This window comes from Cydia splendana, chromosome 8 (assembly GCF_910591565.1).
Source record: "Cydia splendana chromosome 8, ilCydSple1.2, whole genome shotgun sequence".
In the NCBI taxonomy this organism is placed as follows: domain Eukaryota; kingdom Metazoa; phylum Arthropoda; class Insecta; order Lepidoptera; family Tortricidae; genus Cydia; species Cydia splendana.
Genome location: NC_085967.1, coordinates 2,779,483 through 3,067,840, shown reverse-complemented (window position 1 = coordinate 3,067,840; position 288,358 = coordinate 2,779,483). Strand labels below are relative to the sequence as shown.

Genomic DNA, 288,358 nt, shown 5'->3' with positions numbered 1-288,358 from the left:
GGGTTACGCCTTGGAAGATCTGAAATTAGGTGAAACACTGATTTATACCTCTCTGAATTTAGCTACATAGGGTTTGTGCACAAATCACGCGAGGTGTTTTCGGCTACTTTTTGAGCCCCTCTCCACCTTGGTGATATTTGGTGAGGTTTTTGGCTACCCCCTCCCCCGCATAACCTCACGTGTATTTTATTTTTATTTTTCTATCTGATCGGTCACAGCCACGCGCTCCAAAATATCGTAAAATAGACTTGCTATTTTGAAGTGTGGTCAGTTTAATGATACCGTGACAAAGTATATATCTACTCATGTGGTAGTCACTCTAGAAAAATTCATGTGAGGTTTCCTTTATACCCCCCTCCCCCAACGTGATCTGTCGTGATTTTTTCGTGATCCCTCGCCCCCTATCGAACCTCGCGTGATTTGTGCACAAGCCCATATTTTGATAAAAAAAACCTGTTCTACTTAGTTGTCAGTAACAGTCAGACCTATTAAATATTCTTATTAGAAAACAAGAGACCAACGTTTTCCGAATAAGCATAAGCAAGGTAAAATTTTTGTAGTGTACAAGCTTCAGCAACACTCAAAAGTTTTTTTTTTAAGGAATTACCCACTTAGTATAATTAGGTTAACCTTAGCTTTGACTTCAAAGGTGTTTATTACAATAGGAAAATAATCTTTTTACAACAATCATATATATAACTTAGATTGGTATTCCATCTGTCCAATGTGTATTTGCGTCTCACATTTTGCTTAATGAGAGTGAGACACAATGCACATTCGTCAAGGAAATTGGACAAGTGGAATACCACCCTTACCTTACCCTCAATTTGGGTCCATCCTCTTCCCTCCCCAAGTCGCCCATGAGTAACCTGTATTCGTTGTCATTGTGCAAATCCACCAAGCACAAATTGGACGGCAGCGCGTTGAGGTCCACGTCGTCCGTGCCCACTTCCACGTCCAACCAACGGGTCATGCTGCTCATCATGAATTAATCAATTAACTATTCAAAAGTTACAATTACGACGCAAAGTTTTGATGTTTACATGCCGTAACCATGGTGAGGGGAATGGAACAATTATTTTGACATTCGTTTTTGTGAGTTGCCATGTACTACTTGCAAAAAATCTTCAAAGTTCAATAGGGAATATTAGGCAAAGCTCTGCGTAAGTGGCACCTTTGTGGCACATACAGTAAACAAACCACATTGACACATCACACGTCACGTCAATCACATGGCCTACCGCGAAACAAGAAAATCGAAATTTCGTTATCTAATCTCTCTAACTCTTGCATATTCGAGCGATAAAGAGGCAGAAAACTAAATTTCGATTTTCGCGTTTACCGGTAGACCCTTGTTAACAAACCGCCTTGATGCATCAATGTCATATTTTATTGTCTGTGAAAACTTGTCAAAAAACAGTTTAAGGCACAGTATGCATAAGTTAGTCTCAAGGCCCCAACGCTGTCTGTTCTCTTTGACGGCGCAGCAACTAGTATCATTTATCTCTCCTTGCTCTTTTAAAAATGCCGTTTGTCAAAAAAGGACAACCATACTGTTGATAAGATGGACTTCAAATCCAGGTGTCCCCTTTTTAGGTAGACCCAGGTTGTGTATGTGTGCGTAAAAACGTATATGTGTGCTCTTTTAGGGATGTGAAAACTCGATTTTAATCATGTAATATATCGATAAACGCTACACAGCAGAACGAAATAGCGATTAATTGAAGCTTCAATATCTTCGTTAAACATAAACATAATTGAAATGCTAATGGATAATGAATATATTATAATTTTTTTTTTTTCTTTTTTACTAGCCCATGTGTGTGTCCCACTGCTGGGCAAAGGCCTCCCCTCTCCCTTTCCAGTCCTCCCTGTGCTGAGCAAGATCCCGCCAATCCCGCTGGAATGCATCCAGGTCGTCCCGCCATCTCTTTCTCGGTCTGCCTCTGCCTCGACTACCCTGGGGATGCCAGCTAGTGGCTATTTTGGCCCATCTGTCATCATGCATCCGGCAGACATGTCCAGCCCAGTCCCACTTTAGCCTGGCGGTCTTCACCCCAACATCAACGACTCGGGTTTTGGAGCGAAGCTCTGTGTTCCTCACCCTGTCAGATCTTCGGACACCCAGGATACTTCGCTCCATTGCCCTTTGGCAAACCTTGAGCCGGGATTTCTGAGCCTCAGTTAGTGACCAGGTTTGGGCACCATAGGTGAGGATGGGCAAGATGCACATGTCGATATTATAATATAATAAAATAATTCAATTATTGCGGAACACCTATTTTAGTAGGTATTTATGTATTTTAATTAAATATCTGAACTTTCCCTTGGTTCCCTGCTGGGGCGTGACTATAAAATTGTGATTTGATAACCACAATAAAGAATAAAAGCGTTTTTGTTCATTTTAGGTATCGTTAAACCTTTGAAGTAAAATTAAAATTGCAAGAAATGTCGATAGTTTATCGATATGACTTTATCGACATGGCTACAGCAAGGTGGGCCACATTGTTAATCGTACACTAAACAAAAGTGGTCCCAGTGACAGCTCGCTTGGAAGGTATCTCTGTATATTATAAATCTATGGTTAGTCTATGAATTTACTGAGTCGGTAGTGCTGCACTCTGGCGGCAGAACATTGCAGTAATATCCCCTATTGCCCCATTTTGTACACCGATCCATTTGTTCTGATTGTTCTAAATAGGGGATATTACTGCAAAGTTCTGCCGCCAGAGTGCAGCACTACCGACTCAGTAAATTCATAGACTAACTTATACATACTGTGCCTTAAACTGTTTTTTGACAAGTTTTCACAGACAATAAAATATGACATTGATGCATCAAGGCGGTTTGTTAACAAGGGCCTATCGGTAAACGCGAAAATCGAAATTTAGCTATCTGCCTCTTTATCGCTCGAATATGTAAGAGTGATAGAGAGATTAGATAACGAAATTTTTTTGTTTCGCGGTAGGCCATGTGTCAATGTGATTTGTTTACTGTATGTGCCACAAAGGTGCCACCTACACAGAGCTTTGCCTAATATTCCCTATTGGTGCACAAATATGACGATTGAGCATAGACCTACTATTTAATATAGACGTGCCATTCGTGTGTGCCCGTGAGTTTTAAGATTCTTGACAACATACCAAACATAACCTACGTAATTTGGTCGGGATATTTGTGAATTTGTGACAAGGGCAAATAATAATAACGCTTTCTCTGCAACTCCTACTGAAAGAGCATCTCGTTCGGTCATCTCTCCGCTCCTCCATTTCCTCTCTATATTATTGTACCTCCATGCGAGGTCGAGTAATTTTAACTGGAATATTGTATGATGGAATAAGGTCACTCAGAAGCATTTCTGAGTACCTACTGGATGGAATAAAATGAGAAAATATAATTTAAGTAAGTACCTATACAAATTTGCAAAGAAATTGATGTTTCGAGACGAGATTATTTATGTTTAGAGTGCTTCATTGTTACTTGCCGGTGCCTGGTGGATAACAATGAACCCAATGAATTACATATGTTGTTTTTGGTATGTTGTCAGGAATGTTAAAACTTGTTTTTAATTACGTGTGACCCATCTACAAAAAATCTTATATCTATGCAAGTATTGAAATCCTGGTAACCCAACAACTGTCACAGTGACAGTAGGTCCGGTCCGTAATGAGCGTAAAATTCTAATCTAAAAATTTCATGAATTATTGTAAAATGTTTTAATATTTCATATTATTAATGCAAATCAATTTATTTTAATTTTGTTACTCAATTTTCGTTTATTTGTTTTTTTTTGACATCTTAGGATTTAATTACACAAACGGGTCTACCGCGATATAATTTCATTGTTTTTACCTTTAATTCCGACGTTTCAGCTGAGTTGCACCAGCTGTGGTCACGGAAAGACTGACGTCCCAACAAATGTCAACGGAGATATTAATAAAACACCACTAAACTACCCGAAATTAGTTTATAAAAATGTTCGGGGTAGACAAAGAAATTGCAGCTACCCGTTAAAGTTTAATGTTTATTGTCCACGGCACGACACGCAACACTCACAGTATCCGTACACACAGGTACAGCTGGTGCAACTCAGCTGAAACGTCGGAATTAAAGGTAAAAACAATGAAATTATATCGCGGTAGACCCGTTTGTGTAATTAAATATGTGTACAAAACGCGAGAGTTTAAAGTGTTATATCTTAGGATTTATGAAAAAGCATGGAACAATTGTATGATTTGGACCATAAACAAATTCAAATAATTTGGCCTGTATGGACATTGACATACAAAATATTTTAAAGAAAAAACAGTTTAACATATTTCTTTATAACATTTCTTTGAGTGATTTTTCAGTTAGTTGTTTCAAAGATATATGTAAAAGTTTCCAAGTTTAATCATAGCAAATGCTTGACCACTATTAATCGCATATAATGTGAGGTGCAACTGTTCTACTGCCCCCTGTTGCTGTTCAGTTTGGTAAGTTTTTGACATGTTTTTGATATTCATTTCTGTTTGGTAATCCTTGATCTTAGACTCCTGTAATTAAAAAAAAATATTTAAAAAAACACGTGATGCTGAATGTCGAATTGCAGATGCAGATTGCTGGAATTTTTTGCCTTGTGACTACTGACTACCTAAGGTCATTTTCTGAATTTTTGCTTAGAATCTTAATAGAAACTTGTTTGTGTGTTATCATAATACACATCCCGTTATTCCCGTTAACTTGATGCCTCGTAGCAATAGCAACCATTCGGGTAAGGCTTAAACCTTATCAAGGTATATCATGTCAATTTAAATCTCCATAAAGAAACCCCAGTTTCATTGCTCTTTAGTGTACTGTTGTACCCAGGGATCATTACGGGGGTGTATGAAAAATATACCAGTATAACTGGTATAACTTAAAATCAAAATATCATGTAGCATTCAAAATATTTCTTTGATATTGTAGATACACATACAATAAGAATAATTAATCACTAATTTTCTGCTGCATTACCTGATCAGGTGTACAATTTTGTTGGTCCCTATAGAACCGACAAAATACCACACCCCTCAATTTAATTGAATCCTAATACTGAGCGTAAATAAGTATCTTATGAAATTGATCCTATCAGTGGTGTTAACATGTAATCTATTTTGCCATGCTTATTAACAATTTCAAGAAGTCTGGCCTGACCTTATAGATCAGAATTAACCTCCTGAGGCCCAGAAGCAATTGTTTTGTTTTTGAAATTGGAACCCTTAGTTACACAATAAAAGTTCAAAATAGATTTGGGAATATGTACAAAAAATTGTACGCAGGGACTTTGGAGGTTAAGATAAATCTGTTTATTATCGTTTTTTACAATTCTCAGTTTGCTGCTAATTAGGTGTTTACTTTTAATTACATTAGTATAATAGTTATGTTATAGTATAATTTGTTAAAACCATCTCAAGAGGATGTAATGGCCATGCCCAAGCAAGGGCAAAACATTTCATACAACAAAGATATGTTTATTGACATGGAGATTAGATAAAATAAATACAGACCCTTGTGTTGCATCTTGTACCATATTTGCTTGTATGTATCTGATGGAAATGTACTGTAATAGTTAATTTTTAGAGGAAGTGGAAGTATTTATGGCCAAAAAGGATGTTGCTCAATGGATTTACCCTATTCTAATAGTGAAACTACAGTTAATGTAATGGAAATGGTTTCCATATTTTTTTTATTCAAACTTTATTTCCCATAATACAATAATATACAAATGGCGCATTTCATGCCTTATGCCATTCTCTACCAATCAACCATAATATGAAAAGTGAGTTTTCAATATTCTTTCTTTTTTGAGTTGTAGGCATGCAGTTGCACAGTATACTTAGGGGTTGTGCACAAATCACGCGAGGTGTTTTCGGCTACTTTTTGACCCATTTGGTGTGGTTTTTGGCTACCCCCCTCCCCTCAACCTCACGTGTACTTTTTTGTTTTTTATTTATTCGATCTATATTTAAGATAAATAGTATTGTATATAGAAAATCATGCTTATTTTTCTATTTTCGTTAAATAATCTCGCTATTTTGAAATGCAGAGTGAAGATTTATGTTTAACGAAACCGAGAAAAAGTATCTACTCATGTGGTAGGTTTTTTTTTCTTAGTTTCGTTCACTGTAGAAAAATACACGTGAGGTTTCCTTATACCCCCCTCCCCAAACGTGATCTATCGCGATTTTTTCGTGAACCCCCTCCCCCTATCGAACCTCGCGTGATTTGTGCACAAGCCCTTATAACAGTGCTTTGAAACAAAGTCTTGCCGTTGTTCCTAAAACCTATAAAAACGCGTGAGATGACCCATAAAATATTAGATAGGTACTACATGAACATGAACTGACAAACTAGAGTTAGGTATTTAAGATCATACATTTCTGAGCCCTATCCGCATGTTCGATATTGATCTTGAAATTACAAACACCTGCTAATACCTTCTGGATGACTCATCGATTGCCCTAACGGCATTCCCTAGGAACCTGTACCATTATCCACGCACTTGCAGTTAACCATAAATAAACCTTATTGCCAAACCTATAAGGTCTATCTTTGATCATTTGTGTTGTTTACCTTTCATAAAACCACTAGAGTAGCACTTAGTGGACTTGGACACAGTTGATTGACTGATTGACAACCTTATATCAACCAGATAAGGACTATTAACGGTTAGATCAGATCTTTTGCTGTTATAGGCAATTTTCAGTTGACAAGATTATTGCGAATCTACATTATAGTCTTAATCTTAACCGACAGAGATTTAGCAAATACTTAACTAGAGTCGGACCAAGCTAACTCTGCACAGAATTTCCAAATTGTGGAAATGTCATCAGTAATGTCAAATTTCTATGACAATATGACGTTTATAATGACACTCCCTCATTTTGTTTCATTCAAGTCGTTGCAATGTTAGCTTAGACTGACTAAACAAGCTCTTTTATAATTAGTGAGGCAGATTTGCGTCGCAAAACCAAATAGTCTTAACCGCCATAGGTTACTGAATGTTTATTGACGTTTTGGTTTTAAAATACTATACTCTGGTTTTATTTTATTCGTGTCTAGAGGAAACGGCGGCTGACTCACCAACCAGTCTGTGAATACAGACTAGACTACTATCATAGCGGTTTGTGAATAACCAATACTGGTGTATCAGGTGATAAAATAGGACCAATTAATATAATGAGAGGGAAGAGTTTGAGAGGTTTTTAGTAATAATTTAATAAAATAACTGAGCGATTATTATGCATTCAAAAAATAATAATTCATATGTAAAGTTTTGGTCGTTATTCTGTCTCATACATTAAGGCAAAGGTCTGTGGCACCGCCATCATATTTTTTTTAAATTAATATATACTAGTAGTTCGCCCCGAACTGAGAACTCGCGGTTCGCCAAAAAGATCATTTGAATGCAGTGCTACTTAGTCCGAGATGGGCATTTCGTATTCGTGATTCCTGATTCCACGATTACTTGAAATTACTTTGTAATCTGATTACCGATTCCCAGATTACTGTGTAATCTAACAATACCGAATTACTAAGTACAATTCCATTTGAGGAATCAGGAATACATTTTTCGAATATTACAATTACTCGTAATTGGAATCAATGTCGATTCCTCATTACAGGAATATAATTATTACTTGGTGCATTGTCCTGATGGAACAACACAATTTTCGAGAGTTTACCTCGCCGTTTTTCACAGATCTCATTACGCAATGTTGCTATTTGTTTGGCATATAAAGTGCCCGTAATAGTGGCTCCATGCTCGAGATACTCAATCATTACGACCCCTTTACCATCCCAAAAAACAGAGCCCATGACCTTACCGGCAGGTGGGCCCACCTTGAATTTCTTCGGAGTTGCAGATGATGGCCTTTTCCATGTCATAGACTGCAGTTTCGTTTCAGGGTCGTAATGATGGAGCCATGTTTCGTCCATTGTTATAAATCGCGCCAAGAAAAGTTCCCGGTCTTGCTGTATCAGGTCCAAAGCTTCGTGACAAATCTCGACTCTAGTTTGTTTTTGCGTGTCAGTAAGCATTCTGGGTACCCAACGCACTGATACCTTTTTCATACCTAAGCGTTCATGTAAAATATTATGCACGCTCCCCGTTGAAATCTTTACATTTTCAGCAATAAAACGATCCGTGACACGACGATCCGCCAAAACGAAGTTTTCGACTTTTTTCACAATTTCTTCATTTACTGCTGTAGTAGGGCGTCCGGAGCGGGGTCATCCGTGGTCGATGTTCTTCCACGTCTAAATTCGGCGCACCAACGTGCAACTGTCGAATACGGAGGAGCATTAGACCTTAAAGTGTCCCGTAAATCTAAATTGACTTGGTCCGTAGAAAAAATTTTCAAACACAAGTATTTGATAACGGCGCGCAGTTCAATTTTCTCCATTTTCGCTAACGTACTCAATAGCACCGCAAAGAAATCGCCGTATTTTTTTTTTTAAACAAAATACTGTAAGTTTTTTTTTCATGGCAATCAGCTAGGTAGATTTGCTTTACCGGCCAGTATTTACTTTCCTAATATTTATAGAGTTTGTATCTCATTCTCATTATATATTGAACGCCCCTCGTATTAACACCTTCACTCTTAAATGATGAATGACGACTGATACTTATTGTTGTATTCATTTTCATAATAGTAGAGAATATTATAGTAATAGCGATGCCATTATTTGCAAATCATTTCATAGAGTTACATCACTAAAAAAATTACTACCTTAATGAAATAGCCCCAGGAGGCCGTATTAGCGGATCCATCACAAATCAAAGTTGTAGCCAATTGTATTCCGAACAATAAAGCTAAAATTGCTTTTAAAATCAATGAAACGACTGTTCATAACTCATATTTCTATATACTAGTGTTCGGTACATCCCGAAATTCAGTAATATGCTGCAAATGGTGTTAAGACGAAACGGGAGCTGAGCTAAAAGTCAATTTTGAGATTTCAAGCTGAATATACCCGTCGCTCTGACGGGGCGTGAGAGACTGTATTTGTGTGTGTAATGCACGCACACAGATGCGTACGCTTGCACCCGCGCGCGCCTCATTGCCGACAATTTGCAATGTTATTTTTCGTGCGTTACTGCCACGAGGCGTTCACTTATTACTTACTGTGTTGCGATTGAATTTTTTGACCCGGCTTACGTTTACGGAACTCGATAATCTTTCTACTACTGTGACTTGGCTTTGTTTACTTGACTTTGCTGATCAGCTTATTGTTTTGGACTCCGTGAGTTGTGGTTACCTATTGGACCGCACGCAATTCATCTACCTTTATTCAAGTAATTAAGCGTAATTAGCCGAAACCTTTATAAGAGTGTAATTCATAAGAAGTACATAAGATATAATTTATGTACTGGTTTGCTGTTAGCTTTTAATTGTATCACTTTACATATATGTTACTCAAATAACTAACACGGTTACACTGTTGTAAGAACATTATTTTTCAGGTAGGCCTTATTATACCTACTATAGGCCTTATTACCTCCTAGTACCTTAGTAGTAGTAGTACTACTACGGAAATTGATTCAAAGACTCAAGACTGACTAAAGTGGCAGTAGGGTGTAGGGTTTTTTCTAGGCTTAATGAGTTCGCTGAAGCTTATTTTTTATACTTAGCGCACAGAACCACTAGTTTAACAGTATCAGCTCTAACCACATGTCACCATTTTGTCCTTTACGTAACAAACTCAGGGGCCCAGAATATCCGATGTACCTATCAAATCAAGGTTCTGTATCAAATAAGGCCCGGTTATTATAGTTCGTTATTTTTTAGCATTAGAAAGAAGGTAAACAATCATGACGTGTCTTTTTATTAATAATTATTGAAAAACGCTTTCAAAAATTAGTTTATATTACTTATGAAAGCAAAAGAATATAAAAAAGTATATGATTAATACATACATACATACATACATACATACATACAATCACGCCTATTTCCCGGAGGGGTAGGCAGAGACCACGGATTTCCACTTGCTACGATCCTGACATACCACTTTCGCTTCCTTCACATTCATAACATTCCTCATACACGCTCGCCGGTTTAGGGTGCTCTTGCTCATTAATATGATTAATATGATTTATAATTCTAACATATTTGCTATGACTTATTTTTCAATGGTAATTTTTAATAAGACATGTCAAAATCTGTTACCTTAATGCAAAAAAAACGAACTTTAAGCGTGCTAACTTTCAAAATTTCATTTTTTATAAGATAGTATAAGTAGATGGGCAAAAATTTTGCGTCCATGTCCACCAGTAAGTGATTGAGATACCTAAACATTTAACTTTATAATGTAAAATGATATAATTTACTAACCTACTCGTTTAATTTCAGGTACTTAACTGTCTGAATGTTACAATGCCAGCTGGCAAATTCTATCACATTTGTTTGTTTGGTAGTCATGGTAACATTCACTTACATTGATATCCTTATTAAGATCTGTATCTTATTATCCAGACAGACAGACAGCGCCTATCAACTAGACATGTGCGCCGCGCCGCCGCGCCGCCGCCGCCGATGATTTTTCCACGCCGCCGCCGCCGATAAATTTGACCGGCGTATAATCGGCGTGGGAATTTTTTATACCTATCGTGTCTTATTCCATGTTGCGTAGTGAGTAGATAGTGTCAGAGGTATAATTTAAAGATCCTTATGCTTTTTCGCTTATTATTTGCCAGTGAACCAAATTAGCATCATTTTTGTCGTTGCGGTGTTAGCCGTGATAACGATTTAGCGTTATAAACAAGATCTAGTTTCTGGATCTCAGGTTATTAATTGATATTTTATCGCACAGCTTTTTTGTAGAACGCATTTTGTTTTACATCAATAGTCTCTTGATTGACAATTTAATCAGTGAACTAAAGTCAAGAAATTAGCAGGTTCATATCCTAGGACAGAAACATGCTATTTTCTTCATAGAATCACCAGCAAGCTGTCACCACGATTATAATTGCATATTTTATGATTTCTCGTGTGATGCTGGTGATACGCATAAGGGTAACATTCCATTTCTGACCGCAGCTGCACTACTAGTACGAACGCGTCGGTGTTATTGTCAATTTCTATAGTATAATGAATGGTAGTGCTGCTGTCGTTGGAAATAGACTGTCACCTTAAGGGTCATCATATGATAGACATGATTTGATTTATTTATCACATAATATACAATTTCATTTAAAATTACACACCATCAATTCTTAGTCATTTTATGGTGATTATTAGCTTCTTCTACTTAACAATATATATTTCAATCAAAATTATAAAAGTCAGGTTAAAGCTTCGTAATGATTAATGAGCTATACCTTAACCTATACCTACTTATAGGAACTTAAATCACCAAGTATCATCACTAAGCTAGCAGTAAAGAAAACAAAGTAGACCTTAATATTCCATAAAACGGGACACTTCAAAGACATTCTGTTGAGCGAATCAACATGCCAGAGACGTTTACTTTCGAAAACGATGACACCTTTATTCTAACATACATTTCTGTTAAACTTCAGTTCAGACAAATGTAAAGTATGTAGTTCATCATTATTTCGTAACAAATCCTAGGTAAGGCGACAGCGGCTGGGAAAAGTCAATATAGATTTAAGAGATATAAATATGGTTTAGGTTTGTTTCGTCTGGTTCCCCGTTAGTCCAGTGAGGTTTTTCCTAGTTCGTCGGTTTCCCCGTTCGTCCGTTCCCCTTCTGACCGTTTCCCCGTTCGTCCATGTCTCCGTTCGTCTGTTTCCCCTGGTTTCCCAATTCGTCCGTGTCCCCGTTCGTCCGTTCCTCTTTCGTCCATTCCTCCCGGTTACCCCGTTCGTCCGTTCCCCCTTCGCCGGCTTATCCTGGTTCTTGCGATCCCCCACCCCGTCCCGTCAGTTTAGCTTTCTGTAAGCCTGTGTGTCTACTAATACCAGATATCCTTATCAGCGAAGTAAGGGCAGCAATCCAAACACAAAAAAGTGATAAAGCTCCAGGCGATGATGGGATCTCCAACGAAATATTGAAATATACCATTAATGACATCTTAAATCCTCTTATTCGTCCTCCTATTCTCTTGTCCGTGTGGTGTCGGGCGAGAATAACACCACCTCCTTTCTTCCCGTAAGGCGAATAAGGGATTACGGCTGAAGTATGTCTTCCGAAACACTAAGCCCTGAGACGCTGACATCCAGTCTCTCCGAAAACTAACAATAAACCCGGATCTGGAGCCACCGTTGCGGCGCAAGCCAGGCACCTGCGGCCAAACCGGCACCACACGTACTGACTTGTCATTCCCGTGGACCATGTCGGGGAGGAGAGAGAGGGTGGTACGGGTTCTGGGCAAGCCCGTGTTGCCATAAAGTCGTCTGTCCCAAGCGCAGCAGCATCCGCGGAGAGGGCACTTCGCCCTCCTGCCATGCAGGGGGGAAACAACACGGGGAGTGGCAGTTACCGGTTATAAGTCCGCACGAATAGGAGTCGCATGTGCGGGCGCCAGGGGTCACTCCCGACAGTACGAGGATCCATCGAAGGTCCACTGATCAGTTACCGCCTGCTTCAAGTTGAGCGATCCTCGACCAATAAGGTACTGATCCGCCTCAGCGTTAATTTGTTCTGTCTGGGTGAACGGGACACAAGCTTTACAGCTGGACGTTGACCCTGTAACACCAACCACCTGCTCAGAACGGAAACAACTTTTAAGAGCTACAACAATTCTTTCTACATGCGCTACGCGACATGGAATGTCCGAACAATGAGGACAGGTTTTCCGAACACCTGCAAAAATCTTGATTGCGCGCAAGATCTGCGCAAAACATGAAACATTGACACGCGGAACTGAACAGGTTCAACGTCGATGGATTGATGATGAAGGCTCTTTGCGCAAGGCTAACTACACTTTTTACTGGAAGGGCAAAAGTTCTTCGGAAACACGGGAGCATGGGATAGGATTTGCGGTCCGTAATCATCTTCTTGATGCAATAGAGACACCAGTAGGTGTATCCGAGCGCGTCGATACGAAAAGCAACTATGTGACTCTGAGCTCCGCTTATGCACCGACGCTCAACTAAACCCGAGGCCAAGGACCAATTTTATGACCAGCTCGATAAAGTAGTTCGCGAGGTGCGTCCATCCGATAGGCATATTTGGGCGACTTTATGGCTAGGGTCGGCAGGATAATACTAACTGGCCCGATTGCCTAGGTGCGAATATATCGATAAATATAAGTTCTCAACACCTAAATGGAGTCTGGCGTGGAGCAGTAGTTATAGGACTGGCCTACATCCAGCAGAGGAGTAGAACAGTTAGGTATAATGAATGTGAACCTGGCCATCCGTTTAGACAAACCACTTAATGGAAGAATAGAAATAAAGGAACTGAGAAATTGAGGACAAGTCAATTGACGAACTAGGAAGTTGACGTACTGGGAAATGGACGAACAGAAACTGACTAGACGAACGGGTAATAGGACGGACTGAGCAATTGACGAAATGGGAATCAGACGAACGGAGAAACTGACGAACCATGATATTGACGAACTGAGAACTGGACGAACGGAGACCGACTAGACGAACGGAGAATCGGACGAATGGTGCAGAATTGATAAATATATTTTTTTTGTGTTTTATTTGTATTCCGCTTACAAAGTAAAAATACTGCCTGAAATGTAGCGTTTTAAAGTATCCTTTTTATTTTAATATTCAAACATACCGTTGCTAACCGTTAGGTTGGTATTGGTAATAAATGGTTGCCAAGTGACATGATGGGATATAATTTTCGGCAATAATTTAGAAAACACTTATAATATGTTTTGAGAAATGTCAGAAGGCTTTAATGTAGAGTTTCTACAGCCACATTCTCATGCAGTATCAAAAACTATGCCACGCCGATTTTACGCCGATCACGCCGCCGCCGCCGGTCAAAAAATCATCGGACGCCGCCGCCGATGATTTTGCCATCGGCGCACATCTCTACTATCAACCACAGTGGAGTCACGCATTCTGACTTTCTTCGGCCATGTTTCTCGTCGTGGTAATGACTCCATAGAGCGTCTCGTAGTGCAGGGAAAGGTCGAAGGCACCAGGCCACGTGGTAGATCACCAATGAGATGGACAGACCAGATCAAGGCCGCAACTAAGTGCTCGGTTTACGAATGTACCCGGAAAGCTGCAGTCCGCGACGAATGGCGCCGTATTAGCAAGATCATCACTCATCGAGATTCACAATGATGACCACGACCACTCTGGCAAGAGTGTACCGACTAAGAAGAAGATCTTATTATCCAGACCTTAAAATATTGCCACCGTTGCCCTTTAAAAAAATACTGTTTAAATAATTGGCTACTCAAACAATGCTTCTATAGTATAAATAATGACTACACAAAAATGGGTAGTATTGTATATAATGCACGAAATAAGGCCCGATTCTTAAGCGGGTTTAAATTTTGAGGCCATGTCCGCTAATACTATAGACAAAATATCAAGTTTAATAAACACAAAAAAAAAACATTGATGGGCCTTATTTTATAATTTAGGCCTTACTTTGTAATTTAAAGTAGAGTTAGGCCAAGAAAAATCTATAGCGATTTTGATAGAACACGCAGTGCAAGTATTATTTGATTTCAAACGTCGCTTCTATGAAATTATGACATATAAATAACACTTGCACTGCGTGTGCTATCAAAATTGCTGTAGACACTAGACTTTTCTTGGTCTGACTCTAAAATATTCTTTATTACACCACAAACATAAAAACAAATTTAAAAAAAAACCGGCGAAGTGCAAGTCGGACTCGCACACGAAGGGTTCCGTACCATTATTTATAAAAACGGTCACCCATCCAAGTACTGACCCCGCCCGACGTTGCTTAACTTCGGTCAAAAATCACGTTTGTTGTATGGGAGGCCCCACTAAAATTTTTATTTTATCCTGTTTTTAGTATTTGTTGTTATAGCGGCAACAGAAATAAATCATCTGTGAAAATTTCAACTGTCTAGCTATCACGGTTCGTGAGATACAGCCTGGTGACAGACGGACGGACGGACAGCGGAATCTTAGTAATAGGGTCCCGTGTTTTACCCTTTGGGTACGGAACCCTAAAACCGATTTACAATGTAGATAAAGGTAGCAACAGGCGGTCTTATCGCTGTTAGTTCTTATTCTTCGTTTGTTTAGCATTAGAGTGAAGGTGACGTGTCTTTTTTAAGCATGCAATCGTATAATTATTTAGCTTTTTTTGTAATAGTTATGTACTTAGTGGTTAATATTAGTATTTACTATTTTTTTTTTTCAATAATGCTTAAAAACGAAGTATAGACATGACAACCAAATATTAACGCCATTGTAGGGCAGGATATACAGAACATGAATCATTAGTACTGTCACGCTCCGTGATTGTTGAGCCATTTAGGGTTCTAGCTAAATTGGACATTCCATAGAGCACGAGTAAGCATGGAACAACCAATTCAGCTAGGACCCTAAATTGCTCGACAATTACGAAGCGTGCCTGTAGGTACCTAAAAATTTTGTTAACCCATTTTAACCATGCAATAAAATATTTTTGATTTTGATTTCTAATTTGAAATATTAGAATCAAAAAGTTCATAATAGATTGTATATCATAACTACAAAAATGTGTTCCCTACTCTCAACCCAAAACCCCTTGTATCTTAGGATCTATGGATATTTTGCACACAAGACGGTTTATCGATAACTTCTTACATCACTAGATTATCGACATTAAATGTCGACTATTGCCCATCACTTTTCTGGCTGTGTACGTATTTAGAAACTTGACTCCGCCCCTAAAATTAGTGCGATAGGGACAACTGCAGCTGAGGCGAAAAATCCTGCGTAAAAATGACAAAAATCGAGGTTTCGTAGTCCTCTTTTTCCTCCCCCAAAACTTAACCAATCGTAACCAAATTTGGAAATCTAAATGATTATGAAAATTATCTGTGTCGGACCGTTTTGCTTTTTTGGCTAATTGATATCAGTTTTGAATACCACGCCTCTCATTGCGGCATAGTCTATTAGGCCATTTTGGCCGTTTTTGAAGGGCTCTAGCGCCTTAAAAAACAAAAATATCAAAAAAAGCAAAACGGTCCGACACAGATATTGACAATATTAATCTGTGTTGAAAAAATCATTGCTCTAGCTTCAAAAACCACGGAGGAAAACGAGGACTACGTTTGTATGGAGGAATGACCACTCCTGTTGGCTCTTAAAAGTATGAAACTCGGTACGATTGATCTTTAGGCCATTTGAATCAATTTGACCCATGGCACCAAAAAAAGTAGAGGAATTATGACGTCATCTTTTTTTGTATGAAAAAAAAAAATGTCTAGAAACCTAACCTGTGGTATTCAATGAAAGGGATTTTTCAGCCGATTCAAAAAATATATCACATCAATGCATTTCAGTCAATTTTCTAAAAATTAGAATTAAAATATTTTTTTAAATATACCAAGTTTGGGTTTTTCCAGATTCGATACCGTTAAATTTTTATTTTATACCTATTATCCTCGTATCTAACCCTAAGAAAGCAACATCGAAAATGTTTCTACCTTTACTTTATAATCGACCTTACTGAAGACACACTAGAACTGTTTTCGGCCTGGCAACAAGATGTTTAAGACTAAATATTGAATTACCAGGTATGTATGTGAGATGGTATCAGAGTACCAAGGCGAGACAATGGGAAAGCGGCCTCCGGCCTCGATATCTCCCGGTTACGAAACGGCCTTGCTACTGTTTGTTTTCAGATTTGCATGATGATTGAATTTAGGTGACACGGCATTGGCTTTATTATAATTGCTCTGTGATATGATTCATGAATAATACCTACATGTTATTTAATTTGAATCAAAATAAAATTCCAGGGTTCGTTTTTGAAAGCCTAACTATGCATTTTGTTGCTTGACATTGACTAGTTAATTGAAGAAACTTTAAATTATTTATCCCAGACATCTGAGCCGTTTTGCCCCTTTGTGTTCAGTGTTATTTTATGCAAATGCACCTAATACCTAATAGGTACTTGGATTTAAGGAATACTCTATTTCTAAACTACCTATCTCCGCAGCCTATACCTACCTCCGCATCCTAATATTAAAAACCATTTTTTGTTTTGTTTTTCAACAATACTTTTGAAATTTATTATGGAATGGAACTGCACTACTTTTGACAGTAAGTGATAAAGGGGTTTAACCCAACAGTTGGCATCCATTTGAAGGAAAGTCATCACTGCTTTCTCAAAATAAGGTCAACGTGGCAATCCTTGGAGGGGGCCTATTTATTAGCACTTAATATAGTTTTCCCTTATTAAATTAGCATAATCTTTTCAAATTACCCTCGTGTCATTAACATGGCGTCAAATAAGCGAAACACGAACAGCGCATTAACGCACTTCCTGCGCTAAACCTAGGTACACTTTCTTCCCATTGATGTCTGTCCCTACGTGTCCGTCTGGGCCTACCGCGAACACCGAAGTTCGTAAATTGCGGGCATCTTTCTCTGACACTCTAATTACGCCTTAGTTGGAGTAAAAGGGAAAGATGCCCGCAATTTGCGAACTTCGGTGTTCGCGGTAGGCCCTCTGATTTCAGGTGAAAGCCATTTTCTAATACCTAAATGGGATCTCGGGCCCTTTGAGGCTGTGGACAACTTGTGTCATTCGCAAATCGCTCTGAACTGAACACCACAGCGAGCGTCACAGGAGGACCAGTGTAAGCTGAGATCAGGCATTTTCGTTTAGTCGTGAATTTCTTGATGGTTAATTTCTGTTGTTGCCTTTATGCCTGCTGAAGTCACTCTCTCAGGCTTTTCTTGTTTAAAATGGGGGTTAGTCTACTTACTACTGAGACTCTGATTTGCTCATTTCGCAACGAAAGGATTGTTATGGGATGAACCCATTTAAAGAAAGTTATAGCATTTAAATAGGCAGGATACACACGTTATCGTCTACCTAATACAAAAATTGCAATATAATGATAATGATAAATAAAGGTACGTAAGGTAAGGTCTCACGAAGGTGCATAGAAAGGTTTTGGCAATATTTTTCTGTCGTGTTGGCAGTAGTGGCTCTTTGATTAAGTTAATAGTTGACGACCGGTTTGGCCTAGTGGGTAGTGACCCTGCCTATGAAGCCGATGGTCCCAGGTCCCAGGTTCGAATCCTGGTAAGGGCATTGATTTGTATGATGATACAGATATTTGTTCCTGAGTCATGGTTGTTTTCTATGTATTTAAGTATTTATATACATATTATAGAGTACCCACAACACAAGCCTTCTTGAACTTACCGTGGGGCTTAGTCAATTTGTGTAAAACATGTCCTTATAATATTTATTTATTTTATTTATTTAAGTGCTGGTTGATAAGATTTTGTGAATAGCTATTGCCTGCTAGTCGTAGAAACCGGGTAGGATAGATAAGACCGTGTCGCTCTCCGTCTGAGTCACGGCCCATTCCCGGTTTGTATTCGCCATTTGCTCGCTCAACTGTTAACAGCAATAATAAGACGTTGATTACTTCAGTGGCTGTTTCTGATAGGTACTTTGTGGATCTGTGCTGTAGAAGATGATGAAATTTAGAGCATTTGAGCCTCCGAATAAAGACTCCGTCAACATTTTTGTAGGTTTTATCACTTTTATCTAAATACTCTAGTAGCAGTAAAGAAAATAAGCGTTATTGTATGGTGTACCTAACCCATCATGAATTTTACATGAAGAGAATGCATTTTGATTTATGTTTTGTAAAAAAAATGAGAGTTCTCTGAAAAGGACTCACGTCTCTACAAAAGGCTCGGGTCTCTAACAAACAGAAAAGGACTCAAGTTTCGACTTAATTATCTATAACTTAAAGTCTCTAAAACTGAGTCGAGTCTTAAATAAAGTAGACGACTCAAAGGACTCGAGTCTCAACCAACGTAGTAGTAAAACTGCATTCGGATAAACAGTAGCTACGGCAATCATTGGCCAATCTATAATTTGTTCTCAGAACATTCCCACTGAATTCGTCACAAGACACGCACGACACAACTTCAAAATGGAATCAATACACCGGCAAATTGGTTGCAAATATTCGCACTGGCATGCGCCGGCGACGGAAATGGCATCTGTTGCTCGTTATGTAACTCGTTACCTTTTGTCTGCAGCTTTATACGAGTAGGTAGAGTAACTTCCGTTCAAATTCAATCAAAATCCAATTATATATTATATATTTTCAGAGTTTTCAGAAATTGACCCGATAAATATGAGGGTATTTACCTCTAACGAATTAAGTTTTGGGCAATACCTAACAACTGATGATAAAATTAATAGTAGATTGTTAACCAAGGGTTGAAAGGCACCCATTTCTGTCGAGGTAGTTTGGCGCTCGAACGCAGTGAGAGCGCCAATAGTCCGAGACGGAAATGGTGCCTTTCACCCGAGTTAAACACTCTACTTTTCATATCGAATGCGAGGAAACCAAACAAGACAAGGCAATTTCGCAAAATCAGCAATTGAAGTACCTAATAGACCTACGGCCATGATTTTTTTCATTAGGACTTACTTGCAATCGGAGACTTTACAAGTGTAAAGATTAATAACCCCTAGCGAAAATCATTTATATTGCAATATTTACGAAAATACACATTTTTTAACAAACTGCAGTAATTTTAAAATGGTTTGTACATTATAGTATGAAAATCAGCGGGATTGCATCTTACTTTTTAATTTTATACTTTTTCGTTCTAAAAGCCGCAACAGGCTACCGGACCGCACCGCGACCTTGGTGCACCGCACCACGTAATAACATAATAAAAGTATTTTAAATATTAAATAACTATTTCATTAATAATATAACAAAATTTTTATCTTGTATTTTATTTTCATGAATATAGTGCTAAATAACTTTAAAAACCAATTTAATATCGTACAAAGGTTTAACTGTGGCTGTATAAGATTTTGCCTTTGCTAATTTACGCAAGTGTAAGGTTTAAGAAAATATTTTTGGTGTATTCCTGTTGGGAGCCTTACGAAATCGAGTAAATAGAATTCAACGAAAGAAACAAGAAAAATTTGTTTTTAACAATTTACTTACATCATTTTTTATAAAAAAAGGATCAACGTGGGATTAGTAAAATTAAACAATTACCAATTGTTCCAAGCGAGGAAATAAATACACTATTTTTCCATTTTGTTTCCACCCAGTTGTTCGTGGGACGGGGACGCAGAGGAGTACACTACTTTTCTGCGCTAGAGCATAAACGTATCACTTTCTGCGCACCTTTTAGAACAACAACGACCCACTTTCAGAGCATGAGATATGAAAAATCATTTGCGAATTAGGAATGCTTTGAAGATTTTGTCTTCGTTGCCTGTTTCTGCCGCAGACTGTTCAAAATATTTATTTATTTATACTGTACTATTTGTATTCTCGTTATGTATGTCAAAGTGATGCAGCGAAGCAACGCAATAACAAATCACAAAGATAGTGGCAAGCGTATTTAGATATGCATAGAGGTATATCCTTCCTTTACTGGATGGCAGGTCAGACGGATGGAAGATCAAATCATGTGCATACAAGTCGTCGCATAATGAGAGAAACTGTTTCAGGCATAGGTTAATTGCATCACCAAGAAAGTTAAGAGATCATCATAATTATCTACAATCTGTGGTACCTTACCGTATTAAAGTCGTCAGAGTGCTACAAACTAATTTAACAAGTGATTTTACAGCGACATGGTTACACAGTGTTCAGATGATTGTCATTCTTACAATAATGGAGAAACTAGATTCTTCAGCATAAATTAAATCATTAATTCTCCGATGCCAGTGAACCGAACTTAATTCAAATTTGAAGTAACTGTTTGAATGGTTGAGAGTAAAAAGTGTCGGGTTTTTGCAGTAATCTTGCTCGTTCGACAGGAAACCGAGCGATCATCGCATTCCGAAGATGTATCGGGATGTGAAATGTAACAATTATTAGAGCAAACTCATATCTGTAACAACAGTTCTATTGCAAAACCTGACTTACCACACAGAAGATAATGTTCGGATTTCAGTATCGTGAAAAATCGTGGTGTGATTTTGAGAAGGCTTTTGTTTGTATCCGTCATGCATTAGCGTTAAATTGTGTACAGTGAAGGTATCTCGCTCTTACTTTTTCTAGTATTTACTCAGGAATTGTAATTTCCGTGAGATGTAAATCATAGGATATTTGATTTAGAAATACCGGACGTCTAAAATGACACATGAAGTGATGCTCTACCAGATGTTGACGCTTATAATAGTTATAATAATTGTTGAATATTAAAATCCTGTGACACTAATATGAAATTATTCAAAAGTAAAATCATGCTATTCTACGTACTAAATGTATTATCTCATACGTAACTTATTTGTCACTGAATGAGAGCAGTGGACTAGAGGTATGCCACTGGCCCACGGGATGGGGGCGTGGAGAGCAAGCGGGTCAATTTCGCTTCCTTTATACTCGTATCCGAACTATAGGTCCAAAAAACTGTAGGTAGGTATTGTTTTCTTATTTTCCCTATAATTGTTTTGTTTTGTAGCTCCCAGCACAATCCGTTCTGCCCGTCACGGCTCCACCATTCGCCACTCACGTCCTCAAGATAAATGAACCCTCGTAGACGGAACCGTACCGTTTCACGCATCCGATACGGTGACATTGAACTTCGCACGTTTTTGTGTGGGATTAGATTATACTGTTGTGAAATGACTATGCGTTTCTTTAACATTCCGTGCTATACTGATAATACTGATGTCCAGATTTCCAGAACTTGGAAGAGTAAACTGACCACAGTTGGAAATGAAATTGAATGAATATTGATTCAGACGTACTTATTTATATAAAAATATTATCTTTTCTTGCGACTTCCGCGACGTAACTAAATAAGAGTAACTTCAAGTTATATTACGCAATAAAGTAACGCGAATTGCGATGAAGTACACCGTACCTAAATGTTTGTTTCCTCTTTCTAATTCTGGATACGAGTGCAGTATTTAATAATGCTATGCTATGCTGCTAAGAAGAGAGAGCACTGTGTGCTCTAGAGTAGGCATTTTTTAATTCGTGTTATTAGAGTGTAGCTGATCCACTCTCTGGTGCACCCTTAGGTGGTTCACGTCTTCTTGCTAAATACTCGCGCATTTTGGGCACTACTAATAATGATATAACATTTGCACTTACTACTCGTATCTCTTCCCACTTTTTTCAGACTCCATGCTTTTAGTGTCATCTCCATTTTTTACCTGCCTCTGCTTTTGTGACGATATGTTTTGAATTGTGAACTCTGAACAAGTAAACGCTCAGACGTCTTAACAAATTCTTCTTATAACAAATTCTTCAATATGTCCTTTTCTGTTTACTATTGCGATAGCCAACTATTCTCAACTTTCTCTAGCGAAGATCAAAAGAGTTCCTCTGAAGAAAAGGAACCCTAGCAATACCTACTGAAAGCGTACTGTTTCACGCATCAGATACGGTGACATTGAACTTGGCTGGTCAGTCGGCGGAACATCTTTGCCGACCGTTTACCTGCAAGACAATGTCCTCTGCTTGTAGTCGCATAAAGTCGTTAGGCCATGGTCTACGGTTGACACCTGCTTAAGTGCTTACATCACTCACTACGTACAGTATTATATTTATCTTCCCGTTTAAATACATGTATGATGTCAACAGATAACCAGGGCGTAATCGTGTTTTGGGTTTTGGATTCAGTGGTGGTATCTACTGACAAACGCATGCGCCTAATAATAATTGTACTTATACAGTAATCGGGAGCCATGTTCTAGTTTTGGTCCCTTCACAGTCTCGGCGAAAATTCAGCGAAGATTTGTCATTATTTATTATTCATTTTTATGAGTCGTCATACAGTGCTCCAATGCGGGACATCTTCTTTCTCATTCTTCTTTAATTTTTCCCAGTCTTTAGTCGCCAACCAGGTTTTGTTAAAATGTCCTTCCAGTGTGTTCTTGTCCTAATAACTAAAAACGAGAGGATCAGGTGAGTTTCTATATTTTTTTATTAATCATAATTGTTTTCAGACGGAATTTTACTTACTTCTAGTTATTACCTACATAGTTAACTGTGATTCAGTATCAATGGCAGAAGTATGTAATTAGCGATATCACAGCGGATGAAATCTGCCAACCTTGGCCTGCTAACGCACTTCGTTATTTCTTTATCGGGCCCATCCTGACGTTCGTAACTAGGCATTGAATTAGTGGCGAAAATATGATATTTGGTCTGACAAGACATCATAGACGAATTACTAATTAGGTAATTAATTATGTATTCACTGATGTACATTGATATTATTTGCATATAAAAAAATCATGCAGTAAATTTAGCTATATTTGATTTGAATCTATTTGTGCAATAGACTTAGTCACATAAGAAAGTGATTTACTACTACTACTACTAGCTTCATATGAATGATATCTATGGCCAAGCAGATAAATACACAGTTAATTTGACAAATAACGATCTAACTAGTATTATACTCATTGTATCGAAAACCCATTTGATAAAATGATATAAGTAATATTATGACTTTTAGTCACACCCAGATAGGAATAGATTGTTAAAGCGAAGTATACCCAGGCCAAATTCGTGGTGGCTTTTACGAGCTACTTTCGAGTACTACATCGCAACAAATAACTTCCGTGAAAGAGAGTTCTGTAAAGAAAAAGAAACCGAATACTTTCTTAGTCATCACTTTATCTACCTGTATCTAAAATCGGTCGTTAAACCACTTAAACCTTTCAATAAGTATAATCCACAAAGCTAATCAGATGTGAAGACAACGAGTTCAAGTTAGAAACGGTATTCCAACACTAATCGTTGGAAGCCATCGTCGACGTGATAACATCTCGCGTATCCGACCTCGATGGTGGAAAATTAGTTGGACATCTCCAATACAGTTGACACACACAGCTAAAGTAAATTATAAGTATATCTCAAGAGTACAAGAGAAAAATATTTTACAATATATGAAGATAATTGACGATATACGAAATTTCATGTATTCGGGAAAGGAGTAAAATTTTGCCTGTTTTGAACAGATGATAGTTGTTAGTTGATAGTGGAGGAAAGAATATCCATGAGCTCTCAACATAAATATTCCCCTGGATTCTTTAGAGAAAGCTCGAGTCCTAGGGATGGGAATAGGATATGTTATTTTTGTAGCCCCTCAATGGTCCAATGGTGGTGGTGGTGGTGACGGTGTTCAATGGTGGTGGAATGGTCCTCGGTGGTCAATGGTTGGTTATACAGACCTAATTTCCTTGGGCTACGGCAGCTAACTTTGTATGTTTTATTTGAAATCTTCCCCATAAGCTTCGAGCCCGATGTGCTTTAAAAGGTAAATTTTATAAACATTCATTAGTTACATTTGTATTATGTATTTGTACACGTTTACACTGTCTAAAATGCCATATTGCAGTAGTTGGCGTAATCAGCGTTGTTTTAGAATATGTGGGCGTAGGGAATATGAACACTTATTAATTTGTATAGTCAACATCTTAATCTAACTTATGTCATCACTTATCAGTTATCAGACACATTAGCAGACAAACAAGACACTAATTACCGAGTGCTTACTGTCACTCAAACATTAAAGCAAGTGAAAACCAAACAAGTACCTACTTCAGCTATCCGCACTTTACATCAAAGACACAACCATAGAGAGTTTACACATGCCATGATGCAGAGCATCATATTCTAAAACGTACCTTGTCTTGTAATACTGAAGGTGTAAAATCAAATGAATGTAACATAGACTCTTACTATTTTTGTAATGGATTGTTCATATCTACATGTGATGCGATCAGCGTTCGATCGTGCGGCAAATTGACTGCGCGCGCGCCGGATGTCTGCGCATTGGCGGTGTTCCTGTGGAAGCGTTCATATCTTCTACAAGTATCACTTTGATGATTATTTAGAAGAGCGAATTCTAGCTTTTGAATGCATCTTGGACTGCGTATTACTTTTACCCGGGTGGTTGTTTTTCTCCCAGTTATGTGTCTGTGTTATCGGCGCTCAGTCACGCTATTTTTTTATGGACTTCTTAGGGAGAGAACTCTAGATTTAAAAACCTATATTATAGGGGAAACGGCCATTCAATCAATAATTAGATTCATTTCATTACTCATTAGTCTCATGTTTCTAATGGCTACGGCGTTTTGTGTCTTCAATGTCGTTAACTTCACTATCCTTACCTATGAATAGATTGTCTATCTACTCTATCTTTAGAAAACATTCCTATATCACTACAAGTCAGCGACTTGTATGCAATTTTGACAAATACCTACACCATAACGGACTGATAAACACAAAGACTGTTCTGAAGTATTGCCAAGTATTGTAAACTTATTGGTTATGTGACTTGTTTTCATCAATATAAACGCTTTTGAAAATACAAACGGTATTAGGTACTTTGCATTTCGATAACAGTTATAGAAAAGTAAGGTAAACGAACTTTGATGTCATTTATTTGGTTTTATAAAACCGTTATAAGTTCAAAGCGTTCTGGAGTAGTAAAATCTTACTTATTACATATCTTCTTGTCTCTATTTTGGTATAACTATAAGTATGATGATGTGGGTCATTTTCCTTTGTCCTTTCTATGAGACAAGTCCTTTAACTTCTTAATCTTCCTCGTCAAAAATATGGAGGTTTCTGCTACATAATTATAACAATGATCATTTTCTACATACCTTTAAATACCGATTTCCATTTTCTTGTTATAAAGCTTGAATTTTTCGATTTCTAGAAATTGTATACAAGAAATTACTTTGGTAGTTACATTCTTAGTTAGTTTACTTTTACAACTTGTTGTTTCAAATCCAAGGAAGTTTCTATTAAAAAGGGAAAAGCCGTTAAAATCTCAGGACAAAGGTTCTGGCTTCTGCGTGTTGTGCTCTGCCGTCTCATTATTACGTAGTAAGTACATTATGTTTCATACATACTTAGTTCATTTTTCTATCAAGCAGATCACATGTACGTGCCTGCGAAAAGCATTAAAGGTCGTACACCTGAAGGTTTGTTGACTTTGCTCCAACGCGGAACCAAATATAGTTTACTACGTACGTGGACTAAGTTTTGATGAGGTGTTTACGTAATCATTCGTATTTTGAACCCCGGAGTTATTGTATCATGGAATTGTATTTCTATTTTCAGACGCTTAAAATGCGAAAACATCCGTACAAGTATATCCAAGCTTCCTAAAACATTCAAACGAATATCTAGTCAAGGGCGAAAATAGAGATCAAGTTAAATTACATGCACAGAACTTGAAGAAGAAGACCCAGCCGCAAAATTGCATGGCTAAATGGATTCATTTAGTAGTTCATTCATAAGTTTTCAGTCCAGCACATTACAAATTGCAATTTTATTGTCTGCAAAGTCCAGTGGTAAATTGTATACGATTACACTACGGTACAGTCACCTGCAATAATATGTTACACAACGAAGGCCGCAAAAATATCTGACACGATCTTATTTGTAGAGCCATAAAAGCGTGTCACATATTTTTGTAGTTGTTGAAGAGTAACATATTGCAACATTACTGTACAATCCTGATTTTAGTAAAATATCGAATGTTAAATGAATCTTGAATGAATGGAAAAAAGGGGAGGCCTTTGCTCCGCAGTGGGACACAAGATAGGCTATTAAAAAAATGAATCTCACGCCAATTTGTACATCTTTGACGCTCGAAAACTTGTTGAATCACCTGATAAGAACGTTCCACTTAAATTGCGTTCAAGAGCAAAAACTGTGCAAAAAGAGATTTTTAAACGGTTGTAGTTGTAATGTGGATTTAACACAGCGATAAGATAAACGGAAACATGCACATTGCCATTTCGATAGTGAGAACAATTCTAGCGGAATTTATGAGAAAAATTGCATTTGAGTGACTTATAAAAGTTATAAAGGGTTTTCTTCTGATATAAACACATTCGGTCTATTGACAATAAAATATTTTAGTTTCAATAACTTTGTTCGAAATATCTGTGGCGTCGTGTTAGGCAAGCCTAGCCTCCTGTTTTTTAAAGGAATAAAAGCCAATGTAGTATTATTATTAATTATTAGCATTATTTTATTTTATTTTCTTTATTTAGGATTACCAACAGATAATATATCTTAAATGCTCTTAAATCTATATAGCAATCATGACTGATGCTTATCTACTTAATTATAATGCTCGAAAATACACGCGAATTGATCGCTATTCAAATTTCTAATGAAGTTTATCAAAATCCATTTAAGTATTCCGGTAGTCATCTACAATACACAATTCAGTCCATGACTACATTGTATACAAGATGATAAGGAAGCGTTCGTTGTAGATCAAATGAGCGTTTCTTTTATTTTTTGCCATTTTTATATATTGTGATCTTTCATCACTTTTGTGTTATTTCTAGTTTAAATCGCGAGCCCTTTTCATACTTATAGGAGAAAAAAGTGTCCTAAAACTTCCATACATTTTTCAAACTTTCCTTTTTACCGCCATACAAAGTATATGGGGAAATGGTAACACAATAGGAAAAAAACTCTGGAACATTTTATCCCATTAGGATCGAAAGAGCTCGTGGTTCTGGATAGAAATAACACAAAAGTGGCAAAAAAGGTCACAATATATAAAATTGGCAAAAATTAAAGAAACACTCAGATATTGTCGACATTCACTTATCGTACAGGTTTTAAGGAATTACGCAATTGTTATGTTGCTGTGCTTTCACCTCCACCCCTTCGCCTGTCATAGATGTCAAAGAAAGAAAGCGGAGGCGTTGGCAGAGTATTGGCAACTTGAACATCGAAGCTGGAAAGGTGATAATTGATATCTCTAATTGTAATATAGTTGGATCACGTCTCGGTACGTGTAGGGTTACCACCGTTACCAAGCGTTAGGCTAATTTAGAGATAGGTTCAAAAAATACTGACAGACAGTAAATGAAGTGAAGTTCACTTATTTCTAGACAGACGGACTGGGGACAGTTACCTAAACGGATATATCTGACCTAAAGTTCCCAGTTTATTTTATTGGCAAGAAGAGTGAGTCAATTTGCGGAAAAAAACCTAAATATTGGCAAATTCTATAGAAATTTCCTGAAAAAATCATGAAATTGTACATTTCTGGAAACTGAAAGAAGATTAATGTATGGAGACAATAATAAAAGAAGTATTCCGAAATTATCCCTTGAAGAATTTTCGCAAATTTGTGGATCCTTCAACGCGCAACCTAATACAGATAAGATTGTATTGTTGTAAGTTATGCAATTGGTCCCACCTTGGTTTATGGACGTGAAAAGTCAATTAATGTCAAGTTTAGGCTTAGATTTACGCTTGGTAGTTCTTTTGATTAGGAAATATTTTAAATTCCTCTACTCTCCAGTGAATTATGGCCACTCTACACGCCTGTTCGCGACCAGGACGCGTATCGAATCCCAAACGCGTTTGAAATAAGAATGTCCTTGCACGGCACGAAAGCTAATGTTTACCGTCTTTTGCAACGATCTAGCGCTAACCATATCCACTAAGTATAAGTGCTTTTGAAAACCAGTTCTAAAATGTGCTTTATGTCATAAACACAAGGCATAAAATTAAATGTGTTTTCAAAGGCGTGTAAGTTGAAAATGCTGCCAAAAGACAGTCGTAACGGACGATGCCCTGCGCATACCGTATACGGGATGTTATGTGGGCGAATGTCTGTTTATTTACGTGTTACTGGCTAAACGGTTTGTATAACAGGTTAGGAATCACGTGGTATGTTCCAACGTGTCAAACAGAGCCTTTTTGTGACCAAGTTTGTTACGCAATATTGCATGGTTAGCAACTTTAGCAGTAAAGAGAATCAAACACACCCTATGCTTTATTAACACCTACCTACATCCCTACAACGATTTTTAGGGCAGGCCAGACAACAAACTTCAAAATATATAATAATAAAAAAAACCTTTCTAAAATCCATCGCAACCGGCGTATCACAATTCATAAATCCTTTATCAAAACATCACTCAAATTGATTTGTCCGTTTGGGAGCTACGAAGCCACAATTTTATAACACCGAAAGTATTTTGGGGTTAAACATACTTAACAAGATGTTTTTTCCATTGACTTCGTGAAACCCTTTGCGGACAGTGACACAGTTACCTCGTTAAGCTGAATGTGTTCGAAAACGTACGTTTCGTTTCATCTCACGTACCGTGCTAAATGAGCTGAACTATATCCCATTCGTGAATGATTCATTCTTTCACGCTAAGTTGAACGGTTGAACTTTTCTATGAGATTTTCTACTGAACAAAAAGACATAGTAGGTTGAGAATATTTAAGAACATCATGAAAATGGCTAGTAATATTGTTACACGCGTGCGTTTATGATTCGTTTAACAACCCAGCTAAGTAGATTACTCATTATTTTATTTGCCTAAGTATTAGTTCATTACCTACTTGGGCTACTTGTCATTATGTTTTAGTTCTGGTTTAGTACTAATTTACCTATTTCTAATTGAAGGACAGGTTATGTTGGGCCTCTGATGGCATAGTCTAGTGTTTACACAACGACAACTTCAGTTTTTTTATTTTTTCGATTATACTGGAGGGAACAAATTCAAGGTAGAACTAGTTCTAGTCCTCCAATCCACCAAGCTAAGTGGATACTTTAATTTTTGGCGATGAAAGAATAATTATCATGTGTAGTCCAATAAAAAAGGAAAGTGAAGACTAATATATTACTGTCAACCAGGATATAGGTACTTAAGCGTAATTATAACATGAGTGAAAGACTTATTATGATGATTAAGTTTTAATTTATTTTTGATGTAGACAGATAATATAATAGCACCGGTTTGGTATCCGCATTTCCTGATTCTGCAAGTCTCATAATATCTCTGTCTGTGAAATCAATGTTATTGCTATGACTATTTCGATCATTTTAGTATAAAGGTTTGAGCCCACATTACTTATATTTTATACAAATCCACGGCAAAAATTCGTCATCATCCTAAATACGAACTGCTGAATTGGAATGGGCTATTGAGGTCCGCTTATTACCTTGGTAAATGGCTTGTGGACACTACTCTACCGAGCACACGAAAATAAGAATATTTGACAACTTGGGCATCACTATCTATCTATTTGACTGTACTGTACCTCATTGGTCGAGTGGGATGAAATTAAGTGATATTTTTTGATACGTCGATCACATCCATAAATGCCCTCGAGACCCTATCTTACCCAACACATTAATTCCCATATGATAATAACACTAAGTAATTGCAATACTTCAAAATATGTCTGATATACACTACGCAACCTCTGGTTGACCTTCAGCGGAATAGGCCTAACTCTTTAGCCCAGGGCCCACTAAACCGGATTAATTGTAAGCAACCGGCGTGTGCCACTGCCATTGCCAACCATCGTGTTATGGTTATGACAACCATGGAACTTTATCTTGTTTGACTTGTTCCAAATCTAGCCACTAATTTTGTTTTGAGTTATTATGAATACGGTTTGACATGCATTCGGTATGCTGGTCATATTTAATAACTAATAATAGCCCTTTTAACCGACATGTATTCCCAGAACTAGATTTTGGTCTGAACTCTTGACGTTGTAACGTTTCTCTAACGGCTCTCTCTTACTCATTTCATGTATTGTTTATGTTTTTCGGGGTGTGGGTCGAAAACGATCGAATGGATATACCTACGAGTATATGGGTTAGATTCGACATGGGGGTCATCCATTAATTACATCACACGTTTAGGGGGAGGGAGGGGGTCAAGAAGATGTGACATGTTGTGACAAGGGGGAGGAGGAGTCACAAACTTTGTAACGTCACTTTAACTTCATCAGTAACCGAAAATTTATTTAAATTATTTTATACGCTAATATACATTTAAATAACAAGTTTTTGAAACTATTATCGTTTTTATTCGTTTAATTTTATTTCTGAATCAGTTTTGGGTTATAAATTTACTAATATTTCTTTTGTCAAAAATATTTTGATAAAATATTAAATAAATATTTGCCGATTTCGTTGAAGACATGTGACGTCACACCAGGGGGGAGGGGTTTGCCAAATGTGACCAAGTGTGACAAGGAGGGGGGGAGGGGTAAAAAAACCTAGAAATTCGTGTGACGTAATTAATGGATCACCCCATGTCATGCTCATTTGGAAGTTATTAATCCCTACTAATATTATTAATGCGAAAGTAACTTTGTCTGTCTGTATGTTAACCTCTTTAGTAAAGACTTAAGGGTCTTTACGCTTATTTTTCATTTATCAAAAACGGATACGGAACGGATTGCGGAGGTTGCGGGTTCAAGTCCTGCGGAAGCGTACATTTTTAATTTTTTTCCTTTATTTGGAATATCGCTCGCAGGCGTATCATGTTTAAAAATTGGTTTATCAAAAAAAAAAACCTGAAATATGTAGGTACTAATTCACATTAAAGGAACAGCGAACGAAAACCGCGTACGGTTATCTGCCGCCGTAAACCACTGAAGCGATTTATGTAGATGAAATTTGGTAAGGCTAGGCCCGGGGAAGGGCATAGGATAGTTTTTCCATTCAGCATCATCATTCTATGTATACGAAGTCGTGGACAGAAGCCTGTGGATGATGTCTCACAAAAATATATTCTTCCACTTATTTTCAAAGACAGGCTTTAGTTTACAACGACACAATTTTGGAAACCCACGGTAGTTTGATTTACCACGGCGACAACCGTTGAACTCTATTGACCCTCATCGGCGGAACCAACTATCCATTTAATCGAGGTTATACTTAACCTTTAAACCGCCATATCATTTTTCATCCAGCATCCAGGGTGCCGTGTGGTTGCCGGCTTAAGAATAGCCCACTCCGTGCTTATCCATGGATGTCGTAAAAGGCGACTTAAGGAGTAAAATGACAGTCACCTAAGTCAACTAGGGATTCCCAAGGAGGGTTAACGTCAGGCAGGCGGCCGGTTGTAAAAACTCATGCCAAACCCTTTTAGCAGCATGATTATCGGACCAAATGAGATGAGCGACAGGGCTAGGGCGTACCCCGCAGGCGACGCGCAGGGGCAGCACCCGGTTCCTGTGGGAAATGGACAAGGGTTGTCGTACCAGCCCGGGCGGGGGCGACGTAAGAAGCGAGCCCGGGAACCTAAGTATGTGAGATTGAGGTATGCTAGCTGGAATATAGGGACGATGACTGGGAAGGGGAGAGAACTAGCAGATGTAATGAAAAGACGAAGGATAAATGTAGCTTTTTTGCAGGAAACAAAGTGGAAGGGTGCGAGGGCTAGAGAGATTGGAGAAGGATATAAGTTTTACTACTGTGGGAGTGACGGCAGACGAAATGGTGTTGGTATAGCACTCGATCGTCATTTGAAACAGAATGTCACAAATGTTGACAGGAAGAGCGATAGAATCATCGCTATGAAAGTGATGTTAGAAAACATCACACTCAATTTAATAAGTGTGTATGCTCCCCAGAGTGGATGTGACGATGTAGCGAAAGAGAAGTTTTGGGAGGATTTTGACGCAGTGACCATGACTATACCAGCAAATGAGGAGATATATGTGGGAGGGGATTTTAATGGACATGTTGGAAGAATGAATGTGGGGTATGAAAGAGTGCATGGGGGTTTCGGTTTCGGAATACGTAATACGCAGGGTGAAGCATTGCTACAAGCAGCTACTGCCTTGGACATGGCAATCGCCAATACCTGGTTCCAAAAAAAGGATGATCACCTGATAACCTACAAAAGTGGCAATCACACCACGCAGATTGATTATTTCCTTGTGAAGCGAAATAAGATCAACTGCATCAAAGACACAAAAATAATACCAGGAGAACACCTTACTTCACAGCACAGGCTGCTTGTAATCGATGTGAACATTAAAGTCCAGTCTCGTATGAGAACCGAACGGCCCCCTGCAAAGATAAGATGGCATATGCTAGAGAAGAATGAATGTGCTATAAAATTTAAAGAACGTGTAATAGATAAAATGATAGAAATGAAAGGAATGGAAGGATTGAATGCAAACGAATGTTGGAACGAGATGGCAAATTGTATACGGAGAGTAGCAAAAGATGTATTGGGAGAGTCGAAAGGGAAAGGTGTGATAGATAAGGAAACGTGGTGGTGGAATGAGGAGGTGCAGGAAGTATTAAAGAAAAAGAAGCAGGCATTTAAAGAATGGCAAAGTGTTGAAACTGGGCAGGAAATTGAGAAGGAAATAAAGAGGACAGAATATAAAGAATGTAAGAAGAAAGCAAAGCGTGCAGTTGCTATAGCCAGAACAGCAGCACAGGACCATTTGTACGAGTCTTTAGATAGTCCTAAAGGCGAAAAGCAGCTGTACCGCCTAGCCAAAGCGAGAGAAAGAAGTTCCCGGGATATGTCTCATATAAAATGTGTGAAAGATGATGCAGGTAAGGTGATTACGAAAGACGAAGCGATAAAAGAACGTTGGAAAGTCTACTTCGAAAGGTTGATGAATGAGGAAAATGAATGGAACAGGGTACTACAGCACAGGATGATAAATATGGGTGCAGTGAAAGAAATATGTATGGACGAAGTAAGAACGGCTGTGAGAAGTATGAAAAATGGGAAATCTGTAGGACCAGATGATATACCAGGAGAGGTATGGAAGTTACTGCGTGAGGATGGATGTAAGTGGCTGACTTTGTTCTTCAATAAGTTGTTGCATGAAGAAACCATTCCCGACGAATGGTGCGACAGTTTGCTGGTGCCCATTTTTAAAAACAAAGGGGATGTACAGGAATGCAACAACTATAGAGGAATAAAACTCATGTCACATAGCATGAAAGTATGGGAAAAAGTGATAGAGAGACGCCTGAGAGATGAGAGTGATATAACACAAAACCAGTTCGGGTTTATGCCGGGGAGAGGTACAACAGACGCCATTTTTGCACTTCGCCATCTGTGCGAAAAATACAGACATGCCAAAAAGAACCTGCATATGGTGTTTGTTGACCTCGAAAAAGCATACGACCGAGTACCCCGAGAGGTTTTGTGGTGGGCTCTGAAAGAGAAATGCGTGCCTGGGAAGTATGTAGAGCTAATCCGGTCAATGTACAACCGATGTTGTACACGCGTCCGGTCAGCTGCTGGCACCACCGACAGGTTCAGTGTCACGGTAGGCTTGCACCAGGGATCGGCTTTAAGCCCTTACCTCTTCCTGCTTGTTATGGACGCTCTGTCGTCGGACATACAGGAGGAGGCACCCTGGTGTATGCTGTTTGCCGATGACATTGTGCTTGTTGGTGAAAACGAACTCGAGGTGCAGAGCAGACTTGAGAAATGGCGGCAAAAATTGGAGAATGTTGGCCTGAAGATCAGCAGATCTAAAACAGAACACATGTTCTGCGATTTTGGCGGTCTCTCCAGTTTTGCTGCCATAGAACTCGACGGCGTTACATTGCCGGTCTGCTCCGACTTTAAGTACCTCGGTTCGCTCGTACAGTGCGATGGCGATATTGACCGTGACGTTAAAAACCGGATTAGCACAGGATGGATGAAATGGCGACAGGTCACGGGAACCATTTGCGACGCCCGAATGCCTCTTCGGTTGAAGGGTAAAATTTATAAATCAGTCATAAGACCTGTCGTCATGTATGGATCAGAGTGTTGGGCCCTAAAGGTGACGGATGAAAAGAGATTGCATGTAGCGGAGATGCGAATGTTAAGATGGATGTGTGGCGTGACGAGAATGGATAGGATAAGGAATGAGTATATAAGAGGAAGCCTGAAAGTTGCACCCATAACAGAAAAAGTAAGGGCAAATCGCCTAGCATGGTACGGGCATGTGATGCGGAGGGATGAAAGTCATGTGACGAGAAAGGTATTACGAATGAATGTGGAGGGAAGTACGAGGAAAGGAAAACAGAGGAAAAGGTGGATGGACTGTGTGAGAGATGATATGAAACGAACGCAAGTGAATGATGAAATGACGGGCGACAGAGAGGTGTGGAAGAGAAAGACATGCTGCGCCGACCCCAAGTGAATGGGACAAGGGCAAGAGAATGATGATGATCATTTTTCATCCAGCGTGCGTGTGTCGCCGGCGGTACGAAGTTTTGTCCTATTTATCAGACCGCGGCGAAATGAGCCAGATTTTGTATGTCATATTATTGATATCAGTCTACGGCGGTTAAAAGGATAACCTTTATGCTTTATGCTTTGTCATCAGAGTAGGTTGCTGCATTATTTGACCACTCATACAGTCATACTGTAACAACTATTCGATGATCCAAACTGGGGCGCGAACTCGAGAAATTTCAAAACATAACCTCAAAATCCATCGCGAATTTCGATTTTCGAAGTTAGCTAGTAAGCCTGAGTCTTTATGTAGAAGTGTTAAGAGCTGTTTTTGCATGTGCTTCTTTTGCTAACGGTACCACGCCGTGAATTTGACCTTGATGCATTAAACCTGTGAACGCCTCCGTGTTTTTGGGGTTCAGTAACACGACAATAACAATGTGAATGCTTTATAATCATGTCAATACAAAACCGGCAGTCACTGGTTGACGTAAAAATGTTTTAGTCATGTACTTGTTTGTTGGTTGATCGGTAGATAATGCTTTAAGGCTTCCAGCAGTTAAAAAACCTCAAATTTCCAATTAAAGCATATTATTATAGGTATTTAAATTATTACACATTAACCATGCTCCATATGTTCATATATGTATAGGTGGGTACTAAAATGTGATTAATTCGATCATTAATCACAGGATTCATGACATAAATAATGTTAAATACTAACTATTCTGGTCTGCTTTGTCGTTTGGCATGACGAAAACGACGACCGAAACGTCGGACAGCTACGACAAACTATACAATTTTCGTCCCAAGTGTCAGGGTAAAGACTACTAGTTAGGGCTAGATTTGCCCGGCCAATTCTGTTTCCATGTTTAAAAAATCGTCCTAATAAAGAAATGGCTATAGTTTTTAGCATTAGAAAAAGACTACGCGATCTAGACGTGTCTTTTAATTGAAATACGCTTTTTAAAAATCAGTAACTATTACTTATGATAGCAAAAGAATGTAAATAATCGTAGGTATATGATTCATAGCACAGGATCGGGAAGACTGGAAAAAGTGGGGGGAGGCCTTTGCCCAGCAGTGGGACATTATAGGCTCCCAATAATAATAATAATAACCCCGCGGGGGCAGCTTGTGGCGAGCTGACGGTGAGTGGCGACACCGCGGACCCCTATTCCAGAGGGCACTTTCATCTGGCCCTCGCCTCTGTGCTTGCCTTGATTGGCCGGCCAGAGTGGAGTCGCAAGAGCGGGACCTATGCTCCAGGTTGGAAGTGTAAAATGTCATAACGCCGGCGGCCTGCTGAACGGATTACCGGGATCTGGCTACCGCAGACTCACCTCTCGACAACCTCACAGCCACTCCAAAGTGTTGCCCTGTTGTCGCACTGTGCGTGCGGCCATTGCGGGGCCCACTCAATGAGTAGCCGAGTCACCACCTGTCTTACACAATTTTGAGACTGATTGTCACGGCAGGTGTCCGCTAGTCTCCTCCCATAGCCCTATATCCAGTCCATCCAACATTCAAATCAAATAGCCTATGACCTTAGTTTCCATCGCAGCACAAAAGTGCTGCACTGCAATAGTCTTTGCACCTGGCGGGGACCATCTCCGGATGTATCACATTGTGCGTTCGGGGATGGTATCCGCCACGTGTATCCCTTGCTTTTAGATTAAAGTGTCTTAAAGGGCCTCTGCGCTGTTGGCTTCAGCCCCACGTACGCCTCCCAAAGGTCCGGGACCCCATGGTCCCGAGATATGGAACAGACATACAAATAATAATAATAACCCCGCGGGGGCAGCTTGTGGCGAGCTGACGGTGAGTGGCGACACCGCGGACCCCTATTCCAGAGGGCCCTGTCTTCTGGCCCTCGCCTCTGTGCTTGCCTTGATTGGCCGGCCAGAGTGGAGTCGCAAGAGCGGGACCTATGCTCCAGGTTGGAAGTGTAAAATGTCATAACGCCGGCGGCCTGCTGAACGGATCACCGGAATCTGGCTACCGCAGACTCACCTCTCGACAACCTTACAGCCGCTCCGAAGTGTTGCCCTATTGTCGCACTGTGCGTGCGGCCGTTGTAGGGCCCACTAAATGAGTAGCCGAGTCACCACCTGTCTTACACAATTTTGAGACTGATTGTCACGGCAGGTGTCCGCTAGTCTCCTCCCATAACCCATTATCCAGTCCATCCAACTTGCATATCAATAGCCCATGACCTTAGTTCCCATCGCAGCACAAAAGTGCTGCACTGCAATAGTCTTTGCACCTGGCGGAGACCATCTCCGGATGTATCATATTGTGCGCTCGGGGATGGTATCCGCCATGTGTATCCCTTGCTTTTAGAGTAAACTGTCTTAAAGGGCCTCTGCGCTGTTGGCTTCGGCCCCACGCATGCCTCCCAAAGGTCCGGGACCCCATGGTCCCGAGATATGGAAAGGACAAACAAATAATAATAATAATGATTCATAATTGTTACATATTTGCCGTGACTTATTTTTCAATAAAAAGACACGTCAGGATTGTTTACCTTTTTTATAATGCTAAAAAAACGAACTATACGCAGCACGCATTTCATGATTAACATGATTTCAAGATGGTAGGGTATCCAAAATCATCATCACAGTTTGTAGAGTCACGCTCAACCGGTCACGAAAATCCCGTAAAACCTACTTGTGTTGACTCGAGATACTTGATATCGTGGTTGCGTCATACGTGTGCAAAATAAGTAAATGATGTTCAGTTGTGGTAAATATGGTTAGTCTTTGACGCAGGTATTTAATGGGTATTATGTATGTGTACAGTCGAAGTCAAAAATATGTTTACACTTTTGCACCTTACTCCTTTGTAATAAGGCGTAAAATGTAAACATATTTTTGACGTCGATCGTACCTATATTGTGTATTTTAAAATGGTTGCGGTCAATGAAACAATAGGCTTTATGGAATTACCGTAAGTTATTTGTAATTCTAATTAGGATAATTGTTAAGGATGTTGACAATATTAGTGAACGATATGATAAACTAATTAGGATACCAATAAGGTACCTAATATTGGAGCCTAAATAATAGCTATTTAGCTTTGCACACATTTAACATGAAAATTAAACAGATAGAGTCATACCAAGCCAAGTTTGCAGCGATTTTGACAGCACAGACTGTGCAAGTGTTATTTAAACGTCATAATTTCATAGAAGTTTGACGTTTAAAATAACACTTGCACAGTCTGTGCTATCAAAATCGCTGCCAACTTAGCTTGGTCTAACTCTACATCTACGTCGATATTAGTTGTGGTGATATGTACAGCACATAAGGGAGGTTTTGAAAGGACGACGTCATACAAATCTGTTTTATTTGATATTTTCATTAATTATTGGATCACGCTGTTGCTTCTTATTGAGGATAAAACGCAGATGGCGCTCCAATATATTAAAAAAACAGTTAGACATGCCAAATCCAAAGAAGGAGCATTCCACCGGCTGTCCCGTACAAACGCTTTTTATTTCCTGTGTTGCGACTTTCTCTGGGCATTTAAAGTAGGCGATTATTTTTCTGTGCATATTTTTGACCATTTGTCAGAAAAGAAAACTCTTAATACCTGAAAATCTATAGAAAATTCGCGTTTGTACGGGAGAAACGGTAGACAATTTCATGGAATGCTCCAGAAACATAAAGCTTAAAACTGCAGACTTGTGTTTGGTTCCTAGACAGTTGGAAATTGGAACCATTTGCAGGTGCAGTGCGAGCCAAAAAGGAATATCAAATCAACATGATATTTTTAAATTTAGAATGCCGCTGTGTTGCTTACGCGCTGTTTTCCTCATCAAACCTGTTCGTAGATCGTTGACATTTGGGCAAGTTGCGGCCTTCGGCTAACCAGGAATTATTTATCATCGCAGTCATACATAATTATAGGACAATTCTCGTCTTTATTCGATTAAAGACTGTTTCTGTGTAATCGTAACCTTTTTATGGGCGATGACGAGGGAGCAAGAGTACCTAAAGCGTTTTGCCTTACACTTAGTAGTACTTACTATGTATATGTGCCGGTTATACTCAAATTGTAATTATCACTATTTCATTAAAAAAATCTGAGAAAGGGTTGTGGTAATGTAATTAGGACTCAATGACCCACCGTAAATGTATTTTAGGCACCTAACAATTATATTATTTTATATCTAATCTATAGTGTCTGAGCTAAATGAACGTGTAGGTACGTAAGTAGGTCTTGCCGAAGAAAAGACAGAAATAAAAAACCGTTTTCTGTTTCGTTTTTCGGTGTTTATCTGTAGGTATGTAACCAAACGCTAAATGGGCTCAGTACCTTCACGGTACTTATTGTCAAAATCGTGTCTTCCAAATTAGATCTTAGTTAGAAATTATGTTAATTACTCTACACCCGTTAGCCTTCAGCTGTTGCAAATTTGTTTTCAAATTAGTAACGCTACGCACCTACTTTAATTAAAACTATCGTGAGTCATAATAACACTATTTTGTTACTATAGTACTACCACAATACCTAGTAGATACATTAGGTACTATCAATTGTCGTTTTTTGAGATGCAATACACTAAGGTAGTTACTGTAATAAATTCCTAAAATAACTAAGAGCTCCCTCGATTTTATCCAATATCCCATATCCCATCTTCAAATTCTAATGTGGTGAAAGGGTGAAATATTTTTTTAAAACGAAACGGTTTTTTTTATATGGCTGTTGTCGAGGGACACAATCGCGGGACATGGGTACATTGGTAAATATATTTAAAAAAACGGTTAAAAATACTACAAGCCTAATTAAAAGTTCTCTTTATTTCCGAACATGCTATCGTCTTTTGTTCAATTTGCTCTACTTATCGAATTCTCACTTTCGACTGTTCTTATCGGCTTCTCACTTTCATTGCCATCGAGTAAGTGAGACAAATGGGCCAGTTCTTTTGTTTGGCTTGGACTTGGTTCTCATCCAGTGTAGCTTTCAGGTTCGCTTTCTGTCGGTGCTTTCCAATGTGTTGGGAATGCGATATCATTACAGGTTGCAGATAATATAACTGGTATTAGAAGTTACTTGTTAACAACGTGGTAAAACTGAATTTATATGAGGCTTTCCAACGTTCGTAGATCAGTAACTGTAGTAAATCCAATGACTGTTTGAACTACTGATTATATTTATTAGCTTTTACAAGGCTCTATAATTAACAATTTCAATCCTAAAATCTATGTTTTTAATAGTTCTTAAGTCATTTAGTCTTTGGTCAAACATATTTAAAATCAGAAAAACCTCCTTTTGCATTGCCGTAGTCGGGTATAAAAATAAACTAAGTTTTTACTTAACCGGTTGAGTCTGTGCGGAAAGAGTCGTGGAATGTATGGGGCCCAATACATTCCACGACCCTTCTCTTTCCGAACAAAGTCTATCCGTTTAAGATATAGGAGGTCTAGACGTTGTATTTGTCAAGTTGTCGTAGTTTTTATCTGTGTCTGTGCAAAGAAGAATAAATCTGAATTCCTAAAGTACCTACTCGTACTGAACATTTGACAGAATAGGTATTTGTACTCTCCTAAGGCCACGTTATTTCCCGATAATCTAAAAGTACAGCATTCAAAGAACTGTTCACAGTAATCAGCAGTTTATGTTTATGCACATCAATTTAAATTATCCAATGCAACAAATCCCCCTCAATTGAAATACCGTGTAATAAATTATTATATCAACACTTTTACTCATAATTGAAAATCGTTTTAGTTAATAGAAAAAGAAAATTGCCTCCATCAAATGTCTATTCCATCAGTCGGACCTCACGCCGCTCCACCTATATGAAATTGAATCATTATCCCAATCATCTTTTCATCTCGGGTGTCACTCAACTAATCCACTTATTCTACTTACCACGTTCCCACGTTATTACAGCATCGCTTATATCATCTCATTGTTTTACCTGTATATCGCCGAAATGAGATAACATTTCATTTGTCACGACCTCACGACGGAGAACTTTCCATGTTTAATAGATTTTTGTTATAACATTGCTGGCTATTGTACTGTCTATTTGTTATCAAATCACATATCGGTATTTGTCTATTTAGATAATGCCACTGTATATTCTATAGGAGTGATATAAGTTAGTCATAAGCGAATCCTCTGCAAAGCTTATACCTACATTATTGTAAGATTTGTAGGCAAACCCCTTTTGGTTTAAGAGCGCTATTACATTTCGGCGTTGAGCGAGTTTAGGTATTTTACGCGCTGCGGCAGGCCGTGCGAGCTCAGTATGCCGATCCCTTCTACCACACTCGCACTACAATGATGGATTAAACATTCTTGATCCTTCGCGAAGCATATTGAAATCAACCATAACAACACTAACTGTACTTAACTTTTAAAGTTCTAAAACTGTTATTTGGTAAGTACGAAAATACTAAATGCAGTGCAAATGTACATAGGGGCTGTTCATAAATTACGTCATCTATTTTTGACGATTTTTGACCTTCCCCACCCCTCAAATCATCCAAAAATCAAGCTTCGGATGAATCTGTTTCCTCCTACGTCATGTTACCATCATCCGATGTCCAGACCCCCCCCCCCCCCCACTCCTCCCATTTGAAACGACGTAATTTATGAATAGCCCCATACTCGTACTTATGAAGGTATATTACTCGAAAGAAATTATAGGTACCTACTCGCTTATTTACATGTTTCGTCATTGCATTTGGTACCTATAGGTTGTAAAGTTTGTATCAACGAGGGTTTAAAAACGAACTGGTACTGAGGATCTGATGATGATTAAGGTGGTCACGGATACCAATCAACCATGTAGTAACATGATTAGGCTCGTTTGATTCGTCTCAACAAGATCTTTGACACTGAAGATACACAGGGTCTGATGATGGAGCTGGAAGGTGGCCACGGGTACCAGTCTATCATGTAACTAAACAACTTCGTGTTTGGGCTCGTTTGATTCGTCTCAACAAGATCTTTGACACTAGGTGATACTCAGAGTCTGATGATGGAGCTGGAAGGTGGTCACCGGTACCAATCAACCATGCAACTAAACCACTTCGTGTTTAGGCTCGTTTTATTCGTTTCAACAAGATCTTTGACACAAGATAGTACTCAGGGTCTGATGTTGGAGCCGGAAGGTGGTCACCGGTACCAATCAACCATGCAACTAAACCACTTCGTGTTTAGGCACGTTTTATTCATCTCAACAAGATCTTTGACACAAGGTAGTACTCAGGGTCTGATGATGGAGCGCGAAGGTGGCGACGGGTACCTGTCTATCATCATCAGCTCCATCATCAGACCCTGAGTAGTATCTTGTGTCAAACATCTTATTGCGACGAATCAAACGAGCCCAAACACGAAGTAGTTCAGTTACATGGTAGACTGGTACCCGTGGCCACAGTCCAGCTCCATCATCAGACTCTGAGTACTATCTTGTGTCCAAGGTCTTGTTGAGACGAATCAAACGAGCCTAAACACGAAGTGGTTTAGTTGCATGGTTGATTGGTACCGGTGACCACCTTCCGGCTCCAACATCAGACCCTGAGTACTATCTTGTGTCAAAGATCTTATAGAAACGAATAAAACGAGCCTAAACACGAAGTGGTTTAGTGGCATGGTTGATTGGTACCGGTGACCACCTGCCGGCTCCATCATCAGACCCTGAGTACTATCTTGTGTCAAAGATCTTGTTGAGACGAATCAAACGAGCCTAAACACGAAGTGGTTTAGTTGCATGGTTGATTGGTACCGGTGACCACCTTCCGGCTCCATCATCAGACCCTGAGTATTATCTTGTGCCAAAGATCTTGTTGAGACGAATCAAACGAGCCCAAACACGAAGTGGTTTAGTTGCATGGTTGATTGGTACCGGTGACCACCTTCCGGCTCCATCATCAGACCCTGAGTACTATCTTAAGTCAAAGATCTTGTTGAGACGAATAAAACGAGCCTAAACACGAAGTGGTTTAGTTGCATTGTTGATTGGTACTGGTGACCACCTTCCGGCTCCATCATCAGACCCTGAGTACTATCTTAAGTCAAAGATCTTGTTGAGCCGAATCAAACGAGCCCAAACACGAAGTGGTTTAGTTGCATGGTTGATTGGTACCGGTGACCACCTTCCGGCTCCATCATCAGACCCTGAGTACTATCTTGTGTCAAAGATCTTGTTGAGATGAATAAAACGAGCCTAAACACGAAGTGGTTTAGTTGCATGGTTGATTGGTACCGGTGACCACCTTCCGGCTCCATCATCAGACCCTGAGTACTATCTTGAGTCAAATAAATACATATAGAATGTCAGGTCGTTTCAAATATTTTTAATCCTGTCCGGTAGTTTATTGAACTGTACCATTATAAATTATAATACTATAAAAACAGTGCTAGGATCAAAGTCTCTCGTTGCGGTTTACACGCACACAGTATAGCGTTTTACACGGCGCCCGCCGCACACAATGATAAAAAACCTCGTCGTCGCCGTTGAAAATGTGCGGAGCCGACCGACACACGTCCTGCCTCTACAAGCTCTGCCGCGGCACTGAGCTGGCGCAGCGCGCGTCATCGGTAATATAGAGTAGTTTTCAAAAAATTGCCAAAAAATTATAGTAGAATTTCATAAACACTAATGTATACCAACAGTATAAGCAAACGTTGCAGATTGCTTGAGTATGAAAATGACTTCGATATTTAGTAGATTTTCGTAGGAATTGACACTTGTTTCGGAGAGAAAATCGAGTTCGTTTTACTTTGATTTTCTCTTTCTCAAAGGTATGTAGGAAAAATATAGTTTGATATGCCTAAAGTACAGGGTATTAGTAATACAAAATAGCCAGGTTTAGCAGAGTAAAATTCTCAACATTTCCAAATAAGAGCTCGCCATTCAGTGCTTCACGGGGTTTTTCGGAAACGACCATCAGAAAAAAAATCATTACTAATTTAATAAGTCCTTTTTCTAATATTTACAGCGATATTTATAAAGATAAGAAGACGCTTTTACTGGAACAAGTACTCATTGTTTCTAATAATGAGCGCAAAGTCCTGAATTTCGTCGACTAGTATCATCAATTTTGCATTATTTCGACTTTTCTTGTAAGAGCGCTCTTAACTATTAATTACTAGTTAGACTAGGAGTCAACTTAAACACTGGACAGACAGACTAACTTACTTACTCCGTTAGCTTAGCTCAGTGACCCAAACTGAAATGGCCTCCGACACAAGACAGCACCTTTCTCGATCCTGCGCTATTTCTCGCCAATGCTGACTCAGAGTTCGCGCAGATCCTCCGCCATGTCGCTCCAGCGTACTTATACCTACCTGTGCCCTTTTTATCAAAAGCTTGTAACTTGTAATACAAGTGGAAGTCCCTTTCTAACAAAAGCTGTCAAAAAGGGACTTCGACTTGTATTACAAGTTACAAGCTTTTGATAAACAGGGCACTGGTGCGTTCGACAGGACATCCTCCTGTTAGGCCGCCCATCAGGTACGCTCTTTTCACATTCAGATTTTCATCCATTCTCTCAAGATGGCCTAGCCTGGACAAACAAACTCCTAAAAGAAAATTATTTGACAATGTCTCGTTCTGCTATCCGTTATCCATGCAACCGGTTCGCCCAAATAATTTTCGTTATTCGAAAAATTCTGGAAGTACTGATATTGTATTACGTTGTTATCATTTCCAATTACATATTGAATGCAAACAAACGCCCCTTAAGGCAGGGACACACTTAACTCACGTACGCAACGTATGCAATGCATTATGACATGACAATCTGAACCCTGAAAGTTGTATGCTTAGAAACATACTTGTCATGCGTTGCGTTGCGTATTACAAGTATGTTTCTAAGTATACAAATTTCAGGGTTCAGATTCAGATGTCATAATGCATTGCATACGTTGCGTACGTGGGATAAGTGTGTCCCGAGCTTTATTTCCGTAGTAGGTGCGCGCGTTTTTTCGGTGCGATTTGTTATCAGTAGAAGTATGCCATTTATTTTAAGAACATTAAATCAGATGCATCAAGAGCAAGATGTAGCTTAATTATATATTACGCTAGACCGGCGAAAGTGGAATTGCAGGTTATATTGTGAGTTCTCGACAGGCTCAGAATCGTAGATTTAAACGATACTAAAGTTATATAATTCAGCATTGATTTATTGAATACATGCCAATTCGATATGCATTCAAGCGTTTCGAGTTTTATTTGGTTTTTTCGAGTCAATGTAAAGGCCTATGTTGGCGTTGCGAGTATCGCGTGATGAAGAAGTTATAACATTAGTCACATTAAGACACTACTTGACAGGAAAAGATAGATGTGTTATCTTGTATATTTTACGTGATACACGCGACTTTAAGTAGGTAGACAAATCAAAACGTAACGTTGAGAGAATTAGAATTTGTAATCTTTGTAGCCGATGTAGAAAGAAAATCGTTGTACCTAAGCAAACATTTATAGCATATTATATGTACATAATAGAATGGCTTAACGCCTAATGGAATACGCCACATTTTATTGTGCCGTGGCTCTAATCAATTAGGTACTCTAAGAATTATTTACACGTTTTTGTCACGAATTGCAGTTACATAATTCAGTACGGCTACCACCAGTTTTGACATTGACATAACGCTCACGTTTACGTAACTTACTTTCTATGCATCTCGCTCGTACTCGCATATGCGAGCAATAGTGCAAGCGAGATGTACAGAAAGTAAATTACGTAGACGTGAGCGTTATGTCAATGTTAATAAAACTGATGGTAGAGGCTCAGATAAAAAGACGTGTGAATTATTACCTTACTCACTTACTGCTTTCGGATTCAGAAAAAAATATCTGATATGCATTTAGTGCGTCTGCGTAATAATATTACGTGAATATCTGGTCCTAATTAAATGGAATTTTTACCTACACACTTTGTTTTATATTATTTAGTTTAGAAGTATCAGAATTAATCCAGTATGTAGTTTTTATCAGTTTTATCTGATTGCCGGTTTTAAAGTCTACCAAGACAAAAAACAGCGGTTTTATTTGCTTAAGTAACTAAAAACCGGCCAAGTGCGAGTCGACTCGCGCACGAAGGGTTCCGTACCATTACGCAAAAAGCGGCAAATCACTTTTGTTGTACTTATTTTGTTTTTAGTATTTGTTTTTTTTTTTTTTTTTTTCTGTGATAACACATTTATTACGTTAAATAATACAATTTTAAGCTTATTTCAATACAGTTGTGTGGTAGAAAGAAGAGAAATCTAATCTCAAGGATGGGTATTCCACAGCCGTCTTCAGATCCAATTTTTAGTATTTGTTGTTGTAGTGGCAACAGAAATACATCATCTGTGAAAATTTCAACTGTCTAGTGTCTATTCCGGTTCTTGAGATACAGCCTGGTGAAAGACAGACGAACGGACGGACGGACGGACGGACGGACAGCGGAGTCTTAGATATAGGATCCCGTTTTTACCCTTTGGGTACGGAACCCTAAAAATCGCAATCGCACCTCGTACCTCAATGGCGAAAGTCTAAACACTATTTATATTCCATTTGTCACCCGACTAGACAGACGCAACCATTGTTTGTATTCAGCGCTTTCTCCGTCGAGTGGGTGTCTCAATAAATTCGATTGCCCATCGATTTGATTACCGAAGGGCCACCTGTTGCAGTACAGCCATCGGATATAGCGGAGCGCTCAAAAATATCTGAACACGCACTCGCCTTGAGAATAAATTCTTCCGATAATAATTTCCGTCTTCAGATATTGTGAACACCTTGGCCGCTCTGATATATCTGATGGTCTACATGTACTAACAGCAACTGTTAACTGACCATTTGTGGATCTTATCACTTTGGTATACCTAAGGTTTACGAATTATCAGTTAACCTCGTAAGGCCCTGGACTATTACATCAATGTAATTTAAACCATTTTTCAATTGGAGCAGAGTTGCATTTCTTTCGTTTCGTTCGATTTCAAGACTAAAGAAATTCAACCATATTTCCTTCACTATTGATTTCAAATTCATACGGCATTTTTTTGTATGGTGGGCCTTAGGAGGCAGTGTGGATGATGGTACAGTCACCTGCAATAATATGTTCCTCTTTGAAGGCCGCAAAAAAAATGTGACACGCACTTCTGGCTCTACAAATAAGATCGTGCACGTTAGATTTTTTTTTTGCGGCCTTTGAAGAATACACATATTATTGCAGGTGGCTGTACGTAACCTGTTAGGTCAATTTGTTTATGGGTTTTCAATTAGACGTCGATGTTAAGTTGATTATATCATTTCTATCGACAGTTTAATTATTCTATAGACTTGTTGACGCTTTCATCACTTGAACCCTAAGTGTTTGATCTCTGCGAAATTAAGTTACGTGATGTGATGGTGTCTGTTTTTGAAATTTCTATATACTTGAAACAATAAAATTTATTAGGCAATCATTGAAATAATAAAACATTTTAAATGTAGGTAAATTTTTTTTAGATTTAGGAATGATAACTTAATGAAAAGTGCAATACTTAACAGAGACCTACTTTACTTAATATCTGAAAAATTTAATACTTTTTTTTGGTTCTGGATGAGTCATGAATTAACCTCCATACCGTATGGTATCATTCGAGTTTCCAAAAACCACGTCCAATATATTTTGTTACAGTTTACAATCCTGCTGAGCAAGTTCTTTATTTTGAGCACAAGTCCGTGAAATTGATTGCATTTGTTTATTGCTTGCAATAAGTAATAATACGACTTACATCATGCGGAGAAAAATCTGAAAGTCAAAATTATACGTAACGCCCATTTGTAAAATTTTTGGTAAATCCGTACATTCGTAATAGTCATCATCGTTAATATTATGTGGGCGTTTTTTTATTACCAAAGTATTGTAAGTTCATTTGTTTTTTTAAGATTCCCAGAAATGTTAGGTTATTCCTAGATTCCTACTCGGAAATAGCGGTCGTGACTATTGATTCTACCATCGCCCACACTAACTGTACATTGGTGGACCTTATGCTTTTTGTAATAAGGTCCACTTATGTATAGTTAGAAGTGATGCTGTTTGTACTATCATCATCATCATCCTGTCCTGGTCGGTTTCGGCGACTGGGTTTGTGCTGGCTAGTGAGAGCGACGATCGTGTTTGTCAAACTTGATGGGTACGCTGACAGTTGTCATTTCATTACAATTATGCGAGGTTTGGCTTTTTTAGATTATAAATTACTTACATGGAGATGACACCTGTCACCTTACCCATCGAGTTTGAAAAATACTATAGAAGAAAAGTAGTGTTCTAAATATTTCCACTAACGCTACTTTTCTATGGGATGAAGTAACGTAATGGAACAACGAAAATAGGAATAAATTAGGACACATAAGATCACTACACCTTATAAAACAAAGTCCCCCGCCGCGTCTGTCTGTTTGTGTGTTTGTATGTTCGCATAAAGTCAAAAACTACTGAACGGATTTTCATGCGGTTTTCATCTATCAATAGAGTAATTCTTGAGGAAGATTTAGGTGTATAATTTGTTAACCCGTGCGATACCAGGGCGGGTCGCTAGTAAAATATAAACAATAATATAACATCTAGGTAAGAAAGTAATTTTCCTCGCCAATTGAAAACAATGCATTCTACATTCTTCCGCACAATATTTTAGCAATAGTAAATGTGTTACGAAACAAATTTAATTTTCTCGCATAACGGAACGTCTAACTAAGCGGTCGTTTTCCAATTTAACAAGAACCTGATTATCGTTGGAATGTGTACAATCCATGGCAAAAATATATATACACTTATGCACCTTAATCCTTGGTAATAAGGCGAAAAATGTAGACATAACTTTGACATCGGCTGTAAAGCTTACGGCCCAGTTATATTGGACATGGGTTATGAACAAAAGATGTCCTCGTTAAGTTATGTAGCGCAGTTCTGTTTGGTTTGTGTAGGGTTGCGCATGCTGGTTTTTGTACCAACAGCAACCGGGAACTCACAACAGATTTATTAATATTTTACATAGTAAACACTCTTTTATGTTTTATGTTGTAGTTACAATGTAACGTTAACGTTTCAGTCATGGCACAAGATAAAACTCTGATTGCCCTATCTCTGAATTACATTTTTCCAGCTATGATGCCTTTTCCTCGGAGCCTGATGGAACAGGTACTGAAATATTACAGAAAATATAAGCCTGTTGTAATTATGTATATGGGTAAATCTACTCATAATCATATATGAAATTCAGAAAGTTAAAATATTTTTTATTGTGGCGATAAGCTTGTCAGCGTCATAAAGTAGGTAGCATCTGTAGCATCCAAAGTATTCAAATAGTTCGGTAGGTACACCATATAATTTGTATGGCGTACCGAACTAGGTATTTGAATACTTTGGTTGCCACCTACTATAAGCCGCTGACTGTACTTATGAGGTGCAAATCATGAAAAAATTTCGGTCACAAGATTAGCTATACTTCGGCACTATGGTTGTGCACAATACTAATATAAGTTGACAACCCTAATTGTACAGTTTAGTGAAGCGATAACAGCGTCAACACGTCAACAGGTGTTGCAGATGTGAGGTCGTTGGTGACGTCACTTGCTGTTCTGTGGCCCGTAGTGAAGTAAATATGACATATATGTAGGCAAAGTCAAATAGGACCCTAAAAATGCTTATAGCACTTTTAACGCGCACTAGTCGTAGGGTAGAGTAATGTTTAAGTTTCAGTATGGGTGGAGCAAGTAAAATTATAAACTACTGTACATATCAGCCTATTGGAATCAAAATTATACTTTTACTACAAAAATCTTACAATCTACTTACAAAATTACAAATGTCTTAACCTAAACTAACAACACTAAAACTAGTAGAGGCTAGAGGGTCGTTTTTACTACTGTTTACTGCAATATACTATCTACACAGTAGGTACAAAATTATTATTTATTAGTTCATAAACGTAGTTATCTCTAATATATCTAGCACTTTTTAAACTCTTTATCCTTAAGTCCGATATTATCATAATATTCATAATAACTGCAAATAAAGATTCTCTAAGCAAAACGATGCATCTATTTTGCATTATTCAACGTAACTGGTATAAATCAAATTGAATACGGTCACAAATTGCGTAGAATTTTGTTTTGTTAATGCTAATTTAAGCATCTAATCTTAATTACGACCGGTAATTAGCAACTACTAAGTAATTTTAGATCAAATTAACGCAACATTGCGGTAATAACTAGGTGCATTAGAAGATCATACAAAGTTGTAATGATCATTTCTTTAAAGTACGTTGCGTTGATTGCGTGTATTAAACATATACTTACATATATAAAGTCTGGCAAACAAGCTTTGTCAGTAACAGTAGAAAAAAACAACGGGTTGCACTCCGGGAGTGCCGGCAGAAGTGAAAACTCAATGACAGTCTTACGACTTACGGTCACGTGACACCTGTTACGTGTTTAACATTTTTTCCCCATCACAAAAAGGTCACAGCGCCGCTAAAGAAGTTTTCACTTCAAAAAACGATACTTATCCCTTAATACTAGCATAAGAAAAAGACAACGATTATCTATGCCTCTGTTCTACTGAAGAACTACTCTTGCCAAACATCAATTGCAAACGAATACAACGCAAAAGGATTTTGACTTGATACAATTTCGAAAACAGCTACCCACGGCTATAAACAAAAGCATTAATTTCTATAATCGTTATTGATTTTAATTACATTCGATATAACCGAGCCGGTATCGGTTACGCAAAGCACATCTCTACACAGCCTTCGAAGTTCGAAGCCTGTCCCCAGTCCTGCGTTGACAGCGCGCCTGCGCACTCGTGCGCGACGCGTTCCAAATTTAAATTTAAAAAAATAAAGTGAAGTGACAGTTCGTGATTGTGTTACTGTCTTCTTTCTATTTCAAACGATAGAGGGAGTGATGGTTAGTTTTGTTTTGGATTCTCTGACAATGGATCTAGGATTCAGCTTTTTGTGGTAAGTTTTGTTTGGACCGTTAATGTGGCAGTTTGAATTCATATTTATGAATTCGTTATGGATGCTTGTGCCTTGTGCCGCATGGTATTGTCACGTTTTCTCATTATTTTTAAAGGCCTGTCGAATGACAGCTCTACTAATGACTTGATAACGTACCAGCTGTACACATTCGTTTGGTAAACATTATTACAGCGTAAATAATGATGACAAGTCGGTTCACACTAGTTGCGACGAATTTGTATAAAATGTTTACGGATTATTAAAACATTTCGTTCTATAGATCGATTGACAAAAGCTGACGTGGATTTTATATGATAGTTTTGATAGTTCAGTAAAAATCTCGCGTATGAATCAACCAACCTGTACTTCTTGTGAATTTACATATGGACATTTTTTCTTAAAAGCGTTTATTTGGATTTATCACACTTATTGTAAAAATACATTAAACCTCCATCAACCATCCATTTAACCCTCTCGTAGCACAAGTAACTTTTCTAGTCATTAATTTAAGTACATAATAATATTATGACGTGCTTATCAAAAATGGTAACCCAGTTTCATGCCAACGAAACGCAATATTAGGTACAGTCTTATGAGTCTTATCCCAAGGTGTATATAATTCAAAAGAGCTATAGGTCGGTTATCTAGATTTGAGCAATATTACACACCTGAAAACTTCAGCTGAACAAACATGAAAACATTCCACTACGTGCGAATCATCCTTGTTTAACGTTGCAGTCTTACATATGTTATAATAATTAGCTTAGGTCATTAACTGATCCAAAATAGTCGTCATTGCATAGTCGGAAAATATTGTAAATAAGTGATGCAGTCTTATCAGAACCCTTATCATAAGCTCAGTAGAGGCGCCTTTTGGTTTTGTAGATTTTGCGAAATAATATCATCTGATTTACTGAAAGCGGTGCTATGGGTGTCATGCGCTCCTTTTGTGCGATAAAATAGTGTGACAGATGTAGTATAGTAATTTCGGACGAAAGAAAAAATAGGAATTTGATGTTTTTGATTCCACACTGTTTCACTGCAAAGTCTGTGCACATTTAGCTTGGTTTGACTCTACTACTGTCGTAGAGCGCGATACTAGTAGACCCCAAGAATGGGGAATGAATGCGATTCTCGTTTGTAGCTTAGGGAATGCTTAACCCTGTAAGCTAGTTGCGTGTGAGCCGTGTGCTCCGTTAGTCGCATGTTTCAGCCCGTATGTGGCATGTTTCAGCCCGTTTGTGGCATTGTTTCAGCCCGTATGTGTTCCACAGTAGCAGTCGTACTGCTTCACCGAGTGAGGTAGAGTTAGAACAGCTCTTCCCGCAAGTCACTGCTTTACTGCGTAGAAACGGACTCCCCGATGCTTCTCCAAAACGAGTTTTCTGCATACCTTCCTTACTCTGAGCAAGAGATCAAATTCAAAGAAGTCTAAAGGGCCAGTTAACCGTCTCTTTCATCGTTAGAACATTCGCTAAAATTTATTGTAAGTAGGGGAATTTTCATAGTACTCCGCATAGTAACGTTAGCCGTCAATTGTACGTAGTGCAACCTGCAGTATACCGTCTTTAACATCTCAACATTGAGTTTAAAAGCTAAATTGGCAAACCATCCCGTTCCCGGCGTATCCGTATCATCAGCATTCCTGGCCGTGCGCAAGGCGAGCCGCGCCACATACCGCGCAGTAATTGCCTGCGTACGCGCCGCTTTCCGCGCGAAAGGTCGCAAATCGGGCATTTTAAACTCCATGTAAATGGAACATTAAGTGGGTTTGTGGGAAAATTAAAGAAGCGGTAAGGGGAAAACTAGACACTTAGCACTCTAATAACATCTTTATCTTATTTAACATTTTGTATCTAAAGATTTTAGCTATTTCCCTTAGCGCGGTAGAACTAAATGTAAGTATTATAGCGCCATTATGATTGCCCAAAACTTCAGCTTTTCAGTTTTAGTAGGTAGTCTCGAAGGCGACATGTGCAGGTGTGTGTGCAGCGAAGTAGACCCTTCATAAGATTCCAAACCCGTCATGCCTATAATACAAGATATTCTACGCGTAGGAACGTTTTGTTTAGAATTCTTCGAAAATTACAGCGGATGATCTCGAAACATTCACAGATTAGTTAAAAATAAATTACTACGTAAATACCGCAAAAATCAATTACACAAAAGTCTAAATTGACTTGTAGTGGACCAAATTTTTTTGCCCACGAGTGTAATTTTCAGTGAAGAACCTAAGTTTTCTCTACATTGTAGTAACTCCAGGTTTAACTTGTACTCGTAACAAGTACCTAGTTGATAAAAGTGGTTGCAATACCTGCAATTAAAACGTTCCGGATAAAAGTGCCAGCTAACAATTTTAATGAGGTGTTATCGCGATTGATTTGTGGAAGTGCAAGGTTATAAACCAGTCAACATACTAGTCAATCATAAACACTGACATACATACAGTATACAGGACATAATGGGTTTGAATTTTTGTGCGAGACTCGTAATATCAAAGTGGAAAATCTAAAATTTAGGTTGGCACGTTTAGTGTACTTGACAAGGGGCTGTCCATAAATTACGTCATCGATTTTTGACGATTTTTGACCCCCCCCCCCCCTATTATCATCCAAAAATCATGCTTCAAATGACCCCATTTCCTCCTACTTCATGCTACCGTCATCCGATGTCCAGACCCCCCCCCCCCCTAGTTTGAAATGACGTAATTTATGAATAGCCCCCAACCTGTTAGTGTCAGCACAATAATAAGGACAAGTATGTCAAGTATTTTTATAAACCACCATTAAGTATAAACCACGGCATGAACTATTCAAGTATTAATGACATGCATAATTACGGTTTGCTTTCGCAAAAAATAATAGTGTTTTGTTCATAACTGAAAAATTCTCACGGGTGTAAAGCAACGCGTGTAACAACATTAATGAAGACATCGTTACGAGTTACGAGTATTAATAGCCACTTAGCCAGTTATAATTGATGACTTATGGCGATGACAAGATCACAAACATGTTCGTACACATTAAAATTACACTTGGTAATTAAAATATATAAACGATTAATATAAGTTATGTAGCTATATTTTGCCAATAAAATCTTGGTGCTAGGCATTAAAAAACCGGGCAAGTGCGAGTCGGACTCGCGCACGAAGGGTTCCGTACCATAATGCAAAAAAACAAAAACAAAAAAAAGCAAAAAAAAACGGTCACCCATCCAAATACTGACCACTCCCGACGTTGCTTAACTTTGGTCAAAAATCACGTTTGTTGTATGGGAGCCCCATTTAAATCTTTATTTTATTCTGTTTTTAGTATTTGTTGTTATAGCGGCAACAGAAATACATCATCTGTGAAAATTTCAACTGTCTAGCTATCACGGTTCGTGAGATACAGCCTGGTGACAGACGGACGGACGGACGGACGGACGGACGGACGGACAGCGAAGTCTTAGTAATAGGGTCCCGTTTTACCCTTTGGGTACGGAACCCTAAAAAAGATGAAAAATAAGTACATACAACTACAATCTTATTTTCTTAGCAATAAACTTATGGTCAGTTCCTTTAGAACCAATCGGCCGTTTCTAGTACCTAATAGTAACTTCTGCTGCTGACTGTACTCTAATTCTACATAGTTAACAATAACATACTTTAAGAAGCGGTTAGGTATATAGGTAATTTAGTATAATATGCTGCGTTGTAAAAAAATATGAATACTTAATATTACTTATGTTATTTGTTTCAATGTCACACGCGCAACAATTTGCGACATTTTTTTATTATTATACCCATTTTCCCCATTTTACTGAGTTATCGCCACGTCTTAGTGTTCTTATTAAAATTAACTTCTAAACATTACCTAATATTTTGTTTAGTTTCATTACACATTGTCTTTAATAACATTTCTCTATTTGTGTATTCTATTTTTATTATCATAACAGTGATTGTTTTATCTTAAAACAGAATAATTGCTTGACTAATGTTCAGTTGAATCATGTTAGAAAAGATAAGTTTGTTTGCATTCTTATCAATGATAAATGGTGTACTAAATTAATAGTTATTTGTACAACAAGAGATCAAAGTTTAATATTTCTTCGAGTGCTTATTTTGAGTCCCGTGCAAGCGAAAGATTCTATAATAGATTCACGAGCGTAGCGAGTGAATCTAATTTAGAATCTTGAGCGTAGTAAGGGATTCAAAAGCGCACGAGATCAAATAACTTTGATCTCGTGTAGTCTTCGAGCAACACCGGCTTCCGACACATCGGAAGGGAGGGGCCCAAGCGTTATCTCACCGTACAAATCTTTCTGCCATTTTTCGCGGGGGGAAAGGTGCACACAGTCGCACTTCTCACACACTTACATACAAAATCCAATCTGTAATGACGACACAAATACATAGAAAATGACACACGTCAAAGACAAATCTTGCAAACCTCGATCTCTTTTTGTGTACGGACGAGTGACAAGTGTCACAACACGTACACTAACACATTTTCGTTGAAGTATGTTATTGTATTCTGAGAGATGAGAAGTCGGATTTGTCGCTCGACCGATCCGCAATTTGTACTGAGCGAGCAAAATCGATAAATCCAACAATTACATGAGACTAAAATATAATAATTGTGTTTCAATGTAATAAAAATAAAAATTAAACGTATGATATGTAAAAAAAAATATTACATGTGAAATGTAACACTTTCTTTTTGTAAATTTGATGTCCCCGACCTCTTTTTATAACAAAAAACCGAGCAAACAGGCATTTTTGTGCAGCAGTGTTCACGCGCGCGTCTGGACTCGGTCTAGTGAAAAATCCAAGTGCAACTAGTTTTATTACCCGCGCTAGATTAGATTGACGCGCTAATATTGTACCTCGGCAGAGGGGAAATAGTGCGAATGCCGCCTCCCTTCCGTGTTGCTCGAAGCGTGTAGTACACAAAATTTTTCACCCTAAGCAGTGAGAACATACCTAGAGGGACAGAGATAATAGAACCCAAGTATATCGAACTTGTATTAGACCCCGCATGTTGAAATGACATTTGACTATAAAGGTCACTTGAATGTCATTTTGTCTCACTCAGTGAGCAAAATCGCATTTTGCTCACTGTTTTTAAGAAGCAAAGTACCCTTGTTCGAGCTGCTGAGGTGAAAATAAATTTAATATACTAATACAGTCAGCACCAACAGTGGCGGATGTGATTACGCCTCAAAAGATGCTAACTTTACAAAATTACTCACTGGTAACTTTATTAAAGAGATAATACGGTTCTTTCTATTTACATATGTAAGGTGGGGCAAATACTTGAGAACGCGAAATGTAGATTATTGTAGACAAACCAATGTTATGTTATTTGAATAGCATTAGATGACAGATACTTTTGACGAGTTGCTCTTTTCGCTAGTACTATTCATTCTGACTGCACCATACTTTGATTCTGTGAAATCTTCTAATCTAATTTATAATCTGACTAATGAAATAAAATAGTGCATTATCAATTTACCACTATCAGTCAATGCAAGCCTATTTTCAAGAAACCGTTGACTAACTTCATCTCGATTCGAATTTCTGTGCGTCTTACTTATCAGTCAATTTCTTAACTTTACACTAAACTGCCTATCTTTATGTATTTATGTTTTATATAGAAACGTGATTTGTACAAAGTTTTCGAGATTTGCTGTCTCAGGGGCTGTGATTGTTATATCTTTCAATGTGTATTGTGTAATCCCATGTAAAGGTGTATTGTTATTTTTTGCTGCGGTTTAATTATTTATAATACAGGTTGATATCGTGAGCATCAGGATGTAATTAAGAAGAACAAGATGTCATTACAAATTAAAATACATATAACTTAACAACGTAGGTATAAGATTTGTTACCTGATTAAGAATTGTTGCATGCTGTTTTGGGGTCAAATTATGTATCCGAATATAAATGATTGATTACATTGAACTGCCATCAATTACAGGCTCAGGGAAAGTGATTTCTTATTATGTCTCGCCTTATTTTTGAATAATCGAAGCATTTTCGGCTCTAATTTTAAAGAAGTTCATATATGTATCTGTTCTGTCATGATAATGATGTTTTAATGCTTACCTGAACAGTCTCCGAGTTATTTTTCTAAACATATACCTACGTCATTTATAATATTAATCCACCTACTTGATTAATCATAATAACACTTACCATTCGTGTGATTTTTATGTAAAGGGACAGGTTTTTAAAAGTGGAAAGGCAAATAATTAATAACCTTAATTATTTAAGTTACGTTCGAACTGAAATATAATTTATATTTTCATATCTCGGCATTTCTCACTATAATTAACACTGATGACTTAATCTGCCCTAAAGATTGAACGAGATTAAATACAAAAGCATGCATCGTGTACCTTTACGTAGTTTACGTAATTGTTACAGGCAGAATTGCGCAATTTTCTTCGCATTACATCTCTTATGGGCTGTGCAGGGTATAAAGGGCATATCTTATACGAAAACCGGAGAAATAATGACCGTCAATTCCATACAAACGCAAAGTCACATTAGAGCCAGACCAAGAAAAGTATGCAACAATTTTGATAGCACATGCAGTACATGTGTTATTTTAAACAAAATTTTACGGATGTCAATGCGTCAGAAATTACACCTATCCACTCTTATGTTCGGTATTGTAAACAGACAAATGCCCTCGTACCTTTACGACAAGTTGACTTGGCTGCAAAGCTCCAGGTCTGCGGAGGTCAGGTCCTCCAAGGTTTTACTACTTGTCTGCCCTATGCATCATTCAACCGCGTTTCGCGGTAGTTTTCGATACGCCGCTACCAAATGCTGGAACAACATACCTCCACCTATTCGCACGTTGAAAACCATCAATAGTTTCTAACATAAATATCGTTTACTATTATTATTCCACACCCAAAACATTTAGCGGCAACATTACCCTTATTTCTTTCTTTCTCGCACTAAGTAGGCCATTTAAACAATTAACTACTTCTTTACTCTTAACTTTTCTTATTATATCCTCATGTTTTTGTTATGTTTTAGTTACAGTTATATTTCTATTTTTCCTGTATGTGTTGTTAATTTAATTAGGTATCTCCTTATTAGTTTTAAGTTAGCGATAAGTTCCCCACCGAAAATCAGCGCTGCGGCTTACCGTCGTCCTATTTAACGTCTATGTGTATATATAAAATTTGTAATTTAACTGGTTGGTTGACGTAAATAAATGTATTTTCTTTCTTTCTTTCTAAACGTAAAAAGAAGGATAGACACGTGACTTTTCGTAGCATCTGTCATCCTGATACGTTTGACGTTTGCTAATGTACGAATGTCATCTTGACTAGGTCCCCAGAGGCCTACCGCGAACCACGTTCGAAGTGTTCCCTTTCTGTCACACTTACGTACGAATTTATAAGTGCGACAGAGAGGCAACACGTCGAACGTGGTTCGCGGTAGGCCCTCAGGACTTTGTATTAAAACTATAATATACTTGTCTTTGATAATGATAACTATCAATTATTGTGTAATGCTCATGATGCTACTTCTCACATAGGATGCGAAGGGTGTAAGACGTAAACAGGGCATGTCACACACGTAGTCTGCCAGCCATTTGAACATGACTCTTATTACAAACACTTAAAGTATATTAAAAAAAATAACCCTATTTACACGGACTTTCGGACACCTTTCGCCGAGTCGCGTGTGTATTTACTCAAAATGTATGGTTAAGAGAGATCGCAACATCCTCCGTTATTGAAAGAGAGAAAAGAGCGACGGATATCGTTTTCTAAGCAATGATAGTCATATCATATCATATATTGACTGGCGATTTCTTAAAAGCGAGAATAACCATTACCATTTCAATTAAATATGATTGAACATTCACGATTGAGAGAAACATCCTAAACATATCAGTTTGGTTTGTTTCTGCTTGACTAATACACTCAAGTTTAGTAAAAACGAGACAGTGTATAGAAACTTAATACGAACACGAATTGATCCTGTGATGTTCTCTCTCCATCATCAATCTAGTTTACTCTTAGTGGAATTCTATTGTTTGTAGGTAAATAAAACAATTCATTATTCGGTCCACACAGCGCGCCCGCAACAGCCACCGCCATGATGAGGACTAGTGTTGCCAGCGCATCTGCTTATTTATTGATGAACACCACAGACCCGATTTTGGTATCATAGGGGAATATATTTTCGTATAATTTCATTTTCCATTTACTTAATCTATTTTCCATCCTTATTCTTACAACCCCATCGAAATGACAATTAAGGTACCTCTGTATAATAAATATATTAGAGATATGATCACGCGACAAACAATCAATGACAATTTTACATGCGGTTTTTCCTCTAGATATCCTTCTAAAGGTCCTCCTTTAAATCTATTAGCCTTGCTGCTTTGCCAAACTGTTGTATGTATTATGTACTTACACCTGTCTCTGCGATCTTCCTGTTTATGAATAGGCAATGCTCGTGAAAAAACCGGAACTGGAATTTACGTTATGCTGAAAAAAAGTATTATCATTATCTTTTCCAAAAAGATCCCTAATTATAAAATAAGTGTTCCGCGAGCAGGTTGCGCGGAACACTAAAAATCAAGTTTAAGCATTTACGTAAATATAATGGTTGGGCTTTCCATACATAAAAACTGTCTGACGTCTGTCAGTTTTATCTTTTATAACGAAACATACCAAGCATTTACCGCGATGCATTAAAATTCCTTACACTCCTATACGAAGGCTTGCACTGTGTTCCTATCGCTTGCATTAGCCCCAGTGACACTCGGTAGGTTTTAGTATGACCTAAGAATCTGTAAGAACTATACGTAAGCGTAGTTTGAACTATACTGGTTGTATTAAGTTGAAGGTTATAACACAGACCTCAAGTTTTCCCCAAGGTATTGATGAATATTCTCCGCTAAGGTTGAAAGAAATGACCTAGCCATGTGATTTACATCTCATTCGAATACGAGTGATGTCATTTTGCGTGACATGACATGGTGTCTGTTTTAAGCGTTTTCTAAACGACTTCATTAAGATAATGTTACTTTTACTTTTAACGTATTGGAGATGCTCTATTGTTATTCAAGACTCGTCCTTTTTGTCCTATACTTACTATAGAATTTAAAAAAGTCAATAATATATTAGGTCTAATAATAGGTACCTAATAATTTTTCGTTTGATCACGGGTGGTTAAGGCTCTTGTAAGATAACGATTTATCCTTACGGTATAATATATACTGGCACGAAGGAATTTGCCTTTTATTCTTAACGCAAAATGCTAAAAAACGGAATTCTATTATATCGTCTGTATTCCTTGACCATAGACTAGGAATCCTCTAGACGGAGTTTCGAGTAATTATTTCATGAAACCGATGCTGCCAAAAATACGGGGGTGCGGGGGACGAGGTGAGCGAGGTCCCGTGCCGTGATTGGTCCGTTCAAAGACACGGACGTCACACAAAGACACTTTCGACTCGAAACTGGAGTAAAACTACCGTATTTGTGGCAGAGGAGGTAGAGTTACTATGCTCAGTCTGTAGGATGTCTTGTCTGTGTCCTTGACAAATACGCTCTAGGTCTCTTCAAAGCAAGTGAAGTGAATTCATCGCCCTGTCATCACTTCCATCAGGTCAAATACAGGCCCGATACTGTCATAAAATAAATGACATTACTTTGAAGGAATGACATTTTAGTGATAGTGTAGGGATTGGCATGAAGGAATGACGGCAAGTATTGAAGTTTATTTAAATATCTTTCTTCAGTATTGGAGTTATGTCAATGTCATGACACAGGAAATGACATTACTACTGACAGTACATTAAAATGATGTAATCAGAAATCATAAAAAATGGAGTTGACACGATCAACTTGAAGGTGCGAAATGGCCTGACAAGTAACTGGCAGAATTTCCTCGGTATTCGAGTCACGAGCGTGAAACCGCAGACATGCCGTGCGCGTACGCAGCCTCCGAACCTTAGGACTACACCACAAATATTGCCAGAATTCAGAAATTAAAATAAAAAAATAATAATCAAAATTTTGGCATTTATAGGCGGTATTTACATTGACTGCTAATCCCCTCGTTGGCCTGGTGCGTGGTGTGACATCACTTTATACGTGGAAAGCGCTGCCTCGTTCTCGTTTGTATGTAATAATTGCGATATTTAATGGCATTCAAAAAAGAGAAAAGTTCTCGGACACTTCTGGGAAACTTTTCAATAAATGAAAGACGTTTCCATTTGGAAAGAGGCAATTTCATTCCCCATCCTTACCCTGGCCCTTAAGACACATGAAAACCGCGTTCATTCATATATTAGTAAAAAAAAATAGGTTTAATTTGTAGCGAAGCGAGGGCTTTGATTACTGAATAGTCTTGAGCATAGCGAGGTGAAAATGGTGTTAAAGACTTTTATTACGCGGACGAAACCGCAGATGGAGGCTAGTCTATTTAATAAAAATGTTTCGGAGGCGACGCAAGCGCACCGCAGCTCAGAGGACATTGCCACTGGCCTTTTGCGTTGGATAAGTTGGATTCGATACAACATCTCCTTATTTTGATGCGAAGCCAGCTAAAGCGAATCGATTTATGATAGGTATTCGCTTGTGTTTTCTTTTAGCAAAGGTACGATTAACACATTCCAGTTGTGATCGTAAGAGTGTTTTAAATATATATTTACATTTACAAAATACGAATATTTAGCTGGTTGAAAGAACATGATTTTAAACTAGGTGGATCGGGGCAAAAATTCTTAGCTCAAAGTACAGTCCCAACGGGAAAAAAGCATTAAACTTGGCTTGACTTTAATTTATTGGAAGAAAAAGCCGTAGTAGGTCGTGGTTTACGTAGGTAGGTAAGCCGTGGAATTATCGTTTATTTTTTTGGACTATCACAATATACTTGCAACATAAACATACCATAGGTGAGTATACTCATCAATCACACAATATTATAGCGTGTTAATCTGACCCACTTTGAAATGCACAAAAGAAATCGGATGATTGAAATTTTTATAACTTTTTTTATCGACTTGCAAGGAATTTGGCATTGCAATGATTCGCTCGATTGCTAAAACAAATCGCAAATCGACTAATTGCAGACATAATTGACTAAAGTTTACGTAAAGCCAATTGTATCTACTTTCCAGTTACTGTTTTGCATTTCATATCCGTTGTATTGCGAGTCATGGTGATGATACATATCTAAGTTAGGTATTTCATTAGGACACTGAACGCGAAACGCTGGCAATCTGTGGACTATACTATGGAACAACGTTTGTGTCGAATGGAACAAACTTATATGTTCCTTGCTCTTACTATAGGTACATGTTGCGGAAATTTCTAAAACGTTGCAAATTACTCGGAAATTTCTGGAATTTTTTACAAGAAATATACTTTTATTTACCATTTTTAAGATTTGTTTTCCATATACCTGCATAAGCATCAAATATGGTGCTGTTATACCTATAGGTAAAGCAAACTATATCATGAGTCACTCTCAAGACAAGAAATCAAATAAACTGTGTGATGATACAAGTACGGAACTCCCTTCTCGCACTTTCCCGATTTTTTGTTTACTCATAGTAAATATGGAAAGACGCAAGCTTACTTTGTAATATTTCCTTATAGGTAGGTTCCTACATGTTGACCAGCTTACAAATGAATCAATAATACATATTTGGTTCATAAACGGCGATTTTCTTTTTCTCCATTTCCCCGAATGAAAGCTAGATGAAAATGTCAAGTGTGCCAGTGTTGCCTCATTAAAAATCGATTAACCCGTTAGGTTGGCTGCTTTTGATTTGTGTCGCGTCAGAAATGCCATCATGGCAACACATTAATGTGCAAATGGAAGAAAACTGTTTTCGAACGAACGAGCGTTTACTTTGCTCCAATGATGTGATTTTTTATTAATTTTATGCAGTATCAGTTTTACTGCCAATTAGTTCGGTTGACACCAGACTGCCTATTCATATTTATACATAATCCATTGCATTTGATAAGTTAGAGAGGTGATATATCCGTTACAGACATCGGAATAAGTATGTATGAAAATTAGAAGAAGCATTTTTAATAAAACTTTTATTAGCTTTCCAGTTTTAACTTGTGAACTTTTATGATTTACATCGCCAAATATATTTGAACATCCTAAAGCTAAAGAATATTACTAAATTACCTATTACCAAATGAAACTGAACTTAAATCCAACCGATCGTAAAATACGTTCGGAGAAATGAAACCTAAGTAAACGCTGCTCAGTGACCATAACAAGCACAAGTATATTGTCTCCCCAACGAGGGCTTGTTCCAGGGTGTGGCACCTAACAGATCAATGACATCCGTTAGAAAGTGCTTTAGGACTTCCACCTTAAGAAATAGCAAATAGCAATGTACTAAACATCGTAACAAACAACATTCAATGAAACCTTTCTCTAGTTGGTTACGTCTTTATTACCTATCACTAATCGATTTTCTGACGCATGGCAACTCGTGGGTTTTTCAATTGGTTATGTCAATTCTACGGTATGTTATTTTTTGCCATAAAATATGTCACTCCGAATCGAACGTAAATGCAAATTCTTAGAATGTGGCATGTGGCTAACATTGCTTTTATAACCTTGTTTAAAAACTAACCCCCTTATTCATAAAACTTTACGGGGCTGATTCAGTTAAATTATGTTTCATTCCTTTCTTACAAATAAGGTTTACTCGGCTAATTTCGAAATTCGGGATAGGTATTCCGAAAATTACTAATATCTACCAAACGCGGCTACATTAGCGTCCCGAGCCAACTGACACGGGGAGGGACATACTTGAACGTCATAGGGAGTGTTGCCAGAGCAAATAATGTAGCCGCGTTTGGTAGATATCAGTAATTTTCGGAATTAGCCGAGTAAACCTTACATAAGTCAAGATGACAGATAAGGACAAACGATTATTAGCTAATTGAGGTTTGTAGCGCGTTTATGAATAAGGGGGTTAAATATTAAAATTTAATACGAATAATAAAATAAGCAAAAGTTAAATTTCAGTAGCATTGAGACTGAAAACAAAAGCATCTAAATAATGTAAGTAACACGTTTTATCATTCTTAGTTTTGATTAAATTCGACGGGAATCCTACAGTTGTTACGACATCGAATACCATGATTACCAAAGTAACTCGCATTCCTTACATATCTTCATCGGCGGGAGCACATTCACTTTCATTGCGAAATGTCTTGATTGATAACAGGCGCGTGCGCGGGCGCAGATAACGCCGCCATCTTCCATCATGGCGGCCGATTAGGTTTTACTATTCATTAAGTAATTCTTGACTCTTGACGGTTCTATCTAGATTATGCATGGACATGGAGAAAGTATTGCTTTTGAAACTAGTCCTGAGAACTGTTCCCAGGGTTGTCAGGTTTAAATGGATGTGTGAGAAGTGGGGTACAATTTTGCCAATAAGCTTACGTTGATTAATGCCAACACTATCTTATATCGATATCACAGGCTTGGCTTGTAAGAGTTGTAAGTACAGGCGAGGCGTGCCAACAAATCTATAGCCTTTAGTACAAATTTCAGATGGTTCCAACATTAGTTCATACTTCTAACATTCTCGCGCATACTTATTTCTAAAATTTTCCGAAATTAGATGGAAAAGTCTTATAAGACCATTATTATCCAATTTGCTTTTTTTCCGACGTCTTGCACAAATGAATTGAAACGGATTTTATTACGAGAATACCTTTCATAGTACAAATTGACCACCGTAACACGGTTGACTCTACAGGGTGGCTAAAAAATAACTGCATTCCCATTGCCAGTGAGGTTCTGGGATTACACTGAGCAACTTTTACTATAGGACCAACCCCGAAATCTGAATGCAGCTATTTTTTAGCCACCGTGTATAAATAGATACGTACCTACTTAAGTACATCACAAAAATAAAGTTGTCATCGTCCACCTTATTGTATTGATTTACAATTTAAATATCGTCATCAAACACTGCGCTTAGCTTCAAAACGTGACTTTTATACCACATTAAAGTATGCGTCATCATTGTCAAGTATTTTGAAATTAATCGATCGTATCGCAATATGCACCCTTACGTCACAAACGGATCTACGGAGTAAAACTTTGACGTCACATTGACCCACTACATTTTCTTCACCCTGACTCACTCGGGTCAGCAATTTGCAGTGAAAGCCAGTGCAAATAACGTCTTATTAACAAGTAGTTGTGATTTGAAATTGCTTGCGCTTGTCAGTCCATTCATCCGAAACTTGGAGAAATGAATGAATCATTGTTGTGTACAAACTTGAACTGTCGGAGATCGGGGTCGGATGTTGCATTTGTGGTCTGTTATTAAAACACTCTGTATAAGGATGTTAGTGAATCAAACTTATTGTGCAGTGATCTAGTTTAATTATTGGCATTGAATGATCCATACTACACATTAGTTCGTAAACATTAGGTACGCAGGGTACGCTTAGGTCACTCGGATTGAAAGGCAAAAAAATAGAAAACCGAAGCGTTATTTTGGCCTTCCTATACTAACAAGAACTTCTACACCTAGTCCAAGAATTCTAGGTATGACCATTTCATATATGCATTCATTCACAATGTGTCAATGCAATTTTACAGCTCGCTGTACCTACAAAAAAAATTGTAATTGTGTTTTTGGTATAATACGTGACCCATTTTTTACAATATTTTACACCCCTCCCATACCTGTCCGCCCGTAGTATATACCAAAAGTCCAAAATCCTCCCTTCCCTCTAACCCTCTATTTTTCACAGTGTAAATAATAAATATGGTTTTAAATTATTTTTTGCAAATAGAAAATAATAAATGCGTCAGTTTCGCCACTTGTGAGTTAAAAAGCGCTAAACTTGCTCATTCTTTGTTCAGTCAGTTCAATTCTTCAAGTCTTGGTTTGAATCCTTCATTGCAGAATATTATGATCTTGACTAAACATAAAGAATAAAATAAACAAGGGTTATTGTAAGACGAGAAGCGAGCTCTGTTCAATTTGCGCTAAGTGAAATTAAACTGTACTCGGGAGTCAATGACTGCTTAACGGGTATTATTTAAACATAAGTATAACCATACGTATTTGTGGCTTGTGGGTTTAGATAGAGAAACTTACGAGTAAAGGGCAGTCACAATTTTTTTTTTGCAGTAATCACTCAATCATTTCACTCACTCTGATATGAGAAAGATAAATGAAAGGTTTTATGATGTAAAATTTTGAGTAAACAACAGAAATTCCTTTGTGGGGCAAGTACGAGTATATTATAATCAAAATATCAAAATAAAAAGTATTGTTATAAACTTATAAATCTAACGTCGAGCCGCCGGGCGAGCTAACTCAGCATTACATTTCCATTGACAAAGTGTGGCTATGTCATCATTAATGTCGAATTTCTATAAAAATATGACGTTCATAATGACACAACATCACTTTGCTCTATCTTCTTTGTTCCTTGTTCAAGTCGGTGCAAAATTAACTTAGATAGACTATATTGGAACAATAATGTAGATATTCAAGTTGTAAACCAGACTACACACATCATCACTAACTGACCGGAAACCGGGTTTTATATTTAACCCACACTACAGAATACCAAACCACTTATTAACACTAGTGTATCCGCAGACCGCGCCTTTAGTACTTAATCCTCGAACGGTACACGCAGCTTTGCGCTCCACTTAACAGTAACTTGTAATGTTTCAGGATTAGTTCTATGTATTTGTAGGCAATATACCTGGAGGCCTATTTAATGTTAGTAGATAGTAATTTGGTAATTTCATGTTATCAATTTGTTACGCATATGATAAAACAGCTGTCATTAGTGACATTCCTGAAGAATTTCTTTTCTGACAAATTGTTCAAGAAATTAATACCTATATCTGAGTGGTGGAAGATGTGGTGAAAAACAAGAATTCTTGACCTTTGAATCACTGATGGAGTTTTGATAAGTAGGTAGGTATAGGTTCATTGTCAGGGAAAATTATCGAAACTTAAATTTAATTTGCTTTGAAAAGAAAAACTTACAGACAATGTTCAATGTTTAAAAAAAAGGTAGTACCCAACATACCATAAGTACATTGACATCACACAAACTACCATTATTTGCAAAAATAACTATATTTCTAAGTAAAACTTATCAAGCATCCTCGGGCGCCATATTGCAACAACGTTATCGCAGCCACTGACCGCGCATGCGCCCGTGACCAACTCATTGCAAAAAAAATTGCCAGGCTAAATTCAACCCTAATGAATTAACATAGAGCTCAACGAGCAATGCACTTGATTACAGTATTTGCAAAAACAATGCTGAGCAAAAAGCAGCCATAAATATAAAGAACTCAATGAGAAGTAAACTTGTTAATTTTAGCTACATATTTATGATGAAACTGGCGAGTATGGCGGCTGTTCTCCCACATGTTCTTTTGTTAGAACTTGATAGTAGGTGCGTTTTAAGAATAGCATTTGACTATATCAATGATATATACCATATGCCCTTTGGGTATTCAATCATTGTTGTGTAAGTTACCTACATATGTAACGTTACAAGTTGCCACCTCATCTAGTTTTACAATAGATTTCGACCTTGCTTCATTCGAATTTGAGATTACTTTAATATAAAACAATAGCCTAAGATGCAACTCTGAAAGATATTCATAAATCATAAGGCAATCGGTTGCAATAGTTGTTGCTAGAGTTTTAATAGAGACATGAGAAAACTCACGCTAGAACGGTCAGAGTCCGGGCCGAAACTTCCGACACTGTGTTTTCTTAGATATGTTATATTATAATATAGATACCTAATTGTATGTCAGGATCAGGAAACCGTTCTAATTCACCCACGTCTCACGGTCCCACGCAATTTTAAACTTGCAGTGCATAATAAATATGAATACCTATCAGATAGGTAGCCCATTTAATTCTTTTCTTTTGCCTTAACATAAGTATTTAGTACGAAACATTATTAAAATAATAGAAATCCTGGATTTTCAGGTTTGACAATGACAAGGTGGGCTATCGATATCAAAATAGAGCATTTTGTCACTATTAACATAGCATAGCAACATACCTTTATTTAAAACGAATCAAAAATAGGATACAAGGATTGGTTGGATTTAGGTAGCCTTATGAAAATCCTTGTTATTTTACTATAATAGATGCTGTTCAAATCTGGGCCTTACTTTTTCCCTTATTTATTACTTTAATGTTTTCAGTGTTTATTTGATTTTGACTGAGAACAAACTGGTGCGGTATGTTAAACAATGCCAGAGCGGAGAGCAATAAATAATCAGCGTATCGTGCAATAAGATAAGCAAAAAATGCACTTTATGCAAATAATATGTAATTGAGTTTGTATATGAAATTGCAAGTCTAATAAGCAAAAACTATCGGTGCGGTCATTCACTTTAGAAACCTTCTAGAAAGAGGAAAACTTACATTGTCCCTTTTGTATTTGTTGTGTACAATTATTAGCTGCAATTAAGTGACGCAAACAAATTTCTATGCAGGGAGGGGTCACTTTGCAGCTTACTATACATAATATCTGCCTCGTCAAAGTTGAATTGACAAGGTGATTACGTGCAAGACATTTCCTGCCTTAACTTTTTGAATGAAATATTACTAATTTACGATTGTACGTAACTCTTTGTGGTTATTTACTAAACATTTTTGCGAAACGTTTTAAACTAAACGTCATGTATTGTCATGTCACACACATTCCAGCGGCAATAAGTAGCACACGCGCATATAACGTGACGCAAAAGAAAACGGAAGTAAACACCAACAATAACGTTCTCATGCACATTCAAATTACCTGCTCACTTACAATTACAAGGTATTATTATAAAAAGGAGTATACGCAAGGCGAAAAAACAGTAAAATAAACGAAACTGCCTATTTATTCGATATTACACCGCGGAAATATTCCCGACAATTACTATATTGATAGATTTGTTATGCATTGATCCGCCATATTGATTTTGTGACAGATAACAATCGGTGTCAAACAATGGCTGTTCGCGCGCTTCCTTCGGCTGCAAAACATTGGAACGACGATTACACACGTTACACGTACGTGGGGAACCAGTTCTTTGCTTATTTGGATCACTTCCTCGTTAGAATCTTCCTTGTCTTTGTGGAGTGATTAATTTTGTCATTAACGGTAGGTACTTACTAATGATTACAAAGTAAAGAACAGTTTATAGCAATTGGCTTCCCATGAACCAAACTGATTCCGACATGAATGTTTCTCGATAACGACAAACATTACTTATATTAAATAAAATTTAGAAAATCGCATACTATTGTAGTTTTACCATGTTCCTTACATATATTTGAGGAATTTCAACAATTTTAAAGATTGAAATTTAAAATAACAGATCACATTTAAAAAAAAATCTTACCTCGCGTTAAATCTGAACGAATTATAAAAAAAACAGGGTTCCGAGGTGAATAAAAGTGTTAATATTGACCTCTTTCTCTAGGAAGTCTGTTAAAAATAGAACCAAAGACAGAAATGGCATAATTGCGAAACCTGTTTATACGTTAATAAAAAAAGATGACTAACGTGTAACAAAGTGACGGTTGAATTTGTTTTTAATTGACGCTTAATTATAATTTTCGTTGTTTCAGAACCTGCAGTTAATATGTGATGCACACAAACTTCAGGTAAGCCCTTAATTGAAAATGAAAAAAAGAACATTTCACTGTCATTGTCAACATTACTATATTGTATTTTTGGTAGGACAAGAGTAATAAAATAATTATACGAGTACGCTTACCTATCTTTTGAGACAAGAAGCGCTACTCTAAAGTTAAATGTGAAGTACCTCTACATGTATAGGTACATATACATATGTTCAGTTTTCTAGATAAAGCCCATCTTATATTTGCTCTACCTAAGCAGTTCAGTTTAGACGGCGTCTCCTAAACGTTTCAAACCAGTTGGGCCAGTTTTTGCCGAATTCTCAGACGGCTATTGCTAAAATTATGGCTAAAACTAGCGTCTTCTAAGACTTACTGATGATATATTTGGACATTTTACTACACATAAGAAGTTTTGTTTGTGCTTTATCTTGGTATAACAACATTACTTAATTTATCTATACTCCTTGAAAAATTTGTGGAGTGACTAATAGACGATGACTCTTAATGACAAATCTTGTTATACAATCGCGGACTGATTAATTTGAATGCAGTTTTTTGCGATCGGAGCAGATGTTTCTAGCAAGCTTTTGCTTTCCGTCGGGGATTTTAAATATAAATTTTAGTCTTGTTAGCACGTGGTGGCTTAGTGATTTCATTCGGCAGATTTGATGCCTACTCCGGGGATTTTATCATTTTTGCACCCGACGAAATTACGGGAAACGAATACGGTAAAGAGTTTCCGAATGACATTTACAGTTACGCCAATTGCCGTAATCGATGTAGACACACCCCCCACCCATAATGCGCCCTCATCGGTTCCATTCTTATTTTATTTTATTTTATTTTAGTTTATAAGACACACCAACAGTACATAAACAAAGCAAGTAAAGTTACATAAGTACAGCAGACACGTATGATATTTATGCACCAATAACAGGTGTGCAACAACATTCAAACAGTTCGAGGCTTTTACACTACTTTACAAACTATAACTATACATTAATAGGTTAAGTAATTAAGACATGCATGAAAGACTATAACTACTGTAAACATTACTTATTAAAAGTTTGTTAGCATTCTGCGCTTTAAATTTTGTATAGAATCACTAAATATGTCTATTTCAAAGTTTTGTTCAAGAGACAGATTGTTCCATGTTACTTGCATTCTATGGACCGGAAGTGACTTGCCCAGTTTAGTCCTGGTAGAACTGGGGCGAAAAATAGTGCGACGACAAGACCGTGTGCAAGCTTTTGGTACTGTAAAGTTTAAACCGCCCAGCAGGTAAGGTTCCGCGATTTTACCGTTTAACAACTTGTGTAACAAAGCCATGTCAAGGAAAGACCGCCTGAGCTGTAAAGAAGACATTTTAAACCGTTGGAGTCTCTCTTCATATGTTAGGTTTTTACGAACTCCCTCGGTCTTTGTCTTAAACACTAAGAATCGAGTAAAAGAACGTTGGACTTTTTCCAACCGATTGATGTGAATTGCGTAGCTTGGATTCCAAACTTGACAACAGTATTCAAGACGAGAACGTACTAGAGCATTGAAAAGAGTTTGAAATGTGTCAGCTCGTCTAAATTTTTTGCCTATACGCTTTATAAACCCAAGCATTTTATTGCTTTCACTAATAACTGAATCAATATGATTTATAAAGTTTAATTTAGAATCTAGGCATACTCCAAGATCCTTAACATTGGAAACCTCCCGAAGCACAACGTCATTGAGACAATATTTTGAGTCGGTAGGAAGTTTTTTCCGCGTGAATTTAATAAAGAGGCACTTGTCAGCGTTTAGAGTCATATTATTCTCCAGACACCAGGTCTTTACACTATTCAAATCATCTTGTAATAGCAACGAGTCAGTTACTGATTTTACCACTTTGTAAAGCTTCATATCATCAGCATATAACAGGCATTTGCTATGCTTGACAGACGAAACTAAGTCGTTTATAAAGCAAATAAATAGAACAGGGCCAAGATGCGAGCCTTGAGGAACCCCCGATGTCGCCACGTACGTGTTTGAAAAGTATCCATCTTTCACTACTCTTAGCCGTCTACCAGACAGATACGAACCAAACCATCTCCACATCTCGCCTGTGACGTTAAACTGGTCGAGAAGCTTATGCATGAGAATACTGTGGTCCACTCTATCAAAAGCGCTACTAAAATCGGTGTAGATGGCGTCTACTTGGTGGCCCGAGTCAATAGCTGTACCAACGTCGTTCACGTAGCAAAGCAAATTTGTAGAGGTGGACTTAGAGCTTATGAAACCGTGCTGCAAAGGAGAAATTCTTTCTTTAACATGCCAAGCCAGTTTTTTACAGATGATGCACTCGAAGACCTTAGGAAAAATAGATAAAAGAGATATCGGCCTATAGTTGGATACCTTTGTCCTATCACCTTTCTTAAAAACCGGAACAACGTTAGCCTCTTTCCAGATAGTAGGGAATATGGAGTGTCGCAGTGACTCGTTGAATATTTTAACCAATGGGGCAGTCAAAGATTTGCTACATTTTTTTATAAAGTACGGAGGAATGCCATCGGGACCGGGGCCCTTACTGACGTCGAGGGCTTTAAGCTCCTTCATGACAGATGACTCATTAATTCGAACTGAAGAAAACGTGTTGTTCAGTGCATCAGTGGAGATTTGTTTGGACACCACATCGCCCATTGGAGGATGGAAATGTCCTGAAAATGTAGAGGAGAAGTGACTTGCAAACATATTACATATATCGGAATCATTACTGGCTATTACGTTTCCAATGGACATACTAGAAGGAATAGATGAACTGTTCCTAGGCTGTTTTCGTGAGTTTTTGACAAAAGACCAAAATTTCTTGGGGTTAGAATGCAAATCATTTTCTACAGATGACGTATAACGCGAGTAGTCGTTATTTATTTTAGTTTTGACCCGACTACGAAGCAACTGAAATTCTAAAAAGTCACGAGGATTGTTTGTTTTTTTGTATCTTAGTCGACATTTATTTTTTTCTTTTATCATATTGATAAGGACAGAACTAAACCAGGATGGGTACAGATAGTTACGAGGTTTTGACTTAGGGATTGTAATTTCTATAACCTTATTTAAGATTTTATAGAAAGTTGAAACCATGTCGTCCACAGTACTACACGAGGCAAACTCCAGATTCCAGTCAATAGAACGCAACTTCTCATTAACAATGTAATAGTCTGCTTTTTTAAAATTATACGTACCAAATTGTTTAGGCTTACTTATTCTCTTTACACTATTATTATTTTTTATTACAATATCAAGCGCCGGATGATGCCCGTCAAGTTTACAAAGGACATCTACAGACTTGCTGACCATAGGGCCTACAAAATTACTTAAAACTAGGTCTAAAATTCTAGAGTTATCATTTAAAACAGGATTTAATTGAAACATGCTATTCAGTGACATAAAATCAAATAAAGAATTTGCCGCCCCATTATTACATACTGAAGGATTTAAAAAACAACCATTTGAGTCGGGAGACCATTTGATAGCCCCTAAGTTAAAGTCACCAACCATTAAAATCTTTTCCTCACAAGAATCCATTCTATCACTTAAGTTTTCGAAGTATTTTTCGTACTTTGAGGTAGTGGAATTAGGTGGCATATAAATAGTACCTATAATAAAGGTCAAATTTGTATACTTATCGCGGACTTCAACCCATAAGTCTTCATCTTCTCCTTCCCAATTGCACAGTCTTGTAGAAAATAACTTATTTGAAACCGCTATGAGGCAGCCGCCGCCATCTCTTTTACCAGATCTTTCGTACTGTCTGTCACGGCGATAAATAGAGTATCTTGGGTCTAAAAGCTCTACGTCGCCAATTCCATTATGCAACCACGTTTCAGTCATTACAATAATATCGTAGTTGGACGACAACGATGCTAGTTTCAGTTCTTGCAGTTTAGTACGTACTCCTCTCATGTTTTGATAGTACACTGTGAATTTTGAATAATATAAACGCGGACTAGTGCAAAAATAATCCTGCTGCGCTACAGACGCGCTACGTCAGCATATGTTTTGATGTGAAGTTTAGGAGATTCATCAGTTCATTCTTTCATTTCATGATTCATTCTTCATGAACATTATGTCACCAAATTTGAGTTGACGAAAGCGGTGCACACACATGCACACGACATGCGTAATTATGGTCCTGACTGTCGCACTGACTGTCTCCCTTACTGTCGCAGGGGAATGGAGACGGGTTCTCTTTTGAGGAGGCTATGAGCGACCTTATCCGCCTTGTGGCTGTGAAGTCTGTCTAGTCGCCCCCACCATTATGGGGTGGTCTAATCTCTCGTCGATTTGAGGATGATTGGACGTCTATTGTTAGTTCCTGCCTTTCGTATTGGTTTCGATACATACACAACGCAAGCGATGAAGTCACGAGCTTTAATTGTTGAGCCATTTAGGGTTAAGGCTAATTTGGTTGTCAATGCTAACTTTATGAAATATTCAATGTAAAGTAAGCCCAATAATTAAAGTCCGTGACTGTACCATGCACATGCAGAGAGCCGAAGACGTGTTGCATACGTACCCGGTGTGGCCTAGCCTTTAAGGTGCGGGCCGACCGCCGCGAAATGCCACCAGCGGTAATCAGCTGTCGTCACGTGTCACGTAGAAACTACTAATTAAACCTGCTTGCCTGACCAATTACAGAGATTTGGGGGAAACTTAATGCAATTTGCGTTTTTTCGTCGCTATATGACTGTTATACGACCTGCGCTTTCCTCGTGAGTTTTACGTAATCTGATTACCCTGATAAATTTAAAGATCTCGTCGGTATAAGTAGCTGATGATTTATAGGCTTTATAGCTCTCTCCATTTACACAGGGCTTTATAGACCCCAGCAGACGCCTTATTTGACATCAACGTTCTCCGACATTTTGTCTGCGTAGAGGTCGTTAAAATCTTTCAATCCTTAATGGATTATAAATACCTTTGTGGAGCTCTATATATTATATTTCTCCATGATCTCCATTAAGTATATAGTAACAGCACCAGTCATGGGACATTTAAGAAGAAATTTGGAGTATTTATGATATTTCCCTTGTACATGTAAATGGTCTTCCGCTTAGCGTGTTAAAAGATGAAAGTCCTATCCGCCTTTCATGTTTTAGGCGTGTTGTATCAAAGATACTGCAATGAGTTTCCACATAATTAACAAATTAAAACTATGCTTTTTTTCTCCAGTCATGGACACCAAAGCTCCAGTAATGGGCCCCCGGTAATGGACGTGGATCCAGTAATGGGCCCCCTATAATGGACATTGCTCTATCAGTATAAAATTTTGAAATGGGGAATAAGTTATGGCAAAAAAATCAATGTTTGGTATAAGCTTTTATCGCTGAATGTATTTTTCTTTCCACAGCTAATTATTATTGTATTAGATTCATCGAGACAATTCTAATATACCCAAACACAATTAGTTAGGGTTTATTGCGATAAAGTTCCCATGGCCACCTCCTGTCTCCATCATCAGATCAAGTCCATGTTATCATAATATTGCATTATCATCCGATTTGCATACTTAATTACACAAAATTTCAACTGAATCGGAAATCGAAAAGTGGGTCAAATTCAGCTACTAAGATTTGACCCACACTAACTAACAAGGCAAGTTAAATAAAAGTTTGGAAAAACGATATTAATTTATCCTAAGTCCGAGAATACCTCCTGGTTGACATATTTCGTAACTACATTTTACTTCTGTATTGTTTAAAACATGAAATTATGGCATGGCAAGCATCATTATGTCAATTGTCCCATCATAGGAGGTATGCAGTTTTACAGCTCCTATAATGGGATTGGGCCAAATACCACTATTTTTTTACATCTGTGGAGTCACAACATAGTGTGTTATATACCTTATCTCATGGTAAATGCAATTAACGAAACACATTCTAGTTTTCATCAAGTATTAATTAATTAAAATTTAATAAATTAACTCACCTCTCTTAGCGAAGTTGTTAAGAATTTTTAGTGATATTTTTTTTCAGTGGCACGACAACTTTTGGGTTGACGCACATTTCTTAAAAAATAACCGAATTTAATAAAAATTCAAACATAATCAGCTCTAGGACTCTTATTTATGATAAAAATATATCCAGTGTTTATAAACTACTTTTATATACTTATTTTAGAGGAATTGTGTTTTTTTGTCCCATTACTGGTTCCGTGTCCATTATAGGGTATACTACTATACAGGCTTTTACTTTCAATGGTTTAGGCTAGTGCGTCATCTGTCAGTATCAGTACCCAACGCGACTGATGAAAACTGTTGGCAAAAATTGGTGAAGGTAGACATTCATGCAAAGAAAGGGAAAACGGGTTAAAAATGTAGAAAACTGGCTTCTTGTGCGTGGAAAGATGATGACGATGATTAATTAAAACTTCTATATCCTTCCCCGGGATTCAAAGAATCTCCATGCCAAATTGGATCTAAATCAGTTCAGATCAGAGTTCAAATCAGTCAAGAGGTAACAGACAAACAGACGAGACGGTTACCTCGCATTGATAATTTTAATAGGGATAGGAAAGGAAAGAAGATAGTCACCTTATATAACACGATAGAAAGAAAGATCAGATTGCTATCTTCAATTAATTTAACGATATTTGTTCAAAGATTTCTGGGGAAAGTATAGGTAATGGAATTTCACTTTTGTTCAAATCAATACGATTCTTCGTAGATTCTTTATTAGAGCGTAGATTTACGCACGAATACAGTCCTAGTCATAAATATGTATACATGTTTGCACCTCTTGTCATTGATATTACGTTTATGGTGTTTACATGTTTATGACCGCGGTACAGTCACTATGCGCAGTCATTAGGCACACTCAAGAAATATCACCGAATACAATGAAAAAGGGTTAGTTGGTATAGAGTTTCTAAACAAACTGCCCCGTTTTCACTGCTCTTGAGTGTATGTACAATGAAAAATGCCGCAAGATCAGTATAACCTACATTTCCGAGTAATATTGCGACGACCGCACTGTTTTTCTATCTCTAAGATTGATCTCAGTTGTTGCAACCACATGAACCACATACTCGAAGCCTATCTGCATCATTAGGCTAATAACAGTAAAATATGTCACATTGCAAACATAATAACCTTCCTTGTCAACTTCTCGATTTAGTTCACAATCATATCTAAATCCGCATTCGTTTTTGTGCAAACATATATTATACGATATGCAGTTTGTAAATCGCTTTAAAGACAAAGGTAAATTAAAATTCTGACTCAGTTACTTTTCTTTTCATACAATTTTAGCTATGACACATATGTCCTAGTGAGTCGAATTTTTTAGAATTGCCTATCGATTTGGCTTAGTTATGTTACATAGTTTAAATTCTTACCGAATTCTACAGTGAATACAGTACAAGCTTGAAACTATTTATAACTGTGTTAAAAACTAAAGTGATTTAATTCCCGAGACCCAACACCCTGTCTGTTGAGAGTTGACTTGCAACTCCAATATATCGGACAACTTTCACGATGCACTTGCCAAAGGTCACCGAGATTGATTGAACGTTCAACTTTAAAGGTAACACTTTCATTCCCACGCATTGTACTGATACAAGCACAGATTGAATATCAAAGTAGATTCACCAACTTCTAACCAAAACATATCGTATTATCAATTACTAGCTTTCGTCGGCGGTTTAGAGGTTGAATTTCAAAAAATCCTTTCTTTGTGGAGCTTAACATTTGTATGTAAAAGAAATGTTTAAAATTTCAAGGTCCTACTTTCAACGGTTAAGATTGTGCGTTGTCTGTCAGTATCCAAGTAACAGTAAACTGAAACTATAGAATGACATATCTACTCGTAGTTATAGTCTTCTGTAATCTGTATCTGATTTCGAATGGCCGCTATCAAAATTACACGCATAGGTACGCAAATATGCTGAATCACGTAGTGTAGATTATGTTGAACACATGTTGAAAGAGTACAAATGAAGGCTGACCTTAAGTAAATTACAAATTTAGTTAAGAAAATCATGTACGTTTTAAAAGAAAATGCTATTGCGCTGATGTCTTGACATGATATTTGTTTGACTTAACTCGCAGTCGAAGTGCACTCGAAATGCATGCAGCATCTAATGTCAAATCAACAGAGTCCGTCTAAGCTAGTTCTGCACCGACTTTGACAGATCAAAGTGTGGGAGTGTATTTATAAATGTCACATTTTCATAGAACTGTATGCCATTTTCCTACTCTATTTTAGCAAGTAAGTTAACTTGTTCCGACTCTATCAAATTTAGCTTAACATTTTAAAGTTCGGATAGATTTCCATGTCTAAAGTTTATCCTGGTACCAGGTTACCGCTTGACACAGGTCTGGCCGTGTTTACATTGATCAAAAGCAAGGGCCAATCGAATTCTCGATGAAACCAGCTTACTGTGGCCTACAGATCCACAGCAATACCTCATCGCAGAGCGCTTGCTAAGACACGTGTTAGCATTGTTAATGTCGCCCCTAGTCGGCACGATTCGTCATGACGTCACTGATTTTAACGTAAAGCGAAAAAGTATAGGATTCGTGGATAGTTTTTGCAATCTTCTAAATATTTACGAAAGGCTGCTCTTGCTGACTCACCAGGAAGCCCCCAGTAACAAAAATTGGAAATTTTCTTGACGATGCTTTTAGACGTTGAATGATTTCTTTAAAATAAGTACCTACGTCAGGAGAAAAACTAATTCCAAATTCACAATTTGTATTCTCTTGAATCTCTCGAAGCCGCTTTATCTTGGTGGCGTTTCTCATACAGCACTGAATATGAATAGAAAGAGGTTTTAAGATTTGTCGCGTGACAAACAACTATCCCTGCATGACCTATAAGCTCCGCCCAGACGTAGTGCAACAATGCAATCAGACAGGAAAACAGGTGCAGCGTACGTTAACCCTTCAGCCGCTTTCCCTGTAATATCGTATAGCCTTTTAGAGAGGCTGCAATAAAATGGACTTAAACGCTTTGCTGTCGGTGGACCAATGTAAGGCTTACCAGTTTTTACGGGTAAATTCCCACTACCAAGTTTTTACCAGTGGTAACCACACTGATTCTTTTTTTCTCATCCATTCCCCGTTTTACGCATAGTTGTTACGAATCTAAAGGTCAGCATAATTGTTGAATTTCTATGAAAATGTGACGTTATCTATATCTATGGCACTTCATAATTTGTCACGTCAAAGTCGGTGCAGGCTGCTTGGCTCGACTATTTTAAAATATTCTTACTAGCCTATTAGAATGACCCAGTGATGAGCAAATTTAATTACTTTAAAAAAAAATACACTCCTCGCCCACCCATATCATACATTTTTATCTGAACATACACTCCCCCATATCACAACATCCGATCTTAAACAAGAAACTCGTCTGCAATTACACGTACACACATGTTATTTAACTCTTACTTCATCGAAGTACCACTTTCTCATCTCGTTTACATCTCGCAATCGATATCGAATCGATTCGACATCGGATATGGAATCCGTATAATCGATTACGGCCGCGGAAGGAAACCTTAGCTGGGCCCTAGCGTCCGGCTTCCTAATATAATAGTAATGTAATATTTACGGGATAGAATTACATGGTGCGATTGACTATTATATAAAAGACTAATAAATCAGCAATGTTGTAAAAAGTTTATTTGTAGTAAGGTCAATGTGGAAAAGACCGTCTACAAGCTCTTTCTTCGCTTCTAACTCTTGCGTTTGTACACATACTCCACTCACAGAGCAGAAGGAGCGAACCTCTTTTGTTTCTGACTGTGTCTGAACTCTGAGCGAAGTACGTATTCAAATACAAGAACTCTTGCCCTATGACAAAAATTGTCTTCACCACATTTACCTTACTACTATTTGACGGCTTTAGTTCTAGTTTTCAACCCTGTAATGCCACGATCTCGTGATTAAATTATGTCTTTCTCAAACAAAACATACTGTGTCTTGTCGCAAATCCTTTACAATCACTTACCGCGGGGGTTCATAAATCTCGCTCCAAAAATCTTCACCTTTAGATAAGTTTTCCAAACGTATTTTTCTGAACTAGGGTTTTAAAATTGCTACAAAACTAAACAGGCAAAAGGTAATTTTAACCGACAATTTGCACTCGGCAACATTAATGGTTCTTTCAAGCCAAATTAATATCAATAGAAAAATTTACACGATATTTATATTAGAGAAAACTACTTAATGGCCAATTCTATTCTATCTTTTAATTGAATCAATGACTGTGCTAATCGCATTGACACCTGTCTCTCTCACTCACTTGTTACGTGAAGAAGACAGCTTTCAAGATATCAGACATTTGTATGTGAACTAAGATTGATAGTCTATAGTGGACTTTCTGCTAAATTGCATATTCAGTGGACAATTTATGATGGGCTATTGAGTACTTTTCATCAAAGTAGGTAAGGATGGTATTCCACCTGTCAAATTTCTTGGTCCAATGGCATTGCGCCTCACTCTCTCATTAAGTAAAATATGAGACGCAAATACACATTGGACCAATATATTGGACACGTGGAATACCACCTTAATTGACATTCTGACATTTTGATTTGGGTAAATCAACAATCAATCTATCTAATCTGTCTATGGTATCATAGTGTTCTTATTAATAAGAGTTTTCTTTATTTTGATTGCTTTTTTTTCATATTGAATTAGAAAAGAACAGAAAACGTCCTAATTAATATATTCCGCTCTTAAGTTTCCGTAACTAGGTATATGAATACCTAATGCTGTGTTTATGTCTTGAAACTTCCCATCATCATAGTCATTGAGAGGCAACTATACTATTTGAGTCGGATCCCAAAAAAAAAACAAATTACCATATTATTACAATAAAGATGATCACGAACCACGTCATAATAATACTTTTTACGTACCAACAAGACTTGTTCAAATATTACTTCACCGTCAAAGAATGCTTATTGTGTTGCCTATCGATAATGGTTTTTGTTCAGTTGTTAGTCCCATCACTTAGACGAATATAAGTGGGCCGTTTTCAATAAATTTTTACACACCTTTTATATAATTCGGATGTTTTTATATTATTTTTACTACGCATCTTATAATCACGAGATCTTTTGGTCCTAATAGAAGAAGTGACCAAAATTATTTTTATTCCACTTAATACCATTATTCATACATTGCACTTTGTAGGTATGGTAACGGAATGTAAGAAACATATAATGTATGGACATTACGGGTAATTTTTTTCTCGTATTAGATTCGAAAGTGCTCGTGATTATATGATTAGAAATAAGTACAAAAACACCTACTTAAGAAAATTTTGAAAGGACCGCGCCAAAAGCGCAGCGGGAAAATGTATTACGGGCAAAAAAAATGGGAGAAAGCAAATTGTAAGGACCAATGAACAAAAGCGTCTACGAAATCGTATTAAACATAATCGTATTAAGGCAATTCTACTGTAACAATAATAACACAAAAAAAAAGTGTTTTGTACCTACTTAACTAAAAAAATGGCTCGATTTTGATTTCCGGTTTCAAATGTTTTTTACGGATTTTGAAGTCATAGTATTACTGGACTGAGTGAGGCAAGTGTTCTACAAGTGACGAAATTACTAGCACAGCTGATTGCATGCTTGGTTTGATGAATGGTTAACAGTATTACGATTGCGGGTCAGTCAACAAAGGCCTTGGGAGATAACATAATTATAGTTTACTATCACCCGTATGTTCAGCGTATAGTCAGAATCAATAATATGAAACAACGCGCCAATAGTATCTACCACCTTCGAATACTTTTCAAAATAGAGATAAATCTCAATATAAAGTTTGCGTTAATTCTCTCTCTCTCTTCAGTCTCTTCCAAGCTATATATCCCACATGGTGATGACTCATGTGGTAAGCTTTCCGTGTCTTTCGCTTCCACTTCGCCCTTATCCTTGACGTTGTCGGATACATTGCACTCGGATAGTTTGCGTTAATTGACTCCTTATATTTTTCAGTTAAACAATATTTACGACCTAATTTACTACACCATATTTTCTTTTGAGTTCTATCTCATTGTTATAAAAGTAATAACATGTGTTAAGAATGAAGTATGCAGGCGCGTTATTAAGTTATAGTGACCCACATACCCGCGCCTGACGCCGCGCGGCACCGCGTTTAATTGTGGTCGTTATTACACCTTTACTGCGGTACAGATCTAGTGAATAATTATTTTCCATCGTATTTTCACGGAAGCGGAACATGTCTTGCTATTTCAGTCAGTCTCAGTGCAAAAAGTACTGAGGTTGACTGAAGTAGCATATAACAAATACGAACGTTTCCGAGAAAATTCGATGGAAAACAATTATGAATGAACTATATGAACTACACCTCATGTACGTTTTATAAAACTGTGAAAACATTTCACAAAACGTTTTGAAGTCGTATAAGTAGTCCTTAGTTTCATGGGACGCGTATTTTAGAACTCTAAGAAGCCACAATTGTTAGTCCGCGTACACTGAGAGAAAAAACTAACAAAAACACACTTAGAATTACAAAAATAAAACTTAATCCGGGGACAAGGAGAGTCAACTAATAGGAACAAATTGACTTTTGCAATTTCCATTTAGTAGGAAATACAACTTCTATATTTGTAATTTGAAGTATGCTAGAGTAATTTCAGAAATTTGGTTTTGTTATTCCGAGAGGTGCTTTAGCAATATCGGAGGTGATGACGTCATGGGTGAAAACTAATCGTTTTGTAATTCTAAGCGTGCTTTAGCAATATCGGAGACGATGACGTCATAGGTTTTACTAAACTGTACTGCGATTCCAAGCTAGCTGTTGTTATTCTAGAGATAATGACGTCACAGGCAAAAACTAAACTGTTTGCAATTCCTCCGCCCCTAGCAAACGGGCGCCGCGAGAGCATGTCGCGCGCGTGGTAGCTACCCGTCTCTATTTCTGTCTGTATGAATAAAAAAGCATTTGGTAGTATATCTCTGTACTAAAGAGGCACTATAAAAGCCTGTCGAGATATTCTACCCATTCCTTTCTTATTCATACAGTCAGAAAGAGACTAGTAGTTATTACGCGCGCAACATGCTCTCGCGGCGCACCTGTGCTAGGGAGGTTGGAATTGCAAACAGTTTAGATTTACCTTTGATGTCATTATCACTAGAATAACAACAGCTAGCTCGAAGTTGCAGAACAATATATTCCTGTAGACCCCAACTACACAGTAGGTCGCGGGTTAATATGTCCATGGCCCACAATATATCCTAAATTTATTATTTAACTTAAGTAAGTATGTTTTAAACAAAGAAGACACGAGACACGCCCGCCCGACATCCGACACAATACTAACTCTAACCAAATGAACGTAGCAAGTAGCTGTGTTGGTATTACAAAACTCGTTTAGTGATTGGTACAACAATGAACATAAACACAACAAGTCTATCTACTAAATACCAGTAAACTTTGTAATGTCGCTATAGTAACAACTGAATTGTTATTTTAAATGGGGTAATGTTATTCCCGCGAACTCGTTTTTTAGATATTACAAAACTATGTAAGTGAGACATTTACTAAAATCATAACTTGAAATCACAGATGCTTTTTTTCCAAAAATCACAAACTTTACTAGTAAAAATCGGAGAATTTTAGTAGTAATAAAAATGGATTGTAACAAATACTGAACTTTGTTTAATGCTCCATTTACTAAAGTCTGTTTGCTGAAATTAGATTTAGTATTACTGAGCTGTTTGTAGAAATAAATAAATTTTACAGAAATAGTGAAACTTCCATGATTACTACTAAAACTTCATTTTTTCCCCCAGTACAGAACTGTTTATTAATTCCTGGTGGTGATTTTTCTCTCAGTGTAGGTTCGCCCTAGAAACGAGTGGACCGTCTTGAGAAATGTTGAGGTCGACGGTGGGCGTTGGACGAAGTGTAGTAACGAGGCATCGATCATTCCGTGTAGTGTAGAGTAACCTTCGCATGATGAACTGAGAGCTGTAGCATAGCAATTCAAGTCGATTTCCTTTTACTTGCTGCCTTATATAAGTATAATAATGTTAATTGCTAGGAATTGTATGTATTTTCAAAGTTTCTACAAAATCAAAACCAAACCATCCTCAATGTAACCATCTCATCTTGCCTAAATTCGTCCTACATGTTAGGAATAGGTGGACGTCCTGTACCCTAAATTTACACTAGAAATTTCATTCGATAGCGCGACGCGACGTGACGTGCGCGTTTGCGTTAAGTGTCATTTAAGTATGGGATTTTTAATTTCCAAAACATCCCGCTTTGCGCGGTGTGTTATTGTGGTTTAAATAAAATAACTACTTACACGTGTTATTTTTAAAATGCGTAGTCTTATTCGTAAGACCTAACGAGCCATATCCTATCTGGTAAATCCCACAGCGGGGCTATTCCAATTCTAAGGACTAATTAGGGGGTTTTAACTTTTTGAGATTGTAAAATTGGGATTTCTGTACTGTTTTGCAGATTGAATTTTAGTGTTTTTTTAAACCTGTAACTACTTGGAGAGTCTTAAACTATGCATACATTCGTTTTGACAATAGTAGTAAATTCTAAAGGTCACCCGATTTAAATTCTATGTCATTTTGGACCTTGTCACAATGAAGATATTATGCCACTGATGCCATCGCAACAAAATGGCTCAAAATTAATATAAATCCGTGGATCCAGTACACATAAGAAAAGATGCAAGTCGCCATCGCTAAAGATTTACTTACTACGAAACATTAACAAGTTCATCTTCAGACAATTGTTCCATCAGATTCTTAACAAACTATCGTAGCCTGTCTAACCTTCCATTGTAGACCAATAGTGGGACCGGATTTTTGCACTAAAAGTTTTGATAATTCTAAAGATGAAAAAGTGATACTTATCTGACATGGGACATATTTTTAAGCATATTTGTAAAATATGACGAAAAGTTAGAACGAGCGTTAGATATAAATTAGGTATTTATATATTTTTAGTAATGATTTTTTAATATTGAATTAAAGTGCAATGTTTAAGTTCCATCGTTTATAATATGTATGACGCTTTATAATGTAAAATTATTAGAATTTTTTTTAACGTGCTTCTTAGTCAAACTATAAATTAGCTTATTATTTTGTCGATATTGAATTAAAGTTTAATAAATCCACAACAACATATCTAAATTCTTAAGTTAATAGGCAAGCTAAAAATTTAGAAGAATAAGATATATGCTTTAGAATTAATATGCGTTTTTTGTCCTATATTATCTAATATTGAATTAGAGTCTGTAAAAATAAGTCTATTACTATAAAATAATATACGCAGCCATATTATGGAAAATAAGAAATTTCGGCGTGTAGCTTGCATTGTAATAGTAAAATATATTTAAAAAGGCGCGAAATTCATACATACGCCGCGCTGGTCCGTCAGTGTCGCCGGCGCGGCGCCCGAGAGCCTATCAAAACCTACCTATACCTCGCCCCTCGCCTCGCCCCACCTCCCGCTCACAGCACTGTCTGTCTTTTCTTATCATTCATTTGTTTGTTTACTGTGGACATATATAAATTAGATGCGGACATTACGTGAAATTAAAGGGGTCATTTTGTTTCCCATAAAGTTTTAAGTCATAATGTATTGTTTGTCATATAAGAACCTTCGGGCTCTCGAATTAAGGTTTATTTTTGAATGGCCTTAGTAGCAGTGTGATAGCGTTGACTCGGCTCGGAGAGTTGGCGAACTGGCGATTCATTCGCCGAGTTAGCGGATCGGATACCAAGTTATCAGTTATACTTGGTCAAGCAGATCTTGTCAGTAGAAAAAGGCGGCAAAATTGAAAAATGTAGGGTCGAAGGGATATCGTCTCATAGAAAATTTGAATTTCGCGCCTTTTTCTACTGACAAGATTTGCTTGACCATCTATAGTTTAGTGGCCGAGTTGATTAGGAAGAACATTTGAATTTCGAAATTGTAATAAAAATGTACATGATATTCACAACTATTTTTTACCATAGTTTGTCAAAGGACTGTCACATTTCAAACATAGAGAGAATCATCATACTATCTTTGACTTACACTAGTACTAGCACCCAAAAGAAAAGGATGAATATAGTTTTTTGTTTTTATTTACTGACAAATTGGTTTGACCGACTATACCTATTTCTGGTTCCTATTGTCATGTCCTGTCCTATTCAACGTCAATATCATATTATGTATATTATAAACCAACTGCTCAATATTACACGTATACATATTGAATATACAATAAGGTAAGTGACCTCACCTTATTGTATATTCCGTGTCGGCCGTATATGCATATATACGGCCCACCTTAAATTAAAATTTTTTTTTTTTATAAACAGGATATTAAGTATGAAAAACTCACTCAAATAGGTATCTTATTTATTGAAGTTTCTTCATTATACCAAAATAGTTATAAAAATATTACGATACTCTTGGAAAATATACCTTTTATAAAAGTCCTATTGTGGGCCTTATTGAACACTAGCAGGGTATTACTTAATCCCGCAAAAAATAATCATTTTGACAATAGACAATAACAGATTTTATTGTTTTTAACTTAAGAGTTATACATATACAAATAACAATATTTGGTACTTCACAACAAGAGGATATTTATAATAAGTTTTAAAATAATTCTTTTGGGCCTTATTAACTAAAGATATAAAAATTGTCTAGTTTACGCGAAAATAGTAGGTAACTAATGTCACTAAACATAAATCTTTATTATTATTATGTTTTAACATCTGGGGGCACGGCAGTGCCCCCGCCAAGACGAGCAAAGCGCAAGGGCACTATCTACCTTTTCTCGAAGCGCTTCGTCGTTTTTTGGAACCCTCATAACTTGGGGTTGGATTATACTAGATAAACAAAGTTCTCGGACTTATTAAGCATATCAATTGCATAGCTCTTATACTTTAGATTTTATTCATATCTATAAACTTCGATTTCGTCACTGACTCACTCACTTGATGATTATCAATACCTTTAGGGTACTTCCTGAAGTCCTCTAAGAAGCTGAAATTTGATATGTAAGATAGTTTTAGTACACAAACAACAAATAAATTCAAAAACTTGAATTTTTTAATCCCTAAGGGGATGATGAGGGGGTTTAATCTTGTATGGGGAATCAATAATCGCTGAACCGATTTAGTTGAAATTTGGTATGTAGATAGGTATTGTTATGGGGAAGGATATAGAATAGATTTCAACCTCAAAGTTTACCCTTACGGGGTGAAGGCAGATTTCAACCCCAAAGTTTACCCTTACGGGGTGAAGGGTTTATATGAGGAATCAGTAAGAAGTACATTGTGTAACAGATGCCCCCAGATACTTATTTCAGGATTTTTAATAGTAAATCACCCCCAACCCTTTAAATTAGGGGATGGAAGATTGTCATAAGCAACTTACAAAAAGAAGTGAAATCCCACCAAAAACATTTTGATGTAAAATGTTGCCCAGACGAAACCAAGGCTCGCACTGTCAAAAAGTTATCAGATCTCTTGCCAAGCTTCTAACTCTACAAGCCCTAACTTCACTAGCTCTACACCTTAGTCAAAGTATGTGGCTCGGCCGTTTCGTTTCTACAAGAACTATTGTATGTATAATAAAAAAACCGCCCAAGTGCAAGTCGGACTCGCGTTCCAAGGGTTCCGTACATTACACAATTTTTAACAATATGTTTTTTTAGTGAAAAGTGAGTAAAATGTCTTTTAAAAACCCGTAGGGATCGGATCAAAAACTAAGTACTTAAGTCCGACTCACGCCACAGATTATACAATAGTTCTTACGAACAGATACTTAGCTCTCAAACAAAACGCAAATACCTACCGTTTTGATACCTACACAAAAATACAATGGAGTGACCTTCAACGCGCCGCTCCCCGCACCGCGCGCACCGGCACAACGCTAGGGTTGCTGACGCTTAGAAATGATAAATAAATACCCACTTAAACAGAGGAGTGAAATAAAAGGAAAGCTAAATATTAAATTATACCTAATATTCCGATTATGTTTAGTGTTTGCGAAATAGTCATTTTAAAAGGTCATATGTCCCTGCAGTAACCGCAGTGTTTACGCCGTTTTATAAACCGCGCAATAATCCCAGCAAGAATTAGTTTTAAAACTTCTTGTAATTTAAAACCAGATAGAGATTAATGTTACATAGTAAAGAAAAATAATAGAAACCCCATGAATAAAGGTAATTAATTATAAGTTAACCAGAGCAAAAATGAGTAGGCACTTTCCGGTGTAAACTTACTGTCGTTAAAATAAACATTTACCAAAATAAATTAAAAATTTACTACCTATTTCAAATAGATAGATATCTAAATCTATACATTTGTCACACATATTAAACATTACATGTTTAATTAAAGAAATTCAATAGTAGGTAGGTACCTACCACCCGCGCGATTCGAACTTTAAGATATCGCGCCGTTAGACATCCACTAGATATGAAATAGTAAAGATATGTGACGTTCCACGGCAAAAGGTACCTTATGGCGGCTGGCGCTTACGCTTATTATTATCGCCACTCCAATATTCAGTCGGGGCAATGGTACCTTTTGCCGTGGAACGTCACATAACTTTACTATTTCTTATCTAGTGCATCTCTAATTCATTTCCCGAATCCCGCCGTACGTGTAACTATCGTAAAAATTGACAGTGCGGCGCGCGGTGACGTGCGTACGTGAGCGCGTGTGGCAATTAACTGGCTTGCTTTTCTACCGTGAACGGGAGCAGATTCGTAGGTATTAATCCGAGCTCGCGCAGAGAGTTCCATAGGCCTGCTCACGCTTAGCTCCACATTTCTAATAGGTTTTCCTGTCATCTATAGGTAAAGAGCTAATATGTGTATTTTTTTCATAATAAAAAGACCCAGTAGTTTCGGAGATAAGGGTAATGTTAATTTTTTGCCTGTTTTCTTAAATCACTTCTAAAGTATTTATTTTAAAATTATGAAAAAAATATATTTGAGATTCTAATTCTAAAATGAGCCCCTTCATTTGATATATAACAAAGATATAGTTTTTTTTCTTCTATTTATCATTCATCTCAAAAGTGCCCCTTTATTTAAATTTATATTACATATTTACTTTACATGTATGTCTTTGGGTTATAGACAAATTTCAACTTATTAGTCCAGTAGTTTCGGAGCAAATAGGCTGTGACAGACGGACAGCCAGACACACGAGTGATCCTATAAGGGTTCAGTTTTATTCCTTTTGAGGTACGGAACCCTAAAAATAATGATTATAATAAGTTTTTCACCTTATGCCCATGTGGCGGTAGCAAAAGAGCCAAGCCACATATTTTGACTAAGTCGTAGAGTTAGTGAAGGGGCTTGTAGAGTTTGAAGCTTGGCTCGACAAGAGATCTGATAACTTTTTAACAGTGCGAGTCTTAGGCTTATGGTTTCGTCTTAGCAACATTTTACATGAAAATGTTTTTGGTGGGATAATTTTTTACAGTATAAATATTTATTCGTAACAGTTAGTATTATCTTTTAACATGATTTTTACTGTACATCTGGGCCCTATTTCACCAACGTGACAGGTGCGACATTTGTCGACATCACTGTTACTGACGTCACAGGCCTTTATATGCTACGGTAACCGCTTACCATCAGACGAGCGGTGTGGTTGTTTGCCACCAACCAGTGTTGGGCGTAATTAATTACTCGTGTAATTTAATTACTAATTTAATTACATGTAATTAAAATGTTTGTAATTTAATTACTAATTTAATTACATGTAATTAAAATGTTTGTAATTTAATTACATAAAATTTAATTACATGTAATTAATTTTTCTGTGTAATTTGCAATTGTGATTACATTAATTAGTAATTAAATTACTCAATTACTTTTCATTTACCTTTTTAATAATATGCAAATATGAACAAATTTACTTGTAGTAATTATAAAGAAAATCTTTTATGAATTCCATTATACGCTGGATAACGTTATAACATATTTTTTATCCCTGGAATCATACCTTTACAGGGTACTATGTGACAAACCACGTTGAATATGGTGGTCGGCGCTTACGTCGCGTAGCACCGCATTAGTATTGGGACGCCGGTAATAATGACGTAAGCGCCGACCTAAGGTGCCTTTCGGATTGGACTGTAGCAAAGGGGGGGCTGGGACTTGTCACGAAATTCCGACACAGAACTTATTTACTGTCAAGAATTACCGAAAGTTCTTTGAAATCTTGTGTCAATTGTCATCATTATCATCATAAACATCACAAGAAAGATACCTGTTTTTTGCCGATATAATAAAGTTTTTTTTTAATAATACAATGATAGTGACAAACAGGAATAAGGCCCGTCCGATGGTAAGCTATAACCGTAGCCCATGGATGCCTGTGACGTCAGCAACAATGAGACTTGTCGAATTGTCGCACCTGTCACGTTGGTGAAATAGGGCCCTGGTGCTACATTACGACACCGGTGCTATAATAAGCACATTAAAACACTCCCTTTGGCCGTGTTTTAAAATTCGTCATTCGTTGCAAAATTTCTATTTTTCGCACTTCTATCGTAAATAACTACCTATGTATTAATAAAAAAAGTTACCTATATAAGTAAGTAGTTACTGCCTTTAAAAAGTATAAGTGTCTAAATGTTATTAGACTTTTTGATTCTTTAAAACGTCTTTGGGTCAATAAAGCAAGTGAAAAATTATTAGAGTTAGACCAAGAAAAGTCTGCAGCGATTTGGACAGCCCACGCAGTGAAGGTGTTATTTATAAGTTATAATTTCATAGAAGTTTCTTCAAATCGGCCTTATTAATGAAAGATTAAAAATATTCAAAGTTATCTTAAAATATTTTAATCTATTATTTCATCTCATACGTTCAATAAGGCCCGGGACTGGACCTTTTTGCCTGCACTGACAGTGGATCTTCTTAGCAACAAGTACAAATTCAGAATAATAGGGAGCAACTGCTATTTTTGAATGCTGGGCCTTGTTACCCGCCGGGCCTCATATGCCTGCACCTCACCTACGTTATTTATTTGTTTTACAAGGGGAAAATTTGTTAATTAATCGTGCTAATATTGATACCCAAACAAGCGAAACATTCTAAAATTGAACCACAAGCGTAGCGAGTGGTTCGTAAAGTTGAACCTCGAGCGTAGTGAAGGTTTCAAGGGACGAGGGTTAAATAAAATTTTCACTACATCAGCTCGTAAAGGCCCTCTTGATTGTTCGAAACGGATAAGAAGAGTGGCATTTAAATTGATGCAAATTTTGAGTTGTTTCCGTAGGTATACTCGTAAAGCTCAGTTGGTTGGTAAAATTGACTTTAAAATGATAAATATTGAATAACGTTAGTTTGAAATTGATTTAAATGATAAAGTAAATATTATCGGAGATATATATATCGGATATCGCTCTTAAACAAAAAATATATGTCGCTAGTCATTTATAACCTAAAAGCGCCAAATTACGCAAAATTATATTGAAATGACACCTGTCTATTGAATTTGAAGAATACTTTAACAAGGGTGGTTATCTGTATGACAATGCACCTAAAATAATTTTCAAATGTATCTATTATTTCTATACTTAACACGATAACGTAATAAATTCTACGTAAACCAAACCGCGGACAATCCCTAGTACATATAGAAATAAATAAGTGTAGGTAAGTTTCCATTAGTGTACCTACTATTAACAATATAACTATTTACCATTGATAATAATTTTATAAACGTTTTGCGTATTTTTTACGGGCACCGCGCTAATCGCTAGCCCGCCACCGTCGATCGCTGCCTCCTGCCACGGCGTACAGCGCGGCGCGCGAAAACGCCGCGCGTTTGAAATGTAACTCAATATAAGCGCGGAATGCATACTTACGTATCAGTATTTAGTGTCGCCGTGATTTTATATTTCTAATATTTTGTGTGGGAACTAAGATCTTTATTATGACCGTGTAATATTAACTCTACAAACTTTAATTCAATATTGGCTATACTGCTTAACCAGAAATCAATATCTAGACAAGCACATTGTCTACATTTCTAACTTTTTACAAGTATACTAAGTTGATAGATAATATCTTAATTTTACAATATCAGCTACTTTAATTCTTTATTCACAAAGTAATTCGTGTTTTTACGTTCACCAGAAAGCAGCTGTTCCAGATTTCTAAAAACCGAATATTGTGAATAAATTAAAGTGTTATTGAACATGTTACAGTTTTTTGTAACTTTAATTTTATATTTACATAGTTATTTAGCAAAATTGAAATATTTAAATATGGCCGAACGCTCCACCTATAATTTTCTAATATTTTACATAAATGTTATTTAACATGCATGCAATAACATATCAAAAAAGAAAAAACTTTAATGTTATCAAAACCCATTTTTGTTCCACCGCTGGTCTATTGGTTGAATGAACCATAAATAATAGGATTAACTTTCTTTCAATAACAGATTAAGAGCGCTCTTACAAGAAAAGTCGAAATAATGCAAAATTGATGATACTAGTCGACGAAATTCAGGACTTTGCGCTCATTATTAGAAACAATGAGTACTTGTTCCAGTAAAAGCGTCTTCTTATCTTTATAAATATCGTTGTAAATATTAGAAAAAGGACTTATTAAATTAGTAATGATTTTTTTTCTGATGGTCGTTTCCGAAAAACCCCGTGAAGCACTGAATGGCGAGCTCTTATTTGGAAATGTTGAGAATTTTACTCTGCTAAACCTGGCTATTTTGTATTACTAATACCCTGTACTTTAGGCATATCAAACTATATTTTTCCTACATACCTTTGAGAAAGAGAAAATCAAAGTAAAACGAACTCGATTTTCTCTCCGAAACAAGTGTCAATTCCTACGAAAATCTACTAAATATCGAAGTCATTTTCATACTCAAGCAATCTGCAACGTTTGCTTATACTGTTGGTATACATTAGTGTTTATGAAATTCTACTATAATTTTTTGGCAATTTTTTGAAAACTACTCTATATTACCGATGACGCGCGCTGCGCCAGCTCAGTGCCGCGGCAGAGCTTGTAGAGGCAGGACGTGTGTCGGTCGGCTCCGCACATTTTCAACGGCGACGACGAGGTTTTTTATCATTGTGTGCGGCGGGCGCCGTGTAAAACGCTATACTGTGTGCGTGTAAACCGCAACGAGAGACTTTGATCCTAGCACTGTTTTTATAGTATTATAATTTATAATGGTACAGTTCAATAAACTACCGGACAGGATTAAAAATATTTGAAACGACCTGACATTCTATATGTATTTATTTGACTCAAGATAGTACTCAGGGTCTGATGATGGAGCCGGAAGGTGGTCACCGGTACCAATCAACCATGCAACTAAACCACTTCGTGTTTAGGCTCGTTTTATTCATCTCAACAAGATCTTTGACACAAGATAGTACTCAGGGTCTGATGATGGAGCCGGAAGGTGGTCACCGGTACCAATCAACCATGCAACTAAACCACTTCGTGTTTGGGCTCGTTTGATTCGGCTCAACAAGATCTTTGACTTAAGATAGTACTCAGGGTCTGATGATGGAGCCGGAAGGTGGTCACCAGTACCAATCAACAATGCAACTAAACCACTTCGTGTTTAGGCTCGTTTTATTCGTCTCAACAAGATCTTTGACTTAAGATAGTACTCAGGGTCTGATGATGGAGCCGGAAGGTGGTCACCGGTACCAATCAACCATGCAACTAAACCACTTCGTGTTTGGGCTCGTTTGATTCGTCTCAACAAGATCTTTGGCACAAGATAATACTCAGGGTCTGATGATGGAGCCGGAAGGTGGTCACCGGTACCAATCAACCATGCAACTAAACCACTTCGTGTTTAGGCTCGTTTGATTCGTCTCAACAAGATCTTTGACACAAGATAGTACTCAGGGTCTGATGATGGAGCCGGCAGGTGGTCACCGGTACCAATCAACCATGCCACTAAACCACTTCGTGTTTAGGCTCGTTTTATTCGTTTCTATAAGATCTTTGACACAAGATAGTACTCAGGGTCTGATGTTGGAGCCGGAAGGTGGTCACCGGTACCAATCAACCATGCAACTAAACCACTTCGTGTTTAGGCTCGTTTGATTCGTCTCAACAAGACCTTGGACACAAGATAGTACTCAGAGTCTGATGATGGAGCTGGACTGTGGCCACGGGTACCAGTCTACCATGTAACTGAACTACTTCGTGTTTGGGCTCGTTTGATTCGTCGCAATAAGATGTTTGACACAAGATACTACTCAGGGTCTGATGATGGAGCTGATGATGATAGACAGGTACCCGTCGCCACCTTCGCGCTCCATCATCAGACCCTGAGTACTACCTTGTGTCAAAGATCTTGTTGAGATGAATAAAACGTGCCTAAACACGAAGTGGTTTAGTTGCATGGTTGATTGGTACCGGTGACCACCTTCCGGCTCCAACATCAGACCCTGAGTACTATCTTGTGTCAAAGATCTTGTTGAAACGAATAAAACGAGCCTAAACACGAAGTGGTTTAGTTGCATGGTTGATTGGTACCGGTGACCACCTTCCAGCTCCATCATCAGACTCTGAGTATCACCTAGTGTCAAAGATCTTGTTGAGACGAATCAAACGAGCCCAAACACGAAGTTGTTTAGTTACATGATAGACTGGTACCCGTGGCCACCTTCCAGCTCCATCATCAGACCCTGTGTATCTTCAGTGTCAAAGATCTTGTTGAGACGAATCAAACGAGCCTAATCATGTTACTACATGGTTGATTGGTATCCGTGACCACCTTAATCATCATCAGATCCTCAGTACCAGTTCGTTTTTAAACCCTCGTTGATACAAACTTTACAACCTATAGGTACCAAATGCAATGACGAAACATGTAAATAAGCGAGTAGGTACCTATAATTTCTTTCGAGTAATATACCTTCATAAGTACGAGTATGGGGCTATTCATAAATTACGTCGTTTCAAATGGGAGGAGTGGGGGGGGGGGGGGTCTGGACATCGGATGATGGTAACATGACGTAGGAGGAAACAGATTCATCCGAAGCTTGATTTTTGGATGATTTGAGGGGTGGGGAAGGTCAAAAATCGTCAAAAATAGATGACGTAATTTATGAACAGCCCCTATGTACATTTGCACTGCATTTAGTATTTTCGTACTTACCAAATAACAGTTTTAGAACTTTAAAAGTTAAGTACAGTTAGTGTTGTTATGGTTGATTTCAATATGCTTCGCGAAGGATCAAGAATGTTTAATCCATCATTGTAGTGCGAGTGTGGTAGAAGGGATCGGCATACTGAGCTCGCACGGCCTGCCGCAGCGCGTAAAATACCTAAACTCGCTCAACGCCGAAATGTAATAGCGCTCTTAAGCAGGTAGCCCTTCGCATTCCTCCCACCCACTGGGTCAGACCGTCCACACAGTGGAAACGAAACGTCAGACGCAACGTCAGATCCGATGCGACGGCGACGGAGCGCGGACGTTCACGCAGCTGCTGTTTATATTTACGTTATGTTTCACCAGTTTCACCACCCGCAGAGACAACGCTTATAATAACCTAATAATAACACTATTAATCATCAGTGAGTGTACAATGTGTGAAAGTGAAGTGTAGTGCAGTGATTTCGGATTTACCAAAATTACAGGTATATTAACAGCGATGTAAGCAAATTAATCAAAATTAGCTATTAAAATGTTATAAATGCTGGAGAAAGTCAATTAAGTTTATGTATTAAGTATGTCGATTAAATGCGGTTATTGATTGTATAAATATAATTGAAGTACATTTCTGTTTGGCTCTGTGTGTGGTGGCAGTGCGTATAATTGATCGGTGCTTTTTGTGCATCAAAATTGATTAGGTACTCAACCGGATGTAGAGATTATTGATATTAAGGGTCAGTTGCACCAAACTGTATGTCACCGTTAAAGCATTCGCTAAATGTATTTGTATGGGAAGTTTCATAGTCCACTGCTGACTAACGTTGATTCCGTCAACTGTGGTTGTTGCAACTGGCCCTTATTTTGAATAGTATCCCCTCTAGAAACTAACGAAAAACTATAGCACAATCTAAATAAATTTAAATTTCCACAGTATTGCATATTTCAAAATAATAGATTAGATACAGATACAGGCCTGTTAAAAAAAATTACATCACGATATTTTTGAGTGTGTTAATATCGTAGTTAGGTATTTTGAACTGACTATCATCCTCATAAAACTAGCTATTTTTCGTCTTTTTTACAAACTCTGATGCTTTAGATTTAGTAGTACATGTATAGAATTTACTGTTTACTATTGTTGTTATTGATATAGCAAAATTACTAGTTACTACCTATTATTATAAATTATAAGTCTGCATTCTGTATTGTTTTCATCGGTATGTTGATATCATAACAAACACAACACCTACTAATCCTACTATGCTTCATAGGATGACTAGTTAATGGATTTGTAGGTAAATAAATTGACATTGTCACTGGGACTTTGGATTTGTTTCCCGTATGACAAATACGAGTACATTAGTTACATTACTTAACCCTTTACCGCATATGGGTACAAATTTGGAACGTAATGATATTATCCTCTTGGATTGATATAAGCGTCATCTGTTTTACTGAACTTGTAAGAGGTAGAAACTATGAATACTACTGAACGTTTTCTGTACTTGATGCAGCTTCTAACTAGTTTGTGGTCCAAATGACGTTATCTTTTCCACCGACGTCCGGCAATTTTACTTGCAAGTGTGATTGACAACTTTGTAATTAGCTTTTCGTTGTTATATTTAGTGCAATAAATAATTTTTCAGCGTTGAGTATTAGAAAAGTATATGCCGCGAGATTTTATGGTAAAACATGTAAGCATTTATATTCAAATGACTATGTATGATGTTGTGAAAGTTTGTTCCTGAAATGGAACACTATGCGTTACAAGCTAGAAGGATTGGACTAATATGGAACATTATGCATTATTGATTTTTTTATCAGTTTGGCAAATATGGAACCTTATGCACTCAGGCAAGCTACTTCTGTATTTTATTTTTATTAAGTTAGTTACGTTAGCCGCATTGCTAATAATCTGTAGATAACCGGTGACAGCTGGTAGCTACAGATAACCTATAACGATCAAATTATTTTACTACATCAATGACAAACAAGTATACGTTCCGTATGGTGGTAAGTGGCTACCATAGCCTAAACCTTAGCAAAAATAAGTATAAAAATAATAAATAGTTTTTGAAATTGTAAGTGATTTTTTTTTAAACTTACATTTCCATACATATATTGCATACAGTTCCAAATTTGACGGTCAGATTTGGAACAAATTGTTATTTACTATTATTTTTAATTGGGTCCAATATAGATTTTTTTCACAATTTTTTTTATGTTGCATTTATAGTGTTTTATAACATATATTTAATTCGGGGAGAATAAAAAATCCATGCGGTAAAGGGTTAACTGTCTTTATTAGGTTTTAGCAAATCATACCTTATTTAAGTAACTAACGTACGTTAAGAACGGGCTAATGCAAAATTGTAGTTTTTAGGTATATTGTATTTTTACACGTTGATTGAAATCAAGGGCATCATGAAAAAATTCTCACGGAAACTAGACTATAGTATTTGCAAGGGCAAACTCTAACCAAAACCTGTCAACAGAATAAGTAATTGAAGGCATGTTTACAAAAACAACATAACTGACTACACTGGTTGACACCTGAAACGATTAACAATGTTCTTAAAAAAGTGTCAACCGCTCTAAGCAGTTATGTTGTTTTTGTAATCATCCCTTCAAAAGTTTATGTCTCTGACTCAAAACTTCAGTGACAAAACACAAATCCGAGTACATTAACATTCAGATTCCTTCTTCATTTAAGATCTGTGTGTGAAGGCCCCTAACATCAACATCAACAAACATTGCTTAGGTACGTTTTCATATCTAGAAGCGTGTTTGATAACGTAAAATTCTGATATCATTACCAATTTTACAGTCGAGCACCAAATGAGCTGTATTATTTATCTAACAGCGGTCGATTAAACACACGCAACTCCTCGTTTCGACTTACCTCGCGCCGGTGAACTAAGTCAACTATTTAGAATTTCGTCTAGACATGAGGACATGACGGTTGACCGTCGCGAATCTCCAATGATGCAATTTTGCGGTTTGATATTCAATAAGTATTCATTCTTCGTCCGAAGTTACAGGCGTGGCAAAAATTATGGCTTGGTATTTTGTTTTGGCTAGTGAGATAAAATATACGTTTACAGTGGCTTCTGATGCTGATTGTACTTGCTACGTTGCTATAAAATAGCATGAAGTATTTTTGTTCTCAAATTTGATATATTTATATCACTCGGACTACTATAAAAAATTAAAAGTTGATTTAAAGATAAAAGTTTTTCATGAATTAATTATGAACCAGAAGTAATTATTAAGATAAATTAGAGAAACTCTATTTTTAATTAGGCTTTGCATTAGGTTTGAAATCAAATAAGAATCAAACAAGTGGCTTAATTTGTCGGGAGTGTCGGGACACGGGATAAGACAGAAAATCTGCGTTTGGCCTAATGGCACGCTTTTGTGTTATTTTGGTTTGCAATAGTTTTACTGCTGCATTAATGAGAATACAGATCAATTTGCGTAGAATTTCCATACAAAGTGTTCTTACGTATTAAATTAAGTATGCATTGCGTACAAAAAACTTTGTAACAGCTTGCAAGCTCTATCGATCCAGATACCACAACGAAGTTATTCATCTACAAAAGTAAAACATCTAAAACAAAAAATAAAGCTGAACCAGATCCAGCGAATGCACCGCGAGACCTATGTTTGCTTCAGATGGCGCGCCCAAGCAGCGCAGCTCATGCAATATTCGCATAAAGCGTGCAATCTACAGTAAACTGCCGTGCGCACTCGCAGTCGCTGGATTAGGACGCCCCCCATACGTCACGCGGTTGCATCTGCCGCGTTACTTCATATTATTAACAACCGTAATTGCAGCCAGTGGCGCGGATAGCTGACCTTAATAGCGTTGCACATGTAGTTGCAGCTTAGTGCGAGTTTTTTGATCATCTAGTCTTCGTTTAGCTTTGAGCATCTGTGTTTATTTATAAAAACAGTTATAACGTTTGCTAAGAATTTCTTTTAATAGCCGATAAAATGACATACTGACGGGCAAAAGCCTCTCCGAGACTGATAGATTTAGCGTAATTTCTGGACCGTTGTTGAGAAACGCGTCCACACACGCACGCATCTTTCCTAAATGGTCTAGTCTAGTCTCCTCCTATGGTCAACAAAGAAATAATATAACATAAAATCTATACCTGACTGCGGTGTAGCCAAAAAAAAAATTGTGTTTAATTAGAGTGTTTGTAATCTAATATATTCTACTCTACCTATACCACGTCTACCGCGAAAACAGCTGTGGACAGCCGGCCTAGCCAAGGTTACAGTCGCTACGCGGCCTGGTTCGTTATCTGCCCTGCCCCTCTAGGTACGCTATAGCATATACGATATGCAAGAGTAATCTTACATATTAGATGCAGGTAATTCAATTGCAGCCCTGGACGCTACAATGAATCTTTGATTGTAATTTTTAAATATGAGTGTGTATAAAACTGTTTCTAACAGAGTTACAACTACAACGTATTCATAAACTGTTTTTAGAATCGTAAAGCAGTTGAACAAACCACAGAATCTTTTCCATTGTCTTCAACACAATACTTGACAATACCCATTATGCTAGTCGTCCGGTCTTGCCTGTCCTTGGGCTTCCCTTCCTTTTAACTCATTAGAGGGATTAAGGATTATACCTGCTTCATTTACCCCTTGTATCACTTTTACTTTACTAGCCTTTGGTATTTTAAGGTTTTTTCCAAATTCTGTAAACAGGTTTTGGTTTTGAGCTTGATGGGTTTAATTAAATGTTACGTTTCTCTTCGTGACATTTTTTAAGCAGGTTCGAAAATTATATGGAACTCTTTGGCGGCTAAAATGGTGGAGAGTCGGTTCTAGAGATCTGAAGTTCATAGAGTCAGTAGTTAGTTATCTTTTGGTTTAATTATGTTTTTTTTAATTCCATCATTTGTATTGGTAAAAGTTGGCACCTAATAATGATTCAATCTGGTCTTCCCAGTGTGCTTATATTATATGTAAAAGGTAAATATTAGGTACTCCATGTTTGCAAAAGTCAATGGCAATGTTTACATATCATCATCTTTACTAATATTTTCAAACATTTCCTTGTTGTAACTTCATATGTATAAACTGGCCATTGTGTAAGAATTATAGTCGTAGTGCCTATTTTATTATTGTGACGCAACAAAGACTTATAGCACCTAAGGGGGTTATTAGAGTGCCTCCGCTTCTGGAAACCGCATCAGTGCGATAACCGCCGAAAGCAGCATTCAATCATTAAAAATGGGTTCAGTACGGATATGATGGCTGTTCTTGTCTACGTGACAGCGTGATAAAACGGTATCCGTCACTTTCAGTCGCGCAGTGTTAATAAGTGACGGATATTTTGTCACGTGGATAAAGCCATCCATAATAGGCCTGCAGGATTTTATAATTTGCATCTCTCTCTCTCTCTCTCTCTCGTTCGCATTTGTTTTATTTTTACACGACTGCCCAAAAAAAGGAGTGTATTGTTATCGGTGTGATGGAAATATGCTGAAAGTAATTATATCAAGTCTAGCGTAGAATAATAATTTTATATACTTACCTAAGGCTTGTTTTTAGAAATACGTAGACTCTGATACCAAAAATTATTTCACATTTTAACCGTTATTTTATTTCGTGCTGTCGTAAATACGTGAATAAAATACAAACAATTTGTGTTGACTGTTGAGTTGAAAGGCCTTGTAACAGCTTAGTCATTTTCCATTCCTATATCACGCAGAACCCTGTTCATAAATATAATAGTATAGATTACTTGCCACAGCAGATGCAAGACATATAATTAAAGTCTATTTGCTACTGGACCTAGTATAGCACCTGGCGAAACCAGCAGTCCTTAATAGTAAGACAATGGACACAATAAGTACGTCGGTATAAGGATCTTGACACCCAAGGCGTCGACTTTTACGAAGGTGACGACTTGATGTGGTACTACCACTTCTATGTTAATCAGATTGATGGTTCGGGACTTCCCTTCTTTGTAATCGAGCGTTAACTCTTTCCCTCGACTTTGCTCAAAAGGGTCCCCGTGTAGTGGAAGTGTAAGTAAAAATCTGTAAAGATATACAGCTCACTCACTGAGCTACTAGTCTTTCGTAGTCAATCCCTACTTGAATATTATAAATGCGAAAGTAACTCTCTCTGTCTGTCTGTTACCTCTGCATGCTTAATTGCTTATATCGCTGATTTGATGAATTTAGCACATTTAGATGAAATTTGGTGTGGACATACTTAGTTTGAGGTCCCGGGAAGGCCCTTAGAGAATATTTTTTATTAATCATCATGATTTTCCATGTAGACTAAGTCGCGAGCAGAAGCTAGTCATCAAGAAGTAGCATTAACAAACAAGTTAGATGTTTCGTAAGTTGCGGTTTAGTAATTTCCTGCCTCCCTTTGACCTTAACGACGTGGTTTAACCAGTCGGAGATAGGCATATAATCGTGATGTTACTTTCATTTAAAATAAATTATCTTATCTCTTCAAACTCACTATCAGTTCTTAGAATTAGTCTCATTAGTTATGTCGAAATGATAGATAATGCTTTTAAACAATGGGTACTATACTTGTTGACGTGCATTGACTGCCTATAGGATTAATGGTGTGTGGTGTGGTAAAATGATTAAGTCATATTGTTTAAAGGCTTTACGTCATTTATTTAATTGGTCTTAGTTCGTGACGTCCCAGCCCTTGGTTATAACATAATTGTTATACGTTACATTATGATATAGGTAAGTTAGTAATCGATGACGAAACTGTGACATTTGAGTTCTGTTTGAAATTATCCTCATACCATAGGTACCTACATATTTATTAGTTAAGATAAGCCATGTGTTACCAGTCTCGTTAGAATCCTTTTCGACGTAATAATTATTGCTGTGCTAAAAGTTCAAAACATTCATTATAGCAACTACTACTAATACTTATAATACTTATATACATACTAATACATACATAAGTAGAAATTCATTAAACAATGTTGGCCGATTTATTTAGTTTAGAGCCTGAGGATATGAAAATGTATTCCACATCACCAAGCCACATACTGCAGGTGTCACAGTATTAAATTACCCGATTCTGTATAATACAAATTTTGTGAATGTTAGCACATATGTGCAAGAACGCGGTAAAAGGATATTCCGATTCGCATTCCTCTCCATCTCTCCAAGGCTAACAAGATGCATATTGAACAAAAATGCTTTTTATTTAGTCCTTTTGCCATTCCAATAATGATATACGTTCTCTACTTAATTGGTTCTTTCAACACAATTTTGTTTATATGTATCAGTATTGATCCAGTAAGCTTGTTTTTTGGAGCCAAGGGTACATTTATAATGTTACACTCTCGATCGACCTAAATCGGTGGCCTATACTAAACTAATGGAGTTTTTAGTTTTCATGTTGACCTTAAAATTAATATTTTTCACGCTTTCAATTCTTTTTTTAACCGACTTCAATTTCATAGAAGGAGGAGGTTCTGTATTCGGTTGTAGCAATTTTTTTTTTCTATGTACGTTCACCGATTACTCCGACATCCGTAGTCCGATTTGAGTAATTATTTTTTTGTTTGAGATGAGCTACCTCCGAGTTGGTCCCATTTTAATTTGGTTCTGTTCTGATGATGGGATCCATGAGGAATTGAGGGAACTCCTCAATTTTTAAAGGCATGTATGCATGGTGTTTTGGGCGTTTTCTTAAGCAACTCGAGCATTTTCTCCCGAAAACCACCAATTTGATGAAGTAGACCTTATGATGATGATTATTTTGATGATAATGATGATGATTTCTTTAAATGTAAGTATGTTCAGCGATTACTCCGGCACCTGTGATCCGATTTGAGTAATTCTTTTTTTGTTTGGAAGAAGTTACCTCCAAGGTGTTTTCGTATTATTTTTGGTTCTGGTCTGATGATGGAATCCATGAGGAATTGAGGGAACTCCTCAATTTTTGAAGGCACGTGTTAAGTGATTTCGGGGTTTTCTAAAGTAACTCGAGCATTTGCTTCCGAAAACCACCAATTTGATGTACTGCAACTGTAGCCTTACCACGAGTTTGACATTGACATATTCGCTAACGTCTTATGCATCTAAATGTAACTTTTTATGCATCTCGCTCACACTAAGGTTAGTACGAGCGAGATGCATAGGAAGTAAGTTACACACATGCTAGCGAATATATCAATGTCAAACTCGTGGTAAGCTGGTAAGGCTACTGATCGGGGGTTAGGGTTAGGAGTTAAGGGGTCGGGGAATGGCGGTTGAAGGGTTGCTGGTTCAGGATCGAGGGGTTCCTGGATCAGGGGTTGATGTGCTGTGAGGTTGAGTGATCGGGGGCTGAGGGATTGGGGTCAGTGGCGGTGCGGGCGGATGGATTTAGTTGACAGGAATTATAATTTCCCAGACGGACTCGAGAAAATTCCTGATTACATATTTACTAAAGTAATAGGTACAGTCAACTGTAAAAATATGGGTGTAGTCAACTTACTCAAAAATATGTCCCATAGTTCTTAATTCACTGATATAAGAGTTATGGGACATATTTTTGAGATGATTTGTACACCCATATTTTTACAGTTGACTGTACACGAATTTAGTGTTAAACATGATCTTGTTTTTCATTCATGCGTCGTGCTCTTGACAATGCGTTAAAACTAAAAATGGTAAAATAAAAACTTTTTACAAAAAAAATGAAACCGACTTCAAAAAGGATGAAATAAAATATTATCCTTTTTTATGTCTATGCGTTACCAACTGATATGTTTGAAGTCGGTGCCAAGCCAAGTAGTAACAATACCAGTCAAAAATAATCAGCTTTATGGCTATAAATCCCATTAGAACTGGATAAGGCATGCTGGATAAGGGACGGAAAATAACTCAGTCCCAATCCCACACTTGCGTGCTATAGACTGTTCGAGCATTAGTAAGAAATGCTCTTTAAAAAATACGACGGCAAAAAAATGCATTTATATTTACACTAATGTGCCGACAAACATGGTACGGACTGCGCCAAGAAGGTTGGATCGTGTGTTCTTAGGTCCAGTCGAGGTCTATGATATGTTTACACTTTTGCACCTTACTCCTTTGTAATAAGGCGAAAAGTGTAAACATATTTTTAACGTCGACTGTACCTACAGAAAGTACGTTCATTGTTGTCGTGTAAGGCAATCCAACGTAGGTAAATCCTTATCGAATCGCACCAAAGTCATGGTATGCTTCAAAATTTGGCTTGGCACCGACTTCAAACATATGAGTTGGTAACGCATAGACATAAAAATGGATAATATTTTATTTCATCCTTTTTGAAGTCGGTTTCATTTTTTTTGTAAAAAGTTTTTATTTACTATCTAACATCCACGTGGGATCTTGGGATGGATTATTACTATCATTAGAGATTTCCTTATTAGATAATGTTGATTTATAGATTTATGTAATATTATGTTTATTGCAGGTGAAAGTAGCGTCAGTAAATTGACAGTATTAACATATTGGAAGTTCGATCTTGATGGGTTACGGCCCTTTGTATTTTATGCGTTTCTCCGATTTAGAGAAATTTCTAAGATTATCTAATATATTATATATTTTTTAGTTAGGTACCTACTTATTGTTATTCAATTTAGTTATATACAGTTATCTCAGTTATCTGTAATGTAAGTAATGTTAACTAAAATTAGTAAAAAGTTCTCGGCTTAAATAAATATAATAGGGTATTTTCCTACTAGTCAAATCAGTTACTTTTTTAGAACTGTCAAAACGATTTGCTAATATGGAATTTATATGAAACATTAGGTACATCGTGACGTCACGGTCAACTCACCTACCTACTTTTTATATTTCTATCCGATTTATTAAATAGAACTTGTGTTTAAAAATAACTTCTATGTACTTATCTGTGTTTTTCTAATAATTATCTGGTGCTTTATTTCATGCATGGTGTAAAATAATTTATTTTAAATACAGTATAATAATACCCTATTATCATAAAACTACTAAACACAAAATTAATTTATTATTTCCAGGAGGCATATGCACAGGTACGTCTATAAACTATCGATTTTTTATAACGTGCAATTTCCGTGACGCATGATTCCTCATTTGCTCCAGTATAAAAACAGCCCTACATAGACGCGCCCTCATTGGGAAAATAAACGCAGACCCGTCAATGCCACACCGGGCCCTTTGCCCTAGGTTAGGGAAATATTTTTATATAAAAAGCATCTCCTCATAGAATAATATTAAAAACTAAGATTGTATAGCGTCATGTTTTCATGCTAATATTGTACTGTAAACTGCACTCCTCTGTTCTCTTCTATCATCTTTTTACTCCTTCTGTCTCTTTCTCGCTCCTTTCATACTTGGCAGTGTCGCGGCCTGAAGGACGGCCTGATCCCACTCATACCACAAACTGTAACTGGCCCCAGGCGCGGCCAAACAGTGTAAGCCATGTAAAAAAAAAATGTAACTTATATGACTTGTATTGTATGATACAAGTCATACAACCAAAAGGGAAGTAGGTAGATGCAGCTCTGTAATTGCCCTATCACTTACATACACGGGGTACCTACGCTGCGCTCTATATAGGTACGAAAGACGTAATGTCATTGTTGTTACAAGATTACCGTAAAATGTGGCGAGAATCTAGAAAAATCTCTATCGTAACTACAACAATTATATTCTCTTCCAGCAACATTCTTGTCATCATTACATTAGGATTCTTCAGAGTCACGATTGTTACTATTTTACTACCTTGCTTTATAGTTTTCTAAATTGTTTTTAATACATGCTATTAGTTTAAAAGCATCGAAATTACATAGATTGTGTTTAGCTGTCGATCGTGCTATGTCGAATTGTAGGCTGTATATAATTTTTCTTCGAGTGAATTAAGATCTCTCATTTGTGTTTACACTCCGTACTTTCTTTCGATTATTTAGAGTGGTCTATTTGTTTTCACTTTCTTAGCCGTAGTTCATTAACTTTCGAATTATCTTTCAATCTGGTCCTGTCCCGTCCTTATCAAGATGGCAACTTTGAATACTGATCGCGTTCATTATAGATTTGACACTAACAAGCTCCATCTGTCTAATCAACATACTAGCTAGGTATCTATTTTTCTCTCTTCTAAAATTTAACAGGTATCCTCTTGTCCGTGGAGTATTTTCCATTTATCCCTCTCGTATGCCATATCCTTGACCTCTTGATACGACACGACACCAGATTTTTCTTTTATTTGGTCTACATAGCTCAGTCTTGGTTGGTTATCTATTTTTGATTGAAGATAATCTGTAACATTATCGACCCAGGAAATACTATTCCACATCTCAGTCTTGAAGTAAACGTAGCAAAAATGTTGAGTTCCTTGTATTAAAATTATGGTTTTTTGCAGCAGTTACCACTTCTAATAAGAGTGGGTAAAATAAATTATAAGATTTACCTAAATGTTTTCTCAATTGATATGTGCGTAATCGCGCCCAATGATTTTAGTGTCTAATAACTTAGTTCGGAAATCGCATTGCATTTTGCCTTTGACATGGATGAGAGTGTATTTTCTTTGAGCTACTTAAGCTTGTCAGTAAATCAAGGTGTATAAATATTCGCACTAATAGACACTTATCGCCGACTCACGACTGTTTGCAGCAGTAATTAGGGTCATTTTCTAAGGCGTACGGTCAAATAGCTTATATTATTGTCATTTGTAATTCCAAACACATGCATAGCATACTAAGTGTTCATTCTCCCTCTGCCATAAAGAGTTGTACACAAAAGAATTATTAGCATACACAAGAAGTTATTACTTCTCGTTTTTGTAGGCATAAGTAATTAAGTGGTCAAGTGTGAAAGTGTTTTTTGACATGCATATTAACATTGTTGACCTATATAGATTTAGATAATTGGTGTTTTTATATTTTAGTAGAACACGTAGTTATTTTTAGACTATGATAATTATCTAAAATTACACTCTTAAATTCTTCGTTGTAAACTAACCTTGACACAATAGGGATGTCTCCTGTATTTAAAATAAGATCAGAATCAGATAAAGAAAAACATAGATCGCAGTTATTTTTAATAGTACATTACTACAGTACAGAGGCCGGGACGAAAGGGGTTGCCGGCCGAAGACATATAGACGGCCGAGCGAAGCGAAGCCGGATAGGTCTGAGCGCGGGCAACCCCATTTCCCGCCGAGGTATGTATAGTGCTTTTCTTACACATGCAATGAAATAAATAAAATAAAAAATCCACGAAATCCAAGTTTTATTTATAGAAAAAACTAAAAGTAAACTACACCCAAAATATAACCAACACGTACCTATATCCATGGTATAATAATATACTCCGCCTGGTACTCCATTCCGAGATTCGCGTATGACCTAACTGACACGCGCCTACGTCATCATGCTGTTTACAGGTTCTCAAACTTTGAAATGTGGGAGAATTTTAACCAACGGTGAAAATTATTTTAACGGCATTAATTTTAAGTTATTCATGTAGAAACATAGTAAAATAAAACAAATCTAATGTATTAAATTAAACTTTATTTATCTATACAAGACAAACGTTTAAAAAACTAATTCACAGTTACACATTAATTACCAAGCTTACGACGTGAAAAGTTTGGAAAACACTGTGACTGCTGACACTGAGCGAGAGAAGGAAATAACAATTAACACGCGTTCGACGAGGATGACGGTCAGGGCATGAAGTTATCTAGATCCGAATTGTCAAATGTGCACAGCGCTATCCTGTGTTGCCAGTAGTATAAACAGAATTACCCGAAAGTCTGAAATTTCTTTCGTGAATCGGAAGATATTGCTAACGAGTAATTAAAAATGACGTGTTATTGTAAAATTTAAGCTAAAATACATATAAATGAAAATTATAAAATTATAAAGAAATATTTTAACTTATTAACCATAGGTATAATGTACCCATGTAACATGTTATGTTGAAATAAAGTGGCAATGTTATTGTGACGTAGGCCCGTGTCACTCTGGGAATGGAAGACCATGTTTTATTAGACCATGCCTATATCATTATCACGCGTATGTTTTACACGAGTCGTGTATTTTTACTACCCGTATATTTTCATGTATCTTTGATTTTTTTCGCCTTGTATCCGTCTGACTGTCGTTTTCGTCATATAAGTTTACATAGTCTTTCATGTTCATATCATGTTTCACATACATCGTTGCTTTATGCATGGAGTAAATAAGTATAATTTCCACAGTGTTGACGAATTTGACGTTCATTTAAAATATGCCACAAAACTGTTTCTAATAAACTGTAAGCCATTTTTCTTAGTTTCTCAAATAATAAAATTGCCATAAGCAACCATATACATATATACTTCGTCTTTGACTTGGCGGCAGAGGCAGCAAGTTATTAAAATCAATTCTGCTTACGCTGCCAATTCCAACACCTACGATTACAATTATTATTAATTTCATTATTTCGTCGGAACTCATATTAAAGTCAAAAAATCAACAACGCACCATAAATCCAATAAAACAGAATGAATATTTTTCAACTTTACCTCCATAACAATTTAAAAAATATAACTACGCGTGTTTGAGTAGACCTTTTTACCGCTAACGTTTAGATGAAATATTTCAAAATGTTTTTATTTGTGTAGTTAAATTTATAATTTAAAATTATAAAATTATAGAATGTATTATTTATTAAGTTCATGTTGTTTTTATACAAATAAAACTGCAAATTATAGCAAACATTGTTTTTTGTTTTTTTTTATATGCGTAGTGGCAGTGTCATTACGAACCATAAAGCAAATACTGCCTCTAGTTTTTTTTTATGGATGAATGCCACGATGCTGTGTCACAAATATCTGTGAAATGAAAATTAAAAAAGAGGACTTTGCCGGCCTAGGCCTGCAAGATGTGTATGAAATTCCATTAACGACCTTTTGTCCTAGCCGCACCTGAAACGTCATACTTCGCAGCCTATTATAAGGAACATAACATCAATATTTCATTGCATGTTTGAGAAAATACTATTTCTATTTAGTAAATCGGATATAAATACATATAAAAAGTAGGTAAGGTGACCGTGACGTCACTATATTAGTTTTCATATAAATTCCATACTAGCAAATAGTTTTGACAGTTCTAAAAAAGAAACTGATTTGACTAGTAGGAGAATACCCTATTAAACTGTTGGTACCAATATTATATTCATGAATCATAATTATTTGCATTGAAAAAGAAAACAAAAAATGAATCAGTCTATAATTACATAGATTGAAGTTCTTACATATCTTAGTGCAGTTGAACTTCTTGATTTTTTAGGGCACGAAATGTAGATGTCTTGTTTTCTTTATTTCTTTAGTAAGTATTCTTATTCTACGCCAACTGTGATCTCTGTCAACCTGAACCATTCGATCATTGACTAAATCATCGCATCCAAATCATTAACCGGCTCAATTGGATCAATCAAACCCGTGGTTTGATCATCATTATCATCAATTACAACAAATAATGTTCTTCTTTCATCAGTCCAACGGTCAATACCGTTACCAGTACAGTTATGAACTGACCAAGCTTCACTTTGCACGTTTAGGGAATTTCTCGGCCTTCGGAAATCGCTGTTTGAATTTAGAATGTGGTCTTTGTTGGCCATATGGGTTTGTGTGTCAGTTTGTGGGCTTTCTTCTATTGAAGCGGGTTGTTGAGTTGTTTATCAGCAAAGTTTATGTACTATTGTACTATTTTTACATTTTCATCTCAGTTACTACTTAATATACAGTGGATATAATCAGGGGAGTCTTTTCCACCTTTAGCCATCATACACTGTGAAGTTGGTCACACAACTTACGCAGAATACATATTCAAGATTCTTGGCCTGTGGTGTTTAACAATTAAAAGTAGATTGTTGGGTTTTTTTCTGTGGGGATATATAATTTGTTTCATTTATTGTGGTTTAAAGTTAATATTTTCATTGTTTACAGTTTTGCTCGCAACGATTTTCAATCTAGCTCTAATATGTTCATGTTTACTCGTAGGTACAGTTTTATTTCCTTAAAATGAGTTAACTATCATTTGCGTCCGCCTTCCGACTTGCTTTCGGAAGTTAATTCTTGTTGAGGTTAAACTTGTTAGTTTATGATGTTAATTATATGAGTGTGATAACTGTGATACATCAATGTTAAACCTTCATTGTGTTGCTAGAGGATTTCCTAGAGCGATTTGGTTACACATATTTAACAAATGCTGTTTTATTTATTTAGTCTATTTTTATTTAGGTATGGGATCAAATGAATGGGAATGAAATGGTATTTATTTGCAGATTTCCTAGTTTTAACTTATTTTTATGAGGCTTTCGAAAGATGATAATAATTCCTATTTTATTGCAGGAAGGTACATGTTTCATACCATTTTTGAATCTGCATAATATGCTCAATAGTTTGATGTTATTAGATCATTACTCTATTAGTAATTTTTTTTCACGACAGGTGGTCAAAGTCGAAATTAATGTTTCGCTGTGAATTTAATTCAAGATTAAACCAGTACTTTTTTGCATTTTACATTGTTTATCGATAAAATACCTATTCTGTTATCTTAATTAACTATTCATGATGCCGTACACATAAAAAAATTAACTCCGAGACCTTTCCGAGTGCACACTGGCACTAACAATGTTAAAAACGGTCAAAATTCATGAAAAACCTTAATTTGGCAATAACTCAAAAACCGTGCCACTTTTACTGGGGTCATGTTAAGTTGGTTTGGGTCCTCTTGGCCTGGTCTACCTCCAGTGTCACTGTGACGTATCACTTATGGGACACCCTGTAGATGTTATATGGGTATGTATCTAAGTATGTATTTATCTTCTATACATATAAGTACATATCTATATCGTATCCTACTACCTACCCATATTATAAGCTTTGCTTAGTTTGGTTTGGGGCTAGGTCGATCTGTGAAAGATTGGCCCCTAATATTTACATATTTATGTAATCCCTTTTTGGCTATATTTGGCGTGATATGGTAATGTTGAGAAAGTTTATGATGTTTTTCCATGGTCAACCGCACTCACCACAGTCAGATTGGCGTACTCGTACCTAGTGTGGCACTTTGTCGCATTCCTAACATCGTAACAATCGAAGAAGTCGGTCGCACCTAAGTGTGCCGGCATTACATATTGTATTGTAAGATGTAATGTTATGTTTTGCTTTCTGTCACGTACGGACTTTCTAGAGTTTTGCGTGAGCCTGAAGCGACGGCGCCCATTTCGCGTAATGTTGAGCGGAAATCAGCGCACGCGCATGCCACAGAACAAAAAGACTCAGATGTGTCTGGAAGCGATCGGTTTTTAGCGATAAGACCGCCTGTTGTTACGTCTTGACCTGATCAAACTTTAGGTCTAATCACGTGGTGTCAAATTCGAATAGGAAACTAACTAGATCTCTCTTTAAATCCGCTGTAAGAGAGTGATAGCAGGCGTGGCTCACTCCGCGATTTCGTCGCTTTGCTACAGGTAGCTAAAAGTACATCCGTTCCACACCAATTTTGGTGGCTAGCCATAAGCCGCGCGTGGCGCTGTCGCCACCTAGCGGCCATATCTGTTCTGATCGTAACAGACCCGCTTTGTTAGAGAGTGAGTCTTCTGTACCTAGTACTATTATTTATTCTGTGGTGATAGGCAGCATTGATTTGGTATTATATATAAATTTAATTTAAATACCATTATTATAACGTTTATAAACAAAAATATAACGTAGTAGCTACGTGTAGGTACAACCTTTTGAGAATTTTTTCAGGGCAGTTCAAATAAATCCAATAATTACAACTATCCATAACTTTTTATGTTTTCCATCTTTAATACTAGCTTTCAATGTATTATTATTTTAATGTGCAAATCTAGAGGCGTTTCTCCTTATTGAGTGTTCTTTCTGTGTGCTGTTACTCTGTGCTCATGCTTCGTTGTGCAACGGTGTTACATTTATAAACACTGGACACATTTGGTACGATATTTGTATAGTAATGTTTATTTTATTTATGTAGTATTACGTATCGTTGTGTATAATTTTATTAAAAGGAAACAGAACTCCGGAAAGGTATACCGACTTTACTTTCTTTGTTGTGTAATATAATAAACATCCGTATTGGAAATATTTATAATTAATAATATGTATAAGTAATAAACTAATAATCTAATATGTATGTAATACAAAAACTTCCTCGATGTAATATTCATCAAAAGAAACATACATCTACTTTAGTGCACTCGTCAGAACAATACTCGTTAAACTAATCCCAAGAATTAGGCAAGATTGTTTTTACGATAAATAATATTAAAATAATAAAAAATACAAAACAAAAGAAAGTTAAATGAAGCATGCAATATTTTTCCAATTGTAAGAAGTAGGTACTTGTTGCATTAGAAAAAAAATAGAAGTCAAAATAATTATTACAGTACAATCTTACATCTATATTGAATATTCTAAGGTAAATGTCACTTTAATAGTTATTAAATCTTTAATCAAAATTTACTTATGGACCTAATCAAAATGTACTTATTCATGACCATTTGTCAAATCTAATAAACCGTTGATAGTCGTTTCTCCCTATCCGTCAAATTGACATTTCTATTTCGTAGTTGTAAATAGTTGCTTAGTTTTATGATATGAGGGTCAGTCGATTAATTCAATTAATAATTCAAATTTATATTGATTATAAACAACATGGCCAGTTAATTAACAGGTCCACTATGGCTATTTCCCCCATTAAACACCTGACAGTGTCCCAGTGAAAGCAGATCACGATTGACCCCACTTGCACTCTTGCGCATACACTCACGAAGCTACCACGTCACGTACGACCTGAGGGCTGGTGGCATTCTTGGGAAATAGAGCTGTGGAAGTCCCTTTCTAACATAAGCTGTCAAAAAGTGACATCCGCTTGTTTTACATGTTACAATCTTTTGATAAACGGGCCCCTGGGCTAGTACCATCGCCCGCACTGTTAACTGTACATCGGTGGACCTTATGGGTTTTGTAATAAGGTCCACCAATGTACAGTTGCTGTTTGTACTAGTAGATGCTTTCCCGAGGAATGTAGGGTTCGTATCCCCACGCTGCGCTCTGATGCCGAAGTGGGCAAAGATAACCATGGTCAGCCGCATTCAAGGGAAGCCATGTACTGTCAAGCTGATACAACTTGACAGATACTCAGATGTAACCACAGTTGAAACTCGTACACAACCATGGAGTGTGGCCCCATGAGTTGATCCACCCGTATCCTTTTTTAAAGACTATTAGGTGTAGAACAAAACTGAAACGAACGAAAGGAAATGGAGGTCTTGAGCCTGCAGTGGGGGACACAATAGTACATTTATCGTAATAAGAATGTAATAGCTAGGGCTTCCAATACCGGGATCCCGGGATCCCGTCTTTTTAAACGTATTTTTCAATACCGGTATTTTTAAATGCAATACCGGGATCCCGGTATTTTCAAAAACAAGGAAAATTTGCAGTATAAACCATTTATATCCATTAGAATGGTCATATTCGGCTGTATTAAGGGGCTACCCAAAGTTTTCATCGATTTTTGGCAAGTTTTGAATCGTATCTCCTTTTTTTACACTACAGATATAATTATAAGACAAACGGTTATCGGTTCTTATCTCCGTTTTTGTCTACCGGATTTTGAAAGAAATGAATACTTATTTTTAAATGAATTTTTTAAACATTGTCTAATAAAACAGTTATTTCGTATCTAGTTTGCTGTGAAGGATCTGACATGTACGAAATCAACATATGTATTTGGGTTCGTCTTTTACGTTTCAAAAAACGTGTCGAGGTTTTAATTTTAAACTAATTAAAACAAAAGTTATGGCCAGAAAACCAGTTTTTTAGCCTAAAATTGTTCAACTTTGATGCCAAATATCTCGAAGACAAGACTTTGAAATAAATATGGGATACTATATTGCTTAAAGCCGTTGCTTTACGATAAGCTACAAAAACATTAGAAAACTAAGGGATTCAGATCGAAGGTTATTGGCGTAGGGGAGCCCCTTAAGAAGCTTACTATACGTCAGAGGCATCTAACTTGCATCTAGCCCTTATTTTATTATTGAAATAAGATCGTTGCCTGAACGTCAGATAAATATTTGGTGGTTGGTGATGGATGGAATCCTGACAGTGAGATTAATATAGTTAGTTCTTTACATTTTATCAAAAAATTTAAAGAAAAGAGCAAGGAACAAGGAACTGTAGTAAGTATGGCAAACTACTTTAGGCGGAAATTAGAAAAAAAATGGCTGGTGGGTTGTTGGACTAAAAATTTGACTGGTGAAGTCAACAAGTTGGATAAAATTATTGCCAATCTGGAGTGTGAAATAAAATTAATGCAGATGGCGACATTGATTTATTGTTCTAAAAGCTTTTAGGACATATCTGGTGTTACAATAACCCTTTTTAATTCCCCTTTTTAATAAAACTAAAAAAAAATTAAACGATTCATATTCAATACCGGGATCCCGGGATCCCGGTATTGATGAAGACAGTTTCGGTATTAATACCGGTATTGTGAGAAGTCCGGTATTTGGAAGCCCTACTCCTAAGGCCCAGCCATACGAATTCAAAATCCAAAATTTGCCACTGAAATTTGAACCTACAGTGTAGGAAATAGAGTTGATGTTGCGTTGTTTGAAAATTGAACGAAACAATGCAAAAGCGACTCTGTTCCAATTGAATGTGATTGAAATTTCATCGAACTGAAGAAGTTCTATAGGTAGGATCTTGGGCCATAGGAGGATAAGGAAGAGTCAACAATGTGAAGGTACTGGTACTAAGAGTAAAAGGTGCTGCATAATATTATGCAATAAAATCGAAAGTAATATGACTGCAGTTTGATCTAGATTTTAATGTAGGTACATTTTACAATACCTAACTTAAAATTACCTATGCCTTAAAGCGTTGTAGATAATTCGATTAGAAAAATCTACTTTTATCTAAGACAAAGCGTTTTTATAGGCAAAGATTTTACTTTATCACTTGCAAATTCTCAACTTTTAGATTTTAGCACTGAGCCATGAAGTACTTAATGTATTTTAACGTACTTGTGAAGCGTATTCGGTTCAACTTATATTCTTCGATCGAACTACTAAAATAAGCGAAAATATTCAAAACGAGCTTTTAGCGTTCATTAATAACCAACTCAGTTGCTATTTGTAAATAATTTCATGATGTAATAAATCGATCTAAACATTTGAAAGTTTATCAATACATAAGATTGAAGTGTTATACATATACGAGTATGGCCATAATGTGATAATCATGCCATTCATGCCGTGTCTTTTATTATTTGTTTTATATATTGTGTTACATTTCGTGCTGCACAAGATCATGGCCCCGACGGAAGACCAGCGCTAGCCCAGCCAGGCTAGCATCATGCTGAGTCGGGACCATTTTGTGACTTATATGTTAAGTTATGTTACGTGTTATATTCTTCTTTTATTTTGCCTCGAATAGACGCTCTCTATTCTATTCTCTCCAACATATCGTCATGCAAGAAATCGCGCGTCTCCACACTGCTTTGTTTCCTATTCCTACATATGTTTTCTTTATGCTTTATCACGCGTCACAGAATGTATGTTATTATCATTCAAATAAGCTTGGAAGTAATTAAATGCAACTAATAAAATAACACAATAGACCACAATAAAAGGACTGGAATTTTCCAAACGACAATTTTGCAAGCCCTATAAAAACACCAACATAATGTACAACACGGTACAAGAGTACAAGCTCTATCGTAATCGCGATCTCGTGGGAACGTCAGAGACAATAATACCAGCAATCCCAACGTCAGTCTGTCCGTTACTGTGGAAACTTATCTGCCTATAAGAACGCGTACTTTCGCTCGCAATCAACGATCTGTTTCCACACATAAAGTAGGTTTATTGGCGACAGTTATCTTTCAACATTCACATTTTATAATTGTGAGGATTTTACCTCAATCGACAATAAAATGAAAGTAGTTACAACTGTGTTCTTTAAATTTTTATTTTTGTTGTTTCAGATGGCGTAGAAAAGCAGTCAGAGACATCCATCACAAATGTTATTGAACGGTCTAATGGAAGGGGAACCTTTACCCAAGACCAACTTGATACCGTCGATCAAGCTCGAAAAGGGACACAGGACCATAAGTGATTTGATGAACTTCATCCTACCGGACACAAGCATGGCGATAAAGGACAACCAAAAAACTGACAAATGCGTATACTCCGTGCCCGTCCAGCCGCCGATCTCCGAAAGAATGAAGTCCATCAATGACGCAAAGCAGGCGTTCTTAAACTCCACAATAAACTCGCAAACGATGCCGCCTAAAAAAGCAATCAAGAAAGAAGAGGTTACATTACATTATGCTCAGATTGCAATCACAACAGAAAGCGAGGATTCGAGAAGCACCGGCGGAGGCAAAGATTTCAAGCAAACTGTCAATCAGTTCAAAATGAGGGAAACTGTTCCACCAAAAGACATATCTCCGAATATCAAAAAACTCATGGAACAACAGCAAAGGAAAGTGAGCTTTAAAATTAAAAACGCTGGGAGCTCTTATCGACGTGCTCCTGTTGCGAAGACGGTAACTATCACAAGCAGCAAAGTTACGGAATTAACAAAGAAGTTTAATGATCTAGTGGTTGATGAACCGATCAGAGGGACGAAAAAACCATTGACTAAAACAATAGATGTGCAAGCGGCCCGATGTTCTGCAAGCAATAGCTCTACACCGTCTTCAACACTTTCAAGTCCGAATATAAAAATAGTAGTGCGTCAACGAAGAGGCTCAAGAAAACGAAATAGTAGACGAAGGTGTTCAAGTATGGATTCCATTGACAAACACGTTTCTGATACTTCTTCAGCCAGAATGCGTATAATCCGCTCAAAATCCGATAACACCAAAATACCAAAATCGCCTAAGAAAAGATTAAAGTACTCCAATTCTAGTGAACAGAGCGGCTCTGATTCCGTAGATGGGTCTCCCAAAAAAACAAGCAGTAAAGATGTCGAACCCCCTAAAGAAAGAAAACCAACGGAAAGCAACGTAGTTAAAAATGTTATTAAGAAATTTGAATGCGAAATCATTGCGCAAACCAATTCAACTAATAACACACTAAAAAGACCACCTGCGAAACCCCAAAAACCTTTACCCATGCCTAAAGAGAAACCAAAAGTACCTGAAAAGAAATCAACTTTAGTTTTAACGAAAAATATTGTGGTAAAGGACGGTGTTCCTAAAATAAAGACTATAAAACCGGCTCCTTCGGAACTGCCTCCAAAACCATTAAACGTGAAAACACCTATCGCTGAAAATCTCAAAAGAAAAGAATCTCTTTATGATAAAAATAAGTATAAAACTAACTACATACATTCCGAAAAACTGCCTTTAAAGATTGTTGAAATAATTCAAGAGGATATCAGCGAGAGTTCTATGACATCGATTAATCCGGAACCAGAGAGTGTAGCGTCGCCTGAGAGTAAAGTGGAAGAAAAAGTGCAAGTTGTTAATAATAGTATAACTCCTAACGAATCATTTCTTTGGCGGCGGAAAAGTAGCATACTTTGTTCGGATTCTGAAAAATCTGTGTCAGAAAGCCCGTACAGTTTTTATAGCTGCAGTCTTAATGAAACTGCGGAATCATGTCCGGAAGTTTTCATATCTACTGAAGAATCTCCTAATAGTGTAGTAACTATTTCGCAAACAAACGAAGAGACTGGAACTGATCCTACTAATGAGTCTAATTCAGACTTTGAAAGTAACTTAGTTGAGGCTTATAACAAAGAAATATTAGTCGGATTTACGTCGAAACCTAAAAAAGACGACGTTGTTGAAGACGACTATGAAATCTTAGAACCAAGAGACACTGAAAACGTAGTCATAATACCTGTTAGAACGCTGGATAGAGTTTCAAAAATAAACTGTCCTCTACCTGAAATTCCTAAAGAAGAGCCGATAGAAAAGAAAAAAGATGACTCGGGAGAAAATATTTATCAATGCCTTTTAGAAATGAGATCGCATCCTGAAGGAGACGAGAGTAGTTTGCATAGTTACGAGCTGTGCGATTCGCAGTTAGAAGAGAGAACTAGAGGCGATGGAGACAGTGACGACGGTTATGAATACTGCAAGTCGCCAATCAAACCCTACTGTGTTACCTCCAGTTCCGGAATACAAATAGCTGAAAATTACCAGCCCTACCAACCTAAAGCTAGCAAAAACTACGAAGTCTCCAAATCTGTGAGCGGCGCATCGACCGTCAGTTACGAAAAGATCGGCTCCGACAGAATATACGAGCGAATCCCCGCGAGAGCTCCCAAGTCTAAAGAAAGCAGTCCCACGGATAGGAAAAGACATTCCTACGCCTCCGACTACACGACCTACAACGATTCTGAGAACATCTACGATACAATCAAGCACGCTGACGCGAATTCCCTATCGCATTGCTATGAAAGCATCCCGAACAGCCCAAGTATGGTGAAACTGAGAAATAATCTTAGGAAACAATTAGCTTCTACTGTTCATAAGCGGTTGTCGTTCGATAATATGTCCAATATAAGTCAGTCGACGATTTCGAGTGAGCAGAAGACTAATAGTATATACGGGCAGAGATCTGTGATCAGTTACAATGGTCAGGAAGTCGCTTTTCAAGTACCGAGTAGCGAGACAAGTGTCAGTGACAGGAGCGATCGCAGTGACGACTGGGTCGACGTGTCAGACGAGGAGAGAACCGATGAACAGAAGATCATTATGTAAGTATTATCCTAGTCAAACTCAAATGTCAAGTTCATAACCTGACCTTATCAAAATTAGATTTTGTAATGGTCTGCGGGATTATCTAGTTATAATTCAATAGCGTCTGGTGGCTTTCAAAGGCAAATGTCGCTTGATGAACATGTCCTCTCACACATAAACCCTGTCCTATTAATATACAAAATACCTCGGGATTTCCTGCACCTTAACTTTCGAATAATCCATACATAATCATACAACACGTTAAAAAGCGTAGTCCCCAAGTCATCTGTCAGATTTATTGAATAATAAAATTACGTCACTGTTCCACAAAAATGTGCAAGAATAATATATGACGCTCATAAGAGTCATATTCAAACACTCTAAACCTGCAATTACTTCCCAAAGAGAAATGTAAACACTCTTATCAGAGCGAGATATACCTGAGCGACCGGCTCAGTACCACAACAGTTCTCGAATTAGGTCTACATTATTTTAGCACTACTTACATATCCCAACATTAGAAAAACTCAACCATCCATATTAAAAAGCCTAGCGGAGGGGCTGGTGACCGCATATCATTAATTCTTAATGAACGTTTATTGCAGTGTGCGAGAGAGAAGTCGCGGGAGAAAGAGTCCAATCAGCTGGTCCCAGAAGGTGCGGCATCAGTGGCAGAAGACGCCTATAGAGACTGAGAACGACCAAGGTAAAATGCATGTTTTTTTAAACACGTATAATTTATCCATCTCACAAACGTTAAAAGTCAACAGTTTAATAAAGTTAGGATTGGATATTAAACTCGCTCAGCTAATCACACTGAACTTTAAAAATTATAATGATTAATACAGTCGCTTGAACTCGTCTGTGAGATGTACCAATTAAAAAACGTTTATGTTCAAAGCAATTACATATATTTGTAGGGGCCTAGGTGGTACATACCTTGTATTGTACCTTTACTACGCGATGTCGGTTAGTGCAAAACTGGAGTAATGTTTTCATACGCGTAGCGCCATCTGTTAGCATGCTGCCGTACTACGATGTAACTGCACGCATACTAATCGATGCGTTGTTCACGAGTACCGCTAGATGTCGTTACGGTAACCAAATAGGATTGCATATTTTACCTGAACCATTTATCGTAGGGCCAAAAAGAATAGATAGTATAGAGGGGTCCTGTCATTGTAAATTTTGTAGTCACTGTAAATTTACTGCCATCTATCGACACACGACTAAAACTCAAAATGAAAACGCATAAAGTTATCAAAAAATGTATATATATGGATAAATGATTTTATTATTTTTATATCATTTTGATCCATGTTCATTCACTGATATCTATGTGTTAAAATTGTTAAATATGAAACGGTGTCGTCACGCCATCTAGCTGAGGATAGGCTAAAGGTGTGTGCGACATCTATTCGAGAATGACTTTTACTTGAATTCCGAGGCACGTTTTTTTCCTTAGACTTTATACGTCTTATACGAAGTTACATATGTCTTTGGTAGGGCTAAGTGTAGGATTACGGCAGGTTTTTGATCAACTAGGGCTAGATTCTCGGCTTCCTAAGCCACCTGGTACGATTTCACAATGGAATGCTTTTACGGTTTAGACACAAGTTGCACAAGCTTCTGTGACAGGCATCCTACGCTTGCATTGTCGCTGCATACAAATTACTGGAAATTATACAGTTTCTCAGAACATTTACATGTGATTAAATTTTAGTTGAAAGCTATAAAAATCTAATTAGTGATTAGTGCACAATATACCATTTAGCACTTTATTGTGGTGATGTTTTATGGCGCGAACTAATAAAATTGTGACTACAATTGGGTTTGGTACCGTATTCTCACCGTATTGCCACGGTTTTATTTAAACTGTAAATAAGCCATTTTTATACATGCATAGGTACTTATTTGAAACTGTTGACCCGGTCATTTATGTATAATGACCGGCCGTTTTACTTTTTTTTTTACGCAAAGTCGGGCATTTGAAGTTTACGGCTTTGTAACCCTGGTTGTATTTACATTTACCTACGCAAAGTATTTGAACCATCTGTATACCTACCATAATAATGACTTATTATCATTTAATTTTTCTAAAATCGGCTTAGGTACTACATATTTCGAAGTCTGTCTGTCGCAACAAGTTCAGGGCCCGCCGTGGGCGCCGCTAATTGTTGCCGGATTCCTGCGCGCGCGCACCACAACGCACAACAGACAATGCATTGTGCAAATCTAGATAGACCGTGAACAACGACGAGTCAAAATATACATACATCTGACCGGATTTCTCCATCCGGAACAGTTAAAGACACTGTAATAAGATGACATAATTAAAGACTATTTGAAAGCCCTCCAACGTTTAGTTATGAATGTTATGATTTTATGAAGTAATAAGTCCGTTTTTAGGGTTCCGTACCCAAAGGGTAAAACGGGACCCTATTACTAAGACTCCGCTGTCCGTACGTTCGTCCGTCCGTCCGTCCGTCTGTCACCAGGCTGTATCTCACGAACCGTGATAGTTGCCGCTATAACAACAAATACTAAAAACAGAATAAAATAAAGATTTAAGTGGGGCTCCCATACAACAAACGTGATTTTTGACCGAAGTTAAGCAACGTCGGGCGGGGTCAGTACTTGGATGGGTGACCGTTTTTATAGATAATGGTACGGAACCCTTCGTATGCGAGTCCGACTCGCACTTGGCCGGTTTTTAATATTCGTTAAATACCTGGATACAGTTTAATTTTGGATTTCACGGGCCTTTAAATTTTAATTTAATAATAAATAAATTAATAATAAAAAAACGGGCAGTTTAATTATTATTAACTATTTTGCATTTGTGTGTTTGCGACATGATTTTTATAGGGATGTTTTTACTAAGAAAGGACTAGCTGTATTCACCGCTGTGACTCGCCTACAAACATTACAAGTAGCGATCCACATTGCAATTGTTTCGTTTACCTACACGCATTGAGGAAGGAAGCAAACATCAAATTATGCTTATTTGTTTTAACTCGGATGAGCAAGTTTCTGCGATAACTACGAACGTCGTTACAGATTTAGGAGATCACGGTGATAGGTAGATTAGGTAGTTATAGTTATTTCATCATTGTGATCAATGGTGCTAAGACAACATTAAAACAACCAAGAGCAAAAAGAGAGCTCACTGAGCCCTCCTTTTATTTACGTTATTTTTTCTGGATTTAGTTATGTCACGTTAAGAAGACTCAAAATATGGAACAAACAGACTGATAAGGTGGTTTTGTAAGTAATGCCTGTAGATTTAGACGTACTTTACAGTGAGACTAGTAAGAGACTCTTTTCCCGTATTGGGCCCTTTATTGTGCACACTCTCGCCACTCTACCTTGTCTACATGTGTCTACTGAGTCCAGATCGTCCTGCCATTTTGGATTCATTCTGTAGATAGCTTTCCTTAATCTGGACTGCCTCATTTCAGCTTGATGAAGTGGGGAAAGGAGCAGAGAAAGACGTCAGTTAAACACGGCGTTATAATATGTGACGAGATAGGTTGGCTAAACAATCCCCACTTCGCATTTCTAATATTATTAGGTACAGATATCTAATCAAAAGGTTGGTGAAATGTGTGCCTGTAATAACTCTTCTAATCTCCCCTCAGAATGCTGTTGATAACTTTGGCTGAACTATCGATCTGATAGCCGCTGACCCACTTCGATACCAGGCCCACATAACTCCGTCGCACATTCTTGTTCGGAAACAGCAGTATAATGTTTGTTTTAACGGAAATTGTAATAAAACCGTGAGAAATTTGTTTATATTAGCACGGAGACAGTTTTGTTTCTCTTTAATTCAAACGCTTAAATAATTAAGTGCACGTGTATACTGCAACTAAATACGAGTATGTATACATGTTTGTTTTGTAACTTTGGTCGAATTATAAACGGACGTAGTTTATCAAAAAAAGCATCCATGCTCAAAATTGTGGCATTGAAATTAATTAATGACTTATATTTAAGACAGACAGTTAAAAAAATTGCGGGTTGTCCAACCCTTTTCCCTAAATTATGTCCAAAGTATTATCTGTGTTTTTTAGGGATAGCAAAAAGCAACACCAACCAAAATGTATCAAACAGCCAAAATATTTTCGAGATATCGGGGTATGGTCCCATAGTAAAAGTTGCTCAGTATAATCCCAAAACCTCCCTGGCAACGTGAATGCAGTTATTTTTTAGCCATCCTGTATATTATTTTACCGTTGGATTAATTCAAAATCAAGTCTTAAAAACTGTAAAACTTATGTAGAGCTAAAGTAAAAATAAAATAGGCAGGTACCTGTAGATTTATTTATTCATCTTTATATTACAAAAGTTTGTATTCAGGATGTAGAATGTCGTGCTGTGTGGCGCATTTCGCGTCCACGTAATAAGATATCTTTGGCAGTAAACCGTACATAAAAGGGTCGATGTGGATAATTAAAGTTGTAACTTTTTCAATTATACTACTCTACTAAAAGTTCCGCATAAAATACATAAGGAAAACCCATCACCACCGCAAGTACCCAAACATATAATTAATGTTTCATTGGTATGCAAGGAAGTGAAGAGCATATAGTTACCCGACGAAAGTAAAAGCAAAAAGCAATAAAGAGTTGGTTTTACACACGTACACTCTTAATGTCCATTTAGTACACACATGCAAACGTAAATGAAGTATCTTGCATATATTATACGCTATGAGGACATATGCAAACATCTTCCTGATTTTGTACACCTTCCTTATCTTTTTCTGTCATATGATTGTTTTTAATTAATAATTATAGATAATTAAGCGATTTTATTAAACCTTACACTTGATTTATTATTCACACAACTATTTATTTTGTTACATTTTGAAACACAAGCACCTATAGATATGGTGTATTTCAAATAAGGTAGTCACCAGTCCGCTATCCCACACTAATCTCCATTGCAAAACCTCACAAATTATAACCACGAAACATTGGTATCAAACTCCAAATGTAGCTTTCAGTAAATTAATTAGGGTCCATTGTAACTAATTATTAAGACAATGGTAGCATTAGCGATTGTGCATCGCTAGTGGAGTGGACTTCCTTATTGGGCCGAAGACTCGGGCACTCGCGCATTAAATGGGTTATTAACTATTGTGCTTAAACAAATTACGCATGGCACAGAGAGTTTCAAATGAGTATGAAAGAGCTGCTTGAAATTGTATGGAATAGATAATGAGCTCTTCATAAGTACGTGTAAATATATCTGCTGCTAACTCTACACGTGGGACAAATTTGGTAGTAATAATAGTTATAGGTCTTATTAATCTTATTATGTTCGAATAGTAAGTTATAGGTGTGTATGTCAATTCCCTATCTTCATTTTCCTTTGTTTAAACCCATTGAAGTGTGTCAGAATTATGAAGGTAACTTTCATAGTGATCAGATTTTAATCCGTAAAAATTTAATATGATGTAGGCATAATAGTAACGCTCAGTGGCGGATTTGCCCTATGGCCCAGTACATTTAATTAGGGGCGGCAAATTGTGACATAAAATTCACTGATGATAACAAGAAATGACTTAAAATGTAGGTAGTCAATACCTATGATGGGTGCTGCGTAAGGGACGGCAATACGGCCTGGGGCCTAGGGCGGCAAAGACTGCAAATAACTATTTACATGTACCTGACATGTACAGATACTGAGAACATTTGGTGTGAATTCATTGTGATGTGAATTATTTCCAGCATTGACATAAGATTTTGTATTGCCTGGGGTGTGTTGAATGTTTAGCAATACCACAGTTCCACCTGCGTGTAAGTTTTTTCAATAATTTCGAATTATAAAATGTGTTCTCTCTCGCTCTACACGATGCGACGGCAGGGCGGTAAACTTACCTGCAATAATAGCTAACACCAAGAAGAGCGCGAAAATACCTGACAGTCTTACTGGAACCACAATATGCCATAAAAACTTGCACGCAGATGGAACTGTGGTATTGCTAAACTTTCACCACACCCCAGGCAATATAAAATCTTATGTCAATGCCGGAAATAATTCACAATGAATTCACATCAAATGTTCTCAGTATCTGTACATGTCAGGTACATGTAGGTATTTGCTCTTGAAAATTCAATTGCATTTGGTCATGTAGGTCTCGGTCGCGGCTTTCGAATTGGTGTTTCTACGCTAAATTGACGAGAAAAATGCTCCAATCATTCTCGGTCGAATGGAATGTCAACAGGCTGTGATGGTAAAAAAATGCTTAAATGACCACTGTTAGACCCTATTTCGTAGCAGTAAGGTTTATCTACAAATAGTCGAATTGTTTAACGATAGTACGTTTGAGGCATTCGTGGATTCCGTTTTGTTACGTATCGATTTGTTCAAGTGAACACCTGAGTTTTTAACTTAAAGACGTTGCAGTAAAGGCTATTTGAAAATGTGTTCTTTGGAACTAATCAAGGTCGAGATAGAGCGTGGGATGGAAAATAAATTGAAATTTTATTTGTTTGTTTTGACATGCGAATTCCGAACTACATTCTAATAAGACAAATAAAGGTTGTTATCTGTGACTAAAATAAGTAATAGAAATCCTACTCAACCATTTACTAATGTGCGCACTGTGCAGGTCTTACAATACAATAACAATACTATGCCTTTGTGGGTAATAAAACAATGGACATGGGTTTCAATATATAAAAGTTAAACATCGGGTGATCTAATAACTCAAGCAAGAGTGATTTTAATTTCTGTTTCAGACCCATTTTGTATCTGGTCACAGTGACAGTCAATATGAAAGTCGCTAGGGACCTCATACCAACTCATACTAATGTCACACACTTTGACAAAGTACGAAAGGGGCAAGAAATTAAATTCTTTGAGTGTACAGCTAGTACGACTAAGGCTTTTAACATCATAATTAGTATTTAATCTTTATCTTTATGGATCTTCAAAGACGATTAACTAAGATTGGATCTTAGCCCCCGCATAATTTTAAAATACCTAGTCTTCGATTAATCCAAAGATGACCTATGCAATTAATTCCACATGTAACCTGTCTTGCCATTTCCATAGACGGTCACAACTGTAATAATTATCTTCTAATTAGTGATGTACCGACTATTGATTTGGCCGACTAGCCGACTAGCCGACTAATCGGCGCTCGAATGGCCGATTAGTCGGCCGACTAGTCGGCTAGTCGGCCAGATCATTAGTTTCGTATAAGTTCAGGTGAAAAACAATAGTTTTGCTCCTTTGGTTGCGCTATTCATAATAATTTAGCTAGGCTAAAAGGTGTTCTCTACAGTTCAAAGACCTATCACAAGAATCCTCGTTAAATTTCTGTCTTTAGTTCTTTTATTTTGCGATCCTGAGCAGACCGTCAGTACAGCTTGTAGGAGGTATTTCGAATGCTCTATTTCCCGTACGTAGTCGCCAGTTAAGAACCTCTCCCCTGTGGTCAGCGTCTTTACGAGCAACGTGCCCTGACTAAGTCTCAAAATTTTGCAATAACATTAATAGTCCCTCGTTCCTCATAGCTCCACCATTAAAAAAACAAAAAAAAAATATCGAACTTGCACATGAAATTACACAACAATCAGTTGAGGAAAATACCAGCCCAGCAACATACGATAACGATCAAACGGTCAATTATATGAACCATAGACTAGGAGGAATCCTCTAGACGGAGTTTAGAGCACTTATTTCATGAAACCGATGCTGCCAAAAATACGGGGGTGCGGGGGACGAGGTCAGCGAGTTCCCGTACCGTGATTGGTTCGTTCAAAGACACGGACGTCACACAAAGACACTTTCGATTCGAAAATGGAGTAAAACAACCGTATTTGTGGCAGAGGGGGTAGAGCTACTATGCTCAGTTTGGAGGATGTCTTGTCTGTGATATCAACAAAAGTTTTCGTATGCACTCTAAATAGGTATTTTAGTAAAATAAACATTGTTTTATGTTTATTTTCGTAAATATTAACTGTCGAATTCTTTTTTTTTTCTGTTTTTCTTTCACTAATAAAGTGCCGACTAATCGGCCATTTTTGCCGACTAGTCGCCGACTAATCGCCGACTACAAATGTGGCCGGATAGTCGGCTTTCCCGACTAGTCGGTACATCCCTACTTCTAATGATATCATTACTATTTGTGACTCATTTCATGCTCTATTCGCTATGTTTAGAGCAGATTTAATAAATCACTTTGACTATGAAATCTTGATGTCAAATTGTAGTAGACTGGCCTCGACTGAATCATATTTTATATTCAATGCCAAAATAAAACACTGCTCTGAATAAAAATGGAGTATCTACCTTTAAGTTCAGTGCAAACTAAAGCACCCATACAACCATTTCCAGTCGCCGTTACGACGCGGTGTTGACACATCTTGTGTCGACACCGTCTGTTTCGGTCACAATTCCAGTCGCAGAGTCGTCGCCGTGTCGACACAGTTACCAGAAATGGGGAAGGGTCGACACATGACACAAAGTGACATAAAGTGTGGTCGCCGTGTGCACACATTGTTTCGGGTTTGCGACTACTTTATGCCAAAATCATTCGTTCATTCGTTCATTTTGTTCCTGTCAAATGGAAACTGTCAGATGGAAAAATACTTCAATAAAAATAAGTGACATTAATACGCCATCTCTAAAACGGATTACAAGACGTAATTATATATTGTTTGCATTTATATTACAATAGGACTTAAATTATTATGGGGAATTAAACCGCTCGAGTGATTTGATAAACTAAGTGTAATATAATCAACGCGCCACCACATTGTTTTAGTTTAGCCGGAAATGAAATTGTTTACTTCTCAGTGCCTGTGTTCATAACTATATTATTTGAAGCATTTTTAGTACTTCGATGCGTATACTATACTTAAATAACAGAAATAACGCTTTACATACTACGAAACTTGTTAATTATGATGTATAAATATGGTTTAAGGCTGAGAAATATTGCAGTCACAAAGTAGTTGCAATGTTTCGACTTTGTGTCGACTCTGTGTTGACACATGACACGCGCTGTCAAAAGTAATAACAAAGTTACTGGTATGTTACTGGATTTGCAAAATGGCTCCTGGTGTTGATTTGTTTTCAGATATTCTCAAAGTGTAAAAATGCCGTGGTCAGAGATGGGCATTAATCGATTAACTGTTTATTCGACTAATTAATGGAATAAAAAAAGTTAATTCTCAAATTTTAATCGCGATTAGTTTAGTCGACCTAACATAGATTGAAATTGAATTAATCTGAATATTAATCGAATAAATTATCGATTAAATCTCGATTGAAAGTTGACAGGGGGCCATTTTTGTACGTAAAAATAATAGAAATGTCTTGCATGCAGATGGTAGCAAAACACTTTGTCATAAAAGTCGAGATGGGTGTCGATATATAGGTTTTAGGGAGTGCCGATTTCGAAAATAATGACCATTTTGGAATCCGAAATGGCGGCCATGCACTGTGTCATAAAAGTCGTCATGGATGTCGTTTTATACGTTTTAGGGGGCCCCAATTTTGAAAATAATGACCATTTTGGAATCCAAAATGGCGGCCATGCACTATGCCATAAAAGTCGTCATGGGTGTCGTTTTATAGGTTTTAGGGGGCGCAGATTTCGAAAATGATGACCATTTTGGATTCCAAGATGGCGGCCATGCACTATGTCATAAAAGTCGTCATGGATGTCGTTTTATAGGTTTTAGGGGGCCCCAATTTTGAAAATGATGACCATTTTGGAATCCAAAATGGCGGCCATGCACTATGCCATAAAAGTCGTCATGGGTGTCGTTTTATAGGTTTTAGGGGGCGCAGATTTCGAAAATGATGACCATTTTGGATTCCAAGATGGCGGCCATGCACTATGTCATAAAAGTCGTCATGGATGTCGTTTTATAGGTTTTAGGGGGCCCCGATTTAGAAAATGATGACCATTTTGAAATCCAAAATGGCGGCCATGCACTATGTCATAAAAGTCGTCATGGGTGTCGTTTTATAGGTTTTGGGGGGCGCAGATTTCGAAAATGATGACCATTTTGGATTCCAAGATGGCGGCCATGCACTATGTCATAAAAGTCGTCATGGATGTCGTTTTATAGGTTTTAGGGGGCCCCGATTTAGAAAATGATGACCATTTTGAAATCCAAAATGGCGGCCATGCACTATGTCATAAAAGTCGTCATGGGTGTCGTTTTATAGGTTTTGGGGGGCGCAGATTTAGAAAATGATAACCATTTTGGATTCCAAAATGGCGGCCATGCACTATGTCATAAAAGTCGTCATGGGTGTCGTTTTATAGGTTTTAGGGGGCGCAGATTTCGAAAATGATGACCATTTTGGATTCCAAGATGGCGGCCATGCACTATGTCATAAAAGTCGTCATGTATGTCGTTTTATAGGTTTTAGGGGGCCGCGCTTTCGAAAATGATGACCATTTTGGAATCCAAAATGGCGGCCATGCACTATGTCATAAAAGTCGTCATGGGTGTCGTTTTATAGGTTTTGGGGGGCGCAGATTTCGAAAATGATAACATTTTCAATTTCAAAATGGCGGCAATGCACTATGTCATAAAAGTCGTCATGGATATCGTTTTATAGGTTTTAGGGGGCGCAGATTTCGAAAATGATGACTATTTTGGATTCCACTTTTATGACAAAATATGTAGCCGCCATCTTGGATTATAAAATGATTATCGTTTTCGAATTCTGCACTCCCTAAAACCTATAAATCGACATCCGTGACGACGCAAGTTATCTTTATTTTCAGATCTAACAAATTGCTACAGTCACAGAATACAAAGGACAAAAAAGAAGCGAGGAGGTAATGAAACAAGCAAAAATACAGATGATTCCTCGACGCAATTGGGTGATTCTTAAATTGTGTCCAGATTTTTTTTGTCATAAAAGTTTTTATTTTTCACATATTACTCTCACAAGTTCCGTGACATTTCGACCTTGTAATTTTTTAAGTAAATGTTTTTGTTTATCTATGAGGATCTCACTAGAATAGTATAATCAAGGTATGTTTATATTTGATGAATGAAATAGTAACGCAAAAAAAAATATATTTGTGTCTTATATTCCTGCCGAAGACTTTTATTTTACCTTTTCCTTCTACACAAGTTTGGCCAAGTAATAAGAATTTAGGGCTCTCAATTTTATTTTGACTTCTACAACAGTAAAGCTACGAGGCCATGTTTGGTATCGTTTTCGTATAAATTCGCAGTACCAAATTTAGTTAAGGTATCACATTGACACCATTCCGAAGTAAAAACATATAAACTTATTAAAATACTTTCTTTTAAACTCCTCTTCACGCTTAAACTGCTGAACAGTTTTAATTTAAATTTGGTACACATATATTTTGAGTCCCGACTCAAAAATCATCCTTTAAAGGTGTGAAATGAGGTGTAGGGGGGAATTCAGAATTGACTTCTTGAAGTTAATACTGTTTAAGTTTAGGTTTGAAGTCATGTTTTTTCATCATTTTTAACTAAATCAAAGATGTAGACCATCCCAAATTTCATATAAATCGGTTCAGCGGTTATTGATTTCCCGTACAAATTTCCACGCCACTTTTCACACCTTCAAAAAATGATTTTGGTTATAAGATCTATCCTATGTCCTGTTCCGGGACGCAAACTATTTCTATATCAAATTTCAACGAAATCGGTTCAGCGGTTAAGCGTCAAGAAGAGTTTCAAAAAAACCGGCCAAGTGCGAGTCGGACTCGCGTATTAAGGGTTCCGTACATTAAGTCCGACTCGCGTTTGACTGCACATTTCTAATAGGTTTTCCTGTCATCTATAAGTAAAGAACTATTTTGTGTATTCAGACGGACATACATACAGACGCACGAGTGATCCTATAAGGGTTCCGTTTTTTCCTTTTGAGGTACGGAACCCTAAAAAGATTTATTTTTATTTTGTGGAATGGTGTCAATGTGATATCTTAAATGGATTCAGCACCCCAGATTTATACGAAAACGATACCAAACACGGCCTAGCACCTTCACTGATATAGATATATCAAGATAAAATTGAGAGCCCTAAATAAACTTTCAAGAGCGGATATCTCAAAAACTATTCAACATATCGAAAAAATTGATTGAATAAACTTGTAACAAATTAAATTAACTTTCATTTTGTATAAGTGGCCATGTCGCTGAGATGCATAGTTTCCGAGATATAATCGAAAAACGGGAAAATGGGACCTTCAAAGCCCCCTCTCTCCCCCCCGCTCAAGGGCTACGGCCGGGGACTTTTGATATGTTCACCTCCTAACTTGTCAAACCGAGTTACGAAATCAAAAATTGTGTTCCGAGCATTTCCCTCTACAACTTTTGGAGCATTCGTTGCCTGACCTAAGTAGCTTATTGAATTTCTTTAAAAACTTTTCTGTAAAAGGTTGACGGGTGTTGGGGTGTTTATATGGTTTCGGTCGATTATTATCATTTGCATTGCCCATGATGACTTACTAGAATTACGAGCACACGAGACACTAATAGTAGTTTGACAAACCTTGGTTTTCAAGAGGTATTTTATATTGACATTTGCTGTCAGATTTAGTCGCAAACCGCACGCAAAGTGCACACAAATGTGTCGACACCTTGTTACGGAAAAGTGTAGACACGGCGACGACACTTTGTTTCGAAACAATTCTAGACACATTGTGTGGACTCTGTTACGACACATCTGACATTTAGTTACCACTTTGTGATTCTGCGACTGGAATGGTTATATGGGCACTTTAAGTGAACATAAATATACTTAATGTTATATGTAGTAAGGCTCATAAACGTTTACCAACTTATGTCTTCGTATTGTTACTACCTTCCTAAATCCATATAGCTTGCCTTCGTGTCATTATGCACTAGTTTAGTCTTCCGGATCGGTTCGGTAGGAAAACATTACCATCAGGACCGGTTCCTAGATTTCTGGTGAAAGTTCTGTTTCCTCTTTCAAATAGTTCGGTCTTGCATGATGGCATATTTGGTCAAGCGAATTTACCTGGTCAGTTTTTCCGAACAACTACGTAGTTTTACTACTTTTACACAAATTATCACGCTTGTTAACTTTCATAAATACTAGTCTAATTCGGGTGTGGTAACGTAGCCAAGTATGATATTTGATGTGTCATGGCATTGAAATTAAAAGGATTGTGAACCTCACGCTTGGCAGAGGCCCAAAGTGAATAATTTGGACTGGGTTTTATCAAGGTCTATAATGTCTATATCTAAAAAGTGCTGGTAGTTAAAATGTTCTCACGTATTATTAATTGACCGTTCAGAAATATATTCCGCCCTAAAACCTTGTATGTCTGGATTTAAATGTATTTGAAGATAAAAGGCTAACATATATAGGTAAAAGGTAGATAAAGTATCAATCTGTAAATGGCGTCACTATTAACATCGTTTATGCAAATCAAGCATGAAACGATATCTAAACTCCCAGAACAAAAGAATTCCTCGCCAACTATTGTGATTAAGGTATAATGCGCGAATATCTTCTCACGGCGTGGAGCCTATATCGCTCAACCTTGACCGAAAAGTTATGGTCTTTACTGCAATACTGAACCTGCCCAGTGAAACGAGATCTCTTGCCTAAGACTACTCGTGTTTGGCAATGACTTCTCGAAGAGGTCATCTTACCCTGGTAATTGCGTACACGATGACTCGAGTTTTCATGGCAATATGCGTTTGAGATGATAATGTGTGTTCCAATGGAATAAATTGAGCAGTTATCTAACAGTTTGTAAAAGATTGTAATGACATTGAATAGAGGTATAGCCTCGCATATACACTAATGACTTAACAAGTTGTAAATCGTTTAACCAAGCGGTCAAGCAGAAAGAATTGATCGACTAGATCTAGTTGATAACGTATACATGACACTATAGGTCTTTTTATCACATCAGAAAGTTCGTTTAACACATAAATTGGCGAAGACAATACGCCACATGAAATTGTCCCCACAACACACATAACAATGTAGCAGCAAAAACTGCTAAGTGACTTGATCGCGGGAAACTGTATCAGATCTCTCGAAGGAAAAAGCTAATTCCAATAATCACTTAATGCAATCCGTGCACGACACTTTTCAAATCAACAGATAAATTTCCATTCGAAAACAATTAGGGAGAAACCTGTTTCCAAGACACAACGAAATTTGTCTAACGATTACAAATGTCTAGTTAAATACAGCTGAATTATAATTTATGACTTTCGCTAAGCAATTCGCGACTAAATATATAATGGTGAGAAACGTTTTAGAACCTGATAACAATGGACCGATCACGTCAACTCTGAGCCTGGACCCAGGCTGCCGTTTGCAAATTTGCACATACCTGCCGTATGATTAACCTGCCAGACAGTACGTTTATCAAACTTTTACGAGGAGATTGTCACGTTTAAATAACCTTCGACACAACTGGCGTCGAACACAACAGCCATTTTAGCCAAATAGAACAATTCGAAGGCAATCCAGGAGTAAATGCACATAATCTCGGCACAGTTGTGCAACAAGTTGCTCAACACAAAGTCAAAATCGCCGATGAAGTCGAACGTGGGATCAATTATTTACGTGATCCAGTTGGGGGCGACTTGTCGACGTTATGTCACTTTAGACGAGAGCAATGCGCTAGATTTCTTGCGCATTACAATTAGGCGAACCTGTTATAGGTACGTTCAGGCATTCAGCTAACTAAACACTAACGTCACCTCCTAAATATTCCAAAACAAGACGGTTTCAACATCTTGTTTAGTGGCTTTATCATCTAGTGTCATGCGATTGTTACCTTTTAGGTTACTGCCAAGAAACTATCGGCATTTTGTCTTTGATCGCTTGCGTTTATCGTTGTTGTCCGACCGAAATTTATAGCTTAATTTAATTGATATCGTATCGCCCTAGATTCCCGCCGGTTTAACTGGACCAGTCTGAAATGTTGCTCCAGTTGCAGTTCGTTTTTTATTGTATCCATTCTAGTATTCAAGACATTCTCCTCTGAAGTCAAATCGAAAGCTGTAATGATTTACATAAAGGGAATGTATTTACATGTATCATTTGTACGAACAGCTACAAAAATAACTTGACTGTAGCATTCGAAAACATGCGTTAATGACTAAAATATTGTTGCATTTAAGCAATAAGACACATATCCTGATATAAATTTTGCGAATAAGCTTTGTTACTTTCAGTTTGATGGAAGAATATAAACACAAACTCGTTTCTAAGAGACCAATAATGTCGTTAGATCATTCAAGATTAACTGATGCTGACGTCAACTTAACATTTCTTTGTGTCTCCTTAACGCATGGACACATCGGGGTGTTACCTAAATGGACATTCTGGTACGCCAACGCGTATGCTACAGTTGCCGCTTTAGCGGCTTTAGGTTCGCGTGGGGGAAGGCGCGCGGCGCGAGTCAGCCCTGCGCTTGCCCGCGAACGGACGCGCCGCGCCCGCGCAGCCTGTGAAAGTACTGTCCGTGTGTTGCTATTGCTTATAGAGTCGAAGGCAAAAGTCAATCAGCGTAACTGTGAGCTCGAGATCCGTAATTCGGTGAACGCGCCTACACTGGTTTGCTGGAGCGCTCGACTCGACACCGGAATGATGTTCTATCAGTGATGAGCCTTCAAGTGTCATATGTGCCAATTGTGTCTTTGTTTGTGTTGCAAGTGCCGGCCGGTTGCGTTGCTCCGAAATTACAAGAACACGTGAAAACCTACGAGCAATTACCAAATATTTAACGGGCGGTTAATGCTCTACGCTTTGTAGTTTGCTTTCTACTGTTACTGTAATTCGTGTGTTATCTTCCGTCACGCTTCGATTCGGTCCATCTATGTTTAAGTCTTGTGCTTGATATATTCCGGTTAAGAGCCCAAACACTTTTAAAGTCTCTCCTGCTTGAAGAAGTCCTAATTCTAAAGTCTTTCTTTTCATCAATGTATAAATCTTCTTTATTTTGTTTCTCACAATTGTACTCACCAGTTTGTTAATTCAATTAGATTTATGACGTTTTATTGTCTGTTTCTTTGCCAAAATTAATGATACATCATTTGGATTCCCCAACCTCGATATTGCGTATTTCTTATACCACAATGGCATTAAGTAAATTTTGGTCATTACGAATAATGCTATTATTGTTTCCTATACTGGTAGGTCAATAGGGGACTGAGTTAATTCTAGTTTGGCACAATGCAGCTTGTATTTGTAACAAGTGGCATCCGCATTGAAGCGATCATGTAGCCGGAACCAGGACGTGGACAAAACTGTGATTACTGTTCACAAATAACCACTATGATGATGTTGACGAAATGTCCTATAATGGAATAATGGAAAGTTTTTGTAGTTAATAGCTGTCTAACTTCGTGATCCGGGTCATTTCACTCCCTTTGTCCCCGAAAGTAAAAGACGCATTGGATGGATTTTATTGCTGTAACTATAACGTTTCCTTGGTCTGTACCGAGTACCGATACTGTCGATATTTGCTTCTATATTCTTTTTTGTTCTAAAATCCGCTTTAGACAAATCATTTTATCCTTCCCTGCAAAGCCCAAGCTTGCCAAAATCCAGTAAGAGCTGTCTCAAGAGACATATCTCGTTCGTGTTGTGGTAAATTTTGAAACCATTCAAATTGCATCACCATTGCGTGCCTTGCCTCGCTTCTTGCAATCGTTTTTCAGTTCGTATTTTATTTACGGCCGCGTAGACAAAACACACTCGCTGACGTTGTCTATCGCCGCGGCCGTTTGTTAGAAAGTGTCGCGTGCCCGGTGCCCGATATGGAATCGAGATAAAAAGCGAGTGCATGTGTTAACTTAACTCATATTTATCCACATTGCTCGCTAACAACTTATCTATTTACCGATCTTCATTTATTTTCTAAATATGTCCATAGCTGTTGTAGTTTGTAGTTTGCTATTCTTTTATATTATTATAAGACAGACATAAATCCTGATATTGTACTACTGATATTGGTAATACTGATAAACAGTGCCGGCCAATAATATAAGACAGTAGTATTTCAAGTTCTTTTTATGATACTTCCCAATCTGTTTCATATAACATGATACTTGATCGGCGAGAAGATTGGGTCTGACAGGGTTGTTTCAGAGATTTATTTATGATCCTTCAAACACACATGTGATATTGCCAGTACCTAGATATTGTAGGCACCTGAACATTGTTTCATCTGTTGATACAAGAGCTCCCATTGGTTTATAAAGAGCTCATACAAACTCGAATACTTGGTAATTGATCGTACGGTTCCCTTCCGCGGAACTGATTATGTTAGGCCTTCATTGTTTTGCAACGTGCAATGCTCTGATTGCAACGCCATACACACATATCTTCTAGTTTTGCAACTGTACCATAACCGCTTTAGTTTGCACTAGCGCAATCAAATTCCATCCATATACCTACAGTAGGTAAAACCAGCTGTTTTTGAAGAAAATGTTAACACATGTATCTCTCGTGGATTCCCCACTTTTCCTCCCAAAAGTTGTTTGAATATTTTTCCAGCTGAATTGAATTACGTAGCTTTTGATCCGGAAAATCTCTAAAGTGACTAAAGGCCAATGTCAATCCAATAAAAGATACTTTTTGGTTTGTTTGCAATTACTGCAGCATTGAAACCGGCAAAAAACAGCTCTCGATTCTAGAGTCGTTGGAAATAAGCCGCTCGTACCAGTTGACCCTGACGCTCCGAGCAACGCAGCTGCCGCCTCACTGCCTCACTTTGTTTTTTATTGAAACTTGACCATTAAAATAGGAAACAGTTGCAACGCAACCGGCTTCTCATAACGATGGAAATCTCATTTTCATTCAAGTTATGACAGTTGAAAAGATTATGTGAACTTTTGTCAGTGATAAAACATTGAAATGTGCGTAATAAAGTGAAGTGTAGTGAAAATGAAAAATGGTCGCCGAGAGGCCCCCGGTGAGCGGGCCTCCGGTGAGGCCTCGGACGTTTCGGAGGAACTGCGGCGATCAAGGTGGCCTAAGGGAACTCACGGGGCCGACACGGCTGGCTTCAAGTTATAAATAGCACTTTTTCTGACACTAAAAGCGCGGATTGAACAAATTGTGTTACATTTGTTGCTGGGTGTTTGCATTGTCACTAGTTACTAGTGTCCGACCGAAGGTTCGGTTTCGGTTTCGGTTTCGGCCAGTTTCGGCCAAAAAATCATGTTTCGGCTGTAGTTTCGGTTTCGGCCAAAAAACAGCCGAACCTTTCGGCCCGGCCGAAACTTACGAAATGGTACTTCGTACTATGAAACTAAACTATGTGACAAAGACCAAAAATTGGGGAATAAGTAGGACAACAATATTAATATGTACCTACATATATACTGATTCATGTATAGGTACAGAAATTAATTGGTTTATTATAAAACACAATTCCACTAATGAGGGCGCCACTAGACGGTCGACGCAGTCTTAAGAGGCTGTTAATACCTATAACGCGCACACTGTCTAATTGTATCGGAGTAAATGAGATAGCACACTGTCGCATGTTACTGGGCCAGGGCAAAGGAATAATAAGAAAACTCATCATCTTCCTCGCCTAGGTAATCCCGGAATTTTTGCCACGGCTCATGGGAGCCTGCGGTCCAATTGATAACTAATCCCAAGAATTGGCGTAGGCACTAGTTTTTACGAAAGCGACTGCCATCAGACTGACCTTTGAACCCAGAGAGTAAACTAGGCCTTATCGGCACTAGTCCGGCTTCCTCACTATGTTTTTCCTTCACCGAAAAGCAAATAGTAAATATCAAATGATTTTTCGTATATAAGTTCCGAAAAACTCACTCGTACGAGCCGGGGTTTGTACCTTGCGACCTTCGGATTGAAAGTCGCACGCTCTTACCGCTAGGCCACCAGCGCTCAAGGAAATATCTCGCTTTTAATACAATGGACATTGGTTGGAGTCTGTGCTCAACTACTTATCCTGAAGCCTGAAGCACGACTTTGACTTCGCATGAAAGTTCGCCTCACTGGGGCACTTCGGACGTTTAGGCCCAGGTGAAGATCGGTACCCGGCCTTGCAATATTGTCAACAAAAAATTCGCGCTCGCTGCGCTCGCGTTTTTGGTTGACCCTGTATCTACATGTTGATTTGACTGGTGAATGAATAGAGTTAGACCAAGAAAATTCTGCAATTATTTTGATAGCATACGCAGTGCAACTAGTGCAAATGTTATTTTTCATATCTCATGCTCTGAAAGTGGGTCGTTGTTGTTCTAAAAGGTGCGCAGAAAGTGATACGTTTATGCTCTAGCGCAGAAAAGTGGTGTACCTACTCCTCTGCGTCCCCGTCCCACGAACAACTGGGTGGAAACAAAATGGAAAAATAGTCTTTATTTCCTCGCCTGGAACAATTGGTAATTGTTTAATTTTACTAATCCCACGTAGATCCTGGTTTTTTAAAAAAATATGTAAGTAAATTGTAAAAAACAAATTATTCTTGATTTCTTTCGATGAATTTTATTAACTCGATTTCATAAGGCGGGAACCAAAAGGAATACACCAAAAATATTTTTTTAAACCTTACACTTGCGTAAATGAGCAAAGGCAGAATCTTATACAGCCACAGTTAAACGTTTGTACGATATTAAATTGGTTTTTAAAGTTATTTAGCACTATATTCATGAAAATAAAATAAAATACAACATAAAATGTTCTTATATTATTAATTAAATTGTTATTTAATATTTAAAATACTTTTATTATGTTATTATGTGGTGCGGCGCACCAAGGTCGCGATGCGGTCCGGTAGTGTGTTGCGGCTTGTAGAACGAAAAAGTATAAAATTAAAAAGTAAGAGGCAATCCCGCTGATTTTCATACTATAATGAACAAATCATTTTAAAATTACTGCAGTTTGTTAAAAAATGTGTGTTTTCCTAAATATTGCAAACTAAATGATTTTCGCTAGGGGTTATTAATCTTCACACATGTAAAGTCTCCGATTGCAAGTAAGTCCTAAGGAAAAAAATCATGGCCGTAGGTCTATTGGGTACTTCAATTACTGATTTTGCGAAATTGCCTTGTCTTGTTTGGTTTCCTCGCATTCGATATGAAAAGTAGAGTGTTTAACTCGGGTGAAAGGCACCATTTCCGTCTCGGACTATTGGCGCTCTCACTGCGTTCGAGCGCCAAACTACCTCGACAGAAATGGGTGCCTTTCAACCCTTGGTTAACAATCTACTATATACTTACGTCATAATTTCATAGAAGTTTTGACGTTTAAAATAACACTTACACTGCGTGTGTTATCAAAATCGTTGCAGAATTATCTTGGTCTAACTCTAGTAAATTTCTTACAAAACTGCTCAAGTAACATCAATTTCAAGGACATTGGGTGTTGACAGCCCCATAATATGTGTGTAAAGGCGGTTTTATAACATTTTTTCAACGATTTTAACAAGTCTACAAAAGGTTCGGTTTCGGTTTCGGTTTCGGCCGAAACTAGAGCCAAAGCCGAACATTCGGTTTCGGTTTCGGTTTCGGCAAAAAAACATGTTTCGGTCGGACACTACTAGTTACTATTTACCTAGTTTATTGACGTTTTTTTTTCTTTTACTAGCTTAAATATTAACAGTACAAAGTAGCTAACTGTAACATAACACACTGTTTGCAGTAAAAGTTTCAAGCAGCAGAGGCATTTAGAAAATTCAAATGTCTTTTAAAAATTTTAACACACTTTGGAGACTGTTTACCCAGCAACAAACGGGTATGTGCCATAACAGAAGTAGTGCTGAAAGCGATGCTATTTGTCAACAAGGAGCCGGTTGAGTTGGTGCTGTTGTGATACAACTGAGAGCTGTTGTGATACCTACAGCCGAGACACGTATGACGACGCCAGGCAACATTAACATGACTCAATTATGTGGCAACCGGCACTTGCCAAAATAGGTTTCATTTTGTGGTCTGAATTAGCATCCATTCGAGGCTATAGAAATTTGTTTTGCCTTGACCACCAGGCCTGTAGATAGACCAAAATGTCACATTTAAAGAAATCATCAATTCTTACTTAGTAAATACACAATTCAAGTAAGATATTGCTATGTTCTATCAGGGCCTTTAAGGCTCGGAATGTACCGAGTTATGAAGATCCGAGTTGTGAGATTTTAAGATTTGCACGGTTTTTACATTTGTTAATAAAAATGCACCCCAAGCCGCGCATCGCAGATTTTGAAAAAATTAAATAAATGTAAATTTTCAAGAGTCTTGCTCATAATAGTTATAATGTGGAGTAAATTTACCAATTAAACAATCAACTGGGGCATTATTCCTTGTGAACTCAAAGCTAACAAGCGTTAAGAATTAGTCTTTGCTACGTTATCTGTCGTGATCTCATAGTTTGAGGATGGTAAACACAACAGCTATCTTGATCGCCTTTTTATTAGTTTTAATCTCGTCGCCGACGACGGTGTATATCGACACGAGTGTCAAGTCACCGTACTACAGCAAGAACGATGAGGTCGCGAAGGATGCCGATGATGTTGGGGACGCAGTCAGGGTCATCGACGTGCTGGAGCAGACTTGCTGGCTCAGCATCAGGACTGTGCTGCGGGATGGGGAGTTCGAGATACAGGACCTTATCGCGTTTATTGGTAAATAAACTGCTTTTTATAGCGTGACCATGTTAGGATACATTAGTTGACATACATTAGTTGTTTGTCAGTATTAGGAACTGTTGGTGGTTGTGCATAAGTATATAATAATATGCGATCACCCCAGAAATCTCATAGCATGAGAGCATATATGTCTAGGAACTTTTAGTGAGATATCTCTTGTTACATAAATAAATAAATAAATAAATAAATATTAGGGGACATCTTACACAGATCAAACCTAGCCCCAAACTAAGCAAAGCTTGTACTATGGGTACTAGGCGACGATATACATACTTGTATAGATAAATACATACTTATATACATAGAAAACAACCATGACTCAGGAACAAATATTAGTGTTCATCACACAAATAAATGCCCTTACTGGGATTCGAACCCAGGACCATCGGCTTAGCAGACAGGGTCACTATCCACTAGGCCAGACCGGTCGTCTAAAACCTCACATAAAACCAGCGGACTTAAATCAATCTATTCCGTGGATGTCGCGCAAACTTGACAACCAAACTAAGTTTTGGTAGACAGCATGAGACGTTTGTAATGAGTACAAGTTAGGTTTAAAGAAATTTTATTACTCATAAGAATATTACAATTCACTTACATGAGTTAAGACGAAACAGGAGCTGAGTTTTAAATATTTTAGGTAAATATACCCGTCTCGCTAACGGTAGCGGCACCTAAAAGTAGTGCGATAAGGACAAGGCGAAAAATCCTGCGTAAAAATCTGAAAAATCGAGGTTTCGTACTCCTCTGTTTCCTCCTCCAAAACTTAACCAATCGTAACCAAATTTGGAAATCTAAATGATTATGAAGTTATCTGTGTCGGACCGTTTTGCTTTTTTGGCTAATTGATATCAGTTTTGAATGCCACGCCTCTCATTGCGGCATAGTCAATTAGGCCATTTTGGCCATTTTTGAAGGGCTCTAGCGCCTTAAAAAACAAAAATATCAAAAAAAGCAAAACGGTCCGACACAGATATTGACAATATTAATCTGTGTTGAAAAAATCATTGCTCTAGCTTCAAAAACCACGGAGGAAAGCGAGGAGTACGTTTGTATGGAGAAATGACCACTCCCGTTGGCTCTTAACATACTTATACTAAGAATTAATTATCTTGACGAGTACATTTTTATTTGATAATATTAAGTGCAAATTTATTGAGTTCTTGCATAATAAATATATATGTAGGTAGGTATACATTTTTTATTTATTGTGCCCGCAGCGACTTACACACAAGTAAGTAAGTTGTGTGATAAAACTTTCAATGAGGTCCACCAATTACTCCAAGAACTTACTTCACTATGTTTAGTAACATTGATTTATTTTCTTCTCGCTTACCACCCTACCCTTATCGACGGAAAATGATTAAAATTCCTGTTTTTTCCTCTAATCGGAAACTGTCGGCTAACCGTCAATTTCTCTCGACATGTAGCTTGATAACACTGTTATGGACTTGATCATAACTAAAATGGCAGTCTCGGAGCACTTTCTCGATATTTTATAGACAGATGTTAGTCTTTATGGCAGACTCGTGTTTATTGAGTGTTTGAAAGCGATTTTATTTTATGTAACATGTTAAAATTACCTATTCGTGCTTGTAAGCAACGTGGTCTTGGGGAAAATTGCTTAACTTACACATTCTATTCAGTAAATATGCACCTTCCTAGGTGCCCTACCATGATCATCTTCATGAACAAATATCTAAAGCCTAATTTGGCAATATGTAGACTCAGACCAAGAATAGTCCGCAGCGGATTTGATAGCCCACGCAGTGCAAGTGTCATTTATACGTCATATTTTTGAAAAAAATGATAGATCTATTCGTTCACTCGCGTGATCATAAATCTTTTAGGTCGAAATTGAGCAATTAGTTTCACGTCTTTTTGTCAAACTGACAAGTGACAAACAATAGATTACTTACACGCAAACATCTCTAGCTCAAACCAATCTCTTATAAAAATAACGTACAACTTTGAATCATTTATAACAATTAATTAAAATTGCTACGCGTAAATATGACATTGAGTTTTTTTAGAACGCAAAATGTAATATAGGTACAAGTCGACGGCTTATCAAATTACTGGGTGACTATATAAAAATAAACTTTCTAACGGTTTAAGCTAATCAATAACACATTGATAGCCTATTAAACTTGACAGACAAGCAATTAGACTCATTCATACCGCTATATTACTTCGTCATCGCAAATCTTTTAAGCAGTCAAGATAGATATCATAATAGTTTCGTAAGGGAATCTTACAATTACTGATATGGAAGTTTGTATCTTACAATTAACTCTTACTTATTGTACTTGTTGTTGTTGTTGTTGTTTTCTACATAATTATAGACAATTATGTAGAAAACAATTAACAGGTGCAAAGAGGTGCGATAAGGCTTATCTTTCAGTCATCCTACTTTCGTATTTAAGACTGGTTTAATGTTTATTTTTACACAAAATGTAAATTCTAAATACCTATAAACATTAGCACGTAATACATTATAGCTGTAATAAATAATTGATTCTATTTTTTTATAGCTGCTCGATCGCTATCTGATGCAAAAAAACTCAGCAAAATTGCTTAGGTATCTGTAGTGTTTAATTTATATTTGCTTATAAAAATAACCTGTTACCTCGCGTTTTCTTTGTTAATCTGATAAGGTAAGTACCCCTATTAACGAGGGGGTTAAGCAAGTTTTCCAAAAAGAGCCAAAAATTAAGCATAAACCGGCGGTGTATGAACCAAGACATCTTTTTTTATGTTAGTTTGTTAATTAAAGTTTATATTATTTTAGTTTCTGGCCTTGTTTTAGAAACTTATAAAGGAAAAAATAATTATCAAAACTAACATGTCGGAATCGCCTATTACCGTGGTAATGGACCACTGTTACCCAAATACCGCGGATGTGGGTTCCTTTTTACGAGGGTGGATAACCCGTCACATTTTTAGTTCCATAATTATGATAAATAATATTTATTTGACAATAATGGATAAAAAATGGTATAGGTAATAGGTGGTAGTAGGTGGTAGGTAATGGTAATGGTACAGTACGCTTTTCATATTATAAGACTTAATTAATGAATTTAATTAAAAATAGTTGGTTCCTTTAACGCTAATAACATCGTGGGTTACCTACCCTTTACGAGCAAGTGTGATGCTGTCGAAATTCTTGTTTAATTTATTACCTCTCTACGTTAAATAAATAGGTACTTAATTATTTCAACCGGACGTGGAGGGCAAGTTGCGCCAAAAAGTTTAAGCTATCACAATTATATTCTACACAATATAAATATACAAGATCTGTGTAAGTTAATGTTAATGCTGTATGTTTGTGTGTCTATTTTGTTATTAAAATAACATAAAATTTATTTTTCTACTCCAGCACTTCTATATAATACTACCTATATGATTCCTTTGTCTATAAGATCACAATAGCCAAGTGTTGTATAAAAAAATGCTAACTTCTAGGCAAAGATCTAAAAACCAATATTTACTTTGACTTTATTTATAATTACATGTATCCTTTTATGTTTGCTGCCTTTGAAACAATATTGTGTGCAACGGTACCTACATTAAAATTTTGGGTCTGTATTAGGTTCTCATACAGCTTATTACCGAGTGATGTCTTTTCTAACCATCGTTAAACGGTTCAATTCAAATAATTTAAAAACGCATTTACGACTAATAAAAATAAATAATTATCTCGTATTTTTTTAATACAATCAGTATAGATGATTTCAAATATTACAAAACAATGGTTAAAATAAACTTTATATCCATACTTCTGTTTTTATATGAATACTTGAACGAGTTTCTCATATTAAGGGTTTCTAAGAAAACGTCTGAGAAGGTGTCTAAAATTGTAACCAAAATTAAGAGTTCTTGCATAGATTTCATATCACGTTAATAGCTCTTTAGCTTTATAGGTGGTTAAATATTTCAATAACATCAAAAGTCAAGGAAATGTGCATTTATATATGAATATAAGATCGGTCGAATCTAAAATACTGTTTCGGTTCTTACCGAGGTATACCTCGAAATTAGGTGTCACACAAAGAAAATGGAACCTAACACCGAGGTTTTTAATTTCCATTTTTTTTCCTATTGCCGAGCAAATATCACAAATAAAGTATTTGGGAATCATAAAGATAATAACTAAGAATCAATCTCAAGTCTTAGTCTTTCCATAATATTTACTATTATTACGCTAATCACTAAATAGAATACGCGTTTACTTACTTGAGGTGTTGCGTGTTAGTATGGAGCAACCAAATCTTGCGCTCCTGATGCGCTGGTTTACGATTCTCGACTTTTTGCGTGATGTTTTCGTAGTAATGTTATACTTATTCGACAGTCAAAAGATAAGGCTTTATTTCTGTGTTCTTAGATTCAAAGAAAGTTAATAAACTTTCTTATTAAACGCTATTTCGTACATACCGCGGTAATGAATGCCAATTTTAATGGGGTCGTTAATAGGGGTACTTACCTTATAAAACTCAATGCAATAACAGCCTCGGTAATTTACTAACTTGATTATGATTGATGATTGTAGATGATCCGAAGTGAAAACGAATTGATTGTGCAGGTGGTAATGTTGAAATAACATTATAAATAACCTTCTAGTTATTTTTTATTTAGTTTAGGTAGATACATATTTATTGGAGTCTAACAACACTAGCAACATGTCAGACTTGTCAGTGTAATGGCCAATGGGGTGAAAGTGGATTGTCCAAGTTTGTAAATTTCCTGGACCCTGGACTCTACCTATCTCACGAATTTCTAATCTGTGCCAAAATACTCCTGTACATTTTTATTTATTAGGGGTCATCCATTAATTACGTCACACGAATTTCAAGGTTATTTGACCCCTCCCCCCTCCTTGTCACACTTGGTCACATTTGGCAAACCCCTCCACCCCTGGTGTGATGTCACATTTTTTCAACGAAATCGGCAAATCGAATTAAGTATTATTAATTTTTTGTCAAAATATTAGTAAATTTATAACCCAAAACTGATTATGAAAAAAAATTAAACTAATAAAAACGATTATCGTTCCAAAAACTTGTTTTTGAACTGTACAGTAATTAAAATGATTAAAATAAAATTTTGGTTACTGATGAAGTTAAAGTGACGTTACAAAGTTTGTGACCCCCCTCTCCCCTTGTCACAACATGTCACATTTTCTTGACCCCCTCCCCCCCCCCCCCCTAAACCCTTTTCTTGGCAATGTATCTTACAAGAATTAATTTTTAGGGTTCCGTACCCAAAGGGTAAAACGGGACCCTATTACTAAGACTCCGCTGTCCGTCCGTCCGTCTGTCACCAGGCTGTATCTCACGAACCGTGATAGCTAGACAGTTGAAATTTTCACAGATGATGTATTTCTGTTGCCGCTATAACAACAAATACTAAAAACATAATAAAATAAAGATGGCTCCCATACAACAAACGTGATTTTTGACCGAAGTTAAGCAAAGTCGGGCGGGGTCAGTACTTGGATGGGTGACCGTTTTTATAGATAATGGTACGGAACCCTTCGTGTGCGAGTCCGACTCGCACTTGGCCGGTTTTTTTTATCCTCTTTTTGCATTTTTTGTGCTCTATTATTGGCAAGCGATACTTGATCATGTCTTATTTTTATTTGGCCAAAATAAAGGGTGTACTTCTTAGCGTAGAGCCCTCTTAACATGTGACACATCAACTAAAGAAGATGTATTATCTCTACTTACATTATACATTATGGCGCATTATAAAACACGATGCGCATACGGCGTGCAGCGGTAAGAAAACCGCATGCGCAACGAGTGCGGAACATAACGCAACAGATAGCTGTAATGTAATCTTCTCAATTGAGGTGCTGATGCTGAACTGAATGAAGGATAGTATATGTAATTGTAAGTTTAAGACGAGTTACAAAAAGAGTTTTTCCGAAAAAATAAAAGTAACGTTTAGGGTAATTTCAACTCCGAGCAAGGAATACTTTCAACTTTTAAAAGTTTTTTCTTATTGCATTATTTTTGTCGTTTTCCCTGCGTATTTTGAATAAATCGGTGCAGAACTGACTCATACATTTTGTATGAAAAGCTGAGAAATGGATACACTGTAGGTATACAAGGTCTGAGAAAGCTTTTTCTGACTGTATATCAAAGAGTGAAAAGACAAGGTTGATGTGTTCTCATCGTAAAGTCGTAAAATATTTACTAATGATATCATCACACATTTTTCTGTAGAAAAAAGGAAGTTGCTAAGATACCTCGCTCGTGGAAAATAAAGCTCACATGCAATCCCACAATAAACAGTAGAAAGACAAGTACACCCATAACAGGATGACCAGGCAACATTTCTTGACAAACGACCAAATAGGTAATGTACCTACCGCGTCGTGTGTTGTTACGTGGTGGAAAACAGCAACGTACAGTTACAGTCGCACTTGTGCAGCAGTTTTATTTATGAATGCTGTTAAATTCATGTACCTACGACATAGCATAATATAGTTAAAATATTTAACCCCTCAATTCCCAGCTTGCCAAAGTAATAATTTTAACGTCCTTTTATTATAACTTTAACGTCCATCAATAATAGCTAATTGACATGGCGTCATTACAACCATACAACTCCATGCTCATACCTTAACTAACCTTTCATCACAAGTAGACCTGACCGGCAACTCGACACCATTTTACTTTCATATTCATCCTCGATCAAACAAAAAGGAACTTTATTCAGCGCATCATACGATTGCAATTTGAACATATGCGTGTCATGATCTCATGATACAGTAGTACTAAGTGAAATTGGAAATGGTAATCCTTAAGGCTATAACAATGGGGTTGATTTTGCAGTATGATCGTGGTACCGGTTACCACATGTTACGGGCAGGTGGTTATGTAAGCGATGGGTCACGCCGGTCATACGAGGCCTTGACATTTTGTTTTGTATGTACACGTACACTTACATGTACATATATGTGTTGTCAAAAAATAAAAAAGCAACATTTTAGGTGAGTTAGGTGATCTTTATATAAAGGGCATTATTTATCTTTTAAATGTTAGCGTTATTTATTACAAGACGTTAGTTTAAATAGAAAATGATATTTCATATTTTTTGTTAGCAAATGGATAAAAATCACAAAAATTACTTGATGTGTGATCTCATTTGACCGTTTTGACCTCACGCAAACACACTTAATATTTTATTTACAGACCTGTTAGGATAATTTTCTCCAAATTACTTCCATTTCGTTTAGCTGGTCCCGAAACCGCATCAATGCAAAATTGCATAACTTCTCGATCTGCACTTTACCACACAGTCTCTTGGTATACCTAGCTAATATTGTGACTAAAAGCGCAATTTCACACGTATGTTACAAACGTTTCATACTTACCTAGAGCCCGTGTGAAGGCCAGTACCTACTAGGTAGCCCAATTTCGTTAACATACCATCGATATACATCTCTATCGTGACGATGGTATTAAATGTCAATGTTACTTCTCTATAAAGCTCGACTCATACGTTGCGACATGCCATCTCCAAAATCATGACATGTAAACATAGAATATAAACGTATTGCAGTCTATGTATATAAGTTCAAGCGCTATTGAAGTAAAGAAATAACTTAGGTCTTAGAGGATCATAAGTCGTCATCTGATCTTCGAAGCGAACAAGTATCTGCACACTAAGTATTATGAAGGTTTTAGAGTGCGTGTTCAGGTTTATAGGCATTATCCTGAAGTACCTTTTGATTGTGCCTAATTGCCTATAGGTGCAGTTCATTGACAGACAACTTTATTGAATGCAAAGGATTAAGTACCTAATGGTTACCTAAGCCTGTTAAATTCATTTCCGTTAGTCAGTATGGCAACAATATAATTAGAAACAAGAGAAAGCTTTGAAACGCTCTTTTATGATAACATTTCTACGCAAACATTTATATTATACTCGTTTTTTTTTCACAGAATGCGACAGCGGCGATTCAGGCCACCTATACGAGTCGCTGGAAACACCGCCACCGGCCGCGCACGAGGCAAGGCTCACGCATGACACACGCACGCACGCGCTAGATGACGACTTCGACTCGTTCGACAGCGATACCGAGGACGAACACGAGGTACTAAATGAAATGTATTTACTTAAATACTGTATCTCCTAGATTTAGGTAGGTACTAGGTATCACGGACATCAACAGTGACTCTGCAGTCTCTGCACTTCTTATTGATGGGTCCTACGTAAGTGTCTCGGTATGCTTATAGCTCCGAGACTCTGATTTTCTTTGCTTGGTCTATCATCTTGATATTCCTGATCGTCACCAGGTTTGTGCGAAAAGGAATCTGTTTCATTTTTACTTAAACAAGTTAAAAAAGGTTTCTTTTTATTTAGCGAAATTCCTGATAATTTTGGCACTAGTTGTTTGTTTGCTCAATTCAAACCATGTTACACCGAAGGGAGATTAAAATACATAGCTTTCTATACCTACTGATATTTTATTCATGACAATATACCTAATGTAATACACGGATAATTTTCTGACTTACAGCCCGAAATCACTACTTAAGTACGATAAACATTTGCTAAATGTCTTTACACTCTTTACAATCCTGCACCAGCAAACTGTCTCTGTTTAGCCCAATGGTTGACTGGTAGAGAATGCCTCAAGGCGTTAGGTCCCCCATTTGTACTCTTTTTGTGTAAATTTGTGTAATATAGTTCAAATAAATAAATGAATATATGATATGTTTTGATAATTCCAGTCTGCCGCCCACCAAGCACCAGCACTGCCAGCATCCCGGCTTCCAGCTCCGCCAAGTGCTGGATACACGCTCACCAAGATAGCCAGCGTGGCTCACAAGAAGATGCGACAGCTGAAACGGAACTTCACCAAGCGATGCTCCGGTAAGCAATATTATAACAAACACCCGACAAAGTTAAACTTGTAGAACCCTTTTATTTGACGCAGGGGTTAATGCATTTACGCATCTCACCCCCGGGCTAGGGAATCCCATTGGGGGGTGATATATGGGACTCGCTCCTCCAGTAACTTCCTCCGCTAGCCAGAGGGAGGGAAGGAGAATACCCACTAACATCCCCTGCGGCGTCACCCTCTTTGCCGTTAGGGGAGCGTCATGGGATCGCTTGCGGCATTCTACCCGCGACGCCCCCCGGCATCCCGATCAAACTTGAAGAAACCTACAGAAATCTCTTAAGAATAATCTTGACCCAATAAACCTTATTCAATCGTAGGGGTTACGATGCCTCAGACAAATTATAACACCTCTTTTTCCATCAAGGGTTAAAAACGAACTAAAGTAACAGCCATGGCGAATAGTACTCGAACGTGCTTGAACTCACTCCACCGTCACAATTGTGGAGCATTTTTTCATTGGCCTTCGGGTAAGTTATCGTTTACATTGGTATAGGTACTTACCTAAGTTTTTATGGGTAGACTTGTGTTTGACAGTTATATATAACTCCGATAAAGTAGCACTAGCACGAAGCACCTGACAAAAATAAGTAGCTAGGATATTCATTCTTACCAATATACTATACCGTATTTTATAGGTACCGAGCATGGTATAATAATATACTCCGCCTAGTACTCTCTTCCCATCTTTTCGTGGTCACGTGACTGACACAAGCCTACGTCATCATGCGACAGCGCTATATGATAATATGCGATAGCGCTACATAAAGTGGCAATGTTATTGTGACGTCGCCTTGTGTCACTCTGGGAAGAGAATACCATGTTTTATTAGACTATGGGTACCGAGAGTTGGATAGGTAAAAAAAAAACAAAATAAAAATTATTCCGATACCGGGAATCGAACCCGAGCCTCCTGGGTGAGAGCCAGGTATCCTAGCCACTAGACCATATCGGATGTTGGAGAGTGCTGCGAAATTCAGTGTTTGGTCGAGATTTAGTACAAAACCTAAAAATAAAACATTGTCTCGTACCGAGTGACATAATTGTTTACTTGCGCTAAGACAGTTAAGTTTAGCTTTGGCTCTATGCAATCTTTTAATTGAGTTTATTTAGAACATACTAGTGACCCGCCCTGGCTTCGCACGGATACCTATATTCCAACCAATTTGCACAAAACCATTACAAATTATACACCTAAACCTTCCTCAAGAATCACTCTATTGATAGGTAGGTGAAAGCCGCATGAAAATACGTTCAGTAGTTTTTGAGTTTATCGTAACAGACAGACAGACGCGGCGGGGACTTTGTCAGGTGTAGTGTCTTACCAATTTTATTTTAAAATGATAATATTTAAATAAAAGTTAAACGGGGTTATTAATTTTGTTAAATCTGGGCGTAAAGGAAACTATGATAAGTCCATATGAAGATGTATATTGCCGAGGAAATAGGCACTGATTACAAATTTAGGCTATTCAACAGAAAGGTCGAAAAGAATGTGACGGCATCACGCACGCAAACAAAAGCTGTTATATTATTCAAACATATAAACTTGTTCCACGTGCGTTTATGCAGTAACCTATAAAACAAGATTCTTTTAGTTTACGAAGACACTTTCCAACAGTTACCAATTCCGTCAAAAATGTAAAAAGTTATTCCGATACCGGGAATCGAACCCGAGCCTCCTGGGTGAGAGCCAGGTATCCTAGCCACTAGACCATATCGGATGTTGAGAACTGACACGAAAATAATCATTGAAACACTAGTAGTAAAGATTAAGCTGACTGTATATTACAGATAGCTTCCTTTATTATTTTATACCACAATGATTGTGGTATAAAATAATCCGGCTGTTTGTTTTAGTTTCGACCTTTTCACACACATGCAAAAGAGAAAGACAGCGCTATCTTTATCTGAGAGAACGAGTGAAACAAGTGAATTAACATTAATCTTATCTTTCCAGTGGCAATGGACGGTAATCCCTTCGCAAAAGTAACGACGCCGAAAACCGACCCATACAACGAGCCGAAGAAATCGCCCATATACGCCAACTGCGAGCGCCCTGAGCACAGCTACAGCAATATGAACTTTCAAGAGACACTCAATAAGACTGAGAATCCCATGAAGGGGTTCAAAGATGAACTGAAGACGGTTATTAGTGACAAGAGGTTTAGTAATGGAGAGATGGCGCCACCGTTGCCTGAAAAACAAGAGAAGCAAGATAAACCACCGACCCCTACGAGTGAGACAAAGAAAGACAGCGGGACGTTGTCTAGAAAAACGTATTTTTCGTTCAAATCGCGGTTCAGACGAGCGACGTCGATGGCAGTGGATATCAACTCGGACGTGCCTAGTGCGTTGAAGATCACGAATTCGACGTTCTATTTGACTGACTCGATGGATGGAGACTCCGGGTTTAGCAACTGGTGAGGATTGCTTCTTATATTAAAAGTATGTTATTTGTTGTTGTGTTAATTGTTACAAACAAGCAATTGTAGTCATGGAGTCTTGTTACGCTTATGCGTAAAGCTACTTCTGCTACTAGTTTTACTAACCCATCTATTTTTATTAATCCTGGATAATCATTTCTGGATTATCCAGAAAAAGTACGACGCCTATATTAACCCAACCTGAGGTAGCGCGTGGTGATTGTTTTTCGTTATTAGCGCTGAGTACCTATTCTATATTCTATATCCATGAGTGTTGGGAGAAGAGGCTGCTCTTCTTCCAACACATTGTTGTGATGATCAATATAATAGTAGTTTATGTGACTGCTACATAATGAAAGGCATTAAAATACGAGTGTGGGTTTATGAAACGAATGAAATGAGTTTCATAATAGTATCACACGAGTGTTTTAATGCCTAATTATGTACAGTTACGTACACTGCTTTATCTACACACATATTATAAACTTTCTATGATATATTCACGAACCTCATATTACAGCCGACATTGGGGCACTTTGCTCTCTGGCGGAACTCGCGGATATGAGATGGCGTCTCCGAAATATCTTTATCGCACATTTTACACGAAACTTTTGTTATAGTTACTTTAAAAACAACAAAACAAATTATTTTTTACTTACAAACTAATTAAAAGATAAACTGTACGTCAAATGGCGGCAAATGAAAACTTTTTTCACGCATGTCACGCATCCGTAGTTTTTTTCAAATTCAGAGACAAACTAGAGTCGGCGTCGATTACCATATCGTCCGATGCTTACATGCGAGATTTGTCAATATTGTATGCAATTATCATTTGATTTCGAATAAAACGTCATCTCGACTGATATTAGAATAGGGGTCAAATCAATTTGGTTTTTTTTTCAGAGATGTTCGAAATTTGAATGCATTACCAAATCGATTTTGACATAGTAATGAAGCTATTACCACATTTTCACAAATAAGAAATTTGCTGTAACAAAACAGTTTATCGTAATGTGGGCCATTTTTTACGGATTTTGAAGGCATCATAGAGAGTTTATGATATGTGTGTAGATAAAAACATTAAAAACTATATCTCCGACAGCAGCGACAACGGGCAAGGCAGCGTGGAAACCCTGTCACCGACCGCCCCGGCGCGCCACCACCGCGACGGTACGCGCGCGCTCATCTCCGCGTCCACGCCCTGCCTGGCTCGAGCTCAGGCTCAGGCCGCAGCTCAGGCCACCCAGGCAACTCAGGCCACTCAAGCCGCGCTCGAGCGTCCGAGCGTGCCGCCGCCGCCGCCGCCCGGCCGGCCCACTGACATTAGCGCTGTCAATGAAGGTACGGACGTCAACTGTTTTTGCTTGGACTAACTGATTGGAAGTTTGTAGGGAATGATAGAATTTGACTAACTTTGAGTTTGGAATAGTGATTTGAATTTTATAATGGTTGATGACAGATTTTGACTAACTTTAGATGAGAATTTAGAATACATAAAAAAATAAATGTAAATGTATATGTAGAGATTATTGCTAGATTGTGAGTAACTTAAATTTTAGATTTAGATTTAGATTTGATACTTTTGCGCTCTTGGAATGAATAGAAACTTTCCTGTTTGTGACAGCTAATGGACGGATGTCGCATTTAGTAGAGGCAGAATTTCGAGGATATGTAGATGTGATCTATACAGTAGGTACCTCAGACAACATGGACGCAACATTGCCTTGTTCTGAATTAATCACACAAATGTATTTAGGTATTTAGGCTCGCAAAAATGTTTGGTCAAAAAATTACCTAAAAGTTGTTTTACGTACACTGTGTAGTACACAATTTTAGAACGCTATCTACCAAAAATTTAATAATTATAAAATACGCTTAATCAATGGTTTTATTTATTCTACTACCATTGTCGAATGTCATGTCTACAACATGTACATGACGCGTACAGGTATTATGTATTAAGAATAATTTCAATTACATACACAAATACCTAGTGCCTACAAATTACCAGGTATCTGAAGTTATCGATTTTAAACCGTTGCACTGTATCTTTCTATCGTTCGCGACAAAAAACTATAGAATAAAATGAACTTAACGGAATAGCTCTAAATACGACCAAAAGTAATTTCAGTTGACGTCTGTCCGAGGTCGGACGTTGTTCCTAGACGCGAAGACAGCGCTAAACAGAGGTCAGTGCCTGCGAACTGGAAAATACTAGCAGTTTCATATTATGCTTAAAAATTAAAATATCCAATGGTAATGGTATAACAATTTATAATTCGCGGAAATCCAAATAATCGTATGTTATCCAAGAAAAAATCGTGCCTGCCCTTTCCAGGGTCCATGTATGTAACATACTGTCAGTACCGTCTTTACCATAAGGGCACACGGAGCCCGTGCCCAGGGCCCCCATCCTCAGGGGGCTCCGAAGGACAAACAGTAACATTATATTTGAGTACCCATAATAAATATTAGATCATAGTAGAAAAATGTTAGTTTAATTAGCTTTCTTTAATTTCCAAAAGGGCCCCAAATTCTTATGTGCCCAAGGGCCCCAGCATAGTTGAAGACGGCCCTAACTGTTATGCAAATAAAGATCTCCATCCGGCGCTGTAATTCGCCATATGATTTGTGGTCACTGGGTTGACAACCAAAGTTACCGAAGTACGAATTCGATGCTAAATACGAATTTGTCTGATCCAACCTTACTGTCAACAATAAATCAACATCCAAGATGGAAATGTTACCCTGATAAATACGTGTAATATCCCGTGCCGAAAATGCCAAAAAACAACATCACTTCTTTTTCAAAACTGTCAGATTATTACGCAATCTGTCATTGCATCGATCTAAATTGTGGGATCTGATCTTCTCTTGCTTGGCAATTCGATCGCTGTTGATCGATTACTTATTGATAAATGATGATTTGGTGAGACTACAATACAATCTTTCGTAATACTGTAGTATTTTCCAGCAAGCGCGGGATGGTGTAGGTCTATGTTCACTAGAATGCTCTATGTCTGCACTGTGTTTGTTCTTACTCACATCTGTCTTAAACACTCACACATTCATCTGTCGTACTAAACACGTAATACCTGTGCATTGGTGAAGACTATTTTAAAAATACTCACCGAGCATGCGATTTTTAGTTGCCATGTACAAAATGCACTATAATATTTATTTTTACTCGATTTTTTAATGTTCTTAACCGTCACCAGTTAGTAGGTTGCAAAGAGCTATTATTTTAAGAAGAGGTGTAAAGTCTAAGAAAACATTTTGTGCCTCAAATCTGAATACGGCAAAGCTGATGTTTGACAAACCAGTTACCGCAAGATATACGGCGCCGTATAGCGCCATCTACCTACTTTAGGTGGCCAACTCGGGGGCAATTTTTCTTAGAAGTTACAAATTCTTCTATTAGTAGCTATTTTCTAGTTGATAGTTTTATTTTGTTACATAAATCAAAATACATATATTTTAAAAGGACATCCATTTATAAACGTCAATCTACAATTATCTAGATTTCAATGATGCGATAGTTAGCTACGATCGCGATATCATCACAGCAAAAAAGACTGTAGGAGTGACTTTGAATCGTGTTCGTGTTTCTCTAATTCACTTGTTTTGTACATTTTAAACCCACGGGTGCCCACACACTTGTACCTGCTAAAATATAAATCGCATAGGATTAATTAGGTATTTTCCTCCTTTATATGTTGAAGGCCATTTTAACGAAGATGTTTTGCAGCTCCGCCAATCAAGTAACAAAGTAATTTTATTGAACGTAATAAAAAAGCTGAGAATTATGTCTAACTAGTGTCGATATTAAAACTGAATTATGGCAGTAAAGTGAACTTCAATCGATTATTTAACACAATTTCGTTTCTATATTTCGTACACCTATTGGGAAAATGTAGGCATTTAGACTAATGCCAGATGAAAGCGTTTTGCAGTTATATGGCCCAAGTACTACCATTATCAAGTCATATAAATCAATTTTATCTATTTCCTGGTGGTTAAACATTTGACCGTCAAAGACACCGACGCCCGAGGCTATAGCCCAATATCTCAACCTTCGTGCAATCCGACCATGCTTGATGACGTGGCGTTCAAGAAGTTAAATAAAGAAATACTAATAGAAGGCTAGCTAAATTTTACACCTTAACTACCTAGGGTGACTGCTGTAGTTATTGGCCTCTATCATGTGTAATTGGCCAGTGGCCACTCTTAACAATAAGGCTTCAATTGGCATGTTTCTTTCTGATTTGTTAGGAAAGGCCAATTACTATTTAGTGGCCAATAACTATAGCAGTCACCCTATACCCCTATAAACCCCAATCCCGACATTTTAAATCAGTAGGCAGTTGTCCGCTCGCAAATCAATAACAATTTGCGACACAACTCGAATGGATTGAAGCACGATTGAAGGGAATCCTTCATAATAGTCGCAAAGGCAAATCTTACAAGTAGGTATTATTCGCTCAGTTTTTCCTGTCACTTGACAATGAATTCATAATCTGACCTTAGACTTGCAATTAAGACTTATTGATACTCACTGAGCCCCTATGACTCATTTATTGACACAAAAAGTAATTATTATTATGGAACAACGTCATAACTCTTTCAGACGTTGACTCCTCTACCAACCCACCAATACCTCTTATCATTATTGCAAATATTCATTGGTTTCATTGGTGGACATAGAGAAAGAGTATTTACTAGTATAGTTCGTTTTTTTAGCATTAGAAAAAAGGTATCCAATCTTGGCGTGTCTTTTTATTGAAAACACTTTTGAAAAATAAGTCACGGCAAATACACTCGGCGTCACGGAAATCGCACACCCACCGATTTTTGTTTTAAGCGAATATAGCTCTTATCATATGTATTATACCCTCACAATATATACATCATTTAAAAGCACAATTAATAAGCATTAAAACATGAGTAAAGCATTTTTGGGAAAAATAATAATAATCACGAAATTACGGCGTTCTGAAAGAACACCTACAATACGCGTTGTAAGGGTCGCTAGTTGCGTTACCTTGGATAGGTTTAAAAGGGGGGGTAAAAGTGGAATATGGGTCATTCGGTATCCAGAGTTCACAGAGGTCACACCGGAACAGCTGGAGAAAGAAAACACCCCAAGAAAATGGATACCACGGAAGCAGAAGCAGCTCAAGCAGTAGCCCTGGTGGAATCAGGAATGACGCAGTCTGCGGTTGCTCGGCAACTCAACATAAGCCGTTTCCGAGTTCTCCGAGCAGTTCATCGATTCCAGAGGACTAGAAGCTTCACCAGGAAGCCTGGATCCGGAGGACAACGCTGCACTTCCGAAAGAGACGACCGCTTTATTGTGTCGACGTCTTTGCGGAACCGTTTCTCCAACGCTGTCCAGCTGCAGCAGCAGCTGCAAGCAGTTCGGAGAACGGTGGTGAGTGTCTCTACAGTAAGAAGAAGGTTGCGGGAGAAGAAGATCATGCCCCATAGAGCGGCTACGGGTCCCAAATTGACGGCAGAGCATCGGCGAGTCAGACGTGAGTTTGCTCGCGAACACAAGGATTGGACGGTCGACCAATGGAAGGCTGTCCTCTTCTCCGATGAGACCAGGGTGTGCCTGTTCTGCAACGATAGGCGCTGGTGGTGGTCGAGGCCAGGGATCCATGACTGCTCATCGGTACATCACAGAGATCCTGGAGGACCATGTGGTTCCATACGCCGAATTTGTCGGTCCTGGATTCACATTCATGCAGGATAACGCCCGCTCCCACACAGCGTTGATTGTTCGGGACTACCTTGATCAGGTTGGGATCACCGTCATGCAGTGGCCAGCAAGGAGTCCGGACCTGAATCCCATAGAGCACCTTTGGGATCAGCTAAAACGGAAGGTGCGGTCACGTAATCCTGCACCTGCGACCCTGGAACAGCTTCGAGATGCCGTCATTGAAGAGTGGGATGCTATTCCTCAAGAATACGTCGTGTCTCTCGTGAGGTCCATGAAGGCTCGCATGGAGGCAGTCATTAAGGCCAGAGGAGGCAACACTAGGTTTTAAGTTTAGTTTTAGGCATTTGTATTCCGATATTTGTTGATTTTATTGTGTTTTAATTTGTTGATTTTTTTGCATGAATATACGATTTTTATTTCTTATTAAAAAAGGTGCCTTTTTTTTACTCTTTAGTAACTATTGCATTGTTTTTAAATGAAGGGTTAAATTCTCTTTAAAATGATCCCACACACTCATACTTTACCTTCAACAACATAAGGTTTATAACGGCTTGAAACAAAAATCCGTGGGTGTGCGATTTCCGTGACGCCGAGTGTATGTGAGAATTATTAATCATATACGACTATATACATTATTTTGCTTTCATAAGTAATAGTTACTGATTTTTAAAAAGCGTTTTCAATTAAAAGACACGTCTAGATCGCGTAGTCTTTTTCTAATGCTATAAAAAACGAACTAGTATAGAACAGGTATAAAGTCGAAGACGAAATTATGCCCTGAATTTAACAGCTGAAGATGATGGCGTTGTGTAAAACTCATCTTAAATAAAGAATAAATTTATAGGTAAATAGTAATATACATAACATGGTTGTTATTTCAAAAGCCAACTGTCCATTTATCCATATTTGTCATGGTGATTTGTGGGCAATAGTCACGTACTTTCTTAAACTTTGTTCAAAATGCTTGTCACATCCTTAGTTGTACGTTACAACCGATGACTCACAGTAGTACATATGTACTATACATATGTATTATACATAGCTATGTTTATTTATATGTACTATACATATGTATTATACATAGCTATGTTTATTTATAAAGACAAAGAACTAAAATTGAGGAAATTGAGCTATACTCTACTTATGTATTTTCTTGATATTTAGTGTTTAATACCTACAGAAAGCTTAAGCAGAAATCCTTTCATAACAATTTTATTCATCTTAAATATGATTAAGTCGAAAGTTAGATTATTAATTGTATTTCTAGCAGAAACCTCTTGTTTATATATTATAATTGTATATGCTCTGATTGCCAATTGGAACTCACACACAGAATTGTAATAGCATTCGGTCGACAACCACCAAAAAAATAAACATTCACCCGATGGCATTGCAGCGAAATTCTCTAACTTAGATTCAGGCTGACATGGTTCTAATCATGCTCAAAATTTCTATACGCGGCTCTATTTATTATCACGCTATGATGCTCTATGACATCAGCGACCTTCCCACTGCATACCAATTATATATCATTACATCCAGCAGTTCTGCGATTACATGTACCGTTTAGTGAACTGCCGGCGCTCCAAGCTCGAGCACGTATCTTTTCGTTTAGTCTGTGTCGTGTTTTGTGTTCTGTGTTATGGGTACTGTTTTTAAAATATTGCACCTGGGCCCGTAGCCAAGATGACAATTGTTGATAGAAAACGCCAATGGAAACTTAAATAATATATGGATATTCACGTGATTATTCGTAGCATCTGTCATCCCGATATATTTTTACTTTTCGTTTGGCGTGTCGATGTACGGTTGTTATTTTGGCTAGGTCCTCTGAGGTCTCAGCTAAGATGATAATCGGATATCGACCAATTCTAATCGAAAAATAAAAATGTAACGGGACCACAAATGCAATAAAAATGAACGTGATTTCCATACATTAAATAATGTAACTTAAATAAGTTTTGTTTTGGGTTTCGATTTTCAATTGTCTAGGCCCCCCATCGGCTCATGTGTCATGTTCAGTGTTAACTGTGTGTGTGCGCTTTGAAAAATGCAAAATGCATCAATGAAGGTTAACCGGTGTCGCAATTGAATGTTGGATGGACTGGTCTGATGGAACTGTAATAGCATGAGTAATGTGTTTTGTTGTTTAACTCCCACTATCGTTGCACGTTAGTTAATAGCCATACAAAACATTGTTGTGTTTATAATGTGACGAATTGATACGCACGCAGTGGCTTCACGTGTGAAAGTGATAACGAAATAGGAAATAGCCGATGCGACAAATACATACAAAAGCCAGACTATTCATAGTTTTAGTCATACCAAGCATATTTTGCATTTGTACAGCATTCGATTAACAATTATTATAAGCACTTTTTAGTTTGGTTTCGCTTTTGTATTATAATAATGCAAGCACTTGTAAAATTATGTGTGAAAAATGTTTGCAAAACGAACATTTCCTTTTTAAACAACAGCAACATTATTGAAGATAATTGCGTTGCTTTTGTTTAAGTACCAAGTCTTTAATTTAGTTAAGGTCAATGTGGCTAATTCCGTCATAGGGGCTATTCTGCCTACTAGCGTTATTCTCGAACAACATTGATAATTTCGTCAACAAAACAGCAAAATTGCTTTTAGTTTCAGCAAACAAAAGCAAATATTTTTTTTTTCATACCTACGATTGAAAATCAAAGAAATATACGCTCGTGCACGGAAGACCTCCTATGACGAAATTAGCCAGATTGACCTTATAAGTAGTCTCAATGCAAATGCTTCGCGAAAACGTTACGAGGCGGCTGGTAACCATAGTTTTCACTTTTTCACTCATTCAATTTATAATTTTAACCCAGCTTTAAAGAAGGCGGTAATGTCTTATAACAATGATGACAGAAGCACTTAACGCGTCGTTAGTTCAGATGCGCTTGCGATCTCGTCTCGACATTTGCATAGAAACAAAATAAATCCTTCAGTTGAAGCGATCGCGTGCAGATATTGATTGCATACGCAAACATCCGCGTGGCTCAGCTACCTGGGCTATAACCGCGAAAATCGAAGTTCGCAAATTGCGGGTATTTTTCTCTGTCAGTCTAATTACGCCTCCATTGGAGTAAAAGAGAAAGATCCCCGCAATTTGCGAATTTCGGATTTCGCGGTAGCCCCTCTGTACCTACTGATTGCTATTTCAAATCAGAGAGTTATGAATTATGAATAGTAAAGTCTAACCTCCGTATTCAAAAAACTTAGATAACCTTTGTTATATTTTGTCTCTTTCTAACAAATACAAACAATTATCAAGGGCTTGTTAGACGTAATAGGCGTTTATGCCAGAAAAAAGGTGCCATGCCAGATACATACACGCGTCACCTTAGAGCATTTAATAAACTGGAGTCGCCTTTATAAGAGCTTACCCCTCTGCCGAAAACCTTGCACAGTTGTGCAAACTTTTGTATGGACTGACGTTTATCTGACATGGCTATGTGTACGTTACGTACAAACCATGTACAAATAGCCATACATTTGAGGTGCCCTTCCCCCGCAAAAATCGGCAGACTGTTTTTTACAGAAAATGACAGCCAAAGCGTCTCCAGTTAATAAAAGTTTATTATAAGGGGAGAAAGTTTAGCTTAAACTAAGTTTTATGAATACTTTATTACACTCTAAATAAATAATTTACACCTCTTCCACAATTCGTAGCTCTTTTGTATTCACATTCAAGTCAATTGGTAGCCTTTGCATTCCTAGTAGCGTGATTAAACGAAAAACATGTAAATTACTATCGTAATTGCGCTTAAACGGACAATTGCACAATATAGAAGACGTAATCAGCTGCGAGTTTCGAGTACATAAACGGTTATTTATATTACACCTTATCAAAATCTCATCTGTCACTATAACCGTTACGCTGCAACGCCATCTATATTATGCTTTGCTCGTTTAACCTCATTTATATAAACCGCAAGAATGACTACTGAGAACTAATTGATTGTTGTTTGGACGTAGAACTGAAACGACTGCTGCCGACGCTGACGCGGAAGGACAAGGCGCCGCGAGCGCGCACCTCTTGGTACGCCGAATGTGGTTCCGACACATCCACGCACACCTCCAACACTTCTTGGTAAGTTACTAGTATATATGACACAAATTTGAACTAGATGAAGCTATACGGCACCGTATGTTTTGTGGTCACTGAATTATAAAATCTCAACGGTACGAAATTGATCCTTGACACGTTAATTTTTTCCAATGTTCCGCTCTTTTCTACTAAAAAAGTTATCAAAACTATAAAACACATCTGATAATATAAATGTGTCAACATAAAGTAAGCGTTCTAAATATCAAAAATAGGCCCCATTCTTTAAAAGAAATATAGCTAGCTAACATTTAATAGTTTCTAATATTTGTTTACAACCCATTTTCCCTTCCCATTTAAAGTACCTACCTAAAGAACTCGTAAAAACTTTACACACACATAATGACACATGTGTGACAGGAGCGTGCTGTAGTTCACCTAACAATGTACAGTTTTCACCTAACAATGTATGTAGTAATTTCCCTTACACTACTGTTATCGACTTATCGGTTTTTACAATTACACGCGCGATAATATGGCGTTGCTGTTTTCCGTAAACTCTACTTCCGCCATTTTATAGTAATAAACACATTTTCTTTATCATTTCACGTACCGATATTTACCACTAATTCGTGTTAAGAGTAACACATATTAGTGAAAACCTTTGTAATGATCAGATTGCAGGTCATTTATAAAGTCTCCATTCTTTGGGTTTCGCGCTCTCATCCCTACCTGCATGTCCTGAAATATAGTTTTTCGAATGATTTGGTTGATATTGAATTTATCTAGACACGCGGTAGACAAGGCGTGTCCAGCCAAGTTCATATCATATTAATTCGTGCACATAACATAGGCATATTGCATAGAAAATTTGTCATAAATTTATAGGAGATTTGTATGAGTATGTATGTTTCATTTTCATTACACAAAGGAATCAAATAAATTGTAGATAAATCGAAGATCATAAGCGGGTGCATTTTTTTTAAATTCGTCTTGGTACCAAGTTGTATCTCATGATGCATATTTATGAATGAACATAAGAATTACCTTTAACTCCTCCGGGACTGTAACTTTCTCCTCGTAATATAAAACTTATGCGAACCCCGCGCCAGACGGTGACCGTTATCCGAAACCCGTTCGCAAATCCGAACGCACTTCAAATTAACGGCCATAATGGCTAAGGATTACCTACTTTTGACTTGACTTCTGAATTAATTGAGATTATCTTAATAAGCTATTAATATAATATGGAAATTTCAAAAATAAATTATTAATCTCTTGTTATAAATGACTACAACTACCTATTTAAATACGTTTGTAATAGTAGTTTATGTGACTGCTACATAATGAAAGGCATTAAAATACGAGTGCGGGTTTGAAATTAAACGAAACGAATGAAATGAGTTTCATAATAGTATCACACGAGTGTTTTAATGCCTAATAATTATGTACAGTTACATACACTGCTTTATCTACACACATATTATAAACTTTCTATGATATATTCACTAACCTCATATTACAGGATATGAGCTGGCGTCTCCGAAATATCTTTATCGCACATTTTACACGAAACTTTTGTTATAGTTACTTTAAAAACAACAAAACAAATTATTTTTTACTTACAAACTAATTAAAAGATAAACTGTACGTCAAATGGCGGCAAATGAAAACTTTTTTCACGCACATCACGCATCCGTAGTTTTTTTTTAATTCAAAGACGAACTAGAGTCGGGGTCGATTACCATATCGTCCGATACCAACTTACATGCGAGATTTGTCAATATTGTATGCAATTGTCATTTGATTTCGAATAAAACGTCATCTCGACTGATATTAGAATAGGGGTCAAATCAATTTGCTTTTTTTTTCAGAGATGTTCGAAATTTGAATGCATTACCAAATCGATTTTGATATATACTGCGTCAAGCAAATCTTGTCAGTAGAAAAAGGCGGCAAATTTGAAAAATCGCGGGCTAGCAACACTGTGTTCGAATAATTCCAAAATCGCGTGTCATCTGTGTTTTATCTGTGGCCAACTTGTTTGTTGACATTCTGAATCGTTTTTATTTCAAGAGATATTTCTGCTGTGACTCGTGATATTTTCTGATATTTAATAAGATTGTGCATTACCTTAAGCAAAGCTAAGCCTGCAATGTATAATCATACTCGTTGATAGTAAACATTACTAAAATTTTAGGTTATGACAAGTACTGGAAGAACATGGGAAGAACTTGAGAACTTTTAAGATTATGTGCAGTTTTTTTTGTTTTAGGGTTAAAAGGCATAACTAAAATTAAAACGTATGCCTAAATCTATCCAATAAGACCACACATTGTGTCCTGGAAACCGTCCATAGGCCCACATATCTTAATATTTTCAGCGACTGATTCGACTACATAATTTACAAAGGTAAACTTTTAAAACAGTATTAAGAACTTTGATTATATCGTCGTTCTTTTGCAACATTACCTAATCCTTACATATGTTTGTTGCAGGATTAAATCTCGCTCAATATGAGGCGTTCGTAGTAGGTAGTTTCTCTTCAGAAGTTCAGTCAGACAATACTTACCTACGGCGGTTTATATACGTGTACAGTGCAACCAAGATGAAAAATAAATGTATTATTTAAAAATGTAACAAAAATATTGAGAGCTTAAATATTGATGGAATAGATTATTCTTGTATAAGTTGTCCTTATGTTAGTCATCAAGAAAATATATTATTTAGGCTAATTTGTTTCATGCTCTCAGCTACTGCACATATATACCTATGGGAAATCCTAGTTTATACTTGCTGAAACAGGTACAGTCAGCAGCAAAAGTTACTAAGCGGGCCAGGTGTTCAAAATGATCTTGACGCAACTTTATTATGAAGAGAATAAGAGTGTGTCAAGGTAATTTTGAATACCTGGCTCGCTTAGCAACTTTTGCTGCTGATTGTACCTATGTATCTTTTTAAAAGAAGTTTTAAGTCGCTTTACATACCTGTTTGTTCAATAAAAGAAAATAATGTAGTCAGCATTCATATGGAGCACTAGACGCAGTGTAGGTATAATTTTAGAAAAGTATTTTCACATTTCCAAAATGACAAGTCTTGAATAGCCTACTGTGCAAGTTAATAAAATTTCCTAACAGTATTCTCCTGATATATAAATGCCTTGTTTAATTATCAGCATACCAAATATAATTTAGCCGATATGTGTAACATTTTTAGCCCATACACAAAACAGCAGCATGAGCAAAATGTTACCAAACTAGCATGTAAAGAGTATCCCTGAACTATGATTATACATACCATACACAACATAACAATATTTTAATTGTGTTATATTTCTCAAACATATTTCCTAAACTTTAGCCTGGCAAACACAACTAGCCAGTTAGTCAGCTCCAAGAAAATTATACTCATAGCTTTAGCACAAGACAAAGAGTATGATTCCCTCTGTCTTTAGACAGTCAGTTCTGGGCCAAACTACATAAAGAATCTATTTTATGCCTGCCACAAAACCCTACAAATTATAAATTGAATAGAAGAATAGAACTTCTTAGTAGTGTCCGACCGAAACATGTTTTTTTGCCGAAACCGAAACCGAAACCGAATGTTCGGCTTTGGCTCTAGTTTCGGCCGAAACCGAAACCGAAACCGAACCTTTTGTAGACTTGATAAAATCGTTAAAAAAATGTCATAAAACCGCTTTTACACAAATATTATGGGGCTGTCAACACCCAATGTCCTTGAAATTGATGTTACTTAAGCAGTTTTTTAAGAAAATTACTAGAGGTAGACCAAGATAATTCTGCAACGATTTTGATAACACACGCAGTGCGAGTGTTATTTTAAACGTCAAAATTTATATGAAATTATGACGTATAAATAACATTTGCACTAGTAGCACTCTATTCATTCACCAGTCAAGCTAACATGTAGATCAGATACAGGGTCAACCAAAAAACCAACCGAAAACGCGAGCGCAGCGAGCGCGAAATTTTTTGTTAACAATATCGCAAGGGAAGTAACGAGAGTGGAAAACCGAGAAAAAGGTGGATGGACTGTGTGAGAGATGATATGAAACGAACGCAAGTGAATGATGAGATGACGGGCGAGGGAGAGGTATGGAAGAAAAAGACTTGCTGCGCCGACCCCAAATGAATGGGATAAGGGCAAGTGAATGATGATAATCGCAAGGCCGGGTACCGATCTTCACCTGGGCCTAAAAGTCCGAAGTGCCCCAGTGAGGCGAACTTTCATGCGAAGTAAAAGCCGTGCTTCAGGCTTCAGGATAAGTAGTTGAGCACAGACTCCAACCAATGTCCATTGTATTAAAAAGCGAGACGCGCAGGTCGAGCATGGCGCAGCGAGGCGAACGGCTAAGTTGAAGTAGAGGACATGTGGAACACAAACCAAATGGTAAATTGAGGTAAAAAGTGAGGCTAAGGTCGAGCATTCGTATGAAAAACTGTACTGGGGACACTTTTAAGGGTTTTATCTTCGTTTTAATCAATAGTCAGAAAATCAACTTTGCAGCACTACTTGAGCGTAGCCTTTAGCCTCGCTTAAAATTTGCCATTAGAGGTAGATAGGAAAGTGACTGAATAAGAGCGAAAAAGACATCGTTCGACTCGGGCCGAGCTGATACTCGGCCAACGGCTACGTGCGATACTGCTATCTCATTCACTCCGATACAATGTGTGCGATAGACAGTGTGCGCGTTATAGGTATTGACAGCCTCATAAGACTGCGTCGACCGTCCAGTGGCGCCCTCATTGGTGGAATTGTGTTTTATAATATACCTATACATGAATCAGTAAATGTAGGTTATTACTATTGTTGTCCTACTTATTCCCCAACTTTTGGTCTTTTTCCGAAGTGCCATTTCGTAAGTTTCGGCCCGGCCGAAAGGTTCGGCCGTTTTTTGGCCGAAACCGAAACTACAGCCGAAACATGATTTTTTGGCCGAAACTGGCCGAAACCGAAACCGAAACCGAACCTTCGGTCGGACACTACTTCTTAGCACCATGAAATAAAATAGGTACCAAGGGTTAAATTAGACAAATTACTGTTAAACTAAACTAAAAATATTTAGTTTACCCAAGAAATGTTTATTGTAAGTTAATTAAAGTTATATTGGGAAGATAAAAGGAGTTAACTCCTTATGTTTGGAAACTTAAATTACACATTTTGTAACAAATCTGTTTTATGCTTAAGATGCAATAGATGACTACAGAGTATTATGATGCTTGGTTGAAGTGACCAGGTAACCTTGGTAACTTCATATTTTTTCAATGAATGCCCTGAATTAAAGTGTAGGTAAGTTAAAGTGACCCTTATCTTCTCTTACATTTAAATTAAATAAGCACCCAAATATCATTTGTTTTATTTTTGTTTTATTATATGTATATTGTACAATGTATACCAATCAAAATATTACACAGGTAGGTATGTGATATTGATCCAGAAAAGTACACTAATTTACATTAACAAATGGCATATTATATTGTAAGTATCAAATATTCCACAATTTCCATTTTGCTATGATTAAAATTGAATTCCAACTGAGAAATCTAATAAAATATTAAAAACCAGTAGGACATCTACCAGCGGAAGCAATGATTTTATTCATACATTCTAGTTTAATGGCATCTCTTCTTCTTTGGCGTTCCCTCATGACTGAGGATCGTGACCAATAACTATGTCCCTCCATTTATCGCGAACAAGGGCTATGTGGGCTGCCCTCTGCATGGAACCACATGGTTGTTTTATGGAATCCGACCATCTTGCAGGGGCTCTTCCTCTAGCGCGCTTGTCTTCAACTTGCCCCAGTATGATGTCACGTGCGAGGCTGTGGTGTGGTGACCGCATTATGTGCCCAAAGAATCTAAGAGCCCTCTCCTCTCTCCTGGCAGATTGTTGAGAGTCGTTTGGTGAGTTTGGTTTAATGGCATAGTCCGCGTCTAATTGTAATTTGATATCTTCAAATTTGTTAATCATTTCGACTAACATGGCTTTTAAATTGTCCGTCCATATTAAATAACAATTTCTAAAATTTTCAATAAGCCGCAAGTGACAATTTGAACTGACGTACGTAGGGCGCGCTCAGCGGAAAAAAAATCATATTCGTTTTGGTTCGACGTACATTGCTGCTTTTCTTAGCGCAATACTGCTCTTTGAGTGTTGCCCTACTTTAGTTTGCTTTACATTGCTACTGACAAGATTTGCTTGACGCACTATAGTAATGAAGCTATTACCACATTTTTACAGATAAGAAATTTGCTGTAACAATACAGTTTATCGTAATGTGGGCCATTATTTACGGATTTTGAAGGCATCATAGAGAGTTTATGATATGTGTGTAGATAAAATAAATTTATGTCCAAAAGGCAATGTCTTCTGATAGGTTATTTTCCAAAAAAAATGGTAATAATACTAATAATTAACATCAGACTTATAAAAGCGAATTTCTGACTGAAAAAATAGCTTAGTAAGTACCTAACACATAAAAAAAACTCAGGGAAAGAGGAATTGCGTATTACTTAGGTACTTACCAAAGTTGCAACTTACTTAAGAAAGTCCCGACAGGAAAAACATTTTTGAGACCATCATAGATACGTCAATGCAAAGTAGGAGAATCCCCATCCCAACGCCGGTATGACTGGATCGGCGCGTGAGTCGACGTTATACTCGGGAAACGTACCTACTGAACTAAAACGACGTATGTGCATTCTAGTTGGTACAACGATTACTAAGGAACGATACCCTGCGGAACAGAAAGGTCGTATGTGCGTTTGGGTCTCGTAGTTACATAGTGCCTTTTGCATAGTCGGGATAACGATGCGCCGGCGCGGTGAGTCACCAGCCAGTTCCATCACCGTTAGGTGTTGGCGTGAGGCATAAGCGACTTGCTAATAAAATAACAAAAGCCATAATACCACACCACCCAAGAACTAGCAAGATTGATTATTTTCAGGAATTTTATAACCTCATTGCTCGATAAGTAATTGGTTTCGTTGCCCTTATCGTCATGTCCGGGGGCCAACTCACCATCTATTATAAAATTCTTGTTAAAAATAGTTAAAATCGCGTCAAATATGAGCACAATGATTTAACCAGAGTTCAGGATAATTGTTCTAGCGAAAAATCGAACATAAGGTGCTAACATCGGTTAAATTAATGAGACTATTAAGACTTTACAGCTTGCTAAAATCAGTTAGGTGTAATATATTTAATTTAAAAAAAAACACTGCTACAAATTAGGTAGTACATGGTCAGCATAGTCTAATAAAACATGGTCTTCCATTCCCAGAGTGACACGGGCCTACGTCACAACAACATGGCCGCTATATATAGCGCTATCGCATATTATCATATAGCGCTGTCGCATGATGACGTAGGCCCGTGTCAGTTAGGTGACCTAGAAAAGACGGGAATGGAGTACCAGGCGGAGTATATTATTATACCATGCATGGTCAGTAATGATGACAGGTAGGTACCTACCTGTCGAATACGCAAAAAGCGAAAGACAAGTGTAATTCAATAACAGAAACAATAGTACATATAATAAACCGCTAAATTCCTCTTACTTACGCCACCGCCGAAGAACAAGGCAGTATCCAACGATTCTCGACCGCCACTGCCTTTAGAGCGGACGTTGAAATCGGTTACGTTTGAAAACAGAATATCGAATACCTCTTTTGTTTTCGTTTTTTTTTCAATTGTTTTCAAAGTGTATGCGAAGTTGTGATGCTATAATAGTGTGTGGATCGTGCTGGTTGGTGAAGGATTGTAGCGACGCTCTTTTTCCCACGCTGTAAGCTGTAAGTGTAAGTCATACTTAAACAATGGAATTGTGGCGTGTTTATGGTAATTGAGGCGTTAGATTGTTGTTATCGTGAGTGCGGATGTTTTATGGAGTGTTGAGCACTTCACGCGTTTTTATGTCTGTAAATCGATCCACCTAGGCAGCAATTTCTGTTAGTAGGTAATAGATACCTAGATAGGTTTTGGGATGGAATGCAAATATTTTGTTCTTAATAAGGCCTGAATTGAACTTTTAAATTAAGTATCTATTTAATTTATGTAGGACGTCTGTGTAGCGATAAAAACTTACAATTTATGTGGGAAACTTTCGTTACACAATGTAATAAATTAACTAAGAGGAGTAGGTAAAAGAACATGTAGGTACAAAAAAGAAACCTTGTTGTTATTGGTAAAAATATAGCTTTTAATGTGAGTGATTATTTCTGCAATTTCCTCGAAGACGAGATACTAATTAGGAACAGGAAAATCATATTAAAACTAAAATTTTCATACATATGTCAACTAGCTGTAATATATGGAACTCGTTACTTTATAATAACACTCGTTAAATATTGAAAACGTTCTCAACTGTTACCAAGCTGATAATCAGGCATGTGTTCAAAGTTTCATATCGATGTAACATATTTTTAAAGTGAAAAAATGATATTTACCAACTTTTATTGTACCTACCTAGTTTATCTGCGAAACACGTGTATAAGTATAGGTAAAAGTCATAAAAATCATAAATCATTTTTCGTGATAAACTTAGTATAAGTACAAACAAAAGTAACATTATAAGGAACGAATTAATTATAAGTAAATAAATTAATTATACCTAAATGATTGGGCACACTTAAGATTTTTTTTAAATTTAAAATACACCATGTAATTGTAGTAATACCTACTGTAGCATTCACACGGTTTACGATTGTAGATTAATAATTAAGTGACCCTTCTTTCCCTTTGCGATAAATCGATGTTCCGATACTTGCTGCCGATTAAAGTTGAAAATTACTTAATTACCAGTAGGTACTTACTTTGTTGTATTTTAGGTCAATAGGTCGACGTAAGTGTGGCGTCCATTCGTCTCTTTAGCATGTTTTTGACATATTATTTAATAAAAAAATGTTTTTGCGATAGCGATAGATTCGTTTCACTTATCAAAAAAATTATAGTCCTACTATTAAACCATTACTCGTATAATGTACTCAAATAAACTATTTCCTGTGTGAAAATGTATTCATCAGATACATAACACGCGTAATTTGTTATACCTACCTTAAGATACCTATTATTCCATTAAAAACCTATTTAGGGCATTGCACTAGACTAGAGCAGCGGTCGGCAACCAGTGGCCTCTCACTTGCGGCCCGCGAGCCTCCCTTGGCTATTTTGTATGTAATATTGACAAATGACAATGTCTGATAAAGTAATAAATATTAACAAAGTGCGGCCCGCGTCCACTTCGTTAACTGCTATGTGGCCCTTGGCTGCTAAAAGGTTGCCGACCGCTGGACTAGAGTAACACTTACGTCACTTAAGAGCGCTATATATTCTTTTGATTTTTCTGAATACTGAGCTTTTGGTTAGTCTCTGTCAAATTCAAAACGACGCCATAAATGATCAGAGTACCTACATCAAAAATCATGTTACATTTCAGAGGTTTTAAAAGAGTAGATATCCAAATTCTGGTTGACTCCCATGTGTCCGACATTTTGGAGCCCCATGCTCCATTTCCACATGGGGATCATAACTCCCCCTGGGCCCTAAACTGGGTCTAGGACAACAGTAGATATCGACCCCTCCTGAATTTATAGCTGCCGCCTTTGCCTGCAAACAATTGTCAATAAAACATTATCAATACGGTGCAAGTGTTATTTTAAACGTCAAACTTCTATGAAATTAACGTTTACTTAACACTTGCACCGTCTGGGCTATTAAATCGCTGACAACTTAGCTTGATCGACTCTAACTACGCATGTCTTTTGGCACAGGTACGCGGAGGCTGGCCTTTACCAAGCTGGCAACATCTCATCATCGTCGGGTGCATCATCAGGCTCGCACCCCGCCTCGCCACTTCCCCACTCGCTGTTCACACACGAACCGCTCTACCAGTTCTACAACGCGGCTAAAGTCGAGGTAAGAACTGCTGACTGTGTGGTTGTCACGCCCTCACCACACAGAATGAAGACGTGGAGCCGACTAACTAGATCCAAAAGAATACCTGCCCTTGAGCTGAATCTTCCGATACATGGAGAAGGTTGAACATGCTTTTAATGGGTGTAAATGGGTCGAAGTGTATCCGTAAGGGCTCCCAAACCCTGGACGATGAAAGATGAGCACTGCATCAAATATATCTGCAGACTTCTACCTACAGGTACTACCATATTCTTCAGTATCGTGTGTGAAGATAGCACCAATCGAAACATAAATAATGTATAATAATAATAATTTAATTTAACGTTTGACGATGTACGGATGTTATCTTGGCTAGGCCGCCTGTGCATGTAATCATGTTGAATGAGTAGGTATTGTAGGTAAGGAGTCAAACTATGCCTTAACTAAATAAAAAATAAAAAAATAAATATTAGGGGACATCTTACTCAGATCAACCTAGCCCCAAACTAAGCAAAGCTTGTACTATGGGGACTAAAGTACATATTAACATTTTGTAGATGAGTATTACTACACAGTACCTACTCCTGAACGAAATATGAGCCCCAAATACCATCATTGTTGTTAATGTTGGCTCAACAAGTGACGACAGCCCACAGCCTCAATAGGCGTACCCGAAACCATTCTTTTGGCTAATATATGCGTCTTTGCGTCAGACGTAAGGTTAACACTGTTACAGGACAAAAGGGCATGTATTTTACTTGCGTCGCTTACGTAATTATAGACAGCCAATTGTTATCTCTCGGTCGGTTTAATTTGGAAAGAAAAAACTAGCAACATAATTAACAATAACAACGTCATAAACTTCATTAAGTATTATTTTCGCGTCGAATATTTTTTAAATATTTTGTCAGTGTCGTTAGGTTACTGATAATTTAGTAGGTACGTTAATCACTCAATTCTGCGAAGTTTTATCAATTTTCCATTTAATGAAATATTGAATCGTCATAAATATATGACCGATATCAAGATTTGTCGTCAGTTATGCGCGAATTATTTATATACATTAGGTTGGTACCTACTGTTCTTCTACGTCGTTCTATTGATCTCGAGTTTCGTTAAAACATAATTAACGAAAAGTGAATTGGCACGAATCAGTTCCCTATTATACCTCTATGAGCAGTTTTTGCGTTTCGGGCAAAAATGATTCGCACAACTGTTGCTGTTATTGTACAAAATTCGCACGCAATTATCGTTCCACTAATGAATTGCACCTATTATAATTGACGTTATAATTGCATCGACCTCCGGGTCGGTGAATTATCTGAATGACCTCCGACGCTTCGTTTAATCTAAATGAGAGAGTTAATTAAGAATTATGTAGACTTGTTTACATGTCAGTAGTGCTAGTGGTGTTCAATGCATTTAAAAATGAATAAACATAAACGGGTATCTCGGAAGAACAGTATAAAAGATGTGAATCGTCCTTTAAGTGTGCTGTGCGCGCAATCGTTTAAAATATTAGAGACTTTAGAGAGTTCTAACGGAGATACGGTAGGTCGACGGTGAAAGTAAATAACAAAGAACTTGATTTTTATTGTGATAATACTAGCTAAGTCTAAAATTTGGAGATTATCGTGATGTTTTAAATTGCCTTTTGATTCAATCTATTTGGCCCAGTTTTGTCAGTTATGAAGCGAATAAAAAATACATCATTATTATTGAAGTACGAAGGTACTTACCTATAATAAAATACGAACACGACAATGCAACCATGGTAACGGGTCAAAATTTTTGATCTTTAAATTGTGTAAATTTGGAAAATAAATGTTAGAATAAAATCCTTCCTTCTCTATTTTCTTTACCTAGATATTATTTTTCGGTTGCAGTCGATGTTATTATTTTATTTAGGAGATCGATGGTCTCAAATGAAGAGTAACGCGCTTGTTCAACTCACGCGCGGACTATTGTGCGCTGGTTTTGATTTACATTTGCAACGAACTTGGTCGTCTGTAAGCTAGATCATTTGTTGATGATTATTGGCAATCGTGTCCAATTGATTAATTGTTGATTGTGTTTGCTTGTTTAGAGTCCCCTGTGCTTTGAAAATCTTTTTCTGTGGGCTTTGTTTTTACCTCGTCCCTGTAATTGCGGAATAAATGTCTAACATTTTATGATTTCACAGTCCGTCTGCCGCGACACCGGCGACTCGGATTCGGACGCGTACGACGCGGGCGCCGGCTTGGGCGCCACGCCGGCGCCTTCCCGGCCGTCGGCCATGGCGCTGGTGGCGCCGCGGGGGCCCGCACGCACGCTCTGGTGCGAGGTGCCAGAAGTGCTGCAGTCTACTGTCCTCAGTAAGTTCAGTCGGATGTAGGTACCTATACCTATAGTGACTAGAAGTACCGACAGTCTACTCCAGTCACTATAAAAATCTCAATTTTGTCTTTTATACGTCCAGACATTATTGACAGTACCAATTTGCTATCGCATGTTTTATTGTAAAACATAAACAGTATAGTTCACCCTGTCCTGTGTCCGCTAGTTTGCCAAAAAGCGTGCTACAGTAGATAACACATCCCCTATTTTCGTGTAACATACTTACATCCATCTCATTTTATGTAAACTGTATAGGTGCATCTTATACCCTGTATTTTGCAGTGACTTATTAATTATGTTCACTTCTATCATCACAGGTTCCCTAGCGCCAGCTCAAAAGCGACTGCAAGAAGCCAAGTTCGAGCTACTCACCTCAGAGGCGTCGTACCTCAACTCGCTGAACGTCCTCGAGTCGCACTTCATCGCGCACCCCGCCTTCCGCGACCCGCAGGTGCTACCCCGCGAGGAGTGGGAGGCACTGTTCTCCACCATAATACCTGGTAACTATCAGCTCTGATGAAAAAAACTAAAAGTATCGCTTACGAAGGCTACCTTTTTAATACTTGGTTTGATCACATTTCATGCCTTCAAAATCATTTTGTCAGAATCAAAACGTCTTGGCTTAAAATTTTACTAGTCTCTTATTTACTTGTATCGAAATTCAGCTTTGTAACATTCTCAGAATACTCAAAGGTGTAGCGTTCGTAAGCGACAGAGGTGGAATGGCTCTAAGTCGCCAGTTGTATTTGAAATGTCAGCACCAAACTCAGTAAGCCGAAACTACAAGTCAACCCCATCGGCACACAAACCTCCTCATGGTTTTGCCTACGATGGATCTTGTAACTTGTTTTTTTTTACTTCTTTTAGCCGTAATATCTAATTACGTAATATTATATTTCTTCTTCTAATTTCCTTCCAGTACGCAAGTGCTCCCAGCTCCTCATGGTGGAACTGGAGCGCTGCTGGCAGGAGAACATCCTGCTCACCGGCATCTGCGACCTCGTGAGGAGACACGCCGAACAACACTTCCACAGCTACGTCAAGTACTGCTCGAACCAGGCGCTCATGGTGCGGGCGCTACAGCGTTTGAGAGAGAGGCCTGCGTTTGCAACTGCGATGAGAAGGTGAGATGTCTTGAGAATATTCTCACTGGTTGTGATCTTGTGACTCCTCACAGCTATTCCACAGCTACTATTCCTGCTCGCACCAGCGGCATACATTAGTACTTTTTGACAATGTACACTGGGTAAACCATGAACAACACTTATCCACGAATACTAAGATCGATTAGATCGAGGAAAAGGTCCGTTACGGAAATAAGCTTGATTTTAACGAGGAAATAAAATAAGCAAAATTTATTTTTATAGAAACACTGACTGTTGATGTTGAGTTGCTTTTCGGGTGTGTCTCTCCTTGAGAAACGGTGGAAATTACGAGCCTCGTGGTCTGATTGGCTTTATTCTTTTTTATAATTGCGTTACTAATGTATTTTTACTGTTTCCAGACTCGAAAGCCACCCAGCGTGCCAGTCGCTGTCGCTCCACTCGTTCCTAATGCTGCCCATGCAGCGCGTGACCAGACTGCCGTTACTGCTGGACGCCGTGCTCAAACACCTCAACGAGGGAGACGAGGAACGAGAGGGCTGCATGCTGGCTCTGGCTACCCTCAACCACGTTAGTACCATGTATTATATCTAGAGGATAAACTCCAATCGTTCCTAATGTTGCCCATGCAGCGCGTGACCAGACTGCCCTTACTGCTGGACGCCGTGCTCAAACACCTCCACGAGGGAGACGAGGAACGAGAAGGCTGCATGCTGGCTCTGGCCACCCTCAACCACGTTAGTACCATGTATTATATCTAGATGATGAAACTCCACTCGTTCCTGATGCTGCCCATGCAGCGCGTGACCAGACTGCCGTTAGTGCTGGACGCCGTGCTCAAACACCTCAACGAGGGAGACGAGGAACGAGAGGGCTGCATGCTGGCTCTGGCCACCCTCAACCACGTCAGTATTATACGTAGACTAAATATTGTTGTAACATTACCGGCGTTACAATGGTTCGATACCTCGTGGGACCACATTCGGAAGAATGGATGACATCAGCTCAGGACCGGGACAAGTAGTGCACTCGAAGAACCGTTTGCTGATCCCCATGTTCAAACTCGAATGAGGGTTACACTTACAAATAGCCTCAGTTAAGTGGTAGGCCTGTAATATCATATATAAACAGTTATAATGTTGTCGTCTCCTTTGTTACAGTTCGTGTCACAGTGTAACGAGGGAGCGCGCAACACGGAGCGCATCGAGGAAATGTTCCGGATATCGCAGAGCATCGAGTTCCCGTCCTCCATGCGAAACCCACCCAACCTTGGTCCGGCTTGTTCACGTCGGGATAAGAGGTTAACATCTTCATACTCATCCTCATTTATTTATAATATAATTACATACTAGACTAGTGGCTCTGTGAGCTGTAGACCTCGCGAGCATATCTTATTGGGCACGATGAAAATATAGTAAAAAAAAAAAAAACCATACGAAAAGTGTAAAAAAAATACAAAAAGTTATATCCCAGCATATAATTACTGGGGATCGAACCCAGACCTTCTGTGCAAACAAAAAAAGCGAACGTTTGCAAAATACGCCATGATGGTTCTTACTTAAGGTGACGAAATTTAGGTACTCATTCTCAAGTAAAAACTAAATATCTTAATAACTCCAAAACCAGCGAAATAAATTTTCTGATTTTTTTGACATTTAATCTGTAAACATGTCTCAATAAGAATACACTCTTATGATACCGATACGACTATTTGTATGAGCACGAGCTATCACAACTTTTCCATTTTTTTAAATTTCCAAAAACCGGCTCGACAAAAAAAAATTATCGGTTCATAGAAATCGGTTACAAAATTTCACGAGAATCGGTTAAGAATTGCGACCTGTAGAGGAGAACATCCGGACATACAAAACGAAATATCTTAATACCTCCAAAACCAGCGAAATAAATTTTCTAAATTTTTTGACATTTAATCTGTAAACATGTCTTAAAAAGAATACACTCTTATGATACCGATACAACTATTTGTATAAGCGCGAGCTATCACAACTTTTCCATTTTGAAAAATTTTAAAAAACCGTCTCGACAAAAAAAAAATATCGGTTCATAGAATTCGGTTACAAAATTTCACGAGAATCGGTTAAGAATTGCGACCTGTAGAGGAGAACATCCAGTCAAAACGTAGACCTTCGCTTCGCTTCGGTCAATTACACGTCAAAATTGAAATTAAATTAGATAAATTAAGTTACAATTATTATTATTAAGTTACCATTTTTCATATATTATAATTATATGGTCAGAACTTGTCATTAAGGTCTTCCTAGAGTCATAGAAATTTGAACCTACAATACGGTAGTTACGTTCAATGTCTAAATTGTTGCGTGCCGCGGTGCACTGATAATAGTTAAATATGGACTTTAACACATTCACTGCCCCCGACGCACATGTGCGTCCACCGTCATACGAGTTTGTTCCTAGGCCACTCCCCCTGGCAGTGAATGCGTTAACTACTGTGTAGAAGGTAGAAATTCCGTTCTCTCTTCTGAAACACTACTCAAGTGCTTTGATATGAATCGAACATTAACGTCATTATCGGTTATTTCGTCTCATTCAGTTCGGGTCGCAAAATTCTCATTTGCTTTGTGACAACCTAACATTCAGGTCGCCATTTAATTTATATAAATTCCAATCTACTTTTATTTATTTTTTAACTAGAGCTAATATTCTTATTATTTATAAATCAATTTCAATTTCTTTTACACAGACCGGTGCGATGGCTAGTGCGATCAGGCGAAGCGACACAACTGGTATGGAAAGCGGACGAGTCCAAGCTAACCTTCGGCCGCAAGTTCCACAAGACACCGCTTCACTTGTTCCTGTTCAACGATCTGCTCGTCATCACTAAGAAGAAGGGGTCAGTAGAGATTAAACCGTATGCTTTAGACAGCAAAGTCGCAATTGGAAGGGATTGTTATTGCGAGTTCTGTCTAAGGGTTACCTTACCACCCTGTCCAATTTTGGATCTACGGGTTGGATCTATAAAGAATGAAGGCTTTGTCCCAATCAATGTGTATTTTTTTTTTGACATTTTGCACAATGAGAGTGTTGGCGACTGGCTGGCATGCGACCTATTTTATACTTTTAATTTGTATACTTTTTGAATGATTGCTTGTCATTCAGTCTGCCTGTCACCGTGTTACAAATAACATCCTTGTACTTAATATTGTTTATTAAAATAGTTAATTATACGAGTATAACGCGTTTCCATCATCCCATTAGTCATAATATTTACAGTCCACTTCATTAGCTATCAGAGAGAGTGAGAGTGAGACGCAATGATATTGGACCAAGAAATTGGACAGGTGGAATACCAACCTTAGATACTCTAGATTCAGCCAGAATGGAAAGGTTAGCTAGCAGATCAAATTGGTTGGTCATTACACGAAGTATCGTAAAATCGCCAAAAAGATACTGCGTGTATGCACAAATTCTTTTTTGGGGAATAGACTAAAGACTTGTCTTGACAACTATAAGGTAGGGTTTTAAAGGTGTGTCCACGACCTTTTAAATGACAAATAAAAGTACGGGAGTAGAAAAAAATCATTAAGAGTTTTTCGAACTACCTTAGCCACTTCAAATATGTACAGACCTGGAACAGTCATGATCCTTAACTTCCGAAATAGGCTACGGGCAGGTGTGTCCCAGGGTACCCCAGCCATAATCCTAATTACCCTTTTTTGCATTATAAACACCCTTTGTCTGTCCGCTGCTTGTCCCCACATATCAATTCCGTACGTTACAAGTATGCATTTCTGACACATTGCTCATCAAGCATTTTTGTCAGTCTCGAATCAGTCAGTATCGTATCGCAATATCTATATGAAAGTAACTCCACGTTGTAATATATTTATCTAATCATAACCCGATAATTGTTCGTTACAGAGAGAACAGCCATATAGCGGTGGACTTCTGCCCGCGCTCGCTGCTGGAGGTGTGCGCGGGGGACTCGGGGCCGGGCGGGCTGGCCGCCAAGCACGCGCTGCTGCTCACGCTGCTCGAGAACCACGAGGGCCGCACGCTCGAGATGGTAAGATCGGATACAACATTACCAACATTGGGATTATGAGACCTCAACCGATACGAGTTGCAAACTGACACACCGGTCCACAAAACCTAGGCGCATCAAGCATGGCGCAGTAAGATTAATGCTATGAATTCGCCGCTAGAGACGCTCGGTGCTTGTGTAACAAATGTTTCAAATGTCATTATTATTATTAAAACAATGCAATTACCTTAGTTGCCAGTGGGACACAGAGATTCTAGATAACTGAAATGGGTACTTATTTACATTTAATTACTTACTCTATCATACGAGTTTTTTTTTAATGAAGTATATTTTCAGATGATTTAGACCAACAATACGGACAAACTGACTGGACTTACTTCATGTTTCGTACGTAAAATTGCCAACAGATTGACGCATGTTCTAATATGTAATCACTGCACCGTTAAATGTAACCTAGTAATATGTTAATTGGTGTTTAAACACAAAAATATAATTTAAATAGACTTCTGAAATTAATAACATTTTTTTTATATATTTGCATAACTCACCACTTACCTGTTTACATTTATAAACACTACTGTAAATACCTAAACTATCGAATGTTCAATCGCTCGGTTATAATTGAATACTCATACATCTTAACTGGTTTTAAACAATATAATTTTTTTTTTCTAATTGATATATTTTGTAGCGTAATCAGCCGAGCAAGGAGGAAGTAATCTTCCTATTATTTATTAAAAATAACGGCAGTTTGTCTATTCCCCAGCTAATCTCGTGCCCGTCGGAGACGGACGCGTCGCGCTGGAGCGAGGCGCTCGCGCCGCCCGCGGCCGACGCCGGCGAGGCCGTGTACGCGGGCTGGGACTGCCCGCAGGCTGTAGCCCTGTACGCCTACGCGGCCGCGCAGCCCGACGAGCTGTCGCTGGCAGAGGGAGATGTGCTCAACGTCACGAGGAAGACTAGTGAAGGTGAGTGTTATGTAACGAGGCGGTGTAGCGGGACTGCCCGCAGGCTGTAGCCCTGTACGCCTACGCGGCCGCGCAGCCCGACGAGCTGTCGCTGGCAGAGGGAGATGTGCTCAACGTCACGAGGAAGACTAGTGAAGGTGAGTGTTATGTAACGAGGCGGTGTAGCGGGACTGCCCGCAGGCTGTAGCCCTGTACGCCTACGCGGCCGCGCAGCCCGACGAGCTGTCGCTGGCAGAGGGAGATGTGCTCAACGTCACGAGGAAGACTAGTGAAGGTGAGTGTTATGTAACGAGGCGGTGTAGCGGGACTGCCCGCAGGCTGTAGCCCTGTACGCCTACGCGGCCGCGCAGCCCGACGAGCTGTCGCTGGCAGAGGGAGATGTGCTCAACGTCACGAGGAAGACTAGTGAAGGTGAGTGTTATGTAACGAGGCGGTGTAGCGGGACTGCCCGCAGGCTGTAGCCCTGTACGCGTACGCGGCCGCGCAGCCCGACGAGCTGTCGCTGGCAGAGGGAGATGTGCTCAACGTCACGAGGAAGACTAGTGAAGGTGAGTGTTATGTAACGAGGCGGTGTAGCGGGACTGCCCGCAGGCTGTAGCCCTGTACGCCTACGCGGCCGCGCAGCCCGACGAGCTGTCGCTGGCAGAGGGAGATGTGCTCAACGTCACGAGGAAGACTAGTGAAGGTGAGTGTTATGTAACGAGGCGGTGTAGCGGGACTGCCCGCAGGCTGTAGCCCTGTACGCGTACGCGGCCGCGCAGCCCGACGAGCTGTCGCTGGCAGAGGGAGATGTGCTCAACGTCACGAGGAAGACTAGTGAAGGTGAGTGTTATGTAACGAGGCGGTGTAGCGGGACTGCCCGCAGGCTGTAGCCCTGTACGCCTACGCGGCCGCGCAGCCCGACGAGCTGTCGCTGGCAGAGGGAGATGTGCTCAACGTCACGAGGAAGACTAGTGAAGGTGAGTGTTATGTAACGAGGCGGTGTAGCGGGACTGCCCGCAGGCTGTAGCCCTGTACGCCTACGCGGCCGCGCAGCCCGACGAGCTGTCGCTGGCAGAGGGAGATGTGCTCAACGTCACGAGGAAGACTAGTGAAGGTGAGTGTTATGTAACGAGGCGGTGTAGCGGGACTGCCCGCAGGCTGTAGCCCTGTACGCCTACGCGGCCGCGCAGCCCGACGAGCTGTCGCTGGCAGAGGGAGATGTGCTCAACGTCACGAGGAAGACTAGTGAAGGTGAGTGTTATGTAACGAGGCGGTGTAGCGGGACTGCCCGCAGGCTGTAGCCCTGTACGCCTACGCGGCCGCGCAGCCCGACGAGCTGTCGCTGGCAGAGGGAGATGTGCTCAACGTCACGAGGAAGACTAGTGAAGGTGAGTGTTATGTAACGAGGCGGTGTAGCGGGACTGCCCGCAGGCTGTAGCCCTGTACGCGTACGCGGCCGCGCAGCCCGACGAGCTGTCGCTGGCAGAGGGAGATGTGCTCAACGTCACGAGGAAGACTAGTGAAGGTGAGTGTTATGTAACGAGGCGGTGTAGCGGGACTGCCCGCAGGCTGTAGCCCTGTACGCCTACGCGGCCGCGCAGCCCGACGAGCTGTCGCTGGCAGAGGGAGATGTGCTCAACGTCACGAGGAAGACTAGTGAAGGTGAGTGTTATGTAACGAGGCGGTGTAGCGGGACTGCCCGCAGGCTGTAGCCCTGTACGCGTACGCGGCCGCGCAGCCCGACGAGCTGTCGCTGGCAGAGGGAGATGTGCTCAACGTCACGAGGAAGACTAGTGAAGGTGAGTGTTATGTAACGAGGCGGTGTAGCGGGACTGCCCGCAGGCTGTAGCCCTGTACGCGTACGCGGCCGCGCAGCCCGACGAGCTGTCGCTGGCAGAGGGAGATGTGCTCAACGTCACGAGGAAGACTAGTGAAGGTGAGTGTTATGTAACGAGGCGGTGTAGCGGGACTGCCCGCAGGCTGTAGCCCTGTACGCGTACGCGGCCGCGCAGCCCGACGAGCTGTCGCTGGCAGAGGGAGATGTGCTCAACGTCACGAGGAAGACTAGTGAAGGTGAGTGTTATGTAACGAGGCGGTGTAGCGGGACTGCCCGCAGGCTGTAGCCCTGTACGCGTACGCGGCCGCGCAGCCCGACGAGCTGTCGCTGGCAGAGGGAGATGTGCTCAACGTCACGAGGAAGACTAGTGAAGGTGAGTGTTATGTAACGAGGCGGTGTAGCGGGACTGCCCGCAGGCTGTAGCCCTGTACGCCTACGCGGCCGCGCAGCCCGACGAGCTGTCGCTGGCAGAGGGAGATGTGCTCAACGTCACGAGGAAGACTAGTGAAGGTGAGTGTTATGTAACGAGGCGGTGTAGCGGGACTGCCCGCAGGCTGTAGCCCTGTACGCGTACGCGGCCGCGCAGCCCGACGAGCTGTCGCTGGCAGAGGGAGATGTGCTCAACGTCACGAGGAAGACTAGTGAAGGTGAGTGTTATGTAACGAGGCGGTGTAGCGGGACTGCCCGCAGGCCGTAGGCCTACGCGGCCGCTCAGCTTGATGAATTATCGCGACGGCTACAACGTGTTCACCGTCACGCGGAAGACTAGTGAAGGTGAGTGTGTACTGTTGTTGCGGTGTTGCGGGACTGTCCTCAGGCTGTAGCCTTATACGCCTTATACGCGGCCGCTCAGCCTGATAGGCTGTCATTAGCAGAGGGAGCCAACACGCGTCACGCGCAAGACTAGCGAAGGTCAGTGTTGTGTACCGAGGCGGTGTAGCGGGATTGTAGGCCGGCCGTCACACTTCTCCAGATAGCAGTGCTTCTATAATGGATAAATAAATAAACTACATAGTAACATGTAACCCGCCAGCGTTTATATACTTGGTCAAGCAGATCTTGTCAGTAGAAAAAGGCGGCAAATTTGAAAAATGTAGGCGCGAAGGGATATCGTCCGATAGAAAATTTGAATTTCGCGCCTTTTTTTACTGACAAGATTTGCTTGACCAGCTATAGGAGACGATTCTTTTTCTGGGGAAATGCGTGACCATGTCTAAAACCCAACCAGAAAATAAATAGAAATGCAAGAGTCAATATTAAACTTAACCTAATTTTTTTCCTAAACTTTAAGGTTTGTTCTATAAATCAATCAATTTTATTATAAATCTTGATCTCATTGTCAAAATATTGTGTTAATGATTAATTTTAATGTACCTACTTACTAACATCTAGCTGTAATGTATTATGGTACTAACAATATTGTATGGAATTTTTATATTCTGAAATAAAGATATTTTATTTTATTTATAAAGAAATGTTTGTGTTTCAGGCTGGTACTACGGCGAGCGCACCCGCGACGGCGAGGCGGGCTGGTTCCCCGGCTCCTACACCACCGAGGTCGCCTCCGCGCACGCGCGCGCGCGCAACCTGCGCCAGCGCTACCGGCTGCTGGCTCTGTCCGGGACTTACCTCGGCCAGAAGAAGAAACCCTGACCAGCCGAGGGACCTAGGTGTGTCACAGTCCCTAGACCGTCAAGGATTTATGTCAATTCTAAGCGGGACGTAAAATAGCTATGATAGAACTAGGCTCCCAGACCGCTCCTCGGTGCGCTGCGGTGCAACCTGCGGTACATCCTGCTAGCGCCATCCGGCACGAATCTGGGACAGAAGAAGCCCTGACCTGACGGACTTACCGAAGGAAATAGACGTTTCACAGTGTGTAGGGCTTCGAAAAGGCTTTTTGTGTAGGGCTTATGTGAAAAGCTTGCGAGCGTAGCTTCGAAGAGCTTAGCTCTTCACGTAGCTCCGGCGGAACTGGGATTTACCCTTAAATTGCCAGTAAAACTAACGTTTATACACTTTTTAAGAACCAAAACGTTTGAGCCTGGTGAATTCTAACGTTTTTTTGCAAATTTAAGGCTTGATACGCTGTGAAAAACTACGTCAGATGTATTTAGAAAGTGACGATATAATAGCTGTCTTTCCAAAGACTCCAGGAGATTGGTTGTTTTTTTATCGCCACTTCTGTGTCCAGGATCAGGAGTATGTCCAGTCTTTTTGTCCAACTATCAAATAGCTCAAGTACGTATAAGATTAGCCACTCGAATCGTGGTGCTTTAATGAGTTGTAATTATTAACATATTTCACAATTTCATAATGATCTGAGTGATGAAGCGGTGAAGAGACTAGAATGTCCGTCCAACCACTGCCTTATTTTAGTAGACTATACTATAGACCTTAGTATTTTGGAGCATTTTAACCAACACAATGTTACAGCACCTACGTTTTGACTCACGCTATATCGAGCCGCGCCTAATACAAGTGTCATTTGAAAACACATTGCGCTGCGAAATATGCAAGTTTAACTTTTATTCAACCAGCTTTAGAGTCAGTTCGGTAAGATGTAGCGTGAGTCCAAAGAGTATAAGTGTGAGTCATCATTATTTACAAAAACAAAATGCATTAATACGTGTTTTCATGTAGCCTGTCCGATTTCTAAGATCAAGTTCGCCATACATTTACTATGGCGTACTTGATCTTAGAAAAACGGACGGACTATAGTTATAATGCATTTTTGGAATAGATTATTAGTAAGATAGTGGTGCTTGTTTTATAACGATGTATTCATGTTTCGCGTTCAAAGAGCGTCATAATGTAGTATATAATAGTGAGCGTATAATGTAATGTATAGAGGAGTGTACAGTTACGCATGAGATTCTCGAGAGTTTATTGTACAGACGTTTATGAAACTGCTGATTAGTTGTAAGATGTAAGTAACGTATCATGTAACGGTCAAACTAATTTTTAGAACGCGGTAGATGGGTCATTCTTCAGATTTGTGCCTGCGTCTAAACTCCGTCAAACCATACTAAATACAATAGATGTATGAAAAGTTGACGGAGTTGAGTCTGACCGCAGTCATATAATTTGAGAACCACCCAGATCCTTGTTAAAATGCGAATTACATTTGTACCCTGAAGGCAAAGTAAATACGTGATTTAAGGCTATCGCTATGGAAGGGTGAAGCGAATGAAACAAGATGCCTCTGGAGGCCTAATCCGAACATCGAATTTTCATCTCTGTCACCCACACAATGCAATTAATATCTTGTAATTTTGTAACTTTAACAAGGTTTTGCGATGACTTATTTAGTTTGGCCGCACCAACAGCTCGTTGTCTTGCCCGCTGTTTCGTTATCGTTAACTAGTCATATAAGCGGACGAGACGATTTCTTCATGAAATTATCACAAGTAATTTAATTTTAGAACATTCCCATGTTTACCTACCGTGTAATTATATTTACTATTTTACTATTAACATGATTTGAATTTATGTACTTAAGTAAATTATTGTTATACATGTGTATATGAATTAGGGTCCACATTCTTTATAGGGCTTATTTATAGTGTTGTCAAATATAACTCCGTACATATCAGACGATTTTTTATTTTATACCATAGTCTAATAAAACATGGTCTTCTCTTCCCAGAGTGACACAAGCCTACGTCACAATAACATTGCCACTTTATATAGCGCTATCGCATATTATCATATAGCGCTGTCGCATGATGACGTAGGCTTGTGTCAGTCACGTGGTCGGAAGAGAGTACCAGGCGGAGTATATTATTATACCATGTTTTATACCTACCCCTTTTATCACCTGCTAAAACTAGTACAGATTTGCTTACTTAACATCTCAATTTGTCATGATTGTCATGAAACATAAAATTAAAGATCCATAAATAATTATATTATTTATTTTAATATTCGATTCTGTAAGTACATCACATATAAAAGGTATTTCTACCATTGTCACTAGAACTAGAAATCTCGAACAATTCGTAAAAATCATGCTCAACATTATTTCAGCTGACACAAAATTCAATTATAATCTAGATATATTTAGTTGTCCATAATGTTTATCAAATAAAATAAACCTTTTTAAATTGTATAAAATATTATTCTTTTATTCAGATCAAAAATCCATAAATTATATTTTAGACAGCGTAATAATACACATTCATGTGATGTCAAAATTAAACAAATCATAAACATGAAAAAAACTTAAAAACAAAGGAACAGCAGATATTGTGTACCTTGGAAATTGTACTGTCCTTATAAAAAATATAAAAGTAAAAAGCAGATCTTAGTCTTAAAATAATTCAATGTGCTTCAGTAAACATTGTTAAAACTATAGAGTAGCAGAAATAATCTTACTTTGAGTAGGTTAGAGTGGATATTATCATAAATTATTATACGAAACGTGAAATTGATATACTATTCGTTACCTCTTTGACAGTCCATAGATTTCTTAGCATTCAAACATGAAATAGCATATGACCCATAAAGAAACAGTATCGATGATTATTAAGTAAGACTAATGAGCACAAAGTGATTTTCTCAGACTAGCTTGTAAAACATTTTATATGTATAACAAATCATCAATCCCTTGCAAGAGAGAAAATTTTTGATTATTCTATTATATCAAAATAATAGAATAATCAAAAAGTAAATCAATTCATGCCACAATTAGTACCCATTATTGGAAATTAATCAAGAAGGAATGTTAGAGTCAGTCAACAAATTAAAATTCTGATAACAAATGCATTTTTACAAAATAAACGTCAAGACAAAACAGTCTACACATTTATGACTAATGTTCACATGTGTTGTGTCTAACCCTGATAAGGCCTAGAGCGGCGCAAGTGAATAGGCTGTTTCATCTGAGTTGTAATTCTTTTATATTCTATTTATATTCTCGTTTTTGAAGAGTTGTCCTTAACTTCGAAGAGTTTCCTTAAAAAGTAAACTTGTAATGTCCCTGTTGCTGTGATGGCCAGGATCTGGATGAATGACCACCTAAAAAGCAATCAAATTAATTATTTTATATTATAAACTGTGTAACATGTATGCAAATATCTTAACGTTAAACTTATAGTGTATAGGATTAATAACCTCACATTTGCCTTACCTACTCACGATTTAGTACCTTGTATCAGCTGTATATGATACAAAATCGCACACACAAAAAATATACCTTTTTATGACATCCTAGGTAAAATTGTAAACAATAATTTATTTATTGGAACTGAGCTGTCAACCGGTTTTTGACTGTAACCTTTTACATGCAATACGTAACAAATAGTATAATTAGAATCCAGGACAACTGAACATTTTCACACTTCTTTTCGTTTGCTCTATATATTTCAGGATTGGGCTGAAAAGGCAGAATGTAACAAGTAATTTTTGGCCAAGTTCCCGTTTTTGTAAGACTTGCCTGAGCACATAAGTGTTGTTGTCCTGCAACAGGTTGTAGTCGCGGGACTCGCGCGCGCGCGAGTGGTACTGGTACTGCAGGATGTCATTAATGTTGCGCTCCACCAGCTGGATAGATGACTGGAAATCATACAACCATGGTAAGAGAAGGGCAACGGTAATATTACTAACAAACTAGGTAAAATATCCTCTTATCATGTATATTTTAACAGCCTGGTGGACCACAAGTCCTTCAATAAAGTAAGTAATATAATGATTATGAGAAAGATATGTAAAAAGAAATGTACAATTAAACAAAACAATCATTTTAATCAAGAGTAACTTGAGAAAGAAATAATGATGGACATATGGCATGCATGTTGTTGTGAATTTTGCACAATGATATACCCATTACTGTATTTGAACATGTACCCTAATATGTTGACAATAGGAAGAACCGTATTCACTCTGATATACCTGATGGCAACTATAATCTGCTTTAAATGAGGTCAATCGCAATTTTATTTATTTATTTATTTATTTAATCTTTATTGCACAAAAGAAAACCTTATAGTACAAAAGGCGGACTTAATGCCATAAGGCATTCTCTACCAGTCAACCTTAAGGCTAAGCAGAGAGATTGTGAGCGGTGCTACAATTACAACAGCAAAAACAATCAATAAATTACGAATAACATATTAATTACGTATACAAATATACTATGATATATATGTACATATATATATTATATACCTATATATATATATAAATAACGACGAAACATATTATGAAACTAATAATACACTAAGATTTTTTCATTCTGCTAGCAAAGAAAGCATGTACGGATTTTTTGAAAGCGAACTTATTAGGCGCATTTTATGAATAAAACTCACAGTAAAGTTCTTAATGTTCATGTCCAGCTCCTCAACCTCCTTGGCGTACTTCTCCCACATGTCGTAGCGGATCACCGACAGGTACAGGTTGACCAGCTTGCCCGCGAACCGCGAGAACTGGTTGTCGATACACACGGAGTAGTAGCCCCCCGACGACGACTGGTCCGCGTACTCCGCACTCTGCCGCCACTCGTACGGGTGCACGATCTGCCCGTTAGGGTGCCGCACCGCGAACCCGCACATGCCATCACCTCCTTTCAACACCTTGGGAAAAATTAGAAAGTGCGTTAATAAACTGCTCTGTTACGACATAAACCTTAACGAGATTACCGCCAGGCTTGTCAATTAAACCGGAAAGCTATGCGATAACATAGCATATGCCTGAAAGCGACAATAATTGCTAATTACCTGATAGCTGGCGTAAAATGTGGCTCCCGGCTGCACGTATTGAAAGTAACAGTCTTCTTTGCCCGCGTCGATGTGAACTTTGTAGTCCATGGTCACCGCGGGCAGGTTCTCGTACCATGGTGCCGGTGATGAAGTATTTACATCCCCAACGAGTGATAAAATCGTAAATATTAGTGTTATCACAGTAAACATATGCCACGTCCGTCGAGCCATTTTTCGACTGACTGAATAAAACTGTCAAGTAAACTGCTGTTTTTTTTTTTTTTTTTTTTTATGGCATCGCGCTCCTGGCGCATTCAGCCAGACGAGTAAAGCAGGGAAACGGAATTAAAGGATTACATTATAACGGGTAAGACGGAATTTTGGAAAAGGATCAGGAAAAGGTAAATTATAGGCAGTTAGAGTTTAATGTTATGACGTGAAATAAATGAATACAATGATTTAAATATATATGGAGAAGAATCATTCATATACAGGAGTGTTGTAATAGATGTGGGAAACGGAACTTTAAAATCTGACAGCTGTCTTAATAGTATAGAACGATCATAAAGGTTACATGCAAAGAATATATGGTTAAGATCAGCGGGATCAGCTCCACAAGTACATGCAGAACTGGCCACGCGATTTAGTAATTTGAGGTGTTCCGGTGTACATACGTGACCCAATCTCATTCGAATTAACATACTAGTTGCAGGTTTTGGCAGAGAGATTTTAGCAAACCAAGGTTTGGCAGGAATTGATTTTTGAATGCTTCGATAATGTAACGCAGCAGCACCTGCACCAGATGTCCATAAATTCCTCCATTCCTTTCGTAGGTATAATTTAGGCAGTGCCAACAGGTCTTCAGACACATTCTTAAACGGAAACATGTCCCCACAACTAATGGCATCTCGAGCTAAATCATCCACCCTTTCATTACCTTTAATCCCTCTGTGTCCAGGGATCCAGGCAATGGAAACCGAATACCCTTTAATGTGACATTTTAACAATAGGCTACGGATTTGATAAATAATTGGGTTATTAGATTTAGATTTGAAAGGAAATTTACATATTGCCTGTAGTGAACTTAGGGAATCTGAGAAAATAATTGTTTTTTTGAGATGCATTATAATGATGAACTCTATTGCTTTCAGGATTCCAAAGCACTCACCACTGTACACAGAGGATTCTGGTGGCAACTTTATTTTTTGGTAAATATTAGATTGGGTGTGGAGAACACCAACGCCAACACAACCATTCTCTGACGTCTTAGAAGCATCTGTGTACATATGATGAGCACCCAGGCCATCTGTTCCAATGAATCCCAGGAATTGTTGATTTTGTTCAACATCATTCTTGGAGACTCCAATATCGAGGAGAACTGGAGGAATAAGTGTCAGAGAATCATATTCATATTGGAAAATGGGAAGTGTTGAAGAGCTAACAGTGGGAGCTGATATAGATTTAAGTTTTTGAAAGCTTTTTACTAAACAAGGAGGACTTTTGTGTTTCCAATAGTTGGAAGTAGTTATTTGAAGCACAAGGTTAGACAGGATAATCCAGAGTTGGTGATTAGAGAATTGGGAACAACGGAAAATAAATCTATCACTAAGATATTGGCGTCGTAAATGAAGTGGAGGCTCAACACACTCAACTTGCATGGCATTGATAGGGCTTGAATTCATGGCCCCACAAATCAATCTGAGTGCTTTGGATTGAATACGATCTAGTTTTTGGAAGCCAGCTACATATCCTGGCTCTAACAAAAATGTCCCATAATCTAAAATACTTCTTATCAAGGCATTATACATGAGTTTCATGCAAAAAGGATGTGAACCCCACCAAACTCCTGAAACGCACCTGAGGATATTAATATTTTTTTCACATTTAGAAACTATGTAATCACAATGTGGAAGACCCGTTAATTTATTATCTAAAATAACACCTAGGAATTTGGTTTTATCTTTAATGGAAATGGAGCAGTTATTAAATTGCACATTGATCGGAGGAGGAAACATTTTTCTAGTAAACAAAACTACAACACTTTTATGCACTGAAAGTTCCAGACCATTTGAATCTAACCATAACTTCAATAAGCCCAAAGAAGAAGTGACTGATCTACTGGCTTGTTCAATAGAAAGGTTTGGCGAATATAATAATAAATCATCAGCATATTGCAAGACTCTAACCGTGTCATTTAAGGATGATTCTAAATCAAATGTGTAGATATTATATAGCAAAGGACTTAATACGGATCCTTGGGGAAGACCTCTCCACACTAAACGGGAAATCCTATTGTTGTCATCTATGAGAAGGCTAATGGACCTTTCTGATAAAAGGTTTATTATGAAATTGGTTAACATTACTGGTATAGCTAATTTGTGAAGTTTTGCTTGTAACACTGAGACTAAGACATTATCATAAGCGGCGCTTATGTCAAGAAAAGCAGCTACTATAGACTCATTTCTAGAAAATGACAATCGAATATCTGAAATTAATATACCCAAGCTATCATAAGTAGACCTACCTTTTCGGAAGCCAAATTGACTATGAGAAAGTAATTGGTTTTTTTCTACAAAATATTCTAGTCTGTTTTTAACTAAATGTTCTGCTACTTTAACAAATACTGAGGAAAGGGCAATTGGACGATAAGAAGAAACATCTGACACTGGTTTGAACGGCTTTAAAATAGGAATAACTATTTGAGATCTCCAAGAATCAGGAATTTTACCAGACTGGATAACAGAATTTATTATATTTAGATAATAAGAAAGAATACCATCACTAGCATTTGCTAAAAAGGAATAAGGAACTCCATCTTCCCCAGGTGAAGTATCTTTTAAACCACTTAATACAGCTTTTAACTCCTCCATTTTAAAAGGCTCATTTAAAGTATTATAATAGCATGAGTCAAATGTAAAGGCAGCAGGGTGAAATACATATTCTTCGGGGACGGAAGGAGGTGCTAATCTATCCATAAACTGTGTAGCAAGGTTAGGAGGAAGGATCTGTCTAGAGGACTCATTGAAAGCATGTCTAAATCTTTTAATATTATTCCATACTATGGATGGTTTTACGCTAGGACTAAGAGACAAACAAAATCGCTTCCAGCCTTCGAACTTTTTCTTTCGCAACAATTTTTTTGTCTCACGAGCAACTTGCATGAATGTCTCAAAATTTTCATTTGTCATAAAATGACAATATTTTCTTTCAGCCTCCTTACGGTTTCTGATAGCTTGTGTGCAATCATCATCCCACCAAGGCGGAGAAGGTATTTTACCTGATGCACTGTTTTTAACCGGAAAAATTTCATCAGCTGCTTCAGTCATTATCTGAGCTAATGCAACTGAACAACTAACTACATTACTATCATCTATGGACGGTAAACACAACAATTTCTCCTCTACACGGGTTTTGAAAAGTTTCCAATCAACATTACTTAAATTATACTTAAGCCTAGGGCTAGGTTTCGGAGATGGCGGAATAGAAGATGGAAATGTAATAATGATAGGGTAGTGATCACTCCCATATGTTGATTCCAGAGTATGCCAAGTGAGAGAAGCCGCAAGATCAACTGAACAAATTGATAAATCAATAGCGCTAATTGACTCTGTTGGAGCTGTTCGACGGGTTGGAGAACCGTTGTTTAAAACACAAAGATTGTGTTGGTCTATGATATGAATGAGGCGATCTCCATTATAATTAGACGATGAACTACCCCAAACCTGGTGATGTGAGTTAAAATCTCCTAAAATTAAAACGGGCCTAGGAAGAGAAGAAATTATTTGTTCAAGCTCAACAAAAATAGATGATGAGGGATGAGGAATATATACAGAAATAATACAGATGTTATTTACAATGGCAGCAACAATTGAAAAATCATCGCTATGGGATGGAAGATGAAAAGGTGAAAATGATATGGAATTCCTGACAAGTAGAGCTACTCCGCCCCATCCGCCAGGAGTGCCAGGTCGCGAAGGACGGTCCTCTCTGAGACATGAATATCCCGTGACTCTAAGAAGAGCCCCAGGCTTGAGCCATGTCTCAGAGAGGGCAAAAACAAATGGTTGAAATTTGTTTAATAAATGAATTAAATCTTGTTTTTTATTTATTACACTTCTGCAGTTCCACTGTATAATTTTGGCCATTATTTTTAATAGTTGAGACAAGTTCTTCAAGCATGGGGGCAACGTGGGACGGTATTCTTACATTAGGCTGAGATAAATGATCAATTAACGCTTGTATTTCCTCAGCTACTGAAACATTATCTTTAGGAGACTCTTGCTGTAGTGCACAGCCATTTTGAGGAGATGGAATGATATATTCTTTAACTAAAGCATTGTGAGCTGCTGCATCATACCCTGTTGTTATAAGTTTTTTAACTGTACGTGGTTTCAAAAAAGTTGTCTTTTTATAACTGTGTGACTGCATGATTGTACCCGGGGCTGGATTATTGACACTGCGATGTACATTTGGCTGAGACTGTGGCTGTTGGGGTGATTGTGTCAGAAGGACATCGGCAAATGATTTTGAAGCAGCTGGATGTAATTTAACAGCCTCACCATAAGAAATACAATTGTTAGCCATAGTTACTTTAATATCCTTCTGTCTCTTGTGTTCCGGGCAAGCCCTGTTCGTGGCGAAATGGAAACCATTGCAAAGGCAGCAAACGGCATCGTCCTCCTCCACTGAACAGGTATGACCGGAATGCAATTGACCACACTTAAAGCACTTGGGTTTAGATCTGCAATTAGTTTTCGTATGACCAAATTTAGTACAGTTGAAGCACTGGATTGTGGGAAAGATATACAGTTCGACAGGCAGTGAGTTGTAGCATGAGAATACCCGTTTTGGTAAAACTTGACCATCAAAAGTTAGGACAACTGTCTCAGAGGGTTGCCACGAAACGGCACCATTAACTGTAACTCTATGATTCAAACGCCGAACTTTAAGCACTTTTCCACACCCAGTGGGCACGGAAATGTTGGACACTATTTCCTCCTCGGACCACTGTGATGGAATACCACGGACTAGGCCCATGCGCGTTACTGTAAATGATGGTATGTATGCTGTTAAATTTTCGTTGTCAAGTTGAGGATTGGTTACAAACAAATTAGCATCGATATGATTTGCAAAAGCCATGGAAATTCTTGTCCTACCAATACGTTTCACGCTGCCATTTATAATATTTTTGAAGCCGTTTTTTACTAAGAACCTACCAAAAGACACCGGGTGCAGAGACGAGTTTGGATCAGTTTGTTTTAATTGAACATGCACCGTAAACGGTGCAACATCAGCTGTTGAAAATAAATTTCTGCCAACTTTTGTTGTTTGAATATCAGAAACTACTTTATTTGTGTCAGTATTTGTTATAGAATGAGCTTGGGTCTTTTGTACAATTTCACACTCGCAAACATATTCCCCACCAGCATTTCGCTTTCTCTTTTTGTTACAATCTTTACACCTCTTATTTTTATATACTTTTCTTTTTAAATCATTTTTATTATTTACAGATGTATCAGTATCCATGCTAGACTCTATTTCAATATTTATACCAACCTGGAGGTTTTCTCCTCCAGGGTCGGGAGGATCATCCTCCCCCATTGTAAAGAATTACAAAAGACTTACCTAATATGAGTGAATGTCACAATATATACAGAAAACAAAAATATTTACATGTAATACTATCTAAAATATATACAAATTACCAATTCCTTGATCTTAAATTGAATTAAATGTACGAGAAACCAAAACACACAACCGCCACGTTTCACGTTTCCCGCGCTTTCAAAACTGCTGTTTACGACGTCAGTGAAAGGGAAAAAAAGCAAAAACACTAACAGATACTTTAAAAACTAGCAATTTAAATGTAGTCTCAAATAGCTTCACTGACATCTTTAAAGCGTTTTTACAATTGTTTAAAGAAAGTTGACCATCATATAAAAAAAAACTAGTTGATCGGGTTGAGGGTTGAATAGTGTCAAAATCAGCTGGGAAACTAACCTGTAAAAGTAAATACTTATTTCGTGAAATAAAACATTAATAACAACAAGTTTTCTGTGTGCATTTGAGTATGAAAGCCAGATACCTAACATTTTTTTCATATATTGGGTCGACTTTCAGGTTTGTAGCCTAAATAATCCGCTCAGTTCTTAGCGAGGCATTGTTGTTCTAGATACTCCATGTGCAACTACTTCCTAAACGCAGGTCCTCGGAGAAGCTTTGGTTGAAAGATGGGAAGAACTATACAGACACGGAAAGCGTACAGGGCCGGCTGGAACTAGCTCTGCTGGGACTGCGTTCTTTGAACTACCCCAACCTTGTTTTGTCTAGCCGGTAAGTTACTGCTAGTTTCTTATATAAAAAATATGGATACAAAGATGAGTGATGGATACTGGTCCAGTAAATGGCCGATTATATTCGTTTATAAAAATCGCCCAAGCATACTTTTGTTTCTGAGTAGAACATAAACTTTTTATCCTTAAAAAGACAGGGGCAAAAGCTAGTAGTCTGTAAATGTGGAAAAACCTAACTGCATATATACTACAGCAGCAAATGAAATTAATGCAATCATAATAACCAACCATACCATAGCAAATTAAAATGACTTCATGGTAAATTTGCTATGGTATGGCTACTGGCCTGCTGCATTCACTTGATCTGAATGGATCTCTTAACAAATATATTTCTGAGCATAAAACATATCTACAGAAATTTATCATTTACAGAACAGATGGTGGAGTACATGCTTTAAATTCAAGTGCCCATTTCGACCTGGACCGCTATGGCAGCAAGATCTACGAACCATATCAGGTCACATTTAAACTGAACAAGCACTTCCTGAAGACTGAGACACCTATCTACGTCAAGGACTGTTTGAGAGTGTCGGACAACTTCCATGCCAGGTTTAAAGCGCTATCTCGAACATATTTGTACAGGTATGGTGTGAAACATTTTTAATAATGCGATTCAATTTGTATTCCCTGTTTGTAAGAAAAGCTTGAGGCACGTACATATTACTTATTTATCTGCACTAAAATGGAATGAAAATATGGCATGCTGATAGATTGTTACTTGGTTTCCTGGATAGATTGTAAACTGGATTCAACCCAACAAAATTAATGAATGTATGTTACATTACCAGTTGGGCCGCCATGGCCTCTCATGTTCAAGAAGCGCCGGCCGAATATTCCGCCACAGCACGATTAACGATTTGGTCCATCGCGCGCTTGCCACCGTGTCTGTGCCTGCGGTTTTAGAACCCGTGGGCATGGCGAGGGACGACGGCAAGCGTCCCGACGGAGCCTCGTTGGTGCCGTGGAAGTTAGGAATGGCCCTGGTGTGGAACGCAACATGTGTCGACACCTTTGCGCAATCCCACATTCAGGGGACCCGCATTCGGGCCGGCGCTGCGGCTGACCAGGCCCAAGTTCTCAAGCGCCGCAAATATTCGACGTTGCTCAACGACTATGAGTTTGCGGCGCTCGCGGTCGAGACTTTGGGTCCCTGGTCAGCCGACATGAAAATATTCATAGGAGCACTATCGGCGCGGCTGGTTGACACCACAGAGGACCCCAGGGCTGGTGCGTACCTCTCTCAACGTATTTCCCTTGCGATACAGAGAGGTAACGCCGCCAGTGTCATGGGGTCCATGCCGCAGTCGGACCTGTTGGACGGGGTGTTCTTTTTATAATTGTTTTGGTTTTTTGTAGGTAAGTATATTTTATAGTTTGTATTTTTATTTTATTTCTAGTTTTAACTTTAGTTTTAATATTGTACACCGTGTTTTTTTTTATTTCCGTTAATTTCAAGGGTGCATTCCTGAGCTTAAATCAAGTAACTTTCTCAAAGACACCGATATTCTAATTAACTCCATTTCGGAGATAATCAAAAAATTATTTTTTTCCTATAAGGCCTCTACAAGCATGTACACTTGCCTTAGGGCCGGTTTACATATTGATTAGTGTTTAGAATGAGTTCACACATTTGCTACTAAACTTTAGTACAATCTCGGTCGATAGATGTTCGAAATGACATTGATATGTCACAGATTTCAATTGTTTGGTTGAGTTAAATGTAATGCCCGTGTTACAACAACGCTACATGCTACATTTAATTACTTTTTAAACTTAAATATTTTTATTAAAAAAGCAAAAAAAAGTTTTTTTTTTTTGAAAATTAACTATGCCATTTAGTTCTCTTAAACGTACTTAACCATACTCCGAAGTTAACGGAATTCAATAAAAACACGGTGTATATTGTATCTTTAGTTTTAGTATTGTATAACAAGCTTATAATTTTTTGGGTTGAATCGTCACTCGTGAGGACAAAGCCGTGGGCAGTTGCTAATAGGCTAATAGATAAAGACAAATATAGTAAATTGTGTGCGTTACAGGTTAGCAGTGTTGAAGCCAGAAATTGAGTTACCAGAGTTCTCGAGCATAGCACAACATATACCTATAGAGGAGTGGAGGAGGTGCCATTTTATAAGGTGAGCTTATAACTTTTAAATAAGTTATGGGAAAATGCCGTCAGTAGGATGTGCTCCTATACAAAATCAGTCCCAAAGCTGGGAATTCCTGGTTTTCGGAATACAACAAAGCCATGGAATTCTTTGTGCATCATAGTTGGCTCCCGAAAGGTACTGGTTCTGAATGAAAGGATTTTCGAATTTTCTAATTCAGTTATATAACAGGTTATTTAAAAAATGATTTACGAAGTATAAAAATAATAGATAAGTTCATTCTGAATCATGCCAATTTGGAAAAGACAATTTAATTTTGTTGTATTTTATTGCCGTCTTGATCATTCATTCATCAAACATGATACAAAATAAGTTCTGGCTTGGCCAAGTGATAGATAAAATAATTTAATAACATAACTGGCACTATTTAAATAATAATGCCGCGAACTGGACGCACGCGCAGGGGCGTATTTACCATAGGGCCATCCGGGCCATGGCCCGGGGCGCCAACCTCCAGGGGCGGCATATGCCAACCCCCATGGGCGGCATGCCGCTCCTGGCGGATTGCATTTTGTTTTTCTTCCTTGACTTCCGGGGCGGCGAAACGTATTGGCCCGAGGCGCCAAATTTCAAAATACGCCCCTGCGCGACTTGCCGCGCCGCCAGTCACGTGCGTCCAGTCCGCCACCTTCAAGTGCTGTTCCATTTCAGAGCACCGGGGTTCGACATAGAGCGCTTCAAAGCGGGCTGCGAACACTTTGTCGGCCTCCACGACTTCACAACATTCAAGCGCTTCGACAAACTGAAGCAACACAAGCATAACAGACGCGAGCTCAAACACATTCTAGTGAGGCCCGGGACGCCACTGATAACTAGTTATCCGAGGGACAGTGTGTGGGACTACTGGGATGTGGAGTTCAAGGCTAGGGCGTTTGTGCACAATCAGGTGGGTAAATAAAACGAAGGAGATGCAAGATAGGCACAGGTAGATCGCTAAAACAAAACTGTTAGTCTGTGCGGAAAGAGAAGAGTCGTGGAATGTATTGGGCCCCATAGACTCTTTGAGGTACAGACCTACAGGGCTCTATCTACTTCAGCTGACAAATTTGCGGCTACGATATTTTAGTCTACTTCCCGAGTACTTATAAGTGTTCAATAGAAGTGTTCCTTTCCACTAATGCAGCGGTCGGCAACCTTTTAGCAGCCAAGGGCCACATAGTAGTTAACGAAGTCGACGCGGGCCGCACTTTGGTAATATTTGGGATTTTAGCAGACATTGTCGTTTGTCAATATTACATACAAAATAGCCAGGGAGGCTCGCGGGCCGCAAGCGAGAGGTTCGCGGGCCGCATGCTGCCCGCGGGCCGCTTGTTGCCGACCGCTGCACTAATGTCTGGATTTATCTTAATAACATTGTCACAAACTTGTGTAGACAAAGACAAGTATTAGAAAAAGGAAACTTGTCATAAATAGCTCACTCACTGTAGTGTCTATTTTTTCAAATAGCACAGTACATTAACACATTCAGTGCCGAAAACTCGACTATCGGGTATTTTATGTTTTCGTTCTCAGGCCGGACGACCCGATAGTCGGGATCGTGATACTCGTACTACTAAGCTATATATGACTAAATTTTTGTGGCCTGGCGCGGATGTCTTGTATGGCTGGGTGGCAATAAATGTGTTAAAATACTTGCAGATCCGTCGGATGATGGGCACACTGATAAGCGTAGCAGTGGGCAAGCTCCCCGCCGACGAGATAAAGGTGATGTTGCAAGTCCCGTCCAAGCACTCCTGGTACAACTTCATCCAGAACTGCCCGCCGCAAGGACTCTATCTCTGCAACGTCGAGTATAACCCGGAGGATCTCATCTATAGGGATAGTGGAGATAGTCAAGTGGAAGACAGTGATAGTGAAGGAAGAATAAATGAAACAAAGAGAATAGTGATGAAACTCTAGTGAATCTTTAAGCGAATAGGACTCGAACTCGAGCACATAGTCAAAGCATTCATAGCACAACATCATAAAGAACAATCTGCCGCATGGACTACCTCTAGAGTAGTCTAGAAAGTCGAGTACTCGAGTATGACCCGAGCTGATCTATAGGGATATTGGAGATAGTCAGGTTAATAATGAGTAAGAATGAACTTCCTAAAGGACTTATAGTAACAAAGAATCACTGTAGTGATGAAATAGTAGTGAGAAATCTTAAAGTGAATAAGAAACAAAACTAGATTTCTCAATTTAGGTAAAGGAAACTACCACCAGTTCGTAAAAAAAGGAAAAAACTGCCCTAAAAAGGTTCGGCAAAAAAACACAGAGGGTTCATATTTCCACAGCAAGAACTCGTGCAGTATTGGTTGTGAAATAACTTATTAAATCTGTGACTCAAATCTAAAAATCTGAGCTGGAGCGAGGCTGAAGGGCCCTCTGTTGTCTTGGGTGCCTTAGAACATCAACGCACACAAATCTAAGACAGTGAAAGCCACGCAAACATGAGCTTTCTAAACGAATTACAGAAACAAAAGAATAAACTCAAAGTTAGAGAAACCGTAGTCACAAACGCTGCTGGACAGAGGTTCATAGAACGGAATGGAGAAAAGACTGAGATTTCCTCGACTTATGGCTTTGTGGTGGATAATAAACCTGACAATATACCCGTGTTAGTGACTGAGCATTTGTATATAGGATCTCAGGACTGTACTGTTGACGATGTATTAACAAAATATAATATTAAAAATGTGCTTAGTGTAGGAATAAATGCTGAAGTGAACGTCGGACATAAGTTTGTGCAATGTTTAGATTTACCAGAGACTGATGTTAAACAAATATTAACAGAGTGTTTACCATTTGTCCACGACTCAGTGTGTCGTGGTGAGAATGTTTTGGTACATTGCAACGCCGGCGTTTCCCGCACCTCAACTGTTGCGATTGCTTACCTCATGCAATACAAAGGAATGGAGTTTGAAGACGCATATCGCTTGGTCAAGGATAAGCGACCTGCCATACGACCCAATGATGGGTTCAAAAAGCAATTACAGGCTATGAAATCTGGACAAGTCATCTAAACACAAAAATACGTCTTATATAACGTCAACATCAAGAGAAAATTTAAATCATGAAGGTTACTATGATTTGGCTTCATGCGGAGTGCGTGGCGAGGGAAACACAAGCGGCGACAACGCACGGCGTCGGAAAGATTTCATCTTTCATGGGACTATGTCTTTATACTACATATTTGACAACTGTCAGAAAACTAATGTGTCCCATACCCGCTAGGTAGGCGCCACAGACATGCACATAGCGACTTGACGACTATATTCATTTTTGGTGCAATGGTCATGTCTTAAAACAGTTTAACCAAAGAGTGTATTTTTGTTGTACAATAAAATAACAATTTACAAACAGAACTATTTATTGACTATAAAATAAGTACAAGGGCCTTTCAATATTTTAAAGCAACTGCTGCTGTAGAGAACAATTCTCAGTTCATTATTAAATACGAGGAAGATTGTATTATTTCAAGTTCATAAGACAAATAGCACCGAGTTTTGAAGCTAAACTTAAACTTAATCAACATGTATAAAACTCAAACTGTATAAATATATTTCTGTACATAGACGCTGCGAGCGTAAACAATATAGATCCTTAAGTTAACTAAACAAAACTTTTGTACTGGCGATCGTTAGCGATTTCTGCACATTTTGAGTATGATAACTTAACATAAATCTATAAAAACTCGGTAATGGGCAAGTATCTGGAGTTGCAATATGCTATTGTTTCTTATACGTGGCATTTCGTATCAAAAAGTACCTTATGGCAACTGCATAAGGTGCCTATTGGTATGCAAAGCATCATGGTGTAACAATAATCTGCAATCACTTACAAGCTTACTTAAACGAGTTGATACTTATTTCCAGAAATATTGAATGGCATCAACAGTACAAAAGTATCAGAATTAATTGTACAGACAAACAGGTGAGCAAATTATATTAATTGTAACATATCAAGCTTGCACTTGAACTAAATTAATCACTTTAACCGACACAGAAAACTGTTATTATATTGTAAATGGACGTCACAGTTACTACATACTACGCTTGTCTATACTATAACACAGACAAAATAACTATAATAGACGCACAAGTTGATTAAGAATAAAGTCAGGACGCTAAGAACAAAGAATTTCGTACTTTGACCCGCCTGTTCCTATCTCTACCGCACGCGCATAATTATATTGTTGTCCAGCCGATGATGCTAGCGGTCAATGCCACTGTACGAGCAGGTAGCAATATGTGCGTGTGATAGAGACGGGAACAGGTGTGTCAATGTGTGAAATTCTTCGTACTTCGTCCATAGTAAACTGATAATTCGTAAACCTTATTGCGAAGTAAAGGTATAGGTACCAACGGCCAGTTAAGAATGTTCAGCAAAGAGTCAAAATTAAATTCTAAATTTAAAACAACAAGGTGGCTGGCAAACATAGACCCTTTGGGATGAAAGAATTAAAATACCGAAAGATTCATTCACACCGCAGTTAACTTCTTAACACTGCAACAGTAAGTAACTAGGTAAGTTACCTAATGTTACCGTGTTGCTCTACAATGTAACTGCGGTGTGGAACTGTGGATGTGGATGCACCTTAAAATAACGACTATTGAGTTAGCCATAAATAAAACTTGTCTGATTAGGCGCGTCTATTATAATTCAGTTGTCTGTCTCTACTCTAAAGTGGAAGCACCTTATCGTAAGTAGAATAACAATCAAATAAACAATTTGGTTACATGAACACTCGATATTTGGTGATGATTCGTCGCGTCCACCGACGCTAGAGTTATTCAGAACAATTAATAGAGCTTAAACACTTAAGTGCCCCTAGACTATGTAAATCGAGCTTGTCTTGCGTGAAGAAATAGGTTGACAATCATACTGACGTAAGTAACGTATATTTATATACGTAGGTGGGCGTTTTCAGAAATAAATATGGAAAACCTGATTCTTTCTTCGTTCTTGGGCTCATTCTACTCAGAATCGACAGCATTCTCCATCCCACCATTAAAAAAAGATGTCCCAAAATGTCCATTCCATTACGTCACGTTTTAGTATGAAAAAATTTTTCACTTCAAATTTTTGGGACATTTTATTTTATCATCAGAATTGAATATGCTAGTGATTCTGAGTTGAAAGAACCCAAAAACACCGGGATCTGTGAGAATCAGGTTTTCGATATTTATTCCTGAAAACGCCCATGTAACTCTCTATCTGTTATGTTTTCACCGCTAATCTAATATTCCGATAAAATTTGGCAAGTTCACGAAGGAATTGTAAACACTATTGCAGTAGCATGACTTTGTGCCAAGATACATCGATTGAGATGCGTAAAATCTTAGACAATTTCTTGCTTCGAATTTGACAGATAAACGAGATGGCGCTGTACAGCTCCATACATTTTGCGGTAACTCTGATTGTCAAAAGTTGACAATTCAGTGACCACAAAACATATAGCGCAGTCAGTGCCATCTGTTTTGGATGTCAAACAAAGGGGCACGTTTTTTTCTTAGAATTTATATCTCTATTACGATCAATTATCTTTGCTTTGTGATAGCAGCCTCCTAGGTAGTAGGGGGGAAAATTACATAGACAAAGTTCCACGCGGGCAAAGCGGTGTGCACTGCGAGTTTAGACATAAGTTCCATCACTACATAGACGAGGGGCTGTTCTTAAGTTTTTTACTTATACTCGTACTCAATTATTAGATTTGTACAGAAATCTAAAACTACGTCAACCAACACGATTGTGCTTTCAAATGCAAACGGCAAGTCAAAAAACTGGGAAATACAGCAAATCCAAAACTAACTAACGTAATAATAATGTCATTTCATACAACCATTAAAAGTAATAATTTGAGACCACAATAATTATTAAATAATTATCAAGACTGTCAAACAGGACGGGAATGTCAATTTTGAATCACAACATTTGGTCTCCAAACAATATTTAAAACGAGTAAACACATGACCAGCATTCAGTCTTAGAGCTTTTTACAAAATCTCATTGTCGATTAATAAGAATACATTATTTATTAATTTATATTATTTCATTGGGAAATACATAGTAATAATAATATATACCTAGGTACCGCTGGAAGCAAACAGTAGGTACAGTCGAAGTCAAAGATATGTTTACACTTTTGCACCTTACTCCTTTGTAATAAGGCGAAAAGTGTAAACATATCTTTGACGTCGACGTCGTCGACTGTGCTAAGCGAAATACTAGTCGGTCAATCAAAGTAGCTGTTGCTCTTTGGACAAATTAACTCGCCTAAGCTCATAGTAATATGTGTCATTTTCAATCAAGCAATTTTCGTCCTTATGGTAAGCGAGAAAGTGGTACATTTTGCTTGATAACGGCACATCATTTTATTGATAAGTGCTATAATAAGCAATTTTTTCAGCTATTTTGCTTGGCTGGCTCAACTAAGAAATCGATCGTATAAAACATGTGTATATAAATTCATTGTACTTTAAGCTCGAACGGCGATCCTACGCTAACATATAAATGTATATACCTATACATAAGGCACTCGCTAACTCCAAATTAACGTTACAAGAGTAAGTACATCAAAAAGACTTAATCTATATAGTCATAAAGGTCATTATTGTAAAGCAACATTAGGTTAATGCGATCAATGCGCTGTCATATTTTTGTATATGTATACATATGTAGATATGTAGTGAGCATTCGTTTTCGCTTTAAGTACGCAATACCATATGTTATGAAGCTGCCTTACATAAAAGTATTGTGCAAGATTAGCTACTCCGCTAAAAGCTTATAGCAAAATTTGCTCATTTTGAACCTTCATAACATTGAAATACAGTCGAAAATTGACAAACTGCTTTCCTCGACTAATCATTGTGCAAATTGATCCTTCCACTGGGGAAGTTCCACGGGACTTAACGCTAATTGGCAGCAGAGATAACATTCAATAATAATTATATAATCTCTGATATGACACTTAAAAATCTATTTAATACGCATCGTCTTACCCGCTAACATAATATACATAGACGTTTTGGACATAAAATACGACTATATGACCACATTATATGCTGCTAACAAAAGCATATAATTTTTAGTGTCCGACCCATAGTCTAATAAAACATGGTCTTCTCTTCCCAGAGTGACACAAGTCTACGTCACAATAACATTGCCACTTTATATAGCGCTATCTCATATTATTATATAGCGCTGTCGCATGATGACGTAGGCTTGTGTCAGTCACGTGGTCGGAAGAGAGTACCAGGCGGAGTATATTATTATACCATGTGTCCGACCGCAGTTCCGATTTCGGTTCCGGCAAAAAAAAAACATGTTTTCGAAGGCCAAATAATTGCCTAACCTTTCGGCCGCGCCGAAACTGTATTTTCGGTAGTGTCCGATCGAAGTTTCGGTTTCGGCATAAAATCGAATTTTGGCCGAAACTAGAACAAAACTTCGTTCGGTTTCGGTCGGACACTAATGACTTCAAACTATGTTGCCTGACCGCATACACGTTATACTAGATAGATTGATACGAGTATATGTTACATCTAGTATGAGATCTATTTCAATGCAGTCAATATTTTGGCAGTAATTTATTTGCTGTGACTCCATACTTTTAGTTGAAAGACTATTCAAGAAAGAAGACTATAAACAATACTTTTTTAATAATATTTCGAAAATATTGTTACAAAGTTTTTAGTTTTACTAGGCCTTACTTGAACATATTTAGCCGACAATGTCAAGCTTCCCAGAAAAGTTAGCCAACGATTTCACCTGAAAGAATATTGGTAATTTTAGTAATATTCTTAGTTGCTACTTTAATTGGAGATACGAGTATCCTTAAATTTTCCGTTCCTTCAAGCCAGACAATAAAAAGTAACACAAAGTAAGAAATTTAGTGTAGAGAAAGGCAACAAGATTACTAATTAAATTATTGGCAACCATATTGTGATCCAAAAAAAGTGCTACGATTTTTTCCAAAAACCTCTGCATTCTGAACCTACGGTACCTTAAGATCCATATGGAATAGACAACAGATGAAAACCATGAAACTTTCGGAAGTACTAGGAGCACATACCTTGTCAGAAGCTCTTGAGCGTGAGTCCCCGCGCCGGCAAGCTGTTGGCCTTGGCCGGCGCGTGGCGCGCCTGCGACGTGGCCACCGCGATGCTCAGGCACTGCGCCCACTCCTCGGCGTCGCCGGCCGCGGGCTTGAGGATCAGGGTCTGGTCTCCGGTGAAGATCTCGAAGGCCTTCGGGATGTTGCGAGCGCCGCGCGACACTTTTACTGAGCGGATTTGGTTGATGTCTATGCTTTCGCCGCCGCTCTGGAATTAAGATGCAGAAACGTTTGAAATAAAGTAAGCGAAAGCCGTGTAACTGGAGCTTTACATCAACGCTAACTTATTTGTGCAGAAACCTTTAACCAAAGTCATCCACCTAACCCTTGCAGATGCAACCTTCCCTCCCCCCTTTCCCTTCCCTACAATGTGTCCTCTATAACCGGGATTGAAGAAATCCAGGGGCATGTGAAGAGGTAAAAAACACTCACCGAACCCTTGACACATTCACTGCCCCCGACGCACATGTGCGTCCACCGTCATACAAGTTTGTTCCTAGGCCACGCTCCCTGGCAGTGAATGCGTTAACACTGAGATGACCTCCCAAGAGCTCCTCTTCTTTTCCTTCAAAGTGCCATAACCGGAGCCCCGGGTTCCCCTCATCTGGCATAATATTGTTTGTCAGAAATACATTTCGCAAAACATGTATTGCAGAAACACTTTTAGTCGAATGATAATTTTGCATAACTATTACTTGGCATTACTATTTACTACGCATACAATACATTTTACAGCATATCATTAAGAGCGCTCTTACAAGAAAAGTCGAAATAATGCAAAATTGATGATACTAGTCGACGAAATTCAGGACTTTGCGCTCATTATTAGAAACAATGAGTACTTGTTCCAGTAAAAGCGTCTTCTTATCTTTATAAATATCGTTGTAAATATTAGAAAAAGGACTTATTAAATTAGTAATGATTTTTTTTCTGATGGTCGTTTCCGAAAAACCCCGTGAAGCACTGAATGGCGAGCTCTTATTTGGAAATGTTGAGAATTTTACTCTGCTAAACCTGGCTATTTTGTATTACTAATACCCTGTACTTTAGGCATATCAAACTATATTTTTCCTACATACCTTTGAGAAAGAGAAAATCAAAGTAAAACGAACTCGATTTTCTCTCCGAAACAAGTGTCAATTCCTACGAAAATCTACTTAATATCGAAGTCATTTTCATACTCAAGCAATCTGCAATGTTTGCTTATACTGTTGGTATACATTAGTGTTTATGAAATTCTACTATAATTTTTTGGCAATTTTTTGAAAACTACTCTATATTACCGATGACGCGCGCTGCGCCAGCTCAGTGCCGCGGCAGAGCTTGTAGAGGCAGGACGTGTGTCGGTCGGCTCCGCACATTTTCAACGGCGACGACGAGGTTTTTTATCATTGTGTGCGGCGGGCGCCGTGTAAAACGCTATACTGTGTGCGTGTAAACCGCAACGAGAGACTTTGATCCTAGCACTGTTTTTATAGTATTATAATTTATAATGGTACAGTTTAATAAACTACCGGACAGGATTTAAAATATTTGAAACGACCTGACATTCTATATGTATTTATTTGACTCAAGATAGTACTCAGGGTCTGATGATGGAGCCGGAAGGTGGTCACCGGTACCAATCAACCATGCAACTAAACCACTTCGTGTTTAGGCTCGTTTTATTCATCTCAACAAGATCTTTGACACAAGATAGTACTCAGGGTCTGATGATGGAGCCGGAAGGTGGTCACCGGTACCAATCAACCATGCAACTAAACCACTTCGTGTTTGGGCTCGTTTGATTCGGCTCAACAAGATCTTTGACTTAAGATAGTACTCAGGGTCTGATGATGGAGCCGGAAGGAGGTCACCAGTACCAATCAACAATGCAACTAAACCACTTCGTGTTTAGGCTCGTTTTATTCGTCTCAACAAGATCTTTGACTTAAGATAGTACTCAGGGTCTGATGATGGAGCCGGAAGGTGGTCACCGGTACCAATCAACCATGCAACTAAACCACTTCGTGTTTGGGCTCGTTTGATTCGTCTCAACAAGATCTTTGGCACAAGATAATACTCAGGGTCTGATGATGGAGCCGGAAGGTGGTCACCGGTACCAATCAACCATGCAACTAAACCACTTCGTGTTTAGGCTCGTTTGATTCGTCTCAACAAGATCTTTGACACAAGATAGTACTCAGGGTCTGATGATGGAGCCGGCAGGTGGTCACCGGTACCAATCAACCATGCAACTAAACCACTTCGTGTTTGGCTTCGTTCGATTCGTCGCAACAAGATCTTTGACACAAGTTAGTACTCAGGGTCTGATGATGGAGCTGGACTGTGGCCACGGGTACCAGTCTACCATGTAACTGAACCACTTCGTGTTTGGGCTCGTTTGATTCCTCGGAATAAGATGTTTGAGACAAGATACTACTCAGGGTCTGATGATGGAGCTGATGATGATTGACAGGTACCCGTCGCCACCTTCGCGCTCCATCATCAGACCCTGAGTACTACCTTGTGTCAAAGATCTTGTTGAGATGAATAAAACGTGCCTAAACACGAAATGGTTGATTGGTACCGGTGACCACCTTCCGGCTCCAACATCAGACCCTGAGTACTATCTTGTGTCAAAGATCTTGTTGAAACGAATAAAACGAGCCTAAACACGAAGTGGTTTAGTTGCATGGTTGATTGGTACCGGTGACCACCTTCCAGCTCCATCATCAGACTCTGAGTATCACCTAGTGTCAACGATCTTGTTGAGACGAATCAAACGATCCTAAACACGATGTGGTTTAGTTGCATGGTTGATTGGTAATGGTACCTTCCAGCTCCATCATCAGACCCTGAGTACTGTCTTGTCTCAAAGATCTTGTTGAGACGAATCAAACGAGCCCAAACACGAAGTTGTTTAGTTACATGATAGACTGGTACCCGTGGCCACCTTCCAGCTCCATCATCAGACCCTGTGTATCTTCAGTGTCAAAGATCTTGTTGAGACGAATCAAACGAGCCTAATCATGTTACTACATGGTTGATTGGTATCCGTGACCACCTTAATCATCATCAGATCCTCAGTACCAGTTCGTTTTTATACCCTCGTTGATACAAACTTTACAACCTATAGGTACCAAATGCAATGACGAAACATGTAAATAAGCGAGTAGGTACCTATAATTTCTTTCGAGTAATATACCTTCATAAGTACGAGTATGGGGCTATTCATAAATTACGTCGTTTCAAATGGGAGGAGTGGGGGGGGGGGGGGGGGGTCTGGACATCGGATGATGGTAACATGACGTAGGAGGAAACAGATTCATCCGAAGCTTGATTTTTGGATGATTTGAGGGGTGGGGGGGGTCAAAAATCGTCAAAAATAGATGACGTAATTTATGAACAGCCCCTATGTACATTTGCACTGCATTTAGTATTTTCGTACTTACCAAATAACAGTTTTAGAACTTTAAAAGTTAAGTACAGTTAGTGTTGTTATGGTTGATTTCAATATGCTTCGCGAAGGATCAAGAATGTTTAATCCATCATTGTAGTGCGAGTGTGGTAGAAGGGATCGGCGTACTGAGCTCGCACGGCCTGCCGCAGCGCGTAAAATACCTAAACTCGCTCAACGCCGAAATGTAATAGCGCTCTTAAGCAGAAGATTACTGTTGCCGACTTTCGTTTAGCATAATTTTATGTACCATAATCATCCTGCAGCATACTCTTATTATGGCATAATGATTTTTTCTGCTAGCAGAAAAGTGGGTTAAGTTTTGTAAGAACTGCGACCCCAACAAAATTGGACGTGTGCCAGAAAAGAAGGTTAGGTTAGGTTAGAATTGCGACCTCCTACAAAAATGAACGGCTGCCAGAAAGATAGGTTAGGTTAGAGCTGCGACCTCCTACAAAAACGAATGGCTGTCAGAAAAATAGGTTAGGTTAGGTTAGAACTGCGAACTCCTATAAAAACGAATGGCTGTCAGAAAAATAGGTTAGGTTAGGTTAGAGCTGCGACCAACAAAAACTAATGGCTGTCAGAAAAATAGGTTAGGTTAGGTTACAGCTGCAACCTCCTACAAAAACGAACGGCTACCAGAAAAGTAAGATCAACTGCCATAAAAACAGATTATGTTAGAGCATACTAGGTACTGCAGCACATTGGTAAGTCAATTAAAACCATTTACAACATCACCTTTAATTAAACTTGATAGCTTTATGCCACCAAAATAGTACATTTATCTGCGAAATCAATATTCGTTTAAAATAATATTATGATCAACAGGATGCCAAAATATATGGTTCTGGATTATAAAACTCTGCGAAGTGATTGTATGCTAAATGATACTATGCGAAAGGTAATTCTGCCAAACGACATTTCTGCCAAGTAACATTATGCAATACAAAAATATGTCAAAAAACTTTCTGCAACACATTAGTGTCAGTTAGTGATTCAGTAAACTGCTTTAAATGTGATCAAAAATATTAAAACAGTTTTACCGGTATAAGGTTAAAAACTAAAATAGCAGTCTCATTCTAGTTAAGTAGAAATTAACTTATTATGTGTTCCGTATTCTACGTCAGAGGTCTTCATTGTTTCATTGAGAGAGTAACGCCTCCGGTGTCCGATAGATGCCGCTAGCGTCTATGTAGTCGCTCCGCCCCACGCCGTGACGTAGTTCCGCTTCCCCTCCCTGCGAACCGTCGTTGCTCGCTTTCCGCGACTCGCCGCCATGTCATTGTTTCGTCGACCGTCTTGTCCGATGGTCCGCAAATTTTTTTGCGTACATTTTTGCAGCATGGTGCTTTAAAATTTCCGAACCAAAGCTTGTTCCATTAAATAGTAAGATATAGCAGAGATCGCTATTATTAGTCTTTTGGCGATCTCGCGATCGAAAGTGAATATCGATTCTACCCACTTTTTATTTTTATTTTTCTGGCTAAATGAATTTTTACATACCATGCTGCTAAAATCGTTACCGTTAACAAGCCTGGGAGTACCTCGTGTTGTTAGTTGCGCATTGTAAATGCCTACTTTGACAGGCACGGTTCTCGGGCAGGTCGCGCATTTTCGAGATCGAAGTAGGAAGTGCGTCAGTAGTTTTTTATCAACAAGTGGTAACTTAAGTCGCTCCGCGTTCGGAGAGGGAACGTGCGGTCATCGTGCCTGCGGCGGCGGGGGCGGCGCCCGGGGCGGCGCGGAGGCGGACGGCCTTCGCGCGCTGATGTTGGGTGCCGCGCTTCAATAGGACTGATAAGGAGGTTTGGATTGTCTCGAACCATCCGGTGAGCCAGTTTAATGATATTCTAGTTTTATTTGGCGTTCAGAAGCGACGCGACGCCCGTGGCACCGGCGCCCCGCGCGGCGCCGCCCCCCGCCCGTGTCGCGCGCCGCGCCGGCGCCGCCGACTTTCTTCTGCTGTCGTCCAAGATGACTCCGAGACGCTGCGACGCTGCGGGCCGGGGCCCGAGGTGTCGCGGTGCGGGCGTTTCCAGTCCGAGACTCCAAGAGAACACGCCCGCTCCTGTTGCTGCGGTCCGGCGCGGGTGGATTACACCTCTCGATCCCGTCCTGGCGCAAAGGTGAAGGCGGACCGCTCCTGCGTCCCGACTGCTCGAAGTGGAAGGAAGGTAAGTTACGTGGAAGCAGTGGAAACATTACAGTACAGCGGCGGTGCCGTTCGCCTGTCGGTTGCCGTCCGTCATAGCGTCGCTGGTGACCTACGCGCCGGTGGAGGCCACTACGATGACGCCGCCGAGGGCAACAGTGTCGCCGTGATGATGCGTACAACTACGAGCCAGCCGCCACGCGCACACTTCACCCCCCCGAGCCAGCGGAGGACGCTACGATGGCGCTGCCCGCCACACGCATCGGCGCCTCCCGTACAGGTAACGTCCGTCATGTGCACCGGCGCCTCCCGAGCTGGCCGCCACGATGGCGCCTCTCGCCTCACGTACCAGCGCCTCGCGAGCCGGCGGCGGCGGTCGCCACGATGGCGCCGCCCTCCTCACGGCTTTCGAGCTAGCTGCTACTATGGCGCCACCTGAGCCTAGCGGCGGCCGCCTCACGTACCGGTGCCTCCCGAGCTGGCCGCTACGATGGCGCCTCTCGCCTCACGCACCGGCGCCTCCCGAGCCGGCGGTGACGACCACCACGATGGCGCCGCCCGCCACGATGGAGCCGCCCGCCTAACGCACCGGCGCCTCTCGAGCTGGCCGCCACTATGGCGCCTCTCGCCTCACACAACAGCGCCTCCCGAGCCTGGCGGCGGCCGCCTCACGCACTGGTGCTTCCCGAGCTGGCCGCCACGATGGCGCCTCTCGCCTCACGCACCGGCGCCTCCCTAGCCGGCGGCGGCGGCCGCCACGGTGGTGCCACCCGCCTCACGCGACAGCGCCTCTCGAGCTGGCCGCCATGATGGGTCCTCGCCTCACGCACCAGCGTCTCCTGAGCCAGTGGCGGCCGCCATGATAGCGCCGCCCGCCTCGCGCACCGGTGCCTCCCGAGCCGGCCGCCACGATGGCGCCTCTCGTCTCACGAACCGGCACCTCTCGAGCCGGCCACCACGAGGCGCCTCTCACCTTACGCACCGGCGCCTCCCGAGCGGCGGCGGTTGCCATGATGGCGCCGACAATCACGCCGATGCTGCCCACCGATGCTGCAACTACGACGATGTCGTCCCTTGCAATGGAGCCCATGTTCTGTTCGCAAGAATACCACCGCGAACTTACCCGTCGCCGATGCTGCCTACCAAGCTGACGCTGGCGCCACGGTATCAGTTTTGTCCTGTCCACATGGTCCCATTGAGGTACGCAGGCGCCTATAGTTATGGTGCCACAGCACGAACAGACCGCTAAACTCTTGGTTTCGGTTAAGGATGGCAACAGCAGACAAGGTAGTTAGGAGCCTCGTCCTAGCGTGACTCGATTGCCCGGAGTTGAAAGCGGTAAGATATGTCGATACCCAGAGGAAAATACGTCGCGTCCCTGGGCTTCTTAAAGGTGCTGATCGACGAGGAGCCGTGCCGCTTCGGGGGTCCTACGACGTCTCGAGGCCAGCGAGCGATCCAACCGGAGAGCAGCTTTGCGACACGATCCTGTGCGACCGCTCACAACCGAGGTTGAAGGCATCGAAAAGGTCTGCAGTCCTCACATAATTATCTCTCTGCTGCCCGCGCTCTCCAGCTTAAGTTCCGTCTTACAAAGACGAACTCGTGTGCCAAGCCCATAATAAACAAAATGGGACAAATAAACCCGCTGCGCCTGAACAAGCTTGAGTTTCCGGTGCTAAGAGAAAGGGGCCAGGAGGACTCCAGCAGTTTGCATCTGTCTGTCTTCGACTTTATCGAAACAGTTTTGTTACGCAAAGCGCCAAAATCGATTTTAGACTTGATTTCATCAGTTCGATTTCCTTAAAAGCATGCAGTACCATACCCCTATACTAGCTCAATATAGGTGTTTCTTCGGATAAAGCGAATTAGACCATCACGCTCCTAGACATCACGTGGGACACGCGGCACAGCACCCCGATTGAAAGTTTTCTTTTTCGTGACATACAGGCCTGCCTTGCTGCCGAGTTTCTAGCAGAAATGAGACTCAATGCCTCCTGCTTGATAGTCTAAAATTCGCAAACTTTAGTTCATGGAGGAAGGTGACACCTTCGCAGTCCCCAGCAACACTTCTGACAGCTGCCGAAAACCTCGTGCCACTTCCCTCCTCATCTTATGCCTGCAGTCCGTTATAATCTCCAATAATGGTAGACAATGTACGAGGTAAGGCCCTTTCAGTGGAGAGTAATCGTTAACGGGCCGCATCTGCAGCGCTGACGACAGTAGTGTACTACAAACATACAACCGGACCGTTACAGTATACATAAAACGACGGCGACACTACATTCCTTCCGTTACTACGGCTGTCGCAAAAACTGCTGATGCCAGCAGATCGTCTACAAGTCGCGCTGGTTTCTTGCTACTTACCAGGTCGGTACAACTCCCGAGGGCGACGGTTTATCAAGAAGTCACTGCGCGCCAGAGGGGCAGCTGCACCCAGAAGCCGCCGAGAATATCTTCGCCTGATAGGCGCCCTGTTAGCCAGCCTCCGCTTTCGAGAGACCTCGCACTGTGCCACGGTATTTCTTAACAGACTCTTTGAACTGCTACCACGACGCGTTTGGCAGCTGCCGGTGATACGACTTGGCATGGATGTCTCCACCTCCCAGCCTAGTCTGTTTACTGTGACGGCGTGATGAGGAGAGCCTTCACGCAGCTGTGGTAAGCTTGCAATTTACTGGCGGTCCTAGTGAACACAACGTCAGACCGCCCTTCCTAACGAGTCAACGACCTTAAGAATCGAGGCGTAGCTCCTGTCAGATAGGTCAACACCGGGCTGGCGGGATCAGGAGTGACGTCCGCTTGATGTACCTACTGGCGTGACTGGCGCATGCATGCAACATGCCAAGGGCTAACGCTACGTAGCAAACGAGACGCAACTGTCAGTGTCTCACTAATATGGAAGAGTGATAAAGAGACAGAAAGAAACTCAAGTGATCGTCCGGGGGATACTCCCGGTACTGAGTTTGTATGGCGAGAACCGGGTATTCCCGGTTCCGGTACTGTGTTTATATAGAAAACCAGTACCGGGAGCACTCATTAGATCGTCCCCTTGTCTAGGCCGCCTGTACGCCCACAATGTAGAAATGGTCTTCATGGTGCACCAAATTAAGATTGATTGCCAGGTACCTCTAATATCCAGTGAAGTAACGAGCTATCTCAGACATCTATTTCTATTGTCCATGTTAGCTTTCAGAACGACACTTGTTCATAAGCCTATCGGACACTATGCCTTCTTCCAAGGCTATTAATAGCGAGACCAGCGCCTCCCAAACCACCAACTTGGGACGCGAGAAATCTAATAAAAATTATTTGCCCTAACTTGAATAGCCCTACAACGTACCTATATAGAAGAGCTGCCGCACTTTTACTGTTAGCATCAGGCCGCAGGGTCAATGACCTTACTCTACTACATTGTAGCCCGGGCAATTGCATAGATAACTTTCGCGCTATTATTTTGTGTCCGAAATTCGGCTCTAAACCAGATAACGTGTCTTACCGACTGGACTCTTAGAAGCTCCGGAATAAAGTATAGACCCAGTAAGTAGGTAGTCTGGGTACGTCAATTTGTGAGAATTACACAAAATGTTAGGGGATACTGCGCCTATTTCTTCCAGCCACAGTCTCATCCTAGCCGGCTTCGCCTACGATTGCTTTCGATCCACGATGTACTTAATCACTAAATTGGCTGGAAAACTATCCAATTAGCTTAAGTTAATTGGAAACATGACTTTTTCTTTAGACGATTCTATCGCCGAGATTCTGCGGATCGGATGCGATTTCGAATGAGAAATCTCTCAAACCAGTTTAACGTCATATTGGAACCTGGGATTACAATTTAAATTCTCATTTTCCTGTAATGTATCATTATAACGAGTCACTGTGATTTCATGGGTTGCAATAAGGCGTATATATTTATTATTTCTCTGAATTCTATGACAGTAGGTGTAGCCCTAACGCTTGCGCGCCCGCTGACTCGCCACCAGGAGATAATAAACAGGTCTCAATGAAGACCTCTGACGTAGAATACGGAACACATAATATAAAAATTTTACCTTCCAATAAAATTGTTATTATGTTTCCTTCTACGTCAGAGGTCTGAGTAATGCCTTCCTGGCAGGCTACTAGGCTACTTTTATGCCTACGGTACTTCTCCTCAACAATGTCATGGCGGCGAGTCGCGGAAAGCGAGCAACGACGGTTCGCAGGGAGGGGAAGCGGAACTACGTCACGGCGTGGGGCGGAGCGACTACATAGACGCTAGCGGCATCTATCGGACACCGGAGGCGTTACTCTCTCAATGAAACAATGAAGACCTCTGACGTAGAAGGAAACATAATAACAATTTTATTGGAAGGTAAAATTTTTATATTATCCGGATAAAATTTATGTTATTAACTGTAAATTGAATTACATATTTATGCCCCTTCGTCGTATTCAATTTAAGCCGAGCCAAGCCGAGTTGGTGGTAACTAGTGGGAATTTTTTTTCCCAGTAGTTACCAGTGGTAAAAGGTGGGAAAAAAATTCCCAGTACCACTGGTAAGAACTTGGTGGTAACTAGTGGGAATAATCCCACAGGAAGCAGCCCCATGGCCCCGGTTATAGTGATAAGGGGAATAAATCTACACTTAAATGACTTCTTCACTTACCGAGCCTTTCATACTGAGGTGCGCTCCCGACAGCGTGAAATATCTCGTACGCCAACGTCTGAACAATCTCCACCTCCCCTTCTTCTCCTTCAAAGTACCCTCTATAACCGGAGCCCCCGGTTGTAAGAACCCGGGGGCCCCTTCGAGGTGCGTGCACAGCCCCATGGCCCCATGTAGCGGCGGTTAGAGAGTGATAAGCGGAATAAATGTACGCTTAAATGACTTCTTCACTTACCGAGCCTTTCACACTGAGGTGCGCCCCCGACAGCGTGAAATATCTCGTACGCCAACGTCTGAACAACCTCCACCTCCCCTTCTTTTCTTTTAGTGTTCCCTCTATAACCGGAGCCCCTGGTTGTAAGAATCCAGGGGCCCTTTCAGGATGTGTACATAGAAAGCAGCCCCACGTGGCTGCGGTGGGCGGAGCGTCGGCCTCGAGCGGGGTGGTGAGGGAGAATACGTCGAAGAAGCCGGCGGAACGGAGCTCGTTTAGCAGCATTTCTTGCTCCTGTTAACATTTGTGACATTTTAATTCCTACTGACTAGATATGGATAAATTGGATTAAAAAAAAATAAGTTCTTGGGTCATTCGTTATTAAAAGGAATCTTGGATATTGAACTATGGACAAAGTATCACGATATTGTCGGATCGTGGAGTAGGCTGAAGTGGCATACATTTTTACGAGACTTTATAAAGGTATCAGAAATTGCTGCTCCCTTATAACTTGTTTGTCGAACAAGCAACCTTAGTGCACAGCAGAATCATGTTTATGTTGAAAATAAGTTACACTAAATCAATCTTTGAGCAGGTGCGTTGGAGGCCTTGTCGAGCTGGAAGAGCTAGGAACATGAGACGAATCCAGACCCGTGCCACTTGAGTTCGCTTGATGAAAAGCAGGGTTATTTGTGTGAAATTGTGTACCTTGATGCCTGGAAAAGCGCTGGTGACCAGCGTGAGGAAAGTCTTGTTCTCGCACTTGAGTATGTCCCAGCAATGTTTCAAACTGGAGACGGAAGCGTCCCTCGAGGACAAGGCGGCGGCGTGCCTCGCTTGCAGCGCCAGGAACATGAGGTGGATCCACACGCGGGGCGCGCGCGTGCGCATGGTGAACAGCGTGCGCGAGTACAGGCAGTGCGGGCCGCGCGTGCCGCACGCGAACTGCAGCCGCGCTTGCTTCTTGGACCGACGTTCTGGGGACACAATAGTACACGTTGAAACCAGTGACCAAGGTTATTTCATTTATTACCCTAAATACCAGCTTCTTGAAGAATCCCATGTCGTATCGTAGCGCAAAGGAAATACCTGAGGAGGCAAGTCATTCCACATTCTGCATGTTCTGGGAAGAAACAAGCGAGATGCTCGCTTATTCTTGGTGTACCATGTTTGCACGCTAAAATGCTGTTTCGTCGAGACCTTACTGTGACGATATGCCCAATATGGCCTAGCCTAATGTGCCTAAAGGCCATGATTCAAATTTAACTATTGATTCGGACTGGATCATAGGGGTGAAAGATAATAGTGAAATGAAATTACCTTCAATTGTGCATTTAGCTGGCGGTGGCAATCTCAGCGACACCATATCCATATAAGCCTTGATTTTATCCAAATGCTTCTCACAGAAATGCTGCACCGTATCTCTCATAGGGTAAGGCTCGAACACGCTGATCCTGTGATTCTGGCTGGTGTTGATCATGGTGACGCTGGTGTTGTTGCGCCTCGACGTGACGGTGACGGCCGGGGGAGTGACCACGGACACGTGGCCGAGCGCGGGCGCGGGGAGGGGGAGGGTGTCGGCGGACTTGCCCGTGAGCGGGTTCACGGAGATGGACTGGGTGGATAGGGGTGGGTTGGTGATTATTGTCGGCCCAGTGCTCTGTGGAGGTAAAGTTTACGTTATTGATTTATTTATTTATATGTAAAGAGAGTTTCGTTTTTTTTTGTATACATAAATAACAAAACTTATAAGACGCAATTTGTATTACAATTTATATATTTTTTTAACTGAAACTTTTATAAAACAAATAAAGTAGCATTTCATATGTTTAGCTGCTTTTGCAAACTAATTAATTCCTACCCAATTTAGCACGCAACTAGGTTCAAATTTCCATATTAATCATTTTGCATGGTGGACTTAAAGAGGATTCACAATTAATTGGTTTCCAAATACGTAGATTGTATAAAAATTAAAAACATGAAGTATGGTAACAAAAGTTAATATAACTTTTTTTTCTCAAACATGGAATGAAATATTGATGTTATGTTCCTTATAATAGGCTGCGAAGTATGACGTTTCAGGTGCGGCTAGGACAAAAGGTCGTTAATGGAATTTCATACACATCTTGCAGGCCTAGACCGGCAAAGTCCTCTTTTTTAATTTTCATTTCACAGATATTTGTGACACAGCATCGTGGCATTCATCCATTAAAAAAAACTAGAGGCAGTATTTGCTTTATGGTTCGTAATGACACTCTGCCACTACGCCTATAAAAAAAAAAAACAAAAAACAATGTTTGCTATAATTTGCAGTTTTATTTGTATAAAATCAACATGAACTTAATAAATAATACATTCTATAATTTTATAATTATAAATTTAACTACACAAATAAAAACATTTAAAATATTTCATCTAAACGTTAGCGGTAAAAAGGTCTACTCAAACACGCGTAGTTATATTTTTTAAATTGTTATGGAGGTAAAGTTGAAAAATATTCATTCTGTTTTATTGGATTTATGGTGCGTTGTTGATTTTTTGACTTTAATATGAGTTCCGACGAAATAATGAAATTAATATTAATTGTAATCGTAGGTTTTGGAATTGGCAGCGTAAGCAGAATTGATTTTAATAACTTGCTGCCTCTGCCGCCAAGTCAAAGACGTAGTATGTATATGGTTGCTTATGGCAATTTTATTATTTGAGAAACTAAGAAAAATGGCTTACAGTTTATTAGAAACAGTTTTGTGGCATATTTTAAATGAATGTAACTACAAATTCGTCAACACTGTGGAAATTATACTTATTTACTCCATGCATAAAGCAACGATGTATGTGAAACATGATATCAACATGAAAGACTATGTAAACTTATGTGACGAAAACGACAGTCAGACGGATACAAGGCGAAAAAATCAAAGATACATGAAAATATACGGGTAGTAAAAATACACGACTCGTGTAAAACATACGCGTGATAATGATATAGGTACGTATTTTGGGTGTACTTTACTTTTAGTTTTTTCTATAAATAAAACTTGGGTTTCGTGGATTTTTTATTTTGTTTATTTCATTGCATGTTTGAGAAAAGCACTATACATACCTCGGCGGGAAATGGGGTTGCCCGCGCTCAGACCTATCCGGCCTCGCTTCGCTCGGCCGTCTATATGTCTTCGGCCGGCAACCCCTTTTGTCCCGGCCTCTGTAGTAATGTACTATTACAGAATATTATTTGTTTCGATGAAACGAATCATCTCTTTAATACCATCGCCAAGCAAGTGCATGTCGGGTTATCGAATTGTATAAATCACATTCAGGTTCATAATAATTTAAATGAAGTTCCTTGCATCCTGGGGCACACTCACGTTATGGTGTGGGCCGATGAGTATGTTGTGCGTGTGCGGCTGCGCGGAGGGGGTGGCGGGGGTGGCGGGGGTGGCGGGGGTGGACGGGGCGGGCGCGGCTCGCGGCGTGCGGCCCACCGTGGTCACGGTGACGCCCGCTGTGCGAGACTTGTTTGCCGCCGCTACACGAAATATATCAACATTACTATTAAATGTAATGCTTATAGTTGTACTTGAGTAGGTTTATGTAAAATACAAATGCATTTATTTCATGCCTTTATTACATCTGTTTTTAGGTAAATTACCTCTCTGTTGTCTGTTCTTGTTCCGTTCATCTGTTCTTAGGTTATGTAAACTTGTAAAGTAGGTAGTGTATCTTTAAAAAATGTAGATGCAAAACCCTCACGCAAAAACCAGTGACGGCGACTACGAGTGCACACGCACGGGGATTAATAAGGGTCAGGTGATATTAAAGTAAAGGATAGCTTAGCCCTTTGTACGCCCCGCCTATCGTAAATGGCGCGTCATCATTAACCTCGGAGAAATGCACGAAGGTTGATATTGAATTGACGTCTTTGGCGATCAAAGGGTCAACAACTAATATACTAATAATGCCATACCCGCATTAGCTGCGTTGTTCTGCTGCGAGTTGATTTGCTGGGACGATGACAGCCGCGTCATACTCTTGTGCAAGCCGCCGACCGAGCCTCCTGTCGACAAATATAGGAAAATGCAGAGGCGGTGTACCACGGTTCAACACGGCAACGTAGCAAGCGTAACAACAATATATGTGATGAGTTTAACCAACAGGTACCACATTGTCGGTTGTCGATAAGGTTGATTACAAATTGAAGCTATATGGAAATAGCGACTTATTGACAACCGGCAATAAATAGCCTTTTAGTTGAGAATGACATATATATACTTTAACGATAATAAAACCAAGGGCGTCGCCAAGGGGAACAGAGAATAAAACTTGTAACTAAATGTATGAACCTCCCCCTCCCCTTGGCCGTATTAACCTTTTTGACGCCGTGTCAAACACAAAGTTGTCACACGGACGCCACGTCACCGAAGTGTCAAAACTGAAATTGAACTTTATGCATATGCACGTAGGTCTATGTTGCTCTGTGGTCTGTGACCGATTAATCAGTCTTTGGCGTTGAATCTGCGGTGCGGATAAATATATCCGCACCGCAGATATGATCAATAGGTCATTGGCGTCCAAAAGGTTAACTGCCCTGTGTGTGTCCACTCACCGGCCACGTTGAGGCGCGTCATGCTGCGCGGCTGCGGGCCGGGGTGCAGGCGGCCCGTGCTGCGCGAGTCGCCCAGCTTGGCTCGCCTAGTGTAGCCACCGCTCCATGCTGCTGTACGTAAAAAAAAATAAGTCAAGATCAATGAAAATTCATAGCGGCCTGCTACGCTGGAACTTTTGTGAACCGCCAGCTACCAGCAGCCCATGTGGTCTACCGGTAAAGATATAAGAGATTTTTTTTGTCTTAAAACATAATACAAAGAACTTAAAATTAAGATGCGCCACATAAACTTATAAGTTTATGCGTGATGCAAATACATCACTTCGCTCAAACTGCATGCTTAATGTTTATATATCATTTATATGGTAGGTATACTAGACACAATAAGAAAAAGAAGATAAGTAGTATGGTAGTAGTAAAATAGAGAGACAGATTATTTTACCAGGCAGCAGGCAGATAACGTACCGGTAGTTTGCGATGTGGCATTAGCAGAGGTGGGAACGGGAGGGGCTGAGCCGTTGGCGCCCCCCAACTTCACGATGGTAACGCCGCCTGATGTGCGATTTACTTCAGAGCTGAAAGAATGGGTTATTTATTATACCAAATTGTAACTTTAGAAATAATAAACTGGAATACCCTAAAATTAAACAAATCCGTGGTCACGCTTTACAAAATATGTGACGTTATGTATGAAAAGGGACCTTTTTTGTCGATGGCGCTTACGCCATTAATAACGATGCTCCGATATAAATACATTGCCGCGCGTCGCTGTGCGGCGTAAGCGCCATAGACAGTTCCCTTTTCATAGATAATATCCCATATCTAGGGCCACAGACTGGACGCACACGACCGGCAGTGCGGGGAGCGGTACAAAAACAAACACGCCCGTCGTGTCCAGTGCCGTTGCCGTCTTAGGGCCACCCCTCACTGGCGTCTCCCGACGTCAGCGTCTAGTCAACTCTATGGCTGCTGCTCGACGCATCGTTGACGCAACTGCAGCGACACCATTTTCCATAGGACTGACTAGACACTAACGCTCAAACGCTATACTCTATATCTTTAGGTATTTAAATAAAAGTAAACAAAATCTACCCTCAAATGGCTCCTTAAGCCAATTGAGGGTAGATGAAAACATTACATGATCAAATAATGTAGGTTAATGTCAAGTCGTTCAGTGACCGATCCAGCGGACTCAGCACGGTTCCATTTTTATCGACTATCACTATGCGCGTCCCTTTCGCACTTACATACTTGTTAGAACGTGACAGGCATGGTGACAAGGGATAAAAACGCGACTGTGCTAAGCCGCCAGGTGGTTTTGTATTTGGTTGGTTAACCAATAACTGTTATAACTACCCGAAAATTTACAAATTGTTTACTTTTATTTAAATACCTAAAGATACAGCCTATAGTGTGGGGTGGTCTTTACTAGGGCGATTGGGTGTGTGCTTACCTATGGTTAGAACGCACGGCGGCGAGGACGCGGTCAGTGAAGAGCGCTGGATAGGCGCTGCATAGCGCAGTACATTCGCGCACCAGTGAAGCGCCCACCGCGCCACCGAAGCTCATGGATTCCAGGATGAAGTTCAAGGCTTCTTGAGCGCGCTCCTGTTACCAAAACATGTTTTAATAAGTATAGAGAAATGGTCCTTTGAACCGAATTAAAACGTCTAATTATTAAGCCATGCTAAGCGGTTTGTTTTTCAATTATCCGAATTTGTTCAGCAGATTTGTAAATATAGCACAAAATTGACATAAAAATATGGTGACTGGACAGTAAATTGGTCAGGTGCAACCGTCAATTATTCTTTTGAGATATTTTTGCAACCAAATTTTGATAAATATGTCTGTAACACGTTACAGGTTATGACCTTGGACGTGTAGCCCATCTGTGCCCTGTTTATCAAAAGCTTGTAACTTGTAATACAAGTGGAAGTCTCTTTCTAACAAAAGCTGTCAAAAAAGGACTTCCACTTTTATTACAAGTTACAAGTTTTTGATAAACAGGGCACAAATGGGCGCGGAGGCGCGGCAACGAGTGCAACGCGTGTAACTTGTGACAACTGACCTTGGACGTGTAGCCCATCTGCGCCAGCGCGGAGGCGACTCGGGCGACATGTTGCGGGCCGGCGTGCGGCGCGCGCGCGGCCCGGCGCAGCGCCGCGCCGTGCTCCAGCACCAGCGACACGCGCGCGCGCGACACGCACACTATTAACTGCAATATTATAACACGGTATGAATTACTAGCTGTCGCTAAACTTAAGTGGCAGGGGGCGGGGCACGTTGCACGCAGAACCGATGGCCGTTGGGGCGGAAAGGTTCTCGAGTGGCGACCACGTACCGGAAGGTCCGGAAGGTGCAGCGTGGGTAGACCCCCCTACGAGGTGGACTGATGACCTGGTAAAGGTCGCGGGAGTCCGCTGGATGCGGGTAGCGCAAGACCGGTCATTGTGGCACTCTTTGGGGGAGGCCTATGTCCAGCAGTGGACGTCCTCTGGCTGATATGATGATGATGATGAATTACTAGAAGACACGTATCAGTTACGATCAGTCTTTCTGACCGATAGTCCTATACAAGAATATGTTTAAAGTCGTGCATTTGCAGAAAGTAGACATTTGAAATATATGACATCTTGTATTTTGTAGTATGAATCATCGAACATTCGCTCTTGGCAGGACTATTTCTTGGGTTTTTATGTCTATTTCAACACCTTAGATCGGTTAGCCATAATTCTACCTACATTTTGGTGGTATTTTCTAGGTAATCTGTGGTAACTTACTTGCAGTATATCCACGCACATGCAACCCGGATCATTCTGACCGGTTGTATGCGGGCACAGATACGACAACAACTGCGGTATGCTCGTCTTCAGCGCCTCCGGTCGCCTAGCAGCTATCTGTTCGAAGAGTGCGAATAGAGAGTTCTTCTCGACTTGCTCGGCGTGGGGCAGGAGAGAGACGAGCGCCATCACGTGGCCCTCTAGCGGCTCCGGGCAGACTTCGTAGAGGTTGGTCAGGATGCGGCTTAGAGGATAGTTCCCTAGAAAAAATAAAAATACTATAACAAGTGAAGCCCTCCTAGATGCTATGTACAGTCGACGTCAAAAATATATTTACACTTATTTATTTATTTATACTAGGAATTCCAACAACTATGAATGATACATTGGACTTTTTAGATAGCATTACAAAGCCAATCATAGGAACTCGCAAATAGAAACTGAATATATGATACGTTACACAGTACACGCTACAATAACAAAGCACAGTATGTGATATAAGGTATGAAATATATCAAGGTTACAATATACATATAAACAGAAAAATACAATGAGCAGCAAATACCGAAGCACCTTACTCCTTTGCAATAAGGCAAAAAGTGTAAACCGACACAGACCTTATTTCACAAGGGGATTTGGCTGTTAAAGCAGGTTCCCACGCTATAGACCAACCGCTTAAATGAGTCCTCGCCTGCGCGGTACGGGGGCGACGGGGTACGCCTGCCTCCCGCACTTCCCCGCCGCCCTTAATAGTCGTCCTACCCCGTCGCCCCCGTACCGCGCAGGCGAGGACTCATTTAAGCGGTTGGTCTATAGCCTAATGCATTTACTGCCAACTTGCCATACAATAATAAACTCTCGCTACTAATAATAGGGGACATAATAGAATGTGTGCTGTTATATATTAAGTTGACTAACTGCTAGTCTAAACTGAGCTCTCACCCGTCATGATAGAGTCCATAATCGTCTGCACATTTGGTTTCAGCAGCATAGCTTGATGTACGGCTGCTAGAGAGAGATAGCGAGCCATGTGACGAGATACTTATCTCACTATTGCCTTTATGTAGAAACTTGCCAATCTGAAATGAGTTCTCACCTGTCATGATAGAGTCCATAATCGTCTGTACATGTGGCTTCAGCATCATAGCGTGATGTACGGCGGCTAGAGAGAGATAGCGAGCCATGTGACGACATACTTATCTTACTATTGCCTTTATATAAAAACTTGCTAATCTAAAATGAGTTCTCACCTGTCATGATAGAGTCCATAATCGTCTGTACATGTGGCTTCAGCAGCATAGAGTGATGTACGGCTGCTAGAGAGAGATAGCGAGCCATATGTCGAGATATCTCGCGATTGCCTTTATGAAGGAACTGAACTGCGACAGGTAGGAAGAGTTCCATGACGTTCTTGTTGCCGCTTATCTCTTTGTCAGATTGTATTGGGAAGGACACCTGAAAATTTATTTAAAATGAGGGCTCATTTAGACGGTGCGAGAACTCGCATGCGAGTTTCATTACATTGCGTTATTTGATCGGTCGGCTGAATTGTTGTAACCTCAATAGCCCGCACTGTAACTAAAATCGCATGCGAGTTCGCGCGCCATCTAATTGAGCCCTAAGTCTATAGTCTATAACTTCCTCATTGATTAAAAAAAGAAGGGTGAAAATACAGGATGTTTAAACATTCAGGCATACTTTAAAAGGAGAATATATGTTTCGGTCAATTAGATCATACTGAACAACTTTTACAATGGGTTTTTAAATCGCAAAAATTTGTTGATAGTTTTGATGTATTTTTTTTGACACAATAATTGTTTTTTCGAGAGTTCAAGTAAAAGATGTAAGTTGTTTTAAAAATTGTTGAGTATAACCCATGTATTCACCATCCAGAACATCGATATATTCATTAATGAATAATCCATATATTCATTAATGAATGAATATTTTATGGAATGGAATAAATGGAAATTTTATTTCATGTTAATTTAACTGAATCTGTTATGTAACTTATGTATCATTAATGAATAAGGAAAAAATCTCATGTATTCATCAACTAACAAGGAATTGATCTTATAATATTGACAATACTTGGTTTGGGTACAAAATGAGTTACACGCAATACATTGCGTAAACTGGATGTTTTGCAATTGGGAAATATTCCCTAGTCCCATTTAATAAAAGTATATCAATGGTCCAGCCCAATTTTTAGGATTCCGTACCCGTAAAGGGTAAAAACTGGACCCTATTACTAAGACTCTGCTGTCTGTCTGTCACCAGGCTATAACTCATGAAACGTGATAGCTAGACCGTTGAAATTTTCACAGATTTTGTATTTCAGTTAGGGAATGCAAATCGGTTATAACCGTAACCGAAATAATCGGTTATAACCCTAACCCTACGCCGAGTCAGACGACGCTACGGAGCCACGCCGTTACGTCGTCGCCCAAATCTAATATTTAATTAATTTCATTTTTATGTGTATTGTTTTTCTTTGTCTCTTCTTTTACTTTGTAGTTTCACAGTGCCTTGGTTTTATACTGTAACACTGTGTTACTTATTTGATCAATGAATAAATAAACAACCGAATATTTTGTCAAAATTTCATAAGCGAATATTGGAAAATGGAATAACCGGTTACGGTTATTTATTTATGACTTAAATTCTATGTTTCTATCATCTAATGACTACAAAATCCTGTCTTTTTGGCTGTGACGCCTGTGACTATAATTTTTGTCATTCCGGTACGTTAATAATGAAAATATACCAAATTAACTTCCCTTATTTATGAAATATTTTTATTGAATATTGTATCACATCCAAGGTCGTATTTTACTCTTACTGTATTTTGTGTGTTTTATTAAAAAATGAAGACTTATACTCACATTCCCTAATACTGTACCTTTATTTTCGTAATTTTTTAATTACTTAATTGTAAAATTATCATTTTTGTTGAAAATAACCGTAACCGATTATAACCGATATTCGGTTATTTTTCGGGCATAACCGTAACCGAAACCGATTATGAAGATTGGCTGATTATGAAGATTGGCCGGTTATTGCGTTCCCTAATTTCAGTTGCCGCTATAGCAACATATACTAAAAACAAAATAAAATAAATATTTAAGTGGGGCTCTCATACAACAAACGTGATTTTTTTGTTGCTTTTTGCGTAATGGTACGGAACCCTTCGTGCGCGAGTCCGACTCGCACTTGGCCGGTTTTTATTATTGAATAGCAAAAAAACTTACCAAAACAATACAAGCAATAACATCTGACGCAATTTTAGCATGCGGTGGATCATCATCCCTCAGATGTCCAACGGGCATCAAATTATGGTGCAAGCAAGACTCCAGTAACGCCACCAAAGCCCCGCAGTATTTCTCTAGTGTTCCTGTCTCTTTTACGCACGACGTGACGCGCGTCACGCATATCTCGATCAGGGCTTGGTCGTGGTCATTGCGGATGTAGTCGGGACGGGATGAGATCTCTGTTATTTGTTTTAGCTGTAATTAAAGTGAAACATGTTTTGGGGTATTGGTAAAAAATATTTCTGTGGTGTTATTAATGCAATGTGGTAAAATATATATTTTAAAGACAATGATGCAAATGATGGTCTTCTCCTTCCTCATGTTATCCCGGCATTTTGCCGCAAAGGGAGGGAGGGAGGAAGAATTGACGTAGGCACTAGTTTTTACGAAATGGTGGTGAAATAACTACACTTTATAAAACAAAGTCCGCCGCATCTGTCTGTATGTTCGCAATAAACTTAAAAACTACTGAATTGATTTTCATGTGGTTTTCACCTATCAATAAAGTGATTCTTGAGGAAGGTTTAGGTGTATAATTTGTTAACCCGTGCGAAGCCAGGGCGGGTCGCTAGTTTATTATTAACTAAGACATTAAAGAAATGAAGACATTTTTTTTTTCAATAATTTCTGAGAAAAATTGTTTTTATTTAATTATGTTGCTCATTAGAGACATGAAAAGGATGTCAATTTGTCTGAATCTTGTGTAAGCGCTTCATGTTGGCCCTTACCTCCCAATTCTTATAACTTATGACAATTTATACAATCACAAAAATTATTAAATAACAAAGAGTTCCTGACTCAAAAACAAAACAACTATCTTTTAATTATAATAATAAAGTTCTTTATTTAGATCAGGGGTCTCCAAACCCAGGCCTGTGGGCCAAATCCGGCCCGTAATGCGTTCCAATACGGCCCGCCGACACCCAAACTGTCCGGCCCGCGGTAGCTAGGCTCCAGGGCTTCAGCCCTAACAGCAGCAACCAGACACGCACCCCCCGCGACGTTGGCCCGCGCGAAGTTTCTGAGGTGCAATATGGCCCTCAGGTAAAAAAGTTTAGAGACCCCTGATTTAGATAACCTGCAGGATCCACAGTGTATTGTTAGTTACATAATTTATGTTGTACTTATAACTATAAGGTTAGGTACCTATCAATGTAATCCAAATACCCAATATTGATCTTGAATGATTCATTTGCACTCCCAATTTGCCACAGATACCTTTAAAGCATCTAATTCAAATGTAAATTAACCTGATTATCATAATTAATTCACATTTAATATAGGTGGAGATGTCTGGGACTATGTTCATGTTACATTTACATACATAAATTACTAAAACATAACCACTTTTATAAGCAGTCTGATTTATAAACAAGTTTTAATGCACAGTTATTGATAACACATAACACAGAACAAAACAATGTAGACAATAGGAAAGTGACATCATTTTATTTCATGTTATCATAACTGAGACAAATTACAATGAACTGTACTATATCATGTTTTGGAACTTTAAAAACGAGATACAGAAAACTTTCAAAGTTAAGTATCTCACCACTTCGTTCAGGTCATCGACGATCTCGCTGTCAGTGATGGAGAACAGGTCGCCGGCGCGCGTGAGGTCCCTCTCCGTGAGGACGTGCTTCAGTAGCTCGTGCATCGTGAAGTCCCCGGGTCTCGGCTGAGAGCCTCTCCACTTCTAAACTCGCATAGTGCTCAATCACCACGAACTACTTCAACCGACACATCACTCTCACTTCACCGGTTATTGCTCACATTCCATAGCTACTTTATGTTAATAGCTTAAACATTCAAGACGAAGAAATACACCAGCAACTCATTTTTAGCGGTGTTTTAGCAATATTAAAGTAATTAGAACCGAGTCGGTCGAGATCGTACTTTCGATAGGAAAAGTAGAAGTTTCGTTTCGTTTCTCAAAAACAGATAATTTCACTAATTTGAACCACAATAAAAAATATTACAGATGACGAAATGCAACTATGCCCGTATGTTATTTTAATGTGAACTTATATATTGGAAATAAATTTTCACTTCTTGCTTACAGTGTTTGTAAATTCATGCAGAAAACTTGAAAAAAAATGTTTACAAAAAGCTCGATTCGTTTCTTACTGGAACGGAACGTATTCTAGAAACGTCATCAACATTCCAATAAGTACTTTATAGTCCCATATTCACAACCGGATTATTGTAATTGATCTCATATCTATAAATAACATTTTTCATATAAGGTCATTCATATTGTTCAATAGTAAAAGATAAACTTTATTTATAAAAATATCTCATTAGCGTTAAAATTTTCGAGGTACTAATCCATAAAGTAAAATAACACCAAATTCATCTTTTTCACTTTCATGAAAGAGTGTATGGAAGTATAAAGCACCTACTTGTCAGTAATGTCAGATTCAGTAGTCTATTCATTACATTTTTCGCCAAATCGCCATACGGAGTAAACGTTACGAAATTGAATTAATAAAGACTAGTCCAGAGAGTAAAGTAATATAATTACGATGCCCGTGGCTTGCAGGGCTGGTTGTGGCAAAAACGCTGTATTAAAGGTAAATTTCATTTTTTTAGGTTATGTCTTACTCAGAGAATATTGTTTTTTACATATTTTGTTCATCGCATTTGTTTCCAGCGTCCAAAAACCGGTGATGCGCTGTGCAAAGAATGTTTCTATTGGGCCTTCGAGACAGAAATACACTACACAATCACAAAAGGCGAACTTTTTAACAGAGGAGATGCAGTTGCAATTGCTGCTTCTGGTGGCAAGGACTCCACAGTGCTCGCGCACGTGATGAAGACGCTCAACCAGCGGTACGACTACGGCTTGAACCTGATGCTGCTCTCTATAGACGAAGGTATAACTGGATACAGAGATGACAGTCTTGAAACAGTTAAACAGAACCGGGATGACTATGAAATGTCTTTAAAAATCTTATCATACAAAGATTTGTACGGGTGGACGATGGATGAAATAGTAGCACAAATTGGTAGGAAGAACAACTGTACTTTTTGTGGAGTGTTCAGAAGGCAGGCGTTGGACCGGGGGGCGGCTATGCTTCGGGTGAAATGCATAGCAACAGGGCACAATGCTGATGATATTGCAGAGACAGTGCTCATGAATGTGCTGCGAGGAGACATAGCAAGGTTAAAGAGGTGCACTGCTATATCTACTGTAAGTATTTAAAAACTTACAGTAAAAAGAATGAAATCAATTTAGTCTACACTTTTTGTTGTATGTCTTGCTCAGTTGATTGTACTTGTTAGCTACCATTGATTAAATTGTAAGATACCTTTTAAACTATGTTTCTATATATCCATGATACTAAAATGACAGTTTAATTGGACAAAGCTAAAACCAGATAGATTGGGTAGTCTCTCTACTGACCATATTTGTTGAAATCATTCACACTTGATTGAATATGTAATTAGAATCTCCATGTTTTGTTTCAGGGCAGTGAAGGTACAATCCCTCGTGTGAAGCCACTCAAGTACACCTACGAGAAAGAGATAGTGATGTATGCACATTACAAGAAGTTGGTATACTTCTCTACGGAGTGTGTGTTCGCGCCCAACGCGTACCGCGGGCACGCACGGGCGCTGCTCAAGGATATGGAGAAGATCAGACCCACTTGTATTATGGACATTATTTATTCAGGTATACATTAAAATTTTAAAACCCCTCAACTAGAATGGTTCTTAGATATTCAACTTTCTGTATTAATACAAACAAAATAAGGCTATATTTAAAACACTTCACCAAAAGAATAATGCTTTTAATTTTCAAATTAATTTAGACTTTATGATAATTATGGTAAGGTGTGTAAATGTGAATGTAAAAAAAATGTAAATCATATCCATGCAACTTTAAACTGGCAATTGCGCCCTGGTGCGTCATATGCGAACCCTCGGGTACTTTACACTATAAATCATACTACGGTTCCAGCAGCGCGCGTGTAGCTATCGAAACTTTTGCAAACAGGTTTATGCTCATACTTTATTCGCCGCGCGATCGCTATAATTCTATATATCTTTATAAAAGCAACAACAAGTTTATTTAAAGTTTATAGTTCTCTAGATCTGGACGATACTTAAGGCCGTTCTGTGGTGTAAGACTGTGACCCTTAAAGCAATCTAGACATTCCATATATAGTGTGAAAACCTGTTGCATAACTTTCACCACCAATTTTTGTAAATTTTCAGGTGAAACAATGGCAGTGAAAGAGGAAGTATCTCTCCCATCACAAAGGATATGTGTGCGGTGCAAATTCGTCTCCTCACAGGAAGTCTGCAAAGCCTGTGTACTCCTTGAGGGTTTGAACAAAGGCCTACCCAGGCTTGGCATTGGAAAAAGTTCTAAAGCCAAGAAAATGTTAGAAGAGTACAATGCCAAGCAACCTGGGAGCGAGCTGGACAAAGCTATCAAAGATCTAAATGATGAATCTATAAATACTAAAAGTAAAGGCAGATGTAAGAGTAAGCTAAAGAATAAGGAGAATTGTGATAACTGTTCAGGAAAGTGTGCTAAAGAAACAAATGAAACGGAAAGTAATTCAAAGATAAACAGTCTACTTGAGCAATATGGCTTAGAGAACACACAAAATGTACCAGTAAATGGTCATAATGAACAGATTCCGGATGAAGACGATGGTTGTTCCGGATCCTGTGGAAAATTAGGATCAATGCAAATAGGTTTTTAAAATCGATTAAATTATACACAAGTTAACATAAAATGTTTATTGATTTACGTACACACCCTATCAACTTAGCACAAAATACGCTCAGCTCCATTACAAACAAGTTGCATAAAAAATAATACAATAAGACACTTATTAAATACAGATTATTTTATTGAACTATTGACTAACTGGCTAAGCTAAACTATAGCTCTATTTGACTAATACACCAAGCAATTTTTAGCATGAGAGCGCTATTTTACCTAAAAATGACTCCTGTATAACAAAAATGGCATGCTTCTACTAGTTCTTCTACCTCAACTAGCACCAGTAGATATAGCTTGAAGTGCACCAAATAAAAGCAATTAACGAGAGTCTAATTTTCGCCATTGTACAGGCTGTCACAACACAAAACTTTACATCCTGCCATATACTCGTACTGTCAAGTTCACTGTTTTAACTTGCCCCGTCTCAACCTACCCTGCTGTATCAATCAGCCCCTACGTGATGAAGGCCGGGACGCGTGATTCTATCCGCTCTCGGCAGATCGGGCACTGCTCTGTGATTCTGTTTGAACAGTGTCTGCAGAGGCACACGTGGCCGCAGGGTAGCAGGATTATCTGTAAAGAGGGTGAAGTTTGATAGTGAACCTTAATGCAATGTATTAAAGTCTGTCTATCAAGAAATAATGGCAGCAAGGGTTAAAGACGTTAATATAACTTCGGTACTTACAAACATCTTATTAAATTAAAAATGTTAATGGTCAATGACGCCTAAGTGGACACCATCGCTCCTACAATCTACAGCCGACACCATAATGATCTGATCACCCAGAGTGTTGCACTACACAGTTAGGGCCACGGTGGCCCTAACTGATGGCCCGGCCACCTGAGCATTCCAGTGTCATCTAAATCCGAGTTAAGCATTTATACAGTATAGTTTAACACTGTATAAACGGTTAACTCCGAGTTAGTTGGCTAACCCAGGAACGCACTGGTCCTTATTACAGAATTCCTGGTTTTGGATAAACACTCACCTCCTTAGGCTTATCGGAGCTTCTTGCCATTGGCTACTTGTGATGGTGAACCCGCTGCTACTATGTTATACTAGTCCTACAGTATACTCACCTTAGGGTTAGGGTCAGCCCACACTAGACATGTGCGCAGCGCCGCCGCCGCCGCCGATAAATTTGACCGGCGTATAATCGGCGTGGGAAATTTTGATACCTAACGTATCTTATTGCATTTTGCGTAGTGAGTAGATAGTATCAGACATATAGTTTTGAAGATCCTTATGATTTTTCGCTTATTATTTGCCAGTGAACCAAATTACATAGTATCATTTTTGTCGTTGCGGTGTTAGCAGTGATAACGATTTAGCGTTAATTTAAACAAGATCTAGTTTCTGGATCACAGGTTATTTGATATTTTATCGCACAGCTTTTTTGTAGAACGCATTTTGTTTTAGTCTCTTGATTGTCAATTTAATCAGTGAACTAAAGTCAAGAAAATTGCAGGTATGCATATCCTAGGACATAAAAATGCTATTTTCTTCTTAGAATCTCCAGCCAGCTTTCACTACGATTATAATTGCGTATTTTATGATATCTCGAGTGATGCTGGTGACACGCATAAGGGTCTTCATATGATAGATATGGTTTGATTTATTTATCATATAATATACAATTACATTTAACTTTAAAACAATCAACACACAATCAATTCTTAGTCATTTTATCGTGATTATCGGCTTCTTTTACTTAACAATATATATTTCAATCAAAATTATATGTCAGGTTAAGCAATTACACTTATAGGAACTTAAATCACCAAGGGTCATCACTAAGCTACCAGTAAAGGAAACAAAGTAGACCTTAATATTCCATAAAACTCTTTTATGAAATACAATGTATTATCTCATAAAAAGTTTTTCAAGCGATTTTACGTTAGAGGGCTCGTCTATCAAATCTTTGGGTAGTCGCTCGCAGTATGTAGGTCTGAAGACACGCGGGGTTTTCCTCTGCAAGTGCCATGCGACACGGGACAAAGAGCATTGGTAGAAGAGCCGGCCGCAAAATTTTTAACCGACTTGATACCACGATGAAATGCACAATGGTTTCCCAGAAAAGTTATGCTAAGTCCGAATTCGATAGTCTGCCACGGCGGAACTTGCCGAAAGTACGAAAAAGAAGGCCACTTCCGGTGCGAAAAAAGGGGCTGATTTAACCCATCTGATACCGAGATAGTAGTTATGGCAGCAGTTAGAAATTTACATGTAGACACAGAAAAGCGAAGTCTGCCACTATTTTTTTTGCCGGAAGTGCTTGGCAGACGCTCTCAAAGGTGACCATCGGGACCCCTAAATTAACCCATCTGATACCACCATGAAACCAATGCCAGTCGGTAGGTATGAACTCTCATGTCAGGAATATATAAGTCTGCCAAGGCTTTTCCTGCCGAAACACCATGGCAGACGAGATTATGTAAGCAAGGTCGCCATCGGTTACCCTACACTAACCCATCTGATACCACCATGAAACCAATTCCATTCGGTAGGTATGAACCCCCATTTTAGGAATATATAAGTCTGCCAAGGTTTTTCCTGCCGAAACACCTTGGCAGACGAGATTATAAGCAAGATGACCATCGGTTACCGTACACTAACCCATCTGATACCGCCATGAAACCAATTCCAATCGGTAGGTATGAGCCCTCATTTCATGAATATATAAGTCTGCCAAGGCCTTTCCTGCCGAAACTCCTTGACAGACGAGATTATGTAAGCAACATCCGCATCCGTGGGACCGGTATACGTGATTACTGTAGGCTTATTTATTACTTTATGCCTTTACATATTTGTATATTATTATGTTATTAATGAAATATATTTATAATTTATTAAACCTATACCTAATACATTGGGAATTCATTACCTGCTTACGGCAGTAGTAGGGAGTAGTGGGTGAGTTCTGGCTCACTTAGCCAGGCCAACAGTCCCTCCCCCTTTTTTCCCTTGTTGAGGCCCTGCAACCTTACCTTGAACCCAACCTTATGTCATTGTAGCTCGAATCTAACCTAATCTTCTCATTTTTATTGCTTTTAGAAAATATTCTAATAACAATTATCTACTTTTGCAAAGTTAAATGTTGAATTCTTTATTTCGCAAAATGGAATTTTAATGTGACTATAATGTATGTGCAATCTACTTAGAAACTGGGTTTAGAAATATAAAAACACACATTTTATATAGGATAATAAGTTTATTCAAGTAATATTCTGAACATATGAGATATAGTAACATCATTACTTATTCTGTGTACAGTGGAGAAAACATGCAAGTTGACATTTTTCGTTTTAAAATAAAGATAAACTAAACAGTATTTGCCACAAACCGATGTTAAAAAACTTTGCAGTTGTTGGTTGGCATAATACCATCTCTTACAATTTCTCTTCATTAACATTTTATGATACCTTCCTGTTTTTACTTACTTATTTTAATTTTTTACTTTTTATGTGATCGGTACTTCATTTATTTTAGATTTTGGGCTAATATTAGTTTGTTAACCGACTTCCAAATCTCAAAGAAGGAGGTTATCAATTCGGTTGTATGTTTTTTTTATTTTTTATTTTTTTTATGTTTGTTACTCTATATCTCCGTCATTCCTGGACCGATTTTGAAAATTAGTTTTTTGATTGTATGTATATGCATACAGATTGGTTCCGTTTTTGTCAAAACCCAGTTCTGATGATGGGATCCATGAGGAATCGAGGGAACTCCTCAAATTTTAAACGCATACATATAGTGATTTTTGGGTTTTTATCATCAAATTAAGCATACACATTCAAAAAAGTGACATTTGATGAAGTGCAACTGCTGATGATGATCAGAACGGAACTCTTCAACGACGCATAGTTCACGTTTGGCGATTTGTTGTCTTCGTTATGTTTGTTAAGCAAGTCAAGTTTTTAAGCCACATTTTTGTCAAGCTCGAGTTCTGATGATGGGATCCATGAGGAATCGAGGGAACTCCTCAAATCTTAAAGGCATGCGTATAGACATTTTTGTATTTTCATCAGAAAATCAAGGATTTTCATTAAAAACTGGCGCATTTGATGAAGTGGAACTGCTGATGATGACCAGAACAGAACTCTTCAACCACGCATAGTTCACGTTTGGCGATTTTTCCTCTTCGTTATGTTTGTTAAGCAAGTCAAGTTTTAAAGCCACATTTTTGTCAAGCTCGAGTTCTAATGATGGGATCCATAAGGAATCGAGGGAACTCCTCAAATATTAAAGGCATAAGTATAGATTTTTTTTGTATTTTCATCATAAAATCAAGCATTTACATTAAAAACTGTCGCATTTGATGAAGTGGAACTGCTGATGATGACCAGAACAAAACTCTTCAACGACGCATAGTACACGTTTGGTGATTTCTAATTTCGATTTTGACTTGGACTGCGACCCGGACTCGGACCCAGAACCGGACTCATACCCGGATCCGGTTCGGACCCGGACTCGGACCCGGACTTGGAATCGAACTCGGACCCGGACTCGGACTCGGACACGGACTCGGACTAGGACCCGGACTCGGACTCGGACCCGGACTCGGAACCGGACTCGGAACCGGACTCGGACTCGGACCCGGACACGGACTCGGACACGGATTCGGACCCGGACTCGGACTCAGACTCGGACCGGGACTCGGACCCGGACCTTGACCCGGAAAACCACTATAATATATATTATATTATAATTATTATTATTACACGTAAATTTGTTCACGAAGAAACCGTGTACCGACTCTTCATGCCATTATATTTTTAATTTGCTGTTATTCTCTACAAATCGACACTAAAAGTATCAAAATATCAAAATATGGAGATCCGTTTGAGAAAGAAGCAAAACAATTTTGTCTTTGACAGTAATTGAATTATTGTGTGATTTTGAAAGCTAGACAATTCAAGATTTATATTTTTACTCACAAAGACAACACAGAAATTCAATCTCAAATGTAAACCTTCGAACAATTTCCATACATTGACGACATCACTCAAAATTCTTCTTCAAGTCAGATGCCCGCTGGGGCTGCACCGGAGCACACGTATAATTCTTCAAATAAAAATGACAGCTTGATTTGACATTAAATCATATACGCACACGAGAAAGTATACCAGTAGATAAATTGTATTTCAAAAAATAGGGTACATAAATATCAGCTCGCGTCTCCTTTAAATTTGATTTGCTGTTATTTACGGGTCATAATGGTTGAAAACCTCAGTAAACTATCTTAAAACAATACGATTACAGTCGAATTTAAGTATTATGTTCCTTCAAATCAAAACTCGCTTAAAATGAAAAAAGTTTAAAGACTCATCCTTTACTGATTGGGATTAATTTTCATTTTGCGTCATTTTAAAAACGTATTTGATTTCTGTACGTCAATTAATTTTGATGACAATTGTAATCTTGTAATATATTATAGAACTTTTATCTTAAAATATTGCCTATTAACAGGAAGCGTTATGTAATTCGTATAAGTAATACCTGAAAGTCTTGTACCTAGATCTGTAATACCATGGATTGCGACGAATAAATGATTATGATTATGCCGTTCGTTCCGTCTATATGTATAATGCGTGTACGTGCTGTTCTCTGAAAATCTTCAAGAAAAAATAACGGCTAGACCAGCACGAAGTACTAGCGAGTTTTTGCGGCTTTGGAGACCGAGATAAAGCTTACAGGCCAATACCGCTGTGGCCTGGTTATTGTTATGTATACCTATGTATCGAATGTTTTAAAAAAAAATTTACTATAAAAAGCAATGTTTTATTTCGATTAGGTCTACATTTTGTGCATATTGTATATCTGAAGTATTTTCGTACTAAACTTGAAACTTTCGTTGAAACTAAATAAAATAATTATTCCTAATATACAGTCACCTGCAATTTATGTTACACAACACACAACGAAGGCCGCAAAAATATCTGACACGATCTTATTTGTAGAACCATAAGAGCATGTCATATATTTTTGCGGCCTTCGAAGAGTAGGTACCGGTCATTATCACCAACTTTGCCCGCATTTAAAAAAAAACACGAATTTCTCAAAAAAAAAACAAATCGTAATTACTTTTTTTGCTCAGCACGTCCATTGTGATCAAACGCATCAGTTTATTTGAAGAAAAAATATTTTTATCGTGTTTTTACCCATTTTTTTGCGTTTTAGAGGGTGGGCAAAGATATCCGGAGTTTTCGCCAACATTGCCCACGTCAATTTGGTATTCAAATACAGCTCGTATGATGATGATGTCTAAGGATCACTGGTTTTGGGCAATCCTACCATTCCCTGTTAATAACTTAGCGATAAGTGTAAAAACTTTTAAATAAATTTGCTGGGCAATGTTGCCTATCCGTTTTTGCTCATTTCCATATAAGGCTCGCCTAAGCATTTTACAAAGGCTAGGGTTGCCACTTTTGAGAAAATCTGTTACAATAGTTTAATGGCCAAAAATATGATTTTTGCTGTGTTTTCATTAGTTAACGGGATAAAACATCTAAGTAAAGGATAATAAGACAAATTAAATACAGTATATATTTATAAACTTACTTTAGTGTACAAACATAACCTTATTTTACATGCGAAGTTGGGTAAATTAGATGAAAGTGACAACCCTAATCCGTTTTTGGTGGTGGGCAATGTTGGAATGGATGCCAAATCACCGGATTACTTTGCCCACCGCTAAAACTCGCTAAAAATTACAAATTAAAGATATCTTATTGATACTGTTTTAACACCCCCTGGCACTGATTAAAATAACCGACTTGGTTTCACATTACATCTCAAAACTTTTTGAAGTGAAAATTTCTTTAGCGGCGTGTAATAGTGCCCTTGCGGCCTATTTGCTGAATAAATGTTGAAGTTTGAAGTTTGCATGCCAAGTTTCGTGCTTTCTGCCGGATGGGACAGGATTTAGGATGGGTCAGACCAGGACCACATTTTTGCAGGTTCATCTTTTATTAGCCAGACTCTACCTCCATACTAAATCGAGCTAAGGAGTCGCACTATAAAGAAATATTGAACATTTTCTTTCAAGTTGATATACAGGGTGTCCATGCATTAGGGTATTTATATTCAATATTCAATAATTTATTCATAAAATCAATACAATTTTACACGTCAATGGTATTTAGAACCAGTATACAAAGTATCATAACAAATTACGATTTTTTTACTTTGGAGCAACCTGTATGTGTTAGTAGCTCCTGAGGTAATAAATAGTATGACTAGATTTTGCCCTGTGCGCAGGGCCCGAGGGCCCCGCGGTCTTCTTGTAGTTTGTTGTTGGTGCTGTTGTTTTTGTTGTAGTAGTAGTTTGTTTTCCAAAGGGAAAAAGAAATAAAGTTGTACTTTTGCTAGGACGAAAAGATCCGCGTGAAAGCAGTACATTCCCGCAGCTCGGCCTGGCCTCGCGTGCTTGGGAACTCGTAAGGGACGCTCCGGGCCTTCGGCCCTACGCGGAGCTCGGCCTTCGTCCTTCGCTGGGTTTCGAAGCTCAGCGTCGGGCCTTCGGCCCGCCGCTTCGCTTATTAAAACAGTTGGGAGGGTTGGTTTTGCTTCGGGGCTTAAGCGGGAAGTTGGAGCTTAAACACGACCCAATAGGAAAAGTGTCTTAGACAAGCGAAACGGCGGGCCGAAGGCCGAAGGCCGTAGGCCAACTTCCCCCTCTCGTGTGACGCTTCGGGCCTTCGGCCCTACGCGGAGCTCGGCCTTCGGCCTTCGCGAGCCTCGACGCTTCGCCGTCGGGCCTTCGGCCCGCCGGCTTCGCTTATCAAGACAGTTGACTTTGTAGAACGCTTGGGGGAACTGCATTCACGCAGCTCGGCCTTCGGCCTCGCGTTTTGGGAGTCGGGGTGGAGGCTCCGGGCCTTCGGCCCTCCGCCGGGGTCGGCCTTCGGCCTCCCGGCCTGAAGCTCGCCCTTCGGGCTCGCTTAACACACTTTTTGTATAGGATTTTGCTTTGTTCGTCATTCCCGCATCTCGGCCTTCGGCCTCGCCCAAAATTACTGGGGGCGGGGCACGCTTGGATATTCGGGGTGAAGCTCCGGGCCTGACGGCCCTACGCGGGGTCGGCCTTCGGCCTCCCGGCCTGAAGCTCGCCCTTCGGGCTTGCTTAACCTACTTGGAAATTTGAATTTTGCCCTTGTCGCCCGCCATTTTGGATTTTTCCAAAAATTTTTTTTACATGGTAATACTGGGCCCCCTAGCTCGCCGCATGCCAAATCTCAGCGCACTCGGACCAACTTGAAAAATTAAAAAAAAAAGTCGGCCATTTTGAAATTTTTTAAATGCAGTTTGCTGTGTTTCGGGGCCCTCTATGACATTTGGTCGAGCACCCCCCACCTACCTCACACCGTTTAAAAGTTGCCATACAAAATTAAAATGACCATTATTTCCGCCATCTTGGATTTTTTCCAAAAATTTTTTTTTCATAGGAATCTAGAGGCTTCTATCTCTCGCCATGCCAATCTCAGCGCGCTCGGACCAACTTGAAAAAAAAAAAAAAAAAAGTCGGCCCGTTTGAAAATTTTTAAATGCAGTTTATTTTGTCTCGGGGCCCTCTATGACATTTGGTCGAGCACCCCCCACCTATCTCACACCGTTTAAAAGTTGCCATACAAAATAAAAGGGGCCATTTTTTCCGCCATCTTGGATTTTTTCGAATTTTTTTTCCCATACGAATCTAGAGGACCCCGAGATTCCGTGACCAAAATTTCAGCGCGCTAGGACGAACTTGAAAAAATTAAAAAAAAAAGTCAGCCATTTTGAAAAAAAATGGCGGCGTCAAAATCTGCCAGGGACCCTCTATGACATTTGGTCGAGCACCCCCCACCTACCTCCCACCGTTTGGCCGGGCCGTCGAACATTTTTCTGACCGGAAGCGGTAGGCCAAAAGTCGGAATTTTCTGAAGTCACGAGACCGCCCTCTATACGACCGTACCAAAGTCTAACACCCCACGAACCTCCTTCTGGGAGAACAATCATGTCAATTAATCAGTCGTGTTGCAGCTTTAAATAAGATTAATTATTAATTATTAAATTATTAAATTAAATTAAATTAATTAAAACTTTCTTCGACCGTTTTGATTATCTTTTTTATTTATGACATTAATAAGATTCTGACTTTTGACAAATGTCATCATTGCCGCACATTTTCAAACAAATTGTCAAAAGCACTGCCAATGATTAATACAGTATGTTTCTTTTTGTTGTCGATTATTGGAATTAACTTTTGTTTGATAATTTAATGTTTTATCTTTTGTTCTAATTAAAAAGAAATTACCGTTAGAGCATTTCTGAGAAGTAACCCTATGTGGGATTTCAGGGTTTGTCCAATGGCTAAGGTCACCCTGTATTTAAAAACGTAAACGTTAAAGTTTTTGGGATATATTTATAGTAGACTATTTATACTCCACATTGATACCATAAGAAGTTAATAAAACTGCCTGAAAGTTAGAGAGGACTATGGAGGAGATTACTGTTTACTAGCTTTTGACTTAACTCCTGGCCCCTGTTTCACCAACGTGACAGGTGCGACGAATTGTAAAATCACTGTTGCTGACGTCACAGGCATCCATGAACTACGGTTACCGCTTACCATCGGGCGGGCCGTATTCCTGTTTGCCACCATCATTGTATTATTAAAAAAAAACTTTATGATATCGGAAAAAAAAACAGATATTTCTCTTGCTAAGTTTATGACAATTGTCACAGAAACACTGCAATTGTCACGAAATTCCGACATATAACTCATTACCTGTCAAGAATTACCTACATTTCTTCTAGATCTTTGACAATTGTCAGAAACTTCACAGGAGAAATATCTGTTTTTTCCGATATAATAAAGTTTTTTTTTAATAATACAATGATGGTGGCATACAGGAATACGGCCCGCCCGATGGTAAGTGGTAATCGTAGCCCATGGACGCCTGTGACGTCAGCGATAGTGATTTTACAATTCGTCGCACCTGTCACCGATGTGAAATTGGGGCCTGGCCTCTATTTCACTACGGTGGCAGGTGCGACACTTGTCGACATCACAGTTGGTACTGACGTTACAGGCCTCCATAGGCTACGGTAACCGCTTACCATCAGACGGGCGGTATGCTTGTTTGCCACCAACATGTTAATAAAATAAAAACTCCATTATATCGCCAAATACTAAGTACTTATTTTGCGAAGCTAATGACAATTGTCACAAGAAACACGACAATTGTCGGTAATTCTTGACAGCAAATGAGTTCTGTGTAACACTATATGAGTAAAATGAATATAGGCGTGGAATCGAATGTATTTGCAGCCAACAAAATGCCAATGTTTGTTCAGCTACCTGTTCACCTGTTTAAATTGCTTATTATCAATTTAGATCCGGATTTTAAACCTGGCTGACATCGGATAGCCATTTATATTGATGTCAATGGTGTTGGTGAATATTTTAATTCATTCGGGCGAAAACCGGAAGGTTGGTTGGGTATCATAAAATGTACATGGAGAGAAATTGTAAAGGCCCCAGTACACAATGGGCCATTGCCGGCCACTCCAAGGGACGCAGCCATGCGGTAGAATGAGATAGCAATATCATTTGCTCCCTCTAACGCATAAATGCGTCCCTTGGAATGGCCGGCGATGGCCCATTGTGTACTGGGGCCTTAAGATATGGTATTGTATATTATATTATGTTATGTACTATATTATGTATTATATAGGTATATAGGTATTATATTATGCACTCTGACATTTGTATATATTCCTTTTTAATTTGTGTGGATTATGTATTTTTAATTTTATTGTGTACCTATTGTATATTTTGACATGTGTTTTTTGACATTAAAGATATTGAATTGAATTGAATTGAATTGAATTGTAATCAACAACTGCAAAGTTTTTTTTACATCGGTTTGTGGCAAATACTGTTTAGTTTATCTTTATTTTAAAACGAAAAATGTCAACTTGCATGTTTTCTCCACTGTACACAGAATAAGTAATGATGTTACTGTATCTCATATGTTCAGAATATTACTTGAATAAACTTATTATCCTATATAAAATGTGTGTTTTTATATTTCTAAACCCAGTTTCTAAGTAGATTGCACATACATTATAGTCACATTAAAATTCCATTTTGCGAAATAAAGAATTCAACATTTAACTTTGCAAAAGTAGATAATTGTTATTAGAATATTTTCTAAAAGCAATAAAAATGAGAAGATTAGGTTAGATTCGAGCTACAATGACATTAGGTTGGGTTCAAGGTAAGGTTGCAGGGCCTCAACAAGGGAAAAAAAGGGGGAGGGACTGTTGGCCTGGCTAAGTGAGCCAGAACTCACCCACTACTCCCTACTACTGCCGTAAGCAGGTAATGAATTCCCAATGTATTAGGTATAGGTTTAATAAATTATAAATATATTTCATTAATAACATAATAATATACAAATATGTAAAAGCATAAAGTAATAAATAAGCCTACAGTAATCACGTATACCGGTCCCACGGATGCGGATGTTGCTTACATAATCTCGTCTGTCAAGGAGTTTCGGCAGGAAAGGCCTTGGCAGACTTAAAAATTTCCGAAATGAGGGTTCATACCTACCGACTGGAATTGGTTTCATGGAGGTATCAGATGGGTTAATGTAGGGTAACTGATGTACACCTTGCTAACATAATCTCGTCTGCCAAGGTGTTTCGGCAGGAAAAGCCTTGGCAGACTTATATATTCATGAAATGAGGGTTCATACCTACCGACTGGAATTGGTTTCATGGCGGTATCAGATGGGTTAGTGTACGGTAACCGATGGTCATCTTGCTTATAATCTCGTCTGCCAAGGTGTTTCGGCAGGAAAAACCTTGGCAGACTTATATATTCCTAAAATGGGGGTTCATACCTACCGAATGGAATTGGTTTCATGGTGGTATCAGATGGGTTAGTGTAGGGTAACCGATGGCGACCTTGCTTACATAATCTCGTCTGCCATGGTGTTTCGGCAGGAAAAGCCTTGGCAGACTTATATATTCCTGACATGAGAGTTCATACCTACCGACTGGCATTGGTTTCATGGTGGTATCAGATGGGTTAATTTAGGGGTCCCGATGGTCACCTTTGAGAGCGTCTGCCAAGCACTTCCGGCAAAAAAAATAGTGGCAGACTTCGCTTTTCTGTGTCTACATGTAAATTTCTAACTGCTGCCATAACTACTATCTCGGTATCAGATGGGTTAAATCAGCCCCTTTTTTCGCACCGGAAGTGGCCTTCTTTTTCGTACTTTCGGCAAGTTCCGCCGTGGCAGACTATCGAATTCGGACTTAGCATAACTTTTCTGGGAAACCATTGTGCATTTCATCGTGGTATCAAGTCGGTTAGAAATTTTGCGGCCGGCTCTTCTACTACATATAATCACTACGTTCTAAGAGAAGGAACTCCATAGTACGTTTTTGTCAAACGGTTGGTTTTGACAGGACTTGACTGATGTATGACTGATGAGCATCTATTCATACCAACATAAAGAAAATTGTTTATAGCACAGATAAAGAAATATATTATCTATATATTTATCTATGGTTTATAGAAAGCAGTGCTGTGAAAAATCGATAATAGTGAGTTCTCGAAACGATAATAACCGACATGATAGAAAGTAGTGCTGTGAAAAATCGATAATAGTGACTTCCTAAACCGATAAAAACCGTCCTAAACTCATTCAATTTTTTTATCTTAGAAAATAAAACACCTGTGAGTTTATTACAAACTTTAATTTCTTAAGTTGATACTTGGTATATACAAAAACTCATTTATTATAAATAATAAGTGTTCTAAAATGAATATAAAACTAAAATTAACTACAATTAAGATAACTGAAGCTAAAAATTTTGCACCCTTGGTAGGGTACCCATCACGCAGGCAGCGTTCCCGCGCTGGATTGCTATGGCCAATCTTTGCGCGAGAAAGCTGCCTGCGCGAGGATCACCTGTGGCCTCCCTTAGGAATTTACTGAGCACCTTGTGGAGTCCCCGAGCCCCCCTACCCCATGGACCTAGTGTCTCGACGCCAAAGGCTACATATTCGTAGTATGCGCCGAGACAACTATATTTATTCGCCTTGAAGAGTTCTCGGACGTCAGCCGCCGCCCCGGCCTGTTTGCTGGTGGCTAAAATGTAGGACACCGCCAGCGTATCTGCGCAGGTGGCGTCCTACACCAGCGCCCGGCCCATCCGCCAGGGGATGAGCCGAAAAGTTGAAGGCACGACACCTCAGGGCCCTCCTCCTACTAGATGGTGTGCTCAAATTACGGCACCTATGCTATTAAAACTGCATGAGGCCATGCGCTTGGCGGAGAACAGAACCCTATGGAGGAGCCTGGTCTTCAACAGAAGGATATGATGTCACGATCCTCAGTATTGAGGGACCGACTGAAGAAGAGGGATAAGTCTGCCAGAACCGTATGTGAGTCTCCGCTGATGGTGCCGTCGTCCAGGTACCAAACATGCAGTATGAACGTGAGACTATGAATAGCTGAATTAATAGCCAGACTTAATATATGGTATATATATATATGTATATATATATACATATTTGTTCTTATTGCACAATTTGAATACTGAATGTACAAATATGCTGTACCTATGTTGTTGGCGCTCTTATACTCGAGTTTTACGTTTTCAAGGGGGTGAAGCAGACGCGTGGTAGAGCGGGCAGGCGGGCGCCCCGCGCGGCGCACCGCACCATTCCCGCGCAGCACGTCTACGTCCTTATTCTGACGACATCGGTATTCTGAATTGTCAGTTCCGGGATTTTTAGTTCGGCAATTAATATTGAATAAGATTTATTAGTAAATTCGAATTTTGATGAGTACTTAATGAAATTAAAAACCGGACAAGCGCGAGTCGGACTCGCCCACTGAGCCCACCGAGGGTTCCGTACTTTTTAGTATTTGTTGTTATAGCGGCAACAGAATATCACGGTTCGTGAGATACAGCCTGGTGACAGACGGACGGACGAACTGCGGACAGCGGAGTCTTACTAATAGGGTTCCGTTTTACCCTTTGGGTAGGGAACCCTAAAAATGGTAGGTAAGACGGTGAGGTCGGTGAGTGTACCTAAATAATTATTAATTATATACAATATGAGTGTATACTTGACTGGTCATGTTTTTGTAAAAATCGATTTCGACTGGCAAAACATATTATTTTTTTGCAACCGGGTTTTTTAACCTAATTAGACCCCGCTGAATCCGAAATTGCCGGTTGCTTGATCGAATTCTTGACTGGAAGTGAGATAGTTGATATTAAAGGTCCCTTTTTTTAGTTTTTCGTAAATAACTCTTAAACGGTGGCGCATAGCATAAATTTTCTTAAACATAAGTAATCTGCATAAAATTGCCTACATGAAAGATTCCGTACAATTTTTCGCTAGGATCAATATTCAAAGAGATATTAAGGCGGGAAAGTTAATTATAATCACTTTTTGAAGGTCTCTTTTTTTAGTTTTTCGTAAATAACTCGTAAACGGTGGCCAATATAAAAAAAAAATTGTTAAACGTTAATAATCGACACAACATTTTCAATAAAAAAAGATTTAGTACATTTTTAGCAGGGATCAATATTTAAAAAGATAATAAAGAGGGAAAGTTAATTATAATAAATTCTAAGGTTCCTTGTTTTTACTTTTTCGTTAATAATTTAAAAAGTATGACTCATAGCAAAAACAAATTTTACACAAATAATAAACATAAAATTTCCTACAAGAAACATGTAGAACACTTTTCGCTAGGATCAATATTTAAAAAGACAAAGCATCCGGTAAGTCAATTATAATCAATTTTAAAGTCCCTTTTTAGTTTTTTGTAAATAACTCGTAAACGGTGTCCCATAGCAAAATAGGTTTTTATGAATAAATAATCTCCATAAAATTTTCTGCAAAAAACATCTGAACACTTTTCTCTAGGATCAATATTTAAAACGATATTAAAGGAAGAAAGTTAATCACAATCAGTTCACAGGTCGCTTTTTTTTCGTAAATAACTCGTAAACGGTGCCCCCGTTGCAAAAAAATATTATACACAAATATTGAACATAAAATTGTCCACAAAAAAGGTTTTGTACACTTTTTCGCTACGATCAATATTTAATGAGGTAATTAAAGGGGGTAAGTTAATTATAATCAATTTCCAGGTCCCTATTTTAAGTTTTTCGTAAATGACTCGTAAACGGTGGCCCATAGCAAAATAGGTTCTTAATGTTAATTAACCCCCCTTGGCTAAAAAGTGGCCTCCATGTTTAAAATTCATTTACGTAAGATGTCCGTCTTTGGGTCACGAATTTACATGTGTGTACCAAATTTCAACTTAATTGGTCCAGTACTTTTGAAGAAAATGGGCTGTGACAGACGGACAGACAGACAGACAGACAGTCGCACGAGTGATCCTATAAGGGTTCCGTTTTTTCCTTTTGAGGTACGGGACCCTAAAAACTAAAAAAAGTGACATGTGAATTGATTGTAATGAACTTTCTTCCTTTAATATCGTTTTAAATATTGATCCTAGAGAAAAGTGTTCAGATATTTTTTTGCAGGAAATTTTATGTAGATTATTTATTCATAAAAACCTATTTTGCTATGGGACACCGTTTACGAGTTATTTACAAAAAACTAAAAAGGGACTTTAAAATTGATTGTAATTAACTTACCGGCTGCTTTGTCTTTTTAAATATTGATCCTAGCGAAAAGTGTTCTACATGTTTCTTGTAGGAAATTGTATGCTTATTATTTATGTGTAAGATTTGTTTTTGCTATGAGTCATACTTTTAAAATTATTAACGAAAAAATAAAACCAAGGAACCTTAGAATTTATTATAATTAACTTTCCCTCTTTATTATCTTTTTAAATATTGATCCCTGCTAAAAATGTACAGAATCTTTTTAATTGAAAATTTTGTGTAGATTATTAGCTCATTTTTTTTTATATTGGCCACCGTTTACGAGTTATTTACGAAAAACTAAAAAAAGGGACCTTTAATATCACATATCTCACTTCCAGTCAAGAATTCGATCAAGCAACCGGCAAATTCGGATTCAGCGGGGTCTAATTAGGTTAAAAAACCCGGTTGCCAAAAAGTAATATGTTTTGCCAGTAGAAATCGATTTTTACAAATATGTGACCAGTCTAAATTATTCAATTTGATTAATTTTATAGCCTTTTAAAATATGTTTACACAATTTATCAATCGTGACTGAATTCCGGATTGGTTAGATGGGTGTGTGCCTTTGCTGCCCAACTTGTTATAAAATGACAATATGACGGACGAATGTCTGAAATGTCACCGTATTTAAGAATTATTTTGCTTTTCTTCGTAAGTATGTTGAAAAACATTGTGTGTATAACATATTTGCATATTTATACTGTGATTACCCATTTTATGAAACGTCCGCTAAACTAGCACAGGTCCGACGCTGACAGTGGTCACGGGCGTACTGGCGTGAGGAATAGGCGCAAGGTATTGCCGCGTAGGGTGTAATTTAGTAGGCAAAATGTTGAATTCATCAAATGATGAATGAAAAAATTAACGTATCGATAAAAGGACAAGCAATAATGAAGATTTACTTAAAAGCTATCGACTGAAGTAAGTTTCATATACATTTTCGTCCTAGTACTTCTAACATAAGGAAATAAAGACAGTGTTAGGCATGTTTTCAACTTAAGATTCTATCGAGAAAATAATGAGCCGTCGTGTTTCTGACAAGCAATAACGTAGTTCAAGGACTGAAGTTATACATACTAGAAAATAATGCATGAAATCCTTGTAAAAGTCTGTAAATATGGTGACAAAAAAGTGCATTTTACTACACACCGCGCCTTAAACACTGAACTGTACAAAGTATATTCTGGTAGAATTTACAAACGGATACACTGTACTCGTTACAAAATCTAACATGTTTGTCTAAAGATTTTTCAAAAACTAATCTTAAAATTAATACATTTAAATAGGATAAGGTAAACACAAATATAACTGTAAAAAGGAAGTAGGAAACTAACTGAATTACCGTCACACACTCAACTCAACAGTCGAAATTATATATACCTAGGTCTATTATATACTTTAAGCCGTATCAGCTGTGGGCTGTGTGTGATAGTGTGTGTGTTAATTATTACGCTATGAGCTGATCCTCATTAACCCCTGACGCAGAATGGCTACAGAATCACAATCTCCAAGTTAATACGCATAAAATAAAACTCATTCAGTTAAGACCCTACCAAAACGAACCCATAGATCTAACTTTAACCAATATAATAAGTTTATGGCAAAAAAAAATTTTTGGTACAAGCTTTTATCGCTGACTGTACTTTTATTCCACGGGCAACTAATACTCATCGAGACAATTCTATAAACCCCAAACACAATTAGGTTTCGTTGTTTTATCACAGAGTTCCTATGGCCACCTCCTGTCTCGCCTTACTTATGTATACAAATTTCCAGCTTCATTGGAAGTCGGGAAGTGGGTCAAATTTAACTTGCAAGATTTGACCCGTACAAACATAGTTACATAGTCTGTACTAAATATGGTCCATCAATGAAAATAGAGTGTATAGAGGCGGATTGTCAAAGTAAATTATGTAGCCACTGTAAATTGACTGCCAATATCTTTCCACAGAAAATTAAAACTGTTAGAACGCCATTTGACTTTGATCCATAAGGCTGATTAAGACGGCGCGCGAAGCGTATGCGATTTTAGCTACATTGTGGACTGTTGGTTAAGTCCAATTCAACCGACCGATCAAAAACCGCACTGTAATGAAACTCGCATGCGAGTTCTCGCATCGACTAAATGAGCCCTTTTATTATTTCACTGATATGTGTAAATTTGTTAAATATTGAAATTAACGCCATCTACTCGACTGTAGGCCAAAGGTTATGGCGCCATCGCTCGAAAAGATTGCACCATACCTTTGGCCTACTCTCGAGTAGATGGTGTTAATATTAATATTTAACAAGTTTACACATATCAAATACTATTACTTATTCTGTAATATCAGTGAAAGAATAATGATCAAAGTCAAATGGCGTTCTAACAGGTTTAATCTTCTGTCGAAAGATGGCAGTAAATGTAGGTACTGTAAGAAGCTACATAATTTACCATGACAGTAACTCTCTATTTAAAATTCTCTTTGATACCATGTTTCAAAGATGGATTTAAAAACAATTTATCTGGTTAAAGTCCTAAGCTACCTATTAGGCAGACTCTTAATAAAGTAAACTCGATTTCACTTTCATGAGCTTCTTCAGCAATTCTTTCTTCGTTGTATTGTAATCTGTAACAAGTAAAATTAATTTAAATGAAACTCCGTAGAAATCTTTGGTCTCTTAAATGCATTCGTACAATGCAAACATAAGTACATCCGCGGAAAAATTAAAAGATGTATGAGAGCCTTTTACCAAGTGGATGAAATTAGGCTTGTTTTAAGCAATGGTATGTATGCACAGGCAGAGATTAAAAAGTATTATTTGGTACTATTCCGCCGTATACATCCTTTAAAACGAAGATGAGATAATAATATACTGTGCGTAAATATTAACCAATAACTTTGGAATTAATGTTTCAAACTGCTGAGAGATAAACATATTTTTTTAATACGAGTAACAATACCATATTCACTTACCTAGTCTTTTGATTTGCTCGCTGCGTTTTTCGATTATCAGAAGCAAGAACTAGAGCAGCGGTCGGCAACCTTTTAGCAGCCAAGGGCCACATAGTAGTTAAGGAAGTTGACGCGGGCCGCACTTTTGTTAATATGTGTGACTTTAATCAGACATTGTTGTTTGACAATATTACATACAAAATAGCCAGGGGGGCTCGCGGGCCGGAAGTGAGAGGTTCGCGGGCCGCATGCGGCCCGCGGGCCGCTTGTTGCCGACCGCTGAACTAGAGAATCCCTAGATCCGCCAGGTTGTTTGTCAGCAAAGCGGGGGCGTTTCGCTGGTATTGACGCTGAAATCAAATAATCCGCATAATTATAGAGGTACTAGCTGCTCGCCTCTTTATTAGTAGTATTAGTACCTACCTACTTAAAAATGGAGACCTATAAGCTCTAGAAACCACGGACCGGAAGACGCAGCGTGGGAAGGCCCTCTACAAGATGGAGTTGTATGGGGTCGGCGCGTGACCGGCCGCTGTGGAGATCGTTGAGGGAGTTCTTTGGCCATCAGTGGACGTCTTTCGGCTGATATGATGGTTATGATGATGATGAAGCTTTCGGAAACCCGTCGCGCGAGTGACTAAAAATACGTAAATGCTCTACCCATCCATGCAGTATCATACCATGACCGTGCTGTCGTGAACGTATCAAGCATGGAATGTAAGTTAGTAATAAATAAGAGCTCGTCAACATAGGTAGAGTTTTTTTGATACTCCTACAGTCAGCAGCAGATGTTGCTAAGCGGACGAGGTGTTCAAAATTACCTTGATACCATCTTGATACGCACTTATTCTCTTAACAATAAAAGTCGCGTTAAGATCATTTTGAACACCTGGCCCTTATAGTAAATAACCTTATAATCGGTCAAGTCCTATAAATTAAATACCTTTGTACTTAAATTACATACTTCACTGCAGGCTTCACTTATAATACGGACTCTACTTGTCTGGTCTAATGTATGGTTTTGAACCATAACCATTTCTTGTTCGGTGGACAAGTCGCATGCTCAATAGGCAATAGCATTAATTGAGCCAATAACATTTTTTTTCTCAATTCTACGCTTACCTTTATCCGGTCGAATGCTTATTCCAGATTTCAGACAAGCTTGGCCTGTACTCGTAGATGCAGTAGCTGAAGTTTGTGCTGGAATATTTCACACGTTAAAATAAGTTTTAAAAATAAATTACAAACATAGGTACCAACATTAAACATTAATAGTTAGTACCTTCACTTATTTTTATTTGTCAGTCGTAGTTAGCTGTTAACCAAGCAGGTAAGACTTAGACCGTTTAAATACCTTACTTTGAACTTCTTATCTGTTTTATACCGATCTATGTTTTACCTAGTAATAGCTGATACTAATGACCTGCTTGAAGACATGCATATCGGCGTCCGCGTGAGAGCAAATCTCGCATACTACCGAATACCTAGTAGGTAAAGAATCCTCAAGTAAACTATTAAAGAGCATGCGAAGACCATCTCCGTATAAATCCTTAAGCGGACGCACACATTTAACCGGTTTCGATGAAACTTGCATGGGGTATGAACTTTAAGATGTTTTGCCCCGTTTCTTAATTCCCAATGATACCACACTCGTAGTTCGTACCTATCAATAAGCGAGATTATCATATTAATACGTACACGTACATTAGAACGTTATTGATAAACCGGTTTTGATAAAACTTCCACTGAATAACCTACTAAGTTGAGATAAATGTACCTATGCCAAAAATATTTAATAGAAAAAAACCGACTTCTCAAAACAGTCTGAAATGCCATATATGAATGACGACTGGTCTGGCCTAGTGGGTAGTGACCCTGCATATGAAGCCGATGGTCCCGGGTTCGAATCCTGGTAAGGGCATTTATTTGTATGATGATACAGATATTTGTTCCTGAGTCATGGTTGTTTTCTATGTATTTAAGTATTTATATATTATTTATATCGTTGTCTGAGTACCCACAACACAAGCTTTCTTGAGCTTACCGTGGGGCTTATTCAATTTGTGTAAAAATGTCCTATATTTTTTTTTTTATATATGTAAATTATTGGCTGGCATTTAACTGATCACAGTGATCACCATATATAGTAATCCACTTCGTCACCTTTTCCTAGTAGCATTTCGTTTCTGTAAGGGTCGCAGTTCTTACCTAACCTAATATTAACCTTACCCACTTTTATACTCGTAGTAGCATTTCGTTTCTCTAAGAAGCGCTAGTATAGTGGCCTAGCGGTAAGAGCGTGCGACTTGCAATCCGAAGGTTCGCGGGTTCAAACTCGGCTCGTACCTACCAATGAGTTTTTCGGAACTTATGTACGAAATATCATTTGATATTTACCAGTCGCTTTTAGGTGAAGGAAAAAATCGTACTAATCCCAATAAGGCCTCGTTTACCCTCTGAGTTGGAATGGAAGTACAAATGGCAGTCGCTTTCGTAAAAACTAGTGCCTACGCCAATTCTTGGGATTCGTTGCCAAGCGGACCCCAGGCTCCCATGAGCCGTGGCAAAATTCCGGGACAACGCGAGGAAGATGATGATGATGATAAAGATGATTTCGTTTCTCTAAGGGTCACAGTTTTATCCTACCTAACCTAACCCACAAAATCGAAATCGCCAAATGTGTACTATGCGTCGTTCAAGAGTTCTGTTCTGATAATCATCAGCAGTTCCACTTCATCAAATGTGACAGTTTTAATGTAAATGCTTGATTTTCTGATTAAAATACATAAATCTCTGTACGTATGCCTTTAAAATTTGAGGAGTTCTCTCGATTCCTCATGGATCCCATGTTCAGAACTCGAGCTTGACATAAATGTGGCTTAAAAACGTGAGCTATGCGTCGATGAAGAGTTCCGTTCTTGACCATCATCAGCAGTTCTACTTCATCAATTGTCACTTTTTTCAATGTAAATGCTTGATTTGTTGATAAAAACACAAAACTCACATATGTATGCCTTTAATTAAAGATTTGAGGAGTTCCCTCGATTCCTCATGGATCCCATCATCAGTAGGTACTCGAGCTTAACAAAAATGTGGCTTAAAACCTTAACTTGCTGAATAGTAATTTTGAAGACCTATCGAATGATGTGCTTATGTTGATATTTCTCAAGAAAAAAACAATTTTAGTTTCATACGACGACGACCGGTCTGGCCTAGTAAGTAGCGACCCTGCCTGTGAAACCGATCGGATCCCGATAAAGGCATTGTATGATGAACACAAATATTTGTTCCTGAGTCATGGGTGTTTTCTATGTATATAAGTATGTATTTATCTGTATAAGTATGTAATGTATATCGTCGCCTAGCACCCATAGTACAAGCTTTGCTTAGTTTTGGGCTAGGTTGATCTGTGTAAGATGTCCCCTAATATTTATTATTTATTTATTTACCTACCCATGGAGTGTATTTTAAACTACGTACCGAAGCGTAAAGTAAGTACATCAACACCACTTAATTAACGTCCATTAATGGACGGCTGGCAGTCCTCAAGTATGAGTTTCTCCAGAAACTTCCTACCTCGCACAGACAAACTGTCGAATGAACTGCCGCGTGCGGTATTTCCGGACCGTTTCGACCTTCAAACCTTCAAGAAAAGAGGCCAGCATCGAAATTAGGAAATTACAACCCCTACGGTGTTGCGACTGTAATGTAATAATAAAATACCCTTATACTTATCTTATAGTTTTGGAGTAAAATTACTGTATAAGTGTTTCTTTTTTTGCTATTTTGGCCACGGAACCCTAAAAACGTTCACAAATCGGACTATCGGTTTCGAAGAGAAACGTGGACAAACTACTTGAGATCTGTGTGAAAACTAAAATACTTTTACCTAAAAGCAAAACTAGCATAATTACCATTTTCACTGTTTGATGTTGACAGAGGTACTCTGGCATGTGAAGATCTGATCTGAATCTGGTTTGCAGCTGAAATTTAAATTATTGTAAAAGAAATAAGGTAGAAGTACTAGTGCTTGACGCTGCACTAGTATTCGACATGGGCACTTTATGTCAAAGTAATATAGGTTAAATTTGAACAGCGAAGATTTTTCTGTATTCAAATTTAATCCTTGTCACTTTGACATAAAGTGCCCATGTCGAATACTAGTGCAGCGTCGAGCACTAGTACTTCTACCTTAATTTAACATTTTTAGATTAAGTACTATTAGGTATAACTCCATACGCCGTGCACCGCAATAACGCGAATAATAATTTATCTAGAAAAAAAAAAGATCTTCATGGACTTTCCATGTGCGACGGTAATCGCTTATTTACAGGTGATTCGTGTCCTCGTTTGCCTCCTATATAACTTATATAGAAAAGCCTATGTTTATTTTAATATCCTTATATCTTATAGTTCTTGAGTAAAATGGCTGTGATCTACGGACGGACGGACGGGCGGACTGACCGACGGACATGACGAAACTATAACGGTTTCATTTTTGCCATTTTGGCTACGGACGGAACCCTGAAAACGATCACAATTCGGACTAACCAATTCGAAGAGAAACGTGGGTAAACTGAAGGCCTCTCGCGAAACACGTTCGCCGTGTTACTTCTCTGTCGCACATACGTACGAATTTACAAGTGCGACAGAGAGGCAACACGTCGAACGTGGTTCGCGGTAGGCCCTCTGAAGTCTGTGTGAAAAAACTTTTAAAGATAACTAGCATAATTACCATTTACCTACACTGTTCGATGTCGATGGTCTGGCATGTAAAGGTTTGCAGCTGAAATTTAAATTTCTGGTGAAAAATTATTTTAATATTTTTAACATTAGGACATGATGTCACGATCCTCAGCATTGAGGGAACGACTGATGATGATGATGATGATGAGATGATCTATTTTTTATGGGTAATCAAATATACCTACTGTTACTGTCTGTCTTTCGGGGCTCCCTGAGGATGGGTGCCCTGGGCACGAGCCCCGTGTGCCCTTATGGGAAAGACGTACTGACTTATATATTAAACCACTTATTCATAAAACTTAGCATCTACCTTTGTTAAATTTGTCCCTTTCTAACAAACACAAATGACAAAATGACGGATAAAGATAATCGATTATCAAGGGCTTAAAAGCGTTTATGAATAATGTCATAAGAATACTGTTGTTGAAATTGAAATAAGTACCTTCAATTCAATCTCTCATAGCATAGCATACTTAGTACCTATTGATTGAAGTTTCTTGTTATATGGGCATTGTTTCCATCAAAAAATAGGTAGGTAATACTAATAAGTAATTACAAATAATGAAATAGCTGTAAGTACCTACTCTGGACTGGAATAACCGTGATGTGCACAAAAACAGGCCAATTCGAACATACACTGAAATCAGAATAATAATTTATTTTAATCATCATCATGCATTCATTGTTAAATTTAGTCATCGTGCGTCTTGCCCGCACCAATACATGTACGGAAAAGTACGATATTTGAATGACATTAGTTAGATGTCATTATGATCCAACCTCACAAACACCCAATTATATGACAAATTGTTTACAGTACCTATATTAGGTACTCAGTAAAATTCCTCCTCCTTAGAAGGTTGGTAGTGTATGCCTTTTATACATGTTTTAGGGTTCCGTACCCAAAGGTTAAAAGCGGGACCCTAATATTACTAAGACTCCGCTGTCCGTCCGTCTGTCTGTCTGTCTGTCTATCACCAGGCTGTAACTCATGAACCGTGATAGCTAGACAGTTGAAATTTTCAAAGATGATGTGTTTCTGTTGCCGCTATAACAAGGAATACTAAAAACAAAATAAAATAAATATTTAGTGGGGCTCCCATATAACAAACGTGATTTTTTTGCCGTTTTTTGCATATGGGCACGGAACCCTTCGTGCGCGAGTCCGACTTGCACTTGGCCGGTTTTTTAAATTATAATATTAGGTCTTGGTACAAAGTTTGTTTGGGGTTAGCTGGATGAAGGGATAACTTCATCTTTATAATTTAAAATGTATCTGTTGCTGTGCTGGACTGTTTTAAACTTACCTACGATAAAATGTTTATTACTTACCTAATCACTTAGTGCCACTTGCACCATACTACTAACCCGGGGTTAACCGGTTAAACCATTAACCTAGTGTCAAATTGTACTGGTAACCATGGCTACTCTAGGTTGAATCAGTTAACCCCGGGTTAGTGAATGGTGCAAGTGGCCCTGTGGGCTACAACTAAGGCTAATTACTAATTATGGTTAATAGAAAGTTACCTCGTCTACTTGCAGCATGTTGAGGAAATTCTCATAATAATTGGTATTCCGACAGTGGAGGTGCGGAAAGATTTAACTTTGGATAGGCTCTTTTTAGGGTTTTGTAGTCACCTAGAAACCCTTATAGTTTCGCCATGTCTGTCTGTCCGAGGCTTTGCTCCGTGATCGTTAGTGTTAGAAAGCTGCAATTTGGCATGGGTACATATATCATGCATTGCGGCAGCGATAAATTAAAAACTATAAAAAAAATTTTTTGTTCGAATAGCGTGGGGTGTACCGTTGGATAGGTCTTTCAAAACGAATAAGGAGACCCCATCCCTTTTTTGATATAGTATTTTTTTCGGAAATAATCGCTCCAAAAGAAAAAAAATATGTGCCCACCCCTCTAACTTTTGAACCATGGGTCCAAAAAGTATGACAAAAATCGTGAAACAAAAGCTTAATAAATAATTTCAATGAAAACTATAGCAAACATGATCGGTCCAGTCGTTTTTGAGTTATTGCTAAAAATCTCCTTTTTCTTAGTAAAAAGACGTACAAAGCGCTGCAAGTAGGTACTCCCTGTAATTTATAATGTACCTACATGATACTTACGAATATCCCCCGTTTGGCCTATTTTGAAAGAATCGTAACTACGAAACTCTACACTGAGCAATTGAGCATGGCTCGACATGTAGCTTATTTTCTGTCTTGCCAAAGTCTCTCCGTTCAAAATGATCGCCACAAACGTGACGAATCTTCTGCAACTTTTCTATGGGTAAATGAACGAGATCTTCTTTTCCAGTCTAGCTTATCTAACCCAAGTTATACACCTGTAAGCAAAGTGGTTTTGGCTTCCTTTTCATTGTGTACTGTAAACATAATATTGAGGGACACAAATGATGCAAATTAAAATAAGTATTGCAAACATAAGAGGAAGATAGTAGTAGTAAGTATGTGCTTTAAAGTGATTGCGACATTTGGGTTCATGCAGGACTACTTTCAGATAACTACTTAAAATATGAAATTGAATAACACGTAAGCTTTTATAGTAATAAAAGGTCATATTTGAAAAAGAAATGGAGATTATAGAGATTCGATGATGATAAACAACGTGAGTTGTGTCGGTCTAATAAGTAATACCCTGTGCCCTAACTATTAGAAGAGACTTACAGGTAGCAAACATAGCAAATTCAAATAATACACCGCATAAGTAGCAAATAACATTTTTAGGAATTTATAAATTGAAATAGACGTCATCTTTGAATGCCTGGGAAGTATTTGACCAACAACTTTGATAACTAGAGACTGATGACCCCACAGTCAAACTCATTGTTGAGTTTTGCTGGGCTATGACTATTTTTAAGAATACCTCTGTATTTTATTAAATAAATAAATAAATAACATTTAGGGCGAGCAATACGTGCTTGTTCCTCCTATTACGGAGTGGCGGAGACCGGATTCGAACCGGCGTCTCGGTCGGTCTTTAGCTTGTTACGCGGCTGATAAATCAAAATGTTTAATAAAATAATTTGATTTGTTCCCTGGTAGTTGTATTTCGGAACTTGTAGACTTACCGCTGTTCATCCTTGAGAAATTTGGCAAAGAATCCTCCTCGAGTGATTTCTCAGACACCGCATATTTCACAATATCGGTTTTTGCCGGCCATTGTACTATTTTACAACAGTAGGTACGGGTTTCTGTTTCAAATCACCACAAAACTCAGGAGAAGCAAACTCAACTTTAGAAAACTGTTATTATTTTGCAAAATTTGCACACGAATTATGTCAATTTTGTATTTCAAAATGGTTGCCGCTCGTATACGCATAATGTCAAGTTGGCATTTCAACAGTGCTGCCGCCAATGCCACGCCGCTGAACTAATTATGACAAATATCTTTGCTATACGTTTGTTCGTAGTAAGAGAGTTTCTCGCCACTGACACGGGACACTTCAAAGACATTCTGTTGAGCGAATCAACCTGGCAGAGACGTCTACTTTCGAAAACGATGACATCTTTATTCTAACATACATTAAATACATTTCTGATATTTCAGTTCAGACAAATGTAAAGTAGTTCATCATTAATTCGTAAAAAATTCTAGGTGAGGCAACAGCGGCTGGGAAAAGTCAATATAGATTTTGTTGGAAATGTTGGAATGATAACAAAAAGGTATAATATATTAGATATTGTAATGGAAAAATATTTAGATAACAAAATACTTCTATGAAGCCGGACGGGCGATTAAATCTGTATCTCGAATAGTGTCAATGGGCTGTCAAGTTGACAGCGATTCCGCGTTGCCAGGGAGATAATTCCGAATCCCTTCGACACCAGTTCGGTCGATAACTAGTTCTTACCAAAATAATTATTATAATTTTCGATGAACGGGTAGAAATGTATAGATTGTCGAGTCTTCCTTTTCTTTTCTTAAAAAATATCATACCGTGCTTGTCCAGCAGCGCTTACCACGCTCTGGTTTAATTTCCGTATTTAGAATTTCACGTCAGTTTGGTTAAATGCCTTGGGATTGTAACCCTGGCAACATCGAAAAAGAGGCCCTCAGGAGACAGTGATTCCGCCATTTTTCACTTGTTTTTTCTTCCCCGACCCAGCCGAGCTCGGCTTTAAATTAAATATTTGGGACAACGTTCTCATCTTTGCTGCCCTCAGTGTGTGATCGTGCCTTGCGGTTAACCCGTTTCCCGAAAGGGCGAGCCAGGCGCGTCCTGGGCTCTCCGGAGTTGACATTCGCTCACTCATAAACCCCCGCAAGACGATTTTCCTCCGACAGGAGGTGTCTACTAGGGGCGCGGCCTTTGGTAGGCCAGATCCTGTACCAGTCGACCTGTGCAGCTGGCCCCGCCAGAGTCGGAGCTATTGGAACCTCCGGCCATCTGGTCGAGAGAGCCGTCGACTGTCGCTACAGTGCAGCTAAGCCTTTCACTATTTTTCCCTAAACTGCGATTTTGGACTATTCACCTTTTAGTATTAACTATCAAATAGCGCAATCGACCAAGTATCACCAACGATAATTAAAACCTGGTTATATAGACATAAATTTAGAATTTAATTTACTACCAATAAGTCGTCAAATAGTGATTAAGCTTAAAAGTGTAATCTTAACTAGCCCGACAATTAAATTGTTCCTGTCCACTATCGGGTTGTTTGTTTTATCTCCTTTGGTGAACCTTAGTTTAAAAACATAGTATTACAATATTATATTAGACCTCTATGTGTCTATGTATCTATATTGAATGTTCTCAAGTTTATAAAGAATAAAGATATCTGTCGTAGCCCGTCATCCGTGTTGTTTATTAATTTCATCTGGTTATGGGCAATTTAATTTAATTTACAAAATTTGTGATTGTGTGTAGCAAAAATGTCAACGAGTGTAATATCCACTATACCAAAGCTGAAAGGTAGGGAAAATTATGATGATTGGGCGTTTGCCGTTGAAAATTTTCTTATATTGGAAGGCATGTCAGAATGTGTGACAAAAGAAGGTGATGCCAATGACGCGAAGGCGAAAGCGAAAATAATTTTGACCATTGATCCAAGCTTATACGTTCATATAAAAGCAGAAAAAAGTGCTAGTAAATTATGGTCAAAACTCAAAAAAAATTTCGATGACACCGGCTTCTCCCGGAAAATTGGTCTTCTCCGTCAGCTCATCTCAATTCGTTTAGAGGACTGCGATTCCATGTCACAGTATGTTACTAAGATCGTAGTAGCTAGTCAAAGATTGAATAGCACAGGCTTCACGATCAGTGACGAATGGGTTGGTTCCCTATTACTAGCGGGTTTGCCAGAAAAGTTTGCTCCTATGATCATGGCAATCGAGCATTCCGGCATTGATATAACCGCAGATAGTATAAAAACGAAGCTAATTGATATTGAAGGTGGACAGGAAGTCAATCGTTCGCAGAGCGCATTTGCATCAAAAGGCTGGCATAACAAAAAGCCCAAATCAACTACAACGCATACATCAGAACCGTCAACATCAAAGTCGCATGTAACTTGTTACAAATGTAAACAGACTGGTCATTACAAAAACCAATGCGAAAGTAACATGACGAAGAAGAAACAATCGAATGCGTTTAGTGCAATATTCCTCAATGGTAAATTCAGTAGTTCAGATTGGTATGTTGACAGCGGCGCAAGTTTTCACCTTTCACCAAACGAAAATTGGTTGATTGACAGTTCGGATCAGCATGAGGTTAAAGAAATTGTGGTCGCAAATGAAACAAAGATGCCCGTGAAATGTTGTGGAGACATCCAGATTACAACATTGGTTGAAAATACAGAATATACCATTCCAGTCAAGGGTGTTTTGTGCGTACCAGGTCTTGTTACGAACTTGATTTCAGTGAGCGAATTGGTCAGCAAGGGAAATACAGTATGTTTTGCTAAAAATAAAAAATGCTACATTCACAATCAAGCGGATGAAATAGTGGCAGTTGCCGACCTTGTCGACGGAGTATACAAATTGAATGTGAAATATTCTCACTGTTTGTTGTCGACAACAGGGGCTGTGTGGCATAGGCGTTTTGGACACCTGAACAGCAGCGACCTCAACAAGATGCGTGATGGAGCGGTCACAGGTATGTCATACACAGATAAGTCCCAGATATGTAAAGAGAATTGCATAGTTTGCTGTGAAGGAAAGCAGATGAGGCTGCCGTTCAACCATGTTGGGAACAGATGTAGCGGCTTGCTTGACATGATTCACGGAGACCTATGCGGCCCAATTGAAGTAAAATCCATTGGAGGTTCGAAGTACTTCATGTTATTAGTTGATGACTTTAGCAGGATGGTCCATGTCTATTTCCTGAAGACTAAGGATGAAGCATTTAAGTCATTTAAAGAGTTTAAAGCCATGGTAGAGAACCAGACTGGCAGAAAGATTCGTATTTTTAGGACAGATAACGGGATGGAATTTTGTGGGAAGGAGTTTGAACAGTATCTGAAAAACGGAGGAATCATCCACCACAAAACGAATCCATACAGTCCAAATCAGAATGGACTTTGCGAGCGCATGAATCGTACAATTGTCGAAAAAGCCAAGTGTATGCTGTACGACGCGGATCTATCCAAAGCATATTGGGCAGAAGCTGTGAACACAGCTGTTTATCTGCGGAACAGGTCAGTTGTGTCGGGTACAGATGACAAGACCCCTTATGAGCTATGGACTGGTAAGAAACCTGATGTTAGCCATCTGCGGATATTTGGGAGCAAAGTCATGGTACACGTGCCAAAGGAGAAGAGGCTTAAGTTTGACAAAAAGGCTACCCAGTGCATCTTGGTGGGCTACCCAGACAATGTAAAAGGATATCGAGTCTACGATCCACAGACAAATCAGATAACAACGAGTAGAGACATTGTTGTGATTGAAGAAGGACTGCGAGGCGAGGTTCAGATTAACATTGATGATAACTCGCTAGACTCCGTTTTCAGAAAAGATGTAGAGTTCGAAGAGAATCCAAAAGCAGTGGGAGCGATGCCAGAAGCCACGAAAAGGACAGAGCCAGAACCTGAAAATGACAAAGAAGCTGACATTCAGATTGTGTCTACGACAGCGCCAGAAAGGGCTGGGGCAGCAGTCGAAGACGAGAAGGTTGTTAAAGCAGCGCAGCCAACGGTCAGTGAAGCTACGTCATCAACGCGCGTGCGCAGGGCGCCTGCCAGATACGGCTGGTGCGCTACTGGTGAAAGTGTAAGCGACAATGATCCGAGTAGTGAGGTAAGCTTGAATGATGCACTTTATGGACCTGAGAGTTTGCAGTGGAAGCGAGCTATGGCAGAGGAACTGAAGGCTTTCGACGATAACAATGCTTGGGAGTTAGTAAACGCTCCAGATGATGGTGCTATAGTAAAATGTAAGTGGGTGTTTAAAAAGAAACTGAACCCAGATAACAGCATTCGGTATAGAGCCAGACTAGTGGCTAAGGGCTTCACCCAAAGGCCAGGCATTGACTTCGAGGAAACCTTCTCTCCTGTTTTGCGCCATTCGACTTTAAGACTAATGTTTGCGTTAGCTGTCAAATTAGATCTAAGTACATGCCACTTAGATGTGACAACTGCATTTCTTAATGGCTATTTATCTGAGAAAATATATATGCAAAAACCTGTAGGTTTAGAGTGTGACGATGACAGTAAGGTTTTAAAATTAACCAAAGCTATTTACGGATTAAAACAATCATCCAGAGCTTGGTATGAAAGGGTTGATAATTCACTACAGTCAATTGGTTACAAAAAGTCTTTGTTGGAACCGTGCATGTTCACCAAAATTAATGAACATTCTAAAACCGTGATATTGTTGTACGTAGACGATTTTTTCATTTTTTCAGATAGTCAAAATGAAATGAACAGTTTGAAAAAAGAATTGGCAACAAATTTCAAAATTAAGGATTTAGGATGTATTAAGCAGTGTTTAGGCATGCGAGTTAACCATGATCAGGATAATGGAATTATTACCGTTGATCAAGAAAGTTATATAGAGCAGATACTCGATAAATTTAATGTAGCCGAGTGTAAGACAGCAGCGACTCCTATTGAGCCCAAACTAAATGCAAGTAAAGGTGAAGTTTGCGACAAGACGTTGCCTTATCAGCAACTGATAGGTAGTATGATGTATTTAGCTGTTCTTACAAGGCCGGACATTGTATTTTCAATAAATTATTTAAGCCAGTTCAATACATGTTACACAGAAGAACATTGGGCTTATGCAAAACGTGTTCTTAGGTATTTAAAACTAACCAAAGACTTGCGTTTAAGATATTCGAAGGATGGCAATGTACATCTGCAAGCCTACGTAGATGCTGATTGGGCCAGCAATACCTTAGATCGTAAGTCATATACTGGATATTATTATGAGCTTTCAGGATGTACCATTTCATGGGAAACTCGAAAGCAAAGTACAGTTGCCTTATCCAGCACCGAAGCTGAATATATGGGGTTAGCTGATTGCTGCAAAGAAGCTCTTTATCTTAAACGTTTGCAATATGAGATAACTCATGATGATTATGCTATAGTTGTCTTCAATGATAACCAGTCTGCTCAGAAGCTTGCAGCCAATCCCATATTCCACAAAAGGTCCAAACACATTGATGTGCGGTACCATTTCCTAAGAGAAAACGTTGTCAAAAGTAATATTAAGTTACAATATCTGCCAACACAAGATATGCCCGCAGATATTCTGACAAAAGGCTTAGTGGCCAATAAACATTATAAATTTATAAAACTGTTGGGTTTGTCTACGTGTTAAGTATTAGTATGTATTAATTAACATTCCCAAGTTCGAGAAATAGAAGTTTTATGTAAGTTAGTTTGTTTTTTGTTAAGTGGGAGTGTTGGAATGATAACAAAAAGGTATATTAGATATTATATTAAACCTCTATGTGTCTATGTATCTATATTGAATGTTCTCAAGTTTATAAAGAATAAAGATATCTGTCGTAGCCCGTCATCCGTGTTGTTTATTAATTTCATCTGATTTTACGACTTAACTTATAAATAATTATTTATGTGTTTTATTTGTATTCCGCTTATAAAGTCATTATACTGCATAAAATGTAGCGTTTTAAAGTACCTATATACAGGCTGTCCTTAGCCATTGGACAAAGCCGAAATGTACATATGCATTAGGGTATTTAGAACCAGTATACAAAGTATCATAACAATCGGTGTATCGGTTACGAAGAAATTAACAAATTATGTTTTTTTTACTTTGGAGCAACCTGTATGTGTTAGTAGCAAGTTAGTAGCTCCTGAGGTAAGAAATAGTATGAAACCTTCTTCGACTGTTTTGATTATCTTTTTTATTTATGACATTAATAAGATTCTGACTTTTGACAAATGTCATTATTGCCGCACATTTTCAAACAAATTGTCAAAAGCACTGCCAATTTCAATATATTTATTTCAGACTGCATAGGTCCATAAAATTGTTAGTATTACAAGTACTTACATTTAAGAGTTAGTGCCTACATACTAAACATACATTAAAATAATTAATAATTATTATAATATCCACGACACAAAACTAATTAACATGTAATAATAATATATCAAAATTAAAATTAAAATCAAAATTAAACAATTAAATTCCTAATTATTTTACATTAAAAATGAGAGGTCTGTCGCCTGTATGCAAATAGTTCCAATGCCTCATAACAGGGCACTCACACTTTTCAATAACAGCACTCAGGAGGCTATTGGTACTCTCTCGCACTCTGCGCATCAGGGAGGCAACACGTTTCCGCAGTATCGTATTAAAGCCATCCGTGTTAGCCTCTAGAAACATGCGCGACGCACTGCACCAGCGAGGCAGCCCCAACAGCATCCTGAGGGCGTTATTGTACTGGACTCTTAGACTATTGATGGTTTTTCGAGTGTAGTTGGTCCATAGGCTGCAGGTGTAAAAGGTCTGGCAATACGCTTTAAACAATGTGATTTTTACGTCACGTGAGCACCTAGCAAACCTAATGATTAATACCGTATGTTTCTTTTTGTTGTCGATTATTGGAAATAGCTGTTGTTTGATAAAAAATTTTTATCTTTTGTTCTAATTAAAAAAATATTACCGTTAGAGCATTTCTGAGAAGTAACCCTCCGTGGGATTTCAGGGTTTGTCCAATGGCTAAGGTCAGCCTGTATATTCTTTTTATGTTAATATTTAAATATACCGTTGGTAACCGTCAGGTTAGTAAGAAATGGTTGCCAAATGCCAAGTGACGTGATGGGATATCATTTTCGACAATAATTTAGAAAACACTCATAATACTTATGTTTTGGATAGCCTAGTAAATACTCAGAAAGCTTTAATGTAGAGTTTCTACAGCTACGTTCTCATGCAGTATCAAAAATTATGCCACGCCGATTTCACGCCGATCACGCCGCCGCCGCCGGTCAAAAAATCATCGGACGCCGCCGCCGATGATTTTGCCATCGGCGCACATCTCTAGCCCACACCACATAGAGCTGCACCTCGCTCAGGTCGTTCTTGCTACTTGTAGCGAGGAACCACTGTGTTATACTAGACCTACAGCACACACCTGCTTAGGATTCTCGATGCACACCACACAGGTTGCGGTCAAGCCACACACCTCACTCACGTCGCGGGCGCGCGCGCGGGGCTCCCGCCGGCCGGCTGCGAGCACTTCGTTCTCGCGCCCCTTGCGCCGTTGCTGTGATATGTATTTGTAGGCGATGCGGGAGCTTGCTAATACTGCTATGGTGCCAAAAAGGACCACTAGTACTCTGGAAAAGGCATGCCAGTTATTAGTATATAATCTTTTGTACCTATGTATAAAAACTAACAAAGATGTCAGTTATTACTCAGACACATTTAGGTATTCTGTTGGCGTTTACAATACCAAAATATTTAGAGAATTTTAAATATGGGTTAGTTACCATTACCAAAGTTGCGCTTCGCTGGGTTCACCCAAAGATCCATACATATACATTAAGAGATTCATAGATCGAATCTCGCGGCCCTAGCTAAATGGCTTCGCTTACAACTACGTTATGGTTATACGCAAGGCAAGGACACAGGGCCGAGACATTATATTCTCTTTGGCCGAGACTTGCTGGGTGCCTTATATTATAAGTACGTACCGCTTAGTATCCACAACAGGAACACCGGGTGTTGAAGGCATTCTGTGCCATTCCGCGACGAATAACTGAGTAGACAAAGACATGTTTATATCTAAGTACTTAGTAGATACCGAATTTTGAGACAGATATTTGTAGCAGCACAGATCATATAATACTAGTACAGATACCCAATCCCATACTAAAAAAGCGCACCGTCCTAAGTATCTTATACTTGTAGCTAATTTTTTAGTTCACAGTGACAAACTAGATGGCGCATGGAGCTAACAAAACTCTTACGACAAACATGAGTTGCAATAGCGTCGAAACACCTCTCTTGCGACATCTGTTGTAGCTTTCACGCACGAAACCTACATATCACATTCATTTTTAAGGTTCATTGTTACTAGATGGCGTTTCAGACATCGGCGACAAAATTAAAGTCTATTTACATACTTTAAGTCAATTTACGATTATGAAATCAATTTGACATTTTTGTTTTTTTGGTTATATTTTTTGTATTGTAAATAGAAGTTTGATTGGGTACTTTAGTAAGGGGTCAAAGTTTCCTTACAAATCACAGGTCGTGTTCTTATCGCTTACCTCGCTTCGGCACGACGAGCGTTCGAGTAAACCAGCATAACTGTCACTTTGAAATACACAATAATGCATACTCAAAGAGCGACTCTTATGCTGGATTGAAGTTATCTAGTAGGTAAGGGCAAAAAGAACAAGGCATTGCGGTATGATCAGTTTTAATAAATAATTCTGGGCGCTAAGCGTTGCATTGGTTGCCGTGCACATGGCCTTGAGAGGCCGATACAAACTATTTGTAACGTTCGTTAAATAAAATCGTAAGTAAAAAGTATGCGCATATTAAATTAAAAATGTATATTGGTACCTAGAGATATAATTATAACGCGGTATTGTCTTAGATTTATTATCAAATAAAAAAGCCCATGACCATTTTGTGTCAAAAAGGAAAGGCCAACACTTACAACAAATACCTAAATACCTATGGAAGTGTCTCCTTAGACAGTTTACACATTCTTGCGGTTTCAGTATGTGGGTATAGTGTCATAAGCGCTTAATACCTAATCCCAATTTCAAGTGAATTAATCAGTATTCAGGCAAGTCGGTGCCACACGGGGTTAATGACCTCAATCATTCTGCTGATTCTGATATGCAGTGGGCATTCCGGGATTCGTGTTATATTTTATATTAGGTACCTACTTCCTACTACAATGTTTCTGATTTTAATAAGTTAATGAAATATTTTTATATTACAGTACCCATAATAAATATATTAATGAACAGGGGTGAAGGTTCTAAAATAAACACTAAGCAAATAAACTTTAAATCACAACATGCGAACGTAATGGTCCGACAAATAAAAAAAAAACATATTTTCTAATAGAAATGGGTTAACAGCCAATTCCTTATCATTAAACTCGAAAAGGATACACGACTCAAACAATAGAAAATCTCACAGTGACCTTCGACAAGCCAGGTAGTCGGGTAAATGGTTATTTATCACTTTAGATAAGTATATTTTGAACAACACTATACTTATTTAAACTTTCACAATTTATTAATGTATTTAAGTTTTAAGATTTACCTCCGAAGTCCGAAGAGGGCGAAGAGGACGGCGTTGACGGCGGCGACGGACGGGGCAACGCCGTCCTCGAAACGTCGGAGGTAAATCTTGAATGACTTATAATTTATACGGAAAATTTAAATAATACGGTTAAAGTGTATCAATGATTTGGGAAAGTTAGGTAATGTAGGTACCTAACTATTTAATTTGTTATGATATTAAACATCAGAGGGCCTACCATAACGAGCGAAATTTAAAGAAATTTCGATGTCTGTGAAAGAGCCTCCCGAATCAGAAATTAGGTTAGTTTAATTTGTATACCTACCTACTTATTATATGTTTAGTAAGAGGACGTTCAAAAAAGTAACCTTGACCTACTTGAGGGCGGTCGATTTTTTTTATATTGAAAATTAAAAAAGAACGGTAAGTGTAATTAGGATTTCTTGTTAGAAAACAATCAACTTGTAACTTTCGAGTTCATTTCATTATGCTCAACTCACCGAAAAATCTAGGTATCGGAATAATCTCAATGCCCCTTTTACTCTATTAAATAAAGAAAACATATTCTTGTTCATTAATTGTTCTGGTTCTTGCCAATCCATTCAAACTATTAACCGATTTCTTAACCCTTATCTTGGCATTGTAACACCCGTGATACATGGAGCTTTAAAAAATCTAGCAGGTTCACTTTATTATCTAATAAAATATTTTTTCCATAAATAAGTCGAGCTACCCTCCTTTATTATAGAAAAAAATAATGGACACAGGTGTCATTTTAAATTAATTAGTAATAATCAACATGGCGCCGCGGAAACAACAGATTTCGTTTCGCACTGAAAGTTTGGCACTTATTTCTTAGATAAGTACTTATATATTTTTCCATAATCTACATTTTGATGCATTTACATCTGTTAGGGCATAAAATTTACATTGTGGTCTAATCTAAAAACATTTAATATACAGAATATTTACATGAAACTGTTATGTAGTATATTTGATACATTACCAAGAACTCAGAAATATACATATCAAAAGGATTGTATTACATTTAATACATTGCCAAGTTGTCGTCAAAATAGGTTTACTACGCCGTAGCCTGTAGCGCGGAAAAATATGTTTATGGCAAAAAATGCTTCCTAAGTAAAACATATTTTTTTTACTTTTTTTTTATTTGTTTACTTTTCCTTTTTTATAAAACTTTTTGTTGGCGACTTTTTTGTAACTTTACGGGATCAAATTTTTCTTCCATGAATGTGTTCAGGTATTCGTAGATATAATTTATATTTACAGGTGTAATAGTCATCTGATGCTTTAGATTGGGTTTAATTAGCAATATATGATGATTTTTGCTGCATTACATGTTTTATTTTTATTAAAACCCACATTTTTCTTCTAAATAGTATGTCGAGGGATTGGTATTGTATTAAATATGATACATATGATTTTCCAAAACTGGAAAATGTTGGATTTTTTTCTTTATTTTTGAATAGTCTAGTATGCTAAATAGGTGACCAAAACAAAATAAATATATATTTAAGATATCTTGAACCCTGCAAAGATAAAGGTTAACGATCTGTCTGGCCTAGTGGGTAGTGAGTAGTGACCCTGCCTATGAAGCCGAAGGCCTGGGTTCGAATCCCGGTAAGGGCATTTATTTGTATAATGAGCACAGATATTTGTTCCTGAGTCGTGTATGTTTTCTATGTATTTAAGTATTTGTATATTATATGTATCGTTGTCTGAGTAGGTACCCACAAAACAAGCCTTCTTGAGCTTACCGTGGGACTTAGTCAATTTGTGTAAGAATGTCCCTATAATATTTATTCATTAAAAATTTACTTCATGTTAAAAATTTACATTTTCGTACAAAAGGCAGTAACACAATTTATTTCATAGTATTTTAAAATTCAAAAACACTATACTCCTATTTGCACTAAAAACAAATATTTACAGGCATATAACGTGCTAATAATTTTCCGAATGAATATACAACGTATGTACCTACTTAATAGTTAATGTTTTAAATTTGACGTAAGTCGCAGGTATCAATAAGGCCTAAGATACAATTCAAGGCCCCAACGTTTTCTGTTCTCTTTGACGGCGCAGCAACTAGTATCATTTCTCTCTCCTCGCTCTTTTAAAAATGCCGTTTGTCAAAAAAGGACAACCATACTGTTGACAAGACGGACTTCAAATCAAAGTGTTGCCTTTTTTGGTAGAACCAGGTTGTGTATGTGTGCGTAAAAGCGTATATGTGTGCTCTTTTAGGGATGTGAAAAGTCGATTTTAATCATGTTATATATCGATAAACGCTACACAGCGGAACGAAATAGCGATTAATTGAAGCTTCAATATCTTCGTTAAACATGAACATAATTGAAATGCTAATGGATAATGAATATATTATAATGTAATAAAATAATTCAATTATTGCGGAACACATATTTTAGTAGGTATTTATGTATTTTAATTAAATATCTGAACTTTCCCTTGATTCCCTGCTGGGGCGTGACGATAAAATTGTGAACCACAATAAAGAATAAAGGCGTTTTTGTTCATTTTAGGTATCGTTAAACCTATGAAGTAAAATTAAAATTGCAAGAAATGTCGACAGTTTATCGATATGACTTTATCGACATGGCTACAGCAAGGTGTTTCCACATTGTTAATCGTACACTAAACAAAAAGTGACAGCTCGATGAGGCGTCATCTAAGTATATTATTATATCTATGATACAATTGTAAGTTTAACTTACGTAAGTAGGGACAAAGGTATTTGTTAGAATGCAATAACAATATTTATATCTCATTCTGTAGTATAGCTGTGTCCCTTATTTACGTAAGTAAAACTTACAAGTGTATCATAAGCCTAAGGATCGGTCTTTCGCGGTGCACCACTAACCGACTCCAGTTTCAAACCGTGCATGCTGTTCCTGTCGCCCCTATTAGAAAGAAGTCTGGTTAGAACAGGACGGCACATGACGGCACGCATGACTGGCGTTCTCGCCTATGTATGTACCTAGTTGTATAGTAGTTTACTTGCTCACACAGACGCACCTTATAAATCTGAGTGTGCAGTTTTGGTCGCTGTGCAGACGCATAGTCTAATAAAACATGGTCTTCCATTCCCAGAGTGACACGGGCCTACGTCACAACAACATGGCCGCTATATATAGCGCTATCGCATATTATCATATAGCGCTGTCGCATGATGACGTAGGCCCGTGTCAGTTAGGTGACCTAGAAAAGACGGGAATGGAGTACCAGGCGGAGTATATTATTATACCATGTGCAGACGCGGCCTTGAGAGGCTGCGCAAGGTTGCGCAGGCGACGATACGAACAATTTGAAATCGAAAATAAGCACATATTAAATTAAAAATAAATACAAACCTATAGATATAATACGCCGTATTGTCAATCCAAGTTTCCAAATCGCACCGTCTTTTGGGAACGGAACATCGACGTTTGACCGGTCATGACCTCATGACCTTGCATAGGAAATACGAACATCTAGATGGCATTTTTCAGTTCAATACTATTACCACTAAAGGACTAATAATATAATCATATAATCGAGTGATATTGATCACTCGTAATATTCGTATTACAATTACAAGTGATCAATATCACTTAAGATTCTTAATTTCGCTCGTCTATTTCATAAATAGCATGTCATCCTTTTGAGAACCGGTCTGGTATAGTAGGTAACTATAGGTAGGTGCCTATGAAGCCTATGGTCCCGGGTTCAAATCCTGTAAGGGCATCTATTTGTGTGACGAGCACAAATATTTGTTCCTAAGTTTTGGGTGTTTTGTATTCGTATATGTATTTCAGAATTTTAAAAACATATTTATATATTAAATATTGAGGTCTTATTGCTCTACTGCGGGATTTGACTTGGTCAATTTGTTAAATGGTGTTCTATCTAAGATATATCATTTTCAACAGACTATCGAGTAACAAAATCGTGCGCCCAAAATGTGCTCAAAATTAATAAATCGGCCCGTACTCCCCGTCGTAGTCATGAGTGCAGTAAGTAATTGTCGGAGTCCGTCCGTCAAAAAAGTTCATCTGAATACCAGCGGGCCCAGCGGTAGGCAGGTCCCGCGACCCGCGAACACCGAATATTGCATGGGCATCTTTCTCTTTTACTCATCGTAATTAGAGTGGCATCAGGGGGTCGATTTTTGAATTTCGATCGCTCGATTTCGTCACTCGAAAATCGCTGGAAAACGGCGAAATGCTAATATTTTAAATAAGAGTGATAGAAATTTGGAATCTATTGGTATTGACCACTCGTTTTCAATTCTATTACTAGAATTTAAATGCCTAGTAGTGGAGATATTATTGAACGAAATACACGAAATCGAGCGGTCGAAATTAAAAAATCGGCCCCCAGTCCTACCAAGCTATTTTATTAGTGTTATTTTGAACGTCAAACTTCTATTAAATTATGAATTTAAAAAAACTCTTGCACAGTCTGTGCTATCAAAATCCCTGTCAATTTAGCTTGGTCTAACTCTCGAAGTCTTACAAACTTCGATTTTCGCGGTTAAAGCCGATCCGATCGTTGTTTACAACTTAAGGAAATTAATAAACTAGTGGCGCTGTGAGCAACGTGGTTTCCGGTAGGTCCTCTGTAGACCTCGCGGACATAGCTTAAAACTGAATAAAAAAATTACGCTACGCCGTTTACAATAATTTGGAAAAACTAAATTAACAAAAAGTTAAATAAAATATTGTATGCTTTGCACTCGCTTGATCAATCAACAATACAAAATTTACGGTTGAGAATGTCTTTAGGCATTAAGTCCGCCATTTGTACTTTATTTCTGCAATAAAGTTTAAAAAATAAAATAAAAATAAAATAATATAAAATTTAAGTGTAAAAAATTACAAAAAGTTCACACACTTACTGGGGATCGAACTAGGTACCTCCATGCATCAAAGCAATTGTTTGCCAACTGCGCCAATATAGTACTTAGCTAAAGTTACGAAATTTGGCTACTTATTCTCGAGTACTACATACCTACCTCCTACACCAGCGTTACAAATTTCAACATTTTTGCCAAACACTGTAAATATATCTCAAAAAGAAAAATAAATTCTTATTATATTGATACGACTATTTGTTTCCGCCATTTTGAAAAAAAAAAACAATAATCGAATCGAAAAAGAAATTTTATTCTAGATTTTGGTCACAAAATTTGATGAGAATCGGTTGAGAATTTAACCGAGGAGAACGTCCGGACATACGAAATTTGGCCCGAGTTAAAACGGAGACCTTCGCAAACGCTTCGGTCAATAAAGGAGTAAAATGCGCGTTTGACTTGGACACCAAGCGAAATAAAAACTTGCATTGTGTTTAAAAACAAAGCATTCATGTGTTTTGAAAGACATCGCCCTGTGAGTTTATTAATTTGTATTTTAACGTCAGGCAGGCCTACTTTAAAATAAGTAGGTACTCATTTAAATTAGGTATGTTTATTCACCGATCAATTTTTTTACATTTTATACTAAGTTAAATTCCGAAATTTATAACTCAAATGTAATTATTCTAATCTAAATCAAACTTCACATCATGTCTTAAAACGAAAATCAAAACGTAGGAAAATAAACCCACACTCGTTTCGTTTTGGAATGATTAGGTACTAGAATCGTAGGTCTTACTAGAATCGTGGTGGCTCCATCTAGTGACATTATTCAATATTACTTCGACAGCTCGACATAATTGTCCTGCGCTGTTGCTCATAACGTAGCCAGTCGCAATATAATTGTGGTTTCAAATTTTGTAAATTACTGCATTGAATTCGTGTTGTTATTAATGTTTGTATTTCATTTATAATGATTTTAATTTATGACACTTTAAATATCTCTTAATCCATCTTAATATGTAGTATAAAAATTTCGTAATGGCTGATTGTGACATTTAGCGCCATCTATGATATCGATTTGAAAATAATTATAACGCCTTCGGGATGGGAGGGCATGGTAGCAGCAATGCAATTGCGTGGGCTTAGGCACATAACACTTAAGCGTAATTAATCCTGAGTTATATCCACTAGGTATCTATTTTTAGTCTACTCTAGTTGGGTAAAAAGCGGTGAACAATTGAAACAATTCATTAGGCTAATGATAATGATATAACATGACAAAATGTCGTGACGTAAACAATAAAAGTTCAATTTACAGCCATGATAAGATTATGCTCGACTCAATAATGTTAATGTCCATTACGTATTTAACCAGTTGATTTAGCCCAAATCCACAGTAACGCCACTTACACCAAGGTCACCGAGCTAGATGAAAGCAATTTACATAGTATGAAAATGTCCTATAAAAGTGCGATGGTAAACGCATTATATGTTAGGCATGTGCATGTGGATAAACTTAAATCAATTGATATAAGGAATAAAATAACAATATAATAAAAAGACAAATAACTTATGAACTAAATCTCTCATCATCTATGAATAATAATACTACATTAAATCTAAAATTAAACACGCAATATATTATAAAAACTACTGAAAGAGCCTCTAACATTTCGTGGCTGTACATTAACGGGGCTTTTCGACCGGCAACTCGTAATGTTGCCATAGCAAAATAACGCAAATACAATAAAAAATATCCCTGCTGGAATTTCCGTCAGTAGAAAAAGGCGACAAATTTAAAAAATGTAGTAGAAGCGAAGGGTTATCCTCCCATACAAAATTTGGATTTCACTTTTTTTACTGATAAAGTGGGTTTGCCAGAGTATTTATGTTAGAATTAAAGGAAAAAATGGAAAATGGATAATATTTCATCAGGGTTTCTAAAATTGGGGTAGGTAACAGCGATGAACACTATGAACAGTGATGATGATGAACAGAAAAACAGATTCCAGATGAAGATGATGGTTGTTTCGGATCCTGTGGGAAATTAGGATCAATGTAAATAGGTTTTTAAAATCTATTAAATTAATTATACACAAGTTAATATAAAACGTTTATTAATTTACGTACACACCCTATCAACTTAGCACAAAATACGCTCAGCTTTATTACAAACATAACCTAGAATTAGTTAACTATATTCATATATTGTACAATTCGGGGCGTGCCTACAGTGGAGCCTTGAGTTATGTAAACAATATTTCATAAATAATACAAATCAGTTACATTCATCATATAAAATAATGCAATAAGACACATAAAATACAGATTATTTTATTGAACTATGACATATTAGTAACTGGCTAAGGTAAACTGTAGCTCTCGGCCCGATTCGAACTTTCAGATAGGTACGTCAGTTAATAGATCTAGAAACGATATGGATTAGATATGTCAGTGTCAAATGTGACGTTTCTTCAAACAAAAACGTCACTTTTGACACTGACATATCTAATCCATATCGTTTCTAGATATATTAATTGACGTATCTTATAGTTCGAATCGGGCAGTCTATTTGACTAGGTAATAAATAAATTGACTGTAGGTGTAGAAACAGATTAAAAACTAAATACCCATTCCGCATGTAGCTGACTTTCACGACACAGGCATAGCCTAGTGTGGAAGTCGTCGATAATTTGAATACTGTATTTAAGCATTTCTTCTTGGTTAATAAATAATTTTTACTTTTACTTTTACCTATTTATTATTTAGACCAGCCAGCTAGCCTAGTAAAATGACTCCTATGTAAGAAATGGCACGTTTTTACTTCAACTGTCGCCTACAGCACCAGTATAGCCGAGAGTGCACCAAATAAAAGCAATTAACGAGCGTCTAATTTTCACTATTGTCCAGGCTAAAAATTAAAAACTTATCCTGTCACAAGTCACTGTTTCAACTTTTCCTGTTGTCTCAATCTGTCCCGCTGTATCAATTCCCCCCGTTGTCTCAACCTGCCCTGCTGTATCAATCAGCCCCTACGTGATGAAGGCCGGGGCGCGTGATTCTATCCGCTCCCGGCAGATCGGGCACTGCTCTGTGATGTTGTCTGAACAGTCCTCGCAGAGGCACACGTGGCCGCAGGGTAGCAGAATTATCTGTAAAGAGGGTGAAGTTTGATATTGAACCTTAATGCAATGGCTTAAAGTCTATCTGTTAATAAACATCACATGCGAGAGTTTTGGACTGTGTGTTGTGTGATGCTGATACTGCTAAGTTCTAATGAGGAGAAAAGGAAAGGACACAGATATGACTTTGTTTCTCTCTAACATATTAACTGTCAATGACGCTCGAATGGACAATAAAGTATTGTGCTGTCCAAGCAGTATCACCACAGTTAACTCATCATTTGTAAACCTTACTGACACGCCAAAGACCTACTAGTGGTCAATGTTGTATGATCACCTTCTTTAGGATTTTTATAGATTCATTTAATTCCTTATGATTATCAGCAGCCTCTCGCTTCTTGACTTCCTTCTCGCGCGTCTTGCGCCGGCACAGCAATATGTTTTTTCTCAAAAATGGACGGCAAAGTCGACTTTGCCGTTTAAAAAGTTGGTCGCGAAGCGCGTAGTTTATGGTCAGTCAAAAATTAAAAAGTTAAAAACATTGCAGTCTCGATTTTGGGACTGCAATGTTGCATACAAATTCCATTATTTGTCGTGTTCCAAACTTTTTAAAAGTTGAAATGGCCATAGCAAATGAAGGCACAGGCCCATTAAACAGCCAAACAGATGATTAGTACTTATAATTATAATGTTGGTACCGCGACTATTTAGCTGTCTCAAATAGCTTGGCGTATTTTCGGCAGAAAAATACACTTCTGCTTTTTAATTTAAAAAAAATAAAAAGGCGGCAAAGCTATTTTTTTCAATTGGTTCTACTTTTTTCTGTGAAAATATATACGTAAGAACGTTGCTTTTGTAAAATATTTTTATTATATTTATATTTCTTGCACCATTTTTGAGAAAAGCACTATATATGACTCGGCTGGAAGGCTACTTGCTGGCTTCGGATTCAATTAAACGGACTCCCAAGGTCGTCCGTTTAATACGAATCCTCAGCCTGCAAGTAGCTACTTCCGAGCCTCGACAATAATGTACTATTTCTCAAAAATGGACGGCAAAGTCGACTTTGCCGTCTAAAAAATAGGTCGCGAAGCGCTTAGTTTATGGTCAGTCAAAAATTAAAAAGTTAAAAACATTGCAGTCTCGATTTTGGGACTGCAATGTCGCATACAAATTCCATTATTTGTCGAGTTCCAAACTTTTTAAAAGTTGAAATGGCCATATCAATTGAAGGCACAGGCCCTTTGAACAGCCAAACAGATGATTAGTGCCGCGACTATTTAGTTGTCTCAAATAGGTTGGCGTATTTTCGGCAGAAAAATACACTTCTATTTTTTTATTAAAAAAATAAAAAGGCGGCAAGGGCTTTCTTCTGTGAAAATATATACGTAACAACGTTGCTTTAGTTAAATATTTCTATGATATTTATATTTCTTCCACCATTTTTGAGAAAAGCACTATATATGACTCAGCTGGAAGGCTACTTGCTGGCTTCGGATTCAATTAAACGGACTCCCAAGGTCGTCCGTTTAAAACGAATCCTCAGCCTGCAAGTAGCTACTTCCGAGCCTCGACAATAATGTACTATTGTTGCGACGCCGACTAGCACTGCTACTGTGTTAGCAATAGAGCACTAGTCGTAAAATACACACCTCCTTAGGGTTCTCGGCGCACACCACGCAGAGCTGCGCCTCGCTGAGGTCGCGGTCGCGGGCGCGCGCGCGGCGCTCCCGGCGGCCGGCCGCGAGCTGCTTCTTCACCTCGTTCTCGCGCGCCTTGCGCCGCCGCCGCGTCACGTACTTGTACGCGATGCGGGACCCCGCTAGCACTGCTACTGTGCCGAAGAGGACCACCAGTACTCTGGAAAAGGCATGTTAGTTATTAGTATATAAACTGTACATACTGCATTTATTTATAACATAGGTAAGTTAGGAAACAATCGCTTACATGAGTCCGGTGAACATTATATAACGGACACAGGAAGACAGCAACGAATAGAATGTCAATAAATAACTACGACACGCCGTACTCTCAATCCAGTTTGTCGTAAGTGCCTCATTAATATGTGTTCAATGTTTAAGCAATTAAAATGCTATTTGTTGTTGTGGTGTCGAAAGTATGGAAACATCGGAATTGAATGCAAACAGAATAAATTAAACCTGTAGCTAAGCATTACCATTAAATTAACCTTTTCGACGCCGTGTCAAACACAAAAGCTGTCACGCGGACGCCACTACACCGAAGTATCAAAACTGAAATTGAATTTTATGCATATGCACGTAGGTCTATATTGCTCTGTGGTCTGTGACCGATTAATCAGTCTTTGGCGTTGAACCTGCGGTGTGGATATATCGGTCATTGGCGTCCACAAGGCTTATGTAATTTAGTTTTGTGTTTTTGATTAATCAGTCGCACAATATATGCTTAAACGGCACATTAAGTTACATATTTTTTATTTATTTTTTCACTCTGTTTTAATAAACAACACAACACAGTTTTATGATAACAGGTTTATGAAGGAAGTAAAGTAATTCATATACACAAGGCGAAACTCACTGAGTAGTGATGAACATATCGAACATTCACTAAGAGCAATTAAGGACAGCCGCACTCAGCTCCCGATTCGATCGTAATAAACTAAGTACACGTGAACTAAACATGTGCACCTCTTTTGCGAGTGACCTACTGATTAAGAAAACATTGGCTTTCAGACAGTATTTATTTCCTATATATATAATATCTATTTAAAAACCATTACGATTAAGGGAAAGAAAATATAAATTGTTGTAAATAATATCATAGCGCACAAATAAAAGTAGCAACGAATGTTTTCGCGTAATTAGTAACGAATGTAAACTAGGGTATCGCTAAACGATTCGCACATGACTTATATCTATGACTGTCACAGCGTGATTGGACAAAACGAACCAATTTTCCTGCATTATTACAGCGCTTATTAAGAACACCTAGAGCTATCATTAAAAAGTCACGTGAAGCCTTCTAAGATCTCTAGAACCATACTTTGTTGTAAAATATAATGCTGACGTACCTACCTACAGACATTGTAAAATATAAAGGAAAAATATTAGCTCCCCCACAGCGGTAAAGGAGCCATTAAGCCCGACCAAGATTCCTAGAGCTATTATCGACATTTACGACTTACCTAAGGAAAATAAATTACAGTCGCCGAGCTCCCCAATCTCTTGAGCAAATTTGACTTCGTAGAGTTCGTAGCAGTTGTGAGGTACAATGGTAGGCAATCTCTGGGCGGCTGTATCTTCAACGCCCCCATCTCTCCAGGTCTCTCTTAGTTCCTTCACAGCAGTTATGAAGGAACCAGGAGCCTAGCATTTATTTCATGGATTGGAGCCCGATCAAGATTCCTGGAGCTATCATTTACGACTTACCTTAGGAAATCTCTTGAGCTCGCCAATCTCTTGAGCAAACTTGACTTCGAAGCAGTTGTGAGGTACAATGGTAGACCATCTCTCGGTGGCTGTATCTTCAGTACCCTTGGCGGACCACTGAGCTCCCCCACAGCAGTTATAAAGGAGCCATTTCGAAGCATTTCCTCCATGGATTGGGGCCCGATCAAGATTCCTGGAGCTATCATTTACGACTTACCTTAGGAAATCTCTTGAGCTCGCCAATCTCTTAAGCAAACTTGACTTCGTAGCAGTTGTGAGGTACAATGGTAGGCCATCTCTCGGCGGTTGTATCTTCAATGCCCCTGGCGGACCACTAAGTTCCCCTACAGCAGTTATAAAGGAGCCGTCTCGAAGCATTTCCTCCATGGATTGGAGCCCGCGTTGCCTCACGCCGGAGAAGAAGCCCCACACGTGGTCGATGACGCCGGGGGACATGGGCTCGAACTTGTCGGAGATCACGTCCATGTCTGGAGAGATTTATGGTTTATGTTTAACTTAAATCATATCAACTTTTTGGAGTTACAATTAAACTTTACAAATTTTAGTTGCGTCCACTTTTACGAATTGTACAAACAGCAACACTCTTAACTGTCCATCGGTGGACCTTATGCCTTTTGTAATAAGGTTTACGAATTGTTAGTTAACAAGGTGGGCGATGGTGCCGATGGTACCCGTGAATAATAAAAATATTTACAAAAATTGAGCCTTAGGGGTGCAGTGAACCTGTAGTGTAGAGTTATACTCTTACCTCCTTATTCATAAACGCGCTACAATACACGCCTCAATTAGCTAATAATTGTTTGTCTTTATCTGTCATTTTGAATTATGCATTTGTAAGAAAGGGATAAAACATAATGTACCTAAATCAGGCCCGTAAAGTTTCATTTATAAGGGGGTTATAGTACAAAATAGTGTAGGATGCTCCTAAACTATGCAGCTCGAAACGAAACATAGCATTTTACTTACTCTTCACACTAGGCGAGAACTGAGACACCAGTGCGCCGTTCTCCCACCTTCATCACCGGGCACGGCATTCTCCTGCCAGCTATGCGGTCGCGGCTGCCGCTCTCGCATCGTACTTAAAGTCATTTGCGGAAGTGCCGCACTCTTATGGACGCTGTTTAATCTTATGGTCTAAGAGCTAGCCACGGCAATAGGTATGCAATTTATAGAGCAACGAAATCCCTCTAGTTAGTATGCCATACTATCATTATTAATTAATCCGGGCGCCTGGCAGCTGTCTAGCGGTGGGTGTGGGAGTGGACGGGCAACAAAGTGTTTGTAAAATCAATTGAAGGTGTGCAATTTATAGAGCTCTGTGTTTGGTGTGATATAATAGCTAATTATGTATTTATTTCAAATATAACAATGCAAGGCGATTTATTTGGGGGAAAAGTAGTGCCAGGTGATGAAAATACACAATCACTTGTGCGCCTGCAGGAAGTACTCACAATTGCTTTACGCATAGATTGTGAGTCAGGTGTAATTTGCTCGTGATCTTATAAAACGCCTGGCATTGTTATATTTGAATTAAATACATAATTAGCTATTATATCACACCAAACTCAGAGCTCTATAAATCGCACACCTTCAATTGATTTTACAACCCCTCTGTTGCCCATCCACTCCCGCACCCACCGCTGAACAGCTGCCAGGCGCCAGAATTAATTAATAATGATATAATGGCACACTAACTAGAGGGATTTCGTTGCTCTATAAATTGCATACCTATTTCCGTGGCTAGCTCTCCGGCTATTATTGATGTTACAGGCCAATGATGATGATGTGTGGTAACATCGCGCTCTTTGTAAATGGTTCACAATGCGGTGGCTGTGTAATCTCTGGCTATAAGTATCTTACCAAGTAACTCTGCCGCCAGCGCGTCCACCACTTCAATGCTGAACTTGCCATTGCTCAGTACGAAGGGACAGGAGTTGCACACCTCATGGATCGTGCGCGTCTGGTCCGACCAGAAACCGGCAGATGTGCGTGCTATCACATGCTCCTTTATTGTTAGCCTGTAACAAGTTCACAGTTAACAATAATGCTGTTTTTGTTGGCATAACTTGGTGTAAGCTTCCCTCAAGGCTCTCTATTAGGAACTTTCGGCATAATATATTGCATATCTTGAATGTCGCAAGTCAGATATCAATTACACTAAATGCATTAGATTTTCTTTGCCGAATGTTAAACCAGTCGATACTAAGATACTTTTGAATAATGAATGCTTAGAGACGGTAGATAAAGCACTGTTTCTTGGTTTAACATTGGACAAAAATCTACAATGGAGTCCTCATATAAGAACACTAGCAAACAAATTAAGTTCGGCCGCTTACGCTGTGAGGAGAATTAGACAATTGACTAATATTGAAACAGCTCGCCTTGTTTATTACAGTTATTTTCATAGTGTAATGTCATATGGTATTCTGGTTTGGGGCAAAGCAGCTGACATACAGACTATATTTGTCTTACAAAAGAGAGCCATTCGTTCTATATATAATTTAAGGGTGCGTGAATCATTAAGAGAACTTTTTAAAGAAATTAATATTTTAACTGTAGCTTCCCAATACATATATGATAGTATTATTTATGTTGTTAAGAATCTAGACTCCTTCACTAAGAATTCTGATGTCCATAACTATAATACTAGAAATAAAAACAAGCTTGCTATCAGAAAGTTTCGTGTTCGTAAAGTACAGAAGTCATTCGTTGGGCAATGCATTCATTTTTATAACAAGTTACCTGAGGATGCTTTAAGATTACCCTTTCCAGCTCTTAAGAATTACTTTAAAAAGTCATTGATGTTGAAGGCTTATTACAGAGTCGAGGACTACTTGACAGACAAACATGCATGGTCCAAACCAGAAACTGTAATAGCGACAAGTAGCAATTAAAAGCATTGTATTATGTGTAGAGTTAAAGGTGACTCAGCTCAGGTAAGAAAGCACATCAAATTGTATGAAAGCATCTCATAACAATCAGTCAGATTCATATAATATGTATTCTCATTTCTTTTATTGGTTTTATTTTCTTTTCCTTTTGTAAGAATTTGATATGTTTTCTGAAAGAGTACTACGTATTTGTATAAAGTTATGTACTCACTGAGTATAATTGCATGAATTCTATAGTAATTTAAATTGTATTTTTCTTAATTACTCGTAATGCATGTTAATTATAAGATGTAATAATGTTTTTAAAAGATGTGTCCCGCCGCCGCCGCCGCAAGTTTGTTGCCGGTCCCATATTGGGATACCCTCCTCCAATTGAGGGGGGATTTAAATCTTCTCGGGGCAGAGGTGTACGGTTGGAGCCGGTAAAGGTTTATTTGACGTTCATAAGCGCATTGTAATATGCCTACTTGAATAAACTATTTTTTATCTTTTATCTTTACAGTAACTATTGTGTGCCCTAATGGTCCAAAATTAATGTGTATATTCAGACGTAAAAAATATTAAGCTGGACATCTTGCTTGCATTTGCTGTCTCTAGTAATGCATGTTGCAGCACTCTCAAGGCCTGTCTCCATATTGCACGGCAAACTATCGAACATTGGCTCGCGAGGCAGCCGCGCGCAATGGATACCGGGTTGGCTTGCGAGCCAACTCAATCTGATCGAGTTGATTATTGCATTAAGCACTTAATTTTGACCCCCCACAATATGAAGATCAATACCTTCTTTTGCAAGACTTGTGGCTAGATTATAATCTAGTCAAAGACAATCAGTCAAAAAATATTTATTCTGCCATAATATGTATTTCCAAATTTTATTTCATAATTACTGCCAGTCAAGCAATTTTGCTATTTAAATAGATTTTTCAAATGTTTGATGTTTTTCGTGATTAAATGTTTAAAAAAACACTTGAAAATTAATTAAATAAATAAATGTTAAGTAGTATTGATGATAGAAATATTGAGATGTATAGAAAGGGTCCATATTGGGTCGCATAATAATTGATTGTCCTAATGTAACGTTACGCATAAAACTCATTTCGCATAATTGTTATTGTGCTGGAAATATTAACATTTCTGAGAAATTATAACACAAACCTAACCTAACCTACCCTATTCTACACAACCTATGCAAAATATTTTCCAAAATACTTTCTGTTTCAGCTGGAGAAAAAATATGCGAAAAGAGTTTTATGCGTAACATTACATTATGACAAACAATTATTATGCGACGAGATAGGATCCCGTATAGAAATATGTTTGAAAATTGTGACTTGTAATGCCTTATTACCAATAAATTATGTCTATGTCTATGTCTATGTCTATTAATTAAATAAATTAAGTAAGACAAAATTAAGCAAAACTCAAAAGTTTTAACAATTGTTTCACCTTTGCACAACGCCAGTGACGGAGTTGTTGTAGTTGCTAACAATGGGGTTCCCAAGGGGCTTCACCAAGCCCCGGATCACCACATATGGGATGGTGTTGTTAGGGTACTTGCTGATTTCTCTGCTGAGCGATGAGTCTATGTCCAGCACTGGAGCCGTCTGTAGGAATAATCATTTTTAAATGAACTGTATATGAACTTTTTTTTTAATTTTTTACTTATAATTGAACAAGTTTAATTTTCCCTTTTATAATAGTCCTAGTGTAAGACAAAGACAGTATGATTTTCTCTGTCTATATTTGAAATTAGACAGACCTGAGCCAATCTATAGTATAGTAGTAATTTAGTCAAAGACAAACTACTAGGGATGTACCGACTAGTCGCCGACTAGTCGGGAAAGCCGACTATCCGGCCTCATTTGTAGTCGGCGATTAGTCGGCGACTAGTCGGCAAAAATGGCCGATTAGTCGGCCCTTTATAAATGACAGAAAAACAGGGCAAAAAGAAATAAAAAGCAAATAAATATTTACTATAAGCTTTTCACCTATTTTACCCTAATTCCTATTTAGGGTGCTTACGAAAACTTTTGTTCGTATTATCGACCGTGTCGTCGCTTTCTTATGTCCGATTTTCATATAAGTTTTTGGCAAATAATTTCATTTTTGGTACAAGCTTTTATCGCTGACTGTACTTTTCTTACGACAGACAAGTAATACTCATCGAGACAATTCTAAAAACCCCTAACACAATTAGGTTGCGCTGTTTCATCACAGAGTTCCTATGGCCACCTCCTGCCTCCATCATCAGATCAGCTCGATGGTACCATAATATTGCATTGTCATCTGATTTATACATGCATGCAAAATTTCAGCTCAATCGGAAACCGGGAAGTGGATCAAATTTAACTTGCAAGATTTGATTACAGACCGACAGAACAACAGTCAGGTGAAACTAAATAAAAGCTTGTAATTAAATATAGCCATATGATTTTTTTTATTTTTTTGCGTTACTATAATATGATGAATAGCGCGACGAAATGGGTAAAACGATTGTTTTTTAAGTGCATCTGAACCGAACTTAGACGAAACTAATGATCTGGCCGACTAATCGGCACTCGGATGGCCGATTAGTCGGCCATCCGAGTGCCGATTAGTCGGCTAGTCGGCCGAATCAATAGTCGGTACATCACTACAAACTACCAAACCCGCAAGTTTTGTTATTGTTATGCAATGTTTATCTTCTGAAAAACAATTTTGTTAACTCTGGCAAAGCACGTCAAAGTTGTTTATCTTAAATTAAATAAAAATAAAAATTACCTGTAAAGCATTTAATATATGCTTGCATTTGCTCAACTGTTTCACACAGAAGCCGAGGATAAGCGAATCCAAACCAAGAATCACCGTCTCTCCGATCACCTCGGTGAAGAAATCCATGGTTGTAGATTATATTACGCCACTGTCAGACCAATTTTGATGATATCCGGCTAATAATATCTAAATTTTCCTTAAAATAAATTCCATTTTCACGCGGAACTGAAAATCACAAAATCAGCTGTGATTTCTTTTGACAGATTGCGTTTTGTTTTTCCTACTATAATTTTTAGGTTAGGCTAAATACCTATTTTAATGCAATAATGAAACGCTTCATTGATGTTTATAGTCAGACCGTAAAGTCTGCAGCGATTTTGATAGCCCACGCAGTGCAAGTGTCATTTTAAACGTCAAACTTCTATGAAATAATGACGTATACATAACACTTACACTGCGTGAGCTATCAAATCCGCTGCAGACTTTGTTTGGTGCGACTATAATGAGACTTCTCACTTTGTTTTAATTCGGTGCAAAGTTAGCTTCAAAGGACGAGTTTGATCTGCTATTTTAATTCAAAGAAAATAAAGTCAAATTTAAAACGCGCATCCCCTAATGCTCTAGTCATAAAAGCCATACCAAAACCTACCTTATATAGGTATAAAATAAAGTCCATTCCTACAATCTTGTATCAGATAAGACTTGTTTTTGATGCAATAGTTACTTGATTGACTGAATTCGGTCAGAGTAAAGGCCTGTCTCCATATTGCGCGGCAAACTATCGAACATTGCCGACTCGATCAGATCGCGTTGGGTCGCGAGCCAATCCGGTATCCATTGCGCACGGCTGCCTCGCGAGCCAATGTTCAATAGTTTGCCGCGCAATATGGAGACAGGCCTTACGATTAGCTATTTAGGAGACCAGCCATGGTTTTATCAGGTTTCCTTACTTTATATACCTGGTTGTAAGTAGTGTCCGACCGAAGGTTCGGTTTCGGTTTCGGCCAGTTTCGGCCAAAAAATCATGTTTCGGCCATAGTTTCGGTTTCGGCCAAAAAACGGCCGAACCTTTCGGCCGGGCCGAAACTTACGAAATGGTACTTCGGACAAAGACTAAAAGTTGGGGAATAAGTAGGACAACAATATTAATACCTACATATATTGATTCATGGAGTCCGGTTAATACACGACCAAATAATGTACAGCCCAATAATTGGCGTCCACTTTTTTGGATGCGTATTATTGGGTTGTACACTACTGCCCTGTTAAAAGAGTGGCTTCATATTATTGGCACGGACCGAGCTTGTACACCCTGATAACGCTCAACCCAATAATACACGACCCAATAATAAGAATCCATTTAGTGGACGCCGAATATTGGTCGCATATTATTGGCCCGTACCGAGAATGCTCGACCCGGGATTGCTCAACCCAAGAATGTACAGCCCAATAATTGGCGTCCACTTTTCGCTCCACACCACAGACTATAAATATTTGACACATAGAGTGATATTCTAGGGATGGGCGACGATTTTTAAGTTTACGATTCAATAATGTTGCCATGCGCAAAAAATAAGCAGATAATGGTAAGGTTATGTAGCTAACATATTATCGCACCGCACCGCGACCTTGGTGCGTCGCACGCATAAGTAAGAGCGAGAAAGAGATATATTTTTCTTCCAGACGGAAACAATTGTCCGATCCATGAAATGTATACTTGGTCAAGCAGATCTGGTCAGTAGAAAAAGGCGGCAAATTTGAAAAATTTAGGCGCGAAGGGATCTCTTCCTATAGAAAATTTGAATTTCGCGCCTTTTTTTATTGATAAGATTTGCTTGACCAGCTATAATTAGAATAAAATGACAGAGAAAGGTGCCTGCAATTTGCGAATTTAAAGTAGTAACACACTATCGCACCTTTCGCATCGGTAAGTGAGGGCGAGAAAAAGATATCTGTTTCTCGCTCTCATTCATGAGTGCGACGCACCAAGGTCGCGGTGCGGTGCGATAGTGTGTTAGCTACTTTACAGGGTTTTAAATGAGTATAGTTTTCCTGGTTCTTATTAGGCCCCGTTCGCACGACAGCTTTTTCAACGCGCGTTAAAAAAGCGTTTGAATGACACAAATGGATAACCATTTATGTACTCACACGACAGCGGTGGCGCTTTTTATCCAGTGTTGTTGGATTTTAGACTTTAAGCTTTGGCCGATAAGTCGAATTTAGAGTGCAAACAGATTCAAGCGCTTTTTTAACGCGCGTTGAAAACGCTGTCGTGCGAATGGGGGCTTACTGACTGTCAAATTGGTTTGACGAACTATAATTAAGTCTTCGTCACACAGGAGCGTTTTACGGGTGGCGCGCGAGCGGGGCGTGAGCGTTTTATATGTAAAGTAGCTATAGGTGATCAAGCAAATCTTGTCAGTAAAAAAAAGCGCGAAATTAAAATTTTCTATGGGACGATATCCTTTCGCGCCTATATTTTTCAAATTTGCCGCCTTTTTCTACTGACAAAGAAAATAGATATACGTTTCTCGCTCTCACTTATGGGTGCGACACTCCAACGTCACGGTGCGGTGCGATAGTCTGTTAAGCCCCCCATTCACACTCCTACCTTGTAGTCCGCCTCGTAATCCGCCTCGTTGGGTAGGATTGTGTATGGGGGTTGCGGACTACGAGCCGTCCTACAAACTCAAGTAGGATGCCACTTGGGTCCTACAAATCCTACAAGCCCCGCCCACCGCTGTAGTCCGCCGCGTAGGATTGTGTGTGGCTTGTCGTCCTACGTTGAGGACTACCGTGTTTGACGTAGGTATAACAACAGTGCGCGCCATTTTTTTGAAACTTATAAAGGATCGCTGTTTTTGGGACCAGAAATCACCCAATTACTCCAACAAACAATGGAGGAATAGGCATTGCAACAATTATTACCAATACTTAAGAAATATGACGTTCTCTGGCGAATTTTTAGCAGTTTCTTTTCCCACACTCTTTTTTATTTTTATCCAATAACAAGAAAATACATAGCAGAAGAGCTATTTTCTTTTTTTAAATTGCACGTAACATTTTCAAGAGTAAGTAGACCGACCACAGACCGACACTTGTAAGAAACGAATCAGTACTGGTGATGGACGGCAAAACAGAGGGCCTACCGCGAACCACGTTCGACGTGTTGCCCCTCTGTCGCGCGTGTAAATTCGTACGTAAGTGTGACAGGGAGGCAGCACGTCCAACGTGGTTCGCGGTAGGCCCTTAGTACCGTGTGTGAGCTATTTCTTGCTCCGTAGTCCTGCGAGGCGGACTACAACGTAGGATGGTGTGTGAGCTATATCTTACGCCGTAGTCCTGCGAGGCGGACGACAAGGTAGGAGTGTGAATGAGGGGCTTTAGCTACGCGGCGCGCCCCGCTCACGCGCCGCCCGGAAAACGCGCCTGTGTGACGAAGCCTTTACAGAGCATACTTATTAATAGTTTTTAACAGAAGTAGACCGTTGGAGCTGACCTAAGTTTCTGAGTTACACACTCTCTTTTTTTATTATTTAACGAAGACTTCCTTATTCCTTCGGGACTGATCGAATCGGTCGATTTGATCAGTAATGAAATTGGCGTCAATCTCCAATTTTAGATTTATGGTGATATTAGAGCCCTCTAAATTGAATAAACGGGTATGTCCTTAAACCACGTCCAAGACCATCGGTGGACGGGCAGCAGCGTCCCTCATATTCGGTGTACTCGACTGCGATCGCCAACCCGCTTGCCAAGCGTGGCGATTATGGCATTCACCCCCCAAAAAAGGGGGAGGCCTATGTTCAGCAGTGGACGTCTTATGGCTGAGATGATGATGATGATGATGAAATTGAATAAATGCCCCAGAACGAAAATACTGACCTCACAAATTGGTATTCCTTGCGTCCGCACCTCATTTTATCGGTAATATCGGTCATTATCGGTGGTTGAATTCGGTGAGCCAAATTGGTATTTCCGTCCGCACCTCCTGATTCGATCGGGCAATTGAATCAGATTGGCGAAAACATGACTAATCTGGATATGCCTTTAATTGACAAGAGTTTAAAGGATATCATACAAATACGACGGAATAAAAATAAACTTGCTTATACTGTTGTGTATTGCTATTGAATAGCTTGGATTGCTCATGATAAAATTAATCTTGATTGAATTTCTTTCAGATCAAAAATCAAGCCTCAACATCGCAATCCCTCAACTCAAAAAAAGATTCCGATTGTTGACGCCATAGATATAATTATTTCCAAAAATTATTTACAGATGCACGTGAAATATTAGCTGAACTAGCTCACAGATTAATAATATGTGTCTACGGATTAGTATAGCCGCCCGTCATACTTTTTTTTCTATTTATTTTTAGAGCTTGTCACCGAGGTGAACTT

The 288,358-nt window shown here is 38.5% G+C and overlaps 8 protein-coding genes, 1 long non-coding RNA gene and 2 other non-coding genes across 12 annotated transcripts in view; 5 read left to right on the top strand and 6 right to left on the bottom strand.

The window, feature by feature from the left end:
- LOC134793199 (Bardet-Biedl syndrome 1 protein homolog) overlaps positions 1-1,002 on the bottom strand; it is a 9,485-nt gene extending 8,483 nt beyond the window's left edge. The window contains exons 1-2 of the mRNA XM_063764779.1: positions 821-1,002; positions 1-19 (exon numbers count right to left, since the gene is read on the bottom strand). The exon at positions 1-19 is cut by the window's left edge and continues 200 nt beyond it. Coding sequence (XP_063620849.1) covers positions 1-19; positions 821-985 — 184 coding nt within the window. The 5' untranslated portion in view covers positions 986-1,002. The remainder of the gene's footprint in view (positions 20-820) is intronic.
- Positions 1,003-95,146: 94,144 nt separating this feature from the next.
- LOC134792673 (uncharacterized) lies at positions 95,147-183,436 on the top strand. The gene is made up of 18 exons (XM_063763936.1): positions 95,147-95,340; positions 115,899-118,627; positions 119,216-119,316; positions 148,205-148,356; positions 148,997-149,138; positions 151,127-151,589; positions 152,695-152,933; positions 161,317-161,431; positions 171,178-171,322; positions 173,484-173,655; positions 173,995-174,177; positions 174,597-174,801; positions 175,182-175,350; positions 175,941-176,080; positions 177,503-177,652; positions 178,681-178,825; positions 179,571-179,772; positions 183,081-183,436. The coding sequence occupies exons 2-18, from the start codon at positions 115,935-115,937 to the stop codon at positions 183,242-183,244; spliced, it is 5,580 nt and encodes a 1,859-aa protein (XP_063620006.1). The 5' UTR covers positions 95,147-95,340; positions 115,899-115,934; the 3' UTR covers positions 183,245-183,436.
- On the bottom strand, positions 150,050-150,121 carry Trnae-cuc (transfer RNA glutamic acid (anticodon CUC)). The gene has a single exon. It is a non-coding gene; the product is annotated as a tRNA-Glu (tRNA).
- On the bottom strand, positions 150,819-150,890 carry Trnae-cuc (transfer RNA glutamic acid (anticodon CUC)). The gene has a single exon. It is a non-coding gene; the product is annotated as a tRNA-Glu (tRNA).
- A 2,384-nt stretch (positions 183,437-185,820) lies between the features above and the next one.
- LOC134792672 (transmembrane emp24 domain-containing protein 5) lies at positions 185,821-188,556 on the bottom strand. The gene is made up of 4 exons (XM_063763935.1): positions 188,308-188,556; positions 187,900-188,163; positions 187,029-187,147; positions 185,821-186,610 (listed from the first exon to the last, which is right to left on the bottom strand). The coding sequence occupies exons 1-4, from the start codon at positions 188,518-188,520 to the stop codon at positions 186,502-186,504; spliced, it is 705 nt and encodes a 234-aa protein (XP_063620005.1). The 5' UTR covers positions 188,521-188,556; the 3' UTR covers positions 185,821-186,501.
- An 8-nt stretch (positions 188,557-188,564) lies between these two features.
- Positions 188,565-190,155, top strand: LOC134792674 (uncharacterized). Its single transcript, XR_010144469.1, has 2 exons — positions 188,565-189,031; positions 189,441-190,155. It is a non-coding gene; the product is annotated as an uncharacterized LOC134792674 (long non-coding RNA).
- Positions 190,156-194,244: 4,089 nt separating this feature from the next.
- On the top strand, positions 194,245-198,710 carry LOC134792667 (tRNA pseudouridine synthase-like 1). Its single transcript, XM_063763928.1, has 6 exons — positions 194,245-194,409; positions 194,494-194,622; positions 195,015-195,224; positions 196,682-196,777; positions 197,462-197,696; positions 198,449-198,710. The coding sequence occupies exons 1-6, from the start codon at positions 194,360-194,362 to the stop codon at positions 198,707-198,709; spliced, it is 981 nt and encodes a 326-aa protein (XP_063619998.1). The 5' UTR covers positions 194,245-194,359; the 3' UTR covers position 198,710.
- A 535-nt stretch (positions 198,711-199,245) lies between these two features.
- Positions 199,246-200,289, top strand: LOC134792668 (probable dual specificity protein phosphatase DDB_G0283417). The gene has a single exon (XM_063763929.1). The coding sequence runs from the start codon at positions 199,246-199,248 to the stop codon at positions 199,816-199,818; it is 573 nt and encodes a 190-aa protein (XP_063619999.1). The 3' UTR covers positions 199,819-200,289.
- A 4,566-nt stretch (positions 200,290-204,855) lies between these two features.
- On the bottom strand, positions 204,856-228,380 carry LOC134792664 (protein melted). Of its 2 annotated transcripts, XM_063763926.1 has the most exons (14): positions 227,620-228,380; positions 226,005-226,259; positions 224,004-224,208; positions 222,754-223,013; positions 222,042-222,188; positions 221,427-221,581; positions 220,439-220,548; positions 219,974-220,084; positions 219,335-219,424; positions 218,736-218,896; positions 216,691-217,030; positions 216,079-216,347; positions 215,392-215,664; positions 204,856-205,119 (listed from the first exon to the last, which is right to left on the bottom strand). In XM_063763926.1, the coding sequence occupies exons 1-14, from the start codon at positions 227,722-227,724 to the stop codon at positions 204,874-204,876; spliced, it is 2,727 nt and encodes a 908-aa protein (XP_063619996.1). In that variant the 5' UTR covers positions 227,725-228,380; the 3' UTR covers positions 204,856-204,873. The 2 variants fall into 2 exon arrangements, with proteins under 2 accessions (XP_063619996.1, XP_063619995.1); XM_063763925.1 differs by lacking the exons at positions 224,004-224,208; positions 226,005-226,259; positions 227,620-228,380 and adding an exon at positions 223,850-223,938.
- A 113-nt stretch (positions 228,381-228,493) lies between these two features.
- LOC134792666 (cytoplasmic tRNA 2-thiolation protein 1) lies at positions 228,494-230,835 on the top strand. Its single transcript, XM_063763927.1, has 4 exons — positions 228,494-228,640; positions 228,721-229,260; positions 229,539-229,743; positions 230,289-230,835. Exons 1-4 carry the CDS (start codon positions 228,593-228,595, stop codon positions 230,783-230,785), a joined length of 1,290 nt encoding a protein of 429 aa, XP_063619997.1. The 5' UTR covers positions 228,494-228,592; the 3' UTR covers positions 230,786-230,835.
- A 43,520-nt stretch (positions 230,836-274,355) lies between these two features.
- Positions 274,356-284,205, bottom strand: LOC134792671 (mitochondrial E3 ubiquitin protein ligase 1). Its single transcript, XM_063763934.1, has 6 exons — positions 283,965-284,205; positions 282,651-282,808; positions 280,174-280,331; positions 278,510-278,780; positions 276,538-276,745; positions 274,356-274,915 (listed from the first exon to the last, which is right to left on the bottom strand). Exons 1-6 carry the CDS (start codon positions 284,079-284,081, stop codon positions 274,796-274,798), a joined length of 1,032 nt encoding a protein of 343 aa, XP_063620004.1. The 5' UTR covers positions 284,082-284,205; the 3' UTR covers positions 274,356-274,795.
- Positions 284,206-288,358: the final 4,153 nt, after the last annotated feature.

Bases quoted from the DNA above. Each gene is read 5' to 3' on its own strand.
- LOC134792673 (XM_063763936.1), top strand. From the start codon at position 115,935: ATGTTATTGAACGGTCTAATGGAAGGGGAACCTTTACCCAAGACCAAC. The intron at 149,139-151,126 runs GTAAGCAATATT...TTATCTTTCCAG, and splicing joins CTTCACCAAGCGATGCTCCG to TGGCAATGGACGGTAATCCC. The intron at 175,351-175,940 runs GTTAGTACCATG...CCTTTGTTACAG, and splicing joins CTCTGGCTACCCTCAACCAC to TTCGTGTCACAGTGTAACGA.
- LOC134792672 (XM_063763935.1), bottom strand. From the start codon at position 188,520: ATGGCTCGACGGACGTGGCATATGTTTACTGTGATAACACTAATATTT. The intron at 188,164-188,307 runs GTAATTAGCAAT...ATTTTTCCCAAG, and splicing joins CATTTTACGCCAGCTATCAG to GTGTTGAAAGGAGGTGATGG. The intron at 186,611-187,028 runs GCAAGTCTTACA...ATTGCTTTTTAG, and splicing joins AACAACACTTATGTGCTCAG to GTGGTCATTCATCCAGATCC.
- LOC134792667 (XM_063763928.1), top strand. From the start codon at position 194,360: ATGAAAGCCAGATACCTAACATTTTTTTCATATATTGGGTCGACTTTC. The intron at 194,410-194,493 runs GTTTGTAGCCTA...TCCTAAACGCAG, and splicing joins TATATTGGGTCGACTTTCAG to GTCCTCGGAGAAGCTTTGGT. The intron at 195,225-196,681 runs GTATGGTGTGAA...TGTGCGTTACAG, and splicing joins TCTCGAACATATTTGTACAG to GTTAGCAGTGTTGAAGCCAG.
- LOC134792668 (XM_063763929.1), top strand. From the start codon at position 199,246: ATGAGCTTTCTAAACGAATTACAGAAACAAAAGAATAAACTCAAAGTT.
- LOC134792664 (XM_063763926.1), bottom strand. From the start codon at position 227,724: ATGCACGAGCTACTGAAGCACGTCCTCACGGAGAGGGACCTCACGCGC. The intron at 223,014-224,003 runs GTGAGAACTCAT...TATTTTTTCTAG, and splicing joins TATGGACTCTATCATGACAG to GGAACTATCCTCTAAGCCGC. The intron at 220,085-220,438 runs GTACGTTATCTG...TTTTACGTACAG, and splicing joins TGCCACATCGCAAACTACCG to CAGCATGGAGCGGTGGCTAC.
- LOC134792666 (XM_063763927.1), top strand. From the start codon at position 228,593: ATGCCCGTGGCTTGCAGGGCTGGTTGTGGCAAAAACGCTGTATTAAAG. The intron at 228,641-228,720 runs GTAAATTTCATT...ATTTGTTTCCAG, and splicing joins GCAAAAACGCTGTATTAAAG to CGTCCAAAAACCGGTGATGC. The intron at 229,744-230,288 runs GTATACATTAAA...GTAAATTTTCAG, and splicing joins TATGGACATTATTTATTCAG to GTGAAACAATGGCAGTGAAA.
- LOC134792671 (XM_063763934.1), bottom strand. From the start codon at position 284,081: ATGGATTTCTTCACCGAGGTGATCGGAGAGACGGTGATTCTTGGTTTG. The intron at 280,332-282,650 runs GTGAAACAATTG...AACTTGTTACAG, and splicing joins GTCACTGGCGTTGTGCAAAG to GCTAACAATAAAGGAGCATG. The intron at 276,746-278,509 runs GTAAGTCGTAAA...TGCCTTTTCCAG, and splicing joins AGCTCAAGAGATTTCCTAAG to AGTACTGGTGGTCCTCTTCG.